The 288,358-nt window shown below is 39.6% G+C and overlaps 3 protein-coding genes across 4 annotated transcripts; 2 read left to right on the top strand and 1 right to left on the bottom strand.

Annotated features, from left to right (window-relative positions):
• Positions 1-27,470: 27,470 nt before the first annotated feature.
• STX2 (syntaxin 2) lies at positions 27,471-46,259 on the bottom strand. Of its 2 annotated transcripts, XM_082491650.1 has the most exons (11): positions 46,129-46,259; positions 39,626-39,697; positions 39,032-39,131; positions 37,466-37,540; positions 36,432-36,505; positions 36,118-36,226; positions 34,299-34,372; positions 34,042-34,179; positions 32,520-32,630; positions 31,081-31,129; positions 27,471-29,608 (listed from the first exon to the last, which is right to left on the bottom strand). In XM_082491650.1, the coding sequence occupies exons 1-11, from the start codon at positions 46,156-46,158 to the stop codon at positions 29,475-29,477; spliced, it is 966 nt and encodes a 321-aa protein (XP_082347776.1). In that variant the 5' UTR covers positions 46,159-46,259; the 3' UTR covers positions 27,471-29,474. The 2 variants fall into 2 exon arrangements, with proteins under 2 accessions (XP_082347776.1, XP_082347775.1); XM_082491649.1 differs by lacking the exon at positions 31,081-31,129.
• Positions 46,260-49,959: 3,700 nt separating this feature from the next.
• On the top strand, positions 49,960-54,712 carry RAN (RAN, member RAS oncogene family). Its single transcript, XM_082491746.1, has 7 exons — positions 49,960-50,045; positions 50,953-50,995; positions 51,894-51,978; positions 52,072-52,197; positions 53,240-53,427; positions 54,003-54,173; positions 54,276-54,712. Exons 2-7 carry the CDS (start codon positions 50,960-50,962, stop codon positions 54,318-54,320), a joined length of 651 nt encoding a protein of 216 aa, XP_082347872.1. The 5' UTR covers positions 49,960-50,045; positions 50,953-50,959; the 3' UTR covers positions 54,321-54,712.
• A 14,631-nt stretch (positions 54,713-69,343) lies between these two features.
• Positions 69,344-230,918, top strand: ADGRD1 (adhesion G protein-coupled receptor D1; the record flags this gene model as incomplete). Its single annotated transcript, XM_082491509.1, has 26 exons — positions 69,344-69,421; positions 71,995-72,031; positions 76,120-76,203; positions 79,514-79,609; positions 81,866-81,988; positions 87,872-88,051; positions 89,239-89,493; positions 93,031-93,095; positions 93,894-94,049; positions 96,834-96,893; positions 97,558-97,675; positions 98,606-98,716; positions 100,393-100,468; positions 103,894-104,035; positions 160,750-160,823; positions 162,771-162,894; positions 178,700-178,803; positions 181,537-181,648; positions 187,759-187,912; positions 195,339-195,405; positions 196,429-196,495; positions 203,867-203,958; positions 226,155-226,281; positions 227,537-227,578; positions 230,048-230,140; positions 230,823-230,918. The coding sequence occupies 26 exons, from the start codon at positions 69,344-69,346 to the stop codon at positions 230,916-230,918; spliced, it is 2,733 nt and encodes a 910-aa protein (XP_082347635.1).
• Between the last annotated feature and the right edge of the window lie 57,440 nt (positions 230,919-288,358).

Below are 288,358 nucleotides of genomic sequence, written 5' to 3'. Positions count from 1 at the left end.
GTTAACTAAAGTAGCATGTATCAGCAATTCAGATCATTTTCATGCAGAAATTTGTGGCACTGCACTGTCCCATATTTCTTCCTACCCCGAAAAACCATGTGACATTTTAAAGCTGTAATTTGGTTATCATTCTAGAAAAGTCAACATATTATATATTTGGGTGTACCTGGAGCACCTTTTGAGAAATTTAAAGTTGTATGTAATAATGCTGCACCTCTGTTCACTGCCTCTAGTATACAGTCCTGCTGTATGTTAGCAGGCTGGAACCCATTCAGATACATAGCTGCAAAAAATCAGTGTTGCTCTCTAGTCTGCAGGCAGCATGACCACTCCGCTCGTTTCATTGAGAGTAGGTCTTTTTCCTATTGAAAAGAAAGTAGTATGCACAAAGCTACTGTTCAGGACCACCACATCTTTTTAATAAAAATAACAGAGTCACCTAAAAAAGCCCCAACAGCCTTCTTTAAGGTACTATAAGTAATGCATGTGTATTTCAAAGGATGTCTACAGTGGTGAATCCTGGCTGACATCTGTAAGATTTGATCCGAATTGCCTTCCTCATTTGTCAGCTGGGTAGACTTGAAAGGCCGCCTCTAATAAAAATTTAGCACCTCCTGATCAAAAAGGCTGAAATATAAAGTGACTATAGTAACTTTCATATTAGTTCATGTATACTGCTACTTTTTACTGTATTGAATTTATAGAGATGCTTTAATTTTCAGCCTACCACTTCGTCTGTGTTTTAATATTTCATGCTGTTTTCTTGAGGCAGCTCTTCTATCTTGCTAAGCAATTGTCCTTTTTTGTATTTACATGATGGCAATCATAGTATTCTTTCCTTGTCTCAGCATACTTGGTGCAATTCTTGATGTTAAGATCAATAGCTTTGACTTTAGGTATTTCTTCAAAATACATCCAATCACTTAAGAAGCAGACACTGTATTTACTAGTTGCAGTGACAAGACCCATTAATAAGTTATTCTGCTGAGTTATTTTCTATATAAACTCTGCATCACTGCCTGCATTGGACAAAAATGCCCAGTCAGTTTTTTTACCACTAAAATAACAGACAGCAATAGCTTAAAAATAAAAAACAAAGCCTTTGTAGGCACTTATATTTTCCTCAGTTAAAATTGTACTAAGACCATGTACAACTGTAATGTCAACCATCACATCACTCTTGGAAATGCATACCCTCTCTGCCCAATGCTAGAGACAATAGCCAATTCTGAAAAGAGGTTAATAAAAAACCCTGCAGTAACCCCTGTAATACTGAGCACAGCATGCTGGTACGTACTAATTAACTGGTATTTAAATGCATATGCTATAATAAAATGTTATTATTCTGTCTGCGTACTCACGTACATAACATACTTCCCGCAAATACTGCTATGTATAGTTTGTCCATATATACACATCTACATAGCTGCAGAAGATTTCTCTCTTCTACCAAAAAAGGATGAGATATTTACTTGCAATTGGCCTAATTTAGCACGAGATGCCAGACAAATACCACATATAATTTCATTAACAATATCTCTATGGAACAGTAGTCACATTGATGACTTTGCCATGACGTGACAATATACATCTGCAAAGCAAACAGATACTGTGAATATGCACCATGCTCGGGGACTTGGGGGGGGGGTGGAGGGTGAGGGGGGAGAGAGCTGCCAGCCAGTATGATTACGAACTTTGCCCACAGACACTAATACAGAAAAGAAACATGGCACCATCTAACCTGTCAATATAGTATTTATTTTATTGGAAACCTTAAAAGTTACTAGAAAATTACATCAGATTAAACATCAGTAGGAGGGAGGATGGAATAATCTAGCAAGAGTTTAATCCCTTTACCTAGCGCTCATGCATGATACTAACACATTTTATCATTCTAAGCAGCACCTAGAAGAAAAGATCCAGTGAAGGGCATCATCAAATTGCAGCAGAATAATAAAGTTTGTCTGCGTCTGATAAGAGTTACTGATGCATTACTGCTAACTAAAAAGAGGATTCTCCCCCCCCACCTACAAATCTTCAGCCCTCCCACCCTCATTTTGCCCAAAAAGCATTTAACAGAAATAGCTATTTTTAGAAATGGTGAAATCTCAGCGTACCTTCAAATCAAGTGCTTCCGATGTTCAGCAAGATCATTGCCGAGAGAGAGCTGCAGTCTACTGTGTCAAATTACAACCTTGTAGAGAAAGGCGGCAGCGGCAGCAGCAGCAGCAGCATTGGTGTGTTTGCACGGCTAGTATTCAGGCTAGAAATGATTCATTAGTTGTCTGCAGGGAGGCAGGGTGAAAAAGAGAGAGCAAGCATCATCGACCATGCAGCAGCTGCCAGAGCCTATGAAACAGCAGTGCTCGCACACACATACGCACACAAAGATGGCTTTCCCTATTTGCCAGTTTCTCTTTCACATAGTATTAACCCGACACAGCAGCGGGGAGCGCGGACAGGAGCTGACAAGCAGCAAGTGGGATCGCAGCAAGGATGTGTTTCAGTGAGGGGGGGGGGAAGGGGGGAGGCGGGTGTTGGGAGATTTTATTTTACCTCCAAGTAATGCTATCACAGGATCTTCTCAGTAGGTCATCTGTGGCCTACTGGCACGAACCAATGAACTGTAAATGTGAGCTGCAATTTTTTTTTCCCTCCCAAGCCTGCCCAATGGAAGGCTTAGAAACTCAAATGCAGAAGGGTATTAAGACAGATTACCTGGAGCATCCTAACCATTCTGTCTTTCCTCTTCTCAAGAAAACTGTATACAATATATTCACAAAAAACTTTTAAGTATGCAACAGCCATCTCCCCAGCAGCTAGAGGGAGACACTATAAGGGGATACAGGGAAAGATTTTAAACAAATCAATTTTTAAAAAATCTAGCTTCCATCTTTTTTTTCCCCTCCTTTTTTTTTCTTTTTTTCTTTTTTTCTCCCCAGCAGAGGTGATCTGACTCACAGAATCTTACCACTTTGGGAGTGCATTCACTACAATGTAATTGAATTCTCGAGGCTGCTGAAGGTTAAATTACCAAGAAAACATATGAAGTTATGTTGAGTGGAACTTCTGTATTTTCCTTTCAGTATTTAACAGGGAGGGAAATATTGCACTCTCAAGGCACTATTTTATTGAATTCTGTTGAAGTATCTGCAGAAATGCCTCTCTCCATGTAATAAAGTCTCCCTACATTAATTTACAGTTCCTTTTCAAGTATCAGTCTTCCCCCCACAGTTTTACTAACAGGCATAGTGAGGAAGCTGAGGAGAATTTTCAGAAAAGTTTGGCATTAACAAAACAAGCCAGATTTCCCCCAAGGCCCCAGTTCTTTACGAAGCTGAAGTGCATGGAGAGTACCCTGATCTCCAGGAACTGTCGGCATCAGATGCTTCACTGGAAGGTATTAAGAGCCATGGAAGAAAGACTCATCACATCACCTCTTTCTCAAGTTTTGTCTTATCCAGATTTACAGTCCATGATAAATTTGAACCTTCAACCATGATGTTTACTAAACAGCTAAGGAATCCTTCCAAAATGGCACTGCCTATATTTCTGGATATACCAGTTCCCAATCATGAATCTATTTGAGCGCCTTATTAAGATCATTCCCTCCCAAGCTTCTAGCAACACCGAGTACTACCACTCTCATTTGGATGAAAAGCATTTCTCTTCAGAGGCTTAAAATTAAAGTACGGTGCAGTGTGATCACAGTGTGATCTTCAAAGTAACTGATCGCTTCTGAAAAATCTGTCCCTCATTATACGAATGAAACAGCTAAAAATCTGATCCTTGGTTCTGTGATACTGCAATAAAAAATACACGAGGAAAGGGGTTATAGACAGTATGTGCTTTCTACGCTGAAGGTCTACCTTGGCTCATTCCAGAAAGACTACCGTTTTCTGAATGGAAAGTCCAGCATCTAAAAATGAAGTATCCAAGACTACTCTTTTGTGCAAATCTCAGCCCCAGAAGACCCTCTCTGAGATTACTCATGACTAGCAAGAACAACAAAACTCTGGTATTTTTGGAGAGAAAAGCTGTTCCTACTCAGGATCATATGTTCCTTCCCAGATTAGATTATGGCTTTAATCATCGGGCAAGTGCACTCTTACTTTTATAATCAGTTTGTGGCATAAATTGTTTCCATTTTTTTAAGAAAAGGTCTAATTTTGGCAAGTTAGGGTTTGTTGTTTTTTTTTCCTCAGTTGAGCTACATGCAAGCTTCAAATCCAAACGTTGTTTCTGACTATGGCTATATCGGCACTTATCATACTGTGCTTCAGCAACAAATACAGACCTGCAGCATATGACACAAAGTGATACCAGAAGATTCCAGGTGACACATTTTGGAAACCTGTCTTGTCTAGGCTGGAGACTAGATGAACATATCTGTTGCTTTATGTGCACTTGTACAAACAAAAGAAAAATTTGCTAAACCAACTTGATACTTGAAAATAAATCAGATCACTATAAAATGGCATTATTAATGTGTTGCACTGAACCAAACCAACTCTTCTCATTCCTTTTCATAAGTGGATTTAAAACGTGTGTATCTGTACATGGGGGTGTGGAGGTATATATATGTATAAAATATGTAAATTATTGTAAACTTTCTGGAAATCCTGTTTTAAAAATATGGAAAATTATATGACTAAACTAAATTCAGTCACTTTGAAAATAAAATAGCAACTAATTTTTTAAACTATCAGCACAGATTCACTGCTATGAAGATTTTAAACATATTCTTTATCTCAAGTCAATGTTTAGAAACCTGAGTCATCAACACTCGATATACTCAACTTGTTATGCCACAGCAGATGAAAACTTACATTTTACTGGAAATTGTAAGATGTTAGGACATCGTTAACATAAACAGTTTATTATTAATTCAGTAGTTTATATGGCCAAATATTAGCCTGACAAGAATTTTTGCCCATTCAGGTCTGGATGCAGCTATGCTGATGATGGGCTGCGGGTAACCCGGAATACATACATAACAGTGCTGCTGAGAGAAGAAAGGGAATTACAGCTCTGTATGCCAGGCCAAGAAATCCCCCAAGAATAACAATACCAGTATAATGAACCTACCTTCTGATAGACAGTTTTCTTCAGAAAAAAAAGAGACAGAACACAAGACAAGTTTCTGTACATGACAGGGCTTTATAAAAATGCCATTTTAACTATGTAACCTTTCACAGGCCATAATGAATTTCATGTTCTCTCCGGTCTTTCTGAATTACATGATACAATTATTTAAAATACATCCTAAAAGATGAATTTTCCTCTTAGTACCCTTACTATGAAAAATAAATCTTGCAGTGTGTTGGTTCAATAAAACAAGCCAAAATGATGATAAACACTTCCCTTCCAAATTCCACTTTGTACAGTGAGGTAGACTGAAAAAATAATAAAGGAGCTCACCTTGCTAGCTGCCAAAACACACACAGGGCCTCCTGTGGAGATAAAGGACAGCTGTCTCTGAAGCCACAACAGCTCTTTCTGAGATTGTTTCAGTAACTCCTCTGTGTCGCCTGGCTTCTGCCCCATCAGCCCTTCCTGCACAACAGGAAATTTTCACTTTCTCTTTTCTCAGATATATGGTGATACTAACATATGATTTGCGATAGCTGATTTTCTAGCTAAACAAGAACATATGCTATAGCAATGTATCTATATTTATGCATGTGACTTTTTGTGCTTAATTTAATAACCCTCTCCACCTAAAAAGCAAGATGTCTCTTCATAGCATCAGCAGCACAACACCCTACACTTTGAGTGCCCTAATACTTCATACTTAGTAAACTTCCTCTGGCTATTAATCAAGTCAGGATAGGTTGAGGTAGAAAACAACATGGGCAATTCTAACCTTTGGGAACTGGAAGAAGTTCCTCTTACATAATATGTTGCTGTAACAATGGGCTCAGAGATGATGCTGGTAGGGCACAAAATTAGTACAAGACAATGCTGAGAAAAGTTTGATGCTAGTGAAGTAATTAAAAAGTATAAGAATGCCACTCAGTAATCCAAAGTATAAGTTTGTATCTTTAGTGAAAGTCCTAAATTGAGGCTAAACCAGGAGTGTTGCGAATTCCAACCCAAACTCTCTTCTACACATGATAATTTACAAAATATTTAATATCAATATGCTGTTTGGATGAAAACTGAGCAGAAAAACATTTTTTTCCCCACCTCATTTTAACACCTCTATGAATAAACTATTTTCAGTTTAACTGTTCAGCAGCACAATTAGATATTAAAAACAGAACTGTATTTCTACCTACCCTCAGGCATCCTAGCTGATTTTTGAGTTCTTCACACTCCAATTGCAGCAGTTGGATCTCCAGATCTTTCATACTTTTGGATTGTTTGTTGATATTTTGCAGATGCTGGGCCTTAATATTGACAAAGTGTATTTTCTGCTTTAGAGGAAGTATTCTGGTAATTGTTTTTGTGATGACAGCAGTGTTATTGGATGACAATGTCAATGAAGTTGAAGGGCTGACATCCTGGCAAAGAGAAAATACATTTTTCATGCCATTTTTGTTAAAGCTGTGTCAGAGGGAAAGAGTATAATTCAAATGGTATGACTTTTGAAAGAATAAGTGCATTATTTGAAAATTTTCTTCTTCAGATCTTTCATTCAAACAGTAAGTGAGCAAGAGACAATCTCATTTGATCAATCACCAGTAAAGAGATAGGGATAACACAAAGAAATGAAAAGCAGACAATTTCTTTTCATATATTTCTTTTTCTTCATTCTGTGGATGCCAGCCAGCCATGACTATATAGATACCAATGTGTTTACCACTTGATGGCAACATAGTGCTGCTGCTCACCCACTGCTTTTGGTCCTTCACTCAGAGTTGTATCACACAGCTATTTAAGAAGTTATCCTTGCTGTTGAACATGCACCTCACTTGGAAGCTGTGCTCCAGGGACATCTGAGATGCTGTATTCCAAAAGGCATGTTTGACCACACTGCAAACCCTTCACTGGGAATCAGCTGTTATGCAGTCAAACTTACGGTATGAGAGTGGTGGAAGAATATGAAGCTCCCTTCCGAGACCGGGCAGTTCACAGCTCTTTATGTCCCAAGTCTTCTTGCTTTATACCCAGTAATTCCCTTATTCCTTAACTTGTCCTAATGGGCTCTCTTGTGCAGTAAGATAGTGTACCACTTCAGCAACAGTACGAGAACCTAGCCCAGTGACACAGGTTGATTTGGCAAGATATGTAATAAATGTCAGCGACATGTAATAAATTTAGTTTTGATTAGTAGGGTCCACCTGTGATGTTAAAACAAATATTAGGTGCTTCGGTGTAAGAGCCTCACAGTCCTCGAGGCATTCAGAAGTTCTGCTGCTGAATACACGGCCATTTTGCTAAAACAAAAGGCATTCCTAGAAGTCAGCATGATTGTAACAGAAATTTCCCTTCACTGAATCTATTTCTTCTGTCTTTATTTTTTTTTTTAACCAATATGGTCTAGATATCTCTATATAGAGAAAATGCATAAAAAGTATTATTCTGTGCAAGAAATTAAGCTATCCGGTACCCCCATCAGCTATCCAGATCTCATTTCTTGTAACATTTAGCCACCTTTCTCAAAATCCATTATCACTGAGTAAAAGCTTTCAAAAAACATAGTGTCTTCTATGTTAATTCTATGCACTCAACAAATAATATACAAAGGCAGACCCATTTAAAGCCCTTTCATTTTGTAATTAAGCTCAAACTAATTCAGGAGTCAAAAAACCTAACTTCTTACGGCATCCTTGCAAGAATACCACTTCCAGCCTGGTATTGCCACCTAATACCAGTACATCATTTGAACAAGTTACTAATTTTTCAACATAGTCTACGTGTAAGACCGACTTGGTGTAGCTTTAATACAGAAATAATAACCTGCCCCAATTTGGGTCATATTCAGCTAAAAATATTAATGTAAACTGACATTATAATTTAAGATTGAGCAGGGTTTTACTTATGGCAGAGTTAAACATTCTTTTGGTTATCACTGCTTAAATTTTGTTCTTGTATTTCACACCTACTTTTAGAGAGGACAACTAAATTCTCAGTTCATTATTCCGTGATGTGCAATCCCCAAAGTCTATAAAACAAAACATATTTTCCTTATGCAAGTTTTGCCTGCTTTTCCCAGGAAAAAAAAAAAAACCAAAATGAAACTTTCAACTGATCTGAACTACTGTTTCGCAGTGAGGAGCTCACTTTCTCTCAGCGTTTGCTCAGCCAGCCCACAACATGGCTCCTCCTCGGTGTTGAAGCTCAATGAAGCTCACCCAAAATCCCAGTGCTGCCCAATTGCTCAAGGGGACCAGGAGAGACCCTCCAAGGGCATAGCTGGGGCATCGTTACACATTAGTGTGATAAAGACATTTAAAAGCCCAAGTAATCAAAGTCATTAAACTACAGTAAACATTACAAGCCGTATTTTACGTGTAAAATGGCAAACACTACTATTCAAATAATTAAAAAAAACCCACCAGGTTTCTCTTAATTTTGACGTAATAACCATTGGAAACCTCCAAGATGAGATCTGTCTGAGGTAGTATTATCAAAAAATCTACTAACATTATTTCACCACTTTTTTTTTTTTTTTTTTAATAGGAAGTGTGAAAGATAAGAGAGGTGTGAATTCCAGATTTCAGGTCACATAATGTGAGCCTTGTAAACATAACTTTGCCAGATGCACATCACTAATACAAACATATCCAAACTTGGTGAATACTCAAAAAAAATATATTTTTTAATATTATTTAGATTTGTAATATACTGAACAAAAATACATGAACTTTGGATTAGTTCAGCAGCATCAAAATTTGATCAGATACCCCAATTCTAAAGTCCCTCCGAATAGCTCTTGTACTTCAGGAAATGGAAGACTAAAAAAAAAAAAAAAAAAAAAACAGGTTGGGAAGAAGAAAATAAGATGAGAAAGCTCACGGGCTGAGATAAGAGAGGGAAATCACTTACCATTTACTGTCACAGGAAGGACAGACTTGACTTGGGGAAAATTAATCTGATTTATTCCCAATTAAAATAGGTTTGGGTAGTGAGACACAAAAATGAAAACAACACCTTCTCCCCCTGCCTCTCCCAGACTCAACTTCCAACCTTCATTCCCAGCTGCTCTGCCTTCCCCTTCAGGAAAAATCTGCTCTGGTGCAGGCCGCAGGGTGGATACCTGCTGCCCCGGGGTCTCTCCATCATGGCCGCCGGGGACTCTCAGTGCCACCTCCCGCTCCCCCTGCTCTCACCCGGCTGCTCACAGGGCTGTTTCTCACACTTTTTCCCTCACTCTGTGCCGGTTTTTCCCTTCCTTGGCTGTATTTTCCCCGAGGCCCCACCAGCCTGGCTGCGGGGCTGGGCTGTGCCCTGTGGTGGAACCGTCTGGAACCGGCTGTGTGCGGGCGGGGCCGCCCCGGCCTCTCCTCACAGCCCCACCGCCAGCGCCCAGCAAGTGCATTTAAAATACAGTCCAACAGTCTAATTGTCAGAGGACAACCTTTGCTGAAGAGGTCAGCTTTCTTCGCCTCCTTTATGAAAGTAAGTCCCCAGCACAGCAACCAGTCTGTCAGGGTGAGGGGGGGCAGTACGTAACAAACGAGATACAGCTGTGTAAACTGGGTCAACTCAAACTGACTTTTCTTTTTTATAGAACCATAGAATCGTTTAGGTTGGAAGAGACCTTTAAGATTGAGTCCAGCTGTTAACCTAGCACTGCCAAGTCCACCACTAAACCATGTCCCTCAGCACCACGTCTACTCACCTTTTAAATACCTCCAGGGATGGCGACTCCACCATCTTCCTGGGCAGCCTGTTCCAAAAGGCTCCAAATTTTGAATGATGAAAACTTTACTGCCCCAAACCAGAATACTGGAAGATTCTCACAAATAGATCCTGACACTGACCTCAAACAAGTAAATCAGGTGTTACTCTCCAGCAAGTGCAATTTCCATGCTCTGAAACAATTAATTTTGTCATGAATGAAAAGACCTAAAAAAAAAAATGAATAAAACTGTGGTGTGTTGTATCTTCTAAGTCTGCACATGAATATTTAACAGTCAAGTTTCTTCTATTAAGCATTAAACTGTTGAGTAAATGATACAGTAAAAAGTCTGAGAGTTGCCAAACACTTAAGTGTTTATTGATTTTTCTTAAAGCATTTTTTATCATGTTTGTATCTACTGAAGGGAGAAGCACTGAAAGCTCTGGAGAGTGAATCCATTAGTGAATAGAAAAGATGGATCAGAGTAAACATCAGATAAAGTTCCCGATCACTAATGCACCCCAACGCTGTTGGAAAAGCAATTTATTTGGGGATGATAGGCAGGTTGCTGTCTCGGCATCCTCAGGCTATCCTCACTGCTTCCTTTTTCTATGCCTATCTCAGACTCAGTGCTTTTTGGAAAGGTGTGGATCCCTGTTTTTCACAAGCTTGGTGTGCAAACTAACATGCCGTAATCATGACAAAAGGAATTTAACATTAGCATGTAGGTTTTTTATTGGGGGATTACTTTAAATTGACAAATATTTTAAATTGGGTATCTTACCATGACAGCAGTAAATAACTGTAATTTGAAGAGTAAAAGAAAAAAAATAATCATAGTAGTGTAGTCCTGTAACTGCTTAACATTCATAGCATAACTCAATGCAGTTTTAGGAGTTAAGTACTTTGTGCTGGACTATAAAACCAAAATATACATATCAGGGAAGCAAAATGTGAGATACATCTGAGTGCATCAGGTGCCAGGGAGGGTGCAGACAGTGGTTTCACCCAATGTGTAGGCACTTCTGATTCATGTCAGTGCCATGACAGCTGCTTCAGCAATTGGCAGTAAAGCCACTGGAAGATTTTAGAATATGTACCACTCACCTTGCTCTTCTCAGCAGTTATTGGGCTACTTTTCTGTTTGCTTCTGCCCTCAGCTCTGCGGTGTGGGAGCTTTTCAGATGTTTGTTTTGCTTTCCTGTTCCCCTTTTTGGACTGTGGATCAAAAGTCATCGATAGCTCGTAAAAATATATTACAACACATCTAAAATGTCTCAGTGATTCTGTTGGTCTTAAATCAATTTGTTCTTGCATGGTAAAGCACAAGTTTCAGAGTATAGACTTGAAGCTCGAGGGGGCTAATGGAACAAATTAGATGTGGCATTCGGTCAACAGCAGAGGACATAACATCTCTGGGGCAGAGCTCAGGTACTAGTCCCGTCTCTGTGCAGTGCTTGGCGTGGTGTGGACTGTGCCAATGCTGCAGGATGGGAGACCAGATAACATTATGGATTTGGATTGCAGTGGTATTAGGAGCAGTTTTTTCATTGCATGGCATTTTGTCTCTTTGTCAATCTGAGGAAGAATCTCATATTGGGTTTATGTGGAAGATGGGTAAAACAGTAGGGATATAAGTAGCATGTAGTTAAATGGTAAATGGCCCTGCTTCACCAGGTTACTCAGTCAAAAGAGGGCACCTTCTGCTACATCCCTGAATTGGGGATGTAGGATAAAGTGGAATAAAGAAGCACTAAGAGAGGGACCTTTGTTCTTTCTACTGTTACCCAATACAGAATGACAGGGTATGGAATAAATATGCAGTATTATTTTAAGTGTGCTAGAGATTTTAGCATTGATTCTTTTTTTTTTAAATTTCAAGGAATTGCTGAAATCACATGCTAACTTTACAGTATGCTACATTCAGTGTAAGACAGTCTTGTCTCCTAGACCTTACAAACCTAAATAAACAATATACAGCAGCTAGGGAATTGGCCTCATACCACATTGCTCAGTTCAAGGTAGTTTGGTACTCTTTCTTTTAGGAAGGTTGAGCCCTCTTTCTTCTGTTGTCTGATGTTCAAGGGACATTTCATAACGGAGTTTCCTGTTGTCCCTTATTCTGTGTGCTGTCTATAAGCACCAGCAAAGCAGCTGGGTTTTTTCACTTTACATAACATTTAATCTTGGATAACCAAGACCGCTCCCAGAGAGTAAACAAAGTGACTGAGATCTCTGTTTGGAGAAACACCACTACCCTTATTTTCATCCTTTCTCTGCTGATGGTGAGTCAGGCTGTCTCTATTTGGACAGCATGACTTGGCATTTTGTACCATTTGAGGTGTGGATTTCATATTTGAGAAAAGTTGAACCTTGCAATACCATGCAAGAAGCTGTTTTGGGAAAAGGAAGTTTAGAGTCTATTCTTTTCTCTAATGAGCTCTCAAAATTATCTAATTACCCACCAGCAGAAGATGGTAGGAGGAAAAAGCAACAAAACAAACCAAATAGAAAGCAAAAGTGAATTGGTTTTAATAAAGCAGATAGCTGATTGGGATTGAAAAGAAACCTTTTATGCAGCTGTTCTGCAATCACTGTCTGTGAACCAAAGGTGGTCATTAGAACTGCTCGTACTACAAACACCAGCCATCTGTCACTGTTTTATCTTTGATGATTTCTGCTGTAGGCCAGGATGCTTGTGAGGAATCCAGAAGTCTTTTCTGAAAAATTAAACAATGTCCCCTCCCCAATATTCTCTGAATTTTTCCTGTTTTCATCTGATGTTCGACTGGGGACCCACAACGTCTAAGATGACACTGAAACTGGAAGGGTAGCAAATATACACAACAAATGCAAACATACTTGAGAGGGAAGAGCACAGGAGGCTATATGCAGAGAAACTTACTACACATTAAATACTCATCCAAAGTGTTTTGATGTGGATTAGACATTTTTTAAAAATTGTAATTGCTGAACCCTGAATAAGATGATCTATAGAAACCCAGTTGGTACCGCAAAGTATGAATACCTTTTCTTTAGTGCACCACTGTACCTGGATAATAAAACCACATTAAACTAGAAATAAAACTGAATGAGCTCTTGGCTGGAACCTAAGCTGGCCTCAGGTGTAGATAAAGTCAGCACAGCTCATCTCATTGCGACCGATGATGGTGAGGGCAGAAGGGAGATACTGCTAATGCTAACAGGAGCAATCTTCACAGCAGCAGCAGCTGGCACTGACGCCATAGGCTACCACCCCTAGGAAAAACACAAGTGAAGATTTGCTCCAAGGGACCTTCTGTTTCCTGGCCTTGCTCACACCTCCTTTTTCCCTTTGTGTTCCTATAGCCTATCTCACCTCCCAAGAGTAGAGGAAAAAATGGGAAAATCATTTTCCCTTCCGAGCTCTCATTTCCAAAGCAGTGAAGTCTGTGAAACCTCACTGCCTCCTAAAGCTGTCAGCTTACTCTCAAATGGCAATAGAATCATTCATTTGAATAAGAACGTTACATGCATAATCATTTATTTTCTTTAAATAGCCACTATTTTACAGCAATTCAGTTCAGTTTTTGTTTTTCTTCCATATGTTACTATATTCTGTTGTGGCCCTATTTATATCAGTATGTAAGAACAGAACTTTTAAGGTTATAACAGATGGTAATGAAACAGTTCCCTTTGAATCACGGAAAACATATTTTAATGCAATTAAAATACTTTCAGGTTTACTTTCCTAGTACTAAATAATAGGGAAGTCAACTAGGGCACTTATTTATATCTGTGTAGGATAAAAGAATGCTCAATGGAAAACCAAGAAAAGCATCCTGGCCTACAAGTCTGTGAGTCATTCTGTGTAGCACATGCTTGCCTATAGCTTAGCAACAAACCAACTCTGATGAGAAAAAACGTAGAGAGCAAATATATCATCTAAAAAGAACTCTTGTATGTGGATACGTGAATCTAGTTCAATTACAGTGAAACATAGAGACTTTGCCTTTATTTTCTTCAAATGCACTTGAAGTTTACAGTCATTTCTGTTATTTCTAGGGATTAAAAAAATAAATATATCAGCTGTAATTAAAAATACATTTTAACACTTGCTGAATTTTATCATCCGATGATTTTATCTGTTTTCTTTCTAAGACTGATTTGTTCCATGGTTTTATTTGCCTCATATTGGAAGGAAAATCAGACCCAAAAATACACTAAGGGAAACTGTATAAATGGGAACTCTGACAAAAGCCTTATAAATAGCTTCAAAGTTAAGTGGGCACAAGTGTGCCCAGCTGTCACGATTTGGGTCTGAACAGAACATCAGAGCTTTTCTCCCAGCTTGTCCTGGCAGAGTCGGTGACTCTCCAGGGTGGATCAAGTCTTCAGGCACAGAGCAAGATTACTGTAACCTAAAATTAGCCTCCTAAATTCATACATAGGCTGTCAGCTATCCAACTTCATTTCAGAAATGCCAATCACACAAAATTCTGCTAAGCACTTTGAAAGCCTTTTGTAGAAAGTTGCTATAGTTCTTATAATTTTAGTTGAACTTTTTTTTTTTTTAAATCTTGTCATCAGTAACTATTGAGGAACTGTAAATACATGGTGAGAAATAGCCTTATATTGTAGGAGTAGACTAAATGTACTCTTTTACACATGCAAATTAATTTATTTAAAAATAAATGTACCGCTTGGTAGGCAGCTTAGGAAGCAGAGACTTTTCTACGTGGCGAACATGAAAAAGAGATACAATTATTTTAACAATGAATGCCTAAAATTGTATGCATCAGGGTCAATAACATCAGTTCACCACAAATGGTGATATCACACATGGGTAATATAGTTGAAGACAGACCAGTCAATCCTTTTGTGTAAAGCATTATTAAGATGCCTCGTGTCAAATCCAGGAGACTACTGGGCTTAGACCTAGTTTAGGCTGGGCTTAGACTAGTTGACTAGTTTAGAAATACTAAACTACACTTCTTAATGTGAATTATTTCCTGTGGGGATGAAAGTATTTCCTCAACACAAGTGTAAGAAATTGGGACAAACTGAAAGAGCAGCCACAGCCTTCTGGGGCTATGAGCTTGCTTGTCAAAAACTAGATCTACAACTCACTTCGGTCTAGAGCAGTTCTGCTTTGATAGAACTGGCATCGTGATTACAGCCACAGCATAACCAAAATACCCCATCTTTGTAGCCAGAGTTGTGTAAATGTCATGACCTTAGAGCTCACAAAGAACCTGCATTCTGGTTGTGCTTATCATCCACATACTTTCTGCTTTAAAAAACATCTCCACTTTCTAAGCTGGTGACCAAATAGTAGGGGGTTTGTTCTGTAATTAATTATTTTGCATACTAGAGGTATATCCTACAATGTAAAGCTTTTTATTAACAAGGCTTTACATACTTCCTCTGTAGGGCAAGATTTAAAAAAATGTTTATTTTAAACACTTGCTTATAACCCCACCCCTCCAAAAAAAAAATAATCCCAGGCAAGTTTTCAGACAGATTCTGGCATGTCCTGGGTTGGAAATGGTTACTCACCACTTTGTCTTCCTCTTGTTCTTTAGTCAAGGGCTTATCCACTTTTGAAAATGACTGATTTGCCTTGGGGGAATCCAGTGCAGAATAGCCATGATCCCGAATGCGACTGGTCGGCTTCTGTAATAGAGGGAAAAGTGGCTGAGAGCATTCTATCTCTCTAGAGAGAAGCCTAAATTGGCTCACGGGACTTCTGACTTCATTAAAAGTCAGCCAGTACCATCACAAGTTACAGCTTCAAGGTAACAGATGTATTACTCAGATATTTCTTCTTTCCTTTTTACGTGCCTTTGTCTCCTCCTTCCCTTCCAAAATATTCATGGCCTGCCTTGCATCTTTAATTCAAGCTTTGGAGAGGCTGGGCAGGTATTCTGACATGCCTGTAAAGAAAACTTCCTTTCCCTTTCTCCTCCCAAGACTTTTCTAAAGACAACCAAGGTATTTAGTCACAGGAGACATAAGCATGGCTCAAAGTTTCCCTTTTCCCCTAAGGAGTTGTCGTGGTTTGGGCTGAACCGGCCACCGGGCGGCCAACAGATGCTCCCCCTTACCTTTCTTCAAAGAAAGAGTGAGAGGAGAGAGAGAGAGACTTATGAGTTCAGAAGGAACTAAACTACTTTAATGAAATATTAATAATAAAATAAAAAGAAAATAATGAAATATATACAAAACTGTATCAAGCTCCCAGAATGACAGTTGTGTCACCAGCTGGCACTGGGGAAGTCCCAGACTGGACTCCGTGACAGTTGGGAACTGGATTCTGGATCTGGATTCAGGATCTGGATTCAGGATCAAAGGCAGATGAACAGACAGCGTCCTCCTTGGACGCCGGCTACTAAAGAAAGAGGCCTGACCCTTTGATCCCTCAGCTTTTATGAGGCAGATGGGGTGGAATACCCTTTTGGTCAGTTTTGGGTCACCTATCCTGTCCGCTCCTCCCCGCAGGTAGGACCCCTCTACGCTTTTCTGCTTCCGACCCTCCAATGGGGCAAATAACAAAGTTGGTTGGCCTTGGGTGTTACAGCAATAAGTATAAGCAAGAGCCTCTCTGCATACCTTGCCTGGGCATCAACTATAAACATAGGTCTTATCACTCTGAGAGCAAACATTGCACAATATGCTGTTAATTTCAGTAGTTAGAAGAGGCCCAGCTAAAAAGTAAAGTTACTGAACAAAATTGGTCCTGTTTTACCTCAAATCTGGACAGGAGTTTTATTGCAGATGAGCAGCCAAAGTGCTTTTGAACCTTGGAAGCTAGTACTTTTAGTAAGACAGCTTCCCAAATGATTGGTAGGTATTGTGAGACGATAGGTCAAACTCCTCAGAAGCAGCAGCACTGTGCCTTTCCTTCTGGAGAGCTAGTGGCTTCCTGTCAGCACTTGGAGATCCTCCACCCAATGGGAACAGTGAAGTGTTTTATATCCAGTAATCATAGATTGTTCTTACTTTGCTATTTATAACAGCTGAGTATAATGGCCATACAACAAGGCAGTGCGTGCCAGCTAAAGGCACAGTCGTAGATATTGTGAATCTTACATTTTCAGTCATATTTTAGAAAGGGAGTCATTTTCCTCCCATCCAGAATTGGGACAGAGAGAAATAGTATTTCCTTAGGCCAGCAATCTAAAAGATTCGTATCAGGCAAAATGGAATGCTGTGCCTCAACATCTAGCAACATATTCTGGAGTTTTCTTTAATCGTATTCAAAAATTAAAGGTAAATTTCTACTGAAAACATATTTCTAACAGTTTTAGAATGGGGTACTGTGATGGCTGCAAGCTTTGCCCTCAAAAGGAGCTGGTGCTTTCCACCTACCTTTCTGTTTTGTTCCAAACTGCAGGCACAGTGCCCCAGTCTGAGATGAAAAAGCCTAGAACAGATTTCAGGAGAAACCTCTGTACAGACAGCGCATCACATTTCTTCTCAATTAAGAAAGAGCTCAAGGGTGAAAAGAATACAATATGCAGCTCCCAATCAGCTGAGATGCATATTTATATGCTGAGAAGCTAGTATCTAGCTTTCGTCACAGTGAATTCAGAGACTGCTTAGTTTCAACAGCATTGTGCAAAAGACTATTTAAAAATCCATCAAAAAGCAATTGAAGGGAAAGTATATCAGCAAACTACATGCAAAACATACAAAACCCATGGAGTTTTGAGATTCAGTGTTCTTTTATTGTGAAAACATACCCCAAAATAAAATGGAGAGTGCATGGGAAAATGGAAAGTTGAAAAAGAAGAAAAAACCAAGGTGTCTTTCCTGGGGGAAAAAGATGGCCATACATTCCTGCCATTCAGTACAGAATCAATGATTCAGTTCCAAAAGAAAAATCACTTCCCTTATCTAAAATGATGGGTCAGGCACCAAGCCACTGAGCCGTATGTGTCCAGTTATGACCCTTATGCTTAAGTAACAGCTAAAACCCACATTAAGAGAAGTGATTCTTGCAGTATTTGTAGAGAGGAATTCAATCTTAGCTTCCTGCCTCAGCTGAAGAGAGAAAGCAATCAGAAGCATGACTGCTCCTCCTGAGCACCACACAGAGCTTTCTATCTCATGTATTCTGGGTTGCCCAGCTGGGACTGAAAAGCTGGTGTCTACAGGATACAAATTAAAAGATTCAGACTGAAAATGCTTGTATTGCTTGTTTAATGATGGTGTGAATATCCTTACTGGCATTCATCTGCAGTCTGTACTTGTATTTCACACTTCAGAAAAGCAAAAGATGTGCTTTCTGTGGTTAACAGAAGGAAATGTTTGGGGGGAATTAGCAGATTTAAATTAGAATTGTGCTTACTGGCACAATAGATTAATGCACAAATTATTCATCTCGGGAACCACAGGTTTAAGTCTACTTAAGTCTACTTGGCCTGAACCAAGTACCTTTAAAGCTAATAGGAGTATTGCTGCAAATTTCAGCAAGAGAGGCTGTAGAAGTCCCTCCTTCAGCAGACAAATAGTCCAGCAGAGAAACTAGATCAAAGCAGCTCATTGGTACATGTACAAGTATTTCGGAAACTCACTTAGCTGTCTCTTTATCCATAATTACTTGTGGTCTTCTCCAAAATTTAAATGCATTATTTTCAGATTTTATTTCATAGCAACCATGTGAAAAATCAAGACTACATTGCTCAGTAAGCCTGTTGAACTTTTAACTTCTACCATATTCTGAAACAGTCCTGTGTTATAGATTTTAAATATACTCCAGTAAAATCAAAACTCCTCCTCATGCTGTCTGCTTGCCTCAGAGAAACAGAAGGTAGGTAGGAGATCAGCCACCCTTTGCAGCATCTCTTGAAGTCAGTGGAAAGATTCCTATAGGAGTTGATTTGATTCTAGATAAACGGCCAGCCGTATTGGAACTGAAACTCCAAGCTTTGGACCTTCTCTGAGATTAAGGTTTTTCTTATCAATTTCTAATTGTCAAGGTCTACATCATCAGCCATTGTAACCTGGAGTAGCATTGCTGCAGTCAGTGAAGCAGTGCTTCATTGGGGTACCAAATGAAGATCTAGTCTGTGACAAAAGATGCATCTCCTCAGGGACTATATACTATTTAGGCATTGCTAATGATGTGCTTCAGTAGAATTGTCTATTTTAGCAGCAAGTTCATAAATGTGTATGAAAATACTGGTGAAATTTTTTTAGCTACTAAAATGCTAATGGTGCTATAGATTTCTTATACACAAATAAGTACGGCTCTTATGTTTGAAACAAAACTATCATGACTCCCAAAATAAAAATAAACTGCTAGTCACACTTCACCTCCGATAAGTTAAATGCTAACAGAAACATTACTAGACTAATGCATATATGTTAATATTATACTAGTACGCTATAGAGCCACAACAGCCTTTAACAGGCTCAGCTGTATTTCACATCACATTGAAGAAACCTGAACCTAAAAGCCTCCTACTCCAACAGCCGTGAGCAGGTAATTCTCATGGGACAAATGATATCCAGAATGAGGGCCCATATTTGTGCAGTACAGACAGCTGTGGCATCTTTCTAAACAAAAATGTCCAAAGTGAATATAGAGGAAATTGTACAGCAACACCCTGAATTATTGAAAGGATAGCTATGCAGAACAAACATAATTAAAGGGTCTCATTATCTTCTAAATAACCATTGTAAATAATGCTTTAGATAATTACTTCATTAGTACTCAAAACACTGGCTTTTATTCTCCTCTGAGATTCCATCCACTAACTCTACTCTGAATAAACTGCCAAAAGGGAAAACCAAAAGCAGAGCAAGCATGTGAGCTGGAAATGCAATGTGTGCTTGTTGTATGAACTGATTTAAACCCACGATGTTTTGGAGCATTTGGACTATGCCTTTAGTCATATAATTTAACTTGAGGTAGGCCTAAGAGGAGTGGGAAGTTGGACTCAATGATCCTTATGGGTACCTTCCAACTTGAGATATTCTAGGTTTCTAGGAAGTGTTTTTGCAAATTTCCAGGAGGTTAAAAGTGGTTGAGTTTTTTTTTAATGTATTTTTTTTTCTTCAGATTGCTTTCAGTTAGGTTCATTTGCTAGCAGCTGTATTTACCCATTTGAAGATGGCTGACAGCAGTGTGGATAGAACCAAGATTAGTGTATATCACGGGTGACTGTCCTTCTTAACTAAACATACATATTGCCTTTTCTTCACTACAAATACCGTGAGGTAGATTCAATGATAGAAGAGACTACACCTCTAAAAGCAACAGTCTAAACAAAAGGAAAGCCAGAGACCAAGAGAAGAAATGGGCAGAAAATTCAAGGCCTGCAATTAGATGGCTCAACAGCTAAGAAAGTCTGCATTTGGAAAATGAATATTTTTTTCTTTCCAATGTCATTCTGTGCCGGTAATTAAAGCAATGGCATGAAAAAGTGGCAAATATTTTCCTGGTCAGGTCCCGAGTCACTCTGTAGCACTGCAGAAGGCTGATGCTGACAAGTCAGGGTATTTTAAAGGGCCTTTGCCAAAAGTACATTAAAGAAATTAAGTACCAAGAGGAAAATGGTGAGTCTGCAGAGCACATTAGCAATCATCCAATCCTTTAGATAGAAGGGCACAATAGACAAATCAGCAACATTTTAAACTGAGAAAGCAGAATAAATTGTCACAAAAGTGATTACTGAAAATTTGAAAAAGGAGATCGGCAGCAACCACAAAGCCTAGAGAGAATTGAGATGTTTTGCAGAGATGTATACCTGCATACCTTTTTTTTTTTTTTTTTTTTTTTTTTTTTTTTTTTAAATCAACTCTTGCTAGTGCTAGAAAAAAGCAGCAAGGTTTAGGGCACTTAAGTTCCTCTTCAAAGACTCAACCTGGAGATACACAAGTTATTTAAGTTAATGGACATCATATAGGCTAGAAAGCTAACATGAGGTAAATACGCATGACTAGACTGCTATGTGCCCTGATACAATGCTGTGGTGTATAAAGATTGAAGTAATAAGCACTAAATAGATTGTATTATTGCAAAATTCTAAAGGTTATCCTAAAGATGTTGCTAGGCATAAATCAATCACCAACAAAAAGACTAGAAAAAAATGCATCCCAGGAACTGGTTTCCAAACTCTAGAGTATTTGGTAATTTTGTTTTAAGGAAAAAAAAAAAAAAAGTTAATAGTATAGGGGAAAGGATTCTTCCTTCTTTCTCCAGTCTGTCAGTCACTATCAGAAGCTGAGTACTGCTACTTAAGCTACATGAAAAATTAAAAAAGCAACCAAAACTCAAATCCAATGAAGCATTCTTCTAAACTACTCACTTTTTCTCCCATGGCAGCATTTACAAGCAGTTCCCACCCAGTGGCATATTCGGGATTGAACAGTAACCCTTGTCAGAGTCCATCACCATGGGAGGCTGGGAAACGTTGACGTGTTTTCCTGCAATTTCCAGTTGTCCTCCTTTATTACACTATTGACCACCTAATAATAGCCTATGGTACTCCTGTGGTGAACACATAGGACATCAATGTTGTCTTAATAGTCTTTGTTAAACCATACCCTAATGATAATGGTTTAAAGGTAAACAAGTAACGCTCTTGCAGTTGGAACAAGACGATTTCACTCTTAACTCCCCACTGGCTTCCTTGTTTGTGAAGTAAAACTGCTTCAAACAAAGTTGTCTCCCTGCCGATGCATCTTCATGTGGTACCTTCAGCTGTCCGTACTTCCCAGCTTGAGGTGTAACACAGCAGGACAATTAACTCCTATTTCCCCCATGTGTTTAGCTAATCACAAAACTTGAATGCTTCAGTCTGAGAGCTTGAGCTTTGCTTAGATTTACAGCAACAATAAACCAAGTTTCTAAGTAAGTCAAACTACAACTCTAATATAACAAACCAATACTGAGTTCAAATTGCTCTGAATTTTTACTCACCTGTGTACAAATTGGTCCTTTCTTTTAAATGTAAGCAACCCGACTCATTTCCATGCCAACAGGAGGCATTAGCCCGTTACAAAATGGGCTAAGTAGAATGAACCTTATCTAGTATATATGGATTTAAAACTTGAAAATGTTTCCTTGCATCCTTGCATTCATTACATTAGTAATTAAAATAAACCAACTAATACTGCTTTCATTGGTTTGTATCTGTTTCTTGTTGATCTTTCCCATGTGTTTTTCAGTGACTAAACTTTTCATTCAGAATTAACGAGACAAAGAAACAGCACCTTGTACAAAGGTTTGGGATTTTGTGTGTGTGGTTTTTGGTATGTTTTGTTTGGGTTTGGTTTTTTTTTTTTTTTAATAAAATTACTGTAGTAGTAAAATCATGTCTTGCTTCAGCAGATATCAAAGGTCCTACAATATTTGCTGTAAATGTAGAAAATACAGGCTTTTCTCCTTCGGTTTAAATTCCTCTCCCTCAAAACTTCCAGTTCTTCTCACTGACGCAGATCTGTAAGATCTGTCAACTGATCTTCTGCACACGTGGCTGCGGCAGCAATGGTTCAGGGATATTCCAGTGCTGCTGTCTGTGACACTTGAGGAGGAAAGGTAGCTAGAAAAATAAGATGCACAGCAGGCATCAACTCAAGCAGGCCTGCTGTAGTACCAAATATAGTTTCAAGCATACCATTCTCCAAACTACTCCCCTACTTGTCCAGAGTTTACCCTTTCACATAAAGCTCTCACATCAGTCAGAGCAATGAAGCAAGAAACCTGCTTCTGCCAAGGCAGCTGCTGCAAATATTTTTTTTTTTTTTTGAGCTTCAAGATGCTTTTGCAGAGGGTACTGTAGCTGAATCGCTCACACTACATAGATTCCAGGTTTCAGATCTTTTCCCTAGACTCAGATCCAGATTGCTAGCTGTGCTTAAATCAGAAACCCCAGGGAACGGCCTGAAAGAATAAAACTGGAGTTAATTGTGTTTTCTGAGACCATTTCTACCCAGCTGAAATTTACAGCATTAAATATACAAGGTTATGAGGGAGTTCTAAACGAAATGGTTTTGTCTACCCCCATTGTCAGCCTTCAAAGGATTTGCTTTCTGCTTTCCCAACATAAAACCTAGCAATAAATTAAAAACAAAACAGGGTTTAGCCATACTTTTAAAAGATAGCACCTTTCATGACCAGGAGCCTGCTGTTTCGGAACAGTGACAGAACAAGTCAACCTGCCAAGTCAGTCAATATTCTGGGCAGCGCACATCATCTACATTGTAGCCAAATTCCTGGAGGTGTGTGCGAAGCATAGAAACCCCCCCTTGTGAAAAGCTCTGCAGAGAGAAATGCTGATTAAGAAGATTAAACCAATCACAGAAAATTGTTTAGAAGATGAACCATGAAGCGAAATAGCATTCTTCCAGACCACTGAACGAATGGGTCTAACAGTAAAGGGTTTTCTCACTTTTGCATACATCATTGATGCAGGATGACAACTACTGAGAGAAAAGACACTGTCCCACATCCCTGTGTTCCCACAGGACAGGGCATCTCTTACTCCCAAGCTACTTCAGATGCTGGAGAGCATGGTTGCAGTGGCAGTGTCTGGTCTTCTGTAGGAATCCTTTGTCACTTTTAACGAGGAACCAAGTTTAGGCCTTATTTGCAGCAGTGGATGTAACTCATGACTGCAATGGTCCAAAGTTTTCATGTTGAAAGAACAAAACGTGCAGAAAATTGAGGTGTCAATAGTAGTTCTTTCAGTTCAACTTTCTTCCCCAGATCATTTCCCACATCTATAAAGTGCAAACAACATTTTCCACAACAGTGTTATGAATTTCTCTAAAGCACTTTGAAACCTGAGATTTTAAAGCTGTTTTCACCAATGTGGACACCCACTACTTAACCACACCCAGGGTAAGAACCACACAATCCAACACTGCCAGATAGCTCTGAAAAAAAAAAATTACACCTGTAGCAGAGTTACTCACTGATCTTACAAAATCTTTTGGGTAATTTCCTTCCTCTGGCTAAAATAATCTCAAAATACAGATGCCTCTCAAATAAAAAGGTTATGAAGTTTTACTGTCTAGAAAGGTGGCAAAACATAAATCCCTTTTTTTACAGTAACAGTAAACACATAGCATGAACTTTTAAAAGAAATACTCCTGGGAGACTTCTAAGACTCTCACGCACGCACCAAAGGCAAAGACAGTCTTGCAGGCTGAAACAGGCACCTGAGTACAACCACTGTGCTCTGCCGCATGGGTACTGTCTGAGCTCCGACAAGTCACATCAGTGACCTTGACAAACCAGGACTTAATCTTCCAATTCCACACACAAGCTGAACAGCTCTGTAAGAGCTCTGGTGAGCATCTGATGCTACAGTGACCTAGAAATGGGAGCCAAATGAAGCCTCCAACAGGCTTTCACACAGTTGCAATTCCTCCACTTCTACTGAGCAACATCCGACTGGACAAAGATGCGTTTCAGGTAGTATGAAAACACTCAATGAAGAAACCATGGTCTGGTGGTTTGTTGTGAAATATCATAGCCAGTGCCACCCCCGCCCCTTTCTTCTCAAGGCCAGATTCTCTTCTTATGAATTTTTAGACTAGAAAAATGTTATTTTGTTTGATGGTCTTCCTACAGAAAACCAATTCCATTAATCCATAGAATATTAAGAGATACTGTTCTACTATACAAAGTCATGACAGAAATAGTTGTTTTGTTTTTTTTTTTTTTAAATAAATTCATGCTTATATTTAAAAGATTCAATTAATGAAAATCAAAGGTGTTTCATTCCATGATGTAGAGCAGTATGAGAATCTGGTCTGATCTCACCAACGACACTGCTTTAAGCAGGAGGCTGCACGAGATGACCTGCAGAGATCATTTCCAACCCCAGGAAATCTCCAATCCTATGATATATAGATGTTCACCATAGGCTCATGTCACAATTCAGGTAAAGGGGAAGCTTAAAAAAGCAGCCAAGGTGTTCTCTACAAGCAGCTGTCAATATTATTCTATACGCATTAACTCTTGCATGCCTTCTCATCTCAGTTTAGAAATTAACAGATTTACCCAATGTTCAAAACATTGATGGTTATATAATAGGAGACTCAAAGAAGTAAAACCCTTGTAACTATATGAAGTTAACCCTTCTGTGCAGTACTACCAAATAACTTTGTCAAATACATATTGAAGTTGCCTCTCCATTTTCTGTAAGATTACATAAAAAGGAGTATGAAGTGAGCTGTTGCATAAACTGCACCTCTGTTGAGCCAGTGTTCATCCTCAGGTATTCTCTAAACCGAGGTGCCCTGTGTGTCACTGTCACGCCGCCCAGCTCAGTTTACTTTCAATTGACAGTAACCAGCATGGGCTGACCCAATAGTCTCACGTTCTCTCTGAAGTATGGATATAAGAAATATATTTTTTTATGCAAAATAATCTTTGTTTTCTTCCCAACCCACAGTCTGCTGTATGTTGTTAGCTATTTGTATCATAACTTCGCTATTTTCTAAGAACTACTTATTCTTGAACATCAAAATCCTTCCTTCCCCCTCTTTGCAGTAAAATGGTTTCAAGCGCAGCCAAGACAAGCAATCATTCTTTACAAAACAAACAATTATTTTGTAATTACTTACCATTTTTATATATTTCCCTTTGTAAAAACCTTTATTCCAGAAGTACTTTTGTTCTTCAGAACCTAGTTACAAGTGCTTATAAAATGGTCTTTTTTATTCCAAGATGCTCATTTGTAAGTGCTTTAGTACTGGCAGAGGGGGCTAAAAGCGGCTGCAAATGGCGCTACGTAACGCAGGAGCCAATTACTGTACATGACGGGGAAGGCTAAGCCCATTCACAGGTGCCAAGGCTGCCCCACTGACTGTGGCGCGAGGACAAATGCCATGGTTATTTTCAGACATTGCATACAAGCCGCATGAACGCATCAAATCAAATTTAACATTAGGTAACATGAGTCTTTAAACCCTCATTCACCCCCTCCCCCCCCAAACAACCCACCCACACCCAAGCTGTTGTCTCATAAGTTAAGCGCAACTGTCTGAAAGGATAGTGGCTTTTTTTTTTTCTTAAATATCATTTTTGTACAGAAAAACATCCTTCATCATATGCAGCAGTTCCCTCATTTCCCTTTGTTTTCTAAATTTTATTTCTCAGGCTTGGATTCATCAAAACTCATGTAGTGCTATGCTAAATGAATCCTGCATTGCCTAGAAAGGTCTGCTCTGTGTTTTACACTACAGAGCAAATAGAAGCAGAATAAAGACAGATTAATTTTTGAAACAGCTTCAGTTCATTCTATAGAATTCATTTATGTTCAGATTTGGTGTTTTTTCCACAGGTGGTATGGCACCACCGTGAGAAGCAGCAGAGATACCTGCACTTATATATCTGAGCATTTTGGTTGTACAGATTGTTGTAAGAAGAAATGTAAGAACATTTTCTCCGTGTTGAGATTTTACTTTCTTGGCTTGCCTTTATGGACAAGTTTGCCTTATTAATTGCGAAGTTCAACATTCCCACTCCTATCCCATTTTCCCCAATACCACAAAGAAATATCAAACCTCTAACTGAAAGAGGACAGATTTAGATTAGATATCAGGAAGAAATTCTTTACTGTGAGAGGATGGTGAGACACTGGCCCAGGTTGCCCAGAGCAGCTGTGGCTGCCCCATCCCTGGAGGTGTTCAAGGCCAGGTTGGACGGGGCTTTGAGCAACCTGGACTGGTGGGAGGCATCCCTGCCCATGGCAGGGGGGTGAAACCAGCTGGTCTTTAAGGTCCCTTCCAACCCAAACCATTCCAGGATTCCGTAAGTGTAACCGCTCAATTATCTTACAGATAGTCAACTCCTAAGTGCTTTGGTATTAGCTCTGTCTGCACACCCTCCGTGGTGTTACTGTTACAAAAGTTATGATGACAGTTTATTTCTGTATGAATATAGCAGTGATTCAAATGAAAGCAAATGAAACCTCAGACATTCTTTCCTCAAAATTTCTCTAAAAAAGCCCCCCCCCCCCCCCCCCCCCCCCCCCGCAACAAGAGCAGCACAACCCACCTTTCCCTTTGTACAGTACCACGCTGACACCAGTACTGCATCTGCTAGGGCACTGCCCACGTCAAAGGCTCCTGCTCCTGCCCCGCACCGCTGCTGGGGGCCGGGCGCAGGCCAGCGGCACCGTGCAGCTGCTGCAGCCAAAAGGAGGGATGAGCACAGCGTCACCACTTGCACACCACCACTCAACACCGCAGCAGCAAAAAGCTGTCAGAGCAGCAACCAAAACTAAGATTAAACATCAGCACAGGCAGAATGACCCCAGTTACCTCTTGTGCATCAGAACCCTGGATCTAGTCCAGAATTCCAAATTCTGGGCTGGGCAGGTAAGAAGTTATTTTAATTCTGAATTGTGAAAGATGCGCTTTTATGAGGAGTTTTTGAGAATACATGAATGCCTTTGTTCAAATAAACAATTCCCATAGTTTTCAAGTTTAATATTAAAGCAAAATTCCATGGGCATGGTTTAAATTAATAAATCCCATGAATATCTTCATAATTATATTGACATCTACTTTGATTATCTCTACACCTTTTTTGGTAAAAAGTTTCAGGAAATACACTATTAAGACCTTTGAGACCTGGGTATCGGTTGTTTGATGTACCAGCCTTATTCAAAGACTTACTGGAAATACCTACAAAGGTTACAATAACATCATAAATATAAAAATAGCCACAAGATACTTGCTTAGATAAATTTATTAGTGCATAGGTTAGAGATTTACTCCCCTCCAATATTAACAGAACAGAGGTTCATGTGAAAAACAAGTTTTGTTTTGTTTTAAAACAAACTCATTGAGGCAGCTATATAACAACAAGTAAAAAGTATGGAGTGGCCTATTCAAACTTCTGGTCTTGATGGGCAAATTATTGCATTATAAATAAAAAAATTCAACATGATGGGATTTTGGGGGTCATTTTAGATAACCAGCTGTTAAACAGCAGAACTGATTTTTTCCCCCCAATCTAATTTGCGTATCTGTATAAATAATATTTACTGATAAAAATCTAGAAAACTATAGAATAAAAATACATTTTATCTAGAACGAGCACTGAGGCAACCGATCTTTCCTTACTTTGCATGTAAACTTCCTCACAAACATTGGTGAGTGTTCTGGACTTAGAGGTAAAGAAATTTGTTCATTAATGAAGCCGAAATTTTTCAAGCGACTTCTTTTTGCAAGTCAGCCATAAAGACCAATAATAATATTTTTTTCTTTCTTAAAGATGCTTGACATCTGAATAGCTCCAGCACATTCACAGTGTATTTGGACAGCAAAGCAGGAGTATTCATACATACAACATAAATTGTAAACTTTGCTGAATTTCATTACATCAACAGACTGAATTATAGTTTACTGAGTAACTTTGATCTCAGACACTTTCAACAAAACGTAAGTTTGAGGATTCTAACCTTTTAGGACCAAGTTATTGCAGTTAACATAATAATTGAAGATTTGGAAACACTGACTGTCTTTAAAAAGGCACACATTATACTTTCCTCTAATTCTCTTACAGTGTAAATATATCTACATATCTACATGGAAATCCTTAAACAATGAGAAGTCAAAAATTCAAGTTACAAATATTTTACACACAAAATAAAAAAATAACCTGTAACATTAAATGCAGTTATTTGGTTACATTAGTCTTTCAAGCTTTCAAGTCTTGCAAACCAGTATTACAACAGCTATGTATATACTAAAACACTTCATATATGTTATACAAGACAAATTTTGTAACAAATCAGTGTCTTAGTTTGTATTATGTTTCAGACTTCTCTGAGGGAGTTTATCCCTATGTGCTATATTCACACATCAACATTAGCAAGCTTCTGAATAAGAAATCTTGACTTGGCTTTATAGAGAACGAGCACGATTTTTGCCACATTCATATGAACAATAAGGCTAAACTGATCCATCAGTTTCCTTTGCACAAGGATTATTTGTAAAATTATCCGCTCAAGTTGAAATTCGGCATGCTTCACTACTGCATTCCTTTACCAGAAATGTTGCAACTAACTTTTTATTATAAAGGCAAGGATATAGGTAAGCAATTAACCTTAGTCACATTAAAAGAAAAAAAAAAAAAAAACAAAACCAAAAACAAACCCAAACAAAAATCCTGGAAAGTGTAAAAAAGTTTTGTTTCTTTTTTTTTCTTCTCAAGTATAATGCAACAGGCAGACAGCTAATTAAGTAGTCTTTTTAGGATAAAATATTTTAGCACTTGTTGCAGAAAAAGTTTTTAAGTATAAAGGTTAGATAGGTCAAGGTGATTAAATAATTAATACGCTTAAAGACAAGGCTACATCTCATAAAAATGTTCACAAGAGTGCTAACAAAAGCAGCACTGGTAACGTAGTAAAATTTGTTATTAGAATTATATTAGCAATAGAAAAAAAAAAAGCCAAACAGTCCAAATTTAATAGTCTCTCAACTCCCTATTAAAATTGTATGTAACACTGAGATATGAAAAAAATCCTGAATTACTTTAGTTCAAAACAATTAAGAGCAAGTTTGTCTTACAAATGTGTAGTTTATGACAAAAATCCATTATGATGAAAATCCCGATCTTCCTTTATGAGTAAACTTTAAAAGTTATTTTGTTTTCATCTTTAACCATTAGTGGTATGTCATCATCATGGAACAGTGTAAGGCATCATTTATGAAAAAGGGTTTGGTTTTACTGAAGATGTATTTTGGAGTTTCTGAAGATTCGTAACTCTTGGAATGTGCTTGCTATGATAGTGTTGTTGCTAGGATAATTCCAAGTATCAGAAGCAATACAGTTACACATATAATTATGAACATCAATTTCTGCAAAAAAGAGAGAAAAGTTGAGATTGAAATACTTTGTCAGATACAGAACTGTTTAAATACATGCATAGCCACAGAAAAGTAGCCACTGATACCTAATCTGAGCATCTGGATTTTCTTTCTAAAAAAATACTGCTCTGATTTTCTGTTGTTAGTCTTTGTCTAACATACATGTAACCATAGTTACAAGATAGAGCTGTGTAACATTTCTGTATTTTGCTTCACAGAATAATTGTTATTACTCACACCCAGCTTCTGTAAATACCACTATGTATAGAAACAGATGCAATAGTGAACATTTACTTATCAAGGTGAAGTCTAAGTACAGCAACATTGCTTACTGCCAACCTCCTTGGATAAATATTTGTAGCCTGTTCAAACCTTTACAACTGTACACTTAGTGGAATTCAATAAAACATCAGTAAAAACACTGTGTAGGTAATAGCTCAGAAGAGTTGAATGGGGAAAAAAATAAGGATGAGTTCTATGTAAATGCATAAAAGTCTGACATTAGGTCAGGTTTTTCTGACTATAAGCAATGACACAGTAAATCCTGTTATCTGCCCATAAACCGAAACTGAGAAGAAACTGTAACACCAAAACTAAAAACTTCAATATTAAGAGTGTGTTAGTACAGAAAATTAGCTGTCTGAAACTACATCCTGTTCATAGTGCTTCATATATAGCTTGAAGATACTACAGGTAAAAAGTTGAGTTTCTATTGGACTCAGAAGAGTTAAGTGCTACTTTTTACTTAGCCTGGCGAGGTGTTATTTTGACAAGAAATTGTAGGTTAGTATAGCAAAAACATGAAGACCTAAAGAATTTATGTCCTAACATTCCAGTTGAAGTCTTTGCAAACTTCCTTTTACAAATATATTGTTATTTCCCACTGTTTCATTTAGTCTAGTATTAATAAACAGCTTCAAAGTAAGAAATTTTAGGATGTTCTGTAAGGCATGATAACCAACTTCATGCTTGTAGACATCTACTTTTATGAAAGCTCTACTTAAAACCATGGAAAATGCCATGTGATAAAGTTCCAGGTGTAACTAGTATTCTATATCTTACTGCAAATTGTTTGCTGATGTGAACTTCCAGAATAAAAAAAAAATTCAAAGGACTGCGAGACAGTAACGGGACCTTTTTGTCTCATTTCCTTCTGTTTTTACGAGTCTTATGTAGTGATTGCATTCTGTAAATTTAGTGGCTTACCACTAGATGGCACTTCTCAATATTCACATGCATAGCGCTTTTTATAGTGTGCAAAGAGAGAGAAGATCCATCTCAAGCCTACCCGCCCCAATCCTAACTGTACACCTATTAAGGGTTAGTAGAACTATACAAGTTACCATAGCAAAAAAGAAGCAAAATTAGTTGATTAGTTACTTACTGCCACACAGGCAGGAAGTCATGCATGCTGAGGTTATCCAAGCATCACCGAACACCGACAGACAAACCAATAATTAGACCAATTATGGCAATCAATACCAATGACACAATGATAATTATCCACATTTTCTGTCAAAAAAACAAGGTATTATTATTTTAATATTACACATATTAAGATTCACATTTATTTTCAATTTCTAAATTACTCAGTTTTCTGATCCACACACATTTTTATTAAAGCCTTTAGTATTCTCAAATCAAGATAAATTTATCTGTATACTCTTGCATGCATAAGAATTAACATTTTAAAAGTGTTTACAGGTAAGCTACTGTGATTAAGACCTACATAATTATCAAAGATTAGAAAACTACCATTTACAAACACATTAAGTGGGCTCCTTTGACACTTAAGTAATTTTTAAAAAATTTAACAGGCGTGTTATCTATATGTAGATATCTACCTATATATCTTATTATCTATATATCTTTATATATTATTATCTTCATAAAGATAATATATGTTATTCCCTCAAATCCATCTCCCTATAAAAAGCCTCATAAAATTGCAGAGTATCTCAAAATGAGGAATTATACTGTCTTAAGAACACTTCATTCACTCTGCAATCATACAGTTACAAAATACAAAAATAAATTACTTAGTTATTTGATTTCAGAATACATTATTTGGCTTTCTGATGGGAGGAAAGCGATTGAAGCACAAAACAAGTTTCCATGCCAATGGAAAAAGCGTGAACGTCACTTTGAATTCAATTCCTCCACAAGATTGAGTATCATGGTTTAACGTCTTTCCAGAGGGACGAGCCCCATTATCTATTACTTTTACAATAGTAAAAAAGTAGCTCTCTCTAAAAAGAATAATTACAGATGGAATTCTAAAAAAAGTAAGCCTGCTTCAGCAAAACCAGTAATTTTTTTTCCTGCTAACATGGTGATTTTATAGCTACAAAACCAGCAATAGAGATCCAAAAACCTTTAAGCTTATATACAGTGTGAATAATTCAGGTATCATGGTAGTTGATAAGAACCACCTGTGAATTCATCTACTACCATAATATATTAATTCTTCTTTTGGGGCTTTTACACTTGGTAATGACAGGTCTTTAAATAGAAAATTGTGAGCATAGCCTTAGCTGTGCATGAATTGCTTATCCATTTTTGTAGTACAAGAAGTTTCTATTCTCTAGTGGCAATATCAATTTTTAATATTAACTATAACAAATTAATTCACATTGAAAGTGTTCTGATTTGTTCCAGATCATGGTTTTTTGTTTGTTTGCAAAATCCTTTGGTAAATTTTCCTCCGTCATATACTAATTTATAACAACGTTTCTCAACCCAATTTTAAATATCACAACTACGAAAAAGTAAAATGTATATATTAATTCCATCTTAAAGGACTGAATACTACAACAACAACAAAATCAACTAAAATAGAAGGTTGCTTCATACTGTGCTAAGTGAATATACTGACTAGCACAATTACAGATAGAATGCATACCCTTCGTGCTTTACTTTGATATTTAACTGCCTTTTTTGTCTCTTCTTTTGCATGTTCCACATAATCTGATGCATTCATCACGTTCTTCTCTATGTTGTTGATCATTTCACCCTTAAAAATGAAGTTTTGAAGACAAAAAAAATATTATTGGAATCCATGGATCTTTGTTTTATAAACCTAAGAGAAGTAAGGCTATAGAACATCAAAAATTATTTTAAGCAAATGAATAATATGCATATTAGTGGCTGACATTTTTTCTGCTTTGATGAGTAGAGGAAAAAGGCAATGAGAAGCAAGGGCTCAAAGTTCTAACCAAACAAGGAACATTCATGGGCAGGGAAGGCATATTTCTCCCTTTTGCAGGAACAAATACTGAACACCTGAAAACATACCTTTGAATGGGAGGTATGTTTCAACAGGCAGAACTAAAACTGACATCTAAAGAGATCACAAATCACCCAATGTGTCTGAAGTGGGAAAGGATATTGACTATTTTGACACAATGTTCAACACTTAAGAAAAAAACATACATATAATAGTAACTTCAAAAGTTCCTCAGAATTGAGGGTTTAGAATGTCAATACATAACAAATTCAAATTAATTATGATGAATGAAATCTGGGATGAAATGGAGGATTGGTGAAAAATCACAGTAAGTCTATTACCTGTGTTTCTGTCCATCAGAAGAAATAATCAGCAGCAGTAAACAGCAAAGCATTAAAGAATGATGCACGAGTAACTTTTGTTCATTTCTAATTCAAAAGAAAACTGTACCAATTTGCCTTGGCTATATATTTAATATCAAAGCAACACAGGACTTCTAGAAAAATACCCAATAAAAAAAATAGTCCTTTTCAGGAAAGTTTCTCTCCTGAACATTATTCTCTTTTCACTTTCCTGCATAAATCAAAGCATTTTAAGAACAGAAGTTAAAAATATTTTTGTTAGATAATTGGTATATAAAGACTACAACTAGAACAAATTCACCTACATGTCAAGACACAGCTTCTGAATATAAGAGACAACTTGAATGACTTGTTAATCCCTTCACGTTCATGTTAGTTATAAGGGTAATCATACCTTTGTATTACCTGCAAATTGCATACATCCTTGCTAATGCACATTTTATTCTACCACAGTAGCGCTTTACCATGTCTTTGAGAATCCCAAATTCCCAAGATATTAGCCAACATTCCAGTAGAGAGTTGTTCTTACTTACATGCACAAAACGTTCAAGAATATTGCAATACAAGAATGTTGAAGAAAATATTAAGTATACCAAATGAAAAGAAAGTCCATGCTTAGTTATTCATAGCATATACTACGACTTCATCTAGATTGTTTGTCTAAAACAAACCAACAAACCTTTAATGATTAACTTTCATATATTATAAACACACTCAAAAAACCACTGTACCTCTGTATTATCTGAATATAAGCAATTGCTTCTGCATATTTCAAAGAGGAAGACTGAAGAAAAGAAATCCCACTTACGTAAATGTGTTTGAATTGGTTCATTTACCTGAGTCTCAACAAACATTGCCATGTCCATAAACATTTCATGCAGTTCCCGTATGCTAGACTCCAGTTTCATAATATCCTTGTGACGTGACTCGATTTCATTCAGAGCTTGCCTAGTTATTTGAGAGTCTGATATAATCTTCAGGAGAACAAAAAAAAAAAATAAAAAAAGGATATAAATAATTATGTGCTGACACACTTCTAGATAGCAGAAACAGCAGAATAGGAGAGAGACATAACTGGACCAGAAATACATACATCAGAAGTGAAAATTGAAGGGTTACCACTCTCTAACATTTCTTCCAGTTCCTCATCAGTGGTGGTCTTTCCAGCTAGGATAAAAAAACAACAGTACATCACATAACATCACTTATTCACTACTGAATGCAAAATCTTACCATATCAGAAGGATGACAATTCAAAGAAAATTCTTTTATTGAGTTTTTTCAGGATAAAACAATGTAGTGTTTAGCCATTATCAAGTGCCATTTTGCATATGAAAAAAAAAAAATCTAGTAAGTCAGAAAACAAATGTAGATTCACAACTACGATGAAGAATTCCCGGTCGGTGTTTGTTTGGGTTTTTTTTTTTTTTTGGTTGGTTTTGGGTTTTTATCAAATTGAAGTTTGATCAGAAACATTTACAATGTACGTATGAACCTTGTTAAGCGGAGTGTTCTTCAGAAGGAAGAAATTGAGATACGGGGCATTTACATGATATTCAATATTTACCTATTCAGTTATGTCACACTGGCACCTAATTTACTCTCCCCACCACTGTGTGGGGAGTAAAGTCTTTACGTAATTTGATTTTACCAACACGGGATTACGTTCATATTCCATACAGAGAATTCCACTCCATAGAGTACCTTCACTTCTACTTTTCATAACACATCTAAGAATTTATGTAGGTTATTACTGCACGTTTAAGCAAATGGAATTGTATTGATGACACTGGTATGACAAATGCAAGTGTTCGAGTTACACAATGCATTCAAGTGATTTGCATGGTACGGTTTTAAAAATTACATATCCAATCCCTGTTCTTCCCATGTAAAATAAGCTGAATATCTGTAGTAACTTACATAATTCTGTCCTATCAGATGAAAGGTACAGTTTGAATATTACTTTCTGACATTAAGACCCAAGAATGCAGCAAAACCTACTTTTTAGTGCTGAGGAAAAGCTGAAGGCTCTAATTGGGTCATAACTACGTTAACTTAAAAGAACCATGTCTTGAGGTATTAGCCTCCCTCCCCTCAAACGTATAGGTAAAGAAGAATTTAAACTTGCCCGATTAACTTCACTGAAATGCTAAATTGAACCATTAACATGAGAGGCTTATGATAAATTTGAGAAGCATGTGAAAAGCAAAGTCTTCTTATAATCTGCTAACTTTTCTTTTTGCATTTCCTATTTCAGCAATATATGTATTTCCTTTTACAGGAGATACTCAAAAATCCTGATTTCAGGTACAAGATGATAAAGATTTTTTTATGACACTCGAGGTAGATGCTGTAGTTCAGAGTTGAGTCAGGTACCTTTCTGAATACTCCTCATAACAATCAATGATGAAATAAGTCAAATGTGAATCAGTCAACAAATGTCTAGAGTAGATCTAAGGGCAACACTGATTTTATGTCAGCTGTATTTAACAAACATTCCTATTGGCAAAAATAACATCGCATAAGAAGAGATGCCGTCTTGTTTAGCATGTTAATTTTGGAATGGCTTTTACTAACACTTGCTATCTTCAGACAACAGCTTTTCTTAATGTTTCATTGAAAGTTACAACACTGGAAATAAATGAAAGAAAGGAAAAAGAATTTTTTTTTTTTTAGTAATTTCAACATAAAAGAAACAATTCAGTGAGTTTTCTCTGTTTTCTTTTCAGCTGTTCTGAAGAGTAGTATCAAAGAGTTTATGCCAAACAATAGAATAGTTTCTTTTCCCTCACACGCTTCAAGAAAATGTCCACGATGTATGATGCTTCATACCATCTTTAAGTAATAAGAAACAAGGAACGTACTAACAATATAATTAATCTTTTTTGAAAAAGTGTATTCAGGTCACTTACTTATCTCTAATTGTCTCTGTATCCGACCTTTGCTGCGTTCTCGAAAAAGAGTTTGGGTCTCGTTGTATTCCGTCATGACCTCCACAAACTTGTGAGCTAATACAGAGTGCTGTTTTTTGAGGATTTAAAAATGTGGAACAAAAATGTTTATTTCTTTTTGATACAGCAAATACTACTGCACAACAACTGAAAGTGGCATTTACACTCCCAACAAAACAAAACATGAAGTTCTGAAACTATTTCGGAAACGTGAAACTCATTCTCCAATTTACTAGAATCCTTTCATTTTCTTTAAACTTATTAAATGATCATACCTGTGTTTTTCTTATCCTGAGGTCCACTGATGTCCGATTAGCATTTTCGCCCTGATCAAAACTTTGTTCAATAGCTAAGAACAGTAGAATATTATGAGTCAACATTCAGTATAACTATTTAATAGTGTAGCTCACTTACTTCGTAAATACTATTAATTATTACTTTTTTTAATGTACAAAATCCCCATAGACATGTTTAACATTTCAGGGGGAGGAGAGGGGTAGCAGTGATATATATATATATATTTATAAGAATTTAAAATAATTTCTATAATTTGTACAGATGTTAAACCACAATTAACTACTTCAATACATAACAGAACAACACTACTGTCTACTTCTCCGGAAAAATTTCAAAAGGTGTAACAAAATGGGTTGCTCTTACAGTTTAAACAATAAATACCATATCCTAGTGCTCATGGAAGGACACTAGGATATAGCATATAGTATTTGTAATACAGTAACATCAAAACACTCAATATATTTCAAAACCTACGCTAAACAATTAAGACATACTGAGAAGGGAAAGTCACAGCAAAATTAGCTAGTCTGAATTTAAAATACAGCAAGTGCACTAGAGCAACGTAGACATTTATGCCACAGATACTGTCTTTTTGCAGTTAAAGTTAATCTTCTTCCAAGACATCATGACATTCAGTTGCAGAATACATTTCTACACAGAGGTATTACTTTGTGTTGTAATTTTCAAGATTATTTCTGAAAGCAAGCAAGCTCTTTGTCCTGTTCCACAAACTAGGCTGTGCTGAAACCTGGTATTTATCAGCGGTGAAGCTTACCAAGGAGGAATAAAGTAGAGGACGATACTGTAACTGACATGGGCTGTACACTAGTTGGCAGGGAGGTGGTTCTTTCTTTTTTGTTTTCTTTAAAGAGCTGTACAATACAAGTTATGCATACATAATGGAGCTTTCAAAGCTTAGAAGTTCAGCTGCAATAATGCATTAAGTTCGTAACACTGCTACCATCCTGAATCATTACAAGCGACAGTAGTTTTATTTCTCGTCACAACCTACCCTTTAACCTGGCTCGGATTTTATTAGCAATCTTCTTTATTTCCTCATTTAATTCTTCAAGTTCTTCCTTTGTTCCTTTAAACAAACAAGTGAAAAAAAAATGTTTAGAACTATTAATGATTGATAATAGTAAGCTAGCAACCATCTACAACTCCACCTTGCAATCTCATGATATTTAGTACAATCATGCAGAGGTAGTTTATTCTACTCCTAAGTATTTTAAATACGATTTTTGTAACAGCATACTATCAAGTCCCTGCTTCTTATGACAGGCCCTTACACTTGGTAAATGTTATTGCCACATCACTAACTAAACCAGGCAATAAAATATTCCACATTTTTTCTTAATGTAACACTTTCAGGGTAATATTCATTTGCTGGTCAAAATGAAAGTTCACTGAAGTCTATCAAGTGAAAATACAGATTCATCTCGCATTTCTTGAGTTCTGTTGTTTATCCTTTTTTTAACCTTATTAACATAACTGTACCCTGCGCTACCTCTATTTTTTGAAGAATACCTTACAGAGTATGAAGAACTTAGCGAGACTTCTGTTGTTTGGTTTAGCGAAGACACTAGATTCACAAGAGCATACATTATGTACAAGCAATGTCATGTTCCTATGCAGTTCAGATGTATTAATGAGCACAATTTTTAGCACAAAACATAAGACGATAAACAAGCTGAGACCGCAGATTCTAAACGTTCAGATGAACCCTTATTAAACCTGAGATTCATTGACTGTATATGATTGTTAAGACAAAAAACAGTCTGCAAAATCATCTGTAAGAATACAAACATATGCCCATCCACAAAGAAAGAAAATAGGTGGAAAAGAAAAACTAATATCCAAAGTTCAGTTTTCATCACGAAGAAGATAAGTGTTAAGCTAGCGTTGCAAAATTCCACAAAAACGTCTCAGCATCTTTTCTTCCCTTTTCCTTAAACCCTGCCCACAAACCCAGGCATGCCTTGAATTAAGAAGTGCTGAGAACAGAGAAGGTTCCATGTTTCTGGGTAAGTTCCATAATCTTTCGAGTTCTCTGTTCAGAAAGCACATCTTTGCTTTCAGTTTTGGGGTTACAGCCTCTAAAAATAGGGCCCTAGCATGGAACTCTTCCTACCACTAAAGCAGCTGGCTGTAGTGTTAGACAGGGTCTTGCCCCTAGTAAATAAAGAGAAGTTGATGGCTCTACCATATGAGCTTCAGTTGACAACTCCAACATTTTCACTAATTAAAAGAAATGCAAGTAGCCCCTAAATTTCTGAAGACACAATCAATTTCAAGATACCATATTAAACTGAGTTTTGGTCTAGCAAAGGTTTGGTTGATGCAACAAATATTCTGAAAATGTATTTATGAAAATGACACTTAAAAACGGTAAAAATAAGCAAGTGAAAATATTAATTTGATACTAAACATGGAAATATTTATTTAAATTAACTGTGTTACATTTTGCATTCCAAACAGCTGAAGCTCTCTATTCCTACAGATAGCTAAAAGAAACACAAATTATTTCAGAATATCTAGCCATATGTATTCGAAATCTTTAAAAAATGACACTCACTTCCTTCAGGATTTGGCGCTGACAGGATAATGCTGTGCTGCTTCTTCACTTCTTCCACATTTTGTGCTATTTTTGCTATATTATTTCTAAGTTCCTCAACCTAAAGGAGGAGAAATATGGGAATGAAAACTAGAATAATTCCAGCTAAAGACTAAAAAAAAATAATATATCCTTGGCAATAAAAATCAAAGTATTTCATTGCAACATTTATAAGTATCTGACAGAAATCGCAGCGGCAATGTTGACATTTAAACAGTTTGCACTTTTTTTTGTTAAGAAAAAAATTGTATTCTTAATAGCAAATATACTCAGTATAACCAAAAACTTAAATGCTACAATTCCTAATAAAAAAGATATTTAAATTCTATATGCAAATTCTTTGTCGACAGGGAGTCAAAAACACTTCTATGCAGTAAAGACAGAAAATACCCTGAAATAAACAAGAAAAAGTGTTACCAACATTTGATTTGGCATACCATTACAAAGCATATTGGGGTGTGTGTGTAGATGAATTGTTAAACCTAATTACAGAAATTAAAAGGCAGAGAAAGGAAACTGTAAGTCTGTAATGCATGGTGAAAACTATAAGTTTACCTGTTGAAAAAAGTCATCCATAAAATGGTCTTTTTCAACAATAACTGTCTCCCCATCTTCATTTCCTTTACACTGTAAAAGACAAAAAACAAACCTATGAAATAAAACTCAGGATACTGTTCTGAAACAACTATGACTTCTTCTGCATTGCTACTGCATACATATTTGTCAATAGTCTGCAACGCCAAAAAAGTAAGTTTTCCTCTTCTGAGGACTGTAACCTACAAACAAGTCAAAGTCACCTGACTCCCACAAAGTTGTGAGGGCTAAGGCACATACTCCTCTGTAAGCAACTTCAAGACAGAACCAGTCTGTAAGTGATGCCACAGTTTTCATTACCTGTCAAAAATTACTGAAACACGATTTTGCATATAAATGTTCTCTCACAGCATAAGGATACTTCCACGGTGAGTCCCACATGAACTAAAAACAGTAAATCAAATCCTCTCAAAGAAATGCTAAGAGGGGTGCTGATGACTGACTTTTGATGTAATAAGCTAAACATCTAATGAAAGCTAGAACAAAAAGCTATCAACATCTGCTTACTAGTTTTGCCCTTGGGTGTTTTCAAGGCTGCTGTTTCACACCAATTTAGACATAATTATGCTACACTAAAGTATACACGCATTACATCACTGATAAACCCTCAGAACAGCAGCCAAGGAGGCAGAAGGTCGTGTTGACAGCCTCTCACACATCTCTAGGGCACACAGTCCAATACATTCCCCAAGTCACACTTCCCTAACCCTTGAGCCAGCCCAGCGGAATACATGGATCTTGACAGTAACTGAGATTCAAATTTGTTCCAAGGAAGAAAGAATTAACATGCATCATATAAAGGCAAAGACTTCCAGCTTCCATGTTCTCTAGTTCCCTCAGTACAGAACAGACTGTTTGAACTGCATTCAATCAAAGTTAGAACAAAGTATTACTCTACCATAAAATCAACGGGTTATCTGTTAGAAAAAACCCAAGATCGGTAACATTAAGGGATTTTCTTGTTTAAAACGCCTTTTTTCTTACAAGCCCCTCAGTCTTTGACCTTCTAGCACCCACTTTTTGCTCCTAAACCCTGATCCTATTATCCAATAAGCCCTTTGTTTCTGGTTTTATTAAATTAGGCAAGATGCCTATTATTTGCATGACAATTCTGCAATTTAATCCAATGCCAAATATTGCTATTATCTAATACAGAAGGTTATACTCAATGATTATCTATGCAAAGTCTACTAAGTGCCCCACATCTTCAAGAACAGTTATTACTTATACTTTTTGACAGTTCATTTCCTACAAATTCAGGGAGTGCATAAAACCCTACGACAATATTTTTCTGAGAAATCATCTGGTTTTCATGCTCAGGGGAACCATAATGCCTCAACTGAAATAAAGGAATTTGGATGCTATTGCTCTCCTGGACCACCCTCCCATCACTCATAATGCTGTCTGTCATCAAAGACTTTCTGCATTTACTCATTTTGAGAAGATGATTGATAGAACTCAATATTAAAAAACATGTCCTTAGGGACTGTAATCAATTAACAGTCTTGCTTAATACAAATAATCAAGGAAGACTGCACAAGTGAAGTTACCCAACTTTTACCCATACCAGAGACTGCAGTGCCACAAAGCTACCAGTTACAAGTTAAATATTTAAGAATGAGCTACCCTTTAAAGACATTTAATTTTATTATCTATGTAAAAGAACACCTTATGCCTACGTTTATTGAGTAAAGAATAATCTTTCTAACTGTTTACAACCACATCCTGTATTTAGTTAATTGAACTAAAATAATGAAAATAGTATCAACTACCATAGTTGATACTAAATAGTATCATTCAGCATGTCAGCTTTTAGTTTGGTTAAGAAGACCTTAGTAAAACATTAAACACCTGAATGAATCTTCAACAAGTGAAAGATACAAAAATCTTACTCAGAAGTCCTGTATGTGGATGCTAGACTGGAAGGAAGCAATCATGATTCCCCACCCTGCAGTCAGTTCGACATTCATTTCACTTTCACATTCGGTTGCAGTGACACCATTGACAGAGCAATTTGCTGTCTACAATTTGTTGAAGAATTGACGGACAGCCTACCTTGTACATTGGCGTTTGAGACACCTAATGACTTGTCAACCTCTATTCTTTACATTCTTAAATCATCACTACCTAAAATACAGCTTATTTGCTAACTCTCTTCAACAAAGCGATGTTGAACTTCTTTTGACAAGCACACAATTCAACCAAGAACACACTTTTGTCATCAAGTTTAGCAGAAACGTATTGTTCCTCCTGGACCTTACCTCATCAGTATAAGCAGTATCACCAAAAACTGATAAAAAGTTTCACGTCAACGCCAAGAGCAATCTCATGAAGTCTGTTTGTAGCTCATACCTTGACCTTGGGACCGAAAGTCTGAGCCATACAACTCCATAAACATTCACAGACTTATAAAATATATCAGGTTCCCTAAAAAGTTGGTTTATATGACAGAATCCTGCTATTCAGACAGTACCATTTCTCAGCTCCGAGTAGGAGGTATCCTGATGGTTTATGAAACTTCTGAGATTTCCCATACCTTAATGAATTGCAGAAATAAGGCTAGCTTGAGACGTCTTACCAAATTAATTACTGAACTCTGAAAATGAAAACCGCTTTTGACCTAAAAACTTGACTATTACTTGCCCTTGAAATTCCAATCAAGGTTAGTTTTTTTCCTGAGTCCAGATCACCTATATTCCTGTGGCAGGCTGCAAGGATAACAACTGACCACCATCATCCCTTTGAATCAGACCCAAAGAGCGGGTTAGAGTGTGAGAGTTTCTCCTCAGTGTTCTCTCATCAGTGTTTCAAGAAATTATTTTATATCAGAACAGCCAAGGAGGGCTTACAGAGGGCCAAGGAGATCTGTCAGGCAGCTTTGGCAGGTCAATCATTAACGTGCATTTAGTAGCATTACTGCACAACCAGAAAAAAATCATATGGTAACCGACTACAAGAAATTACTTTACACTGTTACGACATGGAAAAAATACTGCTCATCTTCAGAAAATTCCATGTTTGAACAAAGACTAATGTAAGAAATTAACTCATGAAAAAAAGAACTCAGTAATGCTTTCCTCCTTATGAAAAGTTTCCTTTTGCATGTTTTCCATACCACCCAATTCTGCCAATTTTAACTTTTATGACTCAGTGGTTCTTCACTCATTCCTAAACAGTTTTAGGGGCACTAAGTGAATGCCCAAGAAATAGTTTACAAGAAAAATCAATGCAGTTCTGTTCAATTACAGTTCCTTGTTAAAAAAAAAACAACACACAAATCGACAAACCAACAAGACTCACAAAAAAGCTATAATCAAATGTAACTGTATCTTTCAAAGGATATCCTCAGTAACATTGAAGAGTAGAGAAATATAAAAAGCATGTATTTAAAATTATTCACTGATCAAAATGGATTTCAATAGATAGCTCTGCAGCCATTTCAGTATATAACAATATGGTAATTATTGAGCCATATGAACAATGCACCCCAAACTTCAGATCTAAAACATCACACTTAGGCAGAGAAGGTTTACCTACCTCCTTCTTGAATGATTTAACAACAAAAACAAGTTTGAATGAGTTTTATTAACAGACCTTTAAAAGGACATCTGCTTTTTATATCTGACAATGGCTGAACGTGCTGAACTGAGTGTCTGAACACAGATCCTACAGCTCTCAAAGTCATTTCAAGATGGACTTGCATCCGTGAACAGCAAGCCATTAAAGGCTGGGAGCATATTTTACACAATCATTGCTATGTATTTACCCTGTTGTTTTATCTTCCCTAAATACCTGTTACCAACCACTGCTCAAAACAGCATATTGGATCAGAGTAAACGTTTTATTCTTCTTTTAATCTTACACTCTTTTAGGCTCCAAATAACTAAAACCCGTCTGGGATTTGATCAGTTGTCCAATTAATTGTATGAAAGGACAATTCAAACAGCTGAAAGAATTTTGGCCTGCTTGGAATAATTTAGAAATTGCATTAAAATAATTCCCTAGAAGTGGACAAATACAACTACAGTTGCTATCTTCTGAAAAGGCATGTACTTTACAAGGCTTTTTCTACCTAGAAAATAAGAGGAAGCAACATTATCTGAAGGCTATAGAATCTGCATGTCTTCAACAATTTTTCCAGCAACTGTTTTAGCACTGTTTAACTGCCTTAATACAGTGTATTAACAAACGTATCAAAAAGGTATGACAATTTGATGTTGATGGTCATAAACGTCGATAAGTAACAATTCTCCTTCTTCTTTATAAAGGGAAATCCGGGAAAATGTTACAACTTTTAATGACAAAATAATTTGCTTGCTGCCAAATAAAAATCCAGGAACACAGAAATGAGGACACGTAAACTCAAATTTACATTTCTGCTAAAGGGAATACCATATTTAGTTAAAACGAGTCAGTGTAGACTGGCCAAAGTACCGGGATCTCTGAAACTACTTGTGTATCACATTGGGTCTTTGGGCGAACGGGGTGGATGGAACTTATGTGTCGGGTACAACCAAAGTAATACACAATGACATTCTTACATTAAGGGAAAGAGGCAAAGCACAGTTATTCCTGAAGATTCTGCAGGCCCAGGCCTGTTTCAAAACCACAACGTGCATACTCTACCCTTCACTTAATGATTTAGCCAAATAAAATACAATGGAACTACACTAATCAAACTGAAGAAGTTTGAAAAATAGGCAAATAAATGTTAATACATTACTTCTTCAGATTATGTATTCCTTTTCAAAGCAATCTTATCAATGTGTGATCAAGGATCACTGTTATCATCTGCATTTATATTAGTAAGGGACAATCACTTCACACAAACATGATCTTTTTTGATATTTCAGATAAAGATGTAAGATGCAAGTTGCTACTTCCATGAGTTCCCTGTGGAAATCAGGTTGTACAAAAGCCATCTCCCTCAGATATGCAACTTTTCAAAACTTTGCGTCAACTACACATTTAAGTGATAAAATGTAGACTGGATCTTAAATATTTTCTTCTAGTTAGAAGAAAACTTCAATTTTAAGTCTCCAAGCTTTGTTAATTCTACAGGCAGTGAAAATTATGTTGATGAACATATGAAACACTTCAGCGATACTGACCATTGTGGTTAAAGTAGCAGCTTGCTGCAGTACAGTAATGTTTTCAGATGTCAAATACTAAGGCTGTCTTAACAACCACTCTGTACAGTTGCTTTGAAAACTTTTAATAATACCCAAGGGGGGTGTGTTAGGGTTTGGGGGTTGTTTTATTTTAAAATTAAAAAACAAACAAACCAACCCAACAGACTACTGCTGCCTCCCCTCAGTCAGAATGAAGTCTAAGTGTTTAGGATTATAAATTAAAAAGCAAATTCAGATTACCGTTTGCTGCTGCCTCTTTCTGGGAAGCGTGCACCATCAGAGAAATTTGGCACGTATTCCCACAACCTGGACATGTTTAGAAATAGGAAAAGGGAAAAAGTAAACCTAAAACAAAATACACATTTCTATGGCTCGACTCTGAAACATCTTTCCTGGTAAAGATACTGTAATCTAATAATGCGAAAACTTTTCAGACGTCAGTACATCCTTTTGGGGAGGAAAATGAAGAAACTGGTAATTCCATCACTTAGAGATACAGCTTCCAAAAAGTATTTTGTGATCCAGAATATATGAACTTAAAATTAAGACAAACGAGCCCCAAAACCTGCACACAGCTCAGTACAGACCAACTTCTACAGACCAACTCTACGGAGTCTCTGAAATATCACAGGAACTCCTGTGAGCTCTCCCTTTCTTTTCACGAAAAAAAAAAAAAAAAAAAAAGTCAAATACCCTTTTATTTTAACCAAGCCATATCCTGTTGAAGACAGACATGACGGTACCTCCCTCCAACTCTCCCTTCTTTTTCAGGATACCGTTTTCAAAGCACAAATAAGGGAAAGGAAAGGAGCATATAAACATAGCCAGCTACCATTTTGTAAACACACGGAAAATAAAATCTGCAGATAGCTTTATTGACGCATTACTGGTTAAACAGTTCCCAAGCAGAAAGATCTACCCGACTACACCACGGCCAGCTCGAAAGCAAGATTATTATCCCGTTTATCTGCCATTCAACGCGTTACCGTTCGAAAGGCGCTGGAGATCGGGAGGAAGCAGGGGAAGATGATCTATTAAAAGCCGGCGCAGCTTGAGCTCAGCCGCCCGCTCCCCGGCTCCCGGGACGAAGCCGCCCCCTTCCCCGAGAACGGGGCTGGAACGCGGCCTGCGGCGGCCGGAGCCCTCCCTCCCCCGGGGCGCCGGCCCGGCCGAGCCCGCCGCTGACCGTTACCTCAGGCGGCGATAGCGGCCCGCGGCCCCCCGCGCTCCGCCGCCTTTCTCCCCTCCCTCCTCGCCTCAGCCCGCCGCCCCCCTCCCCCGGCAGCCTCCCCGCTCTCGCCCCGCCGCTCCCGGCCCGCCCCGAGCCCTCACCTCTGCCAGGTCGGCCAGCCGGTCCTTCATCCCCGCAGCGGCTCCGCGCCTCACCGAGGCTTCCCCGGCTGCTGCCCCTCGCTCGCCGCCGAGGGCCGCCCGCGCCCGGCCCGCTGTCGCCGGGGGCTGCCTCCCCCGGGCTGCCTCCCTCCGCCTCCCTCCCCGCTCGGCCGGGCGCTGCGGACGGACCGCGCCACCTCCCCGCGTTCCTTCCGCCGTGCCCGGGGCGGCGGACGCGCCCCCAGCCCCGCCCAACGTCACGGCAACCACCGGCCGCGCCGCGCATGCGGAAAAAGGGGCGGAGCGGGCGGGCGCGGCAACCATCCCCTTGGGGAGCCCGCCTCGCCCTGCTGACGTCAGGCCGAGGCCAGCGGCGCGGGCGGGCGCAGCTGTGCCACCCTCCTGAGGTAATTTCCCCGCTGACCGACGGCGGCGGCGGCGGGGGAGAGGCCGTGAGGGAGCGGGCGGCCGCGCTGGTCTTAGCGAGCAGCATGCGAGAGCGGGCAGGAAGGTATGGCTGAGCAGTGTGGCCACAGAGGTGTTTAAGAGGGGCGCTTCACCAGAGGGAGTACCGGAGGACTGAGGTGTCCGAACGGTACCACAGACACCCGCGAGGAAATGCCCATCCCGAGAGAGCCGTGTCCCAACAAGAAATTATAACACTCGCGATTTTGGGAGACTGTCATGAGAGAAAGAGTTGTAAAACAAATTGTGGTATGTTTAGGTTTTAGTTGAATTTTATTTAATTCTTCTCTGGTACGTGATGTGGGTAGGCTGCAATCGGACTTCGTGTAATTCACGGTTAGTCCAGAAAGCGCAACGACACTTCTGCTCATCACAGGCCGCAGGCACATGGCTGCGCCCTCCCATGGCACTAAGCTATGGGTTGCAGTTTGCTGTTGACCCCAGAACAGCTGGGAGCGGCCCCGCGTCATGGCTGGAAATGACAAGCAAGCTGCACGCAGGTGACCCCATCGACTTGCTTTAACTCTTCAACTAAAACGTGTTAACACACGTTGCCTGTTAGTGATGTTTAGGGCTCTGGTAAAAACAAAATTTTGCCAAAGTCCTAAATCTGTACAATAACAGGTATGTCCTAAAGGCCCGGGAGTTTCTAGGAAATAGAACATGCACACATTATGGGAGGCAGAAAGTCCTCAGTGGTGGTGTGTTCTTAAGTGCGTGCTAAAAAGTACTACTTCAGACTATAGTCAATTACCTGTAATTATTAGTATCTTGGTTCTTTCATATATAGACTTTATCTTCTAGACTACGTGTTCAGCAACTGTGAATTCTAAAAATGTTTATTTTGGATACTGAGCATAATAATCAAATTCATAATTTTCCTCATGTATTTAAACAATTTTATTCCAGTGCTGGATCAGGAATTTAAAGGTCCTGAATTAGCAATGTAAGCCATGTTAATGACAGTAAATTGCTGAATTTTTGTTTTCTGAAAAAAATTAAATCTACATCTGCCCTTCATCATTAGCCAAGTAAATGCTTATCTTCCAGGAGTGCAGTCTCTTAATGAAACCTAGACTCAGACATATTTTACTTGGTGAGAAAATGAATAAAGTTTGTCTTTTGAATACATATGTTGATTGAATTTTGCTACTGTAGGATCCATTTTACCTATCCATGCTGAAAGTGACTAATTTCCTCTTCAAACCTTTTAATTTCCTGTGTCGCCTTGAACAGCAGCCTGCAGACCTCCATTCCGGCCTGAGCTCATGTTCCAGAGACATTTCCGCAATCACTGCTTTAACTGGGAAGTACAATTACGTTCCTTTTCACTGCTTGCCTGGATATAGTGTTGCCTTCGTTTACAGTTTAAAAAATGAGTTTGCTTCCTACTAATACAGCAATTATATTCAAACACACTGTTTAGCTCTGCGACTGTTTATCTCCAGCACTACTACCTTTTGTGCGTTTTACTTTGTGCATTTATCTGCGTCAGTGAGTTGCTAAGTTTCTTCACAGATGACTCGAATCAAGACATAGGAAATGTAAAGATCTTTTAAACGTAGTTATTCTGCCAGTTACCTAGTGATATCTTATGGACTCTAATCTTTTAGATAGCGATCTAACACTGCTGATGAGTGCTCGGAAGTGTTTTGTTGCCTTTGTTGAATGGGGTTATCTGGAGGAGGTGTTTTGTGGATCCTCTGAACTGAACACTTACTTATAAATGTTGATAAAACAGGTGATAAAAAATAGATTCCACGTAGTAATTTATCTTCGTAACAATGAATTAAATATTTGTCAGCCCTTCAAATGCTATGAAAAGGGCCTTTTAAATTAGAAGTATATTTTAATTATTCCAAAATAAAGTATTAGATAGTATTACCATTTTGTTTGCAGGAAAAAAAAAGTAGTTTGCTAGTAAATTTGTAACAATATTGGGAAGTTTCTAAAGTACACCGAGTGTTCTATACACAGTTACATATTGCTTTTTTTTTTTTTTTCCTGGAAGTGTTTATATTCTTAAAAACTGCCAAACTCCACTAATGTGGCTTTATGGGCTCCTATTTATAAACGGATGCCTATTTGTCAAGAATAGAGGTGGAATTCACAAGGGTTTTATAAAGATAGCATTGTGCTGTGACAAATTTGAGTTACATATTCTGAAAAATAGCCTTCCTGACACCTAGAGGCCATCAATAAAAATGCTAAACCCACAAAACCAACTCGTTCAGAAAAGGGAAAGCAAATTTAACAAGCTAGTGATTTTCCCAATGAATAAAATCTTATGCAACATTTGGATTGGCATTATGCTATCAAATAAGCAAAAATTACAGCAGAATGTAACCACTATTGTAAAATTTTCTGTGAACATTGCCCCTATGTCTGTAGAAAATTAACAAGAAATAAGATATGTTGTATACATCACCTGCCATTAAATATTTTCTATGTTAATTCAATCCAGAGATATTTTAAGAAATCATGTATTTATTCTAGATTATGGGGTGCTGTACGCAGATGACATAAAAGTTTGAGTATACTGGAGTAAAAAAAATCAGAGACCTTAAATATCAATGTGAACCCACGAACTTGGTATTTATAGTCCTATGCAAAACACTTCTGTTCTTTGAAAGTCAATTTTTGAACAGCTTTGTTCCACTGAAGTTTGGACTTGAGAGCTTAACAAACTACTCTAACTCCAGGGCTTCCAAAACAACTTTTATTTTCATTGATGTACTCTCTAGCGAACGCACATCAGTTTGTATGAAGAACTGAAAATAATGGTCATAAGGTACATTTAAGGAAAGTCCTTTTGAACACAAGTGTTTTCACCTGAAAGCTGTTCAATTAAATTCTCCTGCCGCTTTTAAAGACTGTATTAAACCTCGCTGGAGGCAGTTTAAGAGGTTTTCGAAGTAACTACACGGAATGGTTAAACTCTATCCACAGAAGGAGTATTGTTAGGTGACTAAAACACTTTCTGATGCGATTTTAATGACAGAACAGGGAGACCGCCGCGTTCCCTGGGCGGCTCGGCCTGGCACAGGGCTCTGCCTCAACCCTCACCACCAAAGCTCGGCCGTTAGAGCAGGCGGTGCAACTTAGAACCGCGGCTCGGTCCCCTCTCTAACAGCCGGCGGCTACGCAGGCCGGCGGAGGAGGACAGGATGCCCTGAGGCCAGGCGGAACCTGGACGGGCCCCCTCAGGGCCGGCGGAGGAGGACGGGCCCCCTCGGGGCCGGCGCTCGTGGCCGCCGGCAGCGGCTGAACAAGGTCCGAGCAGTCGCGCGCCTGCTGCCTCACTCCCGCCCGCCGCTGACCACGTGACGGCCGGCCCCTCCCCCTCCCCGTGGCCGCGCGGCGTCGCTCTCTGGGTATTTGAACCGCGCTTCCGCCATCTTCCCAGCGCCCAGTCACTGAGGGGAGCGACGCGAAGAGAAGCCTCGGGAAAGGTAACGGGGCTGGGGCGGCCTTCTCCGCCTTCTAGGAGCGGGTGGGGGGGAGCGTGGCCGCTTCGAGAAGCGTGAGCGGCGGGGATGGCGGGCACCGTTAGCTCCCGCCGGGGAGCGGCGGTAGGCGATGGGCTGGGTTGCAGCGAGGGTGGGCCCGGGCGAGCGTTGCGACTGTGGTACCTGACCCGTGAGGCGTCCTTCTCCCCTCAGCCCTCGGGAGGGGAGAGGCAAACGGGTCGGAGCCGCGCTCCACGCCGTCCCAGGTGAAAGGGCGGGTGAATTCGCGGAGGGGAAGCGGAGCGGGGCCTCCAACGGGCTGAGCCCGCGAGGGGGAGGGGAGGCGGCGCGCGCTGCTCAGTCATGGTGGCTGATGGCGGGGAGAGCGCGTTAGGCCCGTTGGCGGGGGTCGGAGGGAGGGGGGGTGAGGCCCGGCAGCGGGAAGGCTCCGCTCGGGAGCCCCAGAGGACTGGCGCCGGCCTCTCCCGACCGGGAGGCAGGTTTCCGTGAGCGGTGGGATCCTGCTGCGGGCGGGCTGGGGAGGACTCTGTGGAGGGATGCGGAGGTCGGCCTTCGCCGCGGTGTCCGCCGAAGGGGTGCGGCGGCAGTAGCCTGCCGTTGCGGGGCTTCGGGGGTGGGCGGGGAGGTGCCGCCGCCATTACCGTGCGCGGTCCCGCCGCATGCGGGGAGAGGTGCAGGCGCTTCCTGCCCCGTGAGGGGGCCTGGGACCACGCGGGCCGTAACGGCGGAGCCGCGGGGGGGGGGGGGGGGAGGCCGGTGGCGCCGACTGGCGCGCAGAGCACGCGCCCTGGGAGGCGTTTGGGAACCGAAAAGGGCGCCCGGCCCCTTCCGGCTGGGCCTTGAATCAGCTCTCCTGTTGTGAGCTCACATGCTTCCATTTCCCCTGCAGACCCAGCATGGCCGCCCAAGGAGAGCCCCAAGTGCAGTTTAAGGTAAGGAGAGCGGTTTGGGTTTTTATTTGGTTTTGTTATTTTTTTTTTTTTTCTTCAGTAGAAAAGTAGCACAAGCGACTCGAGTGCCAACGTGGATTGTAGGTTTGGTTTTGCAGTGCTGGTCTTTCCTTAACAGTGCAGTTACTTTACTGTAGTATTGCATATAACTTGTACAAAAAGATTCTGTTGCACTGTGTCAGTCTGATGGTATCTGTAGCTTAGTGTAAGAAATTTTATGCCTATAGAATGATTTTTAAATTTCAGAAGTGAAGTTCAGTGCAAGAAGTGCTTAGAGTGAATTAGAATTGTCTGTTTTCTGTTGTGTATTGATTGTTTAGAGAAAAAAAAACTTAATGTTTCCAAACAGAATTTTCTGGTGTTTTGTGGTGGTTTTTTTTTGTTTTTTTAATAGCCGGAAGTCCTTAAGACTGCTTCATGAAAGATTGTTACTCGTGTTTCTTACAATACTTGGCTAGAGTATTCCAGTTGTCCGTCGTGCAGTTGTTTGGGATTTTTGTTCATTTTTTCATTGTAAGATCATGGTGGGTTTCTCCTATTTGGGTGCTTAATTGAGTTCTTCTCTAAATATGGTCACGTTCTGGTTGAAAACACCAAATATTCTTAATTCAGTCACTTGTAGCTTAGTAGAACCATATTTGTAGTGCATTGTAGTCTTGAGCTACAGGAACTAGATAAGTCTGATTAGAATTTTAGTGTGGTAGGCTTAACAAATTGGGTACTATTACAGTGGGTTACTTCATGGGGAATTCAATCTTTTGTTTACAGCATCTTACAGGACTAAGGTCTTTGTAGTAATAATTAGCATTTACACTAAAATGACCAATAAATGTCTCTAGAAGTATACTGCTCTGACTTTTTTGCTTTTATCTATCAACAGCTTGTCCTGGTTGGTGATGGTGGCACTGGTAAAACAACATTTGTAAAACGTCATTTGACTGGTGAATTTGAAAAGAAGTATGTAGGTATGTCTGAAGAAACATTTGAGACCTAATACGTTACAATCAGAATTGCGATTCTTGACTTGCTAAGTGCACTGCTTTTTCTTATTATTATAGCGACGCTGGGTGTTGAAGTTCATCCTCTGGTGTTCCATACCAACAGAGGCCCTATTAAATTTAATGTATGGGACACAGCTGGCCAAGAGAAATTTGGTGGCCTGCGAGATGGCTATTACATCCAAGGTAAGATGTGCGTATGTGTGGGAGTATTCTGGACCTCTTACAGTTCAATCCTGCGTTCTATTTATGTTGGCCATTCCGGAAGCTGTCAGTGCTGCTTGCAGTGATGAGCTGGTTTCTGGATCTTCAAACTCTTCATGTAGATGTGATAACTTCCTTTGCCAGGCAACTTGCGTTGGTGTAGGAATATTCTAAGATTGTGTTTCAGTATACTGCAGGCATTGGTATTAATGAAGAGTAGTGGTGCACCTTAAATGACAGGATATTGCTGATAAAATTCAGTGTTGAATAGGTGAAAGTATGTTCTTCAGTTAGTACAAATTTATATCTGTAGTAATGTACCATGCTGAGGCAAGGCCTTGGAGCACACAAACCGAAACTTTAGATATGATAAAGTTGTACCATCTCCATCCAGAGTCTAGTTGTCTTTCTAAAGAAGTACTGATAGTGTCCCTTAACTTCTGCTTGGCCAAGCTGTGTTCTGTGTGTACTTCTCACCCGTGTATCTTGAAAATTTTGCAGGGGATTATTAGATTTTGATACTATTGCTTTTTCTTTAGAAGTTTTAGGATCAAGTTAAACCCCTGTGTTCTTTGAAAAAGCGTTCTGGACAAGGGCATCCTGAGATATGGGCTACAAGCTCTCAACCTACTTGAAAGCCTCAATAGGCTGGCTGGTATTAGTTAAATAGGTGTATAGCTAATTTCTGTCAAATATTTGTATAAATCAAAGGTGACTTGTAATCCTTGTTTATTCTCATACCATGCAACACCACGTTACTTACTGGGACAGTTGCATTGACAAAACTATCTGGTGTTTAGATTGGGCACTAAAGCTGTGAGATGATGTGGCCATGGGCTGAGTTCTGCGGACCCGTGTATGGAATTTGTTAACAGAACGTGGAATCTCGGAACTGAAGCTGAGAGGAAAAGGTTAATGCAGATGCTTAACCCTAATGTGCGGTTTCTATGGGTACCTCCTCTCTTCCTGTATTACAACCAAGTGCTTGCTCTCCTGATGTAACTTGACTATTCTTTTCTTGCAGCTCAGTGTGCCATCATAATGTTTGATGTAACATCAAGAGTTACTTACAAGAATGTACCTAATTGGCACAGAGATCTGGTACGAGTATGTGAAAACATCCCTATAGTGTTGTGTGGCAACAAAGTGGATATTAAGGACAGAAAAGTCAAGGCAAAATCCATTGTCTTCCACAGGAAGAAGAATCTCCAGGTATGTTGGCACTAGCCTCTGGGAATCGAAATTGTTTGGTCTATTGACTGCAGCTGGGTTCTATGTAGTAATTGAGTGTTCTGCTTTTGTCAGTACAGGCTATAATATTTCAACTTTATGTCCTGTTGGCTGCCTGAACCTAACTTCAGGGAAGGGGGAAGCAATGATGTTAAAGATCATCACTGGTCTTTAGCAGAAGCAGTGACAAGCTCTTAAAGAGCTTGTGTGCGTTTGGCTTTTACTGCCCAGAATGTCATCAGATGACACAGAAGTGAGACTAAAGTAGATGGAAGTCAGAGGACAAAGATAAATGCACTATTGTCTCTTGAAAGTTATGCTTTGATTAGATTGCATACCTTACTTCTCAATTATACAGTTTCAGGCAAACAGGCAGAAATTGATATTTCTAGACACTTAGATCATAACTATCTTCTGGAATGTAAACAGAAGTCATGTGGTCAAAAAGAATACAAAGGTAAAAGCGGAGCTGATAATGTGCATGTTAATCTTTGTATGGCCTAAATACCAGTTAAAGGTGAGTCTCTTTTAATATATAATATGTACTTTTTTTTCAGTATTATGACATTTCAGCTAAGAGTAACTACAACTTTGAGAAGCCTTTCCTCTGGCTTGCTAGAAAGCTAATTGGGGATCCTAACTTGGAGTTTGTTGCCATGCCTGCTCTTGCCCCACCTGAAGTTGTTATGGACCCAGCACTGGCAGCACAGTATGAGCAAGACTTACAGGTGAGATAGGGCACAAAGCTCAAACAATTGCCTGGTAACTAGTGTTTGGACTCGGGGCAAATAACTGCAGAACAGTTCTTAAGTGTAACTTCTTTGTTCCAGATTGCTCAAACCACTGCACTGCCAGATGAAGATGATGACCTGTGAGGGATGAAGCTGGAGCCCAGCGTCAGAAGTCTAGTTTTATAGGCAACTGTCCTGTGATGTCAGTGGTGCAGCGTGTTTGCCACTTTATTATCTAGCTGAGCAGAACATGTGCTTAATCTTTGGGATGCTGAAAGAGATGAATGGGCTTCGGAGTGAATGTGGCAGTTTAAAAAAAAAAAAAACCATACAAAACAAAATGAAAAAAAAAAAACCAAAACAAAAAACTTCATATTTTGGACCTGCATATTTAGCTGTTTTTTGGACTGCAATTACTTCCCCTTTTGAGTTTCAAATATAAGACTGCTGCAGTCACATCAGAGTGTTAAGTGGTAAATCTTGTTTCTGTCATTCTCATTCTTTTTTGTTTAGATAATAAAGTTGTATTTCAAGTATCTCTAAGCAAGTGAACTTTCATGCATTGTTAGGAAAAACTCTTCAAAGTGTCTTTTTCAGTTGAAGCTAATACTTGGTTGTCTACTGCATTTCTCATTTTCTGCGCTCCTTTTCCCTCCTGCTTCTCATGTTGTGCTCCTCTTGCTAAATCAGAGCTAACAGTTAACTTTTCCTTGATTTCCTGAAGCATATAACTAAAGCACCTGAGGAGAGCTGAACTAACTGCCAGGTAAAACTAAAGCAGCGAACACTTGACTGGTAAGTGACTGGATCAACGTTCCCACATAAATGGGAATGCTTATGCTCTGCAGGGTGTCTTGAGAGAAAAGTGTGTGTAGTTCAGCTTGCATATGCTACCATTAGATACAGTCTCTCAACTCTCTTTACTTTTAGCGTAATACACCTTCACAGAGCTCTGTATTTTTAGTAGCCAGAAACAAATGACATCTAGGTCTGTTAAGTGACTCTGAAGCTGTATCTTTGCATGGAACATCATTTAGTAGAGCTATAGCTGATTAAACAAACTCTATAAGCATCGTAAAATTCACAAACTAGAAAACAGCTGTTGTTTGAGCTAAAAAACTCTTGGCTACAAAACAGCATATTAACTAAAACCACACTTACCAATATTGAGACTTTACTGTAACTGCACCAAGTTCTTAATTTGAAACTCTAGCTTATTACAGCACAAATGGTGGAAAATGTCAACTTTTAACACTATCTTGTAGAGATTAATCTTGGTCAATATTAGTACTGCTAGTAAACAAAACGAAGATACCATTTTTCAGTAGTGTTTGAGAACATGAAGCCTTGAACTCTTCAGTTTTGTATTTTTGGTTTCTTAATAAAGTGGAGCATTTCATTTATTCCTTTTAACTTGCATGTTTGTGTATGTAACTCCTACTTGAATATTCAACTATTTTGGTACATGATAGCAAAAAGTGTGGACTATGATTACTGTGCAATACTGTTGAATCATTTTTAAGTTACTGCAAGTTGGAGCTTGGGGAGGGGTGTGTGGTTCTTTTTCCTTTTTTTTGTAGGTAGCCAATGAAAAGTTTAGTTGTGGTATTCAGGACCTGAAACTCTGAAAATAAGAAGTGTCATACAGTTTGTAAAATGATGAACTCCCACTTAATATTCCATTGAATCTTCTTGCTGCATCATATTGCTTTAACGTCATATTGTAGGCTCTTGCCTGTAGTGTTTACTAATTGACCTGTGCATATCTTGGTTAATACTGCTAGCTTGACTGTCTGCTGCTGCTTTACTAGGTGTGGTACTTTTTTTTTTAATCTTCAAGCTGTCTCACTTCTGAAAATGCACTACTTAAAAAAACACAGATTGATTTAGAAAACTCCAGTAGTTTTGCAGAATTGATATGCCTTCAGGAAAAAAAAAAAAAAAAAAAAAACAAACCAGCAGCAGCGGTTATATTTGTGTTGTTCCATGGTGTGTGTATGGTGTCATCTTTACAACTCGCCTGCTGTACACAGGTACTAGCTTTTTGGTATGAATTGCTACAAAACAGCTGAAAAGATTATGGAAAATGAAATAGCTGTTTAAAGACTAGTGTAACTGCTGCGAGCTTTGCTTTGTTTTTTGGTTACTTCCAAGTCCACAAAAACTCATCTCTGAAGTAGGCAGTAATACTAGTCCCCCTGTAAAGTAATCTCTTCAACCCCAAATGTTTTGGGAGCGGAATTATGTCTGCTTGTTGCAGCATTATACTTGGTTTGTCACATTTAGTCCCTGTTAATTGTAGATTATAAATAATGCAGGTAGCCTTAATATGCATGTGCAGATTCCTCAGCTGAAGTTTCTGAACTATGACACTAGTTAGTTTTTCACTAGTTGGGTTTAGGCAAAATAAAATTTTACCTATTTGGTCAAGTAATGAGGAAAATAAAACCTTGCATTCTAAGAACCTCTCTATTAGTCACATCAGTCTGTATTAGAGCTCTACCATTATCAGTATGGAGTTGATCAAACTGAATTCCTTTGTTGCAATACATAACTTGGTTCTACTTGCCTGACTGCTCTATGGTCAGATTAATCATAGGAGTTCTCTCCTGCACACTGTTCCCACACTAAGATCTCTGGTTTCGGATTAATTTTTAGTAACTTCTCATTGCCAACCATACTCGGCTTTAACTTTCAAAAGCAGGATGAGGTGCTGGGCCACTTACTGTTTCTAGTTCCATGATAAAGCTGCAAGTTTTTCAGTGTCCAAGTCCAGAGGTTTGTGTTGGAAGAGTTGTTGGAGAACTTGTCCATGTTCAAAATAGGTAAGGCAAGAGCATTAGTCAAGAAACTGGCAGAGGAAACATTTTGCTACTTCTCACTGAACTTTAAATGAAGGGTGTTGAAGGCCTTAGGAAGGCTATGGATGCCCTTTGATCTCAGGATTTCAGCAGAGTCCTGTTTAGATAAACATTGGGGAATATTTCTCTGCATCAACTGGAAATCTGTATGAAGGTTGAAGTCTGCCCCTCTTATACCTGCAAGTTACAGTACAACAATATTTGTCTCTTTCCTTTAGAAATGGTTCTGTTGCGTTGCTACTAGTGTTAGTCTGAACTAGTGGAGAAAACAGTGCTGAGGCAAATTGTTCTGTCTTCACTTTCCTGAAAGAAATCCATGACTTGATTGAAGCCAGTTGTTTTTCTGACCTGGATTGGTAGTACTGGTCGCTTTCTCACCTGAGTCTTGGCAACAATTGACTGAGCCTTTTTAAACCAGGATTGATTGTGATGTCTTAAAAGTAATTGAAAAGCTGTATCTGCTGTGTTGATCAGTTTGTTTTCACATGGGTGCATTAATTTATAGGCTGGGTTTGTGTGTGTATGTGTTGATTTTTGTGCTGAGCTGCAGTTTGCCTTGAAGAATCTTCTTTTCCCTGGCACAAGCTGGCGTATGAGCATCTCATGAAGGAGTTCTTGCTTGCACGTCTGAAACACTTTTGACCATCTCTGCAAGTGGCCAAAATTAGGAAACATTTTCAGCTAGGGACTCATGTTGGGAGAGTGTGAATGACTCTGTCCTGGGCCAATAGCTTTTTCAGACAATACCCCGGTGATAACACTGGAAACGGCTGTAGTGAGTCTGAATCTTCACTGTTCTTTGGCTTGTGTGTTACTGTCCTTGTGCAAGCTATTGCCTTTCCAGCAAAGAGGGCACAAAAAGACTTTTTCCTCACTCTGATTTAGAGCCCGCTCAGCTGCCTGACAAATAATGTCGAAAGAATTTTGTGCTTGAAAGGAAGGCTTAATATGATAACCTGTTTAATAGACTTAGTGGGACTTACTGATAAACCAAACCATAGCCTCTTTAGAGATCTAGTTATCGAATAATTGTAGGAATGTTGAAACATAAGGCATGCTATTTATATCAATGCTGTAGCTCAGAGCCTGAATCTTCTTAGGTTACAGATTTCTGCATACAAGGCAAATATTTCTAATGAGGTGGTGTGGTTAACTCTTCTAGTTCACAAAGTGAACAGATTGTTCAATGAGTAAATGACACTTCCCCAAAGTTCTAGTGTGCTACAAGCAGCATCACGGAAATGGGCCAATGTGCATATTGGAGCACTGGTTCAGTATAGGTTGTTTGATTTATTTTTTTGTTGTTTTGTTTTTACTTTATTTTGGGTAGTTGATGTCTGTCCTGCTGTGATTCTGGAATTCTGTGATTAAAGTCAGAAAATATGAGGACAAACTTTCCCAAATAATGTGATAAATATAATTTCATATTTTATATAACACTACCAAAAGTTTAAACACTTCATCTGCTATCTCTGAAGTCATGGTTTTAATATATTTAATGCAAGCTTCAAAATTGCATTTCATTAATAGAGTTTCAGTGTATATATATCCTAGTATATTAGGAGGCAATGAGCTTGGTTTACTCGCCTATTTCTGTGTTGGCACTTTTATTAATAAGGACTGGAAAGGGCAGCTTACTGACTCTGTAAGTGTAAAGTAGACAGTCATAAACAAGGAAGCTCAAAGTTGTGGTCAATAACATTTAACCAGTGTGCTTCCCGTTAGACAATCCTGGGTTGACAAAAATCACAGATTATACTCTCAAGCATCAGGTTCTTTCTTGATATAGCTATTTAGGTCTTCTGTACAAAGCGTTAAGCTAAAAACAGCAAATCAGGTGACTAATAGAAATGGTTCTTGTTTGCTTTGAACTTCTTTTTCAGGTAAGAGTTAGCTTGCATGAGCCAGGACTGCAGTCTGATTTCCCAGTTGTAATACGAGCTCCTGTCGCTGCTGCTTTGTAAGCTTTTCACTGCACAAAACCAGTGGTAACTTGCTGATGACTTTTTTTTGTATTTTGGTAACTTTTGAAAATAGTGCTGGAGGGAAACAATATGTGTTTTGCTTATACTGAGAGTATAAAAGTTAACCTTTCCTGTCAGGTTTTTTTCAATGGATTACACCATATTAAAAAAAAAAAGTGTTAAAATTTCCAGATCTCAGGTTGGGTTCACAGGGCAAGTATTTAGGGAAATAGCTCAACCCGAAGAGGTTTGTTACGTTTATAAACAAAAACTTGGGTCATAATAAATAAGAAATCTGTCAGCATTTTCTGGCACTATTCATTAACTTTTGATTCTGGATCTAGTATTTTTAATTCTTATCTGTGTCTGGATGTTTTGTTTTACTTGAATACCTAAACTGATGTCTAGCTGTAAAATTTGTTTCAAACTATAGCAGATGAGCATGGTGATTCATCAAAGGTTACATATAAAAGAGCTGTTTGAGACATGTCATCTGCCAGTCAGATGTGCAAAAGCTGATGCCAGGTACATGATGCTTAAACCAGATGAGAGTAGTTCTTAGTTCACTAGTTGAACAAGTCTGATATAGCTTAAAAAATAGTCTTTGTTATGGAGCTTGAGCAGTTACTGCGTAATTCTCTTCTCTCCCTAGCAAGCAGACTGTGTAACATCTGAGAAGATGGGGTAATTTCAGTCTTGAATTAAACTCTTCCCAACGGGAGACAGCGCTGAGGACTGCTCTTGTGGTACCAGTTTCAGCCACGCGGTGGGGCACGCTGCCTGTGTAGCGGCCTGGCTCCAGGGAGAGGGTGTTAAACTGAAGTTTACCTGTTGGGGTTGCACAAGAGTCGTGTCTTCAAGAAGGAGGCAATGGGGATGATTTTAGGCTTATTAATAGTAGGAAAGGGCTATCATGCGCATGCAGTAGCAGATGCTAGTTGATTAAAAAAAAATTAAAACAGCAGGTAAGAGTTACTTTTCTGTACTGTATTTCTATTTGTGGGAAAATAAGATAAATATAATTGGGCTTTTAATAGGGTTATCGTTTTCCTTAAGTTAAATCCACTAAGACTGAAATAGACCAAGACAATAAATTACAGGAGGATTTTTGTCATCTGAATGCTATTAGCATTGCAAAGCTTAGGCATTGCCATCATGTATTTTATCATCTTATTCGTCAGCAAATCTAGGTTAAAAAAAAAATAATCTAGAATTGGAGCTTACTATATAGAACCAGTAAACATCTTGATAATTGACATTGAGTTAAAGTATAACTTTACCTTGGGGGGGGGGGGGGGGGAGTGCATTAAGCACTGATCACCTAATGTTGCTGCAAAACAAATCTGGTGAGGACTGTGCAATAGTGACACCTAGCACAGCGCTGTGTCATGTAATTCATGGTTTGATCCTGTAGTCATGTCACAGTATGAATAGTGAAACAAACAGAAAGCCTGAAGGATCAGTGTCCTGAGTATTATAGTTCCTGTTTTGCTGCAGATAAATGTAAGTAAGGGAAGATGTTCATCCACTCAAACCTTTAGATTTGAAATTAGGACAGCTGGAAGAACTGCTCTGTGACAGTTTTGTCTAGTTATGCTGGAGAACACTAACTTCAGAAAGTTCCTCAGATGCACTCTGCATGTTTTGTAGGTGATAAACTGCATCCGTGCTGTCCAGCTGAGGTCCCTGGTTCAGGCTGTGGAATAAGCAATTCTGACTACACAGGCAAATCCCTAGCTGATGTAGTACTCATGGAATTAATGGCAGCTATTGCACAAGAGAAGCCTGGGCAGTGTGGCACAAAACTACGTGGCATCTTTGGAAGCATAGCCTAAACTGTCACTAAGATAAAGCAACAAGCAAAAGTTTGCCTTAGGCAGTGAGATGACACTTCTGTTGTAAAGTGCTGAACATATGAGGAGGAATATGAGGGAACTCAAAAGCAGGAAGAAGAAAGCACGCACACAAGCTGAGCCACCAGGAAAGGTATGAAGAACAGATCAAGACAGACTTAAATTATGACTGGAGAACTGTCCTGGTTTGAGGAGAACAGAACCAGTTTTCTTTTAGAATCTTAGTGAAATGGTTATATACTAATAATGTGATAATGATTAACACAACATTCCAAAGCATAACTAATTAGTAGCAATTATACTTAATGGAAGTTATTATTAGATATCAAACCAAATGGAAGAAAGCAGTTGGGGGGAAAGAAAGATCCAGATTGGAGAGGGGAGGGGAAATGCCAAAACTCTCCTGGCAACCGAGAACTTGACTAGATGGTTCTCCACCATGTAACTTAACGTAGGACCAGCTTGATATCCAACAGATTGCAAGAATTTCCTGTACCCATACATGAGAGAAGCTGGTCATGCACCTGTGCTTTGCTGGAACGCACTTTAGGTAGTACTGACAGGATACTGCAGCAAAAAGCTTTAAAGAGAAGAAATAGATGTAATGGAAAATAATTGACTTTGTTTCATCACTAATCTTTGTTGTGCACAGGTCAGTTGACTTTGCTAGAACTTCTGTGTTTTAAATGGAAGCTGCCTGAGAAAATCTACCTTAACACCCTGCAACGTGAAGATTACTTGTCAGGTAGTGTTTTGCCACTTGTAGGTGAATAACTTGGATTTTTCCAGATCAGGCATTACTTCAGTAAACAGCAGGGACTTTTAGTAACATGTAAAGGATAAATATTAGGTAGGCGTGTAACATATTCTGTGTTGCAGTTTGAAAGGCTGACACCTCCGGGCAAGCATTTTTCTATTACGTGTTTTATTACTCTTTTCAGTTACTTCAGTTGACTATTCTTGGAAGTGCTCTTCAAGTGCTTTGGTTGTATCAAAAAGCACCTAGCCTATGTGTGCCTACAGTGCCTTGTACAACTGTAACTGTGTCCTGACCTGGAAGCTTCAGTACCACATGTGAAACAATACTCTTATTTTTTTCGTGTAAATATTCTATATCAGCCTTGCAGAATAAATGAAAATAGGTAGCTATAAAATCTATTCTTCTGTTTTTGTAAAACTGATAGAAGAAAATAATATCTGCTTGGGTTAGTTAGACTTTCAAAAATTATTTGTATTTCAGTTGCTGCTGACCTCTATTGAGTGGATACTTCCTACTAGAGGTTTCTTGCTAGTAGAAGACTAATGCTTCTACCCCTTCTGAGCGGTGGATAAATCCTACCTCTGAATACATGGTGTATATCACTGGCTATTTAAAATCTGATGTGCTAAGTTTTGTAATGCCATTTTCACAAATACTGGCTTGACCACAGAACTGTTTCTTCCTTATTTAATTCTACACATGTGAGTGTTGTTATGGTAGGTATTCCTTGATGATTGTCTCCTGCTCTTCACCCCAGCTGACAGTGCATGTGCTAAAAAATTATTAGAGCCCAATAGAAAGAAGAGAAACATGTAATTTATTGAAAAATCAGTATTTCTAATTAATTAAAAAGGATCTGAAGAGGGTCACATCAGTCATATTTAGCTTCAAGTGACATCTGAAAAATGACAATTATTCAAGGAGCCTATGAAAATCACTATAAGACTGACAAATCTTCTAGAAAAAAAGGAGCTTATTTTTGATCTCCATATCATCTGTTTTCTTAGCTGAAATCACATTTTGAAGGGTTAATTTTATTTTAGTTTGCTTTTTTGCAGTATGCCTTAAGAACAGTGGCAGATACAAATGGGATTTTTTTTTTTTGTTTATTGTTTTGAAAATATGTTAAGCTTTCTGCCAGTTCCATGATTCCAGGGCATGTCTTGTGATTTTAGGATCTTTGGGATGGCTGTTCCAGCCAACAGATGTAAGTGATTTCTCTAGTCAGATTATTAAGCATTACAGCAGAGTGAGAAACAAGCTAATAGCAGTTGCAGTGGTGAAGAGAGTGCATGGAAGAGAATTTATGCTAGGGTTTGCTTTATGTGTTGGCCCTCTTCTATCAACGGAGAGCTAAAACTCTAAGATTCAGTACCTGAAAATGTGAGGCTTAGTCTGGATCTTAATTCTGGAATTCAGTTTTCATGCTTTTAAGTTAATTAATGGTTTGCATTTCAGATTTGATGACTCTTCAGATCTTAGTGAAAACACAGAATTGGAAGCTGCTGCCAACATTTTAGCCAGCTCTCTTGATTTCTGTCCCCACCCTCTCATTGCTTTTGCCACTTACTTTAGATTTAAGAAACTACAAAAGACGGGAGCTTTGTTATTCCCCATAGAATGAGAAGTCTTTAATATGTACATCTCTAACAGGCTCAGATGTTCTTACTGAGAAGTAACTTGCGGATTGGCTTCTGGGTGTATTCTCCATTTGTGCTAGTAAACTTGTTTCACAAAGCAGCTCAATGAAACTTTCATGGAGTTACTTTTACCCAGAAGAGCAAGAAAGAATTAAGTAAGACGCTAAGAGGAAAAATTGGCACAAATTCTAAAGGCAAAACTTTATCATGGTGAAATACTTCTGTAATTAAGAAAGATTCTGACTACCTGAATGATACCAAAAAATATGCAGTTACAGGCAGGGGTGTTTTGACAAATAAGATTTGGCTTAATCACATAAAGAATTTCTATAATGTTCTATTTATACAATTATCCAATTTTATGTAAGCTTGACATTAAGGCTCAGATAATCAAAAATTTGATTAAATTAAATCTTTGGGATTTGCACAAAAGCCTAAACTGTTTTGCAAAAATCAAATGTCTTCAGTGTATGGAATGAGATATTCAAGGTATTACTGCAATACAAAAAAAAGTCTGACAAACAGTATGATGCAGTAAACAGACAATAAAAAGAGTAATCCAGTAACTGCTAATTAGCAAGTGGGACTTCATCCAAAGAAAAATTAAATGTATAATTTATTGCATGATGTTATTCACCTGCTTGCTTGGTTTTTGAATCATCAGGCTATTAATGTTAAGATGATTTACTTTATATATTCTTTCCAAAAACATTACATGTATAGCATGATAAAAGTAGTTTCATCTGATTAGGCCTAAGTTGTGTTGCCAAAAAGCTGTATTTTGTTTTCTGGCATTGACCAGCAGCTTCTCATTTTCTTAATTAGGAAAATATTTTTCCATGATAGTGTTAGCCTTGTTGAAGAAAAAACAAACAAAAATCCTGGAGCTAATTCAATCTGAACTGTTTGGTTTGTCCTTTTCAGTATAATCAACTAAAAGAAAATTTCATGCACTATTTCATGAGTGTGGTCTACTCTCTCACTAATTTTGACAAAATATCTTTTATTATTTGTTCTAGGGACCAGAGTCATGCAATGGCCACTGCCACCCTTTATCTCTTGTTAGATGGCATTGTGCAAATAAGAACTGTAATGCCTGAAATTCTTCTGCCTATGAAGCTTTTTTTCATGGCTTTTGTGGTTCTTTGCTGATCTGAGAAGCATTTGTGTTCCTCATCAGCAGCTATCTTTGTGCAGGTGGATTCCTACCAGACTTGGGGGCTGAGTTAAGACCTCATGAAGTAGCTTACTGCATTGCATCTGATAACTGCTTGTTCAGCATTGTTTGTGCTTTTTGAAGGTCACAACTCTGAGAAGCTGCATTTTGTCAAGAATTATCCTACTGTTAATCACAGTAATACAGATGCTAATAAAATCTGTATGTATTTATAACTGTTTCTCATGCTAGTAAAACTTCTATGGCCCTCCCAATCATGCATTCTTTCAAAGGCAGTACTAGTTTGTACAGCCTGTACAAAATCTTTAATCCTTTCCCATAAGGTCTAGAAAGTCTTGCTTTTATTTTTTTAATTAAAGTTGTTCTTTATAATGCCTTGAGGGGTTTTGTTTGGATATTTTTTGCTGTGTATTGGAAATTCAAATTTATTACATTTCAGGATTTGCACTGAAAATCTTAGTGTTGATACAAGCCAAAGTTAATATTGTTTACCTATGAGGGAAAAAATGAAAAAGGAGAATATACAAATATATCAATGACTTCGGGAGCCATAGAATCATGGCAAAATACACTTGGAATGGACCAAAAGAACTAATTTAGCTCTTCCTCATGCTGCAAGGTAAGATCAACTGTTGACATAGTATCCCTGACAAGTGTTTGTCTAGCCTGTCCTTCAAGACATCCAATAATGGAAATTGTACAGCCCTTCTGTCCTTCACTCCTGCAGCGTGTTCTACACTAATACCAAGCCTTGCTACATCTTACTTCTCTGCAATGAGTGTGAAAGAGACTTTATTTTTCTCCCATGACCAAATCCCTCTGAACTTCCCGGTTTGTCACTCTTGACTTTTGTTCTGCTGGTGGCTGCTGTTAAGCACACCAGTTCCGCTCCTCCTCCCACACCGCAAGAATGGCCTGCTTAGCCATCTGTTTCGTAACCTGCATTTATGTAGTGAGTTATTTGTAAGTACAGAACACATATCCATTCATGTTTACTATTTTCACAGCTGTTGTACCTAAGTTTGTAGACTCAGAGGAGACTTATTGGTCTAGGCAGTGTGTCGGCCTTAGAAATGCTAGCTCTTTCCAGGGAACTTTAGGCCTATGAGTGAATTTCTGATGACAAAAAAAAAACCCCACAAAACAACAAAAAAACCCCTCAACCCAACATCTTTCTAATAGATGACTTCAAGTTGATTTCATATCTACCTTTAATTTTGTATTAGTTCTAAATGCAAAAATAAGTATTTGAGCTTTGTAGCTCAAGAATATATTGCGTATTGCACAAAGAGCAATAGAAGTGAAGCTGTAGCAAGCTTTGGCATAGCGTAGCAACCAAAACTGGTTGGACCCTTGGACGTAATAGATCATGTTTGCTGGCCTGTGCCACCCACAATATTTTTGTTTCTGCTATTATAAGGGCTACAGCCACAGTTTTGTTGTTATGAAAGCACATCCTTAATATCAACTATACAGCCCTATTTTCTATCAAAACTGCACTTTCACACATGATTTATTCACTTCAAAGTTTCAATGTAAAGAGAAGCAACTCATGCTACTGGCCAGTTTTTGCCATCCTAGGGAAAACTTAGAACAAACCCTGTTAAATTTGCTAGCTGTTTAGCTGGGAAAGTGCTAAAAGAAAAGGGTCCAAATATTTAAACGTTGGTTTTAATGTTCTGAGAAAACAGGTACAAACTGCTGTTCACTCATAGGTGCCCACAGTTCAGTGTATACTTACCATTTAAAAGAATGTTACAGAGATTATAGCAAATGCTGTCTATGGAGAGCTTAGTATAGTAGCATGAGATGATGACACATCTGCAAGAATAAACACTATCAGTTTTCAAAATAAGAACAAAAACCCCAGTTGTATATTTTTGTTTTGCTTAGAGTTGGAGAGTTTTGAGTTATGAAAGTACAGGAGGCTGTGCATGTTTTCAGTTTAAATAAAACTTATTGCAGACTAGGTTTTCACTGGTAGTTAAGTATAGCCCTGATGTGTGTTGTGTAAGGGGTAACAATGAAAAGGGGTGTGTAGCTGTTAAATGCCTGAGATTTGCTGTAACCGGAAGAAGCTGCTTCAATAGCAGTGTTTCTTTTAAAGAAGCAAAGCCTGTGAGGGTACAACAAGTGTGCTGGAACCACTAATCAAAATATTAATCAATCTGCAGTATTTTATTCTGGAAAACCAGTTCACCTGGGTGAACAGTTCTCTTCAGATCACATAATTTTTTGTCTCTGTTTTAAACTTGCATTTACATATAGACATAAGTTACCCACATAATAAAAATGAGAGCTAGTTAACGAAGTGCTAAAAGAAATTACCTATGTACAAACTACTTTGAGAGAAATATTTTCAGCCAATTCACTCTAATGATCCTTTTCAGTTCCCTTACTCAAAGAAGAAATGAGATGTTGGAAAAGGGGGGGAAGGAGGAAGTGCAAAAGCTACAACAAACCCAAACCTTCAAACTACGGTGCTTTTAAGTGCTGCCAAATGCAAGATGGATCTGTCTGTCACAATATGGGGATAACCAAAGAAGTTGTCATAGTGTCAGGGCATTGGATAGAGCTGGTGTAGACCAAGCCATGGCTCCTTTGAAAGGCTGAAATGAGCTACGTGCTGGAAGAGGTGGCTTGGAGTCTGCATTGATACTCACAGCCTTTGAACACATGAGATGTAGCTAGTAGAAAGAAATAAGAGTTCTGAACTCCCTTTCTTGTCTATGAGCTGTACTATCAATTCAACTCTTGGTCCTTTGTTTAAACTATGGTGAAGTGGCTTTGGTTGCAACCGGTTAAACCTTACAGACTAATGGAGCAGCTGAGGTTTAGGAAGGTGACTGCAGAATCCAGGCAGAGGTTGTGGGACAGGCATACACAAGTCAAGGAAGCACCAGGTGAATGACACAGATTGCTTCTCCGTCAAATGCTGGGAGTGCAGTTATTGGCAGGGACAGCTTCTTCACCTTCTCCCTTGTATTTCATCCTTGTACAGTAATGAGAGGGGAAGGACTTTCTTTACCAAGTCTTTGATCTTCCTGTTGAGTGTGAGCACTGCAGGAGTTTCTGAATAGAGCAACAACGTGCTGCTTTGGTAGTGAATGTATCAAACTTGGTCTGAGAGCTAGTGCAAGTCCTTCCCATTGCTACAGTCCTGTGCAAGGCCAACTTCATAGGTTTAGGTATGACTTTTTCATCACAAAAGTGATTAAATAAACCCCCCCAAACTATGATTTGTTATGGGCACACAATTCTGCATTGGAATAAGATCGTATAAAGAAAAAGTAATAAAATCTGTTAGAGTTGACCTGACCTTTTTATCTGTGAAACCGCTTCTGATTTAGAGTACTGTGAGTAAATAGCTTATGCTTGTGACAAAAATAACTGTGCTGGTATGAAGGTGTGTATTGAGAAGGTGCTAAGTTTTGCACAAGATCTTGTTCTGGTGCCTTGCAGCTGTGCAAATCTAATCAAATTGCATTTTGTACATCTGAATAGTACCCCCCCAAGAGGGCTGGTAGAGTTACCCTGGCTGTTCCCTGTAGCAAAGGAGAGCTGAATAAGTTTACAAAACCGGGAGACTTTTCTTGTGTAAGTGAAGTAATAAAATCAGTTCTACAACTAGTTACCTTGGATTTCCATGACAAGCCAGACGTTAGCACTAAAATTATAAACTTAAGCAGATGGCTGGTGATATCAGCTGTAACCACCTTGTAAAGTTCTACTACTGGCAGAGAAATAGTTTGACCAGGGGGTCATTTTAAATCACAATATTTATTGGTGTACTAGTAGAGGCTGTGGTATTAGCCAAGTTTTCCAAAATCTAGCTGTTAGATTTATTCTTAAAATACTCCTTTCTAAGATGTTTGTTAAAACATTTTGATACCAATTATGCACCAGCTCTCTTGTGGGAAGTTAATAATTCCAGTGAAAACAAAGGAAGAAAACTGTATTACAGATTGTTTGTCTTCTGCAGTGTGAAACATTCTTTTAAAGGATTATTTTGTCTGCTTATATTTACATAGTTAGCAATAAAGATTTTTAACTTCAGGTTATCTTTAATTTCCTGGTAAACTTTGGCTACAGCATTTGCTATTTTTCTGTTTGAATAATATAATCCTGAATGAACACGAGGTGAACAAGGAAAGCTGAAACTGAAAGTTAAGTTTAATTATCGTATGATAGGTCACACTCACATTGCTGTGAAAGTGTTGCAACCTACATACATCATAATGATTGATCTTTATTTTGTTAAAACTTTGTCTTCAAAAGTCTACTTCCTCCCCCCAATTTTTTTGGGGGGGAGGGGGGAAATACCACCGGGGAGCTGGAGAGAAACCTAGGGCATATAATTGGTGGTGCTGTTTGCAAGGCTCTGATTGTTGCTACAGATCATCAGGCTTTTGCTGTTGTGTTTGGAGAACTCATTCCTACCTGTCAGCAAATGTCTGAACTGCAGAGCAGCTCTTCCCTGGCCTTTTCCCTGCTCTGCTGAAGTGGGACAGAACATCTAGAGGCCTTTCATGGCCCCCCAGTACTGTAACTGGGGGTCCCAGCTTTCTCCCTCCTTGCTGTCTTCACAGGGCCCTGGGGTGGGAGGGAGCTGCGCTGGGGAGAGACCTTTCTGCAGGCTTAGCACAGGCTGCCTGATTACCCAGCGCCTGTGGACCTTTGTGCTTTTATTGACAGGCAAGTACTTTGAATGAACATTATTTCATCTGCAGGTACTTCAAGAGCAATCCCCTGTGAGTGCCAGTCTTCTGAGCGCTGGGTCAGTTACTCTGGTCTGCGCGCAAGATGCCCGGTGTTGCCTCTTTTCTGTGGTAGGAACAGTGTGACTTTCCAGATCAGGTTTCTGGAGGATCACAGGAATAAATTCAGAATTTATTTCTGCAAATAATCTCCGATGTCTGCTTGCAATTTGCTGTTGCCACAAAAATTTTTGGCGGTGAACATGTTTGCTTGGATTCTCACAATTGTTTTGGTAAGCATATTCTTTCCCTTGACAGGCCCCTCTTGGCAAATATTTCAAATTCCTGTCTTTCTCTTTTTACATTTTAGCTTTTCTCAGGATTTTTAGCTGAAGCACTCTATTATTTCAAAGGGTAACTATACTTGTTAGTATGTGATGCAGAATTTCTAGGGTTTACACAGAATTCCTCCTCTTCCTTCAGGACATAGAGGAGTTTGTGGTGAACAGTAATGAGGGAAAGAGTCTACAAGAAACCTAAAGGGAAATAAGCAAAAGTCAGACCGGTTATATATAAGTGGGAAGCTGAATTTTTGTAGGAATGGAAAATCAAAATTTTCAAATTTATTTTATTGTAGGTCCTAGGTTAGGGCTACAAAAAAAATACATGTTTTATTTCAATACTGAAATTTTGTAGTATTAAACTTTGGTAACGTTGAAGCATTCATGTAGCATTAATGTCTTAAGTTTTCCAAAATTAATTTTGATCTCTTCAGTCCTTGGATCCTGGAGTCGTGTCTAATCACCTGTCACCTGCAAGGAGCTAGTTACTACCAGAAGTTTTGGAAGTTCAATACACATTGGGGAGCCAGCTGGGTAAATCTGGGCCGCAGCTGCTACCAAACATGCTGGGACTCCAGCAATATAAGTTCTATGTAAACTGTCAGTGGAAAACTTTCATCCCCAAAGTTATAATTGGCTGTAGCCAAGAGTTTGGTGCAGAAGTTGTGATTAAGAAGTAGACAAGTAAGAGGGCTAACATAGTGGAAAGAATAGAGCTAAGAAAAGTGTCCAGGCAAATATGGGCAGGGAGGGAAGGATAATTAAAGGTCAGAAGATAAGTCATAGAGGGGCAGTGGCATGCATAGAAACAGGAATGCACGGTGACTCTTCTATAGATCAGTATCTTGCGTGTCCATTATTTTTAGGCAGAGAATGCTTTGCTGCACAAGTAAGCATCTGGGGCTGAACATAAGATCTAATCCATTGACATAATTGGCAAAAGAAGAGGTAAATAATTTGAAGTTTGCTGAGATATTAGCATGGTCTGATTCAGATTTCTTTGGTTTCTAATTTTGCCTATACCACCTTTAAATGGCTTATGTGAGGATAAAGGGGTTGATACGGAGATGCAAGGGAGGGATGAACAGGGATGGAAAGCATTTAAACTCCTGTTTAAAATATTACTCTTTCAGTTTACTTCACTAAAAATAAAAAACATCTTGGAGGGAACTGAAAGCAAGATTTTACCATAGAGGAGCAGATTAAATGAAGCATATCAACTAGTTCTAGCTACCATTTTTCTCTTACATATAAAATGGTGGTTAATATTTTTGGTGTAGTTCAGAGTGTAACTGGGAGGCTCTTATAAAAACACTGAAATGTAATTGTTTATTAAAAAGTGAAGTGGCAACTATAGAAGTATTTTCTTAGTTCTTTTACTAGTTTTGTTCTGCAACTTTGAGCAAATCAGTGAAATGGCTAATGCCTCAGTTTCCCCTTCTTGATAGAGACATAGTAAAATTAATCCTTTGGAGTGCCATATGATTTAAATAAGTTCTTTTTTTTTTTTTAAAGGTCATGCTTTTTTAGACAGAAATGCAGTCTGTTATTTTAATAAGTACATTTTTCGTAAGCATTTGAAGTATGAACACTTGTTCTGGCTTTGATTCTTCTCTAAGTGTGCAGATTGCTAAAAGCAGTAATCTCTTCTATCTGTTTGCTGAAGCCCATTGACTTGTTTCCACTTGTTCCCAGCTGGCTGGTGTTAGGACCCAGAAAAGAGACAGCAGCAACGTGATATAAATAGAGTACCAGAATGGGACAAAGTTTGAGAAGAAAGCATGACATCACTCAGACTTTCTCTCCACCCAAAAAGATCTGGGATGGAGGTGCAAACGTGAGCTGGACAAGCGAGGAGTTAGTGACTCTTTTCAGCTCAGTTTCTGACGAAATAGAGAGCATTATACGCCCGATGTGCTATAAGGAAGTGCATTTTTATTTTTTTTTGCTAGCAAAACCAAAACTGACTTCAGAGCTCTGACAACGTGAAAGTAATTGAAAGGAAAAGACAACCATAGGAAGAAAGTTGAAAACAAGATCTTTTCTTTTTGGCACAGATTGCAACAGAAATATTTGACTTCTTTCCATGGAACAGTACAACTTTCGGATCTGATGTACATCTCTCTTAATTTTCCTCCAATCATGGAAATTTATTTATAGTTAAATGAAGAGATCAAATTGTGAAGCAAGCAAATACTACTAAAAGGGTTTGGAAGGATATTTTGCCATCACTGGAGGAACAGACTTTTTGAACCTGCATGGAAAATGTCCCTTTTACTACAAAAAGTAGCAAAGGAAAACTTATGATTGAAATCTTACAAGAACTTGATATCAGTCTTACTTTTAACCTTAAATAGACTATGGAAAATTTATTATTGCTGCTCTGTTGTCATTATTCTTTGCTGATCTTATTTCAGTACAAATATCAGGTAATGTTCTGAATATGGTCAGTATTGAGATATATTTGGATTCCTCTTAGCAAGTTTTGCATCACTGTGTCTCATTATGCGATGTTTTATGTGCAGGTGTATGGAAACTATTCCCAGCTACCCAAACACCCAGGTAAGGACTGTTCTACTTACATTTTATGACAACATGCTTAAATATTTATTTGCTTTTTCAGTTTGTATTTTTCATTTTCTTGGTAGCTCTGAAGAAACTGTGATCCCACATTTGAATGTCAGCTCTGTATTAAAAATCTGATGAAGTCTAAAGTATCAGACTGTCCCAGTCACTTTAAGTTCAGTAACCTACCTACTAAATATTCCACATAGAAATATATTTGGAGAAAAATAGCTTGTATGTGATACGTTGAAAAATCCTATATACAATGTTTGTTTATTTTTGCTTTTTTGAGCATGCGTTTCTGAATCAGACCTCTACACAGACTATTTTTTTTTTCTCAGTGCCTTAGTGTGCAGCATTTTCAGTCCAATGATTTACAGTTAGATATGCCAGCTTGTATATTTTGCAGTACTTTGGCACGACTTCAAGTCATCTACCCTCCTCCCAGCCTTCATGCTTAAGTTTAAATCAGTTTTAGAGCATATTAAGGACCTCTCATCTGTTTTCAATGTAGAAAAAACTTGCTCAAAGCTTTTGGGGTCTGTGTGTGTAACTGCAGAATCCTTCCATTTATATAAATAGTTTAACCTCAAGCCTCATGGTGGTGTACAAGCACAATTTTACTGCTTTACCAATTCATGTATGGCTTTGTGCTTTTAAGTTTTAACCATATGTAATTATTTTCAAAATAAAATACAGAGCGATGTGGAAAAGCCATGTTGCCTGCTATTGCAGTAGCTTCAGCCCGATGAGTTTGTGTTTGTTTTTTTTTTTTTTTTGTTCTACCTTCACTCACAAACAAAGAAATAATGTCTCATTTTCCATAGATTAGGATCACTGGCTTATAGTTGATGGAACGATAGTGGGTAAAAGATCCTTCCACAATGAGGGGGCAAGTTACACAACATTTATTTTGCAGTACAGTGTATGTGGGGAAGCATAACTGCAAGCAGTGCTTTCTGGATTTAAACTAGGGTGTAAACAAGTTCTGTGATTTTCCTTCTTAAACACAGAGTAGTTACCTATTGAAAGGGTACTGCAAGTATAGGTTGAATTCTAAGCAACAGGTATTTGTTTTCAGAGGTCTTCTCAGGGCTGACTGGCAAGAAGTGGGGTAACAGCATGGCTTTACGTAGTTCAGAACTGGGAGCTGGGAAAGCCACCGGCATGCAGCATGGCTCTAAGCAATTCACTTTGCTATATATCTATCTATTTCCCTTCCCATTTTTTCCAGCTTTTAAATGTAAGCTCCTTAGAATATAGCTTTTCCTTATGAGTTTGATGCCAGCTGTGGCATTTTTTGTGATGCTGCTACTAAGGTGGTGGCTACTTCTGCTACTAAAATACTTGTGTCACAGCGAGACCCAGTTTTTTGGCATCAAATAATTTTCTCTCGGGATTTTTTCTATTTTTTAATTTTTATTTTCTACCACTTGTCTTACAGTTAATCCTTCTTTTTTCCCTGATATAAAAGGGAGACGTTAATGGCACCAAGAGATATTTGCATATTAGCGCACTGTGAAAGAGCAGGCATGTTCTATGCTCTGCAAAACAGAACTGATAGTTTGATGAAAGTTGGATGGAGGTACATTAGCACAGGTAGCCTATGTGGATGCTCTTAATACCATAGAAATTTATGATTTCCATTTCTTTTGCAGCAGCCAGAATATGTTCTTTGAAGATAAAACTAAGCATGTACCCAGATTTACTTTATGTAAATGCAAAAAGCCTTGTTCTTATATCCTGTTTCCTCAGTGTGCTTTGCCATCCTCAGCTTAGTTGAGGTTGGGTTGCCTGGGATTTTCAGATTGGGTTTTGTACATGCTTATTCTGTGTCGTTATTCTCTTAGGTTGGCAGTAGCTTTTTCCTTTTGTCAGCAGTTGTGCCTTTCTCTGTATCTTCCGAATATTCAAAGGAAATGTATAGCCATAGAATCTCATCCATTTCTCTAAAGGCATCTCCATCTTATCTACTTATACTCATTTCTCTGCAAAAAACTCTGACAACTGCAAACATTTTTTAGTTAGGTAGGCCAATAGTAGATCCTGGTCAATTATGAATCATTTGTTAGATATCTTTGGTATAGTTGAGTTTGAAAGCAAGTCTGAGTAGTTCGTGTATCCTCACAAGATGCAGAGCTTCTTTTTAGTTCTGTGCTCTCAGTCTACAATTACATCTTGTGATGTTTAGCAATTTTATCAGCTTTGCACTCTTATTAAAAAAGTCTTAGGATCTTCTCTGTGTTACAGCTTTGAAACTGTCCCATGAAGGTGGAAGACATCAAACTGATCTCTACTGTGTGGGTTAAGCAATTTAAGGATGCGAAGGAAATTTTTGCACCTTCATATCCATGATAAAGAAATCTTGTTTTTATCCAGGACGTTAAAATGATGGAATAATTATCAAATAGGCAAGCTGTTTTGATCTCAAGGTGAAGAAAGGTGTGGGATAGACTGTAAATGTCAAAGGATATTGCTTGTGATTTGTTTTAGTTTGCACACTAAGTGTGGGGAGCTGTTGTATGGTATATGGCAGCTGAAGTGGTTTTTAAGAAACTTACCTCTATGAGCTTCACACCTCAGGTTGTTGAAAGATTGATTGGGAATAAAAAATGATTTTAGGGCAAAGACCTACAGATATAGTGTAATAGAAGTACTTGCTCTCTGTACCTGTTGTCTGTTGTGTCATTCCCCCTCCTCCCCCCCCCAAAGAAAAGATTAACTCAAAACTAATAGGATGATATGCCATGATGGTGAACAAAACATGTTCTCATTTGCATTCACAGAAAAATTTCTCTATCTGTATTAACCTTCTAAAACTTTCTTAGCTATAGGAGGTTATTAATTTAACCAGCTGTGCTGAAAAAAATTGTTATTATTGAAATTATTAATTATTTTGAAAAGAAAAGGTTTCTTACAGCTAACAAGATAATAAGAAATGTTTTCCTACGTTATTAATGCTCTACCCTTAAAATAGAATTGTTATCTTAACAAAAAAATCTGATTGTTTTGGGCAGCCTGCTTCTGGTCAGGTTTGAGTATTCACATCTAAAATCTGTTCAAGCTCATCAATTATTCTGTGCAGATAAATCTGCCAATAGAAACCAGCAGATGTTTTGCTTTTGTCAGCTTGTCCACCTATTGTAAAGGAGGACATTTAGGAAAACAAAATGTTTTCATCAGCCATAAGGAGTTGTTCTGGTTTTGGTGTACTGGAGAAGATTCTGAAGGAATAGCTAATGCTGTATAGGGAGGAGTGAACTTTTTTCCATATGTCTTTTAATATTCTGGAAGCCTTTCTCTTGAGGAACATCAAATTCCTTCTGTTAATTAAGTTCTTGTATATGACTCTTAAGGTGAGAGTTACCTGGAGACATCAGGAAGGCTAGACTCTGCAGCAGAGTGCCTGCAACTGTGCAGGCACTGACACTCTCATCCACGTTTCAGCTCCTCCACCGTTGAGTACTGCTCCTTGCTATGTCTGACCAGTGTCTTTCCATAGAATACCAAAGGTGAAATAATGCTTAATATAACCTGAAAGTGTTGCACTGGTTTTCCAGTGGGTTTTGGAGAGAGGATAAGATTCCTGGGAACCCTCAAGCTGCTCCCTTGAACTGCAGACAGCAGAGTTACCTCTGGAGGAGGCAGGAGCAGTAGTAGTATGCTGTAGAGGCTAAACTTTCCCTTGTTCATTCCCTTCTTGGTGCTTTGTACCATCCCCTGTGTGTTTAAAATATTGGTAAAATCTTGAAATTACTCTTGAATGACTCCTCAACTGTTACTTCAATGAATGCTGCCTGATACGCTAGCAGAGGTTTAGTCAGAGATTGTTACACCTTTTAAATGCAATTAAAATAAAAATCAGTTGAGTCTTAAAAGCAGGTGTTCTGCAGTGGTCAATCAGATATATGGCTTTAATCTACTCTGCCGTTTTGATTTATGATCTCACTTACGTGCTATACTTGATTTACCTAATATATCTTATTTAACCTATTAACCTACTTTATTGTTTTCTTCTGTGGAGATGTGTTACACTCCTTTTTGGTCCTTACTTTAATAACCTTTTCATCTTTGTTTCTTGAAAGGGTTCAAAGTTCTTGCGTCAGCTTCCCATTACTGGCCACTGGAAGATGTGGATGGAATTCATGAGTTTCGGGATACGAATGGAGGTAGACAAAGGATTCACTGACAATGGCAATATCATAAGTATTTGTGGCAGTCTGTAAGTAGAAGGGGAGCAGGAGAAGTGAAAGGGGTTAGCTTTTGTACCACAGCAGTGGAGGATTTTTTTTTTTTTTCAGTTAATGTTTTTGCAGTACTCTGATGTCCAAATGATATTGTATTTGTGAACTGATTTTTATAGAGTATTCTCAGACACTTTATGGGCTGCCTACACATTGTTAAGGTTATAAAGAGAAAAGGTTTATGATCCAAAGAGTCATTGAAATCATACTGTTATTAGCTGGCTTGGTACATGCATAACATGAACTGTTACATTCAGTGGCTGAGATCTTTGGCTATGCCAGCAGTGAAGGTGCCTGCTTCTTCTCGTTTTTGGAAGGAGTTAAATGCCCAGATTCTTCAGGCATTCTTCAAAACTGCACGCAGTATCAATAGAAAGATAAGTGTAAGCTCTTATCTGATTACTTCTTACTCCTTTTTATTTGCTTTTGGATGTTTTCTTCAAAGCAGTATTGCAGCATTAGATCAAACATTTTTTCCAAATGGGCAAAACCAAGAGAGGTTTGGTGAGGCAAAACTGTCACTGATTTGAAAGTCAGGACTGCAAGATCCCAGAGGGAATGGTATTAAAAGGCTGTCTGATTGGATTCAGCAGTTTTCTGGTTCTGATGTTTCTCATCAGGAATAAAAAGGGTGATGGGGGTTTCCCAGAGATGTGCAGGTGATGTAATTAACGGAGCTTCGACCAAACCACTGTATCCTATTGCAGCATCATGGGCTTGCAGGACCATTCATTTCAGATGAAATTTTCAGCTATGCTTTGCCTCCTTCTGAGACTCAAAGGTCCCTTAGTAATTTTCACATGAACTGTTTTTTCTCTGCTGACATTTCAGCCAGTTCCAAGTTGGGCTGATGTATATTCCCCAGTATTTCTCTCACTATGACTGACCACCTTGATAGTTGAGCTAAACAGTTTTGTACAGGTGCAAGGAGTAGCTGCTGTGTTACTACTAGTGACGGAAGTATCTTTATCCAGGAAGATCACCACAGAAGATTAAATCAGGAGTTAAAGACCTTACATGAAAAAGGTTACAAAAGTGTAAAGTTATTGCTCTTTGATATTGCCATTTTTGCATAATAATCTGTGTTCCTAAGTGGGAAAAATACCCATAAATATCTAAAACCTTTTATTCCAGAGGTGTTCAAATATTTTAAGCTTAAAGTTTGACCCATGATTCCACAAAGTTTCTTAAGGGGATGAAATCTGCTGACTAGAAATAAATCTGGGCAATGTTCTGCTCCCATCAGAGGCTGATGGCAACATTGCCATTGACTTCAATAGAATCATAATTTGGCTTACAAAAACTTACCATATGAGTTCTCTAAAACTCATACTCATAAAACTCATTTTCTGACACTGGGCTTCATGTAGTTTCAAGAAGAGTAAAGCATTCCATATCTAGCAGATTTTTGGTGCTCATGTTATAAAGATGTTGTTTTGAAAGTGCTTGAAAGCAATATATAAAATATAGCTCTTGGAAAAAATGATAATTGATGATAGATTGTTTTTAAAATTATGTTGAATTACATTATTTCAGCAAAATTCAGAGATCTTTTCAGTGATATCTTGGAAGAGATAAAGCAGAATATATTAAGTTCCCAATCCTACAAACGTTCAGTTACAGGAACAGGACTGGCTCGCGTGAGCAATCTTCTTTGACTGCTATATGACATTGTGTTAAATAACTTTATAAATGAGCCAGCTGCATTACTTTGCTGAAAAAAGTTTGGAGGACTTTGTCTCTCTATTATTTTCAGAGGATGCCAGTAGTCAAAAGTCTTTTTCTTTGCAGTGCAACTCTGACAATGTTGAATTCTTCCCTTAATGTTGTAGTTGATAGTTCAGATTCTTCTCAGTTGCTTATATTGTCTTATAATACACAGCTATTATTTCAACTGCCTCCAGCAGAAGTTTTATGTATCTGTCTGATATTTGACGTTGATATACAAGAATAGCTTTCTTTATTGTTGTAATCTAATGCAGGTGACAATTTGCTTGGTTTTGATTCCATTCTGATTACACAACCCTTCTGTTTATTGCTAGAGTCTTTCTTGTTTTTCCATTCAACATATCATGCAATTATTTTCATTCCATGTTTCTTCTCTTAAATCCTTGAAGCATCATAATCTGTCCGTCATGTTAATCCATTTTATTTGTTGAAGTCATTGTGTGTGAAGCCAGATTTATATCTCTCAATGCATTTGTGTTGTGAGAAAGAGTGTCAGCAAATTAATTTCTTGGTTACCTCATCAGTAGAAGCAATTGAAGGAAAACAATCAATTTAAAACATAGCAAATAAAAAAAAAGGTGGTCATGTTCAGTTTTTACATCTGACCACTTGTTTTCCATGCATTTTCATTCACTTGAAGTTTTTGTTGTGTGTGGCTTTTTTTTTTTTTTTTTGTGCATTTGCCTTCCCCTTCTGTGAGCTCAGTTGGTCTAAATTCCAAATCAATGTGTGTCTATTTACTTTTGTGGGCTTTCCATCAAGCACTATTTGCCTGGCTGGAGTAAATAGTTACAATGTGCAAGTTACTTGTAAATTATCAAAATAAGAAAAAAAAAATTAGAGAATAAAATTTTATTTTGAGATATAAAAAAGTTGTTTTTTTTCTTATGTTTAGATGGAATTTCTTGTGTTTTAATTTGTGCCCATTGCCTCTTATCTGTTCACTGGATACAACGGAGGAGAGTCTGGCACTATCTTTACACCTCCCCTTGGGTGTTTATACATATTGATACGATCCCTGAGCCCTCTCGTCTCCAGGCTGAGCAGTCCCAGCATTCTCAGCCTTTTGCTGGGCTTGCTCCAGTAGGTCCGTGTCTCCCTTTGTACGTGGGAGGCCCAGAACTGGACATGGGACTTGAATTGCCCATAGGTTTTGTACCAGTATAATGATTTTTGTTATAATTGCAGAGTTCCTTACCGTCATGATCATATTTCAGAGCCCTTCATCTGCAGTTGTAATTTTTTATAGTTTTTTCTCCTCAGTTACTGTAAGGAAAAAGAATTGTGTTAGTGATACTGTATTTACTTAACTTATGTGATTAAAGAATGCAACATTCAAGTGTATACAAGTCATTGGGAGAAGTGGTTGTATGATAATTTTTAAAGGCCACTGATCAACATCTGTGATTTGTGGTATGTTGAGAGATATGAACTGGTCATTTCATTACTGATTGTGTTTATTCATTGTTTTGCTCATTTGCTTATTTTCTTTTGTTGTTCCACCCAGCTCTAAGAATCCACAACTTCACTGTGCTTCCTTCCCATAACTCTACCTTTGTATATACCAATGACTCTGCCTACTCTAACTTCTCTGCAACTGTAGGTGAGGATTTACATATTTTTTGTTCTGCATTTGTCAAGCTTGGATGGTCCTTGTAACGTTGGATTCAAAGTTAACACTGAGTTTTGGTTCAAGTGGTAAAGGTCTATTTATGCTTACACTGGCAGACATTAAATTACTCTGAATTAATGGGAGAGACATCCCTGTGCTAAGCAGCCCATGGACGGATGGGCCCTGCTGGTCCTCCAAAACCTAAAATATTTGTGTTAAGCTTAAAAGAAACAGGGATGACATTTCAGAGGAACTTACAGGAACAAATAGTTTGTGGTGTTTTTTTCTTGTATTTCAAGGTTAAAAGGAAAAAGGAGCCATCTATCTTTCACCATTTCATAGTAATTTTTAGAGGATATGTTAAGAAAGACAAATGTAAGCAAATCTGCAAAGCCTGGAAGTAAGATCTTGTCAATCATGATATCTTTGGTTAACTTTTTTTTTTTAAAGAAAAAAACCACACCACGAAAATACCCCAACCAAAAATCTGCATATATATATCCTTTTAATGATTTTTTTTTTTTTTTTTTTAAATCAACACACCAGGAGATAAAATGAAGAACAGAAAATGACAACTCTCCAGGCAGTAACCTGACAGATTAGAAAATAGTTACATCTACACCAGCATAAGCTTAAAGTAATTTAAGTCACTAGGATTTATACTTGTATAGGTGCAATTGAAATAAGACCTCTTGTCCACTTTACAATTAGGTATTAACTCACATGTAGTTGTTGGAAAATCTGACCTGAGGAGAAGGATGGAGATGGTAGAACTGTTTGGGCTGCTCAGATACAAGGAGGTTTATATTAAAGTACTAAATCCACTATTTTTCTACTCTCTAACTGTAAAAGTATGTGGCCAAATGTGAACTCTTATTAATAATGAACTTCAAATGACCCTAATTCTTTTCAGTCCTTGCTTATCTGCTTTATAGACTATTTGCATAGTTCTCACATAATAAGATAAATTCAATATGAACGTAAAAAAAGAGTGACATCAATGGCAAAGAAAATGCTATAGAAACAGAAATGCATTACCTTATGAGATTTATTCTGGCTACGTTAATTTAGAATTCAAGTGACTCAATAAGAACTTAGAAATATTTGCTTCACTTCATAGTACACGCTGAAATTTTTAAAAGAAGCTAAATTTTATCTGTCAGTTAGGGACAGAACTTGATGTCCCCTTCCTCAAAGGGAGGGGAAGATACCTGAAAGCTGTGATACTCATGTTGAGATTTGGAATGAACTAAGAAAATATTTGGACATACTTTCACTGAGGGCTACATCATGCTGTTGCTGTTTCCTTGAGTGGTGTTATCCTACAGATGGGCCAGTACTGTGACTGCTGTCCTCATGCCTGATGGTTGTCTACACTTTGAAAATGAGATGCCATTTTGCCCATGCCCCATTGCATAAAGGGGTGCACCATCTTGAAGCAGTGACAACAGTATTTGTGGTTATCCCTCTAGAGAGTCTGTCCCTAGCACTGACTGTGCCTCTTTGGCATGATTTGTGCTGTGCTTCTCTTAAGTCAGGTAGATAGATATACAGTGATATATTATGTATATATTATAGATATATGTGTTTTAGACCATTTGTGTGCCTTCCTTGTTTCCCTTATGATCTCATTAGATTTTCAAATATCAAGCAGCACTGCACTGGCAATTTCTGCACCTCACAGCAGGGAAAGACTATTCTCGTTGCTGGTGTTTCCCTTGGAGCAACTCTCCTCCTCACACTTTTTCAGAAGAAGTTATGGAGAAGGGTCTTAAAAACCAAGGTCCTGAATCTTCACAATCATTGCAGAAATGCCTTCACAAACAATGGTTTTGACATAAAATTCCAAACTAAACAATTAGATTCTGTCTGCTCAGAAATAGATGATAGAATATTCTGTGTTCTGTGGAATGCCAAGCTTTTTAACACAGTGGAATATTTTGATTGTGACTTCCTATCATCTTCATTGCTAAAATTAGTTAATCAAGGATCTGAGTGATGGATATGAGTACATTTTTTAAAAACTTGAAATGAAAGCGTTATCTGTACAGTTCTTTAAAAAACCCTAAAACAAAAAACCAAACACCAACAAATACCAAAAAGAAAAACAGTAACAAAAAAGAACAACAAAAGGAAACCTATAGTTGAGACAAGATAAACATATGAGGTGTATGAGTCTGTTAAAATCGTATTTCCAGGAAGTTTTGATTTATACAAATGTTAAATTATATTTTGCTTTTCCTTTAGATATTGTAGAAGGGATGGTGAACAAAGGAATTTACGTCACTGAAAAGAAAGGAGTTACCTTTCTCTTCTTTGGAAGCTATCAAAATTCTTGCATTAGTAACCCAGAAGTTTGTGGACCTGAAGGTTTGTAAATTCATTAATTACTATTTGCTTTTCTTCTGCTGTCAAATTACGTAATTCAACAGTCATTGTTTCTTTCCTCGTTGGAATGAACTCTCTAGAGTTCTAGCTTGACACTTTTCTTTATTGACTGTTAAAACAATTGAGTGTTGATTGCTGAAATTTTAGTCTTTTCTAACTGCAATTTAAATTAGAACTAATCACCAACTACTCAGATCAATGATCTACAGTATAATTAATTCAAACAAAATCAGAAATAAGCTTACAGTGCCCAAAATCTTGCCTGTGGCACCAAGATTAATTCCTACAAGAACTGCAGTTTGACAAACAAAGAAGTTGTCTTACAGGTTTCAAGTTTAGGAGACAGTTTTTCAGTGTGGTTTCTTAGCAGGAATGGTTTGGGTGGTTTTTTTGTTTGTTTGGTTTTTTTAGATTTATCTTTGGAGATGACAAAATTTAAGTCTCTGGTGTTTTAGAATCCATTTGTCCTTGAAGATGCTTAACTCTCTTCATTTTATTTCTCTTGCCTTTCTTCTTCTTGGGCTATTGTCACAGAAAAACAGCAGGAATAGGGGGAGAAAAGGTTTGACAATGTGCTTATTACAGAAGATGATTAAAACTGTATTTGACTGTTAAACCAAACATAGAACTAGTCAGTAGCATAAAAAATTCACTAGAGATTTAAAATTCAGTTGAAATGCAAGGATCAATGGAAAATGGTAGCTTTCTATACATAAACTCCAGCAGTCCCTAAGCTTAAGCAGTATTGGTAACGTTGAATTTTTTCTTTCTCTTATTGATTTTGGGCTATTCTTCAGATGGGTAACATTACTTGAAATAGGATTTTTTTTTTTAATATGCTACATCAAGAGCTGTGTATTAAGTTTTTAAGAAAGCGGGAGAAACTCGTAGAGCAGATGGTACATGGCTATTACGTGAGAGTATTGGAAAAAGTAATTCAGTATCCTACTGTAGGCATATTTTCTGATACATGCTGTATCTTTTCATACTTCATACCACTGGGAAATAAAAATCATCAGTAAGTCATATTATTTCTACATCTATAGTATAACATAATAATCAGAACAAATTATTTTTATGGTACCAGAGTACTCCCAGTATCTTGCAAACAAGAACATTAAAAACATAAACCACTGAAATGTTCAGCAGATAAAATGTGAAGAGAAGAAATAATATAAACAATAAATACTAAATCACTGTAGCATGTATAAAAAAAAATAGGGGAGGGGGGGACAACACTCCTTTATCTAAAGACAGTGTCTCTGTTTTTCTCTGAATCAGATAAAACCTGTGGCAGTGATAAGATGTAATTTTATTCAAGCCTACTATTGCTTAAACATCCCTTGATGTTCATAGGTTGCACTTGTGTGAAACTGGTATTAAGTACACTTAGGCAGGGAATGCTTTCTGAAACAATCTTGGGATTTTTTCAGATGAAATATTGCAACGTATGAAACAAAACATGAGTATTGTTTCCTAGCCTAAATTTAATAACATTTCAGAACTGTTATTTTGACTTGAGAAAACAAATTCTTCTTGTTTTTTAAATCTTGAAACATTCTTCCCCTGCCTTCCTTCTTTCTCAAGTAATTTTTAAACAGTGGTTTTCTGTAAGAAGTTTTGGGCTCATTAAAGTGGCATTTTCAGTCAAAAAAAAACCCCAGTTGTGAAAGATGCAAAAGAATGTTCCTCATTAGTTTGAACAGAGTAGAAGCTGGATTTCGTGAACATATGTGAAGTTGAAATAATAAAAAAAGATATTTTAAAATAGCAGCCCTAATCACAACATAGCATTTCTTAAAGCTGTATGTTTGTGTGCCTTGCTTTAATTTTTATTTTTAGTTTTGGAATTGCACGAGCCAAAGTGCACATAACGAGGATGTAGATCCACAGTTTTCTTGTGTCTACAGGATGACCAGTAGCTACAGGATAGTCCATTAGGATAGACAAAGGTGGGGGAAACTGGCTCTACTGCAGACATACTGTATAATTTAGTCTCTATGTCTACAATGATTTAAACTTTGGGTTGGAAGGGACCTTAAAGACCATCCGGTTCCAGGCCCCCTGCCATGAGCAGAGACACCTCCCACTAGACCAGGTTGCTCAAAGCCCTGTCCAACCTGGCCTTGAACACCTCCAAGGATGGGGCAGGCACAGCTGCTCTGGGCAACCTGGACCAGTGTCTCAGCGCCATCATAGTGAAGAATTTCTTTCTAATATCTAAGAAATTTTTTACTGTCAGGATGATGAGACATCTTCATCTAAAGTTTATCTCTCAGCCTGTAAAGAAAGAATAATAACACTACCATATCTTTCAGAAGTGTGGTGAGGTGCTGGAGAAAGGTTGTGAGACGCTTTGACAGAGGAGTCACACTAGTAGCAGTAATAATTAACATGGTCAGCCTTGGTGGCCCTTTCACCAGGGTGGTGAAGTATGGTGTGTAGATCCAAGGGAAATACATGGCTTTCTAGAAAGAGGGTTGGATCAGTGTTTCAACCTGTTACTGGTGCGGTAAAGCAGCTGAAATATGAAGTCAGGCTTATCTACTGATGAAGGTATTGCAACCTGCTTATAACAGACCTCAAATTCTTCAGTTGGGAGTTCATAGCATTTATAGCTGTAAACACATATCCATCAAGATCTGACAAACTGAGATTAGAATCATAGAATGGTTTAGAGTTGGAAAAGACCTTGAAGATCATAGAGTTACAACCCCCCTGCCGTAGACAGGGACACTTCCCACTAGACCAGGTTGCCCAAAGCCACGTCCAATCTGGCCTTGAACACCTCCAGGGATGGGGCCTCAACAACCTCTCTGGGAAACCTGTTCCAGTGCCGCACCACCCTCAAAGTGAAAAATTTCTTCCTAATGTTTAATCTGAACCTCCCCTCTTCCAGTTTAAAGCTGTTCCCCCTCTTCTATCACTACATGCCCTAGTAAAAAGTCTTTCCCCAGCTCTCCTGTAGGCTCCCTTTAGGTACTGGCAGGTTGCAATAAGATCTCCCTGGAGCCTTCTCTTCTCCAGGCTGAACAGCCCCAACTCTTTCAGCCTCTCCTCATAGGAGAGGTGCTCCAGCCCTCGGATCATCCTTGTGGCTCTCCTCTGGACATGCTGCAGCAGGTCCATATCCTTCTTATGTTGGGATCTCCAGAGCTGGATGCAGTACTCCAGGTGGGGGTCTCATGAGAGTGGAGTAGAGGGGCGGAATCACCTCCCTTGACCTGCTGGCCACACTTCTTTTGATGCAGCCCAGGATACAGTTGGCCTTCTGGGCTGCGATCGCACATTGCCAGCTCATGTTGAGCTTCTCATCAGTCAGCACCCCCGGGTCCTTCTCCTCAGGGCTGCTCTCCAGCCATTCCCCGCTGAGCCTGTATTTGTGCTTGGGATTGCCCTGACACAGATGTAGGACCTTGCACTTGGCCTTGTTGAACTGCATGAGGTTGGCATGGGCCCACCTCTAGAGCCTATCCAGGTCCCTCTGGATGGCATCCCTCCCCTCCAGCGTGTCTCTCGCCGAACAGCTTGGTATCATCAGCAAACTGCTGTTTGATGTTGAACAGTACTGGTCCCAGTATTGATGATGTTCATGTACTGATTGATTTCTAGGAGGCCAGTGATAATTGATTAGCATTTCTATGGTGGTTATTTTATCATGTATAAAGCATTTAGGGGAATGGTGTGTAGATCATGTAAATTGATGGGTGCTGTCATGAGGATAAACAAAAGATCCCTTAGACAGGAAGATACTATGTAGTTAAATTATTTGTTGTGCAATAATATATTTAACTTTTCTACTAAGTTAATGTGACAAAAAGAATGTAAAATATTAAAAAAATTATGTTCCGGAGAGTAGTGGGGGGGATATTTGACTGTAGTGAGCTGTCTGAGGCTTTTCCATCTTTAGTCGTAAAATTATGAATCATAAAAGAAAAATTAATCTATGGTTTTAACAAGAAATGTACATAATAGTTTGAGGGCTTCATTAACTTGTGCTAAGCTATCTGGTAGCAAATTGGCAAAGTTCGTACTGCCTGGGCAGCCTGCAGAACTGCTAACTATAAAATCATCCAGACAGATATTTTGACTACATGTCAAAAGAGCAGAGTCAGCAGGTTAAGGGCAGTGATTATTCCCTTCTATTCAGTATTAGTGAGAGTGTATCTGACATACTATGTCCCTGCCCAGGGCAGGGGGGTTGAATGTTCAAAGTCCCTTCCAACTCTAACCATTCTATCATCTATTCTATGATTTTTGTCCCCTAATAGAAGAGAGATGCTGAGAAGCCAGAGTGAGTCCAGCAGATGACTTAAGGGTCTGGACAGTATGACATGGGAAGGGAGGCTGAGGCTTTGTCTTACACCATGAAGAAAAGAGAATGCGAAGGGCTGTCTTCAACTACCTGATGGGTGGTTATAGAAGCAGATGGAGCTATAAACAGTCTTGGAGATGCACCATGGAAAAGTGACAGGCAACACAGGCACATTGTAGTGCAGGAAATGCTGATTAGATCTAAGGAAAAAAGTTTCTTTGCAATGTGGGTGGCCAAGCACTGGGATGGTTTACACAGCGAGGCTGTGCAATCTGCATCCCAGGTGACAGCTGAGCTCTAAGCAACCAGATCTAGCTCTGAAATTGACCCTGTTTGAGCAGGCAGTTTAGACTAGGTGGTCTTCAGGGTCATTGCCAACTTAATTCATTATGATTCTTTGTGGCAAAACCTCTTCCACTTCTGTACTTCATAAACTTTTTCTCAACCTGCTCTGAACTCAGATTTTATTGTTAGCACTTTGTACTATAAATTTTTAGATGAATATTTTTAGGAGCTGCTTAGTCAAGCCATTTTCTTTGTAAATGCATTTGACAGCAGAACCTCTACAGCAGAGCCACTGTGAACTTCTGAAGTGTGAGGGAGTTTTGATTTACTACTTATGTTTCAGTCAAGCCTTTTGAGGTAACCTTGATTAAAGAAACAAGCCGTCTTACGGAAATCATATGTCTTCACTAATGTGCAATCTGAAGAGCTCTTCAATTTTGCAGTATGATAGTAAAATTTATTGTGAATTGAACAGGATTATTTGTGGACAAAGTTAGTCGTGTGCCCTTGCAGGATTGCACTTGCATTTTGGGAAGAATTGTTTGATTTTTGTGTAGGTGGAGGCCTCAGAATTTTGAATGTGGCTCTTCATATGTTGCTATCACTTTCTTTTACATTAGTTCTTCGCTTTCAGCAATTATTGGAGCACTGAAGTGTGAAAACAAAGGTATTAACATGCTTGGAGGAATTTAAGTGTAGTTAGCAATGGATGCTACTCTAAGCATGGGCATGCTGACAGCCAGTTAGCACTTCAGTAGTTTGGAAGCAGTCAGTGTACTATTTCTGTCTCTGCTGGCATTTGGTGAACATCAAAAAAAGATGTAGATGCTCACATATCTCCATATACTGCACCAGCAACTTGTGTTTTGAAATAAGCAAAGGTGACAGGAGGAAAAGGGGATCATCACAGGAGGGTGAGAAGGTAGGGAGACTGGAGAGATGAGGCAAAGGGAATAGTAGCATAAGAAAAAAGGCCTCATTACTTTTGGTGCTCAAAGAACTTTAGTTTTAACTGATAGAAGCTGCTCAGGAAGCAGTGATTACTGCTGTGTCCTGGGTATGCACATGTGATGTGAAACCAAGGAAGAAATGTTTATTTGCTTTAAACTGGTAGAGCATTGTTGATGCTGTCCCTGGTTTATGCAGATGATCTGTCCTCAAAAGCATTCCCACTCTGTATTCTACAGTACTGGAAAATTTTAATCACACTTTTTTTTTTTTTTTTTTTTTTTCCATTAAAATCTCCTCTCACGTGCTTTCATCAGGAGTAACGTTTTCCTTTTTCTGGAAGACTCAAGACCAGCAGGCTAAGTTTCTCCCTGCCTCTGGTGGACAAGTAATTTCCAGTGGTTTCAAAATCTGTTCAAATGAAGGTGAAGGCTCAGTGGAATTTTACACCCGTGGGAATGCAATGATGAAGTGGAAAGCAAGCTTTAGTCCACCAGGTAAAGTTTATATCTTTTTTTATTAATTTCTTTGTTATATTTTACTTTATTCTTGCAGAAAGATGCAGTGGTAAGAGCACAACTTCAGGAAAGAGAAGCGGATGTATAAAAATAGCTACAGAGCTCTGTGCTTAAGTGAGGAGAGGGAGATAAACTGTGAACTGAAAAAATAGTAATTCTGTACTATAGAACACTTGCCATTAAGTAACAGTCCTTGGACCTAATTTGCAGTTGATTCTGCAGTGGAATTCTTATTGACATCAATAGATTAATGGGTGCTTAGATGGAAACATGAATGAAGAATGCAGATCAATCCCTGATAGTTCTCAGTACATTCTAAAACTAGATATGTGTGCTGTCCTCTACTGCCTCCTAAATTAAGACTTTATTTGGTAACTATCTAACTGGGTGTTTAGTGCTTTGGTCATTTTGTTATCTGTTGAGTGTCAAGTTTTGTGTGCCATGGCATAGTATTAATAAACATTTTGGTATATCACATATCTTACTGCTTCTATCTAAACTGTGTATTGTTGGGGAGAGGTATTACCTAGTGACGGGAACAAATCCTGGTCTTCTAGTAATGCCAATGACAGTGACTAAATCTTTTCTTGCATTAATTTGACTATCTCTACCTTGGTAAAATAGGACTTTCTCACCTCATAGTAGCAGAGTTTTATAAAGCTTAATAGATCAGTTTAGAAATCTTATTTAGAGAAAGCTGCTAAACGGTAAGAATAATTCACACATTTGTGGATTATCCAATCCAAGTGAAAATTAATACTGTGTTTTCAGGCTTTCAAGTATAACAAAGAAACTGTGGCAACTTTTAATTAGTCTGTTTGCTTGTTCTCCAGTGCTTGCAGTCTTTATGCAGTTCTTGCTGAACTGAGTTTTAAGAAACTATTGAAGAAGAATCTTGGCCCATAATACTTGGCAAGTGTGATATATGAAACTGCAGTGAGCCCAAGTTAGAGTTCAGACAAAAGCTAACAGGCATTCTGCCAAAGTACGGGCTTCCCCATGGGTATAAAGATTAATATACATGACATCAGCATCCCATAATTCACTCTTAGCACTTCTTATACAGCTCTATAGCATTGCACAAGTCAGCAAAAAACTTACTGAACAAGAGAGAGTCTAAATGGAATTGATTCATGGATTTTGCTGTGACTTTTAATGTTTTGCAGGTCCTTACTGGACTCATATTCTCTTTACTTGGAAATCAAGAGAAGGATTGAAAGTCTATGTCAATGGAACTCTAAACACAACTGATCCAAATGGGAAAGTCTTCTATGATTATGGAGACCCCGGTGCAAATCTTCTGACTGGGACAGAGGGGGATCAAACTAAGCGCTATGTGAATGGGGCGTTTGATGAATTCATTATATGGGAAAGGGCCCTCACCCCCAATGAAATTGAGCAGTACTTTACAGCTGCTATTGGTGAGTATATGCACTGTTGTCATAACTCATCTTCTGTAAAGATGCTTAAAAATATTTAATGTGTAGGATTTGTGTTAATTTTACATCTTTTGGCTACTGAATGTAGTTTTTAGAGGCAGAAGAAGTTAGGTATGAATGTCACCAAAATGCTCAGCTGTCTTTGGATGTGCAGTCTTTTCATCCTGGGTTCTAGCTCTGTAAAAATTAACCGAGACCTGAAGTAGATCTAACCATTGTTAGATCCCCTAGGATCAGGAAAAGAGGAGCAATAAGTAGACTTAAGGCAGAACAGTATCAGGAAAGACTGACTCTGGATTTCTAACGTGCACTCTGACTGTTGTGTAGCTTTGAGCCAAGTCACTCAGTGTATTCCAGCAGATGTGGGTGATAATGGTTATCTCTCCAGTTCCTGGAATGATAAAGACTTATTAACTCATGTATGCTTGTGAACTAAAAAAATATTAGCTGAAATGTAATATAAAAGGCAAAGAAACAGGATGAGAAATAAGACTTAGAAGACTGGCCAGTAAACCCTGTCAGTTGTTCTATGGATCTTTATAATAAAATTTGCGCTACAGGAAAGGCTATTTCTATTAAATGCTTGTGTGTGAGTAGCAATTAGAAAACATCCATCTTGGGGAATAAAGCTATAGGGCATCTGGAACATTTGGCTTTGCTGGCAGTTTCCCTGCTTTCATTTATTCTTACTAGGTTACTGAGAGCTAAAGCAGTTACACCAATAATTCTTGTGCCTTTAAACCCATGGGAACCATTTTCACAATGGAAACTCTTTGAGTAACACACAACTTCTGATGCATGCCTGGAAATGAGAATGTATGTGTTTGTGACTACCAGGTTTGATTATAGCAAATAGACACAAAATAATTCTTACCAAAAGGAAAACAAACTAGTATACATAGAATTGAAGTCACTGAAAAAGAAAATCCTTCATCTGGTATATAATAAAGCAATCTATTTGCTTTGCCCTACAAGTAATAGCATGTGGGTTTTTTTTTTCATTTTAAGACATTTTTATTTTAAAAAGTGATTCCTATGAAAGTCTTCAAAAATTCTGGTTGGGAGAGTATTCATTTGACACAGGAAATAGTTTTAAAATCTTAAAAAGAAAAAAAGTTTTATTAATTTTATAAAGTTCTGGTCGTGTTGGAAAAAATGCTTTTGTATTTGGCTGTTGTATCTTTCACAACAATCTAGGGTTACTATAACACTATCCAACTCAAAGCTACCATAACTCACATTCTTTGATTTAGTGTAACTCACGAAGAATGTTACATTGCTAAACTCAAGAGCGGTAGATTTTCAAATTGACCCAATCCATCTATATGTTTCCTGTTTCACTGTTGAAGTATGACTTGCATAAATACAAAGAGAACTTTTTTCTTTTTTTTTTTTTTTTTTTAAACCCCTTGAATTCTTGTGAACTCACAGCAATCTTCCTCTGAAGCCCTCCACCCTCCCATCTCACACTAACAAATAATCAAGGCGTCATGGAAAACTCTTTCCATGAATGCAAATCTGCTCAGGACTTAAGTTTCTAACTTCTTTCCTCTGTACTTTGGTTTGGAAAGAGTCTTACTGGGGCTCAAAAGATCCGATTGCTGGACATTAATGCTTGTAGCTAACTTTTGAAACACTGCAGTAAGAGTTGGGCCCTTGGATTCTGCTAAAGTCTAAATTTTGAGTTGTACAGAATTTTGCCTGTATCCTACCTTTCTATCCCTGCTGATTTTTAGAAAGATGTGCAGAAAACTCCCTGATTTATACATTAAGGTGTTCATGCTGTGAGCTTTTGGGTGTTTACTGCAATTTGCATGATATTAGGTGTTTATTTTCCTTAAACCCCTAGTTCACAGGTCTTCAGGGTCATCTGGAGCTATCAATTTTCTGTGAAAAATAAATTCCTAGCTTTTTAATTGAAAGTAAAGCTTGGTGTGTATTTCCTAGGGGCTTAGGGATTAAAATGTAGTGATGCCAGTTATATATAATTTTTTTTTTTGTAAGTGTGAAGAATTTCAAGCCAATATTTCAAAGTGCTCAGGTGATTTGGAGCACTTGAGAAACGTGGATTATTGAATTTTTTACTTTTTCCTTCAAAGTGGTGGACTTCTCAGATTTTATAAAATTTCCAATTTGATGGATGAAGTTAAAACATTCTCAGAGGGAGGAATAGATATTACAATACTAATCAAGTTATTCTTGCTGTCTGTTTATTCACCTTGGAGCACTTAAGCGAGGTTGAAGCTGGGCCAATGTGGTTTGACACAAGAAACTTAATAGGGCAGCCTGTTTTTAATAGAATGAACAATCATGTTCCTTTTGGATCCATGAGTAAAATATGTCCTATATGTGCAACTACTGTTTGATTGTGCTGAAATACCACACTCCTTGCAAATACAAATTCTTGGTAAAATGTAGATTAGAGGAAAATTTTATTGCTCTGTCACAAATGACCAATAGATCCCTTTGCACAGAAAGGAATCAATATTTTTGAAATGGAACAACTGGAAACCATCCAAAATCAGGTTTATTCTTTCTGTCTGGACAAATCGTTCATGACATGCTCACATGGTAATTTTCAATGGATACAGTGCTAGTGGGTGACATTTATTAGTAAAGCCCGTCTGATTAATAGCAACCTCACTGTTGCTTGAGATCAACTTACAAACACCTAATTAAGCATACTATAAATAATATCTCTAACTACCAATGAAGGCTGTGTTTTGACTCCTTGACCCCCATTGTTTGTTTTAGGCAAAACTAGCATGCCCCAAAAACTTTAGTGTACCACATTTCTACCAATGTTCTTTTATTTAAGGGTGATGACTTTAGTTTTGCAGCAAGCAACAAATGTATTTCCATTGGCTTTAAATATTTCTTACAGATTTTTTTTAATGTGGAAAAGTCTTTCTGAACTTACCTTTGTGGGTGTGATTTCATTTGGCACTCAAGCAATTTAGGCTCAAGATATAAGAGAACATGAGCATTTGGAGATCATAGCTGAGACTTGAGTCTCTTTTTTTCCAGTGTTTTTATGTTCCCAGTCCCAGTTTTATCACATAAACAGAAATACAGCAAGGTCATACATGAAATTGTCAGAAGTGCCTATTATTTGTTTCTGGTAAGAAATAGTTTTTTGGGTTTGTTTTTTAAATTTTCTGTAAATGCTTTGCATAACTGTCAGGGGAAGAGCTAGAGAAGGAAGATGGATGCCAATGTTTTAGTTGTACAGTTGTCTTTTATTTATTGAGATATAACACTTGAAATTTCCTGTTTGCAAACAAAGGTTTAATTTTAAATGTTAAAGACAAATCAAATTGCAAGGCTCATCTATTTAAAGATGATGAATTGATGAGAGAATCTGTAAATGAAATGCTTTAAACAAGCCTATGTAGCTTGTAAGTAAATAAGTAAAATGCATAGAACAGCAAATATGTTACTTTCAGTAAGAACGGATTCAACCTGCAGTGGGAATATCAGATTTATTAATGCTGTTATTCATTTATGTATCTTCCCCAGGTGTGCAAGTTCTGCTTTCTTCAACGCTTCCGTGGTCTGTGATGACAACCACTATAAAACCTGTGGTATGGCAATCCTCATAACTCTTTTCTAGAATGTCAGAATGTATATATATGAATTACAGATCGTCCTCACTGTACAATTTTCATTAGTGGCACTTATTTTAGTACCCCAATTACAAAAATCTTCAGATATGCATAGGGAGAATTTTTAGCCACTATGGGAAGATGAGAGTACTCCAGAACTCTTAATGTAGGACAGATGAAGGGAATTCATTGTTAAATAAAAATATTTTCTATGTTTAAAAAAAAAGAAAAAGGAAAAAATGTAGAAACTTTTGAAATGTGTCAATGAACTTTGAAGATGTAGGACATTCAAAAACACTTTGCTAATTTTTCCACTCTTTTGCTTTAAAATTAGAAAAAAAATCCCACCACAACAACAAAATTAGTTTTACTCTTTAGTAAATGCTTAATGAAAAAGATTTAAATAAAACTAATTTTTCATATGCAGAATACATACAATTAGCTGTAGTCAGCCTTTGCAATTGACTGTTGCAATGTATTTTCACCTTCTTGCGATCTGCAGTGTCAAAGTTCTATTAGTTTTCTTCTTGTTCACAGAGACTTTCAGGAAACCATGGCCAATAGGACCTGAATCGCTAATGAGAAAATGAAGCTGTGCCTGTATGCTCTGTTTATCCTGTCCATCTATCCATGTGCTTTCCTTTTCCCTTGGCTTATGGAACCTCTTGTGTGTAACCACAACAGTCTGCTGTGCCTCAAACTCCCTTTTGGGCTAAACCAAGAAATAACGACTGACGTTTGGAATAATTTCTGATGGGTTGTATCTCTCTCCTGTAGCTCTCTACCAACGCCTATCGTCCCATCATAACTAATCTGACCGAGGAGAGAGGGAACTTCCACTCCCCTGACACCATGCTGAGCTACCTGGAGAACGTGTCCTTCAGCTTGCCCAACAAAACCTTGTCAGAAAATACTGCTCTAAGCCTGACAGAGGTAAGTGTCTTTCACATCTGTGTTGGGAGCCAGATGACCCCGAAATTTCTACAGAAGCTGGAGTATTGAATACAGCTTTGAAAGTTTTTGCTGGTTGCAAAAAAAAAAAAACCCTATAAAAAAAGTAGTAGCTGTTTTAGGGAGTAGCAGAAGGTGAGCTTCAACCAGAGAAAATGCTTTAAGGGTCTCATTAGTTCTTGGGGTTATTATTTAATGCATAAATTATGGATACCTGGAGCCATGACCACACATCAAAAATAATTATTTAGTTGAGTAGGAAACAGAGTAGAAGAAAATAATTTCGTAATATTTTTTCAGTTGCAAGTGTGTCCAATGCAGAATATGTAATTCTTGAAAAAAAATTCAGCATTTCTCTGCATGGCCCAGATGATCCAAAATGCAGCAGAGTTTGACAGTCGTCTGCCAAGTGCAGGACATAATGAGAGTGTAGAGTAGTGACAGCAGCAAAATGCATGAGCTAATAGCAAACTCACGACCTGGATGTAGGGAGCACTCTAGTTGTGGCTCTGTCAGTCTGGCCCTGCGTACCTGTCCAAGTACAAACTTGTAACTTACTGTCTTTGAGATTCACACCTGCACTAGAGTGTTAAAAAGTTAAGAATTACTGCTGGCTGCCCAACCTTCATTAGCATTTATTGCTTCTGTGGTAAGCAGGGGGTAAGTTGTGCCTTTCCTCCCACTTCTCTTTTGGAAAGCAGTGGGTTATTCTTACTGGACTCTGAATTGGCAGAGGTCCAAAGCCCACTCTGCCAGCGCTGCTGTGGAGATGCAAAGCTGTGGGAGAGGGTCTGTTTGAGATGGTGGTGTCCTTGGCTTTTTTGAGTTAATAGCTTTATTTGGCACTAGGTTCCAATCACAGCCATGAGAATTCACAAATCGCCACTGAAACCGGTTCACAGAAAGAACCGGTAAAGCTTAAGGGAGTAATTTATTTTTGTTTTGGCTAATCCACAAAGGGAAATAAAAAAAAGGTGTTTTCTGCAGTCTGAGCTGAGGACAAGGGGTCATGTTCTGCTAACATAAAGTTAGCCTTCTGTAAAATGATGGGCACCTAATTCCCTGATTTCAGCCAGCTAGAAAGCTATTATTACAGTAATCAGCTCTGGTCTCACTAGTGATTGTTCCTTTAAGCCTGTGGGTAATACCAGGGTGACAAGGATTATTTACTTAGACAAACAATATAAACAAATGCTTCTGAAAACTACATGGACAGCAATCGATGGTTTGTGTTAAAAGCTTAGCATTTGCAAACTGTAAAGCTTGGATTTCATGGATCACATTTTAATATGTAGCAAAAACCCTTCTAAAAAGCTCTCATACAATGTTTCCTTTGTTTTGCTGAAAATTTTGTGGGGGCTCTGAATTGAAAATGGATGACATATCCTGTCAGATACCGTACCTGTTTCCCACATCATTTCAGTTGCTATTTGGTTGCTCATTCATGCTATCTAATGCTGCTTTGTGTGCCATGGAAGTGATTTGCAGACAGAAATGTGGGACGTGATTATCTTTAGCAAAGCTATTTTGGGAAGTAAACACTAGAGAGTCCTGATCACACACACAGACTCTGTCATTTGTCTGATTGATGATTAGGCTTTGTATTGTCTGCAGCTAATTCCCTGAGAGACAGGCACTGAGCATGCATGCTATTTTCTGTAAAGTTATCTCTGGCCTGATTGTCATATGCATCACAGCACAAGAAAATTTGATTTAAGTGATATGCAATAAACTTTCTGTTTACTGGCACACACTTATAATGCATTGCTTCTGACAAATCTGACTTGTGTTTTCTGTTATAATGCTGCTCTGCTCAGTAGCTCCAGCGTTCCTGCTTTCCCTCCCTTCCCAGCAGTCTAACACATCGTCTTTGGAGTAATCCTGGAGTGATGCTGTGATCTGAAAAGAGATACTCACTGAATGCTCTGGGCAATTTGGGCTGGGTCCTGGGTTTAAGATAACTTCTGTGCATGCCAAGTAGAATTCCACGCTGAATTTTGAGAGGGGCTGCAAGGTGTGTGCTGCTCAAAATAAGGGCATATAGCAAAGCTCTGGTACTGCCCTATGTATTATAGCTTGTAAAATTATGCTCAGACAGTCTTGCAGCTTTCTTCCATGTTTCTCAGTGGAACTTTTCTATATTCAGTTGATGATTTAAAAGCATTTTTAACAGAGAAGTTTAAGCAGGAGATGGGGGGGGGGGGTGTTATTCTAATTTTATGTGCTCCCTTTTCTTCTCCTCCTATTTGTCTTCATCAGCAAGACTTGTTAGGACAGGGACTGTATCACGGTGAGCACTTGAACAGTGCCCACCATGACAGATCTTCACCTTAAAAACAACATTTAAGTGCAGAAGTTAAGCAGATAGTAAATTGTACAAATGATGGGACCCAGATATTGGGTGTGGTCAAAATACCGTCATCTAAGACTAAAAGAGGTATTAATGTCATATGAGTTTAGATAAAATGGGAGAATAAGTTCACTTTGGTCTTCCAGTGTTGTCATCTCAGCTGTAGTATAATGATTGTGCTTTGGGAGTTTCACAGCGGCATTACTTTTATTAAATAAAATACTACATTAAAATGTCACCATACAGAACACGATGTGAGAGCTGGCAGGTAGAGATGAATCTGACTTGAATGAAAATGGGCTTGTCCTCTTAAAATAAACCTTAGAAAATCCTAGTAGAGATCTGCCTTGGATCCTTACCAGGAGATGTAGCTGATTAATAAATAATCAAATAATATCATTTTATTTATCTTTTAGGCATTTTTAAAAGCTATTGAAGACTTTCTGTTATTGCCCAACTGGATTGATGTACCAGAGGTAAGACGAATGGGCTTAGATTTGTAGGTTACTTTGGTTGCATAATTCCACATGGATAGTAATGAAACTGGTTGTCTCTATTAGTCGTCTTGTTAAGACTTTTTGGCAGTATGACTTATTTATTTTCTCATATGTCACTTTCGTATTTTCAGTGAAGGTCCACAGACAAAACAATTATGTCATTTTCTTTTATAATAAGTTTTTGAGGGTTAAAATAAGAGAACATTGCTGCTATTTCCACCTGTTTCAGGATGAATGAAACAAAATTGTATTTATAAAATAACAGATATTGTCACTAAAAAGTAAGTGTTTAATCATGCCTTTTTTAGCACTGAACTTTGATATTTAAAAGTTCGTATTTCTTTTGTAGACTGATGTTTTTCAATGCATGTGAAATATGAGGTCAATTGCTGGTGGGAGCAGAGAGTAATTTGGAGATATTCTATAAAACATAGTATTTCATAAGGTCAGGCTCTGGATGGCATCAATTTGTGTAACACTATCCAATGTGTGTTGAAAAGGTTGTGGAGAAAGTCACATTTGACTTTGGACAATGATGAGCTGAATGATGAGTCAGACAGAAATTTAATGTGGCACCTTGGCTTTTTGTGCTATGAGCTGCAATTTCTTTTGTAGTAGAGCCTTCTCTTTCTTCTTCCCCCAGACTGCTCATGTTTTTGGAAGTTTAATTCAAACTATTGACAGTGTGATGGCTCACATGACGCGCAATCTGGATGAGAGCTTGTTGCCTTTAACTGTTGAGGGCACGTCATCTGTAGCAGGTAAGATTTAGCAGAAATGTTCTCTCTGGGCTGTCTGGTGTCCTAAGTGCTTCTGTGCATGCAACACCTCCTTTGCCAACATGAAGGAGGAGATAGAAATAAATAATTTTCTCTTTTGAATACAAACCAGTGTTTTAGTTGGAGAAAGATGACTGTGCAGTTAGTCCACAGGTAATCAGCTCTCACTGTACTTGAACTTCCTTGAGGTTATTTGGAGAGGGGTTTAGAATATGAATTCCCTGAAATGAATCTATTAATACTATACTAATAGGCAGTTAAAGGGCCTAGAGCTGTTATACAGCGCTTTGAAGTTGCAGATGTCTGGATGCTACAAACCTTAATTTCGCAAGGTTTTTGCAAGAGATTGCAAATAATAGGAATAGTTTTGACCTTTTAGGAAAATTTTATTTTGTTACTGTTTAGTGTCCTAGCACCCTAATTTCGTCTGTGTATTTGGACGTTATAGGTAGCAAGAGTAACTTATCTGTTCTGGCATTCTGCTCTGCCTTGTTGAGACCTGTGTGAAAGGGACAAATAACCTGAGCAGTCACCAGTACTATCAATCGCTGCACGTACCCTCTCGGACACTGGCGTGCTCAAATGGAGCAGTGGTGGTCTGAAATAAAGCCTTCAAGTGTCAGTGGCAGAGTCTGTTGTCAGTCTATTTTGCTTGCCCTGGTACGCTCCGTATTTGAGCACGGGTGAAGTGATCCATGGTATATTAACAGTGCGTGTACCATCTTCTCTGTCATAAAGGAGTCAGATATAAAAGGCAATTTTATACTTGGGGAATTTACTATATTTTCTGCAAACATCTGGGGGTTTTAAATTCAAGACTTGCAATAGCTCTTAGGGAAGCCTAGTTAAATAGGCAAGTAGGTTGTAGAGGCTATTGATTTTTATCATATTTTTGTTTGGGTTATCACACAGATTACACCTTGGTCAAAATGCATCCTCAGACTCTGAATTTTTCCCACTATCGATTTCCATCTCGAGGACAGAGCTATATTTCCATTCCCAGTGAAGCTTTTCATGAAAAAGGTAAGAAAAAATTTAAAGGGAGGAGCAGAGTCATGTAAACAGCGTATCCAAAAACGATTTTGCTTGAAAACTGGTTTTGGTTTGCTGTATCTTTCCAAGTAACCCTGTTGATCATACTGACTCTAAAGAAGCAGCAGTTGTCCTGTCATGAATGGTTAATGTGGTAGAATTTTCATATTACTTGAATTGATCTTGAATAATACAGCTGGGCCACAGAGACTGAAGCCATTTAATTCTGACATTCTTTTACATCAGAGAAGCCATAATTTCATAAATTATTCTTTATCATCTGAACTGGTTATTTTTAAGAAATTCTGGGACGCCAGATCAGTTATTACTTATCCCTTTATGGAAAATCGCTCTTAAAACGTTGTATGAAATGAAACTATACTATTACAGATTTAAACAACAGCAGGTACAGAAACAGAATGAATATAAAAACTACAATCGAGGCAAAAAGGCAGAACTCAGAAATCCATACCTAGGCTAAAATTTTAAAAATCTCAAAAGCAAAGGTATGGCAAAAATCTGAAGCTTTAGTCAAGACTCTAAAATAACAATGTTTAATTATGTGTTTTAATCAGGGATTGAAGGAACCTATTTACAAAAACACCTCCCTGCATCCTCAAATCTTTGAAAATCTGGCCTAAATTGCAACCTTCAGAATTTACACATCTGGAGACCTTTCTGCAGTCACCTCTGTTGAAGGAGGTTGGTCCCTATTCATAAAGAGGAAACTCAGCTGCAGATAACCCGCAGTGAGAGAGACTCTCATAATTACTGAACTGTCTACCTGATTTGGGATGACTGCTTTGTTTCTTTGCACTGGCAGGGCGCTCACTGCAAGTGCTCTGAGGCTTGAACAACTATAATTGCAAACCAACTTGTCATGCCAAAAATAGCACGTAGGAGGACTTTTTTTTATTCTTTCCCACTTATAGTCTTTCACCATGCAGATTTTTTCTTCAGAATGTTATCATGCTTGGTATCCTGAAATGATCCAGCCCATTAAATGTTTAACTCTTTTTTTCCAGCTAAAGCTCGTTTCTGAGTAATTTCAGCCTTCAAGCCACTCTTCTGCACTGTCCAAATGAGCTAACCTAAAAATTTTATTCCACCTCAAACAGTTGACACTATAAATACTTGGAACATAGGAAAAGGGATAGTGACATACATTTGTGTAGCTGAGAATTAGAAAATATGCATCTGCTCTTCACTAAGATGCTGGAGAACCCATAAATACTTGGAATGCAGGCAGCAGACAACCAAAGTGGAAAATCGTTGCCTGTGTTTGAGTTTCATAAACTGCCATTTAGAGTAGGTGGTGGTGTAATAGCCACCATTGAGAGATTGACTCTGGTATGTCATGCGACCCTTTCTGGTGCTATTTTGGGGGTTTTATAATTGACAACTGGTTACTTTAACAACTTATTTTGGAAGTGCAGTTGTGCAGGGTGGGCATGCTTATATTTTACTTTTGATATGTCTCCTGTGCTGTACTGCAAGACGATCATACTTTTTCACTTAAAAGAACAATCAGAAATTTGCTAAAGCAAAGATATGAAAGTCTACAGAAGTCAAGGCTCTTAATTAACACGGAGTTTGAGGTCTAGGAGAGAAGTGTCTCTTCTTTACAACTCTTGCTCTGAGGAATAACCCTTGTTCCCTTTTCACAGCTTGGATTACCATTGTCGGCCTGCTTTACCATAACATGCATTATTTCTTTCATAATATCAACCCTATGGATACCAAGTAAGTATCTCAGACCCCTCATGCTGTAACAGCTTGTTTATTACCTTAGTGATATACCTTTATAACAGTCATGTCATTATCAACTGTAAATAAACTACGAGCCATAATCCTGATTCTGCAATATTGAGGACATGTAGTCATTAACTAGAGAGAGATTAAAGCTTACATTAGATGTTTTACTTTATGTTGTAGTAAAATAGATTTCTGTAGTGACATGTTTGTCTTTCTTTGTCTTCTCCTTCCATTCATCATACCTGGTATCAGAATTTCATAATTTTAATCTGTCTCATAAAAGGAAATTACATCTTTTCTCCTGACACATATAAAGATAAAGCTTGCACTTAAATGAAACAAGTAAAAAAACATAACATCCCTCTTTAGATAAAATCTGAATCCTAATCCTAGAAACCCGTAAGGTAATTTTACAACAGGAGACCAGGCAATGCTTAAAAGACCTTTTGTTTTATATGCTGCATCAATGAAATCATTAGCAGATAAGATAAAGTGCAGAGCTGTATGCCTCTCAGCAGTACAGTTCCCCAGGGAATTTTGCAAGGCCATTCATGTAAATCATTACACTTTCCTTTTAAGCTAGCATGACTCTATGTTTTTATTTGATCTACATTGGGGTAGGTAGATTAGTTTACACTTTCTCTCAGTCTGTTTCAATCTGATTTTCAGTGTGGTGTTTATGACAGCAGAAGGAAAGATGTGGCATCTCAGCTGTCATGAACACCAGGGATTGCCTCCCTTTCTTTACATACAGCTACAGGGAAGGTCGTGATCATGGGAACTCATTTGTGATCTTCAGGGTAAAAAATCATGGTTTATGACCAAACTGATCGACTGAGATAATAACACAGTTATTACCAGGTAGCATTTTTTAAATTAAGTAGCAAGTTGTACTGTTGTTTGCCCTGCTCTCTCTCTCTCAAAAAAGGGAACTTAGCAGGTGGCTGTAAAGGAACCATCTCATTAATTGCAATATTTCTTACTGACATGAAGAAATAGAGGCAATAATTTATGACAGATTATGTTTTTCAAACAGGAGGATCAGTGCAATTTATTAAGATAATGAGCTATAATTTCAACTTTTCAAAGAGAGAATTAATATGGTCTTGACTTAGGTCAAAGTTTAGCAAACACAATATGATTAAAGATGCTGCATGTCAAAATACTGTGTTCTAATGCATTGTCATAGAGTCTACAGCTCCTGGGGCTCTGATAAGCAAAATAACAGTTATGTCATCTTTGTGTACATTCTCTGAATTTTGTGGAATAGGACAACCTAGAGACTCAGTCCTGTTCCACCGAGTTGTATGTATTTTTATCATTTATTTTGGAGAAGGGAGGATCTTGAAGGATTTTGAGGAAGGATTTTGAGAAAGAGGGGATCTGGCCCTGCTGCAATGAGAAACATAAAGACACCGGAGAAGAAATGTCTCCTATATTTCTGTAACTAATCCAAACTACTTGAACTGTTTGCAGTGTGTAATGCACTACAGAATCACATCTATAAAATTCTAGGTGCAGACCTGTCCAAAACAACATCCAAAAACTTAGTAATACAAGCAATGCTTGCTTAGCTATTTTCCTCTGTGGAGTCAAACCCCAGGTATTCAAAAAATGTTTTAAAAATAAGGAGGCAGTCTTCTCCTGCTTGGTTTTCTTTTTTTTTTTTTTTTGTGCTGTACTATTAGAATTCTTTTTGCTTACAGTTCACTAGAATAACAATGTTCTCCCAGAGTACTTTGTTTTAAAGACTTTCTTTTATCTTCCTGAGCTACTTGAACACCTGTAATTTGAAGCCTGTCCATTTTCTTCTTAAGGGCATTTTTTTTTTTTTTTGTGGTGGAAAGCTAAAACTAAAACTCTTGGAGCTTTTGTGTTGTACAGACAGATGACTTCTATTTCCAGACCATATAAATAGCAGTTTCGAAGGGGAGTCAGTTTTGATTCTTTTTAAAAAACCAAACCAAACAAAGGTTTTGAGCCCAGTTCTGATCCCACTCATATATACAATTTGTGTAAATCTGCAGTAATCCCACCGAAGGTAATGGGATGACAGACTCACTGCCACCTGACATCCAGGCCACGGTGAAGAAAGGCTTGTGTATGCAAGCACAAAACACAGAAACACTCGTTCTTGCTTGTGCTGCAGTTTTTTCGTGCCTCAAAATTCATCTACCTCTCTGAAGTTAAAATGGCAGATAATGGGTGTGGAAAAAAGGTTCATCCTGTTAATCTGTGTAGGGAAAATCTCAAAATGTCAGACAGTGGTTTTAACATTACGAGTCCTTCTCTAAACTTTTCATATCAGTGTAGCAAATTCTGCCCTGAGATTAACAAATTCGAATCACATGCTGGTAGCTGAGAGCAGAAGCTGTTTTTTCGTGGTCAGCACTAAGGGCTGGCTTGGGGTTGTGCTGAACAAGTTCTGTTTTATTTGACCTTGCTGAGGAACTGAATGAAGTTATTTTAATGTCTGACGACCTTTTTTTTTTTTTTTCTGAAAGAAAAACAAGAAACCATTGCAAACAGGTGGCAGATGCAAATAAGATGTTTTTTAATGTGCTTTGTAAACTGGCTCTTTCCAGTGGTGTGCTATGTTTGGAAACCCCCACTGATGGGTAATTCGCCATGGCTCATATTTCTCATAGTAAATACCATTCATTCACATACTGAAGAGGTGGATGACAGAGGCCATTTTACTCCTGCACAGTTTGTTACTGATAGTGTAAAAAATTTTACCCTACAGCCAAATCGATCTTAGTTACTCCTAAATGTGCAAAAATGCCAAAGTCATAAGTTTTAGCTGAAAGCAGAAATATTCTTATATACTGCAGAATTACTTCAGCTTAGGAAAAAAAAGTATTACCTGGGCTAATCAGTTGTTTAGTCGGGTTCAGCTGTTTGTATTGTGATCTGAGTTACTCTTTAACAAACTGAACTGGACATAATAAATCTTTCAAAGTAAAGCTACAGGTTACTTCTAAATATATTCCTACATATATGTTTGTATGCATTATATGTATCTCTTACGCATTGATATGTATGCTTGTTTAGACAGCCTGAAACACCCCCAAGTTTTCTCCTTACTTAGATTGCTTTGCTTAGTTTATTTTTAGACCCCTTGCTTTGTAGGATTCTCCTTGCTGAAAGTGCTTTCAGCAAGGCTTGTAAACCTTTGCAGAAGAGGAGCAGAATGAAGGAATACTTACGATATCAAGTCTCCTAATGTCTAAAGCTATTCCCTATACTTCATAGCTGTTGTTTCTAGTTCTGTAGGATCTTTTGGGGCCAGATCTTGCTCCACTATAGGAATTCATTGACTGAATGGAAAAAGGAGGTCCTGTGTTCCTGTTGTGGGTGAACTAAAAAAATGTTGTTGTTCTACTTCATTAATATATTTTTTTCTTTCTAAGGATTGCCGAAGCTGCTGCCTACAAAGGTTATATGATCTCAGCAACCAGTTATCTCATCTCTATCAAAGTGGAACCTCTACCCAAGCTGTCCCACAATCTGTCGGGATCTCCTCTTATTACCATCCAGCTCACCCATAAATTGGTAAGTGAAATGGAAACTACCAGCTTAGGCTATTGTCAGGGCTCTTCAAAACCTTGGTGTCTGTGAAGACTTCTTTGTGTTTGTCTTGTAATTTTTCATAGCAATTCAGATGGCATTTGTGACTACGATATTATGTTTTTGCAACTGTTAGGCTTCAATGACTTCTGTTTCCATCACTGCAAAAGGCTGATTAGTGTACATGCTGAAAAAGAAGGTGACAAGTTTAGCCTTAGGCCTTTCTGTATGTATTGCCCTATGGATGTGTTTGTGCAATCTACGATAGGATGGTATGAATTACTGCTTTCTCATTAGAGCTGTCAAAACCAAGAATTCACTTGTGGGTTTTGCTTTTCGTCTTAATGCACACTGAGATAACTGAGGTGTTTTGAATGTTCTCATGAATAAATCCAGAGAAGGAACTCCTCCAAGGGTAAATACAAGTATGATGGACAGAACATCTCCTGGGAAAGGACTGGAGCAGGATCAAATCCCTGTTCTAGTGTGAACACCCTTTCTAGAAAGCAGAGCATTCTGAATCTGAGAAACGAGACAAGAAATATGACAATCTGAGAAAACTTGGAGACAAGTTTTATTCAAACTGATCAATTTTGGTAAGACATTTCAGTTTTACCAAATCAGCATATTCCAGCAAGAAACTGGAAAAATAGCTAGTTTTGTTTGCTCTTGGAGAAAAAGGCGTGTTTTTTTGTCTTGTCAGTGGAATGGAGAATAGCTGGGTTCAAACTCCAAGGTGCTGCCATGAGGCATGCAGCATCTATGACCTACTTACAGTGTTGAATGGAAGTGGAAAAGAAAGGTTTTAATTCTTAACTGTTTCCTAGAAAACATCTCTTAGACGTTCTTCTGAATATTTTATATTTTTCTTTCAATAGCTGTTTTCAAGCCAGTTTATCTTCTCCCTGTTGGGCTTCTGATAAAGATAGAGTAGGCTACAGAAAACAAATATCTGAAAAAACCCTAAGGCATAGAAATGAAAAGTGTTGTTTGGTGACTGTTTTTCAAACTAAGGACTCTCCTGAATGTCCCTAGTGGCCTCTTAGAGGCGGGCACTTGTGCAGTGAAGACTGTATTTTGTGTAGATCACTTATAAACTGTACTTTGCTTTCTTTATTCAGGTACCTCCCCGTGCTTTAGTATGATGATTTACTAGCAGGCTGTTACACAAACCTGTGGGTTTTTTCTTTATGCCTGTTAACTTCCACTATGAAGATCACTGGGATCTTGGTATACAGATAGAAATTTTATATTTATCGTGTCTCTCTGTTTCAGTCAGCAGAATCCATGGTATGAACATGTCTAACACACCGTGTGTATGACAGATACAGGTTGATTGGGAGATTCAGACTCTACCTAGAGCAGTGTGTGCTTTCTGTTGTGCATTAGGGGAGTGGCTGTTTTCCAGAGCTCTTACTGCTAACTGGCAATGCATTCACAGGCAGCCATCTATTATCTACCATAGTATTTCTACAGTTACTTCCCTTCTGGGGAATGTTCAGCTCTTAATAATACCCCTAATCCCTGTTCAGGTGTGACTTGGTTTTGGTGTTTGGTGGGGATTTTTGCATGTCTGTGTTCGTTTTGTTTTTTTTTTTTTTTTTTTTTTAATCTTATTTTTTTAAAATCCTCACAGGAAGTGGGGAACTTATCCCATTGTGTTAACAGCATTGAAAAAGTAGCTCAGTGCTGTCTGAAATCAGTCCATAAATATATGTCAATGCATTTGTACTTAAAGTTCTGATAACTTTAATTATGAGGGGAGAAATATTTCTAAATGCGTAGTGAGCATGATCTTAAACTCTGTTCAGTAAACTGTACTGGGATGTGCTAGATTTTGCTCTTAGGCATAGAACCCTGAAAGGGAGTGGATAAAGCACAGAAGGCACACCCCTCTGAAAGACAGGGAACTCTTCACCCTCTTACTTATTCCCTCCAGTAATAATCGGTGTCTGGCTTCTATATCTTATTAACTGGTACCATCCTGTTTGACAAGAAGTTTGAGATGTAATGAAGTTTTACTCCACAAGTATGTTTAGAGAATTCATAATCTCATTGTGATTTTTTTACCCCTGAACAATTAGTGGACTTGAACTAGAAACTGGTCCCATGCTGGACTAGATATCCGTTTCTCCAATGTTTTTCAAATCAAAACTAAATGTAACTGTGTGATACATTTTCTATGCTTCTTCCAGAGCCTAATTTCAGTATTATCTGATGGTGAAGCACTTCATATATCTCCTACCTTGGTTTCTAAAATTCCTTTTAAAATTCCAAATTGCATGCAAAAAAACCCAAATGCTAAAAACTTTCAAATACCAAAACATTCTGGAATCATCAAATGTGTAGAAACAGAAAATCTGTTTTGACATCATAAAATTTTTATTTAAATTTTTCTTTGCCATAACTCATTTATATTGTTTTCCCAGTTGGAAGAGTGTAATCTAGAGTCAGAATAGGTGTTTAAAAGGAGAGCTATGTGTAAAAGTTTGTAAAGAGAATTAATAAAGCAATAGCTTGAGAACTGGGCAATGGGAATACATCTAGTTACCTGCTCTGTCTTTCTTGTATTTTTATTGGTGGTGTGAATTTTCTAAGAAAAGCTATTAATCAGTGAGCAACAGAACCAACCCAAATGCCTCTGGGTACCTTATACATGGATTCCAAATTCTGTCAGTAATCTTTAGAAACAAAGATATAGTGTAGATGGAAATTGACTGAATATTTGTCTGTGGGGAAGATATGCAGTAAGGAGTTGTGAGTAGAATGTGCGCAGCTCTGCTAAAGTGGTCTGTTACATTGAATTTGATAAGAAGACTGCTTCCCTCTGACACCTATGGCTTTGGGAATATAATTTCTCTTCTGGCTTTTAATTAGCGGGTACATTTAACGTTAAGGAAAGGATGGGTAGATCGTACCTTCCCGTTATGCATAAATAAGGCAACAGTGGGCCAAATCTGTTATACACTGCTGTAGATTTCAGAAAGCTCCACTGAATTCTATGGAGTAATTTTAAACTACATCAACTTAGACAATTTACTTGTGAATTTACTTAAGTAAATTACTTAAGCAAATTTACACAAGTAAATTTAAGTGAAGTTACTTAAGCAGATCAGGAAAAGACTGCATGTCTCTGAAACCTTTCATATGATAGCAGCACAAGTCCTTTCTATGATATCACGTATTATTTTACTCTCTGTCACTCGGTTGAGTATGGCTGCACATGAAACAAAAGTAGAATTTAAAATGTTAAAGAAATTCTGGCTGCAAGATGACTGTGTTAAAGTATGTAATTTAAAATAAAGAGTAACAGTCAAGCTGTTTATGTAAGTTTATGACTGAATATAATGATTAAACCAAGAGCATAAAATCTGGCTTAGAAAGCTGTTGCACCCATTAAAACACTGCTTGCTTATAATAATGAGAGAAACATTTGAAGTGGATATCAATCTCATTCTTATAGTTGCCTGTTTGTTCCACATAATGTTCTCAGTTTAACAGAGAGGAAAGTAATAAGAAAAACAGAATAAAAAATAACAAGTCCAAACAAGTAGTTTTTCTCTATTAAAATGTAAGTTTGAGTCTGACTTTTTTCAGTTGATCTCATTTAGTCATAGCTACTCCAATGGAGTCTACGGGATTGCACAAGTAGAAAAATGAGAAGAGTGGAAGGAGAATATGGTTTCTTGTACTGATGGTAGTGATGCTTGGCACAGCTTGATAAAACTTTAATTCTTTTTCTGCTAGTGTATATAGGAAAAATGCCAATCATTGAGCAACAGAAAACAGAAGAGTAAAATAAAACATGTCTATTTTAGGAAATAGTTACAAAGAGAATGTCTGTGAGCTGAATATCACCTCTTGAATCAAAACTTCAGAGTATTTATCATTCCATAGTCTAACTCGCTGTTAGTTAAATCTTCTCTTAGGCAAGGATTCTCTGGATTTCTCTGAAATTGTCTGCATTTTTTACGTAGCTTTTAGGAGCTTGTGAGATGATTAAATTTCTCTTTCTTTTTGCAACGTGAGGCAATAAAAACTGATGCTAATACCTAACCAATTAGGTAAGAATTCAGGGAATATTTATAAATGGCATGTTAATCCTTCCTTTTCTAGAGACCACTATGGGGCAATGGGCACCGAGTGCACAGAGGAGATGGGTGCCCAGCCTGGGGGGCAGGCTGGAGGCTAAACTGCTGTTGTGGAGCACAGGAGCTGAGAAATCGCCTCATAGTTAATACATACACTGTTAATTTCACAGGTACAAGGACTAGGGAGACTAGACTACAGGCTCACCTCCATCAGAGGGGACGTAAGAAGACATCAGTAATTACAGCCATTAGGCCCTGATAGTCAGGCTTGCAGCTGGATTCTCATGGGACCAATATTGCTGGTTGACATTCTTTCTACCAACAGAGCAGGCAGAAAATTTTCTCCTCAAGCTTCCATTAGTGGAAAATGGTTTTCTGACTTAAAATAGAAATTCTCATGAATCAGGACGAATAAGTCATCCCAGTTTTTCACAGGATAAATATTACTTTAATTCTTCTTAAGAAGTAAAGACTCCCTGGGGATAGGATAGACATGTCCGTTTTACTACTTAGTGTTATTTTTTTGTCACTATTTTAACAGCTTATTTTGTTGTACAATCCCTGAAACTGTGTTTTTGTTACTCTTTCTTTTTCTTTTATCTTATGAAAATATTAGCAGCTTTAGAAAGACTGGTTTGCAAGAAGACTTCATCAAGGATTTAAAATTAACTTCTTTGCATAAGAACATGAAGTGATTGTGTTATTCTTTCTGCCATTCCGAGGAATGCTCATCTATCCACAGTGTCCACTTCTATAATACAATTACATAGCTAGGAGTGAAAAGCAATTCTCATTTTCCTTCTCTTGTAGATATAAGACAGCTTTTTCTGTGATGTTTGGGGATCATTGAGGGCCTTTTTGCTTGAGGCTTTTTACATATTCCACACTTACATTCACGGATCCTTTTAATGACTGTCCCTTCCTTCCCGCTGCTTAGGGTACAAGAGGAAGATGAGAGAGAACCAGTAGTACTTTGTGACACTGTAGACTCAGGTCTATTGTTGTCACTCTGTTAAGATGTTTTATTAATAGTGAGATTTTATGTCATTAAATATTTTATACTGTTGATTCAATGTTTGTCCTAATACAGTCTTGCCAGTGAACGTACACCTGCACGAAGAATGAGAAGGCCTTGCTCTATGTATACATACTGTTTTCTTTCTATAGCTGACCTGGAAGACTATCAGACAAAGGCTGTAATGCAAGAAAATTATGTTCATTGAGAGCTAGTATTGGCTGTAATTGCAGCATATTCAGCGTGAACACACATTTCCCTCTAAATTTACCAGCTCCCTTGATATGCCTGCTGATTGGGTCAGGCTGTAGTATGTAGTGGTCTCTGTTCTGGAGACTGGAACACTTCCAGCCCATCAAGGAAGACCGGAGTGAGAATAAGGGAAACAGTAAGAGAATCAATGGTGGTAACCGTTGCTCATCTCTAACCAATGTGTATTATGGCTGAAAATCTTACCGTGTGGTACTTATGGGAGCCCTTGCTGAACTTAAACCAAAAGAAGAGCTATGTTCCTACTGGATAGCTACTCGCATCAAACTCCTTGTTGCAGCTTGGTGCATGCATTGGCAATTTTCATAGCAAGTCCAAAGACCAAACTAGTAAAGATACAGTGAAGCTAGGTCCGTGCTCCTTAGTGGAACTAACCTGAGGCATGTCATTTCGGCTTTAGTATTGAATGGACATAAAGAATTTGAAGATGGGCTTGTATTAAGGTGTTAAACTTCACGAAATGTCTAGGATTTCTTTGGAAACGCTTTAGATTACATTTCCAACATCTTGGCCAAAGAAGGCTGACAAAATTTGAGATCTTGAACATACAACGTCTTTCAACAGACATTGTTCTTCATAACTGTAAAGATGTTACAATGAAGATGCATTTTTTGACTTATTTCTTTACAATAGATTGCAGCATTTATTGTAATATAAACATTTCTCTTTATCAGCAAAATCTTGTCTAAACTAGGCCTTCTGAGACAAAAGTTGATACACTAAGTTACAGTAGTCAGTTGTTATTCAGGAACATTTCAGTGAAAGACAGACACTTTTTGACTGATTTTAAAAATGATGATCAGCAACTTGAATGAACTACTGTCTCCAGCAAAAAAGAGAACGGAAATCAGCTAACACCTCCAGTGCGTGTGGGATGATGTGAAGACTGATGGTAGGTTTGCAGCTGAAGAAGGCTTAATCTCGACCTGTCCAGATGTTTTGTAATGAAGCAACAGTATGTTTTGCAAAATGATTATCCTCAAAAAAAAATTTCTGTTCCTGGCAAGACATTTTTCATAGCAGGAGCAACTAGCGAAGAACTAACATTTCTCTTATATGATCCAAGAAATTACAGCACAGGGTAGAAATTTAGACGACATGAATGTCAAGGCTGAAATGCATACACAACATGCTCTGACAAGCGTCGGAAGAGGCAACAGAGGGAGAAATAGTGTAAAACTGCACCAATATCTTGTAAAATCCATATGGCTATGTAGCATAGACCTTGATATTTGACCACACTGAAGTGTCGCTGTCTTGGGAACGAAGTAGCTATAAATTCTTGTCTTTCCTGACAAGGCAGCGGACCATCTTTAAGCGTATAGAGATACCAGCTTGGTGTAAATCCAGGCGTATTTGGTGCAGAGAGGGTAAAGGACTGACTGAGGTGATGAGACAAAAGGGGAACACTGATACCCTGGACGATGCACCAGAGCACACCATGCTCGCTGCTCCGTCAATCCCTTACTGTTGACTGGCACCATAGAGTAAATTGCCCTACAGCTAGAAGAAAACTTTTTGTAGGCTAGTTTCAACCACTTTGAGGCTTCTGTAATTTTCTCCAGGGCTTTATTTTCCCTTTGGTTTTTGCAGAAGGGGAACATGTGCAGCTGCAGTTTTGGAGAATTATAAACTCCTGACTCTTACACCCTCCGTGAGAAGGCCTCACATGAAGATTAGATGCAAATTGGGAATTCTTAATGTAGCTAGTTTTCTCCCAAATATATTATATATTCTCCCAAATATATGCCATTTTAAAGATTTGTTTGATTCTGGGCAAAAAAAATGTGCTTTACTAAGATACTACCATGTTAGTCCTAACAGCATCATTCCATCTTGTTCCTTTGCTTCATGTGGTTCACTTTAACAAACATAGTGCTTGGGGAGTTGTCTGCCTCACCACGAAGTGTTAATCTTTCCTGCCATTTTATTACACTGAATCATTCAAACAGCTGCTTCTCCTCATTTTTTGACCAAGTCTTCTCCCGATCATTTCTCTGCTTCTGCTCTCTTACTTTCTGGAACGGATGCTTCCCGTCAGAACCCCAGTGACCTGCTTCCTCTAAGCTAGGTTGGTTTGACTGCTAGAGCACTTCGTCAATGAAGTTTTATCAGCTTTTCCTGTTAAGCTCATCTTATTCTGTTATGTGACTCTCCTAAATCTCCAGAACCAGGACTCATATGAGAACATCAGCATTCGTTATTGTTAAGTGTAGCCTGAACGCCTGGGAAGTGCTCTCTTGGGGTACTCTTTTGGAGATGGTAAAGAGCAGGGAAAAGCTCGACCTCCTCTTCTCTCAACTGTGCTGCAGTTACAAAAAAAGCACTGGTAGGCCTCTTGCAATTCATGGAGATGGAGATAAGGTTAAGGAACGCTTTCATTGAGCTTTTAATGAGGCAATGGGACTTTTGCCTCTAAATGGTACCCAAGCGTCATCCTTCTCTCTGTCTTTTGCCTGGCCAGCAGTGTGCCATATCCCAAGGTTTGTTTAACATCATTACTGATAGGAAAATAAAATGAGAGAAGAACCAATTCCCAACTGTACACAAATATTAGTGCTACCATGAAAGAGACAAATCAATGTGGAGCCAATTCATTTTTATGGCAAGTTAAGTGTGACTAATTTATGTATTGATCGAGCAAAAACAATGACTTTTGCCCACATCTGCAGAACAAAGGTATAACTTTTCACTGGGTGGACTTTGCCAGAAAAACTTGAATAAAATACAGTTAAAACTGTGACTATTACAAAGCGTGCCACAATGAAGCAAAAAGAAAAAATAATAATAAAGCTTGTAATTTAAAAATCAATCCAAAGTTTGGTACTTTGTTACACAAGTTAAATCCCTGCTATAGAGAAAATCCATTGAGTTCAAATGAGAAATGAACGTAGTTACAGCTGGTTTTTTTTTTTGCCCCTGGGCAATCTTAAAGTACCAATAGCCATTAAGATGTTATACAGCATCTCTTAAAAATACAGCAATAGTTCTCTGTTGTTAATGTTATTAACAGAAACATCCCAGGACTTATTTTCTCATGGGAATCCATTCCAAAAGCCTAGAAAGGCACAGTAACAAAAAAATGTAGATTTTCATGAAGATTGCCTGTTGTAAGAATCAGGATTGCATTGTAATAAACTGTAATTTATAGAAATTTTCATTTCGATGTCAGACCAGACTTAAGCCTCTGGAGGCATGATGCTTTCCATGTGTTGATTGTCATGAAACAAGTCCTCTTTATAAATGAGCTCTTTGCCTTTGAGGTGGATATTGGAACAGGACTGAGGGCGTCATGGAGTGGTTGAATGTTTTTGGAAGTGTAGAAGTAAAGTTTGCTTTCAACTTTAAGTTTAGTTGCTGACTTTTATTCTTTGGGAATGTGAGTAATTTTATATGCCAGGTTCTACTTAGTATCTATAAAATTACATCTTTCCTAAAGAAAATAACCACTGGTGACTGGAACCAAGTGTTATAAGTCTACAGCAAAAAGCATCTGCTATTTCTCTTTCAAATTTCGGCTTGCGAGTGACAGTGCATCAGGAGTTGGAGGTCAGTCAATACCAAGCAATAAACTTTGAAAAATCTTGCTGACTTATAAACCCAGAACTGAATTCCACAGTTATCCTATTTTGCAGAACTGTGGCATCTTGCGCTACTTCACACTCTGCCTTTGATTGAACATTTGTTACAGAGGAGAAGAGAAAATTACAGGGTTTATATTTGACATGATCAAATTTGGTACATTGATGTAGAGTTCTGTCCCAGCCGCGAACACAGTTTCTAAATTCAATCCAGTTGTTCTTGTTTAAGTTCCTCATCAGTGACTACATCCTCAAAACATCCTTGCATGTGGTGATGGCTTATTGCAGGAGTTCCAGCTGGTTGTGCTACATTTAATGGACTGTCGGGGTTTCTGCTATAAAACATTGTGTTTCTTTGCACTATGTTAATACAGATATATACGTATTTAAAGCTTATGAAAAAAGTTACTGCAGAGGTGAAGTAGCCAACATGCAAATGTTAACAAACTTGATGTTTAGAATTATAAATGGAAAACTAAGAATAAAATATCACCAGTCCCTAATCCCCACTGTGAGCATGGATCCTGTAAAATCTCTCTTGGTAGGGTCAAGTTGTTTTGAAGTGGCAGAAGTAAACTGTAGCATTTGAAATCACAAAAAGCTGGATTTAGATTCAAAATGCCCAAGTGATTAGTACTATTTTTGAAAAGTTCAGAAATAGTTTTGCTCATTGAGAATTTCAAAATCGCTGCAGTCGCACTTGGTGAGAGCGTGTTTTCAAAACTGTTTTGTAAGGAGATATATTAAATATAAAGGGTAAAATTCTGACTTAATTACAATCCATGGTAGAACTGCTGACTCCCATAGGGCCAAGCTTTCAGTCCTCACTCTAATGGTGATTTAATGTTGCTTTCAGACTGGTACAACTCCATTATTCATAACAATTTGAAGAGAAAACAGAATTAATTTGTTTCAGATAGTTCGTCTGTTGGTTGTACTCGCAGCCAGTGTTTTTTAGTGAGTAGAAATCTAATGCTAATGCATTGCTATCTCTTCATTAGTGATATCTTGAATAATCCTTGTAAAAGCAAAAAGAGAAAGGACTTTCCAGATCCTCTGGACCCATTGACTTAACTTTAGATAGGTTCAACTTGGTTTGTCTTCCAGATCAACGTGATAAGGTTCTTGGTACATTACTGTGGTGTAGAGAAGTTTGAGAAAGGCATTTTTCTCTGTTTTCCTTGGTTTCTTACAGTTTGATCCTTAGCATTTCAGCTGTATCACACTGTACATTGTCTGGGTTCATACTGGAAGTCTTATGCACACTGGCAAGCTTTTAAGATCTAGATTTTTCCAAGCTACTTATAATTGTAATTTTTTTTATGTTTGGCAGGAATTCAATCAGAGAAGACCATGTACCTAAGTGCTAAGGATTGCTCTTAAGTCGCTTTTCTGTCTCTATCATCTTATGTGTGTCTGTGAGAGGTGGAATTGCTGTAATACAACTTATTGCACGGGATGAGTCCTAGCAGTTAAATGGGCCTATTTATGAGGAATTCAGCAATGGCCCTCTACAAATAATTTCTGAAAATGCAAAGTTCTGTCAGCACTTAAATTAAGTATATAACAAGTGGAAAGTTCACTAGAAAATTTCTCACTAAATATAGAGTTGCAGACGACACTTCAGCTGAAATAACTAATCTAATTTATTCTTCATTGCTTTTAGTAGTATGGGATCAGAATAACCAGTTGGTACACTCTCCTTGAGATACTTTGCTGTAACAGTTGCTAGTTTTCTTGCCCTGGTGGTGACTTTAAAACATCAGCTTTAAGTATCGAGTTAGGCTACTTTTATTAATCACGTGTAGTTTGAACTCTGTTCATGCTGTTTTGCTTATTAGATCGTGGGTTTATGTTTCTTGCTTGCCAATCCAAGACTTCATTACGTGCTCGTATTCAAGTTCCTAGACTTCTGCCGGGTCTGCCCATGTCTCTGTGAAAACTCTTAAGCTTGCAGGAATGGTTTATATGGCACGAATGACTGGCATTTAAATATACATAAAAAAATGATGGTCCAGCAAATGGTAAATATACTAAATCTATTTTTGTCTTCCTGGTTTATATTCTGCTGCCTTGGAAACATATGCAAAAATGTACTGAAAATGATAAGGTACTGAAAGGCTAACTGTTACAAAGACGGAACATCTTTTGAAAAGAATAAGGTTGTCGTGATTTAGGCACATACTCTGGTTTAGAACATTGTTGCGGAAAGGCCATAGATGATTTTTTTTTAATCACTCGTATCACTTTTTAATATTTGAATGTACTTCTAAATCAGAATATCTAAGGCTTTTGAACATGAAGGTCGTCTGTGTTGGCTTGGAGTGAAGAAGGATCTGACTAGGAATTTTTGTAAGTTGCATATTTGCACGTTACATCAGACATTATCAATGCAAGGGAGTTCAGTACGGTTTTGTGGAACTGAAAAAGCTTAGTTTGTGATAATGAGGGTTGAAAAGGTGTCTTCAACTTTGCTGTTCAGGTGATAAGTTAGTAGTGGTTTGTTTCCAAATGGAATAAATTTATAGTTAGTAAGAAGAGGAGATGCAAAACTCTGAGTCCACTGAATGCAAATTGAGGGTTTTTTCCCTTTAAATATTTACAGTTTCTGCAGGAAAATGCTCTGAATATAGCCTTGGACCACTGAGTGAGAAAACTAGAATATGATCCACATCCAGAGTGGAGTCCTCACAGTCATAGTGGGGAACGTTGGGGAAGAGATACCAGTCATACATAAGAGACAGAGATTATTGCTCTGCTGCTGGTGATTAGCAGCACTAGTACAGAAGTAACTGCACAGATTTTGGAAGGAGGTCTACTGTTTTTATTATGCTCCTGAGTTGTTGCATTTAACCAGCAATGGAAGAATAAGGCACCTGCTCAGCAGTGGTGAGCGTGATCTGCATTTGCCTTTCCACAGTGGCATTTCTTCTAAAGCAAACCCAAAGTCACCTGATATTGTTGCGGCTGTGAGCGTACTTATTATAAGGCAGCAATATGCCTAATTATAGGCTCTGTTACAGTAACATCACCACTCTGAAACAATGCTTGTATTTAGTTCGCACAATATAAATAAAAAGCTTGGCTTACAAGGCAGTGTTAATTTTAGCTCGGAAATAGCAGAGGAGTCATACTTTAGAGAAATCTGTGGATGGTAAATTTCTGGTTTAGCTTGTTTCCCTCCCCACTGCTTGTTACACCCGGCATTTTAACTCAACTCCCTCTGCTTTGCATCAGAGCTGGTAGATAATGATATTAACAGCTAGTAATAGAAACTTGGAGTTGTTTTTCTAGCAGAAAATGTGCAGCTGCTAAGGAGGTATTTTCCTTTTTTTTTTTTTTTTTTTTTAAAAAAAAAAAAAAAAAAGGAAATAGTAAAGTCCTTCCCAATTTAGGAGGCTAACACAAGCTGGGTCAGCAACAAGATTCCTATCGGACAGGGCCAGCCAAGAGGAACTGCATTTCAGTGACTCACCCCGAAGCTAGCTCTGCATACCTTCCTCCTCTGCAGTGACTCACAATAAATTTCAGTAATCTTGATCTGTTCAAGCTATCATTTAATGACTAACATATGCTTTGAAGGGGAAAGTGCACTCTAGACGAAGGCAGGGCTTATATGATAACACTTTCAGTACGACAACCAGAGCATCACAGTTTAGGAGAGAGAGCGAAGAATGTAGGAACGTGTTTTACAGGGATTACTCATGTGATCTGAATCAAGCACATTGCTAAGTGCTTTGCTGGAGTTGGGTATTAGATAGTGCTAAACAAGGGGAGAGAGAGAAGATGTGAAAGTCATAAACGGACAAATCCCATGAGCAAATAAAAATAGAAAGAAATGTAATTAATTTGCAATAAATGAAGGTTGGATAAGTTTAAAGTCCTAATTTGGAATATTAACACGTTCTTTTTAAAAAAATAATTCCTTAAATTTTCCTTTTTAATTTCTTTCTTTTTCCCAGGTTTTGAATTTTCTTAGCACTCTTTTCTTTGAGAACTATTTTCCTCAAATTACTGGATTTTGATGTTTTTCTTTTATTTGTTCTTCTAGGGTTAGGCCTGGAAATGATTCATACACATAACTAATGCAGGGGAAAATAGAGTATGCTTTATATAAAGATCAGTTTGGAAATCCTTATGAAAATAAGTGTAGAAAGTAATGTCTCAGAGGCACAGATATTTTTAGTAAAAAAGCTATTGGTTGATTTCAGATAAAGAAATAGATAAGTATTTCCAATATGGGTTAAAATAAATTTTCGGGTTCAGTTAGAGCACGTCCAATCTGGTCAACTGGTAATTTTTAAACTTTTTTTTTTTGGCTTGCTATATTGTTGTGGTCCTGTATCTATATATCTGTATCTATCTTAATTTAGTCATCTTATAGCCTGCTAGTTATACATTTATATGTATGCTTAATGTTAATATTAAAGTCCATATTGCTGAAAAATAGGCAAGAGATGGAGTGTTGTGCCAGATAATGTGAGGCTTTAACGAAGCCCAAGTACTCTGGTAGAAGGAAGATATAATGCTTCCATCCTAGAATTAAACCACTTCTCACATTTATATTATATATGGTGCACTGTAGGAATATCTTACGGGGTTAGGCTTATGAAATGTACTTTGACAGCTCATGTAAGGATTTAGGGTGAAATTAATCCCTAGATGCACAGTTTAACATCTAGTGAAAAATGTTTAGTCACTAGCTTTTAGTCCAGTGCAAGTCGTTAACTTCATTATTTTGCATTCTTGCTAACCAAAGAGCTGTGAAATAAATTAATCCTGTATAGTATGACTAAATCTCTTTGTTCAGTGTAACGATGTAATAACTGGTGATATTACCAGAAGTTTGGAGATTCAGCTGTGAGCTGCCTCAGGACTCCCACTCTGTATAAGTAGGAAGAAAGGGAGAGGTGGTGTAAAGCATCAGAGCGCCCTTTCTCCATGCATTGGAGAGAGCGTTGTGCCGTGCGTTACAGGTTGGTACAAAAAGCCTCCGTAAGATCTCACATTTTTGCAACGCACCCATGCACAGTGGATACTTTCATAGTCTGTGGCTATCAGGTAGAGAATGTATGAACTGAATGCTCAAGCAGATTTTTAATTAATAAAGTTACAAGGGAAAAAGTATCCTGTGGTACTGAAGAAATGGATTGGTCCATGTTAGATCGTGTGTGTGTTATGCTGCTCTTTGGCAACAATTTTTACAATAGACGTTTTATTAGCCTAAAGATGTTTTGAATAATTTCAATTGAGATAATTTCAGGAGTACTGCTTTGTGTATTTTTATTCCTTGTCTCTGTCTGCTGTGATAGTTGATGTCAAATACAGCTTGAATGGCCAGCGAAAGAATAAATTTGGACAAAGCACCAGACAAAGTAGGGAATTTTGTTTTCCTGAGTGATGTTTGTAATTATTCAGCTACACAGCTTACTGGTTCCCACTTTTTATTAGGGGTGACAGTTCTACCCTCAACAAGTTGTGGAATTTCAGATTTGGGAGAAAGTTTTTTTTCTTTTGTGGGTTTTTCCCCCTCAACCTAAAAAGAAATTTTCTTGATTTTTATATATGGCAGACATATGATAATTCTTCTTTTAGGAGTATTATTTAAAGGCCCTCAGAACTGGATCGATTTTTCTTTGTCAAGAAAGTTAGCCTTGCAGCGTAATGCCATTAATTATGCACTCCAACTAATTAAAAAGCTGGAACAGTATTGAATTTTTATTCTACTCTCTAATTTCTCAGTTTCACTTTCTATGTGATGGTTCTGTTGTGTTTCATACAAAACTTTCCCCCTAGATTTATGCCATTGTTAAAGTCATGATTTCTATTGATTTCAATACATGAAAATGTTACGATGATACAGAATCACAGAATTATCAGAGTTGGAAGGGACCTCTAGAGATCATCTAGTCCAGCTCCCCTGCTAAAGCAGGATTGCCCAGAGCACATTACTCAGGACTGCATCCAGGCGGGTCTTGAAAATCTCCAGGGAAGGGGACTCCACCCCCTCCCTGGGCAGCCTGTGCCAGTGCTCTGTCACCCTCACCGTAAAGAACTGTTTCCGTGTATTTGAACGGAACTTCCTGTGTTCTAACTTGTGCCCATTGCCCCTCGTCCTGTCACTGGGAACCATTGAAAAGAGCCTGGCTCCATCCTCCTTCAACCCACCCTTTAGATACTTGTATGCCATAATAAGGTCTCCCCTCAGCCTTCTCTTCTCCAGGCTAAAGAGTCCCAGCTCTCTCAGCCTTTCCTCATAAGGGAGGTGCTCCAAGCCCTTAATCATCTTAGTTGCCCTTCGCTGGACTCGCTCCAGCAGTTCCCTGTCCCTCTTGAACTGGGGAGCCCAAAACTGGACACAGTATTCCAGTTGTGGCCTCACCAGTGCCGAGTAGAGGGGGAGAATGACCTCCCTCGACCTACTGGCCACACTCTTCCCTATGCAGCCCAGGATTCCATTGGCCTTTTTGGCGACAAGGGCACATTGCTGGGCCATGGATAATTTACTGTCTACCACAACCCCCAGATCCTTCTCCTCCAAGCTATCTCCCAGCAGGTCAGCCCCTAACCTGTACTGGTGCCTAGCATTCTTCCTCCCCAGGTGCAGGACCTTGCACTTGGTTTTGTTGAACCTCATTAGGTTCTTCTCTGCCCAGCTCTCCAGCCTGTCCAGGTCACGCTGGATGGCAGCACAATACGATGATGTATTTTCTAGTCCGACGGTCTTGTTTGTTCTTGCTCAAAATGGGGAGCGTTATAGAGTTATAGAAACTGGCTAAACATTTAGTGGGACCAGGTTGTCATATGGAATCAACCAGCAGGAGTTCACAGAAGTTAATAAAATGATGCCGGTTTGTACTAACTGAGGGTATCTCCTCCAGAAAAGACATTTTCAGACTCAGCCACAGTGGCCCCCAGAGCGTTATTGTACAGCCATTGTACAACTTTGTACAACTGTTCCAAAATCTGTTAAAATTTGCAAAAATATGACTACTATAAGCCTGTTGAACACTACTAGTAAAAATGGGTTTCAGACTGGTGTATAAAAGCTTTGAAACTTAAAACTAATTCTTAAGCGGATGTTGTTTGGTAAATGGCAGCGCGCACTTAGAGAGGATGTCAAAATGTTCCCTTTCTTCGTCCGGTGAATGTAGGGTTGAGTGCTCCTAAACTGTCACCAAGGAGCTGTGACAGCTTCATGTATTTCTGCTTTGCAAAGCAGTTGGGTTTTATGTAAATTCCTTCAAGGAGCAGAAATATTTACATTGAAAATCTGCCAAGAGTTAGACAAAGTGTTAGTGGGGGTAAAAGAGGTGTGGGCGAAGGAAGAAAATAACCCAGGGAATAATTTAATGTAGCAGAAGAAAATATAGTGCAAACACCATTTCTGTTTCAGAGAAGCATTACTTTGCTCTTGGGAACAGTTGTCTGTGTGAGACAAATGGACATTAATTCAGCATCCTCTGCGGGACTGAGCTCTCTCACAAAACGGCCGAGTGCTGGCAACTCATTCACTTCAGAGCTCGGCACGTGATAAGGTTAGGTTAACTTTTAATCTTTCGGGTCAAAGCTTTTACAAAGTGAGGTTCAATTAGATGCTCGAGGCCCATTTATTACTGAACTCATAGCCAAACTGGCAGGAGCAAGGAAAGGTGTGTACCCATACAGGCTGCGAGGGTAAGCTTCTCCGTGCAGCCACCCGCCTGGCATGTGCGTGTCTCTGCTTGGAGCCATCGGGGTGAGTGTGCACAGCTGCAGCACCGAGCACAGCTCTGGCTCTGACAATGGAATTCCCACCCTTAAATCCTAACGAGAGGCGTGTAATTCGTCTAATGGAATTTTCTGCTTTATTTTCTTCAGTAGATTTCTCTTTAGCATTAAGGTATACAGGAATGAAAAAGCAGCATGGGAATGACGAGTTGAGAGGGGTGAAATGGGATGCTGTGTGCAAATCACTCTGTAAAAGTCCTGCACAATCCCTTGAAGGCAGCACGGAGGGGGAACAAGCTCCTTATAAATGTGTTACTAAGCCTGATTATTTTAATAAACATGTAACCTCACACTTATCTAACCACCTTGAAGTACATGATGCCACTTTAAATCACATGTTTCTCACTAACCACACAAACATCAAACCCAAGTATATCCTGTGAACATCAAACCTGATGGAATGATAGAAACACTTCCAGTAAAATTTATAAAAAGAACTGCAGAGGCTTAGTGCTTTATTGTGGTAAAGTCTGTACCCAAGAAAAGCACAGTTTCAGTACGTGGTATTTTTCTTTATTGTGTATTTCCATTCTTCTGGCATAGCCTGCAGACTGTTGATTAGCTTTTTACTTCCCTCAACTTGAACATTTCATATACACCAGAACTGGATTTACATATTTTAACTCATTCTTTGGCTTTCTCTTGAGGAAAGTTAGAGCTCAGTAAATACTATTAAAAAGAAATATAAATCCATAAATATTCTTGCACTTAAGAAAAAAAAATATTAAAGTTTGCTTCCTGCAACTATCAACTAACCAGCAGAAAATAAATGTACTGGCAAGAATATTTAGCAGAGCAGCAAATTTTAAGTGGTTACTGAAGACTGTTCCTGGAAGGCAGATTCCAAAAAAACAAATTTTTGACTGTGGCTCTTGACTTAAAATTGTGCTGCTTCAGTGAAGAATGAAAGAATAATCCATGACTTTGGGGATCATCAAAGAAACTGGTGTCTTGAATTTTACATGTTGTTGAAATTCTCAGAACGGCTGTATATTCTGAAAACCCATACAGTAAAAAACCCCAGAAAACTCAGCCAAATCCTGAATGTAAAAAGAAAGAATTACTGGGTAACTTGCTCATTACTTCTTTGAAAGTCTATGAAACATCCCAAATTGGTTCTCTTATTATGCCTTAAGATCAAATGTGGTGGCTGACCAAGCCCCAATTCTCTTATGCTGTTTGGACCTTACGCTGCCAGCCTGCGGTCTCCTGTCTCGGTGGGAACAGAGTCCATGGAGACACCTCATCCTAACTGAGAAGACCTAACAAGCTTTTTTCCCTTGGGATTAGAAAGATATTATATAAATAATAATGACCTTAACCAATGCATAAGTATTTGTTAAAGCAGAGGTCCACTGTATTACAGAAAGGCAACTTTTCCGGTAGCCGTATTTGCCTAGGCTCAATGTAACATCTTCAAGTTATGAGTAAGCAGAAATGCTGAATTTTGCATTTCTTGCAAGCTGTGACATTTTTTCCGAGGTATCTATTTCTTGATGTTTTATACCTATTTGCGCGACTGTGTCTTCACTAATAACATGTCAAAACCCCACAGAGATTTACTGGATTAAATGTAGTGATCAGTTGTATAAAGGCAATTAATTAATACAATTAGTCTCTACCAGCGCTACTTCTAAAAGAACTGCTTTTCACTTAGGCTTTCTTGCTGCCCACATTTCATCCCTATTTTTGCTGGTGTGCAAGTCTTGTAAAACATAATTTTATTATTCGATATTTAAGCTTCTGTGTCTTATCATATCTTTCAAAACACCAGGGAATTTTACTTTCATGCCACAGCTTTCTTGGACTGACTTTTGCAGTATGCATCTTAATACTAGTAAAGAGTTAGTTAGCTTCTGAATTGTAGAATATTAAGCCAAAATGTTAAAGGTGTATTTACTGCCCTTCACACCAGATGAAGAGCAGACAAAACTCTTACTGGACCTTCCAAGGGTCAAGAGATAGGAAGAACAATCCACTGACTGCTGTTCCAGCGGGTCCCTCTAGCAACTCAGAAAATGCATAGCGCTAGATCTGGAAAAGTATTTCGATATCCATTTACCCTCTCTTTGAGTGAAGCTCGCACCCTGTTTGAAGACCTGCATCAGGGTGTGTTTGAGTAAGACTTCTGTATTTTGACACCGTGTATAATTGACATCTCTGTGTTTGGTCACCAGCAGACTCTCTGTGTAGTCAAGAAGAGATGTTAGTTTTTCCAGGATGTGATCCGTGTCATGCCAAAGTATTTGTTTAAAATGTATTGGCTGAATAACTCCTATTTGTCTCCACTGATATGAAGGGAACCTGGAGTAATAAACATCTAGATTGGCTCAGCTAAAGCCCACCCTATGTGTCTTACTTCACTGCAAAGTCAAGCTGATCAGCAGTCACCGGGGAATTCCAGGCTGTGGGCAGTATGGTGAGGGGGTCAAAAGAGACACATTAAGGAATTAGAGGTATCATTTGTGCTTACTAAAGACTGTACAGATGAGATAAGGAGATTTATATTTGTAATGATTGAAGATTGGGGTACTTGCTGAGAAAACATTTTGGATTTTCTGTAGTGTGTGATATTTAAGCCTAATGAATGCATTTGGAAAGAAATTTAAAAGGGAAAGGTACTGAGACTATAAAAGTTCTTTATTTTTCCTTATACTCTTTCTTGCACGACTGAACCAGATTTCATATGTTTTGATGACACCACAAATGTGACACTTCAGCCCAGAGCTATAGAGCTCTGAAAATACAAATGTGTCGTGGAACCACTGATGGATCGCTGACAAGGCTGGAGCTTCCAAACTAATGGGAAACGATGACAACCCCTGCATACAGATTAATTGCTTCAGTCTGAGCTGCAGTCTTTCTCATTTGTCTGACAGTATTCTTTATATGACTTTGCCTCACAGCATTGGCTTTCTGAACAGGAGATAAAGACGCATCGTCTAGCTGTAGTTTGTGCTGTTACAGGATCCAAAATTTGGTATGACTTCAGTTACATAACTGCTGATGAATGGGTCAGGGTTTGGATGCTGTTGGTTTTTTCTTGGTTTGGCTTTTTTTTTTTTTTCCCCCCTCAAAGGACCAGGTAGGAACCAGACTGTGCCTACACTCGGTTGGCTTCCCCTTTTGCACTGGGTGGGTGTGGGTTGGTGCAGATTGTGTTCGCGTTAGCTTAACAGTGCACAGTGTGTGCCTGCCCGCACCCCTCAGCTCCCTGCGGGGGCGGAAGGCGCTGGCCTGCGAGGTGCCACCTCCCCGCACCGCTACTGCTGGTGTGTACCAGCCTGCCTGGGAGAGGGCTCTGGCACGGTCAGTGTAGGAATACGAGGGACAGTACAGGTATTAAAGTTTTGTACACAATATGTTCTTCTGTCACAGAACGTCTGTCAACTTCAGGAAAACATTGGCTAAAGATAAAAGTAAATTTCAGAGCAATTAAAAAAAAAAAGAAATTGTGCAGCTGAAATATATGGCCTGATGAGAATCTAAGTATCTCATATTTTTAAAAACTAAGTATACTTAAGTATATTCCTAGAATCATCTTGTTTGGAAGAGACCTTTAAGATCATTGAGTCCAACCATCAGCCTAATACTGCCAAACCACCCTAAACCGTGTCCCTCGGCACCATGTCTTCCCGTCTTTTAAATACCTCCAGGGATTCCATCACTTCCCTGGGAAGTTTGATAACCCTTTCAGTGAAGAAATTTTTCCTAATATCCCTCCTGAACCTCCCCTGGCACAACTTGAGGCCATTTCATCTTGTCCTATCGCTTGTGACCGGGAAGAAGAGACTGACCTCCCTTTGCAACACCCTCCTTTCAGGGAGCTGTAGAGAGCGATAAGGTCTCCCCTCAGCCTCCTTTTCTCCAGGCTGAACACCCCCAGTTCCCTCAGCTGCTCCCCATAAGACTTGTGCTCCAGACCCCTCACCAGCCTCATTGCCCTTCTCTGAACTTGCTCCAGCACCTCAATGTCTGTCTTGTCGTGAGGGGCCCAAAACACTGAACACAGTACTTGAGGTGGGGCCTCACCAGTGCTGAGTACAGGGGGACAACCACTGCCCTAGTCCTGCTGGCCACACTATTTCTGATACAGGCCAGGATGCCATTGGCCTTCTTGGCTACCTGGGCACGCTGCCGGCTCATATTTGTCTGGCTGTCTACCAGCACCCCCAGGTCCTTTTCTGCCAGGTGGATTTCCAGACTCTCTTCTCCAGACCTGTAGCGTTGCATGGGCTTGTTGTGACCCAAGCGCAGGACCCGGCACTTGGCCTTGTTGGACCTCATGCCATTGGCCTCAGCCCAATTCAAGTGTATTCAAGAATACTGTATTTAATTTACTCCAAGCTTGAGAGTAAGGCAAAAGCGACTGCAGCTTTCATACCTATTGATGAAAAATGGCATTATGTTTTTTCTCTTAGTGGCAACAAGACAAATGTGATCAAAATGTTGTCTGCCGCTGCAGTTGTGTTATGGTCAATATGTGACTCGAGCTTTCTGCTCTGCCCCTCTCTGCCTTCTGGCTTGGATCTGGTTTGGATCTGATTTTGCCTCTTGAGGACGACTACGCCAGGTGACACTGAGGATGAAGGCTGCAAATTGAGGCAGTTGCCCATGCAGCTCTTTCAGAGCAGAGAGATGGTTCTGGCTGCCATCCTCGCTGGCCCATAGCTGGCATGCAGATCAGTAATTTATACCACAGTGATAATACGTTGTAGTGCCAGTAACTTTTTATAACACTCATAAAATTCCTTATTCCTGTGGGGAAACATTCCTCCAGTGTGGGCAGTAAAATGATCAATTTCAGATGTCAGTGTGGACTTTTACTTTGATATGTTGCCAACTCTATATAAAAGTGACCAGATTTTCTAGGCACCAAGTCAGGGAGAGGTAGTTTGGAGAGATGGAAGGAGGAGGAATGTAGACCCCACCTGGGATATCATATAAGCCTTCAGCCAGGCCAGGAGTCCCCTCCTCTTTCTCACATCTACCATCTACTCTGCTGTTGTATCTTGAAAGTCAGGTACTAAATGGCCATATCAAATGGTCATCACAACCTGCTGTGTTATTTCGTTTAAAGTCACTTTGGTTTATAATTTAATCCTTGCCTTACATTCCTTTGCTATAATCGGTGTAAGTATTTTCCAGGGTTCATTCTGTCTGGCTCATGCCAGTTACAAAAACTTCAGACTTTAAGAAAATTTTAGCAATGAGGCAGTGCCTTCCAACCTCACTGTGCCTGGCGGTGCCGTGCCAGGCCAGGCTGGGGAAGGAATGTGCTTGATGGAGAGCACTGGGCAATGGAGATGATTTTTCTCCTGAAAATGTTATCACTGGAGATGTGATATTTGAGCTGTGCTTGGTTTAGTTGACACGCGTTGTCTTAACTGTTCCAATCCTGTAGTAATGGTTGCCTTCAGCAAAAGAGAGTGGCATAGCTAACCCTGTAGCACACTGTTTTTTTTTCTGTTTTCTTTATGAAGAGAAATTCTCTTTTGAAATCCTTTTTTTTTCCTAGTGTAACGGAGTAAAACCGATTTGTGAAAACTCTCGGTTTCCTGCATGGAAGTAACAGAGGCACAAGAGTCTGACTGCTCTTAAGATTCCTTGGTCAGTCAGTGCTTTGAAATTTGCTCGTGTTCTCATTTTTATGATATTCCTAAGGTGTTTGCAAGCTTTTTTCTAACATTCTGCTAAGTGATTTCCTGTCTTTTCCACCTGAAAAAGAAACAATTACAATATTATTACAATAACAGATGTGCTTATTCTTACAATTAAAAATTGCAAAATAAGAAGCAATTTAGACTGAAAGCCTATGACTTACCTGTATTTAATTTCTCCTGTATAACTGGACCTTGAAGGGTTATGGTCTTGATTCCAAGATCCAAACAATAACTTTATTTCTTCTGCTGGGTTTGATCAAGGATGGTGGGTGGGCTCTGATTGACTTCAGAGGACTTGATTTAAGCTGTTAAGGATACACAATTTTTGAAGCTAATGGAAATAAGATCTATGAAAGAGAATTGCCATCTCTCTATAAAATATATTAATTATTATGGGATTAAGAAAGGGCTTTTGCAGTGTCATTTGAGTAGGCCAATAGTCAAATAATGCAGCTAGTGTTCCTGTTTTGTTACGATATGTATCAATTCCTCACGGTTAATGTAATTACAGATTTCACAGATCTCCTTAGTAGTATAATGGCTCCTCTCTGTTAATAGCATTTGAAAAAGCACTGTCTTTGTGAAAAATCTTGTAATATACTGTGCTTTGGTTTTATTAAACTTTGAGTAACCTTTATCTTCTAAAAATCATGAATAAATAAGATACCCGTGATGTTTAATTTTAAATAGAAATAGCATAATTTTAGCGTGATCTGTTTAAAGATACACGTACATAATTCTTTATGGGGGCAAGATCTAAATTGGTAGTTTGTTGGGTTTTTTTTAGACAAAATATCTAAATAACCACTATCAGACACCAGTTAGCATGCTTACTTAAAGTTAAGGCGAAGAATAGATTGCGGAGTACAGCTCTGAACTGGCTTTATTTCATTCATAGATATAATGTTCCTTGCAAGCCATTATGTCGAAATTTTGAAGCAATGAAAAACCTGACAAAGCAGACAAACGCTTCATTTGTTAGTAAGTCTTCATATTCCAGTACTACTGGCATTAAATTTCTTTTGGACAACAAAAGCAAGTTAAAAAAAATATGTATTTTTCTACAAATGCTATAGAATGCAACTAATCTCAGGAAACAGCACATCAGAAGGCTGTTAAGTTTATTGGACGTGTTCGTCATGAATGGTCGTTGTGCAGTGGTAGTCACTCAAATGTAAATTAAAACCAGATCTCCTGAAAGAAGTGCCTTGCTTAAAATACGGTGTGAACAGAAACAAGATGCTCTTTTAAAAACAATGAATATCCCAAAAGGAGTAACATAGGAATATACTTAAACATGTCAAAAATTTCCTGAAGTTAGGGGTACTGTATGTAACATTTGTGGATACAGCAGAGGTGGAAATTGAGCTGAAAATTTGGATGGGGCTGTATTTTCAGCCAAACGTTAGAACAACCGTGTAGAGAGACCTTTTCGCTGTGAACCGTGTGCCATGTTAACAGTAGAATGGTATAAGAGATGTAATGGCTCTTAAACCCATAAATTCTTGTGTAAGGTAGAGGATGATTTTTTCTGGTTGTGTGGGGCCAAAACATTGGCTAAAGGTCTTTGTTCTGTAGGCATGTTCTGTAAAATGCAAAGCCTCTTCTTGTCAAACAGCTGTCACTTGTGAAGAAACAAGAGCCTTGTAAAGTCTGTCTTAGGAAAAAAAATGAAATGCAGATGGTAAAGCAGAAAAATATCTTTAAAGTAATATCAGTTGCAAAAGAAAGAGAGAAACTCCCTTCCAGGAATGTTCTGTCTTTGTGGCGGGTGGTATCATATGCTGCATTCTGTCAAAATAAGTTCTTGGAGCAGGAGGTGTAAACACAGACTGGTGAGTCAACCCTGAATCTGATGGTCTGCATCTGTGTTCCCTCCAGCTAGAGGTGGAGGCAGGCAGCCATGCTCTGGTGCCACTTAGGAAATACCTCAGCTATGCTTTGGCATTTGCCACTTTTGCCACAGTATAATAGGAGACCGAGGTCAGCTCACACTCTTTTCTTCTTTTAGGTGCTCTAAAGATGAGAGGATTTACCTAGTTGAGAGAAAAGATCAGTTCAGACATTGTTTTTTTGAAGGGATACCCGTTAATGGTTGTGCCTTACCTTACGTGGACATCTTAAAATTCTAATGTGAATACGTATTGCCCCAAATTTACTGTGACCTTAAGCAGGTTGGTGAAAGCTTTTCTTTTTTAGTCTCCTGTTGGCATGATGTGATACGGACTTTGGCAGTGGAGGGGTTGCATGAGAATTAGGGTTTTCCAATTAGTTTTGAAAAGAGACCTAGGTTGCTTGCGATAAAACTATAAAACAAAGCACTTTTCACTGTGATATAATCCTGCCTTTTTTACAGGTTTCTTGGACCACCCACTGTGGCTAGAGAGTCAGATTCTTAGATGGTGTATTGAAACTGCAGTCAGATTGGGCTAAAACATCTGGAGAAAAAAGGGTCCCTGGATAATTATTGAATTTTAAATAATTACCCATTCCATATTGTTCTTTGTTTTTCCACCTGTTTGAACTGTAACAAGAGATCATCTCAAAGGTACACAGGATTTTAAGATTTCCAGTGGTTCAGACATTACATGATTTTTCCAGGATGCTCTGTCTCAGGAGGCTTTTGGTTGAATGTGGGATGGCAACAAAAATTGTAAGTTTGTTTGTTTGGTTGTTTTTTTTTTTCCTTTTTTTTAATCAGTTAAGAAGGACAGGGAAGGCGAGTACTTAAATACAAAGCTGGGAAAATAAGAGGGAGCACATAGCCTGGATTATGGTGTGGAAGCATTAGTCATAAGTACTGCAGTTCTTATTTAGTCTCTTAGGGTATATGAATCTCTTGACTTTCCAAATGGGCACTAAAACATCTGTTGTTTCCTTGTTTATCATCTGTATTGTTCATCCTTCAGGTCGGAAAGAAAAACAATGAGGGCAACTTTTCTTAGCCTGTTTTCATTTTGACCAAGTTCTGCCTTTTCTAAGCGTTGCAATGAGAGAGACTTCTCAACTTTCTTTCAGAAGGAAACCCTAAGAAGTATGACTCCGGGATGTCACAAAAAGGCACCTCGACTGGCAGTAACTTTAATGTCTAGCACTCAGGCATGCACTTCACCTTTTTGTAAAATTGTACTGGCTCCACTCCGAGCTTTTCATTTATTGCTTGGTTTTTTTTTAACCAGAAGCCCAAGAACTGTCAGTTTTGTGTAATATACAGATATATCCACTCTGGCTCACCCACAGATGGGAGGACATCCATCACCTCTCCTCTTACTTCAGGCCATAACCCTAAAATCTAACTAGCTGTGGCAGAGATTCATGAAATACCAGTCCCTGTTTCCACTTAGCGTAAGAAGAGGTATTTAGGCAAGGAGAGTCTGTCCACTTCTCCTGAAACGTGCCCTCATGGTGGCTGTGGGACCAAGCTCCAGGAACTGGAGAAACCCGTTTTGTGATGAAGGTGTTAGGGGTCTGGTGCAAGGAAAGAATTGGTAATATTTGCAAATAAAGATGTCAGTTGTTCACTCAGTCATCTATTTGCTTGTGGCAGAACAGGATGCAATCTGTTTCGTACATTAAAGTGCCTGTTCCCAAGGCACCTCACTCATTTGTTTATAAGGCAGAACACATCTGCAGAGCTATACTGGCCCCTGGATAGCATGATTTCATCAGGAGTGGTGGAGGAAGGCCAAATGGGCGCTCTTGTTTTGCAGTCAGCCTGCGACATTCCTCTTGCAGTTCAGCTGAATTCAGCTCTCCCAAGTAAGGTATAGGTTAGCTCTTTAAAGGTTTCTTATGAAATCTTTTGCATCTGACATAACCAGCCACTTTCAGTTACATCTGCACCTGCTGTTTAGAGCTCGACAGCAAATACACTTCAAACAAAAAGACAAAAAATTACTCAGAAGAGCAATAGTCTGTCACGTACAAAGTATATTTGCTTCTTTACATCTCTCCATGCACTAAAACATTTTTGGGGGGAAGGCTTCTGTCATTCCAAATTATAAATGAGAGATTGATGGCATACTTTGTCATCATGAGTTAGCTCAGTGTACTAACAGCTAAGCTATTTGTAACTTTTGTTTTCCATGTTGTCACATGTGGACACAGTGATAAACAAGGACAAAAAAATCCACAATACCCAATTCAGTAGTGCCTGCAGGAGTCATTTATATTTGAAAAAAAGGGATGTAAAACACAGTACCCTTATTTCCATCTGTTTTTTACAGGTGTAAACAATGGCATTTAGAGTTAGATTTTCAGAAATATTCTATATTCATGGAATCATAGAATGGTTTGGGTTGGATGGGGCCTTAAATATCATCTAGTTCCGATTTGCATTTGGCCTTGTTGAACTTCATGAGGTTTGCACAGGCCCACCTCTCAAGCCTGTCCAGGTCCCTCTGGATGGCATCCCTTCCCTCCAGCATGTCGACTGCACCACACAGCTTGATGCCATCAGCAAACTTGCTGAGGGTGTGCTCTATCCACTGTCCGTGTTGTCAACAAAGATGTTAAACAGCACTCGTCCCAATACTGACGCCTGAGGAAAACCAGTTGTCAGTGCTCACCACTTGGACATCGAATCATTGACCGCAACTCTTTGAGTCCAACCATCCAGCTAATTCCTTATCCACTGACTGGTCCATTTGTCAAACCCCTGTCTCCAATTTAGAGACAAGGATGTCATGTGGGACAGTGTCAAATGCTTTGCTCAAGTCCGGGTAGATGATGTCAGTTGCTCTTCCCTTATTCACCAACACTATAACACCGTTATAGAAGGCCATCAAATTTTTCAGGCACGATTTGCCTTTAGTACAGCTATGTTGGCTGTCACTGATCGCCTTATTTTCCATGTGCCGTAGCATACTTTCCAGGAGGATCTGCTCCATGATCTTGCCAGGCACAGAGGTGAGACTGGCCGGCTTGTAGTTCTGCAGGTCTTCCTTTTTTCCCTTTTTAAAAATGAGGGTTATGTTTCCCCTTTTCCAGTCAGCAGGAACCTCGCCAGACTGCCGCGACTTCTCAAATGTGATGGATAATGGCTTAGCAGCTTCATCCACCAGTTCTCTCAGGATCCGCACATGTATCTCATCCCAGATGGTGTTGAACCTGGCCTTCTCCTACAATGGGCAGTTCTTCATTCTCCCAGTCCCCGCCTTTGCCTTCTCTGACTTGGGTGGTGTGGTGGCTGGAGCCCTTGCCGGCGAAGACAGAGGCGAAAGTCATTGACTACTTCAGCCTTGTCCCTATCCCAGGTAACCAGGTCTCCCGTTTCCTTCTAGAGAGGGTCCACCTTTTCCCTAGTCTTCCTTTTATCACTGATGTACCTGTAGAAGCTTTTCCGGTTGCCCCTGACGTCCCTGGCCAGATTTAACTCTATCAGGGCTTTAGCTTTCCTAACCTGATCCGTGGCTGCTCGGATAATTTCTTTATATTCCTCCCAGGCCACCTGCCCTCAGTAGGCTTCCTTTTTCTGTTTGAGTTTGTCCAGGAGTTCCTTGTTCATCCATGCAGGCCTCCTGGTGTTTTTGCCTGACTTCTGCTTTGTTAGGATGCGTCGCTCCTGAGCTTACAGGTGATCCTTCAATTTTAACCAACTTTTTGGGGCACGTCTTCCCTCCAGGACTTTATCCCATGGTACTCTGCCATGCGGGTCCCTGAAGAGGCCTGACTCTATATTGATCCAACTCTTCTCAGTATTTGACCTGCACTGACAAATTTTAAAAACATCTCTCCTTTTGTTGCAAGGTAGAGAATTCAGTCTATGTCTCTGTCCCAGACAAGGTGAGGTTTCTTCTTCCCCTCCTTTCTTTGGAAAAAGTAAGCTGGAGAAATATCTGAGAGTGGTCACGAGGGAATGGTATGGTCCAGGTAACCAGTTCTTCTGCCTCTGTGCCGCCTTACCCTCAGGAAAGTTAATGTAGCGTTGGCATGCAGGTCTGTTATAGGAGAGAGAGGTACATTCCCTTTATACTTGCTTGCCTCTGAGTCCACAGGTTATAGTACAAGCTGCATGGCGAGTCAACAAAATGAATGCGTGGCATTAATTCACATGGACCGATTCTTTTCTACGAAACTGGATTGTGCTTTAATGCTTCCTTAACAATTATCCAGAAATGTTAGTGATCCTGGTCAAAGTCCAGCTCTGACTAAAGTGTGAAATTAGCTGAATCGCAGACCATTTCCAATAAATTCTGGAGCACAGGGAAAGATGTACTTGGTTCTCAGAAATGTTTGGGCCAGCACCACGCTGCCATCCTTTGCTCTTTACCCCAACCAATAACGCTCGTGCAGGCAAGCCTGCCTCTGACATTGCGAAAACAGTCTGTCGCTCGGGGACCTGGATTTGCTTGACTGACGGACGTTTTCAGCTGGTGTAAATGACATCTCTATCTACTCGGAAGTTCTTCTGCTGTCAGTGAGTTGGCAAAACCTTTTCAGTGTGAATGAAGTTGTCATCCCAAAATTTGTGTTTACTGCACAGTTCTCCACGCCCTGAAGCCCAGGGCGTGAAGTAGTTGACAGAACAATTTAAGAGATCTCCCAGAATTATGTTTCTCTGTTTCTGTTGAGGCTGAACTAAGATCCCTTACTTAGGTTGCTCACATTAAAAGAAAGATTATACTGAAAGTAGATTCCTTTTTTTTATTATTTTTATTTTCTCCTACTTTTGAAGAGAGGAGTAGTGGGCTTGCAGCTGCGCTGTTTTAAGATGCTCCAAAGATCTTTCTTACTGTACCTTCTCTTTAATGACAGTACTGGTACTCCTGAGCCGAGAGAGTGGGGTTTGGAGGCAGATGGTGCTGCGCTGCCCTGTGTTACCTTGTGCGGGGGGGAGAGAGCGGCGCAGGCTCTGCCCGGGTTGGCCGCGCAGCACAGGGCTGATGGGTGTGGGTGTGCTCAGGGCAAGCGCCCAGGGCTCCTGAGACGGGCAGCTGGTGCGGAATTAACTGTGCTGTACGCTGAGGAAATGTTCTCCTTGACTATTCTTTTATTCGCAAAACTCGTAACTTTGCGTGGGCTGAATTAAGTGTCACTTGTGTTGAAAGTATGGAGTAGCTCTGGCTAAGAAATTATAAACCCGTGAAGTATTTTTAAAATTGAAACATTTTATTTCAGTATTTAAACACGGAATATATATTCTTGTTTTAACGTGACTTATTGAATCTTAATGTTTTCAGAGTGTTTTGTTCCAAAAATGAAACAAGATTAAATATTTTGTTACATGCATGTAGATGGCCATTGTATCAAAGAAGGAAATAGATTTATTTTTTTTTTTAAATTCAGAATATTTCACTAAAACTGTCCGCCCTGTTTGCCACTTTGCTCACTATAACCAGACTCCTCAGCTCTTCACTACACTATGCTCATTGTCTTCTACTGGTCTTTAGGAGTTTCTGCTGCTTTTCTGTTTCTTGCTCCATGAGCAGCAACCAGAGAGTGCTTGCTGCCTTTAGAAACCAAATGTGGACAAACCTCCCTGAAGGGCAGTGTTTTGAAGGTGTGTTTTGTATTGCGGTATCCAACTTTATAAATAAGAAATTTAGTAGGCATCTTTTTAGATTACCTTTGAGTATTCTTTGTCGGTTTCTGACGTTTTTGGATCGGGTTTTTCTTCCATTTTCTGTCATTTTTGGATCTGTTTTTTTCTTCCATTTTCTGGGAATTATGATGGATTTAACTGAAAGTTATACTGGAACAAAGTTTAGTACAGTGTTTCCATAGCATTTTTATTCACCTCCAATTCTTTTTGTCAAACCTAAGACAGCATGTGCATGAAGTTTAGTATATATGTATGAAAATACAAAATTAGTCTGTTTGTATTCTTTTTCTTCTCTCTATATAAAATCAGTGTTTTCTGATTTTCTTAATAGGTCTTTGAAAATCCAGCTTCAATTTCTGTACTGCATACCGGGATCTAGTTTGTATCAACAATGGCAAATGTATAACATAACTTGATTCTTGAATTAGAAGGCAGAACATAGAAACAGTATCTATATAGGTAAATAGTGAGAAGATAAATACTGAAAGTCTGTTCATAACTCTGTGTAGTATATACACCAAATCTACAGTTTGAGATGTTTATCTTACTAGAATGTTTGCCCAGAGCAATACTAACCCTCTTTTGTCTGACATGTACATTTGACACCTGATTTCATACTAACAAGAAGAGATTCCACACTTGGAATGCAAACTAAATGAACTGAGCAGTTATTGTCTTATAGTCCTCGTTGGACGTAGCAGACTGTTACGCAGTTGGGGGATAAAGGGGCAATTCCATTGTGGGGGAATTCTTTGGGAACATTTAAGTAAGCAAGATAATCCAGGAGAAACAGGGGGCATTGTAATCAATCCCTGCTGTTGGGAAAGGACTAGGTTGATTAACTACAAGGTGAATCAACCTATTCAATGCCATCTGTATAAAACTACAGGATGGATAGGACTGAAGGAATAATAGAATGGAAAATAAAAGGTGCAGCAACTGTACAAGGCCAAAACTTTGTGAAAAGATACATAATAAAGAGAAACGTATGTGGAGGCCAGCAGTTGAATATATTTCTACTGATAAGTTCTCCTATTTCTGTACAGAGTTTGCAGATGTCAGCAACTTCAAATGTATTCACCTGTCTGTACCTTCTTAAACAGGCTGAAACCTCTATGTTTGCCTTCCTTTAGAGGCGAATAGGACATTTAATATGTCATCCCAGAACTGACAAGAAGGTCCAAGATGTTTTAAGGCACCAAAATGAAAGCTAAAAATTTTGCAGTTTACCAAACGCATAAAGAAATGCGGGAAGATTAAGTGGTTGTTTGAGGAGTAAAACAATTTAGGAGTTTATGAAAAGAACTGGCTGTCAAAGCTGGCAGATGGGATAAACCAGGCAGGTTGAAAGCTGGGAAGAAACTTGTCACTATATAAGGTGTACAGAACAGCAGGCTATCATAGAAGGTGACACTATAGGGGTAAAGGTGTGTGGAGCATAACCTTATAAGGCTATTTTAGAAATGAAAAGCTGGTGAGAAATCTCATGTAAAAGATACAGTGGGCCTGTTTCTTCCTAGGGATAAATCCAGTTTCTTTTAAAGTATTATCCTGGGGTTGGTCTTGTCTGGTCCTTTGAAGCTTAATAGATATGGATTCATAAACTGCTTTGAAATATGATTTAAAAGAAGAGAAAAGAACAGTTACTTGACAATATTCTGTGGCCCATCAACCTTTTTCCTTTTCGGTCTGCATCGTCTGTCCCTGAGAAGCCCTGCTATTCCTCCATCAGAATTACTTTGCGTCTCCTCTTATGATTACTTCAATTAATAGCATAGTATTATTTTTAAATGGCATTTACCAATGCTTGTTTCATCAGAAATTAGTCATGTCAGCTGTTACTTTTCAGGCAATCATCGAGAGTCTTTAACTTTGATTCAGTTCCTTCTTTGAGACTTTAATTCATATCTAGGAGGAGTAAGCGTCTGACGTGTTAACAGAGCACAAGCTATCACTACTATCCCCTAACAATTTGTGTGGTTAACAGTTGTTCATTTAATTGAGGTGGTGTTCTCTCTGTCTACATGGCCATCAGCTTCATTTATCCACATAAAGAAGATAACTGAACTAACCTTTTTAATTATCATTCTCTTTCACTCCTTTCCACCTTGTCCAAGACTTTAGCACAAATTGTACATGGGCAGTTGTATAATTATAATGTACCTGTGGTTGTCAAGCAGGTTTTCTGCCTTTCTGCTTTATAACCCCCGAGTTCCCCAAGGGTCATCAGAGATTTTTCAGTGAGCCCCGTCTCCTAAAATCCTAAACATCTGGTTTATCAGTGAATGATTTTCAGACCTAAACACAACAACAGCATTTAACCTATGCTCACAATATTCAGGTTTTGAGGGCCTTTTGCAGTGTTTTTGTTGCCAGGCTGGGGCTTTCTTGGGGGGAAGTGTTGCCTACCCTGCAAGAGGTTCTTGGTTCTGTACTTTACTGCAAGAGAACTGAGTGGCGTTGTGCTTTGCTGTTATGCTGACTCCTGGCTCCACTGAGCAAGTTCAATGAGAACCAGGCAGTGGCCTTTGTTCAGGTGTTTTGAAAACCCTACACAACGTGATTCTGAAATGTTCTGACCTCAAAGAAGAACCCAAACAGCGCTCCAAGAATCAGTGAAGAGCTTTGGGAATCAAGAATACAAGGCCTTTCTGCTCTCAGCATTTTAGATTAGGCAAGTCTTTCTTTTCTTTCTATCTCAAATACACATGCTCTAAGTGTGCTTTCATTTCTGGAGTGGTTCATTCCTTGGAGACAGTGTTCTCCCTGATGCAAGAACTCAATTGGACATCAGTGAGTTTTGCTTAAAGTCTGATGTAGAACAAGTCTTTCGGTCTATGCAATTTGTTGATGAGAGGAAGTGGTGCAGGAATTAACTGTAACAGCGTAAAGATTTTCTATCACCTTATTTTCTTTTTATTTAATATTATACCTTATGATGTAGACTGGATTTTGCTTCAGAAGTGTTTGGAGTGCGGCAGAGATGGATGAATCTTGATTTCAAAGAAGAAATGGAGTGGATTATACTCAGTTAGGGGGGTCCTGATTAGTGTACAGCTTCTCAGTATCTGCTCTTCGGAAGGCTGATGCAGCATCCCTCTCCATAGCCTTCTTCCTTCTTTGGCCACTGTTGGGCAGCTCGTGCCTGCAGAGGGCCATCAGGAAAGGGCAGCAATTCTGCTGTTTAGACATGTGGCAGCTGTTTCCAGCACCAGCAGTGTCAGAGGAAAAGAACTTTTTTCCTGAATTATGATATTTTGTGACTTAAATCTGTTTGAGTGCATAATTTATCATATATTGTTACCGTGTTTTTTCTTCCCTTTAAGACCTTCCAAGATCCTCTAAGCTTTAGTTTGCCCAGTTGTTCCCCTGTTGCTGCTTTTTTTAAAAACACGTATGACCCATCCTAAGACTATTTGGGAGACTGAAGTTCAGTCCCTCGCGCATCCATGTCATTTCAGGCACAGCTGCTAATTTAGTCTTAGTCTTCCCTCTTCAGCTCCTCATCCCTAGCATGAGTATAACTAGATGAGATCCCTGGTTTATGTTATAGGGACTAAATGAAATCGTAGTTCTGAAATGAAGAGGATCTTTTAAATTGCTAGGTAAGGTCTTTCCTAATAAGACGGCATAATTCAATAGCAACTAGAATGTTGAATTCACATTGCACAACATTAGAAAATAAAGATCATGAGGGAGACTAAATCCCCCACACCCTGGTCTTAATTTATTTTAACCAGCAAAACAAATGAAACCAAATTAAGCTCATAAGTCATAGTGTGAACAGAGTCCAGAAAAATGTCAGTTCCAATAAATATGACAAATAAAAGTATTGGCATAAATTCCAAGGATTTATATCATTTGAACCACAATAAGGCCTTCTTTAGTTGATCTTGAGACATGACTCAAAATGTGAAGAATGAGAAGATAAATACAAATAATGGGATTTTTTTTTCCCTAAATGCTGAAAGGGTTATTTTTAACACAGTCAACATTTTCGTTTTAAGTTAATGTTAGCCAGTGCAATTGGAAGAACTTCTCAGTGGGTTAGCACAACCAACTGAAATATTCAAGATAATCCGTACTCAACTGTCACGGAGCTGGATAAAATAGATTATTATACTAATCAGATTATAATAACCCAGAGCATCGTTCACAGCCTGCGTAATCACCTCTTGGTAATTAGTTCTGCATTGCTGTTCCTTAGATATAACATTTCTGGAGAGAGAGAATTTATTGTTCAGAATATAAACTCTACGCTCGTATTTTTTTTATTGCAATCTAGGCTATAATAACAGAGTGATTGATGCACCAAGCAGTGGGGGCCAACTCGGAAAGCTTGTGACTAAGTCTTTTTTTGAGAGCCATTTAGGATGAGTGAAATACAACCCTTACAAATGAGTGCATCGAGGAATTAATTGTGCTGTACTAAACTGCTCCAACCTGCAGACCCCCTGGCTGCCCTTTCCAAAGGCCATCCCCTTTCTGTGTAGCTGTGGGCTTGCTGCTACAAGCTGCTGCACCGGCATCCTGACATCACTGAAAGAAAATGAGCCATGGGCTTGGCTCCGTGCTTTTCCCTGTGTGTAGCGCCATGAACATCAGCAGAACTACTTTTGAGGCCTGGGACTCAGAGGCCAAAGGCTGAAAGACTCGTTCCAGAAAAGTACAACAGTATATCTGTAGAACTAGACCCATATCAATGCGGTTTTGCCCTGAATTACCTGAGATATTTTTTATCCTTTAATTAAAGAACATCAGCGTCCAAATAACAAATCCTACCCATGAAAGAATACATTTATAGTCATTCAAGTGATCTTCACCAGAATAATTGGCCTAAAACCAAGCTGCAATTTGCACTTCAAGTAGATTGAATGATCTAGATTGATTCAAAAAATGGAGCTCCTTTTTTTTTTTTTTTTTTTAGAAAATAATAGATGTTCATTTCACATTCCACATTTTTAAAAATAATTAATCATGAAATGTTATTCAGCTAATCTGAAATAGCTTCTGACAAAAATAAAAGGATTTGGCACGTAGCTTTAAGTTTATACTAGTGGGCGTTAGAAGTGCGTATGTGTAAGTTATAGTCTCTGTGGCCTTGTTTACAATGAGATTTGTCTTGTCTTTGGCTATTTCAAACTATATTGAATTATTGTATCCAGAAACCTAGCCGCAAGGTGAATTGCTCAAAGTGTCCACGCCAGGCTGCCTTCTTCATTTTCTGGTAGTGATAAATTCCCATCTCTGAATCCCTGTATTCCTACTCTGATGACTGGTCATTGATAGAAGCACCTGGGGAAACTCCCCAGGTAAGAAGGGTCTGCAGTATTTTACAAGATGAATTGCCCTGGGGTCAAGGTTCTCAGTGAGCATAAACTGCTTAAAAATATGCTGAATTCAGAAGAACTTGGCTTTCTTACACTGACTTGAGAACATGGACCTTATTTTCCACTGCCTTGCACTTTGTGTAGCTATGTACAGTGAGCACCGATGCAATTCTATTCCTGCTCGGGTAGCATTTGAGGCTGACCTTGCACAGGTTAAAATGACTAGATGAGGCTCTGGGTATTTGTGCCTTTGCAAGATTTGGTTCATTTTTAGTCCTGTAAATATCCGGGGGGGTTTGCCTTTTTTTTTTTTTTTTTTTTAATTTGCCCTTTAAATTTCTGTTTAATCCTCATTTTTATTAAATCTTAATGCTATACAAGACCTCTCTTCAGTAGATATGTGTTTAAATCAAAGTATTTAATTTGAGAAAATCATCCTATTGTAGTGGTCCAGAACACTGAGAGCAGGAAAAAAGCTGACATACAAATGGCTGTCTAAATAGCTAGGAAGGGTACAAACAAAAGATTTGGCCAGCAAGTTAAATTATAGGGGTAAAGTTTAGGCCCAGCTGTTCCAGAAAACCTTGAAGGTTTTGTGGAATAAGGCAACTTCTTGAGTCCTGAAGGACTGATTATAAGTAAATTTGAATAAAATTAATAAAAATTAATAAAAATGAAACTATGTAAACCTTCGCTCAAACTCTGAACCAAACAGTACCTAAGTTTTAATGAGATTCAAAATGATATTGTTAGCTTAAAAATAGAGTGTGAGACTGTGCACTTCTTGATTTGTGTTTGAAATGGACATAAATGCTCTGAAAATAGCTTTTCATGTGGCATTTCTGGTTTGTGGCTAGCCAGGCACTACGGGGAATCTCATGCAACTCATTCCCATGAAATTGCAAAAGATGCCATTTGTAGGCCAAGTTTCAGATATGCTATAAGTAAACCATGCAGTGTCCCAGATTTCTGAGCTTTCTAAAGTTAAAATAAGAAAAAAGGACTGGAAATGATCTGGTTTTGGTAGAGTTCATCTTTCTGCCAATGGACCGCTGTTCATTATTATCCCTTTCCTATGATATGCCCACTCCAATTTTAAATAGGCCTTGTGACATAGTTGGATCAAGCTGAGCCATCAGAAAATCTGTCTTTATCCTAAATAGGATGGGTTAAGGGTCTGCCTGCGGTGCTAAACCCGACACCTGCGAGTTCTAATTCTTGGGGGCCGAATTCAGATGCTTCGTATCTTGCCAACAAAGCATATAACTTCTCGTAGTCTCTTTGATTTGTTCTAACTCTTAGAAACAAAAGCATGGATGATCTTCTGTCAAGCCTATTGAGTATTCACTTGGTTTTATTCATTTTACCTGCAATTTTCTAGAGTGTTGCTGAATTAATGTATAAATTGCTTTCGTTCATAAATGTAGTCCTGAATATGGAACTCTGCTTTCTATAATGATAAGTATTAAGATGACTCTATTTGCATGAGAAGCTTATTTTCATATATTTACTCCATCCTTTTACTGCCTTTAAAATCCTTATCTGTGGTCCTTTGATTAGGGCTGCTGTGGTACCCTTGATCATTACAACTGCCATTGTATAAAGTGTATAATTGTAATTACAGAAGGAGAGTGAAAAGATAGATTTACACCGACCAAGTATTTGATATCTAAAATCAATTTCTGGGTCTGGCATAATCTGCTTCTGTGACTTTCAGCAAACTATTTAAATGTGATTGGTTCACTTAGATGAAATAAGAGGAAGTATGATGAATTAGCTCAAGAAGGGTAATAGTCCGTAACAAGTCAGTGCCTCGGTTTTCACATCTGTGAAATGGTCACAACAGTCTTTTAACTTTTTTTTGTTCTTAACCATTCTTTTCTATTTAGTTATTTGGCTCTTCAAAGCTGAAATTGTGTGTGCGCGCGCACAGTGCTTGGCATATTGGCACTTAACACAAATAAAGACTTGGAACAGAGATTTTAGGATATATCTCTGCTGCATCATTGGTTTAAAGTAATTGGCAGGTAATTTATGATACTGTTTTTGAGAAGTCTTCCTGTTCCAATACACATATTTAACAAAAACCAAACTTCCTACCCCCACTTTCCAAATAAGATCCGAGGAAGCGATATTCGGGTTCCATTAAATCAATGGTGAAGTTCCCACTGACTTCAAAGAGACCAGGAGTTTATTGTTTATGTATAGATATTATTTTTTCAATAAAAGCAAGCAAAGCTAACTGAAAACAACTTGGGCAGCTCATGTAGTTGCTGGCTGCCATATGCCACAAATATTTTACTATTTGTTTTGTGTCCATTTCTCACCATAAATTTGAATCAGACATTTATTATTAAGGTTACTAGTAGGATCTTTGGAGAAGAAGCTTTTATGAAAAGTGAATCACTAAGTTGGGTCTAAAATTATTTTCTTAATGATTTCATTTTTTTAGCTAGACCTCTTATATACCATGTAACGTGATAGGAAAGAACATACATTAAAGAAGCAGCCTCAATTTTCCTCAGGTGCCTATGTGCTTAGTTTCTGTGATTCATATAGGATTCACATATGTTTTACTTTATTGTTATTATTTATTGTAACTTTGGTCTCTTGGAGAAACTTCAGGAGAAAATTTATTCATCTGTTGAAGTCACCATCTCAACAGAAATATTTAACTGAAACTGGGAAAGCTATTGCACTCCTAGTAGTTTCTGCTGGAAAGATTTATCTTCTTTTTCTCTTTCCCAACTATTATTTACCCAGATAAAGAGCCTGTATATTTTTATAGCGGTGAGTTGTTCCTTCCTGAGCTCTCTGGAGGGAAATCTCAAGCGCTGGAGTTCCAGAGTGATCAGTGTGCGCTGTGGTCTGGGACTCCTGGGCTGCTCGGATCTCGGAGCAATATGGGAAATCTTTTTTCTTCATCACGTGACATCTGACCGTACTGCATACCCGCTCTCATTCCTGACACTCGGCACAGTTCACAGGGAAGGCATTAGTGACCAGGTGAGCTGCCCAAATTAATTTGTTTAGGTTAACTCAGTTTTGCAGGATATAAAGTTCTGGCCAGCAATTGAACCGGGGTGGAACCTTTCTCCATTCCAGAAGCTTACAATACTTCTTATTTTAGTCCTTTTTTTCCCGCCACAGATGAGATTGTTTGACTTATAGTTTAGTAGATACTTTGGGAGAAAAAGCACTATATATAAATGAAAGTTATTATTATTACTATTACAGGGTTCTCCATAACTTTTATAGTTCATAGGCAGTCAGCGTTTTCTTTAGAAACCCTGTATTTTAGGTGTCTACAGTTTGGCCTTGAAGTTGTCCTCAGAGTTAAAAGTTGAAATACTAGAAACAAGCTCAAAGCAAAGTTGTTCCCCTCCTCTCCCCTTTTCTCATAACCAAGCTCTTTAGAAACCTTTATGTAACAGAGACTCAGATAAATAAATTATACTGGTGGCTTCAGGTTTTGTCATGCTCTAAAATTTAAAAAAACCAACCCTGACAAAACCGCCCTCCCCGTGTTCCTCCCCTCCCCCCCCCCAACAACAACAACCCCCCAAAGCATTGTTTCTCTTTTATTTTAATGAAAATCTGTGGAAGTCATCACCCCAGTGGGACTGACCTGTAGTTTACATGCAGTTGGTGGGTCTCATCCTCTTGCCACCAACATCAGCGAATGAACTCCCTATACTGGAAAAGAAAAAAAGATTGGGTAAAGCAGTAGGATAACACTTAGGGGAAATGTGCAAAAAGAAAAATGACACATATGTCCTTAGGAATTTAGGTGATAAAAATGCCTGCAGGCTTTTTTGCTTATATACTATGGGGAAACATGTTGAGCAGTTATGTTGTCAAACTTTGGACTGTGATAATGTATACCTCTGAGATACCAAGATATGTGTTCTGGGCAAAGATTTAGTATAATTGAATATAATAATTTGCTGTATTACATATAGGCTGAAAAACAAGAGAATGTGACCTGGAAGAGAAATATCAAAATATTTTGAAAATGTCATAGTATTTTTTGACTCTGATTTCTTGGGGGAAATGGTATGGAAAATTAGGACTTTTCAATATTTTAATTTTTACAATTTCATGATATCTTGATTTTTCCAGTCCTACATAACAGCAAAAATGGAAAAACTGAACAAAATTAAAACAACTCCCCCCACATCAAAACAAAATGTAGAGAGGAATATTTGTTTCACGTAAAATTTCAGGAAAAATAAGAAACAATTTTCCATGAATCTTTGAGTTTTCTGTCCAACAGATGAACTTGGCAACAGGTAATTTCACACCACAAAACAATTTCATGGACAGGCATACATGTGATTTTTCTCCTTCTTTCCTGTCTGTATATGAGAAAGCTTAGAAGGTAATTTTACATTTCATTTTTACATTTCCTTTAATTTTAAAGAAGGTAATTTTATATTTCATCAGACTTCTGACAAGGCTGAGCACAGCCTCGATACTTGCACTCAATGCTCTCGACATTTGTAGCTGTGGCTCTTTTTTGGATGAGATCCTTTTTACTATCAGATAAACTGGAGTCTAACGTAATCTAATCGGAGAGGGTTTGTTCTGTGAACAGAATGTATTTTCTGAGACTCTCTCTCTCCTGTGTTCATCCATGTGTTTGCGTAATTTCCAGCCACAGTCAAAATACTGCTGGGATTGTCCAGAGAATGAATTTTAGTTTGCAGTTGTGTGCTGTGCCCAAACACGTTATGTGTTTCAGCTTGAGAACAGAGTAAAAAGTAACACTATAGTTATATGAAGTGAGAATTAGATGCCAATAGTTCTGTTTGAGTAATATCCACCCTGTTTCAGCCTAACATGGAAGTATTCTCTCAAAGAAATTTTTGCGACCTTGAGGAATGTGAGGAAACAGTAATTTTCTTTTGTTTTCATCAAATGGCCCTCTTGGAAAAGTATGTTTAAAAACCACAACCAAGCAACAAGATGAAATAAGCTTTTTTTTTACAGGAAAGAAAATTGTTAATGTTAAAATCGAAATGAATAGAAAAAACCCATTGCTTTTAATTGTGGGAAATCTGGACACGTTAGTTTTCTGAGGATATTTTAAACCTTGCCTCAGCCCTCAGTGTGCCAGCAAACCTCTTTATATAGCTTGTGTCAGAGGAGCAGTGTTCGTAATTGATGCTGGGGAACTGGAGACTGCCCTCTCTGAGTCTCGTGATTACTACATTTGCTGCCCTGTGTGCGTTACTAACGGATGGATAGCAGTCCCCTGGTGCAACATACATTAAAGGCTGCTTGTGTTAATTACTAGGAAGAAGTAGGCAAAAGTAGGTATATGGGATGTTGTTTTTTGTCAGCTGAAGTCGACGACTCCAAGTCTAGCGAGTGCTGTAACCTATAATACCCATGTACCGCAGAGTTGTATGCTGCAATTTGCACAACGGCTGTAGCCATCTACAGCAATTCTGTTACACGGGGTATGTTACTATGTATGCTTTAATTTATCTTTAGATTTTTCAATATTTTACCATGTTCCCACTGAGGCAGAGGCATTGTTAGACGCTTGGTGAAAAGAACAGAGAGCAGCCCTGCGTTCCAGTTCTTCAGCGTGTGGTTGATAAAAAGGTGCAATCCAGCTGCAATCTCATTGATATACAATACGTCAAGGAGGAGAGTAGATTACTGCCGTCTGGACTGCCCGAGGCTGGAATTAGTTTCACTGTTCCTTCTATTAGATTAGAAAATAATGTGATTGTTGTTATGATTTCAGTCCTTGAGGGCAGGGAAGAAAGAGGAGCTAAAAGCAGCACAAGTGGCGTGTGGATTTAGGGAGAAACAGTATTTTAATAGCCTTGATTCTTCCAGCGCAAGACATGTGTCTGCAATACAGATTACATCTAATAGCCCACGATATTGCGTCAAATAGCTACTCGGTACACCTGAATGTTTACATTTTGCCTTCAGATGTCTTTGCGCGTGTTTTATCTTCTTGTCTTCTCCTGCAAGTTCTTGTGATAGTTATGTTGCATCCCCTAAATATCTCTACTAACAGTAAACAAGATCCTCACAGTGGTGCAGACCAACGGATTTGCATAATTTTGGTGCCTGAGCAGCCTTTTCCTTTCTTTGGGAGACTCAAGTGGGAATGATGCTCGTGTCTTTATGTGGTGCAGGATCAATCCCCAGGTTTCAATCCTGAGATGTGCAATGCCAAAGCTGAGTGCAGATACAGTTGAAACATTCTCCAGCAAGACTGCAAATTCCTCTTCACAGAAACGTAGATCGTACTTTTGGGAAGAGGATACAGCTGGAACCCACAGGTGAGATTAAGGAGTGCGAAGGGCCATTGCGTACAGCAATCGCTTTTCTGTCCTGAATGTTCCCTTACACAAATTCCTCCTTTGAATACAGCAGCTCACATTCGTAAGCTTTAGGGCAACCTGTATGTGGGTCAGCCAAAACCAAAATACTAGAAAATGGCACAACCTGGAAAAACAAAAAAGAGTAAAATGTACCCTTGAACGGGCCCCACCTTTGTGCTGTAAAGGGCTCTGGTGCTGGAAAGCTCTTGTTGTGCTGGCAGCATTTTCCAGTAATGAAATCTGGCAGAATCTGAAGTCTCTGAGGGTGTTAATGAGGAATTTTACTGGCCCTATAAGGGAGACAGTGATCCAAAACACTTTAAAATCCAAAGAAAGACTGTAACTGGCTTAAATGGATTTGGGATCAAGCCATGAATTCTGTAGTGATGCTCACTTTGTAGGCAGATTGGGTTGGAGATATAGACACTTGTTGATTTATGTTACAGCTCGGTCTCAGTTACAGCTGTGCTCACCCTGAAGCTCCTTATAGGTCCATTACAACATAAAGAGACTAAGCATGATGATGACATATCCATTTATAAAATTGCATTAAAGAGTCATACTGAACATCCTTACTGACCGGATTGTTAAAAGCTGCTTTTACAGGTAGCAGATGTTAAAGGTTAGATATTTCTGAAACATACTGACCCACCTGAAACATCAGATGTGGCCTTTTGATTTTGTTTGCTCTTCCAGCTTTCCTGAGGTTGAATGTGGAAAGGAGAGTTTGCTGAGGCAAACAATGAATAGAGAAGTAGGAACAAAAGTGAAAAAAAAGTCTGGTTAGATCAATATCTTGCTGGTGGGAAACACGCAGAAATGAATCACTACTGTGTAAAAAAGAAATAAGAGGCCTGGCTGTGTTACTGAAGTCCTGCTGCAAGTACTTAGAAGATTCCCTGAGCTCCTTTTTGCCCTCCGCTGTGTGCACTTAAAATGTACCTAAAGCGTACTGGGGAGCACCAGAGGTTCGTGCAACAGTTTGAAGAGGCATCAGTGCACCAGAGGCTGTCGTGCAACACAGTTTGAAGAGGCATCAGTGATAATCCTGCTGGTAAATAATGTTTCAGATGGGGTTTTGCTAATTTTGAAATTCATATTTTCTTTCATTCCTTTATTGTGAAGCAATCTTAGATGGATTACAAACTCATAGTACGCATGGCTGAGCCCAAGAGGAAGAAAGAGGTGTGTTTTCCCGTCCCTCTTCCCATCTTTCCATCCCCTTCCCCAGGCTCTTCTGCTTTTTGATTCTGCGTAGCACGAGGAGACCATAATGAAAGGCTGGCCATAAACTAGAAGATTGCGTTTAAATTATATTCCTTTTCTTTGTGTTGAGGCTCAAGGCTGTTTCACTCTGGTGCTTTAAACTTCTGATTTATTAGTGGGCCCAACCTGGGCTATCCCCTACAGTGATCACGGTCTCCCCTAGGTAAATTGCAGCCTGATGGTACAGTTTTATGAGAGTGCTTGTGTGATGTTCCCATCAACTGCAGCAAAGCCAAGCCTTTTGTGTACAGGGCAGTCCAGGAATTCCAGTGATAGCATCGATGCCCCTGATAACTTACTCAGCTGAAGAGAATCTAAATGCATCACCAGGGAAGGTTGTTATTCCTCTTTCTCCTACTCTCCATTTTTAGAAATACTTGATCTTGAATTACTTACCACAAGAGTTTGTGAAAGAGCCTCTCATCTATGTAAGAAATGACTTTGCAATTTTTTTAATTAACCACTTTTAAATACTCCTAAATAAGCAGTAGATGATATGGACGTGGGATAGATATGCATAGCATGTGTCATTTTTGGTTATGAGGCTACTAAAAGTTTTTAAGTTATAAGTAATGTTTGGAAGGAGTCTCTTGACTTATTTGGACTGTGTATCATGCTGTGACAGGTTAACCATCGTCTGTTTTTAAAAAAACCCCACATTTATTTTTAAGGCTGTCAGCCACTTATTAAAGTATTTATAAACTATAAAAGGGAGGTCTTAATTGGAAGTGTTGCCCCATTGGAAATATTCCCATGAACACTAGCAAGAATGTTTCCAAAAATAATGTGTTTAGCAAAAGAAAGAAATCTCCATGCTCCGTGGCATAAAGCATCCCGAACTAGCGCTCAGATGACACTGAAATTGTTACTGTAATGTTCTGAGACACTGTGTTCCTAAAACTGGACTGTCTTTAATCACTGTTAATCCCAGCGGAACAGGCATACTGTGACTTGTACCTACTGAGGTCACTGGGAGTTTCCCTACTAGGTTCAGTGGGAACAGAAGGGGTGCCTCTGAGCCCTATAAAGCTACTGTCCTGCAGCAGTTTGCTGAAGGCTTTTGATTTTTGGTTTGTAATTTTTCTGAAGTTCTACAGAATTATTCTGGTAAATTAAATTGTGCAGTCATCCATTTCTTTTTGTGTACGATTGTAGTTTTATTAGATCTAAAAGCATTTCCCCTATTTACGTAATTTATTTTACTTAAAGAAAAAACACAGAAAGAAAAGATGCAAATTGATTTACAGGGTGCCTGTGTCACAGGAGCTTACTGGAATGTGACACTCTGGTATGTTGCTTAACTACTGGACACTGCAACTTGTCAAGACGCTTGAAAATCCAGGTTGCCACACAGTAAAATTTCACTGAAGTGCAAGAAAGAGAAATGAAACGGGTGCAGGAGCATTGCCACTGAAGGGAGTACGCAAGATTTCTCATTCTTTGCCCATTTTAAATTGTTGTACTAATTGACAAGCGAGTTTGGAGATTTTGCAAAGCTCTAATGACCATAGCTGCATTCTTCAAACCATTAGCTCAGTTTCCAGAGGGACCCATTGCCGATTTCAGGAATCACATGGAAAAAATGAGGTCCAGACAAACAGCGCAAACTGGGAGCTGAGTAATTATGGAGGTATTCAAATTTATGGCAGAAGATGCCTTTATGTAGCACTTTATGATATGCCCAGATGAATCGTCTGGCAGGCTGTAATACCATATCGGGCTGCTTGTTTCTCTGCCGGAGCTTGCTGCAGGGCGCTTCGGGTTTGCTTCGCCCCCTCTTTTGTACACCTCCACACTGCTGCATCAGCAACAATATCTCTCTCTGTGTTACGTGTACAGACATACACAAAACTCCACTAACTTCCATTTTTATAGAATCATAGAATGGTTTGGGCTGGAAGGGACCTTAACGACCATCTAGTTCCAACCCCCCTGCCATGGGCAGGGACACCTCCCACCAGCCCAGGTTGCTCAAAGCCCCATCCAACCTGGCCTTGAACACCTCCAGGGGTGGGGCATCCATGGCTTCTCTGGGCAACCTGGGCCAGTGTCTCATCACCCTCACAGTGAAAAAAATCTAAATCTCCCCTCTTTCAGTTTAAAACCGTTATCCCTCGTCCTATCGCTACACTCCCTGTTCAAGAGTCCCTCCCCAGCTTTCCCGTAGCCCCTTTAGGGACTGGAAGGGCTATAAGGTCTCTCTGGAGCCTTCTTGTTCCAGGCTGAAAAAATGAACTCAATGGCTTAGTCTCATATTACTCAACTTTGTAGCTGGAGTTAATGGACCAGGCCTAATTCCAGACTGGTTCTCAATTTGTTGGATGTGGCCGATGCACAAATCAAATAGTTCTGGCACCCTGACACTTCCTGTGAATGAAAAATGACACTAAACGAAATAGCTGTGTGAATTTCATCCCCATTCATGCAATAGACTAAAAGACAACTCATATTTGGCAAAGGTACAGGAATGGGACTAAAGATTCAAATCAGAAGAAAAAAAAATGTAAATGTTCTCAAGAGAAGTTTTTCCACAATGAAAAGAAAAGAAAAAAAAAAAAAGCAATGGAAAACCCTGAGCTTAATCCAAGAAAGACCCATTCAGGAGAGTATAGTATCTTAATGGGATGTTAAGGTCTAAGAAATAGAGAGTTTTGCCAGAGGGGGCATTACATCTCTCTGCTGCTCAAGAAGCATTACAGAAGAGTTTTTTTCTCTCAAGATGAGGCTTAACTTTAGACCCAGTTGGGTGCAGATCTGGGTTGTATCTGAACAGAGCAGTGCTGTTCCTGTCCTTGTCCCCCTTGCCGTGGGTTCCTTGTCTCATTTAGTGAGTGTACCGCTTAAGGCGGCAGCTGTAGCTTATTAATGTGATAGAAAACTTGTATGTTTTGTTGGGGTTTTCTTTATTTCAGATCATTTTCACTCTGTGGCTGTACGTTTGCTAGAACTGGAACAAGCGGAGCAGCGGGCATGTATCTCACCACCCAGAGTTTCGGGAGAGAGGTCAGGGGAGGAAGGCCCCCAGGTTCAGCGGGTACTTAAGGGAGGTATTCTCATGATCCGTGGCTGCTATCAGAAAATGCCACAGTACTAGGCTGTGTGTGAACACAGGTGTCCACGCTGGTCTCTGCAGACTTTAGCTGGATTCCCACTGTGCAAAGCATAACAAGATACAGGAGTCATATTTTAGTCTGAGACATTACAGACCGAATAGGTAAGATAATGAATGTGAAATGAAACACACAGAGACAGGAAAGAACCTGTGGAAAGTCACATGGAGAAAGTGAATTTGGGAATAAAACTAAGTGTCCTGAATCCAAGTGATTTTTTTGATTACACAGAATAAACATTCCCTTATCTCACCTAGTAGGCCTGAATATCTTGGCCTTAAGCAAGAAGAATTTTTTGTAATATTTTCCAGTCTGGTTACAACAGTCTTATCGTAGAAGGACTGTGTGCTGTATCTTTCTGAAAGTCTTTGTCATGAGCTGTAGCATTGCAACTGGAATGTTTATTGTACTCTGTCATTATTTATACTCCACCGCTTCCATTGACTGCCTGTCCCACCCGCTCCCCGGAGATTAGCGGAGTCAGGGAAAGGATAAATGGTTAGCAGCTAGTAAAGGGATGTAAGAGCTGAAAGGGTCAATATAAAACAAAGGCTGCCACATATAATTCACAAAGAATGTGAGGCATTGCTTTTCAGAGGCAACATTCGCATAGCCAGGATTTTAATGAGAATGGAAAATGCTAACATATAAATCCAGTCCTAGGAAAAAAATATTAGCAACAAGCGTACTGAGTGGTAAATATTTTTACCATTAAGCCTGGTACTCTGTTTCTGACGTGAGCTATTAAAACTCCTCCTAAAGCTTTCATTAAATCACATCTCCAAAACACTCTTTAACACATGGTCCTTTGTTTGGAAAGAAATGTGAGCAAAGATGGCTCGAGAAATGTACGATGATGAACGAACTGAGTATCTTACAAAATCTTGGTTTTTTGAAAGCGTGCAATACAGACCTCATCAAACTCATACTGAAGCTGATTGAAGGGGCTTCTGACATCTGAAGAAGCTGATATTTTCCTTCGGGGGTACAATTTTATTCATATTAGCATATCTATGTCACAAACCAGAGTCCCGTTAAGTTACCTGCCGTGCACACACAAAACAAAAGGATTTCTGTGCCTGTTCCTTGAAGACCTCGCTCCTTGGGTGCTCTCTTAGCTCCTGCTGCTTTGCTGTCACCTCTGTTCCTCCTCACCAAGGGTTGCTAAAGCCCTTGCTTATGCAGGTGTGTACACGGGAGCCAGGACTGTGCTTCAGCTGGAGCCCTGGGTAAAGCCTCACTGGCTTAACTGGGCTCCCAAAGGAGGCACGGGGAACCTTCCCCAGGACCAGCAGTCCTGGCCCCCTTGCCATATTCCTATTCCCATGGTGCCCTCTGTCTTTGTCCTGCTTCATGAGTGGGTTTTGTCCATGTCAGACCTCTTGAATTCCCAGGCTACCAAAGTTACCCATTCCTAGAAGCTAATTTTGTCTTTGGAGGTGAAGTGCAGGGCACCAAAGTCTCTATAAAGAAGATAAATGCGTTATTCCCAATTATTCCATAGGCAGTCCATTATTTCTGTTATTATCGTGCAGAGCACATGAAATTTTAATGTTTCACTGCTCCAGGCTGTCAAAGTCCTAGCACTCTTCAAAAATAAGGATGCAGACTTTATTTGGTCTTTGTGCGGGAAAATCAGGACATCTTTGTGCTTTTTCTTTTTGTCTACTTAGAAAAGGTAATACATATTGATTCTTCACTTGGAAATTTATCCTGGGCAAACTACTATGTACTCCTTGTGTGAAAAATAGCATGAATAGTCTCTAAAGCCTCCTCTATAATAAATATGAGCGAATATTGATTGTTTTTTCTTACGATTATGACTTTCAGTCTTGTAGGAAACAGACATGTTTGCTACTTCAGACTTCATTTGTGTTTTGGCAAAGAAGTGTGTACAACTGAAACCAAAAAGCACCAGTGAGACTTGCCATGGCTGTTGAGCTTTGTAGCTTCATGTGGGTTTTGAATTCAGTGCAGCTTCTTGCTGTTGCTGGTGCTTGTTATTTGTAGGTACCGAACCTCTGTTTTACTGGGTTTCAGTTTCAGCTGAGCTCTATGAAATCTAGTTATAATAACCCTGGCGTGTCTTCTTTGGGATATGGGTCGCTACTGTAGAAATGGGAGCAAAGACTGGCAGGCACTGACCGCCTGTCTGTCCCGCTGCCCTCCGTGGGCGGTGGGGCACAACGGGCAAAGTGCCCAACTCCTACCACACTAGTGCCGAGTTGTCCCGATTTCTTGGTTCTGATTGAAATTCTCTCTGCCCCAGTAACACGGGGATTGTGAATCGTAACTGCAGTTTAAATGTGAAATCTGAGTGTCTCGCATGGTTCACATCTGATGCAAATGTTTCTCTTCTTAAAAAAAAAAAAAAAAGAGAGGCCCATCAGGAGGAAAAGTCCAAGCACTGTTTTGGAAACCAAGAATTGTGGAAATATTACCTAATAGGAAAAGTATTCTTAAAACTGATCCTACTCTGTGCATCCCTTTAAGGGATTATGCTTTATGCCTGCCTTCTGGTCCCTGTCACAGCCCTTGTCATTGCCGAGACATTGTTTCCTGTTACAGAGCTCTGCGTTGGGCCTGGACAGTTGTATGGCAAAGGGAAATGTTTCTGCCTATGTCAAAATACTACAGGTGAATGGTGGGGAAAAAAAAAAAGTTTGTTTAGTTCTTTCATTATGGTTCTGTTGGATTAGGAAACGTGTCTGTTTTTAAATAGCCTTTTCAATATCAGTCAGACCAGTTGTTTTCCTTTAGCGGTACTTTCACATGAGTTAAGAAAAATAGAGGAGATTAAGAAAGGGTGTATAGAAGGAACATCTGCTTCTTGTTTTAGAAAAGCAATACGTTTTTAATATAAGAACACAGAGTAGCAGAAGAAGGCACAGCAAAAGGAAACAAAAAACCTTAACAAAAGACATTGTCATCTATTTCACTAAGCAGTTTTGGAAAGTTATCATGAATTTGTATCAGCATGACCACAAAATCTACTTTATTATGCTGATTATAAGGAGGGTGGGGAAAAGCTGTAACGATACTTCATTCATCTATCCAAAAAGGCCTTCTAGCAGTGTATGTGATTAGAATTTTGCAAGGCTGGTGGCTGGTTTGCACAGACAACTTTAAGTATTTGACTTTATTTGTATTAAAAGTGGTGTTTTCAAGGAGCCTAGGAGTGCAGAAGCAGCGTAAAGCGACACAGTCTTGGACCAGAAGAATAAACACAACACCCACTTGCATTAAAAGCCAGCCTTGGCAAGTAGTATCTCACAAAATTACTTCCTGGAAGAACCAGGCCAAATGCCCGGGTTTGGGGTAGTTTTGTATTTTTAACTTTGCTTCATCTGTGCTCAAAAACTACTTTCAGCCTGGCCCATCTAACTCAGATGTGTTAAAACAGATCACAGCATAAAAGACATAAATGAGCTCTTGGCTAGGGGAGAGTGGCCCCATGGGATTTGGTGTGTACAGCCTCAGCAATCTCCCCTTCAGGTGGGTCTACCAGTGAAAACAGTGATAGATTTAATTTCTTTTCATTTATTTACTTGCTAGTCCACCAAACTCTTCTCAAGCCCTGACAGTCAAGCTTGGTTTCATCTTCTGCCCAGTGTGAAGTTCTGCTAGCTCTGTGTGTGCTGGATGGAAGGGGAGGTGGGGAGATGGGGAGAGCAGAAAAGCTGCTCTGCATTACATTAAAACAAAATAAGGTCTTTTAAGCAATGAGTAACTGCTTCAACACGGGCACCTTGAGTGAAATAACTGGCATTTTAAATTACCTGATTTAAATTAGATCTCTTTGGAGCTAGACTGGATTCATTAATTTTGGAGAGCTAATATCTAGTTGGAGGTTATGCCCCGGGTCAGCTGGAGGCAATGAGGAGTGTCCCGACAAGTTTGATGGCGCTGGCTCTGCGTCAGCAATTCTGTCAATAACATGCAGGGAAGAAACTAGCTCTCGCCTGCTCTCCCGTTTGAATGGACTTGCTAAAACTCAAAGAAGTGACAAAATGTGTCCCAGGTGTTTCAGTATCAGTGACTTAACTTTGCACTCCTTAGTCCATCCTTAGATGTCTAAATCATGTACAGGTTTAGAGGGCTGTGTACGTATAAATTTTTTTCTTACATATGGATATAACTGTTTAACTGTAAGGACATATCAAAACCATCTGACTGCTATATTGCTAATTACTTAAATGAGACTATTTCTATAGAGGTAATATTTTCACTTTGTCATTCTTTGGAACAGAATTGTGCTTTAAGGGACACGAGAAATAATTTTTTCACGTAAGCATTAAGGCAGCTTTTCATACAGATCATCAGTTCAATCCTGTGTTTACTGGTGCTCACACAAGGCTGCCACACTGAGCCCCATTTCTCACTGACTGGCATCTAAAATTTTTAAACATCAAGTGTTTACTGATATAACTTTCTTGCTGCCCAAATTGAATTTCAGAGGTCCTTATCCTGCAGTTTCTGTGTCTGCGTGCCTTCCATTGAAGTCAACTCCATGCATCTCTAATGTAAATGAGCCGCCTTCTCTCTCTGGCTATTTTTCAGCCTTTCTGTGCTTTCCACTTATTACCATGATTTACAACAATATTGTGAGTATTATTAATCCAGATTGCAGTCAATGGGAGTTTGGCGTGGTTTTACTCTGCAGTACTGCATCTTCAATAGTTTTGGCTTCCGAGCTGAAAGAACGTGGCACTTGTCACTGCCCAGTGTTAACAAATATGTACAAAACACTCATCGTGCCCATATGCACCCGGCTAAAGAGAGAGGAAAAAGGGAAGAAATATATTGTTACATATTTGAGATCTTTAAAAGCGAGGAATGTATGAAAGCCATGAAAACCTAGCCTGTAGAGGATACGTGGCTGAGTGAGGCTGAGCAAGGTACTTCGTGCTCAGAAATTCCCAAGTCCAGGCCTTGGCGCTGACCTGCTGACGCTCTGCTGTGTTAACTCCCTGAGGGATCTATGTGAACATAACTTCTGTGTTAGGGTGGGAATCTTTTAGCTGTAAAATTGAAGAAAAGCCATTTGGGAGCAGTGCATGTGTGTTAAGGGAGATTATAATTTTAACTCAAAGGTTGTAGTCAGTTTCCATCGCCAAAAATGCAGCTTTCCTCAAGCAGTTTGGAAAAAAATGACTTTTATGCTATTTAGCACCCAAAACCTGAGAGAAGAGCTATTAAGCTTTTAACGCTGTCATGACATTGCAGCTAGAGTACATTCAGCGATGCCTGCCCCGGCTTTTCTAGGCACCGTGAAGCCTACCTGTGCTGTAAGCAGGTAACTGGAAGTGGATCAAAGAGACAAGCTGAGGAAAGGTGAGCACCAAGTAATAGTTTCAGTTTCTGTAGATCATAAGCAACTGTTTTACAGATGCACAGTGCCTGACAGCCCGCACTGGGACCTGCAAAGGGTCAGATGTCGTCTTGGCAGCTGTTGGATGAAGCCTGGTGGTTGGTGCTGTAAGAAAGATGGGATCCTGTTAAGAGCATGGCATTTTTATGTAAGGGAATGTGGACTTGGTAGTCTAAGAAAAATAGCGAGATCTTCTAAAGCTGTACACATTCAGAAGTAATCACATTTTTTTTTTTTTGCTATGCACAGTAATTAAAAAAAAAAAGTACCAGGACAATTTCCTCATCCGTTTCCTCCTCCTTTTACTTCTCTCTTTATAAAAATGCTATCTAGTAGAGCAGCCAAGACATTTTTCAGTCTGTTGCTCATGGGTTTTTTCATTACTTTTTTTGTTCTCACACTGCTTGCCCAATACAGCAGCTGTTAAATGGAGAACTCTGAGGACTGGGGTGTAGCATTCAATTAACAGTATTTTTGCAGGATATTGGTGTAGCATTCAATTAACAGTATTTTTGCAGGATATTGGTGTAGCATTCAATTAACAATATTTTTGCAGAAAATTAATACGTTGACTATTTTTAACTTCGGGTAAAGGAAGGATCAAACCCAACCCATATTTAGGTACATATGACAACCATTTCTAATTTCAGATGGCTTTATAGCCTCTGATATTTCACTGTTTTTTTCCTATATATAGTTGTCTGCCACAGTCTTCCACTCTTTGTGATACCATGTGATTTTATTTTTTTTTGACTGTATGATTGTACTATTAAGAAATACATTCATCGAGCTTTCACGTTAACCCTGAGAGCCTGAAGTATTTTGCTCAATGCTTCAGTAAGTGTGTGTTGGCATAGCTCTGTTGACAAAAATGGAACAACTAAAGGTCTGGCTTTTATAATTCCTATTGATAAGCTAAATTCATTTTTGTACAATTTGTAACATTTTTTTCATTACATTTTTTCATTATGTATTAGGGTGAATCAGTCAAACAGACTCTAAGTTAAAACAGTTTGCTGATCTAAGCCCAAGGTCTGTTGCAATGCAGTTTTCTCACAGCTTGGAAGTGACAGCCAATATAGCTACTACAGAAATAGGTGATTATTCTTTCTTCTCTTTCTTTGTCTGACTTTTTCCAGGGAACTGAGTAAATGAATGTACCTTAAAGTTTTAATTTTCTAGGTAATTAGGAGAAGTGGATTGTATAAGGCGGAACTGAAAGTTAGTAAACCATGTGGTCCTGGATAGGTCATGCTAACAGTCAGGATGTCACTGCAAGGACAGGAAATCCTTATATTGGAAGCATCATTTTAGTCTCTAATCCATAGATCAGAACCAAAATTGCTTTGAATTCATACACCTGTAAGAATATTTCAATGGGGCTGTGAACTGCACAAAGGACAGGAGCGTACTGGCAAGAGGCTTGCTTGTCTTAGTGCCTTTTCTTGCCACCTTCAAAATAATCCATGGTATTTTTGGAGGTTGAGAAAACAAGGCTTCAAAATCTCTGAATTAGCCAAAATGCTGTGTTTTGTAAACTGAGACAAGTGAACTCCAAATTGAACTTAATAAGGTAAATTATCGTCTGCTTTGGATGAGAGGAAGTCCAACACCCAGCACATTGGGCTTGGAGCTACTGAGTTTAGGTCAATGGCAGATCTGACCCACAGATGTGTCCTTCACATTGGAGAAAAATGCATATTGAATTAGAAGGTGCACACCCTCCTCCCTTGGTGGCCACCACTATGTAGCTAAATATTTGGTTTTTAAATTCAGGGGAGGAGAAACAAGCTAATCACATAAAGGTTCACCCCACCCTCTCTTTGGCTTTTCTCCCTTGGCAAGCCTTCCCAGCAGCAGCTGGCTGACTGTTTTTCTTTGGCAATTGTGTCCATGACGTTTCCTGCAACTAGGTTTTCCTGAAGGTTTCCAGCAGTCCTTTCAGCCCCCTACCCCCCTGTTTTGGCCTCTTCACCCACTAGCCGTGGCCTTGTGCCTAGTTCCCATCCCTATCCCCATCACGCATCCATGCACATCCTCTGTATGCTCTCAACACATACAATGAGCATCTGTGGTTTACTTCTGACTAATCTACCGAGAGTCAGTGGTTGGTGTAAGGGATGCTGAACAGAGACAGTCCTTCCACAAGATACCTGCTCCATCACACAGACACAGAGTTTGCACTGTTTCTCAGTGACAAGAGGTTGCTTTCCTCATTCAATGTAATTCTTTTTTGAAGAAGCTGCACGTACCCCTCTCCATGCAGGAGGGCTGATATAACAGACCTAGATTAGGGAGAACCGGTGCACGGATCCTGGATTACTTAGCGTGCTGGTACTTTCCCTTTCCACGCTACTGAAAGCTGCACAAACTGTCCTTTCGCAGGCTTTTATAAGCACTCAAGTGACTTAATCTTTCAGTGTAAAAGCCTACTTGTATATTAAGCTTTCTGTTATCAATGTCATTAAATCAATATCCTCAGTGCTACAGGATCCAAGTCACATATAAGCTGTCACACACAGTTTAACTTAAGAAATGCGGTATTGAGGTACAGCCAGTTCGTTTTTCATAGATTAGAGAGTACTTTGAAGTAGAGCTGTTGAAGATCAGAGAGGGTTTATTCCTCATTGTAGCCAGTTTCTTATATGTTGGGGGGGGTTCTATTCTAGTGTCAGTTTTGTTGCAGAACTTCAGTGAAGACTGAGAAGATGAGTGTTTTGTGCAGTTATCATAATTGGCACTGAAAAGCCTTGTGAGGTGTACGTCGTGTGTGTTAAAACATGGGAAGAGTAATTAGGCAAATTGGCATGGACCCTTCTTGTATACACATTATTTATCTGTTCTTTTTCCGTGTGGGTATGCATACAGTTCTGGACAGCTCAGAGACTGTGTAGCCTCGCTTGGTGTAGTCTAATGAGTGACATCTGCGTTTAGAGTTAAAGATGGAGAAAAACAATAGTTTGTCTCTTGCCAGAGATACTTAATTGAGGGTAAAACATACATCTGGCATTTATTTGTGTAAAGAGATACACAACTGAAGTGCTGTGTCTTCTTCCAAGCTGACCCTGCTGTGCCCTTTCCATTTAGTGTATTAAGAATCGAGATTTATCTAGAGATATCTTACAAATCAGAAATGACAGTTATTGTATGATCTTAGCTGTTATTACAGCAGATATTTCTCTCTCTCTCTCTCTCTTTTTAGCCACTGTTTGTCTGTCATACAAGTGAAGTAATTTGTAATACAAACCGACTATGGATTCTCTCAATTGCATGCTTCGGGAAAGCTATAGACATGATGGACTTAACATTATACGACATCATGGGCCGACATTATGCCACGTGCCCTTACTGCTGGTAAAACAGGATGAACTCTGCCAACAAAAATTTAAATTAACTGAAGTTGCAGAAGGCAGTTTTGCAGCCATGGGTTATGGCTCATCAGTCTTCTGCAGTTCCTGAACCAGTGCTTTTCAGGAATACCCTGAGCAGCAAGAGGCGGGATTAAGGGAAGGAAACAGTTTCTGAAAGACGCTCTGTATTTCACAGGTGGTTTGTGATTTGGAAGGTGTGTAGGACCCCTGCCGTTGTTAAAGGTGAGGTTCATGGTGGGGCACAGTCTGAAAGGAATGTGAAGTTCAGAATCAATGGATCTAGCAGGGAACATACCAGTTTGATCCTGAAGCTTTGCATGGGGCCTTCACACTGCAGCCAGCGATGGGGAAGGGCTTTCACAGGCAAGGAAGCAGTCCTATGTATTAATTAATGTCATATACTTGGTTTTCTATGTCTCTAACCACACCTGGAAGGAAAGTGGCATGAGCACATTGGGGGTTATATCAGTGAGATATTTCCTGGTGATGGGGGATGTGAATCTTGTCCCATTATCACTTCCCAGTGTGGCAGGGAGGTTTTACTGTTTGCTTTGCTCGTGGAAGAAGGCTACAGGATGCCACCAGAGTCAAAGGGGAAAATAGACACCCTTGGCAGATAAGTGGCAGCCTTTTCTCTTCACAAAGCTCTGCTTCTGTGAGTACCTGACCTGCAATCTCAGCTGTTTCTGTGATGAAAGCTTAGGGAAAACAGGGTGAGTCAAGGAACTAGAAATTTTGTCCAGGGATGTTGCTCAAGCAGATAAGAAAATTCCATTTATGTTATCCAGAGATGTGAGTTAAGAAGAAGTAAATGGCCTTATCTACAGCATAGCTACTTGAAGTGTGTGGAAATCCAGTACGAATGTGTGAATGCCCTGGGTTAGGCAAAAATGCTTTATTATCGCTAGTAAGGAGGGAACCGTTCTACCTTGTGCCTGACACTCGTTGTTGGACTTGTGGGCGAGGAGAAGGAAAATTGCATCAGGGACTTCTTGTACTTGGTTGAGTTTCAGCATGATGAGGCGGTGGGGTTTTTTTCGTTCTTTCTCTAAAACAAGGAAAGCAATACTTGGTTATCTTTCAGCTTGAGAGCAGAATTGTGTTGCAATAATCTAAGGGCTGTTAGTTTACCAGTGATTTGTTTTTGTTGAAGACTCCAGTAATCAAAAAAATGCCTTAAGGTAGGGTCTAACGCAATGTGGACTTTGGGGATTTATGTATTAGAAAGGGTTGAACAGATCCTGGAAATCCTCCAGTTTGCATATTTTGTCTATAACAAACTGTTACTTCACTCCAATATAATTTGAATTATTTCATCAAGAAACTGGTGTAACAGTGGAGAATGGGGTCTCAAAGCTTCCCGAATGGAGAAGATTGAGTTAATGGTTAAATCTGTTTATGGAAGATAGAAATTATGTCATCATAATGCTAAGGTGTGTTAAAATAAAATCGTGAATTACGGTATTGCTCTCAGTCGGATTGTATGTTTTAAAATACTCACTATTGTAGAAAGAAAAATGCCTGTGAGTTGGTCATTGTAATGCACATATTTCAGTGTTATTAATCCTAAAATGTGAGGTTCTTATTACCCAATGAGAACAAAACCCAGTGAAGCCAAATATATGCTGAAGAATAACAACCCAATCCTGCAAAAATTGACACATGTATGTCTGCTTATATACAATAAATAATCCTGCTTTGCTGTTTATTTAAATAGGACACAGATTTCTCACTCAAAGTGACATGAGTTTAATCCCAGTGTGTAAAATTAAGCCTGAATACCAGGCTTTGCATGTTTGGGGTTTGTGTTAAAGCCACGAAGACTGACAAAATTTGCTTTCAGTTATGGTGTGTTAATCTAGAATAAGTCTATTGAAGTTATTATAACAATGAGAGTTTAAAGTAGTTGAATAGCAGAATTTAGTTCTTTTAAGCATTCCTTCAGGGTTTGGATTTTCTTTCTTGCAGACTCCCAGACAATACAGCCAAGCACTAAATAAGAGTAACAGAGTTCATCTTTACTGTGCATTTCTGGACTACAGGTATGTTACGTAATTTCAAATTATTGAACTTGGTTTAATTAAATTACACTTCATTTGTGGTGTTATATATTACCTATATTCTTGTTCTCTTTCATTCATGGAAATAGTTAAAGAAATGGAGCCACTGGTTTACAAAAAACAATATCATAGCGGCTTCTTACCATAAACAGGAGACTTGTTATTCACAGACCCTATGTTAGGTAGGTAATTGAGAGACTGCAAAATTTTGGAATCAAAACTGCAGACTGATACAAATTGTCCTTATCTTGGTTTACGAGTATGTCCGCTTGGGCAGATGCTTGGATCTTTTAAGACTGCAAACATCCAGCAGAGCCGTTGTTTTCACTGGATCTGTGCCTGTGTCACAACACCATGTGAGAGCAGTATTTCAGAGCTGTGAATTTTGGCTAAGGCATGGAATGGAGAAATAGTATGCCCCTGAACAAAAATTAGAGTACAAGGGGCATAAATAGCACCTTAAATTTCACTCAGAAAACGGGAACTATGGAAAAGCAGTAGCTTTTTTTTTTTTTTTTAGCTCTGAATACATTTAATCAGGTTTTGATTTCCAAACATGCTGCTCTTCCTGAATCAATTGAGAAAGAATACAAATAGTCAATTTTAATTTCATGGGGATTAACAGTTTTTGAGCCATAACGGTATAAGCCTAATTTAATGTAAGCCTAATGTAGCAATGGCCCGCAATGCTGTGAGCCCTCCTGCCTGGCATGCACATGGGAAGGTCACTGTAATTGTTTCACTGAAGTTTTGTTACAAGTATGTTGAACTGTCCCAGCTGTTGGCAGTTACTCATTGTTATGGTTACTCACAAATTACAGTAAATTAGAAACAGATTTTACTGAAGCGAATTAATATGGCTGGGGCATTGTTCCTGTACTGTTTTCCACTGGGACTTGGGCCCTTGAGGCTTTGCCTCAGGATAGAAACTGAAATATGAAAGCTGTCCTTCCAAATGAGTTTTATTTATGTCAAGATGGTCTTATTCCCTAGTGCATGGTAGTTAAAGAATATGCAATTGATTTCTGACCTGCGGCAGACTCTCTTTGAGAACTCAAAGAGGTCCCAAAGGACAGAGGAAAGGTGAGGTAATACCTATCTTTAAAATAAATGCCAAGAATAATACAGATCGCTCAGTCTAGCTTCAGGACCCAGAATAATATCAAAAGTAATAAATGGTTCAGCAGCAGGCGGTTTAGGTGGGTGACCCACAGTGCCTGAGCCCAAGGAGCCCCCTCGGATGCGTGGCTGTGGCTTCTATGTCCCCACTCCACTGCAGGGCTGTGATAGCACGGGGCATTCTGGGTGTCCTTGGCTCCAGGAAGAAGCAAACTCTTAAGGATGACATTCCTGCACAGCCCTGGGAGCAGGCCACACAGCCCGCCCAGCCATGCCCTTGGTGGGGCAGGAGCTGCTCTTGCTGTCCCTGAGGATGAAGTGACACAAAGCAGTTGCCGTGGATGGGTCACCAGAAATCACGCTCAGTCTGCACTACACACTGTGACCAGATGAGTGGGACAGTGGACAAGGAAGAGGCAGCAGATGTTATATGCTTTCTTTTTTGACTTTTGCAAGATTATTGACTTGGCTGAAATTAGAGTTCTCAGAATACAGAAAATTGGGTTTGGGTGAAATGCCATAAATGGGTTGTACAGTGTAAAGAAAAAATGTTATCGTTCATTGGTTATAAAACTTGGAAGAAATCTCTAGAGACATTCATGTAGGGGTCTGATCTGGGCCCTGTTCCAGTCAATATTTTCCTTAACTATTTTCATGGTAGAATTGAGAAGACGCTAGCAGTCTTTGTGGATGCTTAGCCTGAGATGGCTTTCAAACCTTTTTATCTGCTGTGTAGTACAATGCATGTGAAATTAACCCGATAAGATGCATTTTGATAGAGATTATGTTCCATTTTTGTGTGCTTTGCAGCAATGGAACTGGTGTTTGGTCTAATGAAGGTTGTGTGCGTGAGAGTGGGGACCTCAACTACTCAGTGTGTCTTTGTAACCACCTCACTAACTTCGCCATTCTGATGCAAGTGGTGCCTCTGAAGGTGAGATAAAGCAAAGGAGTAAATTTGTCTGTTAAAAATGAAGTGTAAATATATGAGTTGCATCCTCACACCACATCAGTAAGTGTCTGGAACTGGGCTCATTTTTGCCCAACTCAGATTTATTCCACATCTTGCTTTCTGGGATTACATTTCAATACTTCTTGACTACTTTTTAAAACTTTGGGGAACTGAAATGGAGCATGAAATGAAACACATCTATGGTAGGTGGGAATTCTTTTTACTTTATTCTCACCCTTTTGCCATGATTTCTTAAAGTGCAAGGAAAAAGCACTAGAGGACATTGTACAGGTGACCCTGGCTTTTATGATGTGTTTTCAAGACAGAGACAGCTGAGATGTGGCTGTTAAAGGGTTTGGTAACTAGACTTGTGGAATATGAACAGCCAAGCTTGAACTCCATGTGAAGCAAGCTCTGCTGCCAGCTGGCCCCTACCTTTGTCCCCACCAGCTTTCCAAGTGCCTCCCGGCTGCTGTTTCTTCACCTCATTGCCAAGTAGGGGCTTGTGTAGAAGGAGCATGAGAAAGAAAATGGTGGTTTAGAGTTGTGTGTGAACACCTTATGTATAGTTTTCTCTACGCTCAGTTCCTTTGTCCACAGCGTTATCAAGCAAGTCTCTTTTCAGCTGGAATATGACACTTGCCCTGTTTACCCAGGACCTTATGCTTGCTATTTGTACTCATCACTGGTTCCAGATGAAGCTTTGATGGCAAATGTGTTGCTTTCCTCATGAGACATGTTCTTCTCTTCGTGATACCTTATGATGCCTTGAGATTTCCTCAGAGGTGGAGCAGAGTGTCTGCTCCTTGCAGGTGAAGTGCTGGTTTATGCCTGCTGAAGGACTCCCTCTACAAAACTCAGCGCCAGGCAAGGTCAGCCCCATCTTGGCTCTTAGCAGACAAACAAGCACTGCCACGAGCACGAGAAATATATTTTTAGTACTTTATTTGGGTGTGCTACTGTCAGGGAGGATCAAATGGAGGTAGCGAGAAAGCCCTGCTCGGACAACCCTCGGTTAATAAATAATGAAGGTATAATAGAAATGATTTACAAACCATCTATTTAAAGAAATGTATACTGATTGTCTGTCAAATTTATACTCTCTGGCACATTCTCAGCTTTCTACAGACACCATCCTAATAATATAAATTAACAGACTGAAGAAGAGCTTCGGTAGGACAGTAGGAATCCTGCTGTCCCATTTATCACTGTGTGCCGCTAACAAGCGTGGTGTCCTCTGTGGTACAGCTAGAGGGGTTTTGTCAGCTCTGTTGGCATGGATGCTTTCACTATATGGCCATGTCTCTGGTTCCTGTTAATTGGTTTGAATGATGGCTTTGCTCTTTTAGACAGTAGTTTTGTGGAGGCAGCTACTGCTGGGGGATGGGCTGCACAAGGGTTCCTGCAGATGGATACAAAACTGACCTTGCAGCGTAAGGGAACTCTAATCGGGGTTATACCACTGAGCAGCTCCAAAGCCTTTTCAAGGACTGAATCATCCCAGACCGCTATTAGGAGTAACAGGATTCAGTAACACTGTTAGCACAGCTGCTCACACGGTACTCCTGGTTAGACGGTGTAGTGCCAACCAAGACAGGGTTACAGTTTAGAACAAGATGGTCTCTGCTATCCAAAGAGCTTAATTAATACCCACAGTCCTTTGTATTAGTCTAACCATTTGAAGATGGGGGTATCTTGTTCAGATCGACCACTTTTTATCTAACTGTTATTATTACTTGTAAAGCACCTAATGACCCCAGCTGGTTTCCAAGTATGATTTCTCTAGGAACTCTTTATACTTGTAATAAAACGCAGCTTTGCCTGAAGAGGTTCCCGTCTTGTGAGACAAAAGTAGAATGGGAGAAATGCACCATTATTAGCCCGGTTTTAAAGAGCAGTATACAGGGATTTAGCCAGGATTAAACAGAGTATCCACCATTTAAATGCCAGTGAAAGATTACTTGATTTTTCAGTGGGGAATAGTTCTGAAAAGTCTCACTTTCAAATAAATAGATTTGAGATTGTCATGATTAATGAGATGCTGCAATAAGTTCTAATCTTATGCAATATTAGTAATTGGAGTTCAAAGATATTTTATATCAAAGTCTTTGGAATCAAGCTTTCCTAAAAAGGTCTGAAATGCATAACTAGGAGAGGCTGGACATGAATGGACTGTCCAGTTCCTCACAGTTGTTTAATCGTTCTATTTTCAGTATTTTCCCCCTTCTTAACTTCTTGGTCTAATGCATTTGCATTTGTCAAAGTTTGTGTGGAGTGTTTTTGCATTGCTTTTTTTTCTTTATGATAATCTAGAAAACAAAATGAAAGTGCTGCTGAGCTCTTACATGGATGTGTGAGACACACAGACCCAGTCACTCTGATGCATAAAAACGTTCCGTACGTGACATAGTACTGTAAAAGTCTGTATAAAACAGGGTTTTTTTTTTAAATGAAACTTAATTCCCATCATTTTCTGTTATATTTTGACCCCTTCCACCTAAAGTCCCATTTCTGAACAGAAAAAAGATGGGAATTTATAAATTTGTGGCATGAAAAGTGAAGTACTGAAAGATGATAGGAGTATTTCTAATAGAGAGTCCGTATGTTCCTAGTGCAAATCCATGAGAATTCAAAATGCTCTCAGCAGCTTTCAGTGGAAGATTGTGCAGGCTAGGTAGAAAATATGCATTTGTTTCTAACCTCTTAAAGTTTGCCTAAAACCAAATTTTGCATGCGCCTCAATTAGCAGAATTTATTAATGCATTGTAGCTTGGAGTAATTTGGGTTCACTGGTCTGCAGAGCAATGAACCTGAAGGATGCCTCGACGTGGCTGCTTTGCCCTGCCCTCCCGTCACCTGCACAAGCGTGACGTTATGGCGAGGTGGCAACGACAGTGGGGTCTCAGGTAATATCACTGCCAACAGGCCAATCCACGATGTCATCCCTTCAACGTGCTTTAATTCCTGTTCCTCTCGTTTGGCTATTATGTAGTCCCTCCCTCAGACTTCATCAGAAGATCTCATCCCGAATCTTTGACCGAGATATGCCCTTTACATTGACTGTTTAGGGTTATCTTGCGGTAGTAATTTTTTTAACCAGTGGAAAAAAATTGGTATCTTCATTGTGTAATTGGCCTGAAGTTAAGATTCGAGCAAAGACAAGCTGCCCGGCTTTTGAGCTGTACAAGCAGACTATGCTCAGCTACAAATTCCTAAAACATTTGCTAAGTATTTGCTTCACGTGTCTAAGCAATAGAGACTACTGAATCTGCTAGACAATTGGAACCTCCTCCCATGCGTCCTTGGAACCCTGTTAAGTAAATGTTAAAATGCTGTGGATTTTAAAAACATACGCGTGTTTATTCACCGTGTTCTGAAATTCATGAGCCAAGGTTCAAAGGGCCCATATAAATCACCCGCTGGAATACTAGATTGTCAGTGCTCTAAGAAATTGTTGCAATTATGTTATATTCGAACTTGAACTTTTGTATATTTTATTTTTCTTTTCATAAATGGAGCTCATAGATAATATGAGACAAGAAAAAGAGAGGGTGGGAGTATGCAATTGCCCACATTTGAACAGTTCTGTTTATATAGCTATTATATATCTGTGGCCATATAAATGGAAGTGGATGAAATTTTCCCACATGAACACTATTTTTGACAGAACGTTTATTTTTTGTCTAGATTCTGTTTCTTACAAAAAGGGCTCTGCTTTTCATGAAAAATGTAAATAAATTATTGGAAATGGATTGCCTGAAAACTGGAGGGGTTTTCATCAAAAGCTGTGTTTTTGGTTCAAACAAGTGACTTCATTCTTCATGGGAATTCTACTTTGGGTGCTTTATACTTCCATGCTCCTATGGAAAGTATCATTTCCCTTTCTCTCCATCGCACCGATAAATGCAGCTCTCGGGGCAGCACAAACAGGCCGAGATCCTCTCCAAGGGCACCGTAACAGCCTTTAACCTAACGCACCAGTCAGCAGATCGGTAAACCCACGTACGAATAGTTCTACCACCCCTTGCAGAAAGGCAGGCAGATGCACAGAAAACAGTTTAAAAAAAAAAAAAAACAAACTGGGGGAAATCAACAATTCTAAAGAGATGTAATACAGAGCAGTATGTGTGTAGCAGCTTCAGACCTGGGAGACCATCCCTGGGGAGAGCGCTGTTGATGTGGAAATCCATGAACTCTTGAGGGGAGTTCAGTGAGATAAGTGTTCTGACTCTCTCAGCTTCATGAGATTGAGTTTTCTTTGTGTTTTTTTGTTTTGTTTTGTTTTTTAAGCAAAAAGAAAAAGAAGCATAAGCTTTCCATAAATGAGACATTGCAGTTTTTAAAAGAGTTTGCTGTTCAGAACTGGAGAGTACGGCATACTCTCTGAGTTCAGACAAAGCCAAGCTGTCTCTCAGCAACAAATACTGAAAATAAGTGACCTTCCTCAGAAGTAACCTGCCGCATAAATACTTGTGGCAAGCATTTCTAATGACCAGAGCGCTGAGCTTGTATGATAACTATTTGTCAAGGATGGTGACTTTTTCTTCTGAGTTATGCTAAATTTGAGCAAGAATCTCCTTGCTTAACTCCTTCTCTTTGTTCCTTCACATGGTAGAGTCTAGCTTTTTCCACTTACAGAACAATAGTGTGATCCAGACCTTGTCAGCTTTGACACGCTGTGAACCTGCCCAGTGCCTCCCTTCCTGCTAGTACTGGTCCAGCTCATTTTCACGCCTCCACCAATATCCAGCAGATCTCTCTATGTATTTACACAGTTTGTGCAGTTCTTTTGGGCATAAATGCCTTTTTGTCTTTTCAAGATTCTTTGCATTACGATTTTATCATAAGCTACAGAACTATGTTAATAATTTATGCACCTGGCTTGGGGAGGAATTGCAGTGTGTCACGCGGATTTAATTTTGCTTCAGTGAGACATTCATAGGAACAAAATTGTAGGATATCTTGCATCCGATGGTGCTTTCTCTTAAATACTTGAAGTATTGTGAGATGAGGAATGCTGACAAATTGTTAGGTGATTATGGAGCAGACTGTCAGGTGTGTCTAATTTCCAGGGAGCATAGAAATGCAAGAAAGTTCTTAGGAACAAGCTGCGAGTCCTTGATTTTTCTTCTTGATCTTTACTCAAAACAGGTTAGATTAATTCACTCGCTATTCTACTGTATGCCAGCTGGAAGTAATCTCCAGAGGCTGAAATCTGCTGAGATGAAAAAGCATGTTTATTCCAATATTTCAGAGAAAGAAATTGAAAGAGAGAGGTCACAAAGAAAAATTTTAAATTCTGGAATTTTGACTTGAATGTGACAAAATGAACCTCCACTCTGATATCTGTGTGCTATACAGCAGCGTGTGAAGAAAAAGGATGTTGAATGCTGTGAATTAGCTAAAAGCCAAGCTCAGATTACAAGTGTAGTTGAACACTGCTCCGGATTTTATATTAGTTTCAGCAAGAGCTTGAACGCACTAAAGTCGCAGTGATTGTGAAAGAACGGTATGAACAATACTGCTGATTAGCTTGAGGTCCATGGATGCAGTCTGGCTGCTTTCGGTGATGCAGGGGATTAGCAGTTGTAACAAGTTTATTTCAGGAATGAAATAACCATCTTGGAAAAACTTACAACCATGTGGTGCTCAGATGTCAGCCTGGCACTGACCTGTTAGCCTGCTGATGAATTGGCCGACGTGGAACGCCGAAATTATTTGTGTCTTTATCACTCTGCTGTTATGTCTGTATCACGGCTGGCCCGAATTCATGCTTGCTTGCTGAGATTCATTTATCACATTGCTTTTAACTTGAGAAATGATAGCATTTATTTGGAGTTTCGGAGATTAGTGGTCATCAACTGGTTTAAATGAATAAATAAGTTAATTGAAGGTAAAATGTGACCGAAGATGAGCAGAATGTTCCTGAAGGGACATGCTCAGCCCTTGATTGCCTTTGTGAAGTTGCATGGATGTAATTAAGCTCAGCACACGATCAGCATTTGGAGACTCAGTTGAGAAGTCTTTTCTCACAACTCTGATCAAGTTAGTAAGACTGAGAATTTTACAGTTGCATCTCCCCAACAATATGTCTCAGAGGGATGTTCAGGGTAGTTGTGCAGATATTAACTAATTCGTATACCCCTCCTCTGGGAAACTCATTGCTCTGATCAATCTTCTCTTTCTGATGGGGGAAATTGAGGTAGAGTAAAAAGTTCCTCATAGCAAATCATTGCTAAAGCTGCACTCCTGGGGGGGCTTCGTGTCTGTCTTTCTCCTTCCTTGATCCACAGAACAGTGTTCCAGCCTTTGCTTCGTCTGGTGCAGTCAGGAGAAACCCGTACTGCCAGCTGCCCTGCAGCGTTATGGTTGGGGAGACAATCCTGCGTTAGTGTAGCTGTGGTAGGAAAAAAAAAAATCCATTTAGTTTGACATGTTTACACTGGTTTATGTTTGCTGCTTCTGGAGAAAGTCCAAGTAGAGGGCACCCAGGGCGATGTGCTCCCCGTGGTGGCTTTCTTGAAGTACTGTAGCACGATGGTCCTCTGCTGTGCTGCGGGCTTGAACCTGGATAGGAACAGCAGAGGATGGGAAAGGAGATGTTCCCTCAAGTAGGCATCCTCTGTGGGCACAGAGCCTGGGGAGGTCTCAACCTGTGATGCCACCTCCTGCACCCAGCACCCAGCAGTACCTTGCACTGGAGGGGACACGGCTGGTGGAGTGGTCCCATTTCTGGGGTGGGGGGACAGATGAAGCTGGGAGGAGAGAGGTGAGCGCAGTCAGATGGAAGGATGTCACGAGGCGCTTCCTAGACAGCAGGAACCAAACCCAACAAGGAGTAAACCGCATTTCAAAAGCACTCCAACGAAAATTCAGACGTTATTATTTTATTTTGGGCAGCTTTACTTCCTCTCATCAGTCAGTGGGGCCCTATGCTCCTGCCAGGAAACATGCCAGCCATCTGGCAGTTTTTATTTTTATAGTGATCCAACAACTACAAAGCATGCCAGGCTATTTGTACCATCTGCCACATAAATGTCATTTCAGCAGAAGGATGGTGGACACCTGGGGACCCAGAGTTCAAAAATCCTTTTAAAGGGGAAATCATTGTCTCCCACAGCAAAATAGAGTTTGAGGTTTGGGTCCCCCTCCCCCAGGTGACCAATGCAGGACACAGCTGTACTATTTATGGCTCCTATACCATTCTCTTAAATTCCCCCCCCCCCCCCCTATTTTTTTCCTCTTCCTGTCTTTTCCACTTGTGAGGGTATAAAAATGACTACTATAAAGTTTACATGCGGTTGGACATTTCCAGCAAAGTAATAGTGTCGCACAATCTGTGGTAGAAATTGTTCAAATTTTAAACACATTTTCTGCATTTCTAAAGCTTGATATTACTTCATTTTTCATCTTCTTTGTAGCTCTTGTTCCATAATTCAGAAGGGAGGATCAATCAATAGAGTTCAAGCTGCCCACCAATGGGCTTGAAAGCAGAGAAGCATTTATAAAAGGGAAAATATTTTAAAATGTCTGATCTTACAGCTGGAGCTATAGAGACAACCCATAGCATCTTTAGGGAGCCCTGGATTTTGAAAAGGCATGGGGATTTGGCTGTGAGGTTCTATTTACAAAAGGAAGGACAACCCAAACTACTTCTTTGGGGCAATATGTGTGTTTTTATTTTATTTTTCACTGTTATAGCTGAGTTTGACAGCAAGTTTTGATAATGTATGGCTGACTGAGAACAAAGTACATCTATTCGTGTTTATAAAGGCTGTTTTAAAAATGTCCTAATATTGTGAAATACTTTAAAAATATGCGGGATAGGTGTGTAATTTGTAAGTTTGGAGCCTTGTTTTCCTAAATCTAATATCGCAGTTATTAATCAAACATTGCACTCAGGGGGCATTAAAATAGCAGTGTGAAATGATAACTTTTTTCCTTAAATTTTTCAGCTAGCTGAGGTTCAGATTATATACTCTAATAGGACAATGAAATGGAAATAATGTGGCATTCTCCTATTTCTGCCGTTTTGTAATTTTAATATAATTACTTTTCTCAGCATGCTTTTCATTGCTGGGAACATAAAAAGAATAATGCCTTAGTTCAGTAATTTTTCTTTTGTGTTGCATATTTAAAAATTGGATAGGCGTTGCAATTTTTTTGGTCCTTGTTTATTACCATTGACAGTTTATTTAACTGAAGAGATCTCTACAGACAGTTTAGACAGCCCTTACCCAGGAGATGAACAAAGATAAATCAGCCTGTGTGTTTATTCTAGCATTGCTTTGTAAACTTTCTTTGCTCTTTGTCGCTCTCTCCACTTCCCCCTCCATTTATATTGCAGTGAATGTTGTCCCCATGGAGGAACACATCTCGTTGATGTGTTCATGTATGATTGTGCATCATATTTCTCTTGTCCTCACTATGCTCACGCTCATCTTTCCTGAAAATTGAGCACTAATCTTGATTTTTAATTCAGAGCCGTTGTTCATTCCTTTGCTATTCCATTCCTATGCCAGTACAGCTCTGTTGATTTTGATGGGAGGAAATGGGAGACTTTCTGGTTCTGTCCTTAATCCCATAGAATTACATGGAAAAAGTTGGACTAGTGCTGCAGGATACTAAACCCCTCAAATTCGTTCAAGAATTGTTTGGCAGTTAATGAATTTCACTCAACAGAGGAGAACAAAAACCGGCTTTTTATTGTGGAAAAGCACAAATATTTAACAGTGCTATAATGGTCACAAGAACTCTTTTGTTTGAGGAGCATGAAACAGGACTCTATTTTAATCAGAATACTTAACAAAATAACATAGACTTCCTTTCTATGGTGAAAATGAAAGGACTGAGCCATTTGGCAGCTATGTCCTCTTGCTGACTAAAGGATTTCCCCGTGCAGTATAAAAATGTTATGATACCGCACCTTCGTCCATCACTGTTCTGTGTTGACTGTCTTTAAATTTAGTCATTCTGTACTCTTGAGTTCACTCTGTCTCCTGTATTGGCCTTTTTATGCCCTTTCTCCCCAAAGTGTGGCGTAGGGGGCATTCAGGGCTGGGTACCTGGAGACTCCTGGCTGCAGTGCAAGCCACAGCTAGCCGCAGTCCTGAGCTGAAAGGGATGTTTCTGAATCAAAGCCCAAGCCTGGAATAAAGGAGGTATACGTACTCATTTTCATTGAATTTTACTGGGAGCTGGGTATTTAATTATCCTCAGCTGCTCTGAAAAATCTCAGACTCGGAGTCTGGCAAGAGGCAATAACTTCTCTGCCTGCGAGAGCCTGCGGGACCCAGGCTGGGTTCTATTCTGTGGACTTTGGTTTGGGTGTTAATTGGAGAACAGGATGGGTCTGCTCTTGCTGGAACAGAAAGCAGAGAACAGATGTACAAGTCTTAGGTGTATGGGCAAAAGTAGCTCCTTCACTTCCACAGAGGATAATTTGCTATAAATGCAGCATTTAGCATTTATTGAGAAACGGTGCAAGTCTTAGGGCTGAAATGAAGGCAGAAAAAACACACTGCTTTGTGTTACACAGACAGAGATATGAGGAAGAACTTGCAAATATCTGCTCTTCTGATCACCAAACTTTATTATCATCTGGTACCACTGCACAACTGGAATCCTTCCTTCCTGCCATGCTTCCTTCAGGCTTCATTTGAACTAAAAACTTGCTGCGCGAGATTTGTAATGAGCAGGTTACCTACTGTTTGATGACATCTTGCCCAGAACTACTTTAAAAGACGACGTGGGCTTTTAAAATTACTAATTAATACCTTGGCAGAGATATTTGGAAAATTTTTTCATGTCACGGTGAAAAGTTTTAAATAAGCAGCTACCAGGCTGGGCTGGCTGCAGGATAGCATTCCTTTAATCCTGAAAAGCCCCCTTCGTAGCACTTTATTGCTGATCACCAGGAGTTGTGCAGCTAACGGAGAATGGGAATTGAAAAGCAGTTCTGCTGGAAATGGCTGATAAAGATGATTGCGCTGCCAAGCGGGACTCTCAGAGGCCTTTTTTCTCTAAACTTGCCATATCTGATACATTGTGGCTTGAGAAAAGAAGTCTCTGAATCAAGTTAGACTTTTTTCTTCTGTGAGTAGTGGTTGTGCAGTGCCGTTGGGTATGGCCCCACCAAAATAGTTCTTGTGGTCTCAGTGCGTAGACTGAGCCTCCTGAACTAAACACAGATGTTAATTTGAAAACCCCATAATGTTATGTACCTAACAAAGTGCTTGGCAAGCTGAAGGAAAACAGAGATTTGTATTGCTATTATTATTTAATATATAAATAAAGGGCTCACTGGACTGAAATTGAATTTCAGCAGCCTTTCTGGAGGCAATTAAAACCATTAGCTTCATCAGCCAAGGCCAGCGTTTTAATGTCTCTGAAACGCTCAGGCTGCCAAAACTAATTACTCATCCTTTTCTTAATTGGATTTGGATTGCATTTTAAAGGTGCAGCTTCAATAGGGTTGGCTGAGCCTTAATTTTCCACCCCTACCTCTCCTCCCATCCCTTCCCCCAAGAAGTGTCTCATAAGATATTGTTTCAGGCCGTTGCAGAAGGGTTTGAGAGTGGCTTCCAGCCCAGGCTGGTCATCTCATGGCAGGTCTCAGTCTGTTTGATAAACAGGGTAAAAACCATACCTCATTGTAACTAACTTCATGGTAGGAATGCTTCTTTGAGATGGAAAGCTGACTGAAAGGGACACTAAAATATGACTTGCTCTTATGTTTGGACTTACAAATCCTTAAAGGGAGGGTGCCAGGAGAATGGGACCAGTCTTTTTTCAGTGGTGCCCAGTGACAGGACAAGAGGGAACGGGCACAAACGTGACCGTAGGAAGTTCCATCTCAACCTGAGGAGGGACTTCTTTCCTGTGCCGGTGGCAGAGCCCTGGCACAGGCTGCCCAGAGACGGGGGGGAGTCTCCCACTCTGGAGCCATTCCAAACCCGCCTGGACGTCGTCCTGTGCCACTGCTGGAGGTGCCCCTGCTCTGGCGGGGGGTGGGACTGGGGGAGCTCCAGAGGGCCCTTCCAACCCTCACCAGTCTGGGATTCATTCTGTGATTCTGTGACTTAGGGCAAAATACCATTGTCATGTCTGACATTTCCACCAGTAAACAAATAACTTTGGTTTCATAAAATGTATACGCTATATAAGCACCTGCAAAAATACCATATTCCGTGTTCTGTAGTAACACTAAAATACAAATGATAGATATGATATAGTCCTTAGATTGCAGGGCTCATTTTTTAAGGATGTAAAAGATTTTCTCATTCAAGATCTTGTCTTTTTTTGGAAGAAGATAAATGATAGCTTTCCAGAAAGGAGATTTCAAAAGTAGTTTAGACAATGAAATTACTGCTGTTGGTGGCAAATTGTGAAGTTGTAATTTGGTGTACAGACAAACTCTTTCAGGATCAGCTATGACAAACCTTTTTTTAAGTATTTGAACTCAGCCCTTTGTCTGACGTGTTGCCTCTAAAGGCAGACATAGAGGGATATTTCGCAACATGTAAAGAAGAAAATTTTAAATTAGTACTTCCCCGAAATGTCCCTTCCTCTGGAGAAAGCCAAAAGCGCTCCCTTTGCAAAGCAGAAAACGTGCAGTCAACTGTCTGAGAGATGGATTACGAGAAGAAGGGCCAGGAGTGCAAATTCCGCCCCACAGAAGGGGACACCTGGAAGGGGACGCTGAGCAGAGAGTGCCCTGTGCTGCCCAGACAGATGCTGTGATCTGAGCAGTTGCTAGTTTGTGTTCCTGTAGCCCATTTAGCTCTTTGATGGGTTGTTGTGCTGTGCTGTATATACAGTTGCTCATTAATGTTACATAAATAAGTAGGTTTTCTGTTCTAGATAAAGATCAAACAATTTTTCGTATATTGCCTACTGAATATTCAAGTCTTTCCGCCTCAGCTGACCTTTTCCGGATACTCCAGAGATGAAAAGTACCATCCCATTGTAGTCATATATTTTCATCTTCCTGTGCAGTTATTTTTAAACAGAGGAGTTAGATGTCCCTCATTTTCTTGTTATTAACAACATCATAAAGGAAAAATAGATGTTTGGAGTCTGAACTGGTATCATTCCAGGATCATTTCTCAGGCCATCCGGTTGCCTGTGAGTTTCCAAAGTAAAAATGTTGAGCAACGTACTAACTTCTTTTATGAGGGAGAACAAGGGTAAGACAATAGGCTGTAATATTGCAGATGGGTGTAACTACTGAAACAACCAGATTTTTGTCGACACTTGCAAGGTAAAGGGCGTTACAGCCTCAACTAAAAGGGTGGGAGTTTTATACGGAGAATGAATTTTTGATTTGTTTGTCAAAGCTGAAACTGAGAAACATCTGTCTCTTTGTGTTCACGATTACTAACATTCACCGCTGCACGAGCTCTTTTCCTAGCTTTTGAGCTTGCTGCAGGGTAAGAGAATGACCTTATAAACTCAAAGAAGCAAAACCTTTTAGAAGAAAAGAATAATTTAACGTAGATTGGGACAAGTGTGAGAATCAGGCTCATGGGACTACTTCACAGATTGCTCAATGTTTTACTTGGTACTTTTTAATGCTGTTTTCTTTAGTAATAGCATTACAGCCTGATTACCATTTTTGTGCTGACTACAAGATCATCCCAAATTACTGTCTTATATTCCACATCATGCGTGAAGCCTGAAAATTTTCAAAAAGACAAGCCGAGGTAAGATGAAATCAGCTCGTATGAGAGCACGGGAATTTATAGGAAATAGTTTCTTAATTGATGATGCAAAACGCTTTGACAATCCAGGTATTTCTGAAAATCTGCGTGCTTCTTATCCCTTACAGTGGGAACATAGACACGCAACATCCAGCTGTGCTGTAATAGCTGGGTTGGGAGAAGTTAGTAGAGAGCTGATATTTTAAATACAGGTTCTCTTCTCTCCCGCACCGCATACCTGTACTTAGAAATGGGGCTCCACACCCTGGAAGTCATTCCAGGCCTTCTTTTCGTGCTGTATCCTTCCCCCTGCAATTCTTAAAACCCGCAGAAAGGAGCTGGTTTCACCACCTGGAGCCGCTCTCCTGCACCCCTCCAACCCGACAGTTCGGTTTGAGAACAGCTACTGTAGGGTCCACCTTTTCTTTAGTAAACAAAACCGGTTCAAAACTACCTACGGGCTTTCTGTCCCTCACACTAGGCAAGGTAAGAACGTGCACTACAGTGATGTTGCCTTTGAAGCAGTTGTTACCAGACCCACGTGGGTATTGATTTAAGAGCGTCACTCTTAAAGCATCAAAGGATTTTGGTTGCGTTTGCCAGAGAAAGAGCGATTTCCAGTTCATAGATGTGGCAACCTATGTAGGTTATTTTAGGTTTGAATGAATCTTTTACATTGTGTTGATAAGAGATTTTTTTTTTTCCCCTTTTTCGTTTCTAAGTAATACAGGCTCCGCTTGGGAGAACTTGATTTGTGTCTTGTTTTGCCCTGCAGGGGTTTCTGGAGGAAGACTGAGCTAAAACCCAGAGAAAGACTTTCTTAGAGGCATGTTAGTTATGATAGAAATTAGTTAGAAAAAGATGTTTGTGTGATCATTACCTTGTCTTGGATGTATTATGGAAAAAAGCCGAAGGCTTTGATTTTTGCCCATTTCCACTAGATGGATCCCCTGTATCTTCTGTACTTGTATGTGATGGTAAGACATTACCTTTGCTTTGCAGATCTTATCCGCCTTGGCCAATGCAAACACTGTGATAGACCACTGTAAATCTAAATGAGCACTGTGCAGCTTTGACCTCTGTAGGGAGGATTTTCTGGCTGCAGGTGTTGGGAGTGAAAGAAAGCCTTGAACTGCTGAGAAATACTGATTTCAGAGTGACTTGAAGCTGAAAAAGCTTCCTCTGCTCCCTTCCTCCCTCTGTAGAACTGCAAGCCACCTGTAGCAAGAGAAAGGGATGTGTATTGGAGCAATCAGGAAATAAGGTCCATGCATTTCGGACATGAATATCCCTGATGAGGAAATCACTTCTAAACTGCCCAATTTACCACACAAGTCATTCCTATTTCAGGAATAATCTGTGAAGAATGGCTATACATGGCTTCTCTGGGGGCTGAGGGATGATACGAGCTCTTTTGTAGAAATTATATGGACCTTTTAAGCTGGTCCAGCACACAGAACCCTTTTGTTTCTGTAATTGGTGCTATCCAAGTCAGGGAAAAGAAATGTGTCTTTGGCTGAAAGAGAAAAAATACTAAAGAGCTGCATCATATTTCCTAGGAACTGTAACACCATAGCAACAGTTGTCTTTCAGTGCTGCTGCTGCATCGCTTAATAGTTCTCAGATTGCTGAGCGAGCCACAGTCTATTCTGCCGCAAAACTTACTGCATGTGGGCTGATGCTGTTTGCAGATAATTACAAGAAAAATGTACATATACAACACATCATTTTTGTCTGTGTTTAAAGTGATTTTTTTTTTTTCTCATAACCACATGGCATGTTATTTCTCTCCTTTACAAGGAAGTTTATTGGTAGAACTGGTTGGATTTGATAACCTCAGATGAAATACTTTGTTTGGGGGGAAATTTTTAGTGTGCATGTGTAAAATAAGAGAAAATCCCAAACTGTGAGAAAGGGTTATTTTTCATTAGCTAGAGTTACTATAAAAAATTGGAAAATATATTGTTCCTTTCGGTATTTTTCAGAATAAATAAATATTTTGAATTAGTTTTCAGCTAGGAATTTAATTTATAGTGAATAGATGTTGAAATAAAAACATAGTATTTCGAACATGAAAAGTAAAACTTCTTGATTGACCGCATTTTTTCTTTTTTCCAAATGTTCAGTGTATGAAAATGTCATCTCTGTCCAAATTCAAGTCAGGAAAAATGTTTGAAAATTCTTCTGAGATGAGAAAACTTTTTCCTGCCTAGCTCTGTTCTACTTACTATATATTAATACTGCCTGGCTCCCTTTGTTGGGTGTGGCTTTTTTGTCATTCTTTTATGAGAACTTGCATGGAAAATTAAAGTACAGTTTCTGATTAATTTAGGATGAATGGTCAAAACACACCATCCCTCCCCCATTGAATCTCTCCAGGTTTTAACATAGATCCTAGCGGCGGGCACTATGGAGTTACAGATTAAACGTTCATGAAAATTGAATTACTTCTACAAAAGGTGCCCGTAGGTAAAACCAGAGGCTGAGAGGAGAGGCTTACACCCTCACTGCTCACACCGGGTCTTTTCTGTGGTTTTCCATTCTGTAGATGTCAGCCCAGCTCCTTCAACAAGCCCTGAAAACATGATACATGAAACAAAACAAGTGGGCTATAAATGGCCCGTGATTTATGGGTTATCTTGGTTTGTCAGTTCTCACTGCTGTGAAGCGCTTCTGGTATTTGCACAGTGATGTAAATTATTGCAGCGTGAGAGCATTAGCAAAGCGCCCTGCGAGCTGTGAAAGATCCCATTGCTGACATTGTTCCCGCAGCCCGATAAACTGCTCTAATCTCAGGCTTGACGATACCACAGCACCGGAGAAACTAACTTATACTGAGGAAACACTGATTTATGAAATAAAAGAGGGAACCAAAATGCCATGGGCGTGTGGATGCCCTGGCTGCGCAACGGTTTGGAGTTGCCTCTTCATTTCCCATGTTAGAAACAGCAGCGCGTGATTGTGAACATCAGCCTATACATGGGCGGATGGAGGAGGAAACACTATGTGCAGGGGGGCTGACCTGTGGTTCTGTAGTGTAATAAATCAATTAATAGTTTTTATTTCGTTTTTTTCTTTGTGTACAGCTAACAAGAGAACACCAGGTGGCCCTCTCCTCCATCACTTACATTGGCTGCGCTCTGTCCATCTTCTGCTTGATGATCACACTGGTCACATTTGCTATATTGTCGTGAGTAATTTTAACTTAATACCTGCTGAGCAACTGTCGTGCAGAAAGCCGAGCGGCATATTTCAGGCCACTTCATCCCTTCAGGTGTTCAGGATAAAACAAAGGCTATTAATTCTACAACCTTCCTTAATTAGACTCTGCACATCTATTTGTAACAGTTGGTTGGTTATTTCTAAATGACTTTAATTTCCTGAAATGGGATGGTCTTTATATAGCAAGCTATTTCTGTCGTATAAGGGATTTTTGGATTTTTTTAAAACTCTCCATGTTTTGCCATAGTTCAGGAATCTTGCAAGGAGGTTGTAGGAGGGCTTGGTCTGGAGCAAAAGGCAAGTGCAATATAAGCAGGGCTGGCAGGATCACCCCTCCTCACCCCTACATACATCTTTGGATTGCTTGGAGTGTACGATCAGTACTTCCTTCTGCTTTTCAGCTGCCTTGTCTGTAAGGCGCTGTGTTTATAAAGCCAAGCAGGTACGTCCCGAAAGGAAGGCTTGGTCAACATGAGTCATCTCACTTCTGCTTCATACAGCTTGTCCACAATTACATCGTATAAGCCACAGGTGAAGGACGCTATAGGCAGTGTGAAATTCACTCCATGGCTTATGTTTAAATCCTCTGGATCTCTGCAGCACCGTGCCTGTAACGCGGCAGCGCCTTTGCGGCCTCTCAGCACCGGGAGGGTTTCTACCATGGGACACTTAGGGGCTTTATGCCTGTTTATATTCCAGTAGTGACAACCAAGTTTGAGACCCCACTAGGCTTGATACGAACATTTCTGAAAAAGCTTTTATAGAGGTTTCTGTGTAAATAAAAAATAGAAAACCTGACAAAGGGTGAAGTATTGTGTCCGAGGTTGTGCAGTAGATTGGGAGCACAGCGAGGAATGGGATCCTTGTCTCCTTTCACACACTAAACCATGTTCTTCCTACTCAAGAGTTCAATTTTTGATTTCTGTGCCTAAGCATGTCCTTTGGACATCCTGTTAGGAAGTCAATTTCTAGGAAAAAGGACTTGCTGAAACCCAGTAAACTGATTGCAATGTTTGTTTGTTCCAAACCCCGTATTATTTCCAAGTCCCAAGATCTGTGTTGGTCATACTTGGATTAAGTGCGTAACGCGTGGCAAAATCCACTCTAAATAAGTCCAATGTCTGCCTATCTGGCATTGTGCTGTTGGCGTGTTTAGGCTAAGGGGAATGATCTGCTCCATTTTTGTCTGAGTGCAAAACTGGATGTTGTAGTGAAAAAGGAGCAAAAGGAGCTGGTATTGCTGCAGCGGAGCTGAAAACTCCTTGAGAAGCTGGAGGCAAATGGAAGACTTGGAAAGAGAGATTGGACCCGGCTGACTGTCAGAGGGTTAAGCACCCCACCTACATACAGGATCATTCAAACTGCCAATTAAAAATAATTTGATGAGGTTGTCACTGGAGAGTAGGGCCTCATTAAACAGCTGAAGTGAAATTTTGCAATGTAGCGTTAGATGACCATGAGGTAAGTGGAGAGGAATCTGGCAAGTTCTTTGCTACTCCACGTACTGGCAACGACGGCTGCTTCCCAGGAGGGCAGCCCTGATTGCCTTCCGGGTAACGATGTTCCAGTTTGAGACTACATGAAGTTCCTTATTAGAAAGTCATTGGCACCAGGCAGCGCAACCTGTCTCTTTGAATTACTTTTAGGGCATCAATACTTCTTGTTGTCTCCCTCTTCGCTCCCTTCTAACGGAGCACTGGCTACAACAGTGCTGGAAGAGCAGGGCTGACAGCAAGCCGTCGTCTGCATTGTCCGGTCCGTGTCACCCTGCCACAGGGGGCACGCACGATGTGTCACCAGCGGTTGTAAAACTCATCACCATCCAGCACGATACAACAAAGAGATGGGAGTGCGTCCTGTTGTGTTGAGGAAGCGCTGCCATTCACATAGCCAAATGGTCCAGGTCTCCTGAAATGATTAAAGCTGACGGTAGGGGCTGGCAGGCAGTAAGGACTGAAATAGAAAACATGTTATCACTGGTACTGTCCTTTTTTCAGAGAAGAATAAAATTATGCGAAAGGCCTGAAATGTTCAGATAAATGTTTTTGTTTGTTTTCTACTTCCTATTTCTGGATGAGAACAGAAACACGAGGTCAGAAGACTCCCAGGAAAGCATGTTCTTGTCAGATTTCCAGACAGTTTTTGCAAAGCCAAGAGAGTTATGTTCAAATGATGTTGTAATCAAGGTCAGGTCTCTGTCAAGATAGGCACTGCCCATCCATATAAGTAGCTATAGTTCCTGTGCTCAAAAGCTGATGATAGTAAAGTCAAAATTATAACCAACGTCTATTCATGTTCTCTAATTTCTAATACAGGCAAATACTAAGAAATTTAAACCAGAAATTCTGTGGCACAGTGTAAGCTAGATGGTGCAAGGTGCCATATGCTTTCTGTGAGGTGCAGATCTGACTTCCTTGACAGCAGAGCACCGTTCTGGATCAAGCCTTTCTATCACAAGTCATCAGCAGAGCTAGTTAACGTGCAAATCAGTCTTTCTGCTGCCTTCCGGATGGCAGCAGAATATCAAAGCAACCAGTTAGTTACCCCTCCATGCTGGTGGAAAGAGTGCTCAAAAGACATCATGATAATCTCATCAAAACGAATGACCAAAAGCCAATCAAAATGCTTGCTGATAAATTATATATATGTTCGTGCTTTTTGGAATGCTCTTTTATTCATGTGTCTTTCTATGTTCTGCCAGGTCTGTCAGCACCATCCGCAACCAGCGCTACCATATCCATGCCAATCTGTCCTTTGCTGTCTTGGTGGCTCAGATCCTGCTTCTCGCCAGCTTTCAGTTCAGCCCTGGAACGGTAAGTACTAAAAAGAGGGATTGTGGTTTTTGTGAGGCACCTCCATGGAATGAATGCCCCGTGCCACATAAATGAAAGCATCTTGCATGTGAGATCTATTTTTAACATGCCTGAGCCAAAAATTACTTGCCACAACACTGGAAAAAGCCTTCTGTGCATCCAAATAGTGTTATCGTAGTATCCAGCCAAGTCTGGATGTTTGCAAACTGAGAGATATGCACCCATCACATGGGAAAATCACACTGGTAATGGAGCACGTTTCAGTTGGGTGTTCAAATGGCACGGCTGCCTTGGGCCCGACATGGCTTGTGCTTTCTCTCATCCATCCTCTGTATTGAAAATGGTAGGAATTCTGTATTGGAGAAAATGGTATGAATTTTGTATTTAGGTAAGGTATTTGTATTTCTGTTAGGGTTTTGGGTTGGTTTTTTTGGGGGGGGATGGGAGTTGTTTGGTTTTTTTTAATTGTCTATTCTCTGCTGTGGTACATTTTGCCTTTTTTTTTTCCACATTAAAAAGTCATTTTATTCTTGTTGGAAGGTAATGAGCTTCCTGATGGAGCTGTGGCAATTTCTTCTGCTTTCTTGGAGAGCAAAACAGAAGGTCTTTGTTTTTTGCTCATAAAGTTTTATTTGTGTGGTAGAATATGCTGTTTTTCTGAACAGCAGATTTATTGATCATGATCTCTACTCTGGAAAATTAGATGATTTTTAAGCATCATTCATGTTTATTTGACCTGAGAAATAACCAATGAGAAAGGGATAGCAACTATTGCTTATTAGCCAGAGGTGGCAGAAAGCACGACCTCTAAGTATCGCTGTGTAACAGTTTAATCTGAGATCCTCAGTATCGTAAAACATGTATATACTTCTCCGGGTGTCTAAGGCAACCACTTAAGCAAATGACAAACATCTTCATCTTCACATGGTACTTAAGCTCTATGCTTTTTCTGCCTGATCACATAGATTGGAATTTGAAATTACAGATTGATTTTATGGATCTGCTACTACAGGTGGGAATTCCTTATGCAGACTACCAGGATCTAAACCATTAAAAATGGTGTCTAAAACGGCTGCATTAGATTAAGATGGATATATGAAGTTAACAATATTACATACCAATAAACCCAATTTGTTTCCTCTGTTGTGTTTAAAAAATGCTTTTTAAAGTAACATAAGGTCTGTTGATGGAAAGTCCCACCTGCAAAAAGCAGAAAAAAACCTCTGATTTTAAAATAATCTTCCAGCGTGCTCTGTTTTTGTAATGGTCAAAACTTGGCTACCTTGGTGACCAGCTGTTGCTCCATAGTACTTTTGACAAGCAGCAAGCAGTTTCTATTAATCTTTTCTTCTTTTTATTCTCAGTACAAGTAAATATGAGGTTTGTACACTCTTCATTTTGCCAATACAGCAGCTACTTACATTTATGTTCAGCTCAAATGAGATCCCTTGAACTTCTGTTAAGTTTATCAATAACAATCGTGTCTGGTTTTACATAGGCTATTATTACCTGAGCACTTTGTAAAACTAAGTTCATACTCTTTTGCCATTTAACATTCAGGTAAGACCTGAATGAGTAAGATAATGTGCAAGGGTGAGAATGGTAGGGAACGGTTTAGAAGGGAAATGAAATGGAGACAGTGGAGAGCAGCAAAAGATATAACTTGAAACTGAAGACAGTGGAAACCAGGCATTAAAATAATCCTCTCTAAGTATAGAGCTAAAACACTGCTGAAAGGACATAGCCTTGAGGGCAATAAAAGGTTCACTCAGCCTAACAGGGTGTCTTATTCTCACAGTTTTTCCTTTTTCATCCATTCCCGATTTTCAGACAATCCAACTGAGTCACTTCAGATAATGTGTAGAAGCCTCTTTACACCTTATCAAGGCCAGCATCATCTCCGGTCTTTTAAAATGCTATGAAATCCTAGTTGTGTTTCCTGGTTTTAGTTGGATGTAGACAGAGCCCGTGTTCTCCAGAGACCTGTCCCAGTATCTGCCCACCTTTATAGTGTGCCTTGTCCACACACAGACATCTTGCTTGTGTCGTGAAGCGGCTGTAGCTAAGCTGGTGAAACGCTCATATAGATTTAAGTTGCGGTTTAATAGGCGCATATTTTCATTTCTCTTAAACCTATTCAAAACTTTCTTTAGTTAAATTGCAACAATAGGACACAGAAAGCAAGACCTGGTTTATACCACAGCTTTCCGGGGTGAAACACTTCACAGAATCCATGGACATTTCAGCCCTATCTCCTCTGTAACAGCAGTAATTGTAGGGCACAATACTGTAAAGATCTTAAAGTTGAAAAGTACGATGTACATACCATCTGCTGCACTTCTGTTTTTATTGTTTGAACCTCTTGGCATTGGGGGTGTTGTGATTCATCCTGTTATTAGTCTCACGTCTTTGCCTTCTGCGAGCTCTGTTCTCACTAGCTTTGACGTCAGTTTAATACCTCTAATTGCTGCTTTAATTGGACTGTTAAATGGTAGTTTACAAAAAGAGGGAGGCAGTATTTACATTAGAAGGTGTAAATTTCTTAATCTTCTGCTTCTGCCAAAGAGGAGCGTATATAGCGCTTAATGGTTTGTAAGTGCCCTGGCCTGAGAGAACAAGTGGCACCAGTTTGCGTGAGGAAATAGAGTGCGATGGGGAAGGGCAGCGTAGGAGCAGGCCCTGAGCTGGCATCACTGTCTCCCACGACTGCCTTAGGCTCCATCCTTTTCCCATCTCCCTCTCTAGGGATACTTCGGTTTTGATTCCAGATATAGAGTACAGCATTCCCCTGGTAATTCTAGATGTATTATTTAATCATTTACAATTTATACTGAAGCAATTTTCCTTTTGTAGCGTAGGAGTAATTTTTAACCACAAAACTCCATTTCCATGAGTAGGATTTTGATCTTTTTAATACATCCAAGAACATATTTTTAATTACTTTTTTTTTAAAGCTGGTCCTTGATACCTACCGTCATTAGCACTAAAACAGTAGTCCTAAATGATCATGGCATATTCCAGGAAGGCAGTTATTCCTGAAATCAAGGTGTCTTTCTTCTAGAGAAAGCAAATGTCTTCGCACACAGCACTTTCTTCCTATACTGCCAAGTCCCTAAGATACCTTTCCCATCCGCATGCCACTCTAATGACTTCCTTAGACTTTCATCAGTAGATGGATTTGTTTCTTCAGAGAGGTGTGCTCTTACTTACTTACTCTCTGCTATAGACTAGAGCACACTTTTTTTCTTTAACAGAATCCCAAACAGCAGTGTGCGTTTAAAAATAATGAACTATGAACATTTCTTTAGGCTACTAAAGCCTTCAAAAAACCCGAGCATGTTTATGGGAGAAAACAATGTATTATTTAGACACGGGAAAATGAAAATTGAAGTATAGTGTGTTAGGCAGCACTGTGTTTTTCCAGCACAACTAGAAAATTTAATTTGTCTACTATTTGCAGTTCTGCATCAGTGTATTGAGCTGTTTCTCAGTCGGTACTCATGCATGGCATTGCTTAAAACATTTCCAAAGAGAGAGATGATGTGAGCTGCTTTTGTTTCTGATATATGTATCTGCAGAAACTCAAGACTGTATAACAAAGCAGCATATAGATTGCAGGGAAGGACATTTTCAGAGGGTTCTGTATGATGCAGTACGATTGACACTTGAAAACACTAAGTTGAATTTAGAAAATGTATGCAAATTTACCCATCCATTTCAAAACTGTTCTCAGTAAAAAAATCACATATACAGAACAAATGCAGAACTTTGCAACTTTGCTATGGATTTTAGGTAAAAATCTGCAACTCGGTATTATACAAAATTATATACAGACCAGCCTCCTGCTACTTCACTATGTTTTATTTTTCTGCTGTTTTGTGATTCATATTGTTTGGCTACTCAGAAATTGGAAAGTATCCATTTGACAGAACTAGCTCGTAAGTCAGCTATATGTTGCATTTATATTTTTGTGGACTAATCTGGCAGAAATCAAAAGGCGTTAAAATGGATTTCATAGCCTTATGATAAAATGAACTGGAAAGGTTGTCACAGTTTTTGTCAATAAGCAAATCTGGTTTAGTTGTATGCCACCGATCATTGTGAAATACTAAAACACTTACAGGTCTCACTTACATGAATTAAAACCAAATTTATTGCTTTTTAATACATACAGTCGCAGTGGATTTGCGTTAGAATGCCCTTGCACTAGCACAGAACCAGCTGAGTACAAGTGAGAAGGTACGGGAAAGCTTCAATTTGCATCATACTATCAAGTCCCAACATTTAAATTTTCATTAGTGTACAAAATCCTGAACCATCAACAAAAAGAATGAAATGGCAGCCCAGGGCAGCTAAGCTAATGCAACAAACGCAACTAATGATTAACATCTGCACCAAACTGGTTCGTACTGGTAATGCTTCCTCAGCACGCAGACTCCACCTGCCTGGACACCTTACTGAGACTTGGCAGGCGAGGAAGGGAAACCTCGGAGAAGAAAAAAACGCCTCTTCTCATTGACACGGGCTGCAGGCCAGCAACCCCTCTGAAATTCTGTAGGTGTCACAGGGGGATGTTAGAGCCATCAGTATGCTACGAGATGCAAAACTGAGATACAGCTGGGACTCGGTCCAAGAGCGTGTTTAAAACGTGCCTTAACTGAAAGCAAACCAAACAAGGTTATCTTGTGGTAAGATCATTGGCAGTCACATCTGTTCAATTACTGTATGATGAGCGAAACCACTTGTGGTGTGACATCCTCGAAAAGCAATTAGTGGGGAGAGGAGAATGTGCTGTGTGAATACGTGAGGAGTGGGGAAGAAGACAGGATGAGGTTTCCTGTTTTCCTAAGGTAGGCTAATAGGAGACTTAGAGAAAAATGTAAAGATCTCTCTGAGGAGCAATTTAAGGAAAAGCCAGGTCTGAAGCCCAGACCGCATTTCCTGTAGCCCACAGTGGGCCACAGGCACCAAGGCAGGTGTAAACAGGACTCAGGAGGATGTTTTCACTTCTTGCTGCATTGCCTTAGTCATGGCATTCCTCTCTTTTGGGGCAGCATTTCTTTCACTTCAAAACATGTTATAGTTTAAATTGAAACAGATAGTCCAGGTTACAGCAGGTGGGCTCACTTTCTAGATGGCATTTTTCTGTTGCTTAAATTTTCATATTAGCTCTTGTTTCCAGAATCTTGATAGCACATAGTGAATAAAGGACTATTGAGGAGTATTCGCATTGTCTGTAAACACCCTACGCAGAAGACTTTCAGTTCTTTGCCTTAACCACTAGATGTGTTCTTGACACATGAGAATTCATACACCACTGGTACATCAGACTATGGGAAATGGAGAACTCAAACAGACAAACTAGAGCAATTAGGGCTCAAGAGCCAATGAGAGCTTGCTATAATTTTTTGAAATGGATGTATTAGTATTGCTGATGGAGGAGCACATGAGACTTTTACAGAATTTCTAACTGGGACAGACAGACACTGGAATACAATACGATTTAATTGGTGTGTTTCCCTATTTTTGATATGAAGAACAGCAAAGTAGGAAAGCCACGTGGCAAAGTGTAAATAAACAGCAGGTTCAAAATGGCACCTTATTTTAAAACTTCCATGTTTCACTCAAGCTTAATTGATCCATTGACTTTCTACCAGTTCTTCGTAGAAAATGAGCATGAACTATGATGAACTTCTACCGTCACAGAACAGGGAGTGCAAGACAATGCCTGTGCCCCCACTTCTTTGACTCTCCTATATTTACTTCAAGCAATAGGATATCAACCCTTCAGTTTTGAATTCTTCAATATTTTGTAGACATTAGTAGGAATATTGCTCCTACTATTATAAATACATAATCAGTTTGGATTTCCACATCACGTTTGGCAATGTTTTTTGGTTTTTTCTTAAAAGGTAAGAGGATTTGTTACTCTGAAGCTATCTGAAAATGCTGCAGAAAAATGAAGTTCTCTAGTGCTTTGTTTTTAAGACTATTTTATACAAGTGATTTAGCATTTAGCATGTAAATTTATACAGAAATAGAAAAAAAATTGGAAAAGCAATGTGACTGCATTATAAAAATTAATGTATTAATTTTTGCTCTTAATTTAGGTGCCTTGCAAGATCTTGGCCATTCTCCTTCATTTTTTCTTCCTGAGTGCTTTTGCATGGATGCTGGTGGAAGGATTTCATCTTTACAGTATGGTGATCAAAGTATTTGGGTCAGAAGAGAGCAAGCACTTATATTATTACGGAATTGGATGGGGTAAGCATTTAGCAGTTGCTTGCTTTAAGTCTCCTCACTGTAGGACGAGATTATATTCAAAAGCATGTGTCAAACTGTCATCTTGTGATCCTAGTTTGCCTTACTGAGAGTAGGTCTGTTGGATAAGAAAATGCATAATTTTTCTGAACGTAATCAGACTTTAAAATGTATAGTCCATTAAACTTAATTCCACTGCAGTGAATTCCATGACCTCACTAGGCCAGATCAGATCCTTAATTACCAAATCAATAGCAGGAGTGTGGGAGGGAGGTCTCACTGCACTGGTATGTTCTTTTTTTGGTTCTAACTCACAACACTGGTTTATTCTATCTGTAGTCTGCAATCCATACATAAAAAATTGGCGCAGTAGCACAGGAGTATCACAAGACTTCATTAGTTGATGTTTTGTGCCTTGAAATCCTTAGGTGAAAAAGGCTGCACGGAACATCAATATTATTATTAAGAATAAAAAAGTAGTCCTATGACACGGTAATCTCACAGATAACAATTCACAGCTTTTTAAATTCAGTAACAAAAGCATAATCTGTGTGTATATTGAGAAGTCGAAACTGAATATTTTGTTCCAGGCTTTTCACAGCAGATGAAAGCTAGTTTGCTTTCACTGTCCTGGAAGTAAAGCAATGATGCTCAACAAAACTCCACCTTTAGAAGAAGAAAATGTCATATGTTGAGTCAAAAGGAGAGATGTAAAAGATAGTAAAGGAATATCTATGTAATTACAGAAAAGTTCAAAATATGTTAAAATGTGCATTACCTTTACCCCCACAAATGCATTTGGAAGCTGAATGAAAACCAATTATACCAATAATACAGACCTTCTGCAGTCATAACTGGAATATTCAGTACCTATTGGCACCATACAGATCTGGGTGATAGTAATGCTGTTCACTTATATATATATATTTCAACAGCAGCCTACTTGCCCTTTTTTAATATGGCCTTTTTATTCTGTGCATCGTGCCTCTTTTGCTTTAAAATGTCCTTCTTAGCAGTTCTGTCTAAGGGCCATTTGATATAGTCCTCTGGTGAACGCGATATCTGCTAGACTGAGGGCACAAACTGCAGTTTGCTTAGGTAGAAGTTAAGTTTTTTTCTTTGCCCTCATTGTCTCTCTGTGACAGGTTCAAGAGTACCATGTACAGGTGTCCTTATCCTGGATGTTTTAGGCAGTTTTTTTTCTCTTAAGGAATGGCCAGTTTGCAGACTAAAAATATACACCTTAAAGCTTCGGTTGCTGAAAAGGTTTGAAAGCTGTTTAGCTGTTTTGCTGAGTTTTTAGTAAAGTTGGGAAGGACAGGCTATATGGAGTAATTAATCTTTTTCCACATAGACCCAAAAGTAAGAGAACCTAGACAGGCTGAGAGTGGAAGACATTGCAGATTTGTAGATTTTTCTAGATTCAGTGCTAAATGTAGAGAAACATGCTGATGTTGGAGGGGTTTCTTGTGGATTTATTTAATCCAGAGCTCATGGAATACAACTCCAAGCATATCAAACCAAAGAAAATGTTCTCATAAGCCCCAGAGAACTCTTTCTCCTTCAGAAATACTATGTAAAAAGCCACAACAGTTGATAAAATAATTAAGAACTGGCATTTAATTCACTGGGGTATTTGCTTATAGCAGATGTGTTGATTAACTCAATTTATAATCAATCATTAATTAACTTATGAAAATAAATTCATAATTTATATGTGCCGCAATGCACCTTTACCTTTTTTTTTCTGGCATTTTGTGTAAGGTTTATTTATTGTAAAATGGAAATGATCTACAAAGTGATTTAGAAGACACAAGGATAAACATGGCATCTGACTGAGATATGACTAGTACTAAATGTCGCATTTTGCCTCATTTTATTGCAATATGATTGCTACCGCTCAATTAGTAGTAATTAGTACGAGTACATAGCCTATTGGTACATAACCCCATGAGATGTTAAATGTGGTTACTAAAAAGTCTCTTCAGTGGTATTTTGAGTTTGAGTAATACTTTGGAGGACAATCCCTCAGGCCCAAGAGTAGGTATTTGTCATCAAAGTAGATGTATGTAGCAAAAGACAGGAGGCACCAGCAGTAGACATTTCTATATCAGTTCTTCTAGCAATGTTCTTCCTGGCCAGGACTGTGTAAGAGACCCAGTACGAGCTCTGGTTCTGCAATGGAGCAAAGGTACTGTTGGAGGCAGATAGTGGAAGACATCATCCATATAACAGTAATACGTTTCTCTGTATAAACCTTTCAAAAGCCACTTTTTGACAAATATTTTAATTTTGGAAACCATGTTCCAATTATTATTCTTAAAATGACTTGGAGAAAATATGTTTTCTGAAATGCGGTAGACCTACCATGTTGCTGGAAAGTAGTTTGTAATGCTATATTTTTTTCCATATAGCTCAAAGTATTTACATTTGAATTAAATGTTGAATTTCCTTAATCATATCTGACATCACGTCATTGCTGCAAGTGTGTCTAAACATCCCTGAAGTAATTTAACTAGGCAACTGCATTCCAAATTGTTTATCTCTTGATAAGTATCAGGGCAGCCTTCATTCACTCAACGGCATCGCAACTCACTGTCTGGTATGTAACTAATGCTCAGTCAGTGGGTAATAGATGTTGCTGAATAATGATATTTTTAGAGAGAACGTTCACGTTGCAGTGTTGACTGCTTAAATGCTTAAAAGGACACCCAGGTTTGTCAGTTCCCAGCTTCCTCTTTTGTTAGCGTATTGGCACCAGCTGTGAATCAAAATGTTTAATTAGAGATCACGCATCAGTACTGCCTTCAGCAGCAGTGTGTGCTCATGTTCTACGGGGCAGAGTTTGCGTTGTTCCTTCATGAACTTGAGGAAGGTACAACAGAGTTATAAGTTATATATATTCCGTAAAATTCCCACATCTAAACAGAAGTCCTGCAAGGCTGGAGAAAGGGGCTAAAGAGGTTTTGTCCTAAAATTATTTTGTTTGGCTCTTAAAATTAGGGTAAGATGGCATTGAATGCAAGTGTCAAAAGGAAGTCGAGCATTCGTGTGCTATCCTGAGACCAGACTGGATGTGTATTTCCCAGTAACTAATGAAAATGGCCCTTTTTTTACACTTTTGCTTAGCTAACTGTTATACTTACCAAAGATGGTTGAACGAATTTGAAGACAAGGATGTCTTATCTCATGTTAGTCAAAACAGATAGTTCATTTCGTTCTTTGCTTCTAACTGAAGCGTGAATGCGTTTGACTTTTGCAAACTTGTAGTTCCTGGAATAATGACAAACCCCAGTCCTGAATTTAAAAACCCAGATCCATCATTCTTATTTAAGCAGAAACACTGGGCTAGGTACATGTGTAAAAGCTTGCGAAGTCTATATTAATGATAAATTGAAACTTGAGGCAATGAGAGGACATAGGGACAAGGAACTCCCCACTGGGTATCACTGGTCTCTTTCCGAGAGAGATTACTCCTGTAAAATGAATTCAACAGTAATCAGAGAGACAGGATACCGAACGTGCTGAGTTGATTGAAGTTCCTGCGTATTATCTTTAGTCCCAAGGGTGCTAAAATTACCTTGAAGACTGCAGTTGCCAGGAATGACAGAAGAGCAATTTGAGGAAGGTGGTAATATCCTAACTTTAAAACCACCTTGAGATTGATTGGGGGGAAAAAAAAATACTTCGTTGCCTTGGTGGTTCAGCATAACACACACAGATTATTGTAGCAAAACTTTTCCCACCCAGCCATTTGTAGGAGGCTGATGATAAGAGTTTGTGATACTGGAGATTGTGCTGTGGCACTTTGGCCTTAACACATTTTCCTATTTCAGACAATTTCCTTTCCTTTATAGACTGCCTTAGAATGAAGATTTTGTTCTGAGCCGTCAAAAGACCTAAATTTATTTATTTGCTGTTGCTCAATGTAGTCCCAGACTTCTGCATAGACACAATGTAATGCAGCAGAAGAAATAGAAAATCATAGAAAATTAACTTCCACAAAATAAATGGGAGAATATACTTTTCCCCATCAAGCAAAGTAGATCTTTTCAGTATTGGAAGGAAATATACTTTCCTTTGTGTCTAATGCTTCATCTTTCTCAATGAATGACATATTTAGCCTTTTAGAATTAATGTCCTAAAATTGCTTCAAATTGTCTGCCACAGGGTTTCTATAGCCTGCCTGGGGTTTTTTTTGCTATGTATAGAAGATGCAGCAGCTTTCAAAATACAGCATACAGATTTACAGGCATTTTCCATTTTATTTATCATTAGTGCCTCAGAAAGATAAAGCAAATGGATTAGATACGAAGTTTAATGCTGAAGAAGAGGACGTAGCTGACATTCATTTTAGACTTCACCCTAGTGACTGTATTTGGGCTGAATTCAGGGAGGATTTTGTCTGAGCAAGGGCTGTGTTATTGGGCTCCCTGTGCCAGGTGCTGTGAGCTTATGCCTGCTCTGCAGGCTGTATTTTGCTGCCGAGTTTGGGAGGTAGCTTTAAATTAGCTGGCTTGGGGACTCGGAGAACTTGAGCTGCAGCGGCACAGGGCTCCGTGTGGGTTGATTTACCCCATGTAAATGTGATGCTGTATTGCTCTAGGGCTGCAGAGACACAGATGACACCAGCGCCGTAGATCAGCTGCCGGAAAGGTGTGCTAGAACATTTTCATCTGATACTGTGCTCTGGAAAGCATGGTCTGCTGCGTCATAAATTTGGCCATTTGGAGTAGGGTTGGTGAGCATATTTGTAGCACCTGCTAACTGAGAAAACATTCAGATACAGTAAAAAAACATAACCATAACTCTTTCATGGATGATAACCAGTGCCAGCACAACATTAACATTACCTATTATGGGCGTAGACTAAATTTCACAGCTCTCATGTAATTATTACTGACAAAAGATTAAGCAAACACACTTACTTTTGTGTATAATATATAATCCATACAAATTCTTCAGTCCAGATCAAATCTTATGATCCCCTTAGGCTAAATATATATTTTTTCCAACCTTAGGGAATTTACTGAATGGTTGTTTCTTAAAGGAAAAATACTCCAATTTCACTGTAACAAAACCTTGATTCTTCCTCCATTGCCATTATCCATTTAATATCTTGTTAATGCAAAGAAAAGGCAAACACTGCGCTATAGGCTGCAGACGATTTTATTCTCACTGACTTAACAGCTCTTTTTATGCAGATGACTGCTCTATGTTTCATCTGCATAAGTTTTATTGTCTTCCAAAGGAACCCTGTATTTAATTTTCTTCTTCGCTGCCATTTAAAATTGATAAAAGAGTCATGCAAAGTCCTTTGAATATCCAGCATTTGACTTGGAAAAAAACTGGCAGACTAGAATTATAAAGGAGAGTTAGTTGGGCACAGGTATTTTTGCTTCTGTGGCAAAGTCCCTGCGGTGGGAAGACAACTTGCGTCAGAAGACAAACTGCGCCAATAAACAATGCCTACTCAGCAACCGAAGATGTGATTGGGAGTGTGTAGACATACCTGTGGACCTTTAGTCCAGGTAGCGCGCGTACCCATGGCAGAGCGGGTTTCAGCAGATAGGCTTATGTCTGTGCTTAATTGCTCTGTTGAATGTAATTGAAATATGTGTAGGATTTCCCTTTCTTAGACAAATGAGATAGTAAACTAAAATCTTGCCTTTGCTTAGGTCTTGCACAAATATTACATCTAAGAGGTTATTCCTGATTTGGACAAGCATGGGAGAGCAGAATCAAGTTAATTCACATCCTGCAGAGTGGCTTTCAAAGTCTAAGACCTGAACAATGCCTGTAGATGCTGCTTCTTAACTACTGAGTATCTTTCTTCTTTATAAATACAAAGTGCTTCTAGCCACAATCATTAAAGAACAAAAACACTTCTTCCAAAAATTATAGTTCTGCTAGTATAGGAAAACTTTACAGAATTTTATGAGGATGATATTGGTAAGATTAAGCAGAAATTGCTTGACAGAGAATTTTGTAAAAGCCTCAAGCAGAAAACCTGAAGAATTCAAAAGAAAATTGAAACTTTAAGCTATCATGTCTAATACTCTGTCTGGGACTGGGTTATTAAATTCCATAAGATGATAAAAGCTCAGACCTTCACATTTTATTAAATCATACAAGAATTACCGATGATCATTTAATATTTAAAAGGATGAGGTTTTACCATATTCAGAACTGTTGGCAAGAAAACCCCCGCTTCCTCTCCAGCTCCTGGCCCGGAAAGCTGTGCTGAAGTGGCACAACAGGATATCCTGGTGCTGAGACACGCAGCCCCCCGACAGCAGGACCATTATTGTCTGCCTTTGTGTAATTCCTGTGCAGTCCCATAAAGCACTCCTCCGCCTCCCAGGATGCAGCACACTGGACCTGTCAAAACCCATCTGGAAACACAGTCTACTTTAAACACAGAAATCTTGTAGAGCTATTATATATTTATGTTAGAGTAAGTCTTGGTTGGGCATCTGAGTGGGATCTGAACTTGCTTCCATTAATAACTGTCTCTCGCTGCTGTGCGTGATGCTCTAGATAACTAAATCATAGAATCATGGAACGGTTTAGGTTGGAAAGGACACTTCCCACCAGCCCAGGTTGCTCCAAGCCCCATCCAACCTGGCCTTGAACACCTCCAGGGATGGGGCAGCCACAGCTGCTCTGGGCAACCTGCGCCAGGGGCTCGCCGCCCCCACAGTAAAGAACTCCTTCCTAATATCTAATCTAAATGTCCCCTCTTCCAGTTTGAAGCCATTCCCCCTCGTCCTATCACTCCATGCCCTTGTAAAAAGTCCCTCCCCAGCTCTCCTGTAGACTCCCTTTAGGTACTGGAATGGCATATAAGGTCTCCCCAGAGCCTTCTCTTCTCCAGGCTGAACAGCCCCAACTCTCTCAGCCTGTCCCCACAGCAGAAGTGCTCCAGCCCTCAGATCATCTTTGTGGCCTCTTCTGAACCCGAAATGTCGCCATGTCTGTCCTCTCGCCTGCTCGTCATGCACCCCTGTGAGAAACTCAACTGCATTTTCCAGATTGTTTTGAATCCTTAAACAAGGTGCACTTACTTGGGGGAAAGTGGTTAAAATAAACCTGATATTGCTCCACAGGATATCACTGCTTGAATAGCAAGAGACAGAAATTACATAAACGAAAACCAGGCTGAAAAAGGACTATGATTCTCAACGAGATTAGCACTAACTCAGTTTAACTGTTAAACTAGTGTTTTATTGAAAAGTCATTTTGTTTGTCTGACATTAATTGATTAAAGCATGTTGTGTTACACAGCTGCAGGAGGATGTTGAGTCAGGCTTAGTTCTAAAATTACTGAGCTGTTCTGTTGCCCATGCAAAATGTAGCCGAACTTGCTGGGTTTACTGGAAGACACACTTTTGTTACTAATATTGCCGCCGACTTTGCCTTTTTGCAGGCTGCCCACTGGTGATCTGTGTGATTTCTACAACATCGTCCCTAGACAGCTATGGAGAAAGTGGCAAGTGAGTATGAAAATGTCTTCTCTCAGACGCAACATGGATGAAAAATCTGATGCGCAGAAAAACTCGTAGATCTGATAAGAGGGCAGTAGTTCTGCAAGGTCCTGCTGAGGGGTAGGGCAGATAGCCTGAAAAACCACGATTGCTGTGTAGGCATATTCTTAGACCCAGAAGCCCCAGGTTTGCTTTTCACTGCTGAGATATTGCACAAAAAGCTCCTGTGATGTTTTGCCTATTTTTCCCTTCTGCTGCAGAAGCATAAGGCCCTCTGCAGTGAGCTCCCTGCTTACCCCACGCGCAGAGCAAAGCGCGGGCTGAAACATTTCTAACAAGATGAGAATAAGATTTGATTGAAGACATTTAATCTTTTGAGGAAAACTACAGTTAAACATCTGAAGATCTAGAATGGATATCGTTAAAATTTTTTAAAACTAAGTGCCTTTCTAATTTGGAAGAAGAAAAGCAAATTTATCTGAGAAAACACCGTGGGATTCAATCCTACCATAATGTAAGCAAAAGATTTGGAGGAAGGGTTATTTTTTTGCATGTGGTGAGCTAGTTTATATCGCCACCGCTGTAGGAAAGAGGCGTGAAGCTGAGAGCGTGTCTCCCAGCCTCCTCACCCCCAGCCGGGCAAGGCAGGGAGGGCTTCAATTTGTCTCTTGCTACAACGAGAGTGCTCACAGCACTGAAATGACTGCCTGTGATACAGGATACCAGAACAACAAATAGCAAATAAAACCTTTCCTTTCTTCCCATCTTTCCGCCCCTAATGCTATTTGATGGCGTGCTGGGGCAGATAGCTGTCACTGGCTCTCTGCAAGATACAAATCAAAATGAGATCCGGCCTCAGATTCCCCGCCTGTGAGGGGGAAAAGGAGCTTCTTATTGATGCTCTGTTGTGTCTCTTGCTTTTAAAATTCATCAGTCTTCTTGCACTCTCTTTTAGTCTCTTTTTTAATTAAGAACATTACTAATTAAATGACCGTGTGCTTCATCTAAAATCATTCTGATTTTTCCCTGCAGCTGCTGGCTTTCACTAGAGAATGGAGCAATCTGGGCTTTTGTGGCACCGGCGTTGTTTGTAATTCTGGTAGGTAAACCCACGGCTGCTGCTGTTTTCTTGTTGCACATCTGTGTCAGCCACACGGCAGAGCTGGCTGAAGGGCTGACGCCAGACCTTGTGGCAGGCCAGTGAACCAACAGAGATGAAGGGTCCAGAATTATTTTGTTCCTCCTCCGATTTCTGTGTTTTACATGGTTGTGTATTAGTTTATGCAGATTAATTCTCACAGCATTCATTTCACTATTCCAAGACAAAAATACAACCTAAAATCCTTGGAGAGCCCTCTCCTGAAACAGCCCTCTTGGGGCCATTAAGAACTGCGTCAAATTGAGTAATTTTGGGAGTTTTACTGATTCTCAGAAAGATCCCCCAAAAGAACAAACCGTGGTTTGTGTTTCATATACACCAGTAAAAGCTGAAAGGCTGATTCCACCCCACTGGTATTTGAAGCTTTTGCTTGTAGAGAGCTCACTTTTCCCAGTAAAGCCGAGTGCCCTCAGTGAAGACGATCATGGCAGAGTTTGCAAGCAGTCAGCAGTCAGCAGGAATGGGCTACAGCAACAGTTGTAGCTTAATCACTGTGATTACTTAAGTATTCAGGGGTGTTTGCAGGGATTAAGTGGGAGATTATTCCTCTTCAGCACTGTTTCCAATACTTCAATTGATCAATCGTTCAATTGTTATCTACAATTTGTGCTGCAGGTTATAATGTCAGAGTGACAGTATGAACATGGGAATAGACTCACTGATTAGTGAAATCAGGTTGTCTTTAAAGCTTTGCTTAGATTTTAAATGCATGAGCCCAAGTCTAGACCAGAGTCTGCCATGCTGTGGTGTTTAAGGAGGGTCAGGTAAAACAAGATCCTGACTACTTGCAGGGAGGAGCATCAAAAGGAGCCACTGCCTGTACCTTGTACTTCCCTAAGACAGCTAAGGATTTCCATGGGAAGCACAAAGAAACTTCCCCAAATTTCATCACACAGAACCCCCCCCTCCCCCCAAATCCTGCTTATAAAGGAAGGAAGGCGAGCTATGTGTATAGAACCACTAATGTTTATCATTGCATACCTCTATAACTATTTGGCAAGCAGAAGGTGGCTCCTTGGCTGACCTTTTCCATTGCAGGAAATTTTACACTGCAGCTGAGTGGACATCCTACCATTTGCCTGAGAGACAGTGAAATCGGCACCTATTACAGGCAGCGCAGCCCAGCCCAGCATCTTCCACCCGAGATACAGCCTTGAAAAACTAGGCTAGATAAACATATATTAAGAGAACAATGAAACTAGCTGCTATATTGATGTGGCAGAAATTGCCTCACGTTAGCATTTTAATCAAATTATTAATGGCAACACTGCAAAGTCCCTGCGCAGTAAGGGCAGAATTTCTTTTACCCAAGTGAAAGTATATACGTGTAAATAAGAAATGTTGGTCACTGGATTAGAGCTGGCCAAACAGCTCTCGACTTTGTTCCAACACACCTAATTTCTTGTTGGCCTGTACCTTGGAGCTTCTGGATGTGAGTTTAAATTCAAAGGTACGTAGATATTGAGGATTGGAGAGAACTAAAATAATGTAATATTCAAATGTCTCCTTCTCACGGTAGCATTTGCTTTCCGGCTGTTGTTCAGCAGCAAAGGAGGAAATGAGATGCAACCAGTAAAATCAAATCTTTCCCAGCTGCTGTCCGAAGATGGTGTTAATTAAAACATGCCAGATAGTGAAGTGCTTACTCACCTGAGTGAGCACAGCCTTCGTCAATTTGCATGCGTAGCTGCTTGCCGATGAAAGTAAGGGTTTAACTGTCTGGCGCTCACTTATGATATATAATATTTGTGCAGCTCAAGTTATATTCTTGTAGGGATACAAGTATTTTGAGAAAGAGAAAAAAATGTGCTCACAAGGTTGATCCACGTAGAGCAATTTGTTAAATAGTCTAAACCCAGCTCAGCCCAAAATAGCAGCAAGCTAGCTGACAAATTATTCTCTCTGGGCATTGAATATGCTAGCTGAAAAATGCGGGAGTGCCTATAGGGAAATAACAAGGCTAAACACTGTTTTGTGTGTGCATGCGTGCCTGTGCTCTTTAAATAACAAATTAGCCACTAGTTGCATGAACGTCTCAAAAAGCAGTTTTTGACTGCTTCCATCCACAGTTTGTCTCTGCCAAGAAAAAGGATTATGCTGTGAAGAAAACAGGGGGACTGCTCTTTTCAACTCCCACTCCCTAGAGAAGAGGCAGACACAGTCTACTTTTGTCCTGCCACAGCCTCGCAGGCAATATCGACATTGTGGAGCCTTAAAACAGAATGATGTGGTGGGAGTGTGACCGGGAAAAAATACTCACACATGCTTTTAGAGGGAGTAATTCACAGAACCTCCCAGCCCTATATGGATTCCCGTACCCAAAGTGCTCTTTCCCTGGGGTTTGAGTCAAGGGATGCGATGAAAGAAATAGTTCCTGCTATATGTAGGTATTTTGGCTTCTGCCCGCATCTTAAAGTTTAGAGATCGCTCTCCCCCACCTCACAAATCACCGAGCCTCTATAGCATCCTCTTAAGGCAGCTTTGGAAAAAAAATGCTGCAATTAATTTGAAAACCAAACTAATGTCAGCCAAAGTGGGCCTGGGACGTGTCTTCAAAGGAAGAAAAAAACTTGATAAAGCACCTGAGTTTTTGGAACAAGACGCTAAACTTTTGGCAGAAGGCTTTGTTTGTTATCAGCCATCTGCTGCCTTGGTGTGTTTCCATAGATATGGCAGAATTAAGGAAATTCTGCGGAAAGCATCTGTGTACGTGGAGCAGTGGGTGTGCTGCAGACAGGGAGCAATCCACTGGGGGGCAGATACTGGGCTGTGGTGGCAAGTCCTTTCTATTGTTTTCCTTCCAAGTAGTTATTTTCCTGGTGTTTTTTTTACATGTCTTTCAGATAAACAACATTTTTATGGAGCTAAATGATTTTCATTAGCATATTGCTAACAGTTCGTGCTGTGGGGACATCAGCTTTGCGACCAGTGTCTTCAGATGGCACTCTGGAACTTGGGTGCCAGGCTGAGATTGCCATCACTGTCTTCACTCGGTGCTTGCCTAGGAATATTCAATATATAAAAAATATTCCCTTCCTTATACCTGCTGATCATACATGATTTAGTGGTGTTGCCTCATTGTATTTATTGATACCTCTTTGTACCAGTGCAGAATTAGCATCATTTCTGTATGTTGAACAGTATCCTACTCCGCAGGCAGGCCCACTCGTTGAAAAGTGACAATTTGTGTCCCTTATTAGACATCGTTCGTCACGGGAAAAGGTGACAGAATTGGACCCATAGTGTTTAAAGGCCCTGAAACAGATTCCTCAGAGTCACTGAGACCAAGTCCATACTTAAGTGCTGTGGTGGATTAGAGCACAAATGAACAGACCGCAGCTGCTAAGCTTCTCATTTTTTCTTGTTAGCACTCAGTTACGAGCACTTTTACTGTTTTAAAATTAAATTCCTTCATTATTTTAAAATTAAATTTCTTCTCACTTTATCAACAGGAAAGCACGCGACATTTTTTCAAACAAGGAGACAGACTGTAAGAAATTAAAAGTTAAGGATTAATATTAGAAAAGAGTAGAAGTCAGGGATCCGTTACACCTTTTATTTATTATTGATTTTCTTTCCAGCCTCAAAGTTTTGCTCTGATATTCGGCTCTGACTGGTTTGATACTACATGCATTACTACGAAGTCATGTACATAGAAGTCTAAAATAACTCAATTCAGTCTATTCCAACTGCAGTTGCTCTGGACAGCTGAGAGCAGAATCAGGCTTTCTGAAATCATTCTCCCGGATTTCAATATCGATCTAATTTAATCGACTGGCTGTGTTTGGCAATGCATAATACCCAGTAATGATTCTGGAAGTGACCTAGCAGTGGGCTGCGTCTGCAACAACGTGCAGTGGTGCTGTGCTGCTAATGGTGACGGAAGGATCCAACTAACTGGCACTGTAAGAGAGTATGTTAAACCTCAGATTGGAAGAGTCGGCTATAGCTCCCTGTACCATTGCCTGAAACTGAAGTGGAGACTAAAATAGTTTGTGGTTTTAGAGGAAAGCTGGTCAATGGATTTAATTAAGGCAATATGTTTTATACATTTTTTTTTTAGTTCCTCTGTGCTGCCAAGCCTTTTCTTGGCTGGGATGCAACACACCACATCAGAGGGTTTTACGCATGGGATTTCTGCACTGCGCTAGAGAAGAAGCAAAAATCTCTTGAGACTTGGAGGAAATCTAGGTGAAACCCCTGCAAAAAAACCTAAGTGAGGGAAAGAATTTGTCCCACTGTATCTGGTCTGACAATTTTTTCATGAGATATTGAAAGATATTTTTACTCGTTTAACTCTCTTCCTGATCTGACAATTTTTAGTCAGATGAAGTTGTCACTAGAGTGAGCCAGAGCTCCCTGATGTCATTGGGAACTTTCCATGGGCTCTGGTGGGCTTTGGATCAAGCCTACAATAATGGGAACTGGCAGCTCCTGCTGATTTCGCAGAGACTTGCGAGTGCCTGGGGTCGGACGAGCTGCCTTGAAAGGAGTCCTGTGAGCAAGGAAGCAAGCGCTGACATTATTAGCTCTATTCTTTTGAAAAGTAGAGTGTGGCCGGTACCTGCAAGCAAAAATATTCTAAGTTCCTGTGTAATTTTAAGGCAAAATAACTGCAACTGTCAGGTAATCTGGCCTTTCAGAAAAGTGAAAAATAGGAACATGTATATAGTTCCTAAATGTTTATTCTCCTAGTTTGAACATTCTGATACAGGTTAAAGCATAACGAGTGTTTCATCAACTAAGCATTGTCCTAATCAGATCATTGGCAAAGTATTTACATCAGATGCCAAAAAAAAAATCACTGGAGGAACAATTCAGTGGCTGTATTTTTGTTTCCCATTATAAGGGCAGTGGAAATACCTCCGTGCTTTACTTACTGAAATATCGGCAAAGGAAGACATTTGTAGCTAATCTGTTTATTTAGGCTGAATGAGATTAATTTCTCAAAATACCTGAACAAAAATTTTCAAGCGGTTCAGGAAATTTAAATACAGAACTTTGGGACTTGAGTATAATGGTTTGTTGCTAATTTTAAAAATCCTTTAGTTTTTAGCAGCAGTGAGATCGCAGTGTTTCCTTCTCGCTTTTTAAACATATTACTAATGCGCTCTGGAAAGGATATAGTCCCACTGACTGCACAGGAGAAGCTCAGGGCCTTTTAAAATTTCTACTTTAGACCATTCAAAATACCTAGGAAATGAATTTCCCATTTAATTTCTTTTATATAAAGAAATTAAAATTCAGCTAGAAATGCTGAGCAGTTTGTGCTTTAGAAAGCCATCTAATTTGTCTCCTTCGAGATTATCTTGCTTTTGCTGTTTTCATGACCAGATCTTAGGGTTCATATGCAGTTTGAGTGAGAGTTTGCAAGATTCTGAGTATTCAGTTGTTGGTGCTTTTCATGACTTTCACTGAGTTTTGCAAGATGTAGGAAATTCAGAATTTGAAGAATGAGGTTTGGTTTTTTTTTTCCTCATTGGATTTTTTTTGAGGGGTATTTGAATATACACTGTTTAGGCATATTTTTTAAAATGCTATGCAGAAAGCAAAATGTAGGGGAGTCTGAAAAGAACTTGGAATGGAAGAAAGCGTTAAGGTTAAGCACTTGTGAGGCTGGCAGGAGTGTGCTGTTGTCTGCAGTCATCAGAAAAAGGGATCATGGCGCAACTGTGCCCGGAGGAACTTGAGCTGTCAGGGAGACGTCCATAAGGAAGCGTCGAAAGGGGAGGCTGATATTTTGCATAACAGACCAAAAATAGCTGCTGAAAGATAATGTCTCAGGAAGGAATTTAAGGGTACAGAGAAGTATTTTCTGTGCAATTCACATGAAACGCTGGACTAATGATGATGATCATTTGGTGGACATGCAGCAGAAAATTGGAGAGTTTGGAGGAGAAAGAGAAGAGAGAAAGAAGAGAAAGTGTAACCTGTTCATGTTCATTGTTTGCTGCTTCAATGTGCATGTTTAGCATATAAGTGGCTTTCTCAAAGAATTTATAAAAGATGTTTACAAAATATGATTTGGTAGGAATAGGGAAAATGATCCCAAGGCCGCTGAATTTCACCTCTCACTCATCTCTGTAAAGCTGACTGAACAACAGGTACACTCGTAATTCAAAAGCAGTCGGGTTCCACAGGGTATTCTTTGGACGGGCTAAAGAGCCGTGGCAGAAACGAACCATCACAGCTATGCTCCTACTTTACACCAGGTGATGATCTGCCCTTAAAAATCTAAAATTAACAGAGTGATCAGAAAGTTTTAAAAAATACCAAGGCAATTATTATCATCAAACTTGAGGATTTTTTAATTCATCCTCTCATCCTCAGAATTAGAATATTTATGTCAAAATAGAATATGATTTTTGAGTTTTAGCTGAGCAACAGCACTATTTTGAATTATTTTCTTTCTTTTTGTTCTATAGTTTTATTCTACCCTTGTTCTTGATGCTAAATATCAGCTTTGTAGCTGATGTGTAACTTTGGACAGGAAGGGGGAAATATATCTCTCACCTTTGCATTCTCTCCTCTTTTTTTCTCTTTAAACCCAAGGTCTTTGCACAGCAAGACAGCCTTTGCCACATTTCTTTTAAGTGATAAAGATTTGCTTCTTTCTTCACCTGCGACTCCAGAGCAAAGTCTCTTTTGTTAGATATTTTCAGTGTTAGTCTTTTCAAGATTTCCTATTTTTCTGGTGGGAGTTCTTTTCGTGTTATTGATGTTTCTGCTGGGCCTGACATTAAAAAAAGCAGGGCTTTTGAAGAGCAGAGTTCAGGTTTAACATATTTTCCTCATTGCCGTTTTAAAATAATCTTGTGCTTAAATTGCAAGCAGACTTTGGTAAGAAACAGGAATTGTACACTGAGAATTCTAGCGGGAAAGGTGCTTTCTGAAGTCTGTGCACATACAAACACAAAATCAGAAAGCATGCAGACACGTGCCCCTGTTCACTGAAGTTCTTGTCTAATCTGTCAGCTGGTAGTAGATTATTAGTGCATTCATTTGTACAGTAGGGATCCCGAGCCCTTCTTTAGCTGTGAAGCTATGTGTTAATCCAGCCTTATCCTAAACAGACAAGGACTGTTCCTGATAGAAAGAAATCAAAGGGAGAACTACTCACTATGGGGAGAGGGAAATCCATTGACAAGGGTCAAACTATACCAGTCCAAAATTGGAAACCTCTTTTGCCAAATAAAGACAACATGCAAAGTTCCTATTTTCTGTTGTATTTCTACAATACACTCCTAAGGCAGTTTGTAACTCTGACCAGTCCGTACTTACTCTTCTGACCAAGTCTCGTTCCTTCTCCAGGTCAATATTGGTATTCTCATTGCTGTCACAAGAGTTATCTCAAGAATCAGTGCAGACAACTATAAGGTTCATGGAGATGCCAATGCCTTCAAGTAAGTGTTTCTCATTCAAATTATATTTTAACAAGTTAATAATCTCACGCTAGCAATGTTGTATCATGTTATATCATAGCGACATGTATCATGGACATCTCCCAGAACACTGATATCGTTCCTCGTTAGTAAAAAGCAAATAATGTTAAAAGTAGCATATCATTCTCTTGAATGTAGCCAGTTAACCTATATTTTATGAAAGCCGAATGCTACATAGGATGAAACCTATGGTTCAGCATGAGCTAAACTGTTTTCCTGCTTATTAGTCTCCAGCATTTGCTGATTCATGATTTTCCCTTTTCTTAATGGAGACTTTCCCCTTCCTGCTATATCCAAAGATAAATCTCACAGAGCATCACTAATCTATACTCGGCTATTGCAACTATTCTGCTCCTTCAGAGGATAAACCTTGTTTCTAGCCCAAGTTCAGCATAACATTTAGGCATATGCTTATATTTATAAGACTCTCTTGATACTGCAAAGCACACAGACTTATGCTGGATTTAAATGTGTGCTTAAATTCAAGCGTCTCTTTGTATTAGGGTGCCTTGAGCCTCTTGGGATGGTTTTGAGAGTGTATCATCTTTAAAATACTGCACTAGCAAGGCTAGAGGGGAAATGTAAGGTAGACGCATGGCTACATCTGAATACACAAGGACAAATTCCAATTTCTTAAATCTACATGATTACATATGTGTAGCTAAGAAGATAACTTAATATACTGAGTTTAAAGTAAGATGCCGAATATTCCATTTCATATTTTGTATCTCCTAAAGATGCTTTAATCCAAATTTAAAAGGACACTGCATATAACTCAAGGAATATGTAACTTAAGCAGAAGATAAATGTGATGATGGTTTGTGTTTAATGTTTCTGAGTCACAGACTATTGTATGATAAGGATTTGGTGCCACTGCTCTGAAATGATATCATAAAGAATAATTTTTATGCTTGGATTACTCATGTAATTTTTAAAATGTCATTAAGTTTTAAATATTGGTGACAGTTACCTAACTGAAGTTAGTTTAGTTATTGTATAATTATCCAACAGGAAAAGAAAACCAGTAAATAAGTCTACACAAAAGTCTGTAAGATAATGACATTGTAGTGAAATTAAAAGACTGGAAATTAAAATGACTGTTTCAGGTTTGGCCGAGTCCCTGTGACCTTCGGAAATACAAAGGAAATATAGAACCTTAGGAAGCAAATAACTATATTGTCAATGCCAATTTGTATAAACTGTTAGAATCATGAAGATAAAGGAACAACCTCCACAAACATAAGAGGCGCTATACAGGTTGCTCTGTGTACTCAGATAGCTCCTTACTTGTATTATGAAGAATTGATTCAATACACTGTACCCTGTAGTGTGCTGTACCCTGCACACTAATAGATATTATTTTTTTAAAAGAAAACTAGGTGTGTGTATATAAGTAAAACAATGTATGAATGGTTGGTCTAGGAATACAATGAAATCCATTTAATCAGGAGTATATGTTCTTGGTTGAAATATTATCAGCCGTAGATTTGGAATGGTGGAGCTCTCTACTAAAGACGTGACTTCTCCAAACACCCTGGCTCAGAGATGCTCCTTGTGCCAAGTAATTGTTAAAATACAGTTTTAGGATTTGACCTAGCAGAAGTGATGGTGGTGTAGAAAAATGAGGATCAGTGGGAAGATATATCTGGAAACATTCAATCATTAATTATTGGTTAAGCAGAAATATGCTCTGACAGAGCAACTTTCCTCATAAAATTAAATTAAGTCAATAAAATATAATTGAAGGTAAACAGAACATAGAGAGTAGCTATTTTTCTGTAGATACCATTACAAAAATGGATCCTCAGAAGAAATTTGAAATGGTAAGGGCATAAATAGCTGTCCAAATCAGACCTTAGAGAGTATTTATACTCTGATTCAACGCAGTTGTGAGCCATGATGAATTAGAGTTTCATGTACAGAGGATGTCATGGAGAAAGTAACTGGGCTATTGGAAAAAAGAGAAATACAAGGCCTTTGTTACATTGGATTTCTTTTTCTTGTCATCAGTATTCCTTATGCAGGTGAGTTTATATGCCTAGTGTGAAATCATTCTGTCTGTGGTACCGTTTTCCCAAAAACAAGAGAACAAAACAAGAAAGGGTTCTGTTCTGACAGCTGTACGGGAAATGTTTTTCATAGTGAAAAAAAAAACCAACCCCTGCTTCCAACCACTAAAGGTTCTTAGATGTTGATTAGAAGTTGTTAACGCGAGAGAGTGCATAGGCACAGCAAAACGAATCAGTGGCAGAGAGCACAGAGAAATCAGAAAAAACACAATAAGCTCTGTAGTTTCTGTCAAGCCGCTGTCAGCAAGGGCTACAGGGTAGTTTTTGAATCAACAAGTTCACTTGGCTTAGGGAGGAATCACTGAAGACCGCAAAACGCTTCGCATAGTGTGAGCCTTAAATAAAGGGCCTGTCAGGCATCCATCTGAATGGTGCCGTTGCTTTGGTATTAGCTATGGGGGAAATGGGAATATGTTAGAAAAAAATGTATCAAGCACGTCTTAGAAACACAGTTGAATTAAAATGACATAACATGATTTTGGTGAGACAAGAAAGCACTTTGTCCCATGCTGCAGTTGTCCGCTGCAGTGAAGTGGTACATAAGGCAGAAGTGGCTTTTTAGGGCTGTGTTCACGGTTTCAAAAAGCTAAAGACAGAAAACGAGAACTGCAGTGCAAGGAGCTGTGGAGGGGAAGCCTGCTCGATCCAATAAACTTGAGAAGGAAAAAAAGGAGGGATTTCAATGCTGCCTTTTCAAGCTGGAATGAAATTTAAGTGGAAAGCAGAATGAGAAACAGTAAGTTGCTGTCTGCAACAATTTGGATGATAGCTCTTAAACAGCGGGGTTTCGAAGTTTACAAGTGATAATGAACTGAAAGGCATAGCAAAACTGGCTGGAGAATGACAAAAGTGCCTGTGGCAGACGCGTGAGGGAGGTGTCAGCGCCAGTTTGCCTCTCCTTGGCAACTCAGGCCAATATTTCTACCTGCCTTGAAGCACCTCACACTGGCAGCTGCTGTTGAGTTCAAATACAGACAGCCGGTGTAGTCTGACAATCACAGCCTACAGGTCTTACAGCACAGGCTCGTCATCGGGCTCCCCTCTTGCCAGGCTTTGCTGCCAAAGGAAAAGTTTAATCATGCTGACAAGGGCTGGCTTCCATTTCTGCTGGCAGCCTGGATGGGAGAGCACCTGCCCCGGATTCATCTCCCCTGACTTTAGAACTCAGTAAAGCGGACACCTCCACCCGGACTCCTGATCAAAGGAGAAGTGGGTGCTCTACAACGCAGTTGATCTTGTGTTCATCTCACTTGCCTTTGCCCTATCCCTGGAGGTGTTCAAGGCCAGGCTGGATGGGGCTTTGAGCAACCTGGGCTGGTGGGAGGTGTCCCTGCCCATGGCAGGGGGGTTGGAACTAGATGGTCCTTAAGGTCCCTTCCAGCCCAAACCATTCTATGCTTCCATGAAAAGTTCTGATTTCTCCGCAGTGACTGTGAGGGTAGCCCAGACTGCTCAGCTCCTACGCAGTTTCCATCTCTGTGCACGTCTCAGGCCAGGTGTGATAACTCAGACCTCTGAGGCCATCAACCCGCAGCTGAGCAGAGACTACCTTAGGAAACTGTCAGAACAAAGATGCAGTTATGAGCCATGATGATATCAGTTAAAAAGGATATTTATTGTTAGAGAAGCACTAGTACTGGAGTGTATTTAGTTCCCCTAAAGATTAAGTTACTTGGCAACATAGTGGATATTACCAACAAGGCTTGTTTCTCTTGGCAACAGACAGCAATAAACTGATGTAATTATTTAGAGTAATTGTTCCTGATTTTCCATATGGCAACAGGTCCTCTCAAATGCTGACTCAAATGTGACTAGAGAATATGCATCAGAGTGAGCCAGTGCTCTGCTCTGAAGGGAACGTCCATCGATCTTCATGTTTAAAAGCCAAACTAGAAAAGAAAGTTGTGAACAAAATACGTTTTCTATCATAAAATTAATTATCCATCTTCCCCATTCACATTTCACTCAGAATAAAGTGCTGTATGCTATGGGCTGAACAACCTCTCCAGGTTCAGACGTTGCTTGTTGCAATGGAGATATCAGACAGCATCTTGCTGAACGTTTTACTCTAGTTTCAGAGATACTGGTGTGGATGTGTCTTTGTTTTTTTAAAGCACATAGTAATAGTACCCCCAAAAGAAAATATAGGATAAATTGAAGAAGCAGCATAAAAGAGTAAGTTTATGTAATACCGAAACTGCAATATACCCAATAATTGAAGGCAAAATTCACATAATTAATTAATGAGAATATGATCAGAAATGCTGATTAATGCATTATAGACTCTTGGGACAGTCTGAACAGTACGTATTTGGTCAGCTTAGGAATTTTTGGATGTGTGTGGAAATAATCACTTTTTTAGAGTCTGAAACTGCAAGAGCAGTTTACTGGCAAGAGCTGAGAAAAAAATTATTATCTCCTATTTATTACTTTAATTTTCTTAACCTGCTTTTTGTATTGTTTTTTGATGCATATTGAACACATGCCTAGAATAGGAGCTGTTTCACTTACTTGTGAACCTCTTAGTAGGTTCAACCTATTGACTCTCAGCAAAATAATTCAGGTGCTTTCTGAGAAGGTTTTGCATCCAGGGAACAGATTTTCCACCAAAAAGCTAATTTATATGGTTTATTTTATAGAATGCTGAATCAATACCTTGAAACATTTAAATGCATACACACAACATTTGTTTGCATTATCCACTCTTCTTGACCAGGCCCTCTTTTAGGGAAATAATTAATCCTATGTTTGAGTTTAAGCATATGAGTAGTCTCTCTAAGCTTAATGCAATTAAAGCAGATTAGTTTAATGGAATTGCTCACGTGCTTGAAAAGGCACATGATGACTTTTCTGAGTTATGGACCATTTGAACTCTTTTTCTTACTTATTTCTTCTGCATGTAAAGTCTTAATTCCACTCAGTACATTCATTAACTCTTATTAGGACCTAAAGAGCTTTTTTCTTGCTGCTCTACCCTTTCAAAGTCTCACTGCTGTGTTTACTTGGGAAGTTACTTCTCTGTTGCAGAGAGAAAAGATGTCTAATGTGACAGTGTTTTAGAAACGTGCACATCTCATTACCCACGGGGAAAGCTCTTCCCTGATTAAGTCTATCACAGATAGTCGTTTGATTACATGAGTTACTTGGCTCCTGGATTACAAGGGTTAAAGCATAATACAATTTTCAAAGATCTCTGTTTTGCACTAAGACTAATATTGTAACAGAGGAAGAAATGCAAAGCACGTCCCTGTGGCAGGAATAGTAGTTTTAGACTAGAACCAAAGGTACCGTGCTTAGCCATAGCACCGTGCTTCCCCGGCTAGTTCACTTTTGTATCGCATTGTCCAGAAGAAACATTTTCACTAACTTTTCTTGACTAAATTGCCCAGTCCAACTCTTATTGAATACCTTCTCACTGCTTGCTCTGAAATGGTCCAATGAGTTGGAAAAATCTCTCTCTTTTTCCTAAAGTGTACACTTGAGAAGCTGGTGAACCAGAAGTGATAGCTATCATAATCATCCACGGATAAAACAATTACGACAAAATTAGAAATATTTCTTAGTTTTTTACCCCATTCTTTCTTTCATTTTACTCATTTACTTCATCCCTCAAAGCTCGATCTTCACTCAGTAAAATAATAAAGCAGCCTCTTAGTTCTCTGTTGAGTGAAGTAGAAACATTTTTTCTCTTTAGTTAAATTAATGACTGAAAATTGGAACGAATGGCAGTAGCTGCAGTGCGTGGGAGCAAAACAGGGCTTCAAGGAAAGCTCAGCAGGGCAAGCAAGCCACGTAAGCTGTTGTGTTAGTTCCTTCCACATTTTCTAATATAGCATAAACCACTTGGGAACGAAAGTGAAAACAGGGCATGTAAGTTTCATGCAAATCCGTTCCTTACTTTGGTTATTTGAAAAAAAATAAGCTGTACAGAAAGATTTTCCCTTTGACAGATACAAATACAAGAGGGCTGTCCTCCAACAGCTCATGATGCTGCAGACATCTGTATGGTTTAACCGTGTAATTGACCGTTCCAAAGCACTTTGCACAGCCATCTATTATATCCCTGCAGCACACTGAATGCACTGTGGCAAATTGCTCATCCGTTTAATCAATGATCCATTCCACGCCATGACTCTGCATCAGTATTTTACTTTGTTTATAAACACACCGCCTGCCTTTCAGCCCAGTCACCTTTTGTCTCGGATACCAGTCCTCCGAGTTAGTGCTGACAGCGCTGGTGCTTTTAACGGCAGGCGTTACTCTGCAAGATACTGTGAATTTGTTGCATGTTGTTCTTGTGATTCCGTTCCTGTTTCATGTTCTTTCGTGTCCAAAGACTTCTCCCTCTAAGGATTATTTGCAGCTGTTCATTTTCACGGAACATACTTGTCAATCACGGCACGGTGAAGCCCTCATGAGAGCTCTCCCGCCAAAGGACATACTGTAATCTCTATAACTAAATTCCGCCCCTTTGTGATACCATTAGAGAATTTCCATTTCTTTTTTTTTTTCCCTCCTACGAGGGGTGAGGAGCAAGTTACAATCTGCAGTCAAACTGTTCTGAAAGTCCATGGGGATTCATTCAAGATCCGTAGCACTAGAAGATGCTGTCTGTGCCTTGCTGGGTGGCAGATGCTGCAGCTGCAACCCTCAGAGTCACCGAGCTCCTGCTTTTGTGTGTGCTGTTGAAAAAGAGAAGAGCTTTTTCCACTTGCTGAAGGAGAGCCGTCAGTTAGGAAGAGCAGTCTGGCAAGTCAAATCTGCCCTCAGCAATTCCTTTTCTTGACAATTTCTAATTGCGTGTAAGGAAGCATGTTCATTGAACGTAGCTTCAAACAGCATGAGCGATGTACCTCATGGAAACTCTTGGAAGGAGGAGAGCGACTGGCAGTAAAGGAAACAATTAAAATGAAAGTATTAAGCAATGACAATTAGTGAGCTGAAGTGCTACTGCCAATGATAATGTCTTCAACCTAATTAAATTTTTGGCTCATTGAATATGACAAATACAAATGCAGTTTGGGTATTTCCTTATTAGACTCAGAGTTTTAGACGAAAAATACATGGGTTTGAATGTTGCCAATGAGAGTATTAATGAGGAAGCGCTAATCTTTTAGGAACCATAATGACAGCAATGGTAGCGCTTTCTTTACCACAGGTGTTGAGAGTCGTAGCACTGGAGAGAGGCTCCAGGCCATGTTGTGATTGTTCAGGCGCGTTTCAGGCACATTTTGAGAGGAGTAATAAAGGCTTAGAAGTATGTAAAACATAGCTGCAGAGAGGAGGCTACTCTGCGACAGCACAGGAAAGGGACAAATAGTAATAGGCTTAAACTGATGAAAAAAATCAAATATCTTTAAGCTTCCAACAGAGGGAGGGGAGTGGCAAAGCGATGGAGTTGATCACCTGGGGAGCTGCTGAGCTTTCACAAGTGCAGCACGAATGTCTGTCAGCGCTAATTCTGGTGCCAGGAGGGACAAGTGATCCTGTCTCGTGGCTGAGCTGGACATGATGACATTGTGAATCCTTCCACAGCTTATATTTTTCGTGGTTGTCTCCTTCTGAGCCAAAATTGTCCTTTCTGGGAATTGTTTTCCGTTTGTTGTCCTTAAACAAGATTTACTGCTCCAGGGTGATCAGGGCCTGTTGCCCGTGGGCTCCAAAGGAACAAGCAGCTCTGATGCTCGTGTGCCTGTTTCTTTCTTGTATTAGGAAAGGTGGTAAGACACAACATATGGGTACAAAATATACAAGGAAAACTTGATATTTAAGAAGTGCTGAATTTTCTGAGTATAAAGATCGAATACTCATTGGAGGTGCTTAGGCAAGTTTGTTTTCGTATCTGAGTGTCAGAATAGAATGAGGTTCGTTAAAACTTGGTTACTAAATCCCTGTGACAAAACCTTGCTCTGAGCACAACAGAATGAGTAATGAAAGGGGCTTGTAGGTATCCAGCCTCCCTTCAGCTATTTCTCTTCTTCACTATCTAGAAACCGATGTGCTTATTGATCTGTGGCTGAATCAATTTCTTGATCCCACCCTGGCAGTCCCTGATAGACACTCAGAGCAGTCGCTGCAGGTGAAAGCTGTCCTCTGCGGGAGCTCAAGGGTGCACTATGGTGAGATGGGGCCTCCTTAAGTCAAATAGGGATTTATATGGCATTTAACGAAAACAAAACTCTCTGCTGGCCCCACGCCGAAGGCCGGATCATTCCTGGTGAGTCTTTTGCGGTATACAAGGTGCCAGCGTACAGAGGAGTATGTAAAGAAGTTGTTAGTGATATGATACTGTGACGATATTGGAACACTGCAGGTGTGGTGTTCCCTGTCCTCGCGCCCCGCCAAAGTTGTCTGAAGTATAGCACGTCATCTTTACTTTAGAGTGATAACAACAGAAAGGTTCAGCTTTTGAAAATGTACAGTGAAAAAGAGCTTTGAAGTTCACATTCTTTTGTTTTAAAAATTCCCCAACTGTTTTTAGGTTTCAATCTTTTTAATATCCGATTTTAAGCCATGAGAATACCGGTAGGAGGCGGACAGTGTTATGAGTCATAGCTTTATGCCTGGTACCAGAGTAACAATTAAATGCTGGTCGTTCATCATGAAATGGTACAATTCACTGCGAACAGCAATAACTTCAAGAGTTTGCTTGAACTCCTGCATTTTCATCCTTGGTCCAATTTATAATCCTAGAACTCTATGTCAGCTTTATGCAGAATAATAAGACAAATATTATAGTTATGCCATCGCATAAAGTAAATGCTTATTTAAACATGCACCTTGTGCAGAGCTCTGGGCAACCTTGTAAATCACTACCCAGGCTGACACAGCTCTTAGCTAAGTGCGATTTACATGTTTTCCCGACAGTGCTCTCTCAAAATAAAATTAAATAAATGAAAAATATGAGTAATTACAATAAAGAAAAGGGCCCGTTTTAGAATCAAAAGTCCTTTTAAATTTCTAGATACTATCCTCAGGTACGTAATAAAAAGCCAATGCCTATAGATATGTTACATCTGTTTTGGAAATAGAAATTGGAAATTATGCCCCATTCTTTTCAATTGAAAAAGATGTGAGGCACAGACATATATTTTAGTGAAAGAAACTGAATAAAAAGCACTTTTCTTTTGGAACCACATTAGGAATAATGAAAAAGGCAGTTAAGTCAGATGATAATTGAAAGCATGAGAATATCAGGAACAGTGCGATATTCGAAGTGAGGGGCTGTAATCACCCCATGAAGAGCCATGTTCTTGAGCTCCACTGTGTTTACTGTCCCCAGTGACCCTCACGTAGCTTCTCCAGCCACCCTCCCAAGTTAGTTGCCTTATTTTAATAAAGATATTAAAAAACTAGGGAACATCCAAATATAGTAACAGAAGAAAGAAGCCTTGGGTGTTCTCATGTGAGTAAAGATAGTTAGGATTCAGATTACCTGTTCAAATAGTAAGCAGCAATAAGACAGACATAAATATGTATGGAGCTGCATAAAGGAGCTCATCGTGAGCTATTGTCTGAGCCCCCTGTACAGAACAAGAGAATCAGAAAATCCTCAGCTCAGAAATTAACAAAAATAAATGACCACAGAGTCTATTTTTCATTTTCAGAATGCCTGCGGAACCGCATCCGTACCCAATACTGCAGCCCGTTACTGAAGCAAGGAGCTTGAGAGGGTTCCAAAGAGCCGAGCGAGCCCCAGCCACGAGCGCTGGCCCTGGGGCAGCTCCCCAGCAGCCCTCTGCCTCCGTGGCCAGCCCGCGCCCCACCGGGCAGCCTCCAGACCTGCTCCTGGACACCCCACCGGTGTTGCAAAGGGGCGAGGGGGAAGAGAGGAGGGGACCGGAGCCAGGCACGGCAGGGCCTGGATGCTGTTAGGAGGTTAGAAGGGAACTACACAGGTTTATGCAAATTTTCCATTTGCGAAGCCGGCCCTTGGGAGAAGGTGGGAATCAAACCAGTCAGTAAAACATTTTGATTTTGACAAATTAGAAATTTTCTTTTTGGAACTTTTCTGACTGGGCTTTTCTTCATTAACTTTGATAAAAGCTCTACGTTGCCTGGCTTCTTTAATGCCGGCTTAATAACACAGCAAGTTCCCCACATTACAGCACGGCATAGCTGGATGCTTTTCTGCAGTCTGTGTTATCCTCCGAAGCAGCAGCCACTAGCAGCTTCTAGAAGCCAGAGAGCAAGGCAGCGTGATTGTAGCTGTACTTCAGCAATTCTTTTTTTCCCTTATGTACATTTGAGACAGGCGATCAAGCCAGTATACGGCTATTTATTTGCCACTACTGCAGTTAAAGCTCATATGAACCATTACACAGAAAATTACTTTTCTTTCTCAGTTTATATGCCTGACCTTGATAGTTTTGCTGTTCGCTGGTACCATTGCCATGGAAACGGGAGAACGATCTTTCTGTTGATATCACTGCATAATTAAGGGTCACTGAGACTGTTTAGGTCAAGAGATCATTTTCAGAGTTCAGCTCCTTGGGGGGGTGAATGTTATTCCACAGAAATTCTGCGTATGGGCTGATGTGATTGTTACTTTGTCATCCTAAATTAAAACTATGGGCCCCACTGACTTCAGTCTAAAGCCAAACCTACAGATTTCCAACAACCCCCATCTCCGTGTAGCTGCTTTTTCTGGGTGTTCCCGGGCATACAGAACTCCCAAGCTATAAAGTTCGTTGCCACTTGTCGACTGAACAGCGGTACCTGGCTGTGTAATTGCTCCTGAGCAGTTTGAATTGTGCGTAGGACACAATCACTTATACTGGTAAAAGCCTCTGGTGATGGAAATTGGAGTCTCTCCAGGCTGTAGCTAGCTCAGAAGTTTTTTCGTAATGGCTTCTTTTAAAAAGTTTGACGTTTCTACAAGGGCAGTTTAAGAAAGGACAAATAGGAGCCTGTCCTTCTCCAGCGGACATCGACAACAGTTTCTTTCTTTCCCTTCAAACTTACATACTCAAAACTTGTCCCCATTTTTGACAGGCCGCATTTTCTAGACTAGCAACCATTCTTGTCGCTTGCCTCCAGAGTCTTTCCAGAGTACCACACTTTTCTTGAAATCTGATACCCAAACCCCAATATGATGCTCCAGCTCAGACATCACCAGCACAGAGCACAAAGTAGGGCTACCTCACATTTTTAATATAGGGTGTTCCTGGTTTGACATCCCAGAGTAAGGAAAAAAAAAAATTGTAATGGGGTTACATCACTGGCTGCAGTTGTATAAATCTTAACCCCCCCCCCTAGTTTTATAAACTGTATTTCATTATAATTATCATGAATTAAACGAAGCTAGCTCCATGTTAACACCTAATCCTGTGCTTTGGACAACTCATGGGATGTTTTAGTGATAAAAAAGGCCCCATCAAAGTAGCCTCCTGGTTTTGCTATGCCAAAATAGACGTACGCTGCCATACTGTTTCCCTTTCCTTTGCCTTTATTTTCACTCAGAGGTTTTTGAAAGGTCTGTCTGCCTATAGTTTCTGGCTCTCTGAGCAGGTCTACATTTTTGATATACCCTTTATTTTTCCCTGAGTGTCCTTTCCGAACAAGTTGTGCCCTTTCATATCAGTATTCCGGTCGTGTGAATTCTTCCCTCAAATCTCCTGTCACGTAAGGAAAAGTGAACGCTATGAGGTCCTTTTCATAACTTCTGTAATTTGACAATCCCTCTTTATTAGCCCTGGGTCTGTCATCCTGGTTTACTGCCGGGAAAACAAAGATTTTCACCGCATGATACAATAACTATAAAAAAATATTCCGATGGCTGTAAATAGTGCAATAAGACTAATTTTCAGTAGATTGTTTCAAGATGACTTGCAGAGATTTAGCCAATTAAAAACAGTAAGTGTTGGGCTAAAGTAGTTGGGGTAATGTAATGCCTCACACTGACAATACACCTGGGGATAGTCTATACAGAACGCTGTCAGGAGATGGAAGAGGTCCTGCATTGGGAGCTTTGAAAATGGATAAACCAATGGAGACTGCAGTGAAATAAATAATTAGGTGCAAATGTTGGAGAAAAGAAGTAGATGACACCTAGCCTGGGCCATCTGGTACCTGGAGGCAGGATCTGCCCTTTGGGACACTTCCATTGCCTTGTCCTTGGAAGAGACAGGTAATGAGGTTTCTGGGAATAAGCTGTCATAAGAAATTCCTTCTCCTGGGCTGAGTCCGGCATGGAGCTAGGCATTATGTCCCTGTTAGAGAAAGGGCGGCTCTGAAGGAACATCTGTTTTCACATATGCAGAGCGTCCAGAGCAGCCAAGGTTAGATTATCCCAGCAATAGTTGCTCCTGTAACTAACTTTATGGTCTTATCTGGCAATTAATAATTTGATATCTTTGTCTAGTCTAGAAACAGAAATAATACCATAACCTTTTCAACCCAGGACTAGCTCATGGCTAACTGTATATGGATGAAACCAAATTCTTCTGCATAGTACTGGTTGTCTGGTTGTGAGAAAAAATATGCTGATCTTTTCTTGGGTGTTTTCTCTGTAAGGTGCAAACTGAAAAAACAAGAGGACAGTTCCACCTTTGGAAACAAACCAATGCTTAATAACAGCATGCTACAGAACGTAGACCTGACCCATTAGAACATTGCAATTTATTTTCTTTTTAAAACAACAAATTAATCCCTCCAGGCTTCCCTGTCAATCTGCTTTTGTGAGAGTACTAAAGAACCCCTGAAGTGGAAGTGGGTCCTATTTTCTTGTCTTTCTTTCCCCCTCTGACTTCCTTTAAAGTAACTCCAGAATCAGCTTTTAAGGAAGCAACAAACACTGTAAGAAATAGGGAAGTGAATGGTTTGTGTTCAAGAAATCCATAAATCTTCACTATTGTAAGGATTAGAGCTTGTTCTTTTCCTTTTTCTTTTAAGTTGCTTTCATTTTCTGCACAGTTTTCTGCGAACGTGATTATTTTGGCTTCTGGCCATGATTGCCAATACCACGGGCTGGGAAATTTGTTCTGTCACCCACTACCAAAGTCTCCCAAAAGACTATTTCAGCAGCCACATTTTTTTTTTACTTCCAAAGAATTTAACATATGACCAAAACAAACAGTCCACCCTTTAAGTCTACCTGGATTTTAACGAAATGCATCATTGAGTGTGAATTTATTATAAATGATTGTTTGCAAAAGGATTGTATTGTTGCTCGCCTATGATGGTACTCAGCAGATCTTAAGTGATCATCGAACTGGAAATATTTATACTGTGTGTTCTTTTAAGGGGTTGCTACAGAAAAAGTGAAAACATACTCTGTTACACTGGGGCTGTTCCTGAGGTTCAAGTGATGCTTCAATAGCAGCAGAGCATGGAAGGAAGCACAGGGAGACACAATGTTTTCATGATTAAAGCACAAATATGCAACAAGACTATTCACTAGTAAAAGCTTCCAGCCACCTTTTAAAAACGACGACTTCACTAAGAACAGAGAATCTTTTGGGTGGCTCTTGGGAATGACTTCACGCATAACTGGCTGTCCTGCACTACAAAGCCTCTCAGTGCACGTACTGTATCTCCTCACCCAAACCCAATTACTAATACTCCTTGATTGGCTGTGGAACATTCTTCTACTGTGAGAATAAGCTCTTAGTTTTTTCTTTGATGACTCAATGGCAAAGTTCCGTGGCAAATTAGCTCTAACCTTGGGCTTGGGGATGGAGAAGCAGAGAATGCTGTCTCAGCAGCACTGCAATGAGAGATTTAGTGTCAAAGATGTTGGAGAAAGGAATTTTAGAAAGAGAATGGAAAAATCCCACTGCAAATTCAGTTCCCCTGGGAAAACCGTAACCACTGAAAATTCAGCTTCCAAGAACATTACATTTTCATTCTTTATATTCTTTTACTCGCTTGCATTAAAGACAAGGAGAAGTACATGTTTTAGTTAAGTACTTATTACTTTCTTTGGGAAGTATTGTTTTCTTTTGTAGTTTTAGGATCAGGAGGTGATGGAGGTGACATGGGACGGATCTGGGGGAGGCCTTAGCAGGGCACGGATTCCTAAATCCCTGGGTAGGTGCTGAAGTCAAAAGTCAATGCTACTAGCCCCTGGCATTGCCTTCTCAGCATTAAAGTTCTTAAGGTACTTCCATTTCTGGTCACGGCCATTATTTTGTCAGGCTTGATGGCGTTTTGAAAGGAGACTTGGATTTCAGTCCCTGCTCCACTGAATATTCAATATAAAATAAGAAATATTAATAAAGCAAGGATTAGGTAGGACTCCTCTCTCAGTGGAGTGCCTCACGAATAATCTGTGGAGAACACCTGCTCTCTCTGACCCAGGGAGTATTTAATTATTTAAGGTAAGTGGAACAGGTTCAGTAGGTGAGAGTGGCCATCAAGCAGGGAGTCAAAATGCTCTTCTGGAAAAGAGGGAACTGCAATCCCTTAGGCAGAAGAGTGGTTTGAGCCCAGACCCCTATATTCTGGGCAAATGCTGTATCGACTAAAGGCAGCTTTAGCTTTGGGGAAGACTTAGGAGAGGTGGCACTGCGTTGGCAGCACCTGCCGTCTCGGGAGGGTCTGCGGTGAGAGCGCTGGGTATTGTGCAGTGAGCGTAACCGAAAAGGAGGAATGCCACCCCCCTTCCCACTCGCATGATAAAATAACCACTCTGAATTCAGTTGCTGTTGCAGCCTAGATTTTTTTTTTTTTTTTTTTTTTCCATAGCTACAATACTTTTGACTAGCAGCGTCCTCCCTGGATTATGTGGCACCTACCAGAAAGCAATGATCTGAAGTCTCTGTAAATAGTTCTTATTCAGTTTCACAACATCACTTTGAAAGGGCAAATAACATTTGGGAAAATGGGAAATGGCATTTGCAGTTACCAGTGGGTTTGTCTTTTCTTTTTTTTTTTTAATTTATAGTTGTGCCTAGAAATCACCTGAGATTAAGCTAGGAACTGTATATGTGCTAATTAAAAGACATTCCTTGTGCCATCAGCTTTATTGTCTATGTAGCCAAGACAAAGTGTAAGAGGAGAAAAAGGTGCGTGTATATTTGCAGAAGTTCATGAGCTACTGCTCAGTGGCAGGAGCAGAATTAAAATCCATGTCTGTCCTTTCTGAGATGAGAGCTCTACTGGTTAGATCAAGGTGTCTAGCAGAGTTCAAAGATTCATTTCATTTTGAAAAAAACCCGAACATCTACTCTCAATGTCACCTGCATGCAGTGTGTGGAGCAAATTGGTTGCTAAGTTAGACGGGGGCCGGAGGGATTTGACTCTCAAGCCCGTGCTTTGGCTGCTCTGCTGAGCTGCTGATACCACCCACAGCGCATGACTCTGCTGAGACTTGGCTGTTCTTCATTGAGGATTGAAAGGGAGTTTGATCCTGTAGACTCCAAATGATATCAGTGGCTTTGGATCAGCCCCAAAGGAGGCTGTGTATGTTTTCGTTGCTGTTCGCTGCCTAGTTCACTAACAAAGACGAGTTGTTAGCAGTACTGTTTGCTTTTGGTGGCAACTCGCCACCTAAATCGCTTGGTGTTGGGTTTGCTCCTTGGACAGTCAGGTCACCGAGTGAGCAGCAGCACACAGTGCTCCTGAGTGCCACGGGCAGAAGAATGGCCCTTCCGCGGGCAGCGGCAGGGCGGGAAGCCCGAGTGCTGGCCGGAAGGAGCCGAGGGGGCGCGGGGGGAAGCACCGCGGAACGTGAATGAGAAACATCTTCATCCGTAGCCAGAATTGCTGCGTGTGCTTTCCCAGCAGCTTTCCAGCTTTGAGGTTAGTGAACGTTACTTGTAACAAATGGGAAACTGAAGCCAAGTTCAACTTGTCCCAGCATTAGTCTGAAATGTTAGTTACAGGTTTGGGGATTTATTTATTCGGTTTTACAAAGGATATTGCTGACAGTGGCCAGCGAAGAGTTTAAGAAACAAGAGAGAAAATTCAGCTAAGAGGCCTATTTGTCAGGATAACAATTTGGTGAATTGTTGTGCAGGATTCTTGCTTTTTTTAGGCAATGCTTCCTCCAATTATTATATAATCTTGGCTTATGGGTCTGAATTTAGTTCTTCCTTCAGCAGGCATCATGACTGAAAAGCGGATGTCAGAAGTCTTAAAAGGATTAGTGCTCTATATATAACCAATAAAATTGATTTGTGAATTAGGGGTCGCCTGCACAGAAGTAATAAAGTTGGGTTTTTTTTCTGAAAGCAGTGAAATTTCTTGTAGCTGTCAGTGTAGTCGTTCTGCATCGGTGTAAGATATCGACAGTGTGCTCAGGGCAATAGCAGAAAAGGGCAGAGACTAAATAAGGGGAAGGGAACAATCTCAATTGAGTAGAGCTGTTCCAAACCAATTGCAAATACGATAAAACTATAAGGCCCAACCCCGCTCGTGGAAAAATGTTCCTAGCGACTTCCCTAACAGTGCAATGATTTTATATGCGGTTGGTAATGGAAATACATCTCAGAGGGGCTGAAACCTGTACTTCTTGCACACCAGGACTTCAATACACCTATGGTAAACATCCAACTCAGAAAACTTCCCTTCCTCTACTGATTGATTAGTGCCCACTTCAGGATCTGCGCTGGTGTAAGCTGCTGGCTGTCAGTCTGTCTCTGACTGAGCGAGACGCACAGAAAATATCAAAATCCTGCACTGAAGTGAATGCTGAAACAAAAGCAACCAAACAAAGCCAATGGAAGAAATTTGGAGTGGAAGATCTCTGGCGAGCAAGGTTTACTTCTCAGGAATTGGAATTAAACTGTAAGAACAGGAAAAGGGAAGAGAAATACTTTTTTTTCAACAGGAGATTTAAAGGGTGAGTGCATGTTACATGGACAGCTTGATTAACGATTAATGCATAAAGCGAAGGCTGCTCTTGCAAGAAGTGTATCAGAAAAATTTCCTAAGGATTTTCAAAGGACTCCACCCTGCGCCCTGGCAAGGGGCGTCACGCGGGCCGAGCGGGACTATACATAACTATAGGTGCTGCGGAGCCGGCTCTGCGGGGCTGATGGCCGAGGAGGTGCGGTACCGTGCGGTACTAATTCATTGCTGTCTGCTTTTTGCAACAAACGAGCGCGCAAAGCTGAGTGAAACCAAGCCATGCCGGAGTGGCTCGTGGTGAGCGGCGCTTCAGGAGTCTCTGGAGCCCAGCTGAAGGGATTGTTAGCGCTGGGGCAGAGCGAGCAACAACCCCAGCCGTAGACTCAGTTGATAGATAGGCTATGTACAGCCAGTAATATCCCCAAGGCTATTCCATCTAGAATCACAGAATAGTTTGGGTTGGAAGGGACCTTTAAAGGTCATCTAGTCCAACCCCCACTGGATATCAAAATATATACACTGGATATAAAAAATGTAATCAGACTCAAGATAGTTTTTGTATTTTCCAGAAGTTGTCTATATTGTGAAATAATAACAGGTACATACTTTAGAAAAATATATTGGCAAAAGGAAACGATAGAAAGCAGAAAAGAAATCTTTTGTGCTGGTTTTGCTTTGTTCCTAATTAGTGAATTCCAGGACTGATCATTCAGTGTATATAGATGCAGAGAGACAAAAAGCTCACCAAAATTAATGCCATTACACTGCAGAAGAGTAACAATATCTCAGCTTTTAAAAGAGTAGGTAAGACACAGGCTGTGAGGCTGCTTCTAATTTCAAAGGCCAGAGCATGAGAAGGGGCACACACAAGAAATTTTGAGGGTCCTTTGTAAGGCAGTGGCCATTCTGTTTCCTGACACATTAGGGCACAAGGACAAAGAAAGATTTTAGCAAGGTTTATGAAGTGGGGCTGAACCTCAATATCTGCAAAGTAAGACCTGCCCCCGCCCCAAAGTATTGCTTCATGTCACCAATTTCATAGACAATAAAAAGCTCAAGCGGTGGCAATGACTGTTTTTTTTAAGGTTGCACGGTTTAAGTCATGCAGTGTTCCTTCTCCAAAACCAACATGTATTTGATTGCACTCTATATATTAGTGTACTAGAACTAATCTACTAAAATACTCATGTAGCAAAGAAAGATGGGAATAATAAAAGAAAAAGTATGCGCAGTGTGTCAGAATGAATGTGCCTAGTGGAACATTAACTTCTGTATTTCTAAGATTTTTTAACCTTGCCACCTTAATGGTGTTCTGACACAGCATTTCACATTTAGTATTTTTCTTTTTTAAAGTTCAAAGACAATGAAATAAGGATGGGAAGGGGAGGGGTAAGTGGAAGAAAATAAAAGAGGACCAGGAACAACAGAGCTGAGTCCTTTGCTTTGTGATTAAAGCTCATAAACACCTTGAACTAGTGATCTCATACATAGGATGAAATTCAGAGCACACAAGCATAGAAAGCCATGCAATAATTAGGCAAAAAAAAGACTTAAGAAATTTAAGTGACACATACGCAGAGCTACCTCTTAGTCTTAAATGAATTTCACCCTCACATAGCTGCTTTTCAGTGCTTGAAACACTAATACATTTGCATGAAAAATCCCATGTATCTGTATTTTGTTTTCATGTTTAGCTACGTGTTTCTGCTGCACATGTGCTGAACCCTGTGCTTAATAGTGAGCAGTCTTTACTGATACATTATTTTTAAAAATGTCTAAGGCATTTGTGATGTGAAAGGCTCCTGAAAATCCAACCTGTAAGAATGATTTTGAAAACAAATGAAATTGAATACCAAATCTATTCTGTCCCCAACTTCAAATTACAGATGAACCTTTTCATACTCTGACTCAAAAAGAAATAATGAAAACTTATTTTTGGCAACAAACCAGCTGGGAAAAATTATATAACAAACTGCAAATTTTATAAAAACTGGGAGTGTGAGAACAAAAGAGGAAAAGAAAAAAGGGTGGTTTGTAACAAAGACAGTTGTACAAGCGTAGCTGTGTTGGGCATACCAATCACCTGCTGGATCAGGTTAGAGAGGACATCTAAACCGTCACGGAATCGGAATGTACCTAATCCGTCTTCCAGGTGTCTGCATTCCTCCTGTCTGCCCCACGTCCTGCACAGGCGCACTTTCCTGAAGGCACAGGGGCTCTGTAGGATTATACAGCTCTTCCTGCACAAAGTTGATTGCAAGAGGTGGTCTGCTGGCAGCTCCCCAGTGGAGCACGTCTTATGTTAGAGTTGAGGTGATGAACCTTAATCTTAACAGAGAAAAAAACCCAAAGCATCCTTGATTCATGAAAACAAACTTGTATCGGTTGTTTTGAAATTGTATCTTTTAAAATACATTTTTTAATTAAATAGGAGAGCTCAAGCTTTAAGGTATTCCTTCATTTTCTGGCTGAAAAAACTCTGCAGAATTAAATTGAATTGTGCAGAAATATTCATGGCCAAGGACATAAATATAAGAATCAATACAGGAAAAAAAAAAAGAAGATTCCAGATTCTTCCGCCTCCCAGATTTCCCCATAAACCTGAAGCCAACATACAGTTTTAATCAAGGATATAACAAAGTGTGTGCTTAGGTCACTGAAATGAACAAGATGTCTGGTCTCTAAGTTTAATTAAAAGATTTCTTCATTGAATTGTGTTGTACAAAATTCTCATTTATTTTATGTTTGTTGTAATTACAAGTGGTGTCTTGTCATGCAGCTCTACCCACTTGTCTCCTGAACCTGTCTTTAATCTGTACGAGGGGCTAAACGGCACACGTAGGACATTAATCTCCCTAAACCAACTTTCTCTCTTGCACAGGTTTCCAACTAAATAGAAATCTGATGATTTCTGAAAAATGTAGCTTTAGCGAGCATGGACTGACTTTCAGTTTCTCACTACCCCGTTCCCTTTACTGCCCTCTTGGCTTCTTTATCTATAATTGTACCATAGACTAAATTCACTGAAATATTTAAACACGTTTAGTTTTAAGCACGTGCTGAAATCCCGCGGGCTACAAGAGGAGTTACGTGTTTGTAAGTGCCGTGGTAAGTAGGGATGAGATCTGTCTGCCGTGATGGTTCAGGATGTTTCAAATGGGGACAGGTCCCTTCTTTGTGATTTCTGTCTTGTACCACCAAAAGTGTACTCAGCTGCCTGGGAGGATGAGTTTGTCCTTTGATAGCTGTCACTGCAAATGTGGTGTCTGGGTGTGCAAAGATTCGGCATCTATTCATCCTTGACAGGCAAAATTGCACTGGGCTGTCTCGTTAGTAGGGTCTTGACAGCAAGAATGTTTTGCCCTGTGGGATTCATGGGGGGCTTTGAGTGATTACAGAGTGGACAGACATCAGGAATGCTTTTGGGTCGCCCAGTGCTGAGAACTAGATGTATAGCACTTACTGGGAAAAAGTAAGTGATGACTTCTTAACTCCATTATTGGTCACCCGGCCCTGCTCTATTTTACACCTGCCTTTACTGGGTCAAATTGATGTGAAAACAAGCTGTGAAGGTGTTTATAGTTTTAATCAAAAAGCCAGATGGATTAGGCTAAGAACAGAAGGACTGCCACCTCGAATTAAACCAGATAGGCTGAGGGTCCATCCAACCCTCCATCCCCACTACAAAGGTCAAGAAGAGTGATTCTTCTCCAAATACTTCCTCCCACCTTACGGCACACCAAAGATTAGGGACTTCCTGCACAGGCGGCTGCATCTGAATTGTCACATTTAACAATCCGCAAGAGAACTACATTCTGTGAATTTATAGGAGCCTTGTTAGATGTCCATAGCATCCTGTGGCAGGGACTTCCATACAGTAATCCGGTTGTCTTCCTATTCTTTCTGTCATTACACTAGCAACAGTCTGGAGGGCTTCCACACTCCTGAAGTCAATATTGCAGGGTATACGCAGTCACAAAAGTACAATTCTTTAAAGCAATTGATTAGCATGAATCAAGAGACGATGCTCTGAGGACTTCATAAGGAGAAGACAGTTCTGTGGGATAAGCAATAATATTTGTGAGTTAAATTTCATCAGCTGTGCCTCTCTTTCTTGGAAGTGGCTGAGTGGAATTCAGTTGCAGAGAGAGGTACTAGCAATGCTTACATCAGAGCAGAAAACGGATGCCAGAATTGCCAGTACCTCTTCTGCAGGGTCCCGAGTGCTCTGTGAGGTTTGGCTGCCCTTAATTCCTGTTGCAGATGAAGGAGATGAGCTCCTTGTAGAAAGTTCTTTGGTCTTTAATGTAGAAGGCTGTGAATACACTGAAGAGACGTAACCGCGATCTTACAATTCTAAACACAATGCCTTTGTTTTTCTCTGTGGTTCCCTTTGTTTACTCTTTATATAAAATTTGGTCCACAGAATTCAGCTGCTGCAGAAAACTTTCCGTGATCATTTAATTCTCTGGTATACCACAATTGCTTTTCATCTACCACTAGAACAAACATACTGTACAGAGCTCATTGAGGCAAAACCAAAACCCCCTCTTGCTTTCTCAGTGCTATTAGCTTTTCAGCTGTCGTATCCCCTTTTATTGAAACTCTGCCAAATACTCCAAGCTAAGCAGAGCGAACGTGTATCAGTAGGGACCTCCAAGAAACGCAAGCTATTTCAATATTTGGCATACGTTTCTCTGAATGAACTCTGAACAAAGCAGGGTGGTAGCAGAGTAACACCATGGTGTTAGAGGCTTTGCATTCTGCAGAAGCACATTGTTTTTCTTCCCATTTGTGGTGATTAAAAATCCCAAGTCACTTTCTAGAAAAGAAATACTGTATTGTCTTGACCCAACTATAGTGCTGAGCAAATGTATTCTGGATGTACTATACACAATAGTTTTAATTTTTCCATGTGATGCTGCCTTTCTTCTCAGTTTCTGCCCTCTGTTTTTGACTTTTGCACTTCACTCCTCACGGACAAAATGGCACTTCACTGGAAACTGAAGCTGTGGCTGCTGTGGTTATAGGACCATCTCGCCATCTCTTTCCCTGCACCCTCAGTTACTGATTCGCGACCTGTACTTATGCCATGTGATACCAGAGTTCTGTTATCCCCATTTCCATAGATGAAGAATGAGTAATTAAGAGACTTGCCCATTAAAAGAGTTATATGACGAAGAGACTCAGACACACTCTGCCTTGCTGCCAAGACATAATTGATATACTCCCTGGCACGTGAGCTCAAATTTGTTTAACTGTCTCATCACATTTCCTATTTTGATTTTCTTTCAGACTAACAGCTAAAGCCGTCGCTGTTCTCTTACCAATCTTGGGAAGCTCGTGGATCTTTGGGATTTTGGCTGTCAATGCCCACGCCTTAGTATTTCAGTATATATTTGCTGTTTTCAATTCACTACAAGTAAGTACCTGGTGGGAAAGTTTATGGCTACTGAACTGCTGCTGAGATGCAATAAACGGATCATTCGTAATGTTTTCATATGCTTGTGCTGATTGGATTTTTTTGTTATGTTCCTTCCTTTGTCTTTTAAGTCTGTGCTGACCATACAGTACCAGCAATTGTTTAGTCTTTTTATGAACAGAACTTTTATCCCACTCCTTAGTGCTTCCATTCCCAATAATGAAATAAATGAGACGGTGAGCTAGAGAAATTAAATTCATTCTTCCAGCACCGGGTACCACAGGAAAGATTCTTTAGTAGAGATACCAGAACAATTTTTCAGTGTCAGTTTGAGGCTTCGTTACGGAGACTAAATGAAAGCGAAGTTTGTGGGTATTGCGCAGCATAAGGAGAAAAGTGGAGCTATTCCGCATGCTGCAGAAACCAGCATGTGACTCTTGCATGCAGGCAATTAGACCCTCCTCGTCTTAAGACACCAATCCAAAAAAATAGCTCTGTACAAGAAGGAATATAAGCATCTGCTTAGCTGTAAGTGGATATTTCAGTAGAGGCGTAAATCTACAGGTGTATTACAATTCTTTCCTGAGTAATGATTACAAAGAGAAAAAAAACCACAACTTTTGTAAATACTTTTTTGTGTCAGGAAAAAATACCGCTATGGTCACAAAATAAGTTCAACAGAGTTCTCCCCATAAGCTGATAAGAAAAGTTCAAATTTTCATCCAAAATAAAAACCATAAGTTTGACTGAATACTTCCCAAAGGAAAATAAAATTATTTTGGGTGTGAAAGGGGATGGTACTTTTTCACTTTCTGTTGCACAAAAGCCCAAAGATAGCAAAATTCTTTTGTGAAACTTTTCCTAATGCTAATACTGCAGTTTCCTAAAGTGAAAAATATTGATCTGGTGTTTCCCAAAGAGCATTTCCCTCTGCCTTTACCTTTGCAAGCACAGACAGAAAGTTCTCTTGTAATGAAAACAGAATTCTGGCTTCTTTTCAACCAGATTTCTCCTTTAGCACTCCAAAGTGTAGGAGATGCTGTTTTACAGGAGGTAAAAGATCCAGACAAGCCTCATAATAACATAATGCTTCAGGTTTCTCCAGTTACCCATGGGGCACAATTTGGCCCACTCTTCGATATTCACAGCTCTCCAGCTACTCAATACCTGCTTTACACAATGCTGTAAGAAATACATTATTGTATTTCATTCTTCACAAGCAGTCTTCACCCTTCTCCCTTTTATCTGTTTTCAGGGATTTTTCATGTTCCTGTTTCACTGTCTTCTGAATTCAGAGGTATGTAACCAAATGGCGTTAACTGATTTGGTGTTACCAAATTCAAGTAACGTGGGTGTAAAACAAGAAAATGCTTTCTCCATTATCGTTGCCTGTTATGCCACTGATTTCCTTTTTCTTTCAATTAATGCACGACTGTTAGTGACGTCGTGACTTGCGGCGTTTTGAGCCATGCTTGACATCTATTTTATTTAACATAAGAAAGGGTTTTTTTAAAAAGAAGATAAGAGAAGGCAGCTCAAGACTCAGGGAAGCACTCCTGATGTCTGGAGGGGCTGAGCAGGGCATGGGCTGTGCCGCTAAGGGAGGATGCTTAACTAGAGGGAGCAGGACTCGCTCTGGCAGTCCCTGTTTGCAGACCTCTGGCTTTGTTACATCTGTGGTTCCAGAGAGGAACCACATCAATATTTTTTCTCAGCAAAACATGCTGTTGGAAGTTACTCGTGCAATCCTTAACGGGAAACCAAACAGGGTAGAACATATTCCAGGTATTTTTCTTGGCAGGAAGTTCAAGATTTCATAGTGGACCAAGAGGCATCTTTTTGCATTAAGGCTGTCTCAGAGCAACTGGGGTAAAGCCAAGGCACGGCTGATGGAAGACCATCTCTGCTGGGCATGAAGCTTGCAGCATCCTCTCCTCCCACAGCAGATAGCTGAAAATGTTCAGCAGCGTGTATTAGTGATAATGAAGGTTTCTTATGGAAACCATTCTCAGCACGCTGACGGGGGGTACTGCTCAGTGAACACCCACATAGCTTTGATTCCCCCAACAACTCGCTCTTCTGGCTGCTGCTAAGGAGCTCTGCCCCACAGCCTGCTGCTCCTTCCAGCTCTTCTGTGGAGATGTTATTATTTATTAATATTTGCCAACCTATTCCGTCTTAGAGCATCGATATGATCTTTGCTACAATCAGTTTGGAGAGGCAGCACTGACTGTGAAATTCCTGATCTTTATTGAAATCAGCTGAAGTTAAGCAGGCAGGTTAAAGATAAGGAGGAAAAGTATTTCTTTGTTCTATTCTCTCCCAGACTCAGAAAGCTTTCTTCCTGCTGCCGAGCCTCGAACGCCTTACATCAAATACAAATATTTGAATTGCTGCCATTTTTCCAGGAACCTCGTGAGAACTTACATTCAGAAACTTTTCAGAATTTGTATCCTCAAACCCCAGTTCATATATAGCTCATGTGAACTGTCATTTTTGGAGAGCGGGTCTTATTGGCTCCATCGTATGCTGTGCATATCTAAAATACTTCTTCAGCTAAACAGCGAGAATTCTTCTTGAGAATTTTGTTCTTACCACAAAAGTAAAACTCAGATACTGTGAAGCGGAATCTGCAGATATTTCCAAGTGGTTGGGTAAAAAAGCGAGCTTTATTCCCAGTGCGCCTGGACAAGAAATGCACAGTCAAAGAAGCACGGGAAGCACAGGAGAATGGGTGTGACAGGGACCCGAGCAGCCTCTCCCGCAGCACCAGTGTCACCCCTGACAGCTCAGTCATCAAAGCCCCTCGGCCTCCCTCAGCCACGTGGCTCTGTGCCTCACTTGCATCCCTACTGCTACTCCTAAAGTGCAGTTTTCATCTTTCTTACTGCAGTTTGAGCTGCTTCTTTCCTGTTTTAGCTACTATGTGTATAAAGAGTAGATAATTCCCTTCCTCTCTGCAGGAAAGGCAATACTTTAAGACTTACCGTGTCTTCCCCCAGTCTTCCCTTTGGATTAAACCTAAGCTCCTCGTAATGCGTGTTTGCTTGCCCTGTGATCATCCTCACTGCTCTCTTCAGGGCTGTCTCCAGCTGAGCCCTGTTTTTCCTGGGATGCTGGACGCAGTGCTGTAGCCGAGACCATGCCTGTGTAGAATAGGGAGGAAAGATTACTTTGCGTGTTTTGCAGACTACGCTCCTCCTGACAAGATGTTCTTTATCACAACATCATAACACTGGTCAATCATTTCCAGCCAGTAATCCTTGATAAATCTCACCTACTTGCCTAAAGAATGAGTCTCACCATCTTTTCTTTATGCAGCTGATTATTTTCACCCAGGTGCAGAATCTTCCTACATCCATAGGGAATTTCATCCAGCATCTTTAAATAATTTCAGTTTTCACACGGCTGGCAGCTGGCTTAGGTCCTCACGGCATCTGGATACCAGCAGGGCTGCACGCGCTGCGGGGAGAGCCTGCCCGAATGGGGGAGCCTGTGGTCCAGCCTGGGGCTCTATGCTTAGGTAGAAAATGTGAAAGTTATGCGATGCTTTGTATTTAAAGTATGGGGTCTTGAAAAGTAAAGGTGAATTTTAAAATAAGACCATAAACACACAAAAAAAAATTTAGGGGTGGCTTGTTTGTTAGTAGTACAGTGACAATGTGGAGGAAGGATAATGGGGAAATGATTGCAGGCTGCACCTGTGAAAATAAACACAACTTTTTCAAAAGAAATCTTCTGTCTGGTTTCATTCTTTTTCCCAAAGGTTAGAGCTGCCTTTAAGCACAAAACCAAGGTCTGGTCCCTTACCAGTAGTTCAACTCGCAACATCAATGTGAAACCCTTCAATTCAGACATTGTGAGTATTCCTCCTCTCTTTTTCTCCCCTATTGTACTTGAAAGTGTTCCACATTAAATTCTGTTGGGAAGAACAGGACACAAGAAGGCATGTGGGTATTTTTAGGACCTAACCTAAACGGTGTAGACAGGTGGAATCAGAGAGTATTAAGTTGCAGCTACAATATCTGTTTTGAAAACAAAAGACAAAAATTCTACTTTCTGGTAAACTACCAAATAAAAGTAAACAAAGGTTTATGAACTCTGGAGTGTGGTTCAACGAGACTATTCCCACCAGTCGTAATGGACTTCATATTACGCATTCAAGCAGCATTTTGGCAATGTATTTGTCTGATGATGATGGCTTTTTGATAGGGCACTTTTACATTTACGCCTGAGGGATAAAATCTTAAATAAATCAACACGTGAATATGCTTTTCTAGCTCTCCTTAAATTGTTTTGAGGCAAAAGACATTTGTTTTTATAAAGAACCAGACTATTGAAGCGATAGGTATTATTAAGTGATCGCTGCCAATCACCTTAGATCCTGGCAATAACTGTTTAAAAATCCTTTATAGCATATGCTCTCCAGACACTGTGACACGCTGTAATGTAAATAGATGCTTTCAAGCTTTTACTTCATCCAGACATGAGTGGTTTAGCAAAATAAATAAATCTATTTTCAATATTATTTTGTTTTCCAGATGACTGGGAACAGGCCAGGCACAACCCCCACAAAGCTGAACACCTGGGATAAAAGCACCAATTCGGCCAACCGCATTGATTTATCGGCAGTCTGACAGTAATACCAGCTTCTCAGTGCAAATCAAGCCATACTTCAGGACCTCTGACACGGTGTCCACCCGTTTCTTCTCGCTGTTAATACCAGTAGAAAACTGCTTTTTTTAATCACTGCCTAATAAATTGGCAATTGCCATATTGTTTTGTTGAGCAAATAGCCCTCATCTGCTCCCTTCGAAACTGTAACACATTCTACCACTTGGCTATTAGCAACAGCTGTAAAAATAACTCGCACAAACATACACTGGATGGTTTTGTCAGCGATGATGAAAACACTAGGTACGCGGAAAGGGCTTACTGCTATCTGAATCATTCCGGCTCCCAGGACCGAGGAAAGGCAACATACCTCTGGAAAGATGGATTTTTATGCTCTAAAATGAAATGCTTCCCATTGTGATATTGTAATGGAGCTATTTTGGTCTTGCTGTGCACTCTCTGTTTACATTTATTACCTTACAGAATCCAATTATCGAAGTGAAGCTTATTCAAAATACGTAGTGTGGTGATTAATTTAAATGCTCCAGGGAAGCCAGGACTTGAGGGAGAAGCAGGTTCCAGCTAGTCAGCTCCCAGCACGGGCGGGAATTACCAAAGCCAATATACACACATGTGTCTATGCACATAAACAGCCTATGTAACACATACTACTCCTATACGTGGCCTATTAGTATTTTAGGTATTCCTGTTTACATCATACCTATAAAAGGCGGAAATGGCTAAGGTTGTCCTATAGCATTGCACAGGGCTTCTATCACTGATTTGTTTCTGCCGACATATGGCAATACCAAATATTCGTATTGCTTTGCCTGAAGGTTTTGGACGCAATCAACCGCTGTCCATCAAGTGCATTTCGCAAACGCGCTGTAGCTTTTGGAAGTCGAAACCTGGCACTGTGACTTATCTTTCTCCTTTCACTGGTCAAATCGAGACACTGAATTCCAACCACAAAACTGTAACACAATGATATACTGTGAAGACAGCCAGACTACAAATAAGTCTACATATTGTTACCTACAGACATCTTTTAAATAGGTCTCTGCAGAGTCTTTTGTGGTTTTAAACTCTGCTCAGCACTTAATAGCTTCTGCTTTAGTACTGCTATGAAGTATCTTTCAGGAGAAAAAAGCCACTGTAATTTTTCTTTTGACCAGTGTTTTGTAGGTTCTCCAAAGTGCTGTTTGGAGCACAAGGGGGTGCGAGCGCGGCTGCGCCTTTCCAGGTGGGGGTAAAGCAGACTACAAGCCCCAGAGGTGGTCAGAGCCCCTAAATATGTGTCTTGCTCTCAAATTTACTCAGCAGCCAGGGTCTCCAGAGCACTCGCCAAAGACGAGGCCCCCTTCGCAGCGTGGCTCTGCGGCCATGGCTGTGCACCCCAGCTCTTCCCCGTTCGCAGTACCTGTCTCCCTAACACACCGGTATACTGGTTTGCAGGAGCTACCAAGGTAATTATATTGGCTTTCCTACTACACTGCACTGTCAAAATATTACAAAAGGAGGGGAATATGCAAATCTTCAATCCCATTTTTGCTAAAAGGTTTTGTGTTGGGTTTGGGTTTTTTTTCTTCCTTAATTAAAGGTTGTATTTTCAGTAGCTCAGACCATTTCTGGTCCCAGTGAATCTGCTATTGATTTCCGAGAGAAAAGGTATTTGCACCCTAATGTGCAGGGTGGAAATTGTTTATTGGACAGTACATTTGCAAAAAAAAAAAAAAAAAGGAAAATAAAAGTAAATTGATCTTTAGGGGACAGAAAACATTCGTCAATTAGGACTGAACTTAGTGAAGTGTTTCATCCAAAAGAAATGGAGTTGAAAGTTTAGAAAACATCAATGTATTTCATTTTTGATTGATCCAAAACAAGTTTTCTCCATGTTTCCTTCCCGCACTAAGTAAAAATTATCTGTTTCAGTTTGGAGCAATCTTTTCCACCTCCTGTGCCTTCTCCGTTCCTGGCCAAGACTCGGTACGGTCACCAAACTGAAACCCCACAGGGCACCTGAGTTTCTCTGCAGTGACGAATTGTAACACTGTACAGAAATTATCTTAGTTTCACCAGATACATGCTGGATTTACGCAGCTGGAACAGAGCAGAACGTGACATACCGCACATCACACATATACACACATGAAATATGTAAGTGTCTAATCTAGCAATTTTCCTGTTGCTAAATAATTCAAGTTGTTGACGGTTAACTCTAAAAGGTGGGTCAGTAAAAGCTAAATATCTAAATAGCTATGTCTTTATTTTGGCTTTTGTGTCTGGCTTTTGCCTAGCCTCTTCTACATTGGACTGTCTTAGAGCTGTGCAAATATACGGGGTTTTCTTGTCCTCAGAATGATTTTTTTTTTCCCCAAAGGACCCAGTGGAAGGAGCCCTTGGAATGTATGCAGGAGACTGTAACAGAACAGTACTGTGACAAGAGAGTTCAGTCTTTGTATTGTGTGCAGACAACATATTTAAGCATATTTTTTTATACTGGAGCATGGGGGGGGTTGTTTTGGGTTGTTGGGGTTTTTATTAAACTGTGACCATGGGTATAGATTGAAACCCTCCTTGATCATTTCTCTTCTAATCATTGTGTTATAGCACACACCGTTCTGTGAATGAACCAGAGAGGCATATAAAAGCTGTTTAAAAAAAAAAAATCTTAATTTTAAAGAATATTCCCCCCTGCAAAATTTTCGTTGCCTGCATTTCCTCCTGTGCTGATGTATATTGGTCACCTTTGTGACTACCCAAGGCTCCTTTGAAAAAAACACGGGACATACAAATGACAGTACCAGTGACAGCTGTATAAAGAGCTAAATCTGTTTTTCATCCAGGCGTACCGTATTTTAAAATCATCCACCAAAAATAAGATGAGCATGAAAATGTTTTTGGTTTTATACTTTAGAATGTGACATAGATGTATTACATATCGCGGGAGCATTCATTATCCTGTATCTACTGAGATCCACTGCGGATAACCTGCATCCCATGCTTTAACTTTTGAACATTACTTGTGATGAAGCAGTTTATCTTCTTGTTTATGTCACACGAGGTTAGGAACTAGAACACTGTATTTATAATATTAGGTTGGGGGTGGCGTTTCTTCTGTTTTTTTATAAACTAGCAAAAAAACTGCAAAGTACAAATGTGTTCCATTGCCATCTAAGTCCATTCTTTTTGTATGATTCAATGTATTTTTGTTGTTACTGACTGCAGCAAATGTACTGAATAAGAAATGCTCAAATGAATCTTTAAACAATCTCTTCCTGTCCTCGGTCTTTTGAAGCCTGAAAATCTTGCAGTTTATTTATGGGCTTGTATATAGCAGCTTTTGCAATATTTTGTTCAGGACAGCATTGTTTTGTCAATGGTATGAAATCTTAATTGAATGAGATGTGAGTTTTAAAATAGGTAATGTAGCAAGAATGACTTTGCCAGTAAGTAGTAAAACAATTTAGTTTTGTTGTTTTTCTCCCCAAATAAATAAGAAATCTTAATTTCCTAAAAGAACTTTGTATTTGTTCAAATTGTTATTCTGACATGGGTTATAAACAACAGCATGACAATTTTGGCTCCCTGTGAGTACTATTGTTGTGAGTAAGCAAGCAGGGCTTTACTCATATGAGAAGTCCTGCTGTATGTGTCAGGTGTGCCTCGGTAATGAGCAGAAAATATTTTGGTATTAAAGTTTATATCCACAGAATATACTGAGGAAAGTCCTTCCCTCCCCTTTAAGAAAGGAGCCTATTTTATGAAGCAGCTGCCGCCGATTATTTCTTCTAACCCAACTATTCCAGCAACCTGGCCAAGGTCAGTTCCTAGGTGAAAAAATGACATTTATGGATATGACAGATTCTGTCTCAGACTTAGAGGGGAAACTTCTCATTCTACCAGATCGCTGAATATAGCAGTGTGTCTCTCTGTGTGTGTGTGGATATATGTATATATATATATTTATATATACACAAACTTATACAAACACACACACACACACACACGTATTTTATATATATAAATATATATATTAAAATAAAATATATATACATCTTTCAGAAGTCTATCACCACACCAGCATCTTCTCCACTATTTTCTGTGGTTGGGGACCGAGAATTTGCTGGCTGGAAGAGGGGTGCACTGGCAGCCACTGACTTTCCATGGCACTTTGCACTCTCCTGCAGCCAAGCAGCTGTAGCACTGATCAACTGCCACCAACCATCCATGTTTTGGATGCCTGGGAGCGTAGGTGGTCAGAAAGGAAGGTGTTTCCGAAATGCCAGGGGTTTTGTCATGGCTCTGCTGTTACCCTGCTGTGTGACCATCAGCAAGTAACTTTTCCTGACTACCCATTTATCCCATCAGTGAAATGAATCCCATCAGCTTATCCCATCAGTTTCACTCTACAGCAGGGCAACGGGTCATAATAAAGGGTATTACCAAAATTGTGGGGTTTTTTTAAACTAATGCATTTTATATTCAAACTTTATTACTACTTCACTTTTATCTGAAAATGATAATGTAACTTCAGAAATTTTACCCCTCAGAGACCAAACTCCTCCAAAAGCTTATCATCGGAGGGGTGCAAACCTGTAGAAGACATGTTTTCAAGGTTAAAGCTAGTTCTCTTATGATTAATAGGCTGCCAGCTGCCTCCTCTGTGTTGTATAGCTGTGTAGATGTGGTGGTGTGATGATGGGGAGTTAAATAGGAGGGGAATTATGTGATGAAAAATAACTAGAGCAATTATAGCCTGAAAAATTAAAGATTGGAATTTAGATGAGAAAGGTGTTTCATCATCTTTCAATACCCGTTACAAAGAAACCTTCCTTCCTTTGTATTCCTCCGAATCACGTAGCAAGGCAAACATAAAGGAATGCTTTCTTGCTATTCTGTGAAACGTAGAAGGTATTTTTAACATTTATCATTCATGACAGAATAATAAATTAGATAATTTTGGCACTGGTTTACATCATGCTTGCCTTTAAAAATATTTTCATTATATCTGTGTTATGCTTGGATGACTCAGTGTAGTATGTCATGGATAGTTATTGCCATAATTGCCCTTGTTCACACAATTTTCTTTCTCAATAATCCCATATGTTCTTGGAATTCGGAGGCCATATTTCATCTTGTCAAGGGTGATTACGACACTAAATGTACCACTGACATCAGCATCTTCACCAGGTACTGACACATGATGGGAATATCGAGTCATAGGGGTGGCTTTTAAGCACTGTTCAGGGCATTTTTTACCGAACAGCTTCCTTGGCCAGTTGCTAATTTGCTAAGGTTAATTCCCAATAGAGCAGTTCCAGGCTGGCTAATTTACCAAAAGCAACCAAGTTTTCTCTCCCCATGTTATTTTCTGTTGTTACCGTGCAGGAGCAGGCTTGACTGGGCATCGAATGCGTTCCTGTAAGCATTCTCTAAGCTAAGCATTTGCTTATCTCTACTTATGAACATAGAATAACGCGTAAAGCAGTTCAAGCCAAAAAAAAAATAACTGAAGCACAATGAGCAACTACTCTGTCACTGCAAAAGCCATAGGTTTTAGTTTGTGCTCATAATATTCTGGAGGAAAATGCACAATATAACAAAACTAAATTTTTACCCTCCGGAACTGTCTCAAAGTAAGTAGCAAAGATTGAATGCTCCTTGGAAAATCTGGGCCCTATATAGTAGGATTATGACCACTTAAAATTCATATTATGTTGACTATAGCATGTTTCCTTCTGGCATTTTTGCTTCAGATTCTGCACAGGTCAACTAAATGTGAGCACATCTTCTCACTTAGCCAGTCATGTACCACTGATTTGTCACATTTTACCATCTCTAAATGCGAAAAAAAAAAGGGGGGGAGGGGAGAAATATATAGGCATGTGTTCAGACAGGGAAAAGGGCAAAGCTCAGGCCTCACACTGACCCATGGCTCTTTCAAACTCTCTGCTGACAACTGCGTGGGAGGCCTTAGGATGTGAGGCTTAGCATCTGTCAGCATTTGCGCAGGCGGCTTTCTGCAGCACCAGCAAAGAGCATGATTATAAAACAAAGTACCTGTGGACTGTATTTCACAATTGGTGAGCTGAATATTGTGCATTTAGATTGTATAATATGCATGAAAATCTCGGAGTGTAGTCAATAGAATACATTTCAAGTTTACCTATCAACCCCATGATGGGATATTTGTCAGTCTTAGGTTTTTACATGCCTAAAAGGCTGCTCAGTATTGCCTGCTAATAACAGCAAGCCAACAGACAGCATGCAAAAGATCTCCCAGAATTAGTTCTTAAAAGCCAGACTATCCGTTATTTGATGATGTTATAAATAATTTCTTATACCTTCAAACTAAGGGGATATCAAAACTAGTGGCTGATTATCAGCTGTCAAAAAAAAATTAGTTTAATGTTGAGAGCTCTCTAAGCAGCTTGCCTGAGCCTTAAATGCTCATCAGCTGTTAGGAACAGCGTTCATTAACAGCCTGAAGAAGAAAAGTTAATTAAAGATGTCAAAACTTCTGTGTAGGGCCAATGGTACTGAGAGAAGTATCAACACGCAGAAGATGTACATTGTGTGGAGAAGAAAATAGTTTGAGTAAAGTGTTGATAACACCAGCAACCAGGAATTGACTAAATCATGCTCGTGTGAAAGAGCCATCTCTGAAGACCAGAATGAGTTGATCGGTGCTCTGGAAATACTGACAGCCAAATCTCGGAATATTCATCTTTTGAATATGGTGGTTATACACATACATGAACCTCTACTGAACAGAACAAAGTTTTGAACAGATACACCCATCAGCTTCAGTGGGTCTTTGCAGCAAAGGCTGCCGGGGAAAGCATTCTGCTGCTTTAACTTGTCCTGACCAGCTGGGGAGGCGCTGATGGTGGATGCAGCTCCCCATGCTACCTTCCCACATCCACTTTCATCAAACTCCAATGCACCGACCACCCATGCACGGGCAGCAGATCCCGTATAAGTGCAGACATTCCCACTGACCTCCACGTGCCCTGTGCCAGCAAGAATGCGGTACAGCGAAGTACCATCAAGTGTTACTCACCGAGAGCCCCTGAGCATCACAGCTGCTCTAAGGTCAGCACAAAACTGCCCAAGACTTTCCTGCTGCCGGTCCTGGACAGCATTCAGCAGCACCCGAAGTGAGTTGCTGCAGCACGCTGCATTGCCGGGCATGCACACGCAGCGACACGGGGCAAGACAGGCAAGGTCAGACAGTGACCCCCCCACATTTGTATCAGGAAATGCTTCATCATTACCTCATTAAACGTGCACCCCTGATGTGCAGAGCTGTGTTTTCATTCACTGTATGTACATCGTATGTATCATATTTCCTGTATTGTCCTTTTTTCTGTCGCTGTTTATATCACCTTCAGGAGCGACCCTCCCCCAGTTAAAAACAGAGATTGCCCCACGGTAGATGGAATATGCATCACTTACATTTTGCAGGGAAAAGCACAGCATTTCATTCTACAGCACCACTGCGGGGCCAGGATATATTACATGCGTTATACCTCCTCTCTGCCACACTGTAGTTGCTGTTTCTTTCCATAATAATGCCAAGGAACTTCCTCTCTCTCAAACCCATTAAGGAAAATGAATAATCACAGGAAAAGTCATGTCAATGCATTTATCACAGACAAAAAGCCACGAGTGAAGCGGCGTGGTCTTTTCTTTTCTTCCATTAGGGGAGCAGGAATCACCCAGAGTGTCACAAATCTGGATTTCTGTATTCTGTTCTATAATGCAGCTGGAAAAAATGTGTGAAAGCCGCTCTCTGTTTGGCTGAAGGGTCTCCAGTGTACAAGACATTTCTGTCAAAATCAGTTATTATTTACACTTACTGAATTGCTTGCCTCAGACGCTCAATACAGGATACATTTGTGCTGCAAAACAAAATAACTCAACTCATGCTGTGCTCTGCCATCTTAAGAGCAGAGCTTATTTGGCTCAGAGTAGCCACTCAGGAGGATTTCAGCGGACAGGAAAGGGTAACATTTGCGCCACGACTTCAGGAAAGTCACTTCTGTGACTAGTTTGTCTTTGAATCCACAGCAGGTAAAATCAAAGGAACTTTGGAAATCAAACTTATTTTCTAGACTATCAACAGACTATGAAAGCAGCAGAGTTCAATCCCAGGCACGGAAGAGCCTGGAGCCCAGCACCCGCTGCCTCGTGCAATTACAGCTCTGCTCTGGGGCTCGGACTCGGATGACAGCAACGCACGGATGTCTGCCAGAAGTCCCCACAAAAGCTGGCACACCGAGAGGGACTTGCCTAAGGCTAATGGAAGAAAGCGTGAGGCAAGGAAAACATCCTTAGTCCTGCTTCCCGCAAGCAGAGCAGCCTTGTGCTCGGGCTGAAGCAAAGCTCCCACCTCGAAGGCGCTGCCCAGCCCCGACGCGGCGCCGGGTGCCTGCTCTCCCGCAGCAGCGCAAGTGCTGCAGCATCCCTCGCTCAGCCGCACCCTGCATCCCGCTCTGCTCTCCTCGTCCTTCAACCACCAAAATCCTTCTGCAGAGCTCATGTGTGCGCACAGAACAAACTTCGTAAAATATCAGACTGTCTTTCCCCTGTAACTGTTACATTGGCCATAACTCGTGATGACAAAACCCAAAACATTTTGTAGAACAACTTTTAATAACGTCTTCCCATTAAGAAAATGTTTGGTCCTATGAACACCTAACTGTTCTTTCTGCATGAAAAATACAGTCCCTCCTGGATGTGCATCAGTACAATAATTTAACATGGAAAGAAAGATCGGGTAATTTTCTTCCTACATATCAAAGCTCTGCATTTAATAGAGCTATTTTTCAGATAACGGCCTCAGTAACGGCACTACGAGAAATGCTCATTGGGAAGCTCAAAACAGCTAAACTCTAGTTTCCTTCCGTGTACTATAATTTGTGAAACATTGTACTTTCCAAGATGAGAAAGTAAAAAATTAGAGATGTAGTTTAAGGAGAAAAAAAACAAAACAAAACAAACCACCACAAACAAACAACACCCACCATCCCTCCCCCGCGCCCTGAAAATAGAAAACTGCCACGCAAACCGAGTGATACAAAGGCAGGCTGCAGAGGCTGCGGCCTTATTCTTTGTTTGGGCCAAGGGCGATAGACAGCAACTCACTTTGTTCTACGGAAGTCATGTACAAAGTATCACTGAATATACACATCTTCAAACTCTCCCTGGTTACCAGTGCAGTAGGAGCCTGGCGAAAAATATCTGCTTTCAGTCGAGAAACATCCCTGCAGAACTGGCGGGACACAGAGGCTCCGCTGATGGGTCAGAGTGGACATTAACCCCATCCTCAGAGGCACGGCGATACCTGCCTGCGAGGGGCAGGGGGGATGGGGAGCGCCAAAAGGAGCAATATTTACTCTTCTGCTGAATAAGAAATTCCCATAAACCACAGTAGAGTTGGTCACCTGCTGTCATGGCCAAAACCAGTTACTGCTGCCAGAAAACAATAAAATTCTTGTATGTAAGAGTGAAACAAAATCATAATAACACATCATCTGTATAACCAAGACCTCTGCTTCTGTCTGCATAAGATGGCAGCGCTCTATCTTCCGTATTGTAACTGTTTCTGAAGCTATTTTATTTCTACCAGTAATACAGTTTCAGTCAAATGGAGATCTCCTGCCCACTGCTGACTTTGAGTGAGCTGAAAAGTATAAAAAAAATGTAAACTGTGTCTCTTTGTGCCAATAAAGTTGCAACCCACGTTAAAGCACCCTTGTTCAAGCAGCCTTCAAGAGTGAGAGCCCTTAAAGACCTGGTAGCTTGATAGTTGTTTGAGGACTGGGAAACTTTGTAGAAAGAGAAGCTGAAAGGTTTGGGGTGTTTCACCTTACTTCAGCGTTCCTCACAGCCACATTGATTACTGTGCTTAGGTCTGTATGATTTCTCTGCAGAGCGCGAGGGCTGGCCCAGAGCTATGGCCCCTTGTTTTAATTGAACAAAGGGACAGCATCCTGGTTTTGAGCAATTTGAAACCTAAATTTCTAATCTGACCATTCGTTGCAAACATTTTTTTAATCCTTATTGCATTTTCAGTTTGAATTGTATTTTCAGTTCATGACATTTTAAAATAAACATATTTTAAAGTCCCAAATTTCAGTTATCTATCTCATCTATTCGGCAATTAACATTCTTTGCAAAGTGTGTCACTATCACTAGGCACCTCCCACGGTGCTTTAAGAACTTTTCTTTTTTTAATCACTCCCCAAACTCTTCTGTGTCACTTATCTGGCCTTAGCTATTCAAGTGGAGCCAGAGCAGACGTCATAAACTATAGCCATTTATCTCCTACATGGTCTACAGGTACTGCTGCTTTTGCAGCATTAATTTTGAGACTGGCATAGGGAAGAGGTTACGCTACCTCCACTTCTACCTTCTGCTTTTTCTTCCTACAGATGGTGAGTTTTGTACAATGAAATTAATTACAAGTCAAGCTGTATTTTTCTAGGATGTGAGAGGCAGCTGGTCTCTGTTTATGGTAATCAAATACGTTTACGGGTCTTCTTCTCTTCATTCTTTCAAGCTGGTTACTTCCCTTCCCATAAAGACCTCTTCGGTTTATTTAACTCCTCGGGCATTTCTTACTTGGCCTTGCCAGCACTTACATCAGACACCGTAAATGTTCATTTCTGCAATGCCTACATTTTTCCCTTTAACATTTGCATCTGATATTGCTCTGCCTGGCTGGGGGGACTGAGGGTATGTGACAAAGAGAAGCTTGTGCTATCTATAAAGCCCAGGCGGTAAGTGGCTTATTTGTAAACACTCACTTACAGAAATCCATACTTGGCCGAGAGCTTTCTGAAAACACCCCCTCCATGAGCCCAGACGGCTCTGTGAAGCAGATCTTGAAGTGCTGTGAACTGGTGTCAGTGAAGTTACGGCAACTCGTGCCACCCGAGGGCCGGTCTCCGGCTGACTCCTCTAGCAGCCAATAACCCACTGCAGCCCTGCCGAGGGCTTCGGTTCGGGTCCTTCCCTCCCGGCTCTGTGGTCTGCCCGCCCTGCTCCCTTCTGGGCTGGCTTGGCATTTCGATAGGCAGCTGCTGCCGCTGGCTGAACATCACCTCTCGGTGCTTTAATTGCTTTTCCGTTTTGAATTGGGCATAGGATGGATGTTGGGGCTCTGAAGATACCGGTTTCTGTGGAAGGTATTTTTCCCATACAGATAGATCACGGGCCCAAACTTGTAAGTAGCTGGTTTGAATTTATTAAAACTAGTTCTCTAACAAAAATTAATATTGCAAAAATCATGCTTTGCCCCAGAAGTTTCTGAAGCCCTTTGTAAGGAGGAGCACAGAAAGGCCAATCACTGGGTGCAGTTCTCTGCTACCCTCAGCACCACCGGATGGGCACAGGCAAGGGAAGATTAATAGACTCCCAGAATGAAGGTTATTATTTCCCCCTTTATCCTTCAAAAACCAGAGGAGCATTGTGGGAATGTGGCCTCATCCAGGCCCCGTTCTACATCCTTGACTTGAGGCAGGCTCTGCTTGGATGCTTCTTGCCACTGCTCTCCAACTCAATTTCTCTCTCTGCTATCTCATAGTCGGCAAGGGTGCAGCGAAAAAAGGATTTATCTGAAGCAGAAAACCATTGATTCTGAGATTCACGACATCTGGATTTACCCTGCCTCACATACGCACAGCTGTAATTTTCTGCATTTCCATCCAAGTCACAGAACATGCTCGGCCACCGGTGAGAACACAGGGGCTGCTCCCCAAGTCCGCCTTGCTCTAACAGCAGGTCAGCAGTCTCCATGGCAACCCAAACTGGGAGCAGCACTTAAAATCAATCTTATTAATAAATTCATTGGCATTCAAGAGAAATAAAGAGGCCCCTTAGTGAAGGTTATGTCAGGACTCCTCTGACATAAGCTGCCAGAAAAGCATCTTTTAATTAGCAGCTTGCCCCAGGCCAGCAATATTCCCCCTCCTACCACCGGTTGCACTCGATTGCCTCCAACTGCTACCAGAGCCCACGACTTTCCTGGTCTCACGTTAGTCCTCTGTGGGCCCCAGTCAATACGGAATTAAGTTTCACTGTTCTAGGAGCCGAGGTACCGTAACAGTAAGCATGACAGAAATGCCTCGATGGATGCACTGGCTGATGAAGGCAGTAAAAGCCATCACATCTCAATCAAAAGTTCATTCACTTCCCTTTAGCAATTGAGGAGATATCAGGAGATTTAATGACAGACGAGTAAACTGTGCACTAATCTGTGAAAAGTATTCTCTTGAGCAGTTTTGTGTGCAGTATTTACAGTACTTACTTGCTCTTCATCATTATTATTATAAATACAAATAATACTGTTGATGACAGTAGCGTTTAGGGGCTAGCAAGAAACTAGGCTGCATAAACACAAAGGAACAGCTGTTCTCCGCACTGGTAAGTAGGATGGATGTGGAAGGGCAGCACACAAACTCAGGGAACAATACACAGTAAGAGCCAAGTTTACTCGCTGGTCCTAGTGCTGGCACTGTGATTAGTAAGCGGAGTTTCTGGAAGTGGCTCTATAACCTATTTCTATTAATTGCAAATCCAACGGAAGTGTCTAGAGGCCAGAATAAAAACCAGACACCCATGGTATTGGTGGCTCTACCTACTCTTTTGGGGTCATTTTCCAAAGGAGTATATAGTCTAAAGGGATGTTCACACTGCCGCAAGAGATGGAAAAGGTGATAGGACTCCAGACAGAGCAATAGCATAGAAACTTTTCTTCATTCAGCATGTTAATGATATTGTTTGAAAGAAAGAGATTTTTAATGGGACGGTGGGGGGGAGGGGGCGACACAACAAGAAATAATCATTTACTAAAACATAGTAAAGGAATGAAATCAACCTACTACCTAGTAAGCCCTTTTCAAAACATGACCAAGATGACAGACTCCACGTAATGTTTCAGTTTGTGTAATTATAAGGCAACTACGAAAAGAAGTAAAATATCTCAGTCTTATTTCTCTCCTAACAGGACTGAAAATACACTATTAAACTTTTAATTGAGAAATTACCAAGGAACTGATAACCTGTGAATGTCCATGACTGATGGCAAATCACCTGGCCCTGGATTTAGTTCTGTCCCCGAGTCTGGTTTCTCAACAGATACTTCTGTAGACGGTTGGGGAAGAGAAAACAGGGGAAGTGGAAAGCAAAGAAGAAACTGTTACTCTGGACAGCAAAGTGAAGGTTCAGTTCTCCAAAAAGTTCACACCCATCTTAAAGTCTGGTTTTTCTGCTTAATATTTGGGGCTCTCTTTTTTCTGCCCCTTTTCTCGGCAGCCTTTGCACAGAGCAGCGCTCTGTGCGGCCCATTCCAGAACCTGCAGAGCCTGAAGCCAGGAATCCTATCCAAGGACCCGAATCCCTCACTGTACGGTAAGATTCCCAGCTGTATTCAGCACCAGTGGAAGATGACAGCAATTTTTGGTACTAACAGCAGTAAGCTTTGGATCAGGCCCTGACTCCCGCTACTATCACTGAAAAATCCCTCTCTAATTTTTAGTAAAGAAGGGAAAGACAACATGCTAAAACAACCAGACATAGCAGTCAGAAATGAAGAGGATAAAAGGCTTTTGTTTCTGCTCTTCCTATAGAGTATGAATAGTTCCCAAGTCTATTTTGAAGCATCAAAAAATTCAGAACAATAGAAGAAGAAAAAAAAAAAGAAAAAGAAAAATACCCTCACAATTTACCAGCCATTATATTCAGTGTTCCTGGAAAAAGACAGCCCTGGTTTATGATCCAAATTACAGATAAGAGCTGGCAACAAAGCAAACAGAATAAGAAATGATATTTTATATAAGGAAAGTGGGAGAAAAAGCACGTGTTTGTTATCTTGCTCAGAGCAGCCCAGTTCTCTGTCAGAAAAGGCGACATTTACAAACAGCCTTATGAGGAAAAGGAGATAAAAGAGAAAAATAACAGACGATAGGTGGTTGAGGGGAAAAAGAATGTTTTTTCCTCCCTTCTACCTGGAAGGCCAAACTGAGGGAAGCTGCTGTTCTGCACCAAGCACATCTTTAATTTTACGTAGGCACAGGTTTACAGAGGAGCTACGGACGCTGTGGCCCTTCTCCCTCTCCCAAGCATCGCTGCCCAGCGAAACGTGCGTCCTTCGAACACTGAGCTGCTGAAACAGACACATGCAACCCAACGCCATCATCCAGACTAGAGTAGCATCCGCCTCTATTTTCTAGCACGTTTAAACCAAAATGAAGTTAAGATGCTAACGCAATGCAAACTGAAGACCTGCATGTTCCACAATAAGCAACGGTCCTGGTTCCCACTGCCAGAAGTTTCTCCCGCCCCTATCTGGTAGCGCCTGACCACGTAAGTCTAAGCAAAGTGCGTAATGCCAGGGACCTGCGTGAACACTCTGCCAATACCGAGGCTAGAACGTAAGAATAGTATCCTTTGCATGAAGTGGAAGTTTACCTATGCCTTTCAGTGAAAGATTTGATTTTACCAAAAAGCTTGTGTAGCTATTGGTCTTTAATAGGATACTCTTTCTATGTAAGTCACTCTACTCAGGCCAAAAGGTGCCTATTACTCATTTGCAAGCGGTTGAGCTCACAGATCAAACTGCTTATAGACCCCAGCTACAGAAATACACCAAAGAGGCAAAAGTTGCCTTTTTGTTCTCATCCGGACAAATAAAATCTACATGATAAATGGACTGCAATAACTTAGATGTTTACTATTATTACACTGGTTCCCTTTTTTCACTATTATATTTATTCCTGATCCACTTGCAACATTTTTTCTAATTTTCTAATTACTGCCAGCTATAACCTGGTAGAAATTTCCCTTCTTAGAATTTACACCCTTAGGATATTTGTTGCTGATGATACCCTTTTCCTTACAGTTAAGCAGAAGAATTAAAGACTTACATCCAGCTGAACATAAATGAGTCATATACATCGCTGTCAGAGTCTGTCTAAGGAGTGATTTGTGACTACCCTTTCTCCGCTTCTCATGCAGGCAGAAATCATTAGAAAAGATTTAATCAAGAAAGAGTAATGAACTTGAGAGAAGCTGGCCAGACAAATGAGAAAATCACTTGACTTCTGTTAAAAGATGCTGGATTTTTTTGAGTTAGACCCTACATTTTTTATTAAGTTAATATAACCTCAGTTGTCTATTTCAGCTGAACTCCTGTTTCCCAACTATAAGTCAAATTGTAAGTCAGACGCAAGTCTGTATGCACATAAGTATGCACACCTTTGAACTTGTAGATTTGAACATCTGAGCTATTTTGGCCGTAATATCAGAATTTTTTATCTGCAACTAGCTGCAAACTGCAAAGCCAGAAGATCAGTCCTGGCTTTGAAATGTGAGGATGCCCACGAAAGCTGCTAGTGCTTAGACATTCGTGACTTTTTCAAAAAGAAATTAATCAACAACCAAAGAGAAACAACATTAACCTGCACACCACAGCGGGGCAGCCTGGGCAGTATCCGCACCACAGTGAGCACCGACTCAGGTGATGCCAGAACTACACTTTTTAATGAATGAACCCAACACCTGAGAGGGCATACCTGTCTCAAGGAGATAATTCATGCTGCTAGACCTGGCTGTATGCTTGCATGCTACCAGCAGTGTTGCTCTTCTGCCTCTGGAGGCGCAAGGGCTGTCCTGGTGCCTTGAGGACACAGACACTGCCCACATACCATCTGCTTTGAAGCAGTGGAAAGAACCAAGCCTAGGAAATTTATGGATTGGGCATGCAATGTAGGCATCAAAGGCATCAGTTAAAGTGACTTAGATGGGGACACATGCCAAAGGCACACCTAGGAAGGTCCCTCCCTACACCTTTCAGATAGGTCAGTCCTTGAGCAGAAAGGGCAAATGGCTCAAACTGTTCTGAGTGACAACGAAGCTTCTGAGATTCCAAATACTATTCAGAAGAGCCTGGTGGAGAGATTATAAAGCCAATTTCACATTTAGTAGGAATATGGATAGAAACTGGGCATTTATGCCAGGGGTGAGATGCCAGTATTTTATCTGAAAATTTACTCTGTTTACTCTTTAGAGCACTGATGTATCTCAGTGCTATATGGACCTAAGTGTATTCAGTACTCTTACAGTACCCATCTCATCCTGCTGAGCCAGAACCACTCTCTACCTAGCTTTTGTGTTCAAATCAGGAAGTTTACTGGTCAATTAAGTATTCAGGAAGGAGCATTTGACAGGTGAGTGAGGAATAATTTGGCTGCTGGGAAATGCCATTTAACATACCCTCCCACTCCATTTGTCTTCAGGAACCGGAATGTACAAAGGTGTAGGCCCTGTCTGCCTCCACCTCACCTCTGCATTAGCAGCATACGCCTGGGGTAACCATTTAAGATCACCACAGAAAGTGAAGAGATTTTTTTTTTTTTCCTGGGGGAAAATAAAAGCAGAAAAACCAAGACAGGATTTTTAGGGCTAATAGAAAAAACTATGCAGTCAATTAGAAAGCTACAATGGAATGACAGAAGCTGTACTGTCATAACTCAGTTTTAATAGTCAGAGAAATGCAACAAGGGTCCAATGCTGCTCTTGTGTAGCAGCACAGATTTAAAAATAATTGGGTTTATATGAGCATTTACACAAAAGTGGTATCAGATATATGAGGATGATAAATAATGGCCTTATCTAGGGAACCTGAAATCTACTGTGATTCTTCCTCTGAAGTACTGGTATTTCTGGATGGTCTACAGCATGGAAATTCTGATGATGATACTCTCACGAGCGTGCTGAGGTTATTGTATCTTATTTGAGGAATGCCCCAAATCTCAAAAAAAAAAAACCCCAAAACCTCCTGAAACTTGACTAGAATTCTTATCTTCTTTTTGCATTACTTTTAATTTCCTTGTAACTCTTATCTTCCAGTTAAAGAGAGGAAGGTGAAGCAGAAAAAAACAGTTTGTCATAAGACTGTCGTAATTTGACTGGCAGTTTTGCTGGATGAGAAATTTTTGGATTGAAAGATGTTGCTCATAGAAAGGCTACAGACACTTCGAATAAATATAATCTGTGGCATCATTCAAAGATAAAAAAAATTACTCATAATATGCTACAAATAATACACATAACTGAATACCATCCCATTTTAGTTGATGAGTCCTCCAATTTGAAGCCTAATGGAGTAAATTAGTTGAAAGACTTCCAACAACATCAGTAGGATTTATGTCATGTCTTATTCTGGAACTGGATGAGACACTGACATTTATTAACTACTTCACAGTAACTACCACTCTTCAGACCGGTTGCTAAAATCTTGTCACAAATGTTTACCACAATAGTTTGCCATTCACATGTCAGTTTTAGTTGCATGAGTCAGGTGGAAGTGACTAATTGCAAAAATACTGAATACTTACAAAAATGGAATATTACAATAGAATATACATTATGCCAGCTAGAAAACATTTAGTCATTTCTTGGGTCTTTTTCCTCATTTGATAAAACATGTAACGAACTAGAAAGATATGTATCAAAATTCACTTCTGGTAAAAATTCCAACATTGAAGTAAACTGCCCCCACACTTTCATGACTACTTTTTGTGTTTAGGTCAAACACTTGAATGTCCTTGGGAAACAACACACCCTTCAATCAAAGTTTGCTGCTGAATTCAAGTAAATAATGTGATAATCTTTTGTTCCCATTGTTCACCTCCATATATATTTGTGGTTCACTGGTCACCAGCAAGGATTCCAGAACAAGTCATTACTAAGACATCAGTTTACAGTACGTGCCATTTCACTTCAAAAAAGAAGAAAATACAAGGCCTCTCTACAGAAATGCAGTTTCCTAATGGAAATGTAAGAAGAGGAAGAAAAACATTTGTGGAAAGCAAGCACCGATGCTGTATCTTCAGAGTATTTCTATTCCGTACATGAAAAGAATTCCTTTCTCTAGCTCAATATTGTGTTTTCACATCTCCTGGTGTGAATCTTACTCTGGTTCTGTGCCACGCTGATCCATCCACTCTCTAATGAATACATTAGGGACATTACCAGGCAATCTGGAAATATTGAGGTGAGATAACTAATGTTTTGCAGCAACGTATCTATTCTCTGAAGTGCAACCTCTTCCTCACGCTGCATTTTATCACGAAGAAAATTATGCTTCAAGAACAAAATGTTAACTTTTTTTACAAAACCCCGTGAGTTACACAGCAGTCCATCAGCATTAGATGATTTACCCTACTCTGATGAATCTGTCTTGAGCACTATTTAAATGGAATGCCTCCAACTGAAATATGAAGGGTAGGGCTTAAAGACAGGACTGAAAGCAGTATTAAGAAGGTCACTCCTGCCCCTCTGTTCTCGCTAGACTCAGAGTGAAACAAAGTGAACTGAACAAGTAGCATCAGTCTGGCATAAAGATGATTTTCTGTCAATGAACTGTACCGTTCCATATTTTCTTAAATTCAGATGTAAAATCCATCATTTTGTCTATTTTTTCAAATTCAAAAGATGTTTCCTATCAAGGCTATAGCGCCTTGACTTATCTTGGACCTGCGTGGTCCAAGAAAGTACACGTAGACATCGCAGTGACCAAATGCTCAGTGGTAGTTACCCTCACTTGTCAAACAGTGTAAGTCTTTTTTATTTCCAGGGCAAACTGGAAAAAAACCCTACCTTGGTCACACTATCCAAGAAAGATGTTGTGACACAAATACACTGGAGACTTGCCCAGTCCAGGACATTTTGAAGCAAAGAGCCAAGAACTTACAGCCAAGAGCTGTAAAAACTTTGGAAAAGTGGGTACCTAATGTTGTTAGAAAAATCTAAACTGAAATGCTCATGGAAAATAATTTCCTATCTGCCCTCTCACAACTGCAAGTCTTGTGATCCCAGGGAAGGCAATTCATCCTCAGATCATATTTTGCCCTTCGTAAGATACAAGTGTGAAAAAAAATTAAAAAAAAAAAAAAAAGTAGGAATTGAACCAAACTGCCACATTTAATGATGTCTGTTACTTACTATGCTTCCATTACCATTGGTCTCCTTCTCTTGCATTTATTAATTTTATCCCTCTCTAGCACCTAGTTTTAAAATGCAAGTGTGCATTTTTTTGCTAGAGCATCAAATGTTTACTCTGTATATGTACTATGTGCACATAGTACTCCAAATCCTTATTTCTGCTTAGTGCCTTGTGGTGCTATTGTAATACAATAGTAAAGACAACTGTAATAATAGTATCAGAATAATTACAAAAGGACATTAGGAATGTATCTCTAGAAATAATATTGTTATTGGTAGTTCATCCACAGTTTAATAGATCCCTTAATTTCCCCTAAAATCACCCCTGCAGGTCAGGTAGGAAACAGAAGAAAGAGAAAAAACTTTATACTAGCTTAAATATTTGAGTCAAATTTATGAGTTTCATCCTCATAACAGTCTTGTAAAATGCAGTCTCATCTAACAGCTGAGGAAATTGGAAAATCCACCATACTCAGGGTCACGCACTTAAAACAGTAGAGCTGAGATTTGAGCCCAAGTCTCGGGAAAGGCAGGTCTTCTGCTTTCCACAAAGAAGCCCTTGACTCCCCACTACCCCTGTTCTGTGTGGCCTTTCCAGCTGAACTGGGCGCCTGCTCAGCGGCATGGCCAACCCTGCCACAGCCAGGGACACGCTGCCAAGGCAAGCGCGCAGGCTTTGGCCACTGAAGTGAACATTTCCAAACACAGGGAATTTAGACGTGGAGGAACTTTGAAAGCAGCAGACAGTGGTGTGGGGTTTTTTTAGGAAAAAAAATCAAAGGTAATGGATACTTGCAAAAGATTCCTCTTTGGTCACAAATGACAGCTAATGGTTTGCTTTTCCCTTCCTGACCGTGTTTAAGGATCTTCCCTCTGACAACGCTGGCATTTCTGAAGGTTATGGCACCCATGTGCGACGTTATCAAAAGATCTAGCACAGATAAAGTAGCTGCGTTAACATGTTTAGATTAATTCAGATCCTTAATCTCCTAATAGGCTTCAAGCAATGGATGGCTTTCAGTTAAATTTTTAACGGTGTAAGAGAAGCTACATTTCAGATGTTTTATTAAATGGAAACAGAATTGCTGACAGCTCGCATCAGTTGACAGACACCGTAAAGGAATACATCTATTCACCCACTCAGGCCAGATTTCAATTTACATAAAGCTTCCGGATTATTGTCAACATTTAAAAATCTGACTCAAGCAGAGAGAGAGACGTAACCCTTGTCCAAACAGTGACAAACTTGAAGAAAGATTAGAATAAACTCAATGCAATCAATGAACGCTGATCGCTGATCAATCCTCTAGCATGAAAAATGCATCAAACCCTCTTCAAATTTAGAGTGCGATTCTCAAAAACTAATAGGTGACTGTGGCCTACACCTCCAACTAGCCAGGTGGCTCAGAGTCACAAATTCCATCATGGTTATTCCCCTTCTTTCAAGCCCCTGCGAAAGGCCTGAAGTAGAGTGTCAGAGTAGCAGCGGAGTTTCTCCAACTCATTCAACAGGTTCCCGCTTGTCATTTCTATTCTAAACAAAAGAAGGGGGAAAAAGCACTAAAGACTGTATGTTACACTCCAAAACACAAGTATACTGAGACGCAACCCAGAGTTAAAAAGTCAAGTGAAGGTCCCTCTCAGTCCTACTAAACCTTTCGAATAAAAGCAGAACTCTGCAGACAGCCAAATATTAACAGAACAATCTAAAATCTATTTAGTACTGGGGCAGAGAGCAAGCAGCTCCCACACTTCCTGACATTTCCGCTGGAGACCCTTCTCCCAGGCAGGCACCAGCCTGCCTATTATCAACAACATGAGCTGGAGAAGAACTTGCTGGCTTTGACTCTTTTAACTGCTCAGAGCAGGGCAGTTAGTGCTGGAGCACAATAGGTAGGATAGCGTGGTCTGCTCCCCAGCACTGCAAGCTGCTCGACGGTGTGCTTAAAAAGAGCATTAAGAGCTACTCTCTTCTTGCTTTTTATATGAGGCATGAATGGGTGGCATTATCAGGTGGTGGCACTGGACAGGCTCAGGAACACAGGAGCTGTCACACAGCACAAGGCCGAACATTATGTTTTCGGCCTGTTTATTTTTTCCGCAGGTTCTTTCCTGCAATTATATACACATTTCGGCACAACATACAAAAAGAGAATCATTCCTCATTTACAGAAGGATAAAAGGCGTTTGATCGCTATCTCCATATACCAATTAGACTCTATTCAATAAACAGCATGGGCACTTTTGCGATTTTTGCTTAAACTGAATTCAAGCCTAACCTGTGTAGGCACTTTATAATACGCCGCTGAGTACTTAGCTGTATCTTTAGGCAGCCAGGTTCCATTTTCTCATGCCATTGCACTAAGCATCACAAGGTCTAAAGGATTTGAACAGCTAAATCCTGCTTTCACAAGCGACTAGGCAGCTGGAAGCCCAAGGAGCAAAAGGCACTGAACAGACCTTAAAGTCTAAATCACATAGGCACAGACATGAAAATACACTTAACTCCTCAAATGCAAATGGGTACCTAGCAAAATGTTCAGAAAGCAACTATTGTCCAACTTCTACTTTCAAAGGATGGTTTTGAAGACACAGCTATGTGGTTTTGGCCCCATGTCACTTAATGACGTGACTTAGATTCCTAAATCAGCTAGCAGCTTTCACAAATGTTTCCTTTTTCCTCTGTCAAATACAATTTACAATTATATTTGGGAAGGATGTTTCTAACATAACAGATGTCACTTATTTAAACTTTTAATGTATTATACCTTTACACAGTTGCATACAGCTATAGCTAGGCAGCAACAAACTTCTCTTTATCAGAGATTTTGGTGCCTTATTTTTATATGCTCTTGCATTTGAATTTGGTCTCTAAAACAATAATAGTCAAATTATTTTCAGTATTCTCTTTGAATCCTTGCTAAAGGGAAATAAATCTCATTCAAATCAAAATGTTTTTTATTGTCCATTGATCTGTATAACCCAATCCTACAGCAACTAATTTCCCAGATTAAACTAATAAATTAAGATTGCCTCACTAGAATCCTGCCTATTGCAAAAACAGGCACTACGGAAAAGAGATTTACTGAGGTGAAAGAAATCTCCATCTTAGCTAGAATTTCATAGCTCCTTTGGTCAGAACAAGCTGACAGTTATCAGAATCCAAGATAAAGATATATGATGTTTAGAAATGTCATCTAAGTTATTATTCCGGAGAATGAGCAGAGTAAGTGTATTATCAATCCCGGGTTCTCAGGCCAACTTAATTGCTGTCAGTAAATCGGTAATTATTTATGTAGCTTCTTTACAGTGAGTAACTAAAGGATTGAAATTATTTATCTCACAGTTGCTCTGCAGAGTAAATTCAATAATTATTTTTTGATAAAATGTAGTGTACAAGGGTACATTTCGTTGGGGAGCTTCTGCTGCCGCAAAGCGCTCTATGGTACATTGTATTCTATGTTCAGCACAATATTTTGAGTGAACGTGTGAATTACCAACCAGCCCCTGTTAATATGAATTCATCTCCTCTTTGCATGAACTAGGTAGAACAGATATATATATATATATCAGATATAAATCAGAACAGATATATATATATATATATATATATATCAGATATATATATAAAAACCTGTTCGTATTTAGTACATTGCAAAGGAGTAGGTATAGGTTTCCTTTTTAATTAGAAAGAAAATTAAGCGTTAATTTGACAGGTCAGAAAGTGACTTGGATTCATTTGCCAGTCAGAAAATCTTGGCAAACTTTCTGAATTATTGCTGGCTCCAGCATCATTTGGCTAAAGTCTGCTGCAGCCAGCCCGAGCGCTCCCGTTCACTTTGCATTTGTGGGAGAGCTGAGGTCCAGCATCAGGCAGTGTCCCCCCAAGAAATCTGGTATACAGCAAAACCTGGTTTACAGCGTTCACTGTAGCAGTTACCATCACCTGCTTTTGGGGTTGCAACATCTTGTCCAAGGTTGGAGCCAGCTCCTACTGAGATGGGTGGATTTTCTATCTTTATTTACTCGCCACCAGCAGCAGCCAGAGCAAAATTGAAGAATCTGTTAATCTGGCAATCTGCCATATACAGGATTAAATTCATAGCTCTTGAATAGTATCAAGAATGAATTGTCGGTACTATTCAAAAGTTCTCAGGCTAGGAATATCCATGCAAGTCAGAGTATCAAAAATAATGGGAAATTCAGCAGGATTCAATACATATATTTTTAATGTTATAACACTAAAACCAATTTCTACGTTTATTAATTTGAGCAGATATAAGAAATAAGGAAAATTGCAGACTGGCAAAAGCTGAAGGTGATGAAAATTGGATGGGTTTTTTGGACAGATGAATTAAATAAAGAGACTATAACAAGAACCTGTAACAAGAACCTGCAACAATTCAGACAGCCAAGATAACCACTTTTTGAAATCCCAATTTTGAGGCTACTTCATAGGAAAGAAAATCATATCAGTAACTTGAATGTGTTCAAATCACTCTTATTGCCAAACGAGGTCAAAATAGCTGTACTGTTATGGCTTACCCACCTGGATGTCCTCAGATCCAGGAGATGTATCATGGAGAAAGGCATGGCTGCACTATAGGTATGTGTAACAGAACTATAGACCTGATCCTCTTTCGCTCTTTTGTTAAAAAAATAACATTTTCTAATTACAAAAGAAGAGCCTGGAGACTATATAGACATGAAGCACATCAAAACCCATAATGACACTGAATGGAATGCCCAGAATAATATGCAAATTTCCAGTAATAAAGACTTTACAAGTATAGCGAACACCTCCGAATAAACGGCTGTACGGAGCATAACATACTCGAGGCTTTGAAGGTACGCACAGCCTTCTTACTAGCTCTAAGGCTGCAGCAGTGATTTTCAAGAGCTGAGAACAGTCCTCCTAAAACCTCTACAAGCTTTAAGTTAAAGAGACTCCCTCTTGTCCTTCTTTTCAAACATGCATTTCAGTCCAGTAACAAGAGGCCAGGAACTCCTGAGGAGAGTCTGCCAGAACCCAGAATTGCGGCAGGAACTAAGGCCTGCCATTCGCTTCAATTTTGCTACTCATTGCGAAGAAAGTATTAGAAGGCATTAGTTATGCTCTGCAATCATGGAAGCTGTTTTCCAGCCAGGATTTAGGAAACCAGCAGCATCTTGCAGAAGCCAAGCTGGCACGGCTCTTGGGAAGGCTTCCTGAAGGCCAGCTACATGGAAGGGGGAGGGAGGGAATCTGCAGGATATCATCTGGGTCTGATTAAGGAATTTAGATGTGGCAATAAATGAATAATAACCACTACAGAACATAGTAAATGAATAACTCTGCTCTGTACAAAATCCTCTATGTGTCTGTTAAACATTTAAACACTATGTACTTTTCATTTACATTTAAATTAAACTGGAGTCATTCAGTTCTGAGGCAAACATCCATGAAAGTTGTTGAAAGAGTTTGCAGTACTTCCAAATGCAAGATAATAATAGTATTGTCTTGCAGAAGTACTACATGTTCCTGGAAATGGCAACCGACTGTGATTTCTTCAGTGATCTAATCGCTATGCCATTGCCTCTATTATTTCATTTTGCTCAATATGAGCATAACCAGACGCCGGGTTTTCAAGACAGAAAAATGATGCATTAGATGTGTAAAAGTGAAGGGTTGGAACCATGATAAAACCAATTCCCCCAGGAACAGGTTGAGAGCTCAGACCAGAGAAATTAAAGAAAAGTTAAACGATACATGTAAAACTGTTGTCCTTGAGATAGCGTACAAGCCTTGGGAACCATACTACAGCCCAGTCAAAACTGAGTTGGATTTAAGATTCATTACAAACTGGAAACTCAAAAGAGGTTAAAAATATGGAAAAAAATCTTCGTTATGTTCAAGGCAACAAGGTCCATTTTCACAGAAAATAAAGCTCCTGAACGGCTATACATTGAGAATAACTGGTGTCACACAGGAAGGTTCTCAAACACAACTGAAGATTGAGCCTACTCACAGAAATACATTTGCTACTAACTGGGAGTAAAGCAGGAACTGAAACCCTGGATCCGTTACTGTCTGTATCCTGCTACGAACATGTCCATGCTTCCAAGACAGCTTACTTCAGTTAACTACTAGCGTGGTTTACAGGCTCTTGTGAGGTCACCAATAAATGCCATGAACTTCTAGAAATTTCCTACTTCAATTTTTATTTCAGCACTTACACATGCATTCACCTTGTGGTTTCATTAGCTCAAAGAAACAAGGATCCTTCCAAAGTACATATACAACATCAACGCCTACCGGCAATTCTGAGCAGAAGCTATAACCTGAGGACTGTGGAGGGACATGCCGCATCTCTGTTATCAGCTGGTCCTGAATAAACCTGTTGCCTTTCAGCTACCAGAAAGGAAGAGAAACTACTCTGTGGACATGTAAAGCACCCAGTCCATATTTCACACATAATCAGCTTCAGGACTGTACCTAAATTCAGAGTCATAGCTAAATTCAGGAAGCAGAGCAAGATGGAAGAGGAAAATGTATACAATTACATGTTATTTTAATAAGCATCTGTGGCTGTAAATCTCATCAAAATAATTATAAGTACTGGTGAATGCACACAGCAGAAAACAGAATGATCAAATGCAAAGAAGGATGCCATATCCTACCTGCTGCTGAGAGCAAAGGGCTGCAGACAAACTGCCTGCTGTGACCACCAGGTCTGCTTTTACCTTATGACTCAAGGTCTCAAGCTGCACTGAAGCATCTCACATTAGCTCAGGCTATGTAGTTAACTAATTTAACTGACATTTTATTTTAATTTCTTTTCTACAAGATCAGCGCCTATTGTTCCTCTGTGCCATCTGCAAGAACAAAATGTTATCTTGTCTTAATTTTAATTGTTGTAACAAGCCCATTCCTGTTATAAATTCTGGCAAAATTTCAGATCTTTGCAGAAGGCCAGAACAACACTTATGGCCAAGTTAAATCTCACTTAAGCTTGGTGAAGTTTCGAATTGGATTTAACTGTGGCACAGTCTGCTACACCCTCTGTTCAGAGCAGACATATGTTGCATGGGATTCTACGCTGCTGCCAAAATATTTCCTATCTTACAGAATGGATCAATTTTCATATCTAAGGTATACACTGTCACATCATAAACTTTAAAATAGGATAAATACCTAATGAGGATATGCAGATATGGGGAAACTGGCAGGGCACTGATCTGATTATTAGCTGGCTGCTGTAATCCTTGCAATGTAATCAAAAGTGAGAACTGCTGCAGATCAGCTGCTAAGGCATCCGTTTTATGGAATGGTGTTGGTGGGCTCCTGTTCTAGTTTTGGACAGATTTTCTAATAGGAATTTTTAGTCATTCAGGGCAAGGGTCTGATTTGTTGACTGTTGCGATCCTTGAAGGTTGGAACAGCTCAGCATCATCTTTCAAGCCCCATGTCCCTCATGTAGCGTTGGTACTCCTCAGCTGGAATTATAGCATATTCACCTAGAAGAAATCTCCTGGACTGTTCCCAGCAGCTGCTGGGAAACCAACGTGTTTATTACAAGGCAATTTATTTAATTACTTTCTTTTATTTTTTGCTTCTTCCCACCCCGGTCAGCCAGCAAACCGAACTTGCTCCCAAAGAAAGCGGTGTTTGTGGATTATCTGTAAAGTTTAAAGCGATGTATCTAAAGAGGTGCCAAAAGCTGTATGGCAGGCTAGTATTGGTGTAACCGGATTATTGTAAATACTAAACCTGTTCCTACCCAGTGTAAGCAAACCCAGAGATTGTCTCTTCACAGGGAACTAAGTGGCTAACACGCCCTTTGAAGAACTGGCTGAACTCTGCCCATCGGAATGCACACCGAGGCTGCTCCAGCGCAACTTTCACCAGCTTTTAGGTAACAGTCATGAACATACACAGAAGATAGAGCCATGCTAATTCTTCAATGAACTCGTCTCTCCTGCTTGTGGACTTACCCACAAGGGGAACACGCAGTTCTCGAAGAGCAATCTACAGGTTTTATGAAAATTTTCATTCAAGTCACATAAGGCAGAATGATCTGAGCAAGAAATAAAATCTGACGGTAAGCGAAGGCGTGCAGTGTGCTAGGTCACGTAAATTGCTTAAACTACTATGATTAGCAAACAAATCTATACACAATTCAGAGTATACTTTCAGACAATTCACCAAGGGCTATAATCACACACGGAGGTATTCAGTAAGTTCCAGTGTGATCTGTTCAGAGCTTTCTACAAAGAACATTATCATGTTATCTAAGCCATATTCTTTTAGTTATCAGTCCTAAAGCTCTTTTCCTTCCAAATCTAATTCTCACAGTTGTAAGGCTTCCCCTCTGTCTCTCCATCTGCAATTATAGTGTCATAAAGTGTATTTTATTTGATCAATATCAAGAAACACACCTTTCTATGTACTGCAAAACAGGAAGGAATGTTATTCCCAGCTGTACTATTCCCCAATGCAAAGCATCAAACCCATTCATTTTGTATCTCTGATTTTATGATAAGCTAAATCTATGTATTTCTTCGTTTAAAAAATAACTAACCTATTTGAACATGTAGGTACTTATGCAACCAAATGCATATTTTAGCCCAAATAATCAGGAAGTCATCACATGTCAGGGAAGAGTTTGTGAACAGTCAAGAGCAGGACTTACCCACTAAAGCCCTGAAAAGCAGCTTGCACAACACATAGACATCACCGCAGACTACCTCTAAATTGTCTGAAAGTCTAGTGCGCAATACTGTCACAGCATAGAGAATTAAACCAATTTGAGCCATGGCCCACTTTCCTGATGGAGGCAGTTGGCTATACCCGTTCAAGGAGAACACTTGGCATAGCGTATCATATTGCCATGTACAAAGAAGCCATTTAACCTTAGCCTATGACTTTCACATGTGACTCTAAAGAGCAGAATTGTTTCTGATCACATTTCAGGCACTTGATGAAATCAACGGTATTTCTTCCTTACAGATTTTCAAAAAAAAAAAAAAAAAAAAAAAAGGAAAGAAAAAAAAGAGAAAACCCCATGATACCTTACAGGACACCATTATTTGGTTCATATTTGGCTTCCCCGTGAAGAAGTGATAAAAGGTTCAATCTAAATGGCATTTTCTGATCAGATGTTAGTGATAACATTTTGATGGAGGAGAGGCAAAGGATCTAGAGCGATGCATAGGACAGGGAAGATGCATAGCTGGATGTTGCACAAAGGAAGGAAGGAAGGAAGGGGCTTACCAGAACTGTGGATGTATATTTGGCAGCAAACCCAGTTCTCGGCAAGCTAATACAGTGATGAAAAGCATGATACTAAACACTCAGCATTGCATTATAATTTAAGTAACAAAATTTTATTTCTACAAGTTGTCTGTTATGGAAAAAAGAAGTTTGTTATCTCTAAAATCTGAGCTTTGTCCAAGACAAATCAGCTGGGGAAAAAAAAAGCAGACAAAACCAATTTTCTGATGGACAAAAAGACACTGTGTTTATGTCTGGCAATTTTGTTCTCCGACCTTCAATTATCCATAATACTCCCCCCACCCTTCAGGATAAATGGAAGTTTTTGATTTTACAAAGATTTATTTTTATACTCAGTCTCCAGTCGAGAAAGGCACCTGTAGCCCTGACAAACACCTCCAGGCCTCACTAATCAGTGCTTTTGTTTTCTTTACAGCAAATTTAATACTAAGGTCAAAGGGAGAGTCACAGAGACTGGTGACCTCCGTTTAATGACAAACAGGAACAACACTGGGAGTATCAGCAGAGGCTGCTCCTCACTGATTAAACATGCTCTAAGCCCAGCTGAAATAGCTCATTTGTAAGGGTGAGAGGTGAATTCAGCTTTCATGTCCGTTTAGTCTTTGATATGTCTACCTAGCCTAAAAGCACAGGCTCCAATTAGTGACATCAATCATCTATCCCACTACTATTAGTTCACAACAACCCCCTCATTTTTGATAAACCACAGAACAGTCCTAGCTGGTAGCAAATAGATTGTCCTTTTCACATCTGGAGTATGACTCCAAAATAATATTTGTTGTAGGCAAGAAGTATTTTTGACAGATATATATGATAAATGATCTGGGGGAAAAAAAAAAAGGTTTAACCATTGAGAATAAAGTGCTGAACCTATTAATTAAAATGGGCTTTGATGGATATAATCATTATATATGAAAGAAAGGTGCATAGCGAAAAACGAAGAATAGAGCGAACACTAAATGATAAAGCTGAAAGACTGCTGTAACTATAGATAGCTGATCTGAAAGGACTGAGTGGCTTTGCTTTATCAATATGGTTTTGAACAATTCTGGAGAGAACAGCACTGAAGATTAAAAAAATCCCACGCATATTTCTCAGATTTTTTTTTTTAAAACCTATCACATAACTTGGACCACAGGCATTTGTGTTTATTAAGGCCACTTCAAACCATATCTTTAAATGATATTTACAGTTCAGTATCTTTTCCCTTTTCTTCCCTTTCCTTCACTGCAAAATACAATAAAAGGTATCTGGAACATATGTTATCCAATGAGATACATCGGTTAAATTCACTGATAAATCCTACATAATTTTATTGTACTCTAGTATTATTTCCATTAAGTTAAAAATTTGCAAGACAAAGCCCTTAGTTCACACTCAATCTGATTTGCACCAGAGAAAACCTTGAATAACTTACATCTCAACAAAACATACATCAATCTGAAAAATACATTATTCAGTGAAAATGTAATTTTTTTTTTTTACTTGAGAAATCAGTACACAATAAGCATAGCAGTTCCTCCACAGCCCTTGCTGTCTGAACACAAAAATATGCGGAGTGCACAGTAAGAGAGCCCCTACTGGAAGCTAATGAGTTTACTCGTTACTGTAAATTCACGCCGCCACGTTTTTTTGTAGACCAGCCAGAAGAAACGCTTCATGATATGAGCTCATAATAACATGCCCTAGTGTGTATTACTGAAAACTTAAGAAACCTGAAATCACAACTGTGCAGATTATTTAAAGAAATGAGCACAATGTGTTTTTCAAAAGCAGCGGGATCTTCTAGTGTATTCCAAAATGTTCCTCTGAACTCTTTAATTTTGAGACAAGTGGTTAGACTGGCTGAGAAACAATGTGCCTCTCCTCCCCATTCCCCACCGTCACCTACACGCAGGGATGTATCTGCCAGCACATTCCTCTCGGGGACAAAGCTCCTCTGCTCAATGAAGAGGTTAGCATCACTTCTTTCCTTTTCCACTAAACCCCAAATGCCTTATCTCCCGGGGTTTTATTGATCTTACTTTTCAAATACTGCAGCCACACATAAAATATTTTGAAATAATCTAAATGCAAACCCCTTTGGTTTTCTTGTTGTACTTTTTCGATAACTACAAATATTAATACGGTGCACTTCACTCTCTCTCATAAGCTCCTAGAGTACAATACCAAACTCTAATGAAACTCTGAAAAACAGTTGTCAGGCCTCAAATAGGGAAACCTTGCTGGACCTTGGCTGAAAGTCTGGCATCAGGCTGCTACGAGATACTACGGGGAATGCCAGATGACGTCCCTCCTGCCTATTCAGTCTTAACCTTCAGGTCTCCTGCACAGTGTTGAATCTGCTCTCCTCCCTTAATGACAGAAGAGCTCATAACCACATTAGAAAGTGAGGGCTGAGGAAGCCCATTTTATAGCACAAACCACCATTCACTGCTGCACATCATCTCCTGGTAACTAACGCAAATGAGTCCCCAAAGATGTATTTACTGTACCAGACAGCTGTACAGGAAAAGAAATGGCAGCTTATAGCTTCTGCCCGTAGGTGATGGTAAAAATGAGTTGCTTTTCATAATTACAGTAGTGCAGATTTTAAAGAGAGGAGAGGAAAAATGGTTCTTTGCTAAGGTTTAAAACCAGAGATTTTAAACCCTTTCCCATCATGAGGCTTGGCAATAAGCCAGACTAATGAGAAGTGGTACCTAACTCATCTGTGATGCCAGTCTGTATCAATGGCATTTCTTTAAAACAGAGAGGGTCATCAAAATGTAGTTCATCAAATTAATGTAATTAAAAAAATGGCAGAATATTATAACCCATTAAGCACAAAGTAATCAGGACTGGGTGCCTGTAACACGGCTCTGTTGCAGCGTAAATGGCATGCAAACAGCATGGTGTCATGCAACCCTGTGTTATAAGACAGTGAAACTCAGAACAATGTCTTTGCTTGACCTATTTTCCACCCCCAAAACACAATGTAAGGAGGTACACGGGGAAGAGAGAGCCTTTCCTCTTTGTGTACGGACCATCTCCACTTGCTCTGTGTCTTGAGCTTAGTGGACTAAGTTCCCTGTGTATGACTTCCAGCATGGCAGCTTCACTGCCTGGTGTAGATAACACGCAGCGGTTAACTCTCTTATGTGTACTAAGTTTCTAAGGGTGGAAATGTCATGCTTTGCTGGAAATAAACTTGGCAACATTAATCTTAGTGAAATATATATGGACTGAAAACTAAAGAGTTGCATATGTCATTGCTTTATAAGTTATATTAATGTATCTTTCAAAAGTGCTTTTCATCTTCTTGGCCTCCAAAGTGTTTTATGACCACTGATTGGGATTCTGATTGGATGACACATTTAAACTAATGCTTAGCTTTTAGCACATTTCAGCTCACCTGAAGTCAGCACGGCCATTTAGGACATGGTTAATGTTCACTGAGGCTGATGCCTTGCTGGATTAGACTGAAAACCTTCAGTGCTTGAGATCATTGGACCGCTGCTAAGATGCTGAACGTAATAAAGAGGGTGTGGGAAAAGAATGGAGACTGGATGATGCACAGAACTGGCTAATGCTCCGCAAGTATTTCTCAGCTGGGAGTTCACTGGACTTTTTCCTTATGAATTTTCTACATAAATTTCCACTTCTCTGATCCTGTTCCTGGCAGGAACCTGGCAAGATTAAAAGCTTAAAGCCTGGCCTCTAACTTGTCTGTGTCAAACAGTTTAGAAAGCTTCTAGACTTGTACAGTTTAGAAGTAAAAAAAATAATCATGTAACCAATATGCAATGTCTAAGCTAATTTGGAGAAATGCAAAAACTATTATTGGACATAAGTATTTAATGTCCTTAACACAACAGTGTCAGCATTCAGCATTTACTTGCCTTTTTTCTTTTCTCTTCAAGTCTTGGCTTCAGCAAATGCTAGAAACCAGCTGCGGATCACGATTACATCAAATTATTTTACTGAGTAAACACTGGGTCAATCCATTTTCCAAAAATGTCAACAGAAATTTTTCACATTTCTTTCAGGGAGTACCAGGCTGATTCTAAAGCAATTATAGTCAGGACAATGATGCTCCAACTGTATCTCATATTTTTCTTTATATTTTTAGCAGCAGTTTGATGAAAAAGTCTGAAAAATCCCCCCAGCAACTTCAAATACCCCTCTTCTGACCTTATTTTGCCAAACTTAATTAAAAACAGAAAGCAAACTGTTACTTATTTCTATACTGCTTTTTGTTCTTGTCACGTACTAACCTAAAGACAAAAGGAAGTTGATGCTCTAGCAGTCGTAAATCTGAACTCACATCATCAACAAGTGCCTCAAAGTCTAGCAGCGGATTTGAGAGTAGATTCAGTATGAGTGATAAAGGCTTTGTGTCATTTGCATTTTAACAGCAGCTTTGTCTACTGACTTTTAATGTATTTTGTGGAGGTTTATTCTCTGAACTACCTCTGTACCTAGTTTTCCTCTTCTTTTCCCCAGTTGTTTCCATTCAGAGCTATTGCAATTCTCCTGACTTCACCAGCAGAAGAAACCCAGGCTTTTAAGCTACAGGATGGTAATTTTGGAAGTCCCAGTCTCTGAACATAGCAGGTGGGAAATAATTTTTGAGTGCGTGAGTGAGAAATATTGCTCATGAAAGCTATGGGGGAAACCCGGAGGAAACCTGAAGATGTTTCTGAATAGGAGTTTTTGCTGATGGACGTCTCCAAGACAGATGTCTGAATTTGGCACACTGAGCTATACAGATGGCAGGCAGAGCCCTCAGGTGCGAGGAATTGTTTCTTGGCTAGTGCAATGGACACAGAATTATACCCTTATTTATAATGTAAGTAATGTCTTCTAAAAACAGGCAGAGGAAACCAGATCTACTTACCGTGGGAGCAATTGGTATGCATTAGAAAGAAAAAAACCCACACTTAAAATATAATTTCAGCTATCCTATAGCTCTTGCCTCGAGGGAAGAAAATTCTAAGACTTACCTCCCTTATTTTGAGGAATGCTGCATTTTGGTTTCAAAATTATTTGCAGCCCACATTAATCTGGTGGGGTCTCAGTTTTACTGCTAAAATGTAGTTAGACCAGAAATAGCCAGGAAACTGCATTTTGTATTTTCCAGCAGAAAGAGAAATGGATGAGAAATTTCCTTAAGTTTCATTTCTCATATTTTCAGGTTTTGATTCAGCTTTATAGGCATTTAATGTTGACTGTTGTTTAATCAGTTTAATTAGTACTTTCCATTCTTTCCAGCCTTTTGAACATATCTTAAGGTTTAGAAAAAGTGTCAAAGTCCAGTTTCATTATGACCCTGGCTACTTTGAAGCTTTAAGCTCTTGTGGACATACCTTGGTACATTATCATAAAAAATTCACACGGGGAAGACAGTTGAAATTTTGTTGTTGGAGTTAGTGGTGTATGACTGACACAATGCCATATGCAATGCCTTCAGCACAGGAAAAAGGAGAGAAAAAGCCTAGTAATTGTAAACACAAGTAAGATAAATTGATAAACGTGTTCTGCCTTTGTACATTCAAGATGCCTTTCTTACTATTGCTCAGTATTTGGCAAGCTGAGTGTACACTTGTCTGAGAAAACATAGAGGTTTAGCCACAGAGTATTGCATTTTCATATAATCCTTTTTTCCAATAATTTCTCTAATAATATGTTTGAATTATGATGGAGTAGGAATTTAAACTGCAAAGGGGCTCCCTGAACAAGCCTATGACAACACTCCTGTTTGGGATGATGACCGCTTTCTTCTGGTTGAGCTGAGTCCGCTTCTGAAACGGGGCATGGAAGCACATACCTGAACTCAAATACCTGCCATGCAGAAACCAGAATCTGAATTTGTGGCTGAGATTCCCCTTACAGTCAAGGGAAAGAAAACAGGGTTTGTTACTTCAGCCTCACAAGGACCTCTGAGGTGGGCCCGGGGAATCACGCACGAGGAATGCCTCTCGCTTGCCACTGCCTACTTAGGCGACTGGTTCAGATGCAAGCACCTGCACTGTCACACATTTATAATTAGATGACATGAAGCCTACCATGGAGCCCGTAGACAAAATTATTCAGGAACAGCTGTCTCTCGATGAAAAATGCTAAAGGCAGACAAGCCCCGAGATCTGGGAATAATTAGAGAAGGAATAGCCCTTGTGCAAAATCTGCTCCAAGTTTTGTATTATTTATATTTATACTCCCACGACACTCTGGGAGTTTTAAGGTACATTCTTGGACCTGCAGTACCATAAAACCATCCTCTGATGAAAATACAGAAAATGTTAATGTCTATTATGATTTACATGATTGCAAGATGGAGAAAAATGCTTGGGACAACAATCATCTTTCTGTAATGATTTGGAACTGGCCTCTGCTAAACTAGTCTTGGGGAGAATGGGAGAATTACTCAAATAATTCCTTTCTAAATGAGGTCTTCTAGTATATAATATTTTATTTTAAAAAAAGCACAGGCAAATTTCTCACCTTTATCCATTTGGGACTAAACTCTATTACTTCTTTAGAGACATTCAGAATATAGCTGCCTTTTATGCAAAATCCCTTTCTCACTACGTTGGCAGTTTAAGAGGATCAGAAAAAAGCAACAAATAATTTACTCCCAGTTTAATGCTCCTTTAAATGGCCAGAAAAGAGTTTCAGTGCAAACTACAGTCAGATCTATTACTAGTACCTGCAGCGCATCATGAAAGAAGACATAGCTAAGATTAAAAATAATAATCATAAAAATCATCTGCGGAAAAGAAACCATCTAAAGTTGTTATTTGGTGGCTGGCACAGAAAATGCATTCCCTACCTAAGACTAGTAATGAGTCATCTAAGCAACTTGAAATGAAAAGCATATAGAAGGGATATTGAAAAAAAAAAAGAATTTAGAATCCAAAAATAAATAAAGAAGATGATTCCAGGCAGGTAAATACTTCAGTAGATTACTGAAAAAGATGGGATTAATATCTATCTTATCTCCAAAGCAGAGAAGTTAAAAGTACATCTGGCAATCTGCTGGAGTTATCAGTATAAAAATCCATGCTAAATGACAGACAGGGGATTCAAAACGGACGTTCCCCCCCCCCCCCCCCCCCCCAGATAAAGAGGGTCTGAATATATACAATAATAACTCAGTGTGTGAAAACATGGACTGTTAGAAAGGTGAAAATACAAAAAAGAATTCAGGTCTCCATGAAAAATATATCTATATGCAGGGTTCATTTCACACCAGTTTTAGAAATTACGATTAAGGTGTGGGATGCAGGGTCATAGCATTCTGGGTGCTTCGAAGCAATATACTGAACTGTGTTGTCGGTCAGATTCTCCAGAGACAAGAGAGAAAGTCATCTTCAAAAACTAGAAAGGACATGAGAAATACGGGCTAAAGAAGTCACATTAACTAGGCAAAAAAAAACATATAGGTAAAAAGAAGAGACTAACGGAGAATATTAATGTGTACATGCTACAGCCTAAGTGTCAGTGCCAGGGGAGGGAAAGCAATGCTAATAGCTAACAGAATCTAGATGTAGATACAAGTGTGACATATATGTTCTGCAAATTGCAGGAGGTGTAGCCAGAAGATCCTGACATAACCCACCAGGGAGCGAGGGGATGTCAGTGAATTTCAAGCCTAAATCCGGGTCCAGAACTCCAATATCAGGGGCTTCCATCTCATGGCTCAGGGTCCAGGACACTTCTTATGTTGAAGAAAAAAAGAAAAGATACTGATCATAAGAAAATTAATCAAGATAATGAGAATAACTAATAACTAAGAGAACAGGAGCTGCCCTTCTGTGCCTGCAGAACATTTAGCTTCAGAGAAGAGAAGGATACCCAGATGGTGCAATACCAAGGAAACTACTCTGTCTCTAGAAAAAAAGATGAAAAATGTGTCAGACAACAGCTTTTCTAAGGGCATGATTACAACTACATCAGAAAGCAGAATGGTACATGATACGACAGATTTGCTACCATCTAGCTACAACAGATCCATTTAAATGGGCTAGTTGATGTGACGCTGCAACGCGACAGCACCCCCCTGGTGCAGACTCATGCGATGAGGGGCCCTCTCTGGCACTCTGGCAGGAGGTGGAGTGACTGAAGCATTTGCTCAGCGTGGGCAAAGTCCTTTTGCCACAAGCCAGAGTGCTGCAGCATAGCCAACTATGGGACACCGCAAGAAGTCTTTGCAGGGTCCCACGCGAAGGAATGGTGGCTTCATCCAGCAGCTGTCACATTAGGAGGGAGCCAAGAGGAAATGATGACCAAGAAAGGCAGTGGGCTTCTGTGGCTGGAAGCCTTCTGGTGCAGGGTGACAACATTAGGAAAGGTCTGACTTAATCTAACTGAACACACTGGGCTCAATAAAAAGAGTGAAATTCTATAGCCTGATTTGCAATGGCTGAGGCCACGGGCTCTCCGGCTCCCTTCAGGCCTGGAAATCTCTGAGGGAATAATAAGTTCTGCACAAAGGTGGCAGTGGCAGAGAAATACTCACATGGAGTGGGTTTAGCCATGAGAATTGATGCTGGAAACCTACTACTTAATGATCTTATGCCGGAAAGAAGTAAAATGGGAAGAGAGGTTGGAAACCATGGGAAGAGACAACAGAGAAAGATCGACCTGCCATGGGCTTTTTATGTAATTATAGCAGATGGGTCAGAAAGGTCTCTAAAAGAGAGTTCAGTTCAGTTGTCTCGGACAGAATCAAGAATGACTGATTGACAAAGGAGAAACAGTGGGACAGAAATATTTCTGTTTTTTTTAATCAGTTTGCCATTTTTGCAAGACAATTTTTGAATGAACACTTCTGTTGTAATCAAGTAGATCACTTCATGGGATTAGGGTCAAATTTGCAAACCCCTGGATACCTAAAGGTGATCTCACACGTCTAGCTGGGTTTGCAGAAGCTCCTGAGCAAGTCAGGTAGACAGAACGTCAGTGAGTTGTTGGGCACCTGCTAACACGCTTTGGCACTTGGCAAATGTCACTGAGTGCTTATCTGAGCTGAATACTCTGCAAATCTGATGCCTGAAAACTACTGGCTACTTAAGCCAGCGAAGAGCCAGCACGAGAGGAAAGCCCAAAATACTACATCCTACAACCTTCTATTACGCTGTTTGAATTTCACCCACTGCTCTGGACACTTTATATTATTTTGAGCTACACCAAATGTACAACTGCTCTGTGTAGCAGTAGTAGCCTGAAATAGTTGAGCAATGCAGCTAAATCTGGTTCATCTTAGAAACTCGCGGTGGTGAAGTGAGTAGTATGATGGCCCTGAAAGGTTTTCAGTAATATAGACCAGAGCAATTCGACATCTAGAACAGCACATATGCTTTTGCAACAGACAAGTGAAGTCTTGGTGGAAAAACAGAGAACAGTTGACCGGTGCAACAAAAATAGATTATAACTTTATATAATCACTATATTAGATATATTGCCATACACACGCACATACATCAGATAGAAATTATTACTGTACCAACTCCATTATGAAGTCCAAATGTTCAGATTAACTTTCTGTACTCTAAAAACGTAGTCACAAATGGCACCTCTTAAAAGTTCTGTATTACGCGGATTACAATCCACATAAATCCACAGGTGTGTTTTAACAGTTCCAAACTAGACCTCCAGCCAAAATGATTAAAAACTGTGAACAGTTGTATTTTAATGCATAAACTATAACCTCAGAGATAACCTTAGATGCATTAAGATTCTATTATATCTGTATAGAATATGTAAGTCTATCTATGACATACAGTGGTAACTTATAGCAAATCGAGAAAAAGGGTAGCAAACATCCTAAAATAACAATTTCTGCAGAAGTACTTCTAATCAACTTCAAAATTCATGCACTTGAGGTATCCTTGAGGAATTTAATGTGCTTCTTGTACTAATGATATTTTTTCTGTAAAGTTAATGTCGTAATTTTCACATCATTTTAATGTGTTGCTACTGTTCATTAAAGCAAAGATTAAGCTGCCAGATGATAGCATGCTATTAAGTCTAAAAAAATGAAGAAAAGAAATTAACTATTTTGACACTAACTAGGCATAATTAATGGACATTTGAAGTGGGTTTCCGAATAATAGTACACAGCTTGTTGACAGCGGGACCAGAAATTCCATGAGAACAAATGTGTCAAATTGCATTTGAAGCTCGTTAGAGGTTTTTATAAAATATCTGTAAAAATTGTGATAGAAATTTGAATTTCCAAATCTTGTGTTTGCACCATGATCTCTGTATATGTATCAACCGATGTACCAACCAACTGCTAGAGGCTGCTAAGCAAGAGGGAGAAGGGAAAAAAAATATTTCTAGGTAACTCTTGCCCATCTGAGAAAAGAACAGGGTGAAACTTTTTTCAAAAGACTTTTATGGTGTACTTGTAAAAACCAGTGATGCCTACCACAATGCCTAATAGGTGTTTTTCTCAGCTACTATATTTAAAGAAAAAAAATTGTGATACGATTGTTCTGCAGCCAGAAGTAAATGTCAAGAGAACTCATTGGGGGGTGGTTGGATTTGGCAGTGCCAGTACTTAAGACAGAAAAGAAACAAGTCCTGATTTCGTTTTAGGCCTGAAGCATCTGTGACACCAGAGACTGATTGCTCTTTTGTTATTTTTAGTGCAGTAGACAAACGTAGAGACATAGATCATGTAAACAGTTAGCCAGTGCTGTGATTTACAATGCAGCTAGGTGTTAATCACACATTTAAATACAAATCCGAAACAAAACATACAAATTGCTACCAATTCCACTGTTTTTTGCCTGCTTATAAAGTATAAATATAGGTAAAAATGATAACAGTGAAGGTTTTTGTGCCTACCTAACTGTCAGTAGCTAATCAGGAGAAGCCAGGATTTAAGCCCCTTACTATCAAATGTATCAACAGGAAATTATTCTGTCTGTCAAGATGACGGACAATTAGCAATGCCATTACGTGCCTGGGCAATTTTCTTGTAGGTAGAGCATTTCTTTATTTCAAGTTTTGATACTGAACCTGTACACAAGGGCAAAGAGCCAATGACAGGATGCAAATAATGAGCCTGTATCTTAGAGCACGGCGCATTAATAGAGGAAATTGTGGAAGATACTTGAAGTCAATGGCCTTACACATCTGCTTAAAAACAAATGTACGGGCCTTGGATCTGCATTTTACGCCAGCTACTCTGTTCCAGCAAAAATCTGCCACTTTACAGCTGCCAAACCCTGTATCAGCTTGCATGGCTGGAGTAATGAACAGCACAGATATTGTTAATGTATCCAGGTTTTCCAGCTCCACTTCCACAAAATAAGATTTTAATATTTCTTTGAAGTACTAACTTCCCTTTACACCTTTTTTTTTTTTTTTTTTTTTTTTTTTTTTTAACAGCAAAATAATCCATCTCAGACCTATGCATCCTTCTGATTATTCTCCTTGTCAGGTATTTGTACATCTTTGCCTTTTGTAGGAGTACCACAGGAAAGAATAAACTTAATAATAGAGAACATTACTAAACACCCCTGCGTGCCTGGCTTTTTCAGCTTCTTTAAGCCACACTTTGTTTGCTCTTTTAAGCAAGACACCACGCAACACTCACTCACCAGAAGAAACCATTCAGTTTAATATCGTATAGCTTGGCTTGGAGTTGAAGATTTCCTCAGCTTCTGCCTCCCTTAACTGGTTGGAAGTTATTTTTTCTCCCTGTAGGAACTCTCTAAAGAGCTCAATCAAATCCAAGGGCCCCTGCGACACCCCTGACCCCCTGCTGCCCCGGAGCCCGTTTCTGCGAGGTGCCTGAAGCACACAGCAGTCCGCACTGCAGGCAAGGAAAGGCTCACATCTTAAATGTTTCACTGGCCTCAGTGGCTTAAGAAACATTTAGAGTTAAAAGAAAGTTCTTAGAAACCATCTTTAGAGCGCAAATGTTTTCAAAGGTTTCTGTATCCTCCCAATGGCACTTTGATTCACAGAATCACAGAATTTTCAGAGTTGGAAGGGACCTCTAGAGATCATCTAGTCCAACTCCCCTGCTAAAGCAGGATTGCCCAGAGCACATTACTCAGGACTGCATCCAGGCGGGTCTTGAAAATCTCCAGAGAAGGGGACTCCACAACCTCCCTGGGCAGCCTGTGCCAGTGCTCTGTCACCCTCACCGTAAAGAACTGTTTCCGTGTATTTGAACGGAACTTCCTGTGTTCTAACTTGTGCCCATTGCCCCTTGTCCTGTCACTGGGAACCATTGAAAAGAGCCTGGCTCCATCCTCCTTCAACCCACCCTTTAGATACTTGTATGCCATAATAAGGTCTCCCCTCAGCCTTCTCTTCTCCAGGCTAAAGAGTCCCAGCGCTCTCAGCCTTTCCTCATAAGGGAGATGCTCCAAGCCCTTAATCATCTTAGTTGCCCTGATTGGGCCGAGTGTAAATGAAACGCCGTGACTGCATGTTGTGGGTTGCCCGGGTGTGGTGGCGGTGGCGGTTAGTCTGGAAACCAGAGCCTTGCCCTTGTCCCTCTTCGCAAGCAGCTATTTCCCGGTCTCCCTGCGAGAGCCCACGGCTGTCACTGCTGCTCTCTGTAAGACGCAGGAGGGAAGCTCTAACCTGACTTTAAAGCTAATCAGAGGATGAACTTAAAAGGAAGCAAAGAATAAATCACATTAAACTGGGAAGCAGCCAACATCTCTTCCAAAAACCAAAGGTGAAATCTCAGCCCCACTGAAGTTCCTAGCAAACCTCTCCTTGATTTCAGCAGGATTAAACTCATTAATGAATGTAAGTCCTTCATCGCCTATTGCTTTTTTTTGCCATATGGAATGAGACTTGAAGCTGCTTGAGAAGAGAAAGCTCCAGCACACACCTACAGAGACCTGTTTTCCCAGTATACCGTATTATGACCATTCCTCTATGGATCCTTGGCTTTACCGGTGATTAGTCTGAAAATGTGCTTAGAGAACTTGAAAATAGGCCTCCTGATCTCCAGTTCTCATTGAATTTAATTTCTCCACAAAGTGTTCTTTATGGTTTACAAAAGCGTTCCTCCCTAAAATGACACAGGAGAGGAAATAAATGCATTGCTTCCTGGATTGCAAAGGACTGGGGGGCAGGGGGAGAAAAAAAAAAGAAAAAAAAAAAAAAAGAAAAAAGAAAACAACACCCCTCTTCCATTAAAAAAAGAGAAATCAGTAAATTTTTCCATGTCCTCCAGTTATAAATTTGATTCAATGGGTCAGTAAATGAAAGAAATGATAACTAAAATCAACTTTTTGTGCAAAAAGACAAGATAAAAGAAAGTACAAAGCTCTCTGATGCATGAGTTTGAGAACTAGAGAAAACAGATTTCCTAACCACCTATTGTACCTTATGTGAATAGCAACGTGCTTTCTTTTATGTAATTGAGACAGGGTTTTAGACTTATAAAGACTATCTACCCTTCACCAGAGGGACTTCGCTAATTATTAGAAGTATTCAAGCTAGTAATACTAATGAATCCAAATCCACCTGGCACTGTAATTGCCCCAGGCTATTTGACAACATGCTACAGATGTTTTGTCAGTTGCTGGAAGAACCCATTTCTTCGTAATGAAGAGATGGGGCTTTTCTTATTGATCTTGGGGAAAAAGAATTTTTAATGAAAACAAAACTCTTCTTCCATCCTTTCACGGCCTGAATATCCTTCCCTCTCTAAGAGAGAGAAAATTCGGAACTGATTCAGAAAGGAAGACATTTTTATAGGGAAAGAGACACTTTTACCTATCTTTTAGGACCAATTATTCATATCCAGCTGATTGTTATAGCTTTGGTTTCAAGAGGATGGATTATTACTAAATGATTTATACAGAAGCGCAGTTAAAAATGGATACTTATTCTAAATGAAATTGAACAAGAAGGATAGGCCTATATGTCAGCACTACAGGGGATCTGAGATCATTTCCCCACTCTCCCAAATACTGATCTGTGCAAGGAATTAAACTGTTCTGTATCTCACTTCGCTGCGGTACAGGAAGGGTAACAACAGTCCCAGCTTTTTTTTGCTTTTCACATAAGAAGTGTAAATGCTTTAGGATGGCGATATGCATATACAGTTCCTAGCAGAGCTGGCCCCAGTCTTTGAAAAAGCCTTTGCTATCACAGCAATAATAAGTATGCATCATGCAACAAACCTGGACACACTTGGAGAGACCAAGAACACCTTACCAGAAATAAGTTCAGATACGGGTTCGGCAACAATGAAATTCCCTTTGGAAACGATGAGGAGAAAACAGTACTATAGCTATGGTAGCTGATAAGCCTTTTTGCCATAAGACAAATGAACACAGGTGTGAGCTTAGTCCCTAGAAATCTCTATTACGTTCACTGAGCCATTAAGTCTAAACATTAAAAGTTGATCCCTAGAACACGGAAACACTATGCCTGTATTAATGGTGATTGTTAAAAATTGGTATTTTAGTCAGTGTGCAATACAGCTGAATTCCATTAAAGTATCTGGTTTGCATCACTTTATTTGGATCAGCTGAAAGCCCCCATCACTAGTGGGGGATTCTTCCACAGACAAAATGCTTTCCTCTGCCATCAGAAGATGGGAAAAGGAAGATGTGGTAATATTGACTTACATGGGTACGTGTTAATATTTGACTAGCAACACCACGAACTGGAGTTTCATTTGCATTAAAATAAAGTATTACTAACACTGTACAAAGTTGGATTTAAAAAAAAAAAAACAGTAGCAGCCTCCTCTGCAAACACAGCAAAGAAAGTATCTCTCAAAGGTGAAGGCTGAAGGAATGAGATGAGAATCAAAGGAAAAAAAATTGGTAATTTTGGAGTATGTAACTTCTGGAGTCAGTATTTAATGAATGCACATTACTAGAAATGCAGGGGAGAAGTGGAATTTTTATCAGCTGAGTACGTTGCTCTATGTAATTATGAGTCAGAATCCATCTCTTCCTGTTCAAAAAAATCATATTATTGAAAATATCATCTAGTGGAAAGTGTGTTAGGGTCTCTTCCCAATAGGTAACTCTCAGTCACAAGTGAAATCTCCAAATGAATTTCTTTGCAAATTTGCCACATCCTTTCACCAGAAGACTAATAGTTCTGGTGGTCTCCCAAGGAATCAGGGGTTTCAGTGCAGTCACACAGTGTCCCCGGTCCCTTCAAGCATACAGACAGCCCTGTATTTAATCACATTAGTAATCCCATACGATTCAGTATCTGCACACGTCTCTGCGGAGTTGGGATCTACATTTTACTCTAGTTAATCACATAATCTCAAAACAAAATAGAACCTGACAAAAAAATCCCCAACCTCTTCAGGTAAAGGGCGCTTTTTAGTGTTCTTGTTTTAAATGACACTTTTATTTCTTGTCCCCTCTGGATTTACCAAATAATTTTATTTAATTCTTAACACACCATAAGAGTCTGTGGCTCTAGCTCAAACTTTGACATGGACTTTATGAGTTCTTAAGCATAAAGTTCTTTATAAATTGAGTTTCGTATCTGGGATACAAAAATAGATGGCTCAGTGTTAGCCCATCTTTTGCTGTAAAAATAAATATACCAACAACACTGAGTACCAAACAGCTGTCTCAGACACTCTAATATTCTGGGAAAATAAGGATACTTTAGCAGAACTTATAAATGTATCAAAATACGGCATATTTAAAAAAAAATCAAACCACTTTATATCCCTAGTACTTTATACTTATTGGAATTTGTATCATCTTTTTCGTTTAACCAGTTGTTGAGTACTGTTAACTACTTTTCATCACAATGAAAAATACAAATTATAATCAATTCTCGCCTTTACTATGTGAAAGATCTGAAGTAAAACAGAACATTATCAGCTGGTATGACAGTGATCTCTGACTCTTCAGAGAAAGAGGGCCTCAGCAGGATGTTAAGACAGCCCATTACTTGTTTAGGGTCACTAATGTTTTCCTGTTGCTGCTGCAGCACGGACCACAGCAGGCTGAATTATACAGTTCTGCTATGATCTGCAGAGCTGATTTTTTATGCAAGCGTGTGGATGAACCACACTAATTTGTTCATGTCAGCTTTCATTGTTAATTTTTGGTCTATAAATGTGGATAAAAGTCTAGCTTCCTTTGAAATACAGTTCGAGATCTATGTTTAAAATGTCATTACGAGTTTGACCCAAACGTAAACGCAAGAATAACCAGATTTACATTGCGGACTTTGAATCAAAGCTTAAAAGAACTACATGACTTGATGATCACGCGTGTAACATGACCAAAAAATCAATGATAAAAATACAGTCAGTTCACAGAGTGACATCCCAGTTAAACCATTAAAAACTTCAACATTAAAAACCATACTGATTGAAACCCAAATGACGGTGTATACATAAACATCATTACAATGTGTAATAAAAGAGTAGAAAAGAGCCAAATTCGCATTAACATTTTTCTGTAGCTTTATATGCAGTTTTATCAGCTAACCGAGCCTGATGTATTAGAAACCTATAAAGTATGTGGTGTGCCTTGTTTCTACCTCCACATGAATTTGTGGATGAGTTACAATTGCTCGCTACCTTAAAAAAGACATTTTCCACATAGTGTAAACTCAAACCATATGACATTTTGCTCCCCTTGAGAAGACCGGGCCACACACGGGAGACAGGATGCTCCCATCGGTATCAACTTGGCCAGAACATGCTTTTAAATGTTGAGGCCTCAGGTGCAATTGCCATGGCCAGTGACTTCTGCAGGGGTACGGTGCTGTGTACAGCTCAAGCTTAAAAAACTGAGTGGGTCTCATGGGAAAGCAGTTGGAAAAACAACCCCACCAAAACTGGCAGGAGAGAAATTACAGTCACAGTCTACAGTTGCCAGTTTGATACAAGCTGAACTCTACACAAGTCGGAGCTTTCACTGAATGACTGGCAATAGCAATAACTGTATTTTTCAGATGAATGAGATAAGACAAGATTCACGTTTATCTCAAAACTGGGAAGAAAACAGCATTATTTGTTTTGTTAGCTCAGTCCAACCTGTTATAATATTTGTATTTTCTCATGTTTTCATGCATTTGGTTTTCTCCAAGAAAATATAGAATCTGCTGCAGATGTTAAGTCAATGAGAGGATGAGACAAGATAATACTGGAAAGAAGAGTATCTTACCATCTGTCCGTTGTGGGCTTGTTCCTACACATCTTGCAGAAGCAGAGGCCAATTTTGGAGCATGGATACTTTGATCCTGAATTCAAAGTTACCTTTGTCTATGGAAAAAATAGCAGGTACTCTGCTAAGTGATGGAGGGATCCTGGAGAACATATTCAGAGCAGGAGCCACAAAGAGAGTTTAACTAGGATGTCATTCACTCTGTACTGAGATGGCAGTTAAACCAACCTAGTTTCAAATATCACAATTTAAATGGAGAGAAACTCAACCAGTATGGATTCTGTCGTCCAGGAAATATTGGCTTCACTTTGTCCCTCGTGTAGCACATGCACCATTTTTTTGTCTATAAATGACACCCCGACATTAATCTTCTTATGCTACTGCATGGCACAACTACAGACAAACCCATTCAGAGTAGGGTTAATCTGGCTAATCATTGCTTATCTTAAGCAAACTTGAGTTTCACTTAAATGAAACTCTATTGGAAACAGCCTTCCAAACTAAGAAAAATGCCTGTGTCCTAATCATACGCTACACCCTGGTATGCGCTACAGATGATGAGCAATGCCCAGCAGCCGCCTCCCCTCCATTCTCTTGCAGTCTTTCAATTTCAGTCAAGTTCTAAACCGAAGATCACACAAGATGAGGAAGGTCTATCGTTGCTAAAATAGCATAGACTTAATTTCAGTCTCTCTCATGCCAGTTTTCTAAAGCAGTTCAAGAGACAATGTTAGCCTTAATTTAAGAGGTCTTTTAAATACTATGGGATGAGTGAGAGAGCTCCCATTGCTTTTGTAGCACCTTTATCGTCTGAGATATACTGCACTGGTACCAGTCCAGTAAAGTGTTTAAGCACATACCTATTTTTAAGTTCTGTGAGATTTAAAGTAAGTCCCTTGGCAGGAGGCTGGAGAAAAGGAAGGGAAAACCCCAGAGACCCGCTCCTCTAGACAGACAATTCATCTGTTTGTTAGGCAGCAGTGGGGCCATGTAGTAAGTAGATCTAAGTGACAGAAAAGAGGACAACACAGAGACAGAGAAATGCTGGCATTACCATAGCAACAGCAGAATAGCAATTATGTGAAATACCATAGACAGTCAGAAAAAAAAATTACTTATTTTCACCTGGATTCTCATATCCTGTGGCATATTTTCTTTAGCTCTAAATATTACACGTAGTGTCTGAATCTTTCCCTTTCCCCTACCAATTCAATGAGGGAATTCATCAAATGCTTAGTCTCTTGGATCACATAGGGGAAGACAGAGAATAAAAAAGGGGAGGAAAGGAGAACTTCGTATGCAAATGGGAAGGAAGAATGAGAGACAAGTGCACTAAGACAGGAAAGCTCCTGTTCTCCATGCATGATGGACTTCTGGGGAGAGGACCTGCAAGTAGAGAATTTACTGGTCTTCCACCTGCAGCTATTTGAACACAGATGGTTGTGGCATCCATGCAGTGCTAATTTTTTTGCTGTTTGCCTCACAGACAGGCCTTGTTTTCAAAGTCTCTGGTCTAGTCTGAGGGGTTTCAAAATCCTTTTTTGTCCACAAAGGGAATTCTCTGTGCAGTTCAGTCGGAGGATGCTATATGTCCAGGCTGTGTTCTGCTGGTACTCCACGCAGAATGGGCTAATCCAGACCAATATGCACTTAGCCAGTCCAAACCACATGATCATATTTATGTGGTACTTTCTAAGATGACTTATTGTCTAACTCATCACTGGACGTCATCTGCTTCAGCCTCCTAAAGCGTCTTTACCTGTTCCTTTTCTGTTGCTTTTTCGCAGCACTGGGATGACGAAGGAGCCTCAAAACTCTCCCTTCATACCACCGGAAGGCCTCAAGTTAAGTGGCGTTGGGGGCATTGAGTGAGGACAGCTACATAAAAATCAGATTTGGGACAATCTCTTAGAGAAACAGGCAGAAAGCACATTGGATAGACAGGATTTCAGTGGAGGCAAAAAACAAATTTTGAGGATAGCCTGCAAGACAGATAATAGCACCTCCAACAGGATCAGAAAGAGGATAATGTAACGATGCTGGTTGTTGTGGGTAGTCCCAGTTCAAACACTGGGCTAAGAATGAAAGGGGGCAAATAATAGCAAGAAATGGGGTAGATGGACGAGGAAGAGATCCTGGGCCTGATCTTCTCACAGCACAATGACAGTATCTTGGAAAATCTCCTGAAGTTAAGAGTAATCACTGGTTATCATGAACCAGTGCCAGGACTGCACTGTCTTCTGCAGGGATTAGTAGTTAGAATGTTTTCTTAAATAAGGAATACTGCAGTGAAGGGTATTGTACCTATACAGCAAGAGCTGCTGACAAAAACCCCCAAAGAAAATAAAATAAAAAATAAAGAAAAAGAAAAGTAAAGAAAAAAGAAAAATAAAGAAAAAAAGAAAAGAAATTAAAAAAAAGACAGTTGCCGAAAAAGCTTCATGTAGGAGTCAAAAAAGCTGCACTTTGCTTCACTACTTTGCTTGACTACTTCTCCATCTCTTCCTTGCTTTGCATCTCTAACTATGTATGAATAAAAAAAGATTAATTTCTAGCAAAGAGTATTTGTGTGGGTAGTAAATGATGAATTGTGGTGGCACATGTTGCTGTAAGGATATAGAACAGAGCTTATGCTCATAAACATTACAGTGCACTGCCCAGAAATGCAAGGACAGGAATGGCACAAGCATATATTCTGTTTTATTGGGTGCTTTTTCTCATGTTGACATTAGTATTAACATATTCTTGGAGGCAGCCCATACATTATTGATTATCAATCAAGACATTTTTTTGGGGTGCGTGTACAGACAAAAAAATAATGTGCTACTGCAAGGTTTTCAAAGTCCATTTGTGAATAGGTGTGGTGGTACAGAACCGGAGACTGTCAGCAAGGGATTCCCGGAGTCATCAGAAAAAGCAATATATTACCTGTCCCATGGAGAGCCCTGTGGTGGTACTACCACCATGGGCTGACCTGCTCACTGCAATGTATGCAGAGATGTTTCATGATCTGCACAGTACATACTTTGACTCACGCCAAACCTAGGAGGCGGCCATATATGTTTGACAATATGAATTAATTCCATGTAACTTATAAAACAAAAGGAGCTGAGTTTGTTTCATTCCAGATTGATTCTTTACCTATTTTAGGCTTTTGATTAGCTTTCCATTTTTCCCAGGCTTGCCAGATTGACTGCACTGGATTTGGCCTTTCGCCAAGAGCAAGTCAGGTTAAAACTGTGCTGAATAGTGGTAAAACCAATGCAGTGTACTGAGTCACACAGATAGTTGGATAAAGCACCCATTACAGCTCTCTTGGCCAACATTTTACACCGCTGTGATAGTTTTGACAGAACAAGGACATGGAGATGTGCAATCCACATTAGCAGGCTGCATTGTACAGCCCTGCTCATAAGCATCCCTCTAGAAAAACAATATTAAGTGTGATGACTAAGCATTATCTTTCTGGATTGACATTAGGGGGCAAGTTATGGCCACATATGCCATCAGTGACTTAAAATTGTTGAGGATGACGGTTTTCTCTAGCAAAGGCAAGTCGATTTATACTGGAATAAAATAGCTATGAAACAGTCTAATAAAGGGATTTTTGCAATAGCAAATGCCTCAACTTAGCTTCAACCCTTATTTAACTGGAAAGAGCCTTTTATAGGTAGGTAGATTCCAACGCATCATCAAAATTGCTGATAACTGCTAGTTTAAGCATGAAAAATGATCTCTGTTATAATTCCATGAATCAGTATATCTTATTCAGTGTATCTTATTGTACTAGAACAGGGTTGCAATCACTATTAATAGAACTAGAGGAATGGTGCTTTCTGGGTGAAAGTAAAATTGGGAGGGAAATACCCTAACCAAACCATCATCATCTCCAAACAGCATTGTAGCACTGCAGGGTGGGTGGGGAATAAAAGAAGTATTTTACTGTCCTGCTGGATTCATTTGTGTCATTCAACCAACTATCCAACAGGTTGACCTACATCTATAACTGTCTTTCCTGGTTAAAGAAAAAAGACTTCCAAGCCTTAGAATAACACCACGTGAAATCTGCACTCACTTCAAGTGGAAAATATTACAAACCCTAACCTGTTTAAAACATTCAAACCATTATTAACCACTTCCATCATTCTTTCCATATTCTGTTCTATTTTTCTTGCCAAAACAAAACCTATTATGTAAGTTTTTATGCCTCATTTTGTATGTTCCTTCAAATAAACTTCTATTAATTGGTTTCCCTTTGCCTTCCAAATGTAGCTGATGCCACTTTTTCATGTTTTGTTTTTTTTTGTTTTTTTTTTTTAAACCCAGAACGTTTGCTGTTTTTCTGTTTTTAAATTAGTTCCTATTTGACATTTCCAGATCATCCATTTGGCTAGCAACAATATACGTTTTTAAACAACAGCAAGGAAAATAGCATCTCCCCAGGGAGCAGTGAGGGACAGAGAAGGAACCGCTGCAGCATTTGCAGTGCCCGAGCAGCAGGTTCTACGCGGCTGCAGTCAGGCTCTGTCTCCTCAGACATCCTTTCGAGTCACTGCCAGTCACACAATACTACCAGCTCTTTCCCATTGCAATTCTTGTTTTCAGCCCTTCGGGGTGAACACCAAATGCACTAAAAAGAATGACGGTAATTAACAATAAGTGGGCACAGCTGAGCAGCAAGGACAGCATCACCAATATGCTTATAAATGTTTAGAGTTAGGTCTGGCTTATGTAATTTGAAAAATGGAAAACTTCACTCTGAAATTATACAAGCTCATAAAAAAAGATACAGCTTGTGGTTCAGGCAAGGACCGCTTCTGCCAGAACTCAGGGGTCCCAAAAAATCTCTTCAAAAATGTATGCCTTGGGCCAGCACTGTCAACATGTTCTTTTTCAAATACCTATCCCACTTCTGTGAGGCAGGAGGTCAGGTGGGTGACTTCAAAGAACATAAAACATTTTGTGTCAACCTCTTTGCACAGGAGTTTGAGACTACACTACTATCAGCTAAATGGCTTTATGACAAATCCTCCGACTTCAGGAGTAACCCAAGTAACTTTTTGCTGTATGACAAGAAGAATGGGACAAGTCTTTGAGTGTTTTTACACCTTCATAGTGCAAAGTCTTATAATACCTTGAGTTAGAGGGACAGAGGGATACACCACTGATACGTCTGTACAGTTTGGAACTGGGACTAACGGAGATAATCCATCCCGAGTCAGACTGAATCCTGATTTGGCTTTGAGTGCCTCATTTTCAGCAGAGTCCTTATGCAAACACCAGATTATGTTCACTAAAGTGTTAACATGGTCAGCACGAAGGTCTTGCCCCGGCCAGTCGTGTGTTGGTAAGCAGCTACATTGCAATGACACGCTTGTCACCATTTCCTCTCTGCTTGCTTCACTCATTTTTGTAGATATTGCTATGGTTCATGGAGAAGAGTAACGTGCTGCCACCAGTATTTGTCTCCCAGTCTGTCGTAGGAAGAGTAGTTATCTCCTCCTACCGGGGAAGACACAAGTCACTATCTGGACCCAAATGATTAATTTTCCCTCCTCATGAGAGGCTGGGCAACCTGCATTTCCCAGTGAAATTAAGACTTGTTGTAGCCTCTACCCCCTTAGGCCAGGTTTAAAGTATCATTCAAGACAGATGTGAGAATTTGTTTATAAATGGAAAAGATTCGGGCATTAAGATTTGAATGCAAACCTACACTAATGCTGCACTTAACCTGCAATTGCTTTGCTGAACTGAGTCCTCAAAAAGAGGTTGTCCCTTTTCTTTGCTAGTCGTGCTTAAATCTTCTCAAAAGGATTGGTGATGGTTCCCTTAGCATCATTAAAACGTACTGCCTTTGTTTACAAATACATAGATGTTTCCACTGGGTTTCACCATCTGCCTCTTCATCATTACTCTAAATACTCGTCATCTTTGCTCGGACATTTTCTTTTTTACAGTGCTTACTGATTTCAGTACTTATAATATCCCCTGCTACAGGTGAAAACTGAGAGAAATAAAACCACAGGAGACTGGGAAACACTTAAAGGCTTATTTTTTTATGCCATCAGATTTCTGCTAAGTTCTGAAAAACAAATCGTACCCCTTGGTAACACAGCCAGCACTGACTCTCAATGTTAACTAGCAAGAATGGAATGAGGTTGTTAGATGATGGAAGGGTTAAATTGGGTTAAAAAAGATCGCTCTGTCATTAGGTATGATGCTATCCATGACAATCAAACACTTTGCAGAGGCTTCATTCTGCAATGGCAGCAAAGTTTTCAGAACTTGCCAGCCCTCCTCAAAGTGCACGAGATCAGCATCTTGCCCAGCATGAAATCAGAGCTGATCTTGTTGTTTCTCTGCATCAGTTACCACTGCAGCACATCCTCCGCCTCTTCTATTTCAAGGACATCTATTTCCTCTTGCTGGGAATTCACATTAATGAACTCTTTGGTTTTGCTGAGTCCCTCTCTTTAGTTTCCCCGGGGTTGCATGTGAGGTTGAGCACCTCAAAGAAAGACCAGCCAAGTGAGTTGTGTTCCCTCTTTGTGGGGAGGCACACGCTCTGCTGTCAAGGTCTCTGTACTACTGAGAGCCAGACACAAGTGTATTGTTATTACTCTGCCTTTTCAAGCCTTTATTTTCTAAGATATGCCATACTTAGTGACTTGCTTTCACATTTATATAACACAAGACCTAATAAAAGACTATCCAGCCAAGAAGATAGGGCTTTTTAACTACAGTCTTGTAGAAAAACACACTCTGCAGAGGAGGTAGTAGTGCTCTCTCTATGTAACCCTACTTCATCAAACTGGTATTAAATAATGTCTTAGATACTGAACTTTCTGACTTACTGACACCTTTAGTTATTGAACGCTGAGTAGGTTTTTTAAACATCTTTCATCTTTGTACAATCATTTTTTCATCTTCCATATTCTCAAGTACCTTTCTCTAGATGATCTCTTCCATCCTTCACTATTTTTCATTTGAGATCTTCTGTCATTTGTTTGAGAGCAAAGCCACCAATATATAAAAGTTGTTGTTTTTTTAAATGAAAGTACACTATGAGATATTTTAGTTCTTCATTTGAATATCTTGATTCACAAAAAACACCTAAGTATTTTATGAGATTCAAAATTCTTTGCAGCCCCCAAACCATCCAGTAAAACAGTTTGTCTCCTTAATCAGCTGTAAAAATGATCTGCAGTTTCTATCCGTATCTCTTACAATGCCACACTGAGAAAGAACGCATGATTAAACTTGATCAAGTTCCTTATCTCTGACAACTTAACATAACAGCAAATAATATAAAGCCAACAACCAGCGATTAATAAATATCTGCAAAATATGAGATATTTATTTGTGGAGTTTACAGAACTATTTATAACGGAGAGGAAAATCAGCAGAAAAAATTCAAGTGGTACATCAGAAACAATTTCCTAAAATCAAGGCCTCTTACTGGAAGAAACCGAGACTCCAAGCTGTTGTATTATGTTTTTCAACCTGAGATCTCAAAGCACTTAAGAAAGGCTGTTATTAGTCTCTGTGCAGAGCAGCAAAGTGACTTGATTGAGGCCAGACTGGCTTCTCATCTCAATATTCCAAAATATACGTATTTTAATAATAAAAATAAGACCATGAGTGAAACCCGAACTCCTTAAAGGCTACTTAAGGAGGCCATGACCCATGGATAAGTGCCTCATTTTATTTTTACAGCATTATCTTCTGCAAGACACTTAAATTCACTTAATTCACTTAAACCTGACCTGGACCAATAAATGACTAGTTGTCTAATAAAAACAGTCCTTCTCCTGTGTGTACAAAATGCAAAGAAATAAAGAGTAAAAATATTGAAAAGACCCTAAGCCATCCTTCTGCTTTTCTCTAAAGCATGTTCAGCTGTATATTCATCCCGTTGTGCCTTCCGAGACTTTGAGAAGAGCTGAAATGGGAGAATGGGTGGTTCTGACTGTCAAAGACAGTTCAAAGATGGAAGTGTCTGCTTCTCTATTGACAGTACCTAATAAAATGTTAACCTTGTCTAGGAAGAACCAGTGACTTTGCTAGCGTTGCACATCATGGATCTAAGGTGTGGTGTTTCTCATTCCTTGGATGTGAGAAGACATTAGAGATGTCTGAATGAGGTTGTCTCAATAGCTGATTAATTATGGAATGGTACTTTTAAATAAATAAAGGTAGAGTAAATGTAATATAAAGAATATTCAATACATTAAAAAAACCTACATACAAACAAAAACTAAAAAGCCATCACCCACAAAAAGCCCATTTCTTTAAACAAATGAACATTGACAAAGTGGTGCAGGCTTGGATGGTGATTTCAGTGATTCTCAGAATGTGTAGCCAATGCCTTATATTGCCAGAAAAATATCATCACTATATGAAGAACAGGATCTTTATTGTAACAGATCCATAATGATAATATTTTATCGTCTCCTGATACAGGAGTCTTTTGTGCTTGAGATCCCTAGCTGCCCAGCATTTGCAGCAGTTCATGAGCTGAAATGTAACATCTACCTGGAGCTGCAGATACAAACGTGAAGCACAGTGGAGATTTAAGGATAAAAAACTCTTTATTCTGTTGAAGACAGCCAACAGATTCCTTATGGCTACAAGGAAAACCAGATCAATTCCTACAGTATTAAAGCAACCTTGATCAGAACAGTAAAATAGCTGAAATCTCAACCAGCTCGTTTCAGATCTGTAGGGTAGGTGGTCAGCAAGTGCTTCCACACCCACAGGCTGTGGGGAGAGGACAAGGGTCAAGAAGGAAAAAAAAAAGCAGAACCCGCAGAGCTGTAATAGAGATACATTTTGGTATAATTTAGAACTATAATAAGATTGTAAGTTATGGTCTGTGTAAACATATGGACACTTTCCCAGAGTAAAGAACTGGTTTTCTATTTCATTCATAGAAAGGAATATATATTTGGGCAGCAAATCATTAGGAAAGATTAATTTCTATGAACGTGCATTGTAATTTGTCTAATTTGGCTTTATAGAGTTAGCCACTGCATAATAGCACTCAAAACAAATTAAAATGTTCAATTGCAGCTGCAATAGTCATTTTTGGAAAGTACAACATTAAAATGCTCACAAGGTCAAAGGAATCAGAGACACCTGAATCAGAAAGTGAAGCTTTAAAGTACTTGGGAGGTTGAGGAAATTACATATACATACCCCCCCCACCCACACAAGTATTGTACCTCTAGATGCTTAGGGACTCAATTTTTCTAAACAGCAACTTCAGCTGCCGTTATAAGTAGTACTGAAGTCATAGCAAATTCAAAAGCAATTTTGATTCTCTTTTCTCAAGTGACACCACGTTGCTCTGGGATAAATTACTTTCAGATGCTTTAAACGTAATTTAAAACATACCACTTACAATAAGGAAAACATTATTGTTTATGAATGTTTTATAATGATATTATGGAAAAATCCATCTTTGCTCAGATGATGGCAAAAAAAGAAAGACTGAAAAAATCTTTGGAGTGATAATACTTGCCAGGTTACTCCCATTAGGTCAGGAGACTGTAATAACCACTTTTATTTATACCCAGCAGTACAGTTAGGAAAATGCTATCAATTTAAAATATCTTTAACAATTCCAAAATTTATTCTAATTGTTTTATTACAATATCAATAATTAAAACTTACTTCCAAAAATGAAGCAAACATAATTTGCATATCTACTAAACCCTGCAGGAGCCGGGAATACAGACAGAACCAATATGCAAGGAAATTAGGCTTAATAAATTTTGTAGGACTTTATTCACCTCAGTGGAGATACTAATAGCACAGATTAGTAATTTATGATGGTTTAAATTTATTTCCGGACAATATGATGGAATGGCAGAAGGCGGCAGGCATAGCACCAGGGAAAAGGTTGTGACCTGTGCTCCCAGCCTGGCTGGGCTCTGCGAGCAGACAAAGAAGGTGGTAGTTTATTTCTGTGTGTGCTGAACAGGTGGCCCTGGACTGGAGGAGTCCAGGATCCGTCCTGCCAGCCTCTCGGCGGGTCCCCAGGGCCACCCTGCTGCTGTGGGTGAAACCTCCGGAGGCTCAAGCAGGAGCCTGAGCGCTGTGGCTGTGTGAGGACCCCGCCTGAGCTCCTCGTTGTGGCAGGATTTGGCCGGTTTAGCCCCAAACATACACACACTGGCCCAAGCTTGGCACAACCATGGTGCCACATCTGTCACCTGAGAGAACAGGCCTGAAACAGGACCGGAAGGGGACAGAGCATCCAAACTTCTCCATGCAGTACCACACCACGGGTGTCACTGAGATATCTAGCCACCCTGTCCTCCCTCTTCCAACAGCTTTTTCTGAGAAATATTTTTAGGGAAGAAGAAAAGAAAATGGCTCTATTATCGAGTGAGCTAAGGAAGAACGATGCAAAGTCTGTTGCCTTAAAATATCTGAGCGACCTACTTCATACAGTGGTGCTCTGGCATCCCTGGATTCTAGTATTGAGCAGTTATTCGTGACACAACATTTGTTTTAACTTGATTTTGTTAGTGTACACACCCAAATGATAAGATTGGGGTTGGGGGGGGGGGGGTGGTGGTTAAAAAAAATGAAAGAAATGAAAGAGAGAAAGAGAACTCAGTTATCTTTCCCCAGAGCACACACACACACAGCTTCTTTCTGCAGTCTCTAATAGCACAGAGGAATCGTGTAGTCTTCATTTATAACCCGATTAAGAAAATAATTTCCCTTTTCTTGTACTTGTATTCCTAAATTGTCATCTGACTGAAAATCTCTCTCTCAAAATGCAGTATTTCCCCTCTTCTACTCAAAATTAGAAAAGTACTGGATCTCAATAAAAAAGTCTCACTTTTGAAAGCATTATTAGAGTATAAAGGACCATCAGCAGGTGAGATTAAGATTTTAAACATTTTCCCGTGAAAGCAAATTCACTTCATCAGGAGGGAAGCTGCAGCGAAACACAAGTTTGCCCCGAGAAGCAGCACTGCCCCAGGGCAGCTCTGGTGACGATCAGGGGAAAAAAGCACAAGGTATTTGATTGCTTTCCCGATGAAGAGGCGGTCACGCTCTGCTCTGCCCTTGCCCTGGGACAGGCAAGGGGGATGTACTCAATGCCTCCTCTCTCCCTCCCCAGGCAGGCTGCGACCAAACAGAGAAGGCAAGGAAACAGGGAGGAAGACAGTAAAACATTGGATCATATCACTTCCCAGTATGACAGCTTTGTTTATCCTAACGGAGAGCACCGGTAGCAGTGCCAAGGAGGATAATGGCATAACGCAGTGCCATTTATCCTCAACTCACGGGATGATGCAGGACACTCATTTGATTAAAGAGGCAGCTCTGTACTTTATTGCTCTTGATTTCTTTCTTATTCATGAATCTCTGGATAAATTCAACCTACTTTCCAATATCATCAGAACAACCCCAGGAACATTTGAGAGCTAAAGCAGTCGCGTGATGTAGCAGAGATACAGCTTTAGCAGCCACAGCTGATAGAGACTGAGTATAGACATGCTCTTTAAAGCCTGAAGGGAGGAGAAGCACTGATGTTTCTGTTTATGAAATTAATAGGTCCAAAAAGCATAGGCATGCTGAGCCATCAGGCTATTAGCAGGAGCCCTGCTGGTAGCCCACTTAGGAAAAAAACACAAAGCTGTGACAGTAGATTAGATTGAGGAGTTGGGGGGTTTCTGCCTTTTTTTTTTTTTTTGATGAAGTATATAGAGAAGTCAGCAACCTATTTCAGTGATCGCTTCCTCCAAGTCTAAAAATAACACACAACCCTATACGTCTGTGGTCAGTCAACAGCTCAGGCTGAACACCCAGCAGATGTAAACGACAGAGGTCCCTACCCATGGGGACAATGCAGGACCTGACTGTAAACAGCCTGGTGGCAATGGGCAGACAGACGGCTACATGGATAAGCGATCACTTAATATTTAGTTCTCCAGTACACAAGGCTAAAATTGTGCAATTCATATTCACTTTATGGGACCTGCTGAGGTCTTTCATTTTGAAAATAATCGATCTGTTTATT

Source organism: Vanellus vanellus (assembly GCF_965231255.1).
Source record: "Vanellus vanellus genome assembly, chromosome: 16".
NCBI classification, from domain to species: domain Eukaryota; kingdom Metazoa; phylum Chordata; class Aves; order Charadriiformes; family Charadriidae; genus Vanellus; species Vanellus vanellus.
The sequence above is the reverse complement of the archived record's forward strand: the minus strand, read 5'-3'. Positions and strand labels throughout refer to the sequence as shown.

Coding starts and splice junctions, on each gene's coding strand:
- STX2 (XM_082491650.1), bottom strand. CDS start 46,158: ATGAAGGACCGGCTGGCCGACCTGGCAGAG. Junction 39,698..46,128: donor GGCTGGCCGACCTGGCAGAG/GTGAGGGCTCGG, acceptor TGTCTTTTACAG/TGTAAAGGAAATGAAGATGG. Junction 29,609..31,080: donor GGTATTGATTGCCATAATTG/GTCTAATTATTG, acceptor TCTTTTTTGCAG/AAATTGATGTTCATAATTAT.
- RAN (XM_082491746.1), top strand. CDS start 50,960: ATGGCCGCCCAAGGAGAGCCCCAAGTGCAGTTTAAG. Junction 51,979..52,071: donor ATTTGAAAAGAAGTATGTAG/GTATGTCTGAAG, acceptor TTATTATTATAG/CGACGCTGGGTGTTGAAGTT. Junction 52,198..53,239: donor AGATGGCTATTACATCCAAG/GTAAGATGTGCG, acceptor CTTTTCTTGCAG/CTCAGTGTGCCATCATAATG.